At 40.8% G+C, this 288358-nt stretch overlaps 5 protein-coding genes and 2 long non-coding RNA genes across 12 annotated transcripts; 3 read left to right on the top strand and 4 right to left on the bottom strand.

Moving 5' to 3' along the window:
• Window positions 1-62679: 62679 nt before the first annotated feature.
• LOC308391890 lies at window positions 62680-123473 on the bottom strand. Its single transcript, XR_013970718.1, has 3 exons — window positions 122847-123473; window positions 63340-63386; window positions 62680-62767 (listed from the first exon to the last, which is right to left on the bottom strand). It is a non-coding gene; the product is annotated as an uncharacterized lncRNA (long non-coding RNA).
• A 1177-nt stretch (window positions 123474-124650) lies between these two features.
• Window positions 124651-200334, top strand: ntng2b (netrin g2b). Of its 2 annotated transcripts, XM_080875477.1 has the most exons (21): window positions 124651-124955; window positions 126849-126911; window positions 128192-128950; window positions 142090-142733; window positions 167527-167705; window positions 168772-168801; window positions 169716-169904; window positions 178984-179079; window positions 179252-179365; window positions 179500-179604; window positions 179792-179896; window positions 180026-180121; window positions 180211-180312; window positions 181246-181326; window positions 181431-183203; window positions 184383-184463; window positions 184648-184743; window positions 184904-184981; window positions 193810-193977; window positions 197716-197850; window positions 198953-200334. In XM_080875477.1, the coding sequence occupies exons 3-21, from the start codon at window positions 128732-128734 to the stop codon at window positions 199174-199176; spliced, it is 4515 nt and encodes a 1504-aa protein (XP_080731603.1). In that variant the 5' UTR covers window positions 124651-124955; window positions 126849-126911; window positions 128192-128731; the 3' UTR covers window positions 199177-200334. The 2 variants fall into 2 exon arrangements, with proteins under 2 accessions (XP_080731603.1, XP_080731604.1); XM_080875478.1 differs by lacking the exons at window positions 169716-169904; window positions 178984-179079; window positions 179252-179365; ... (7 more) ...; window positions 184648-184743; window positions 184904-184981 and having other exon boundaries at window positions 124673-126911.
• Window positions 200335-201380: 1046 nt separating this feature from the next.
• Window positions 201381-220807, bottom strand: LOC308391888. Of its 2 annotated transcripts, XR_013970716.1 has the most exons (4): window positions 220181-220807; window positions 219954-220103; window positions 209835-209965; window positions 201381-201810 (listed from the first exon to the last, which is right to left on the bottom strand). It is a non-coding gene; the product is annotated as an uncharacterized lncRNA (long non-coding RNA). The 2 variants fall into 2 exon arrangements; XR_013970715.1 differs by having other exon boundaries at window positions 219954-220807.
• A 16805-nt stretch (window positions 220808-237612) lies between these two features.
• Window positions 237613-243293, bottom strand: dolpp1 (dolichyldiphosphatase 1). The gene is made up of 8 exons (XM_080876706.1): window positions 243179-243293; window positions 242405-242505; window positions 242146-242230; window positions 240969-241068; window positions 240572-240670; window positions 239502-239630; window positions 239275-239364; window positions 237613-238861 (listed from the first exon to the last, which is right to left on the bottom strand). The coding sequence occupies exons 1-8, from the start codon at window positions 243252-243254 to the stop codon at window positions 238825-238827; spliced, it is 717 nt and encodes a 238-aa protein (XP_080732832.1). The 5' UTR covers window positions 243255-243293; the 3' UTR covers window positions 237613-238824.
• A 3449-nt stretch (window positions 243294-246742) lies between these two features.
• On the bottom strand, window positions 246743-256136 carry miga2 (mitoguardin 2). 2 transcript variants are annotated; one of them, XM_080874744.1, is made up of 16 exons: window positions 256000-256136; window positions 254988-255159; window positions 254699-254909; window positions 254469-254584; window positions 254234-254354; window positions 253611-253738; window positions 252746-252863; window positions 252481-252587; window positions 252228-252331; window positions 251751-251823; window positions 251572-251658; window positions 251363-251461; window positions 250595-250729; window positions 250442-250495; window positions 250224-250340; window positions 246743-249654 (listed from the first exon to the last, which is right to left on the bottom strand). In XM_080874744.1, exons 2-16 carry the CDS (start codon window positions 255081-255083, stop codon window positions 249454-249456), a joined length of 1767 nt encoding a protein of 588 aa, XP_080730870.1. In that variant the 5' UTR covers window positions 255084-255159; window positions 256000-256136; the 3' UTR covers window positions 246743-249453. The 2 variants fall into 2 exon arrangements, with proteins under 2 accessions (XP_080730870.1, XP_080730869.1); XM_080874743.1 differs by having other exon boundaries at window positions 254988-255223; window positions 256000-256130.
• Window positions 256137-256857: 721 nt separating this feature from the next.
• Window positions 256858-261463, top strand: st6galnac4 (ST6 (alpha-N-acetyl-neuraminyl-2,3-beta-galactosyl-1,3)-N-acetylgalactosaminide alpha-2,6-sialyltransferase 4). Of its 2 annotated transcripts, none has more exons than XM_080874746.1 (5): window positions 256858-257180; window positions 257277-257423; window positions 257992-258083; window positions 259334-259441; window positions 259560-261463. In XM_080874746.1, exons 1-5 carry the CDS (start codon window positions 257004-257006, stop codon window positions 259744-259746), a joined length of 711 nt encoding a protein of 236 aa, XP_080730872.1. In that variant the 5' UTR covers window positions 256858-257003; the 3' UTR covers window positions 259747-261463. The 2 variants fall into 2 exon arrangements, with proteins under 2 accessions (XP_080730872.1, XP_080730871.1); XM_080874745.1 differs by having other exon boundaries at window positions 257992-258401.
• A 1523-nt stretch (window positions 261464-262986) lies between these two features.
• st6galnac6 (ST6 (alpha-N-acetyl-neuraminyl-2,3-beta-galactosyl-1,3)-N-acetylgalactosaminide alpha-2,6-sialyltransferase 6) lies at window positions 262987-267420 on the top strand (the record flags this gene model as incomplete). Of its 2 annotated transcripts, XM_080874518.1 has the most annotated exons (6): window positions 262987-263185; window positions 263574-263646; window positions 265213-265413; window positions 266330-266742; window positions 266825-266932; window positions 267013-267420. In XM_080874518.1, 5 exons carry the CDS (start codon window positions 263623-263625, stop codon window positions 267197-267199), a joined length of 933 nt encoding a protein of 310 aa, XP_080730644.1. In that variant the 3' UTR covers window positions 267200-267420. The 2 variants fall into 2 exon arrangements, with proteins under 2 accessions (XP_080730644.1, XP_080730643.1); XM_080874517.1 differs by lacking the exons at window positions 262987-263185; window positions 263574-263646 and having other exon boundaries at window positions 265162-265413.
• Window positions 267421-288358: the final 20938 nt, after the last annotated feature.

Here is a 288358-nt window from a genome sequence, read left to right as displayed (position 1 = left end):
ACATGGTGAAGAGAGGGGGTCATCAGCAGTTGTCATGGTAAAACAAACAGTGCTGCATTAAATCTGTGCACTAAAACTGCATATTCAGACTAAAAATTGAGATTTGCTTCCCACACTATATAACGCACACATATACAGTAACTGTTGCAAACATTCGTGGATGCAGCCACGCTATAAACACAGAGAAATTATTTATGTGCTGAGGCAGGCATTGTCGAGCTGCTCTTTAGAGCTCCACGGGACAGCGGGCCTGGCTCTTAGAAAGCCCAGCTGCTCGCCTTTCAAGATCACTCGGTCCTGTCACTATGGCAGAGAAGGTCTTACAGTCTAAACTCACCCCCTCCTCTCCATATTTTCTGTGGCACTTTTAAATAGAGGGGTCGACCTATCTTCGAGGTGGGACCCTCCCTCGCCCTCTGTACCAGGCCTTCCAGTGCTCCTGATTGACATTTAAGTCCGACGGTAGGGTAAAGAGGGCCAAAGAGCATGAAATGAGAACGGCCGCGGGGCTGCACACCGAGACTTGACCACTCCCTTTCTCACACACCCCCGTCGCCCACCTCCATTAGTCGCTGAAGTCCCCTGGGGGAACTGCAGGCGACTCTCAGCCTGAGAGGTGAGCTCACAGTTCCTTAGTGTGAAAGCACAAAGAGGTCGGGATGAGATGTAACGATGCAGAGAACAATTACGGTTCTTCAGATGATCATCTTTGCAGTGAGGCTTGGCCTTCTTTACTTCTTATGCTTTCTCCTTTAGAAGGCTAAATGTCAGCGTTTATCCTTCCCTTTATTTTGCTCAGCAGGTCAGAGGCATTTCAGGGATCTTTGAGGATATCGCAAGCATTTATTTTTTACTTTCCCCCCCCTGCAAATCTTATCTATTAAGATCTATCATACTTGTGTGTACCCTGTAAATGTACTGTGTGGTTTTGTAACATTCCAGTTTCACCACGCACCCATTTCTGTGCGTTTTAAGTTGAAAATCTGCCATTTGAGCGGCCGCCTCTTCACACAAGCCATCGCTCCATTTTCATGCATAATACTGGTCAACCTTACACTGGCAAGTGTTATCAGTGGATATTAGCAGTTGAGCGGGATGCGTCAATGTCTACTCCTGCTGGTTTGGCCTAGTTTTCACAGTAGCAGTTATTATAAGCTAGGCACAGAGTAAGACAGTCTGGTCTGTGGGTATCACACTGCGTGAGGGGGTTACTGTTAAAAGCCTGAAGAGTTTGCAACATGGCTGAGCTGCATCGCTATCCAACTTTACAATCCACACAAGGGCCATTTAACAGGATCAGTGGTTAAAACTCATTAATCGAATTAGGTGTTTGCCGCCTGAAGTTAAAGCTGCTACACTGAGACTTGGATACAGTGAGCTGTGTAAGTTTGTGTTTAAGCAGGCAGGCAGTGGGGACACCCGACTTTGTGAACATAACTGAAGAATGTAAGATATTCAAGCTGATACCATAGATGTTTTTACTAAAGATCTCAGATGAGTTCTAATCTGACCTCAAGGTCAAGGTCAGAGGTCAAGTTTATTGAAAACCTTGTGAGCACATGTTGCTGTATTTAAATACACCTTTGAAAAATAAGAAGTATAATCACTGATGGGTCATGCATAACTATGACAATGCAGTAAGACAACAGCACTCGGAAACTGCACCTACACTACACTAAAACTTTATGATATTTTTATTACAGCATACAGAGGTCCGTCTGTTATGGCGTCAATTTGACGTCATAGGGTGTTGTATTTAAAAACTAAAAGGTGTGTTGTACAGCTCTCTTCATGTCCTTTCATATGATATATAACTTGATATGGCTTCTTGATTTTTTTTCCCAATTGTCAACTTTGACCTTGGGTGCTATTAATGAAGGTCAAGGTTAAATGCTTAACCAGCCTAGGTACTCATGTCCCCCAAGACCTAGTATGTTGTTGTGAAGTTTGAAGATGAGCCATAAAAAATTGCGGGTAATAAAAAACTTTTGCTGATTTTCACATTTTACTGTGACCTTGAATCACTTTTCACCGAAATGAAACAAGCTCAAACTGTTTTTTGTATCTATCATCATTCAAACTTTAAAAATCTTGAAAAATGTATATAACGACATTAGATTTCAATAAAATTTTTGATTTTATAGACGGGAAAATGATCAACTATTTGGATATCTGTGACAGTTAAGAGTATGTGAACCTCACGCTAACAAGAAGATGAAATTTGGTCACGTGTTTCCGATGAGTGGGTTCACAAACAGGTGTGAATAGGCGACCCATTTTTGTTTCAAGAGCAGCGATCTGTCAGCGTCTTATCTTCTTCACTGTCCTTGTTTGTGGAAGTGTCTTACGGCAAAAACAAAGCAGATATCTGAGGACTTGAGAAAGAATTCTCTAGAAAAACACCCCCGTTTGAAAGGATTGATTTATTACAGCAGCACACTCCAAGCTCATCACTCCCCGTGAACATGACACATATGACCCCGGAGTCTACAGGTGGACTCTCGGGTAGTGGAGGTGTTGAAACGACAGGCAGCGATGACAGGCAGCAGAGGTACTGACATGTCAGAGCTGCGATGTGTTTGGTATATATGAGGGGTGTGAGACATATAGCTGCAGTGCAGCTCAGCCTGAACTACCTCACAGGCTTCGCTCCATTTGTTACAGGATTTTGTTTTCTGTTGAACATTTTGTACTCTAATAATCCACAGACAGACATACTTATGTACAAATTAAGGAAATTTAAGGGCACTGCTACCCTCAAGTGGTTGCACATTGGTGCCTATATACAATTTGCTAAAGAACACGTGGACAAGTCAGAAGGCTGCTTGAGTGATATACCAATAGAACATTTTAGTTAAACTAAATGTAACTAAGTGTTTTCTTTGACTTCCATTTCTCCAGTCCGTTCTCGGAGTGACGTGCCGTTCAGTTTCCTTCCCATCTCTATCCCTTGTTCTGCCTCCCTGCATATGGTAGTTTGCGTGGTGTGGGTCCTGGGCCCTTCCTGTGAGCCCGGTGCCTCTGGGGTGGGGCACCTTTTGCTCTGTCTTGGGATGGAGGGATGGCTGGGTCGTCCTGTGTTGTTGTGGGTGAGCCCCGGTGCCCTGGTTGTCGTGGCTGGTGTCCTTCCTGAGCTTTGGGTCTGTTTGCTGTCCCTTGGCTTGTGTAGTGGGCTCCTCTTTCTGGGTGGGACCAGGATGTGCTGTCAGGCCTCTGTTGGGTCTCAGTGGGGGCCCCAGGCACCAGTGGAGACCTTCCTGAATGTTTGTGGCTTGGCACACTGATGTCCACTGCAGCTTGCTCTTTGCTGTTGGTTTCTGGGGTCATGTGAGTTTTATTCACTGCTCTATGCTCTGCTGTTTGGGCTCTGGTGAACTTGATGGGAGAAGGGAGGGGGTCCTCGCAGCATAAATTCCCACATTGCCTGTAGTTTCAGTTCATATCTCTGTCCTTGTTTAAGTGTTTTGTTTCACAGTGGGGCTTTTTGCTCTCTTTGAAGGGAAATGGATATTAGGGATAGGATACTGGGTAAGATCACATGCAAATGTTCACAATTTAAAAACAACAACAACAACAACAACAACACCTAAGCTTTTCTACAAAAGAATGCTAAAAGAAGAATAAAAATAGAATAAAATGAGCAGTTATCATGTCAGACTTCAGGCTGTTCTGTACAAATGGGCCACAAATTCCCCCAAGCTGATGTGCGGGGCTGATTAACGGTGATGAAAAACATTTATATTGGAGATATTTCTACAAGGGATCATACCAGATACTCAAAACAAGAGTTGATATACGTTTAACATTTTCTTCAATAAATAAATGACCATTGGCATCAATTTGTCACACTATTCGGTTCTCCTTATCTACATTTAGGACTCTTAGCATGCATATTTATGCACAATGTAGATAATTTGATAGAGTTCGCCATCCAATGAAGTTAAAACCACATTTACCTTTGATGGAAAGCACAGGAGAGCAGTTTAAGTTGGTTGTTTGTATGCAAAGTACGCGATCAAAAGGCTGTGTTGTGATTGTCCGGCCTGAAATGCACTGACAATAAAGCTCCCAGTTCCACACGGTAACTAGCAATGTTTACACCAAAAAACTGTGATACTCAGAAATATCAGTTCATACACGCTTGATGATTATGAGTTGCACAGTACTGGAGGTCACAGATGGCAAAGCCTAAATCCTGGATGATGGTAACAGCTTCGTGAGTATTAAATTAGAATTAAAGGTTTGGGGAAGTATGCCGCGTTCTGCTTGTTATGATTACAAATTTGAAATTGGAAGCGGCACACCGACATCAATGACCGACAGAGTTGAATTATTATCTGTACAAAGCTTCGACGCTAGCTGTAAAAACAACGTCGGTCAGGCCTAATTGCTGCCTCCGCGTCAGCAATACACTATAACAAGCCATTATTAAAGTAGACCAGCCCTGTTTCTAAACACATGCGAATGCACACATCCCACATACACCCCGTTAACATCTAACTCACTTACTTAAGACCCAAATGTTGCCTCTCATGGGTAGACTCACTATTTCCTTACATATTTTCTTCCGGGCTAATAATGGAGCAGGCTTATATCGTATACCAGCACATACTACAGAAGGCAGGGAAAGCCCTCGACATGTTGCCAGTCTATCACAGAGCTAACACAGATTGACAGATAAACACACACACTCCCATTCTTTCCTGTGGGAAATTTAGACTCCCTAATCCACCTGATTCTGAGTCTGTGGGCTGTGGGAGGAAGCCAGGATATCTCGAAGAAACTCGCATGAACAGAGAGAGAGCAAACACAGAATGCACTACTCGCTCAAGATCAACCCTAGGACCTCGAGTAGTGAGGTCGCCTACCAAGTGCCACCCTCTGCCATGATTCCTACAGGTTCAATCCCATTTTGAGCTTTGTCAATGTTGGTTTTAACATAAAGTTAATTGCCTGCATCGATCCTCATACCACCCATTACTAACCTGTTGACATAGATATATATATTTTTTTTTACTAGACATTGAAATATGACCAGAATCCTACTTCAGACAGAACATGTGAAAAAGTATTTTCACTCTGTATATGTGCTTTCATTTTTTTGTATTGTTTTACTTCCACTGGATAACATCATATTATGTTAGTCTGCCCTGCACTCAGTCGGGTGAAAAGCACTCAAAATGTTTAATACATTAGGGGTCCAGACCTGATATGCTGTGGGAGAAAAAAACACTCAAATGTTATTGAGCTTTTCACAGTCTTTCAACTCTGTTTAACTGTTTAGGTTTTATGACCCAGCTTTATTGTTTTGGTGCACCCTCGCTACATTTATCACACTTTTATCATTCCAGCTGAAACAGGCAGCTGTTTTCAGAGAAAAGTCTCAGATAAACCTATTGTGTACTACCTGCCCAGCAAATGGCAGAAAGATACATCCAATGACAGGCTAATAATGAACATGGTGGAGGACTGGCAACTAAACAACAGGATAGTTCAAACAAGTCTTGATGGAGGCAAGCAAAGGCCTAAATTTGGAGTGAATACTGGAGCTACATATGTTGGGTGGACAAAAACGTGATTGTAAATGAATGCAAATGCTGCCCCGTGATGACTTATATATATATATATATATATATGCTGACCTCATTAACTGAATCTTTGGCCATGTTTAATAAGCATCCACCACTGATGCAGTATACATACAATTCTGTGCAAAAGTCTTCTATCCCTCCATCCCTCATTTTTTACCCCTATTTTCTTTCCAAGGAGCTAGACGTATTAATTCAATAACACATAATTGTTATTGGCTACTTTCTCTCACTCACTTTCAGTCCCGTCTTTGTACCTGATTATTTTCAGAGGAATGATCGTTGTTTTTTTAAGCCACATAACACTGGCCCATGAATAATATGAAGAAAAAAACATCACCTAAGCAGAGAAGCTGACAACTCAGCATAGAAACCATTTGAAATTGTATTGTATTAGGCACTTTGTTACTAGCAGCGCGTGGCAAAAACACACATTTCTTTCAATTCCTTACAATGTGAAATTTTTGGTTTTATCACTGTCATAGAGAGAAGATAAAGAGAGAGGAACAATAATTTGAGTGTGAGTTTTGCAGTCATCTCTCAAACACGGTGGAGGCTCTGTCATGGTTCGGAGCAGCATTTCGGTCAGAGGTGTTGGAGATTTAGTTAAGACCGATATAATCATGAACACACAAAAGCACTGTAAGATTTTGATCCACCGCACAGTTCCAAGGTGTGTTACACATTCCTCGCCCAGCTTCGTTCCTCTGCATTACTGCACATAGACACTTAGACTAGTCAAACATAATACAATAATCCTGTGAAGTGTGTTTTCTTGTGTTGCCGTGAAAAAGGAGGACATGGACACGGGGACAAAAAGAAAGAATACCCTCCTCATTATTTCTCCTACAGTCAGTCAGCAAACACTAAACACCGAGTAAAGAGAAAAAAGGCAACTATAACAGACAGGAAGAAGAGAGGCAGCAGTTCTGGCAGAGCTGTGTTGACAACTTTCCAAGAGCTGATTTAGTGAAGGAAGCTACATCTGTTGAGCTCCAACGACAGCCATTGGGTTGTTCAGGCTCCTTTTGCTCTGATGTGCTGCAGTCAACTTTTTTTTTTATGTACACAGTAACCTAGTTTGCTCTGCATGCTGCAAAGACAGCGACCTGAAACCCCGGAGCCCCTCAGCTCCTCAGCTCAGGCATTGTGATGGATATGAGTGTGTGTTTAATTGGCAAAAACAAATTTTGCAAATGCAGACACAAACACACACTGAATCTGATAGACACATAGTCAGTGCCTTTTTGTCTCCATTCTTTCACACGCTCTGTCTCAGTCTCTCGGAGGTATGTAGCAAATGAACAGCTTCTTTAAAAGAAGAAAAGGATAAACACAAACTGTACCGTAAAAGGCAGAAAAACTGAGACAGACCTTCAGTGACAGAAATACCTGGACAGCTTTTGAGAGCAACAACACTTGCTCCTGCACTGTATCGTTGTGGCATTAAGGAGAGAACACAAATACATATCAGTGCTGTGCAATACTGCAAATGTTGGTATCTGTCCGATACCATGTAAATACAGGACAACTATTGCTGGTACCAATACTGGTATTTTTAATCTGTAAAGGCAGGAAAAGTGTGACATGACATCTGAGATTATTCGTCATTAATCTGCAAATTCTGAAGACATTTAATGACCACAAAATCACAGTAATTAAAACAAAATAACACACCAAAATGTAGCTGCCTCCAAAGTGCTTTGGGCCAACTTCTGTTGTGGTATATGCTATAAATAAAACAGACATGAGGGTCAAAACAAAAAAAATGTTCAGACATTTTCAGAGTTTTTCATAAAAATGAATAAAAAATCTTAGAGGACAGAAACAAAGTATTTATCCTATCATGCTAGTATCAATCCAATACCAATACCTGCTTTGGTATTGATACTATTGCTATTACACACTCTCCCTTATGGCTTGTCCATCTCTCCATATAATCCATCCTCTTCCACTTATCCTTGTCAGGACCCGATCCCAGCTGTCTTAGGACAAAGGGCAGGGTACACCCTGGACAGGTGGCCAGTCTAGAACATAGAGACAGACAACCATTAGCACTCACATTTACACCTATGGGCAATTCAGAGTTACCAATTAACCTATCCCCACTAACTGCATGTCTTTGCACTGTGAGAGGAAGCCAGCGTACCCGGAGAGAACCCATGAGCCACACAGAATAGTGGAATTGAACTCAGGGCCTTCTTGCAACAGTACTAACCACTGTGCCACCCTCTATATAACCCTGATTTATTTATTTTTCCCCTTCTGTGTTTGTTCGGTTGTGAAACTATAAACCCAACGTATGGAAACAGTTTAAGATTACAAATCTTACAACTTCCTGTATTCACAATAATTTCAGCACTCAGAGACAGGACGGGCTCAGTAAACGAATAATACCAGTCGCTTTTCGTCACTGTGCTTTTCCACTCTGTGGTGGTGCAGCGTCACAGTTAAACAACTGTAAAAGGAGACAGATGGTCCGCTTGTCCTGTTCATCACCTGCTCTGGGCTGTCTGAGGTCATTTATTGAACAAATGTGTGCTTAAGCTCATGTACGTTTGTCGGCGTGATGGCTTGCCGTTGACAAAGCAGGAAACAGGTTGGGACAGGAAGCGCGTTGTTTGTCCTTGCCCTCGTCATCCTCAGCTGATCAAATTACCCACTTGGAATCCAGTCCGAGGCGGAGGTAAATAACGCTCCACAAAGCGGAAACCGGTGAAAAGCAAGCAGAAAGGCCAACATCACTGTCTAAACTAAATGGAAAAGTCAAAGGACAGATGACACATTGTAATGAGATCAGTTTGTGGAAATAGCTCTATGACGACTTAATTCATTATTGTCTATAGAAGGATTGTGTAATTTCATTATGAAATGTATGGAAAGTTATGGTCATAGAGACGCCATTATTATTTCTCCATAAATGTCAATTACATAATTAATGCTTACTTGAGTAAATCTGGTCACTGAGTGCATGTTTTGTCTTTTCCTTTTAGCTTGAGATGATAAGAGACCCCATCTCCACGATGCCTGTGACACGACTAACCCTGTGTTACTAATGACTGAACAGACATTGCTTAATCGTTTCATCAGAAGCTTTGTAGCCCTGGATTCAAAAGACTTTAATTCACAATAATGTGTTGTCTGAGCACAACAAACAAATATGACACTTTGTTGTAGTTTTTAGCTATTTAAACACCATTAATGTTTCAACACCAATTAAAGCGTGATAAATATATAACACATCTTCTTTTTTTTTTAAATGTCTACATATTTTGACAGTTTGTTTTTTTTTGTTTTTCCACCTCTAAAAAAAATCTTCAGGGAGTTTTCCTCAACAAGCTAAACACAGTCATTAGTCATTTATGGGTTTAGCGGCTCTGTAGGAGCTTTGTCAGGTTTGAGAAAATAACCCCGTCAATGTCATCATGTTTATATCATCAGGGAGCGCGTTAGAGAGAGGTTTAATGCAAACTGAGGATGTTGAGCCTGTGGTTGGCAGGGAGGGCCTAATGAAAGGAGCACTGCATTATTGTAAGTCTCTCAAGTTTATGGTGGTCCAATACTTTTGAAGCATGAAATACATTGTACTGTCTTTTAGTGGATATACAAGACATGAAGTATTGAGGGAGTTAGAGGAGAATGATGAGTTAAATGTTAGCAATCTGTATCAAACCCAGTACACCTCTGTTCCAGTAAATGAGATCGCCTTGACAAGATCATACAATTTTAATGTCACTAATGTTGCAGAATGCGGTTTAACAATCTAATGGCTCAGCATTAATGCAATTAACTTTAAAAACCACAGCCTGCAGAGAAATTCAATTACAAAGACAAAGAAGAAAATAAATAAGACACAATCCTTGGTCACAATGACTTTGATAAAATGTAGGAAGTGAAGTTATACATCTACAGTATGGATTTAGGCAAGCATCGTGTCTACAAATCTTACATTAGTCATTTTTGATGTTAAATGTCATGCAAAAAAGCAACAAAAAATTCATATGTTATTTCACTATACAAGTATTTGGACTGGATTGAGGCACAGTTACAGTTTCAATACCCTTAGCTTTTTAAGGACATCCTCACTTTTCTCCCAAATCTTGATCTTTCCCTAAATCTTGTCAAATAGAGGTAAAATGTGTATACGGTTGTTTGCAGTTGGTAATATCCAAAAAGTATAAGGCTGGATGGTAATTTAGGTGCAAGGCCATTTTTGCACTTGCCTTGTGTGGATCTGCGCTATTATTCTGTGCATTCTTCTAGGTTTTCTTCTAATATGGAAATGGTTAAAGCTATTTTGTCACTTGAAGTTGTGAATAAGCATTTCATATGCAGGGCAGCATTTGTTGGGGGCAGGCATTCGGTTCGGAGAACTCTGCATAGCTGCGGCTGGATGTCACCAAAATGGCACGCTTACTGAGGAAAGTTGTGGTGCGATCTGGATTCAGATCGCCTCCAGTGAGGGCCAAAATAGCCGTATGAGTGATAAATAGATGGAAATAGCCCACAGTGCCCAGTTCACAGGCCGGCTGCCCTACTCTTTGATCTCTGGTCCTAATGAGTTTTCAGAACAGAGCCAGAGATGAGAAGATAGGCTCTTTTTTTTTTTTTTTTTTTCAAAAAGGGCCGCGGATGCTGGGGGGAAACCGAAACCTGGGGTGTGAACAACTATAAGCAGGCCTAAGATGTTACTTCAGCTAACATTAGTATTCCCCTAAGTATTCCCCGCTACGTTAGTAAAACCTGCCCACCCGACTCTCCAGAGCAAGGTCACTTTCATCATTATGAGCTAAGTTATATAGCCCACAAAGGGCTTACAGGGATTGATATTATACATTTGTTTATAATGCAAAATATTTTTTCTAGTGTAAACAGATAGCTTAATAATGTCAATAATTCCCTTTGTAGAGATGGCAGCTCCCCGCCCACCCCTGGGTAGAGCTAGTAGTTGGATTTGTTGGGAAGGATTAAGTACTAAACCACCGGTGGGCTGAGACATTGCCAGGGGAAAAATATTTGTTAAACTGCAAAGTGCTTGTGTACAGCACATTCAGTTAAAAGCAAAATCCCTCTGTGAGAATATGCAACTGGATATGCAATCAAAAAGAATATTTAATGTCTTTCCCCCTCGTTCAGATTCAGCATGCGGTGCACTCTGGAGCGCTCGTGCTCGTTCTTTACTGGTGACAGGCATATATTAACTCTCCACATATTAGCCTCATAACACTTCAGCACGGTGGACCTGCACGTCATTAGAAAGCACATACCCGACCTTGCTGTGAAGAAACAGCCCTGGAAAAAAGAAAGGGAGGGCAGTGGCAGTGTTTTCTACTAACGCTTAAAAAATATCATTTGACTAATCACAGGCAGGTTATTTATGGACAAATAAATGAATTAAAGTTGATTGAAGTTCCCAGTTAGAGGAGAGGCAGGCTTTTTATTTTTACTGATGATGAAAAACTTTACGCATCCAGTCATCTCTCTACGTGGGACTCATTGGAAGTGCTTAATGATACCCGAGCCCTCTCAAAGGCGGCAGGACATCAAAGAGTGGTTGACAGACAGACAGACAGATTCTGAGTTGCATGTTAAAAGCCCATTCCCCTTTAAAAAGAAAATAACACTGAAACACAGGCGCACGCGCAGATCCACACACACGCGCATCCCCACCCAACGAAAAGATCCCACCACCCCACCACCCCATCTCTCTATGGTGAAATACTGTCTCCACCTGAAGACATATACGTTGCTACATCCATCTTTCTTCAAATCTTCTTTATTTCATTTTTTTTTTCATACTCTTCAAACGGCTCGTGCTCAAGCATAACCAGGCATGTTTTTGCATCATTAGAGCTAGTGGGTGTATTTGGAGACAGACTAATGACAGCTCGGCTTTCCGGCTCAAACGAGAGCCATTGCTCATTTACGCGAACAGATACATAGATAGATAGGGGGGTTTGTAATGATGTAGCCTTATCAAATATTCCCTAGCATAAGCTGAATGACACCCCATCAGGCCTGAGCCGTTTAAATTACAGTCATAGATTTAGCATGTGACAACTGTTAGCTATGTTAATGCGCATTTTTCAGAACAGTAAATCAAATGGACATCACACCCCACACACCGTCTCACAGGATGAATGGTTTGAATGATCAAGAGGAGCAATGGAATAAAATGAGGAGTGTTGCAATGCTGTGATGTGATAAATTTACTGGCATCCGTGATTCACAATGGATGGCCTCAGAGAGACGTTCCCCTTCCAAAGCCTTGAGATTCTGGCATGGTCCTTTGCGATCTATCTTCTTCTCCATTTATCCCCCTCGAAATCTGCCTCCCTGTTTGCCTCTGTTATCCATCCAAAAAACTCGGATACAGTTTGCACACCAGTGCAAACACACTCCATGTGGGCATCGACATTAACCACTGCTGGGAAAGAGCACTTCTCTGCTTACTTGCTTCTAAGTGCATCTTCACCCTGTGCACAACTGTTCACATCCTCGTGGCAACCGAATAATGTGTCCTATGGTTAATCTGGCCCGGTCTGCTTTATAATATTAACAACCAATGCAGTGGCCCTGTTTTCCTGGGCTAGCTCCAATTGGAATGACATCATGTTGACAAGACTTCATAAAGTCCCCGAAAACTCTACGTCTGCAACAGCCCAGGGCGATACAGATTAGACCTAAATATGGATTGATCCCTGCTCCCTCTCCCTCCCTCCACCAGCCTCTACTCGTTCACACACACCCTCCATTTGTGTGCGTATGTGTGTGTGCGTTTGTGCACACCTACACCGTGTGCTCCAGAATTTGTGTACAATTTTTTGAGCACTCTCACATTCACCAATTGCGTGACTTGTCACCCCCCCCCCCCAACCTTTTTTAGCCCCCTCCACTTTCCCCTCCTTATTTTTTATTCCGGGTCTTTCTGTGAGATTAATTCCTCTCTTCCCATCTTTGGGCTGTCAACTCAGGGTATAGAGTCATTTTTTAAAGGCTGCTGTTCCACAGGACGGGAGACTGATTGAGTTGTGGCCTTTTTCTGAGTGGGTAAAGAACAGGATTAATGCAGAACTCTCGAAAACAGCACGTTGGAAAAAAAAAGACAAAATAAAAGCTGCGAAAATGTCCTGTGGGAGAGGGTTAAATAATGAAGGTGTATAAACAAAAGAACTATATTATTAATTCTTTATGATGGGCACCTATTCAAGGGAATGCAAGCGCATGAAAAAACCTGTGCAACCTTTTAAAAATGAATAAATGATCATTGGAATGATGTGATTGCATGAACAAGTACTGAAACCAGGACTAAGCTTTTGTTCTACGGGATTTTTCAAATTCAGCAATCCTCAACGTCTGCCAGCAGTTCATTCTGAGCAGTCACTGAAAAAAAAAAGATTCTGGTGTTTGTACAAAGCCCTGGCTCAGACTGATCCACACATCAATATTCCACTCGGTGAGCAACAGGGGGCGTTTGTGCTCATGCATAGGACAGGTGGATGGGGGATAGAGAAAATGGAGCTTTGGGAATAAGAGGGACAGTGAATCTGGCACTGATGTGCAAAACTCCACAACTTAAGTGCGTTGGCAAGAAGAAAAGATGACTGAGGAGAAAAAAGCCAAAGAGTAGAAGGTCTTCCATCCTTCCCTTTTCTTTCGCTTATCCAGTTCAGGGGGTCACACTGGGTTGGAGTCCAACTTGTTGACTATTTATTGCAAGGCTAACACAGAGAAACAGTCAACAATTCATGCTTACATTCATGCATAAACTCAATTTATAATTACAAATTAACCCCATGCATGACTTTAGACTGTGGGAGGAAGCCAGAGTACCTAAGCACAAACAGGGAAAACATGCACACAGAAAAGACCTAGACTGAATTCTAAGCCACGACCTGCTTCCTGTGAAGCAACAATGCTCTGCAGCCTCATGCCACCCAAAGAAGAAAGAAACTAAAAGAATCTAAGAATTTAAAACTGTGTGAATAAGAGAAGGCAAAGCTTTCCTGCAGTGGTGAGTGGTGATACCCCAAGACAGATGCAGAAGTTTCTACTTGATCGGCTGGAAGTTAACATTACGTTTAACCGTGTTTTATAGAACTCAGGTATGATGTCCTTCTGATGAGCTGCGAGTATCACTGTCTTCATCTGATGCATTGGCTTTGGAAAACTTTGCAGTCTGCTCTACATGTTGGCTTTGCAGTACCAATTGTAGCAACTGTTTGCTAACTAGGGAACTAGGTATTAAACTGGTATTGATCCAGGCAGAAAGTTTAAAAGTGAAAGCTCACTTTGGCACATTTAATGATCAAGTCTGAACTGGGTAATCAGTTCAGCAAACGGATGGATGGTTGGATGGGCAGTTTGCATATTTTCATCAGAGTAAGCAAGACAAGCAGTGCTTGTCCAGTGAAATCTAAAAATTGCCATCAATTAAAATTCATTCCTCTCTCACCTTGTATTATATCATGAAGCTTCTTACCTTTTGACACTCATCTTTTAAATTACTGCCATCTTGTGGTTGCAGTTATCTCTGGAAGCAGGCTTAACTCTTCTTGACTCCAGTTTCATTGGAATCTACTGTGTTGTTTTGATGTCTGTGTCCATTAATAATGGTTGTAGCTTAGCAAGCTGTGAAGCCAGCAGCATTTTTTTTCTGCATGTGCATGGTGGATAAACCTGTGATCTTTGACAGAAAACTGATGAAAGGCCATCATGCTAGATAAGCTACTGCTGCCATGTTGTGTGGAAATGAAGCTAGCATTAGCAAGTTAATGAGCACTCTTAACAGCTAAGTTTTCTCTTACTAACCACCTTGGCCAGCACGTGCGATGTAGAGAAGTTAGACTGTAGTGTAAATACATTTTTAATAAGTCATTTATTTAGCCATTTATTTATTAAGAAAAGCCATGACGGGGGAAGGTGTTGACTCCTGTCTTTGTTGGTTATTAAACGGTCAAGCTGAAAAGGTTCAGGTTCCACCATCACTTTCAGATTAGCATCCACGAGAGATAATTTGATTGACCATATCTCCTAAATCTGTCATGAAGTTTCATCAGATGATTTGTCAACAACACACCACGTCAATTTTTGACTGGTATTTTGTTAATAATGCAGCTGCTTACAGATTATGTTGCATAATGCTCAAGCCTTTTATTTTAGCTGGGATTTTTAGGGGCCCGAGTCTGTTTTTTTCTGAGCTCATTAAAAGCTGTTGTTCAGAGATGGTGGTCCATATAGTACACGCAGGGCAAACATGTGATTTACAGAATATGATGCTTTACTCAACCGGCAGGATATAAATTATTTAAAATGAGCTCAACCTTAAACATATGCAACAGTATTGATCTGTACAACACTGACGGGAAACTTCTTTCTTCAGAACAAATACTTTCACTTTTACAACTATATGGACAATTTGCCAACCTAACACTTTATGTGTAGTGATGTCTTTCGATAGTATGGTATTTCTACTTTTATGGTTGAATAATATACAAAAAAAAATTCCTTGTAATTATCATTGTCAGTTAATGTTACATATTTTGATAATAACTATAGAAATAATTGTGTTTTTAATCAGCCAGAAAAGTGAGCAGGATGCAGAAGGTTGTGAGCATACATAAAAGAATAAAAGTTCGTAGTGAAATTGTATTTTTAGGGGTGGGGAGAAGAAGCTGGTTAAAATTGTCTTCCATCAATACCAGGAAAGAAAAATAAATATGTCATTCTTATTTTGTGTAGAGTTATTCAAAAGAAAAAAAAATGTTTTGCAAGTTTTGATTATTTGATTATGATTATGGATGATATGTGTGTCCATGCTTGACATATGTGCAATTATGTTTTACAGTACAAAGTTTACTTTACTTGATCTATGAGAAAAAGACAACAACTTCATCTTTTGGTCAGCTGGTTGCCTTACTCGTTCAATAATAGCACAAAAACAATGCCTGGCTACTTACTTGGCAATTTACTTTACTTTTAATTTGCTAAGAGTGATGCTCTGCATGTTAAAAGTTTATAGGGTGGTGTATTTTCATAGCCTTTCCAAAACCAAATAAAGAGCAAAGTGCCACGTGGGAGCAATAAATTACTACCTAGCACTTCGTTAATGAACCTGTGTTTGGCAAACATGTTGGTTATTCTTCATCCTAAAAGCCTATATTGTTAAAATTGAAAAATGTTGAAATGTGAAGCATTTTCAGCCAATTAACGGGGCTAACATTACCTTTAATAGTAAGCACTTTACAGCTAACACAGTTACAGTTATAGCTAAACCACATTGACAAGCAACAGGTTAACACATTTCTTGCACTGTTCTCTGAGGCAGTTCAAGGCCAGAGACAAAATGCAATAAATGCATAATTACATCAAGTTCCGAGACAAGGCATGTGGTGAGGTATCATTTTTAAGGAAATATATTCCTTCTAACCTGTAGATGGTTAAGAGGATTGCTGCTGTCTTGCAATAAATCACATTGTTGGTTATTACTCCAACCTTTGCTGATCATCTGAATTACGCGTGATGGACTTGTTCTATCTTATAGGCAGATAGAGTCATTCCCTCTGACAGTGAGGACAGTACACATGTTGAGAGTGACAGTGAGGAAGAGAGAACCCCAGAATGAAGTTTGACAAAGAGTTGGGAGGTCAGATGTCAGTTAATGGTCAGTCATACAGGCCTGTGAAAAACAATGCACACCCCATAATTCGCCTCACATTTTACTCTAGAATACTTTGGTATGACTGCTTGTTTTTCAGCCACAGCCCGAATAATTACCCCTCCACCACCGTGCTTAACATGAAATTGATGTCGTTTCTTTGATTTTCATCAAATGTCCCAAACATTTCCACTTTGGTGTCCAAAGGATATTATTCTGGATGTCTTGTGGTTTGCTCAGATACATCTTTGCAAACCTAAGCCTTGCTGCCATATTCTTTTCAGAGAGAATAGGCCCTCTGCTGGTAAGACTTACAAACAGGCCAGACTTGTTCAGTGTTTTTCTCTGGTTTGACTAAGGTTTAAATTTTCAGTGACAGCCACTTCTGGAAAGATTGTTTGAATGTTTTCTACTTGTAAGTACTCTTTTTTTCTTGCCTGTCCTGTTTGGCTCTTTTGCCATCAGAATTATTGTCTAAAGGTGAAGAAAGATGCCCAACGGATTTACTTTACCAAATTGACCAACCCAGCCTTGCTGTATTGGTCTATTTGATTTGCCTTTTATTGTTTTATTTTATTTTCACTTGCTAAATATGGGACAGATTTGACTGGGGAAAAGAAAGGGGAGAAAGAAAGAGGGAAAGAAGCAAGTATGGAGGAGATCAAAACTCCAGACATCCAGAGGCCCTCAGAGCACAAGAGACCAAGGAAGACCAACAGAGGGGAAGCCGCGCCACTATCCCCGACAAGCAGCCACCAGGAGTGAGCCGGTGGGTACCTGGACGCCCACCCCCGGACACAAAGAACCACCAACGCACTGATGTCTGAGGGCGTCTGCCACTGGCAGGGGAAGTGGCGGGGGGAGATAGGCCTTCATACCTTGGAGGACCTGGGATGTTCCTAGAGAGGTGGTGTCTGATACCCAACCTGACATATAGACACAGACAAACAGGCACACACAGATACAAACATCCATTCCCACCCTCATGCTCTCATATGCAATTACTCAACATTCACCCAACGTGGAGACAGACATAAAGAGACACTGTAAATACTCTTTATGACTCTAAGCTGATTTCCATTTTTTTAATGGTCTTTTCCAGGCAACACCAAGTACTTCTCTAATTGTTATTGCCCAACAACAACAATGCTGATCCTCCTTTGCATTGTGTTAACAAACATTTGAACGCTCCAGTCCAGCAAATTGCTAAAACCCCGGCTTTCATAGAGGTGCTCACACATGCTGATGGCCAATTAATCAAGTGCACTTGATTGTCTGGTACTTGGGGTTCAGTATCTTGCTCCAGGAGATTGAAGCAGCCAGGCATTGAACCACCACCCTTCTGATTAGTAGACAATCTCCTCTACCTCCTTAGACGCAACCACATCCTGATAATAATAATAATAATAATAATAATAATAATAATAATAATAATGAAATAAGTATATAAATGAACAAAATTCACACCATGAAAAGCTACATATTAGATAATATTTTATTTTAATGTCCTCGGTTGATATAAATCACAACGTCATCATCTTTTACACTGCGTATTATTAAATTAGGAGCGTGAATCAGGAGCTCTGCTGATTCATAAACCTAACAACACACTGGCTGCTCTGCTGTCTGAAGGAAAGTAAATGTGCATTCATCAAGGAGTTGGTGAGAACCAGTGTTCTCAACAAAGGGAGTGAATCAGAGGTTGGGCCTGCACTTTCTCATGAACTCCTCCCAACACTCACTCTCCGCTCCCTCGGCTCCTCTAGTCTTCCCGTGGCCACTCACAGCTGAATAGCTGATTAAGCACACATTGATTAGCGCAGGCTCATTAGCATCCTGTTTGCGTTGACCCCCTCCCCCCACTCACACCACCATTTCCTACCAGCACAGACACACACACACACGCACACGCTCAGCCTCTTTTACCAAGGCCCCTTGCTACTCTGACTCAAATGGATTAACAAGCACAATATTTCTGCCAGGGACAGGAAATCACTGAACACTTGTCATGAAGCCTGTGATCGATGGAATTCACATCAGTGACCCCGCCCCTTCCCTCACCGCAAGTGCCCCCTTTTTCCCGACCCCACCACCCGTGTCCCTGACCTTTCCACACTGTGCGCAGTACCTTCTTCCGAGGTGCAAGCTTGTGCCAGCATCATAGCCCGGATTTTATATTTGCATTTCTTTACATATCCAATTAGGCAGATGTTGAGCTCCATCATAACCTCAGGTGCAAATACACACACGCAGACACGTGCGCATAGTTCTGCAAATACATATACACTCCAAACTGATCTCACTGTTTCTAGGAGGCTAAACTACACTTGTTAATGTACCTTCATCCATTTCATCTCCTCACATCCTGCTGAGTTTAATGTATCATTGCTACTCCAAAGTTAACTCTGTGAGTTTGTTGACTGTGAGTAATATTCACTATTCATATTTGGATGTTTAGATTTCAAAAAAGACCAAATGTTCCAAAACAATTGTTATTAAAAAGTGACTTACTCCCAAAGCCTCGCCTAGTCCTCTGAATGATGTCAGATTTAAATATCTCAGCTGGAACAGAACCAATATATACTAAAATATGTGCGTTTGGGTAGCCATCCAATTATGACACATTTTTGTTAAAATAAAGGACACAGAAAATAAATGTGTTGCTGATTTCTCCATTGGCCATCTGTTGCTGGAAGATTCACACAGGGAGAGAAAGAAGAGGGGAGGGCTCCTTTGACTATTGAGCGTAATGCAGTTTGTACCTGTTTTTGAGTTATAAAATCTCCGTTTGATTCAGTCTGAAGCCAAACATTGCATTCGTTTGTGTTGGTTGAGTTTATTGCTTTAAAAGAAAGAGAACTGTAGAAGATCGATAAATGTGGTATTAGTCCAGGAGCAAAGGGGAAGGGAAAAGGATGACAACTTTAAAGCTTTTTCTTGGGATATGCAAACAATCAGGAAATTTAAAAGGTACAAAAGGCAGTGTAAGCTCATGTCCTATCATGGAGGTTTCTCTTCTGGCTGCTGTGAGTTTTCTGGAGTGTGACAAATAACCCAGCAGGCCTGGAACCCACAGCTCAGTAAGCATTCCAACAATGCCATATTACAGCATTAATATTTAAAGTCTAATGTTTCCCTAACTGGCATTCAGACAGCTGGCTAAGAGGCTCTTTCTAAAAGCATGTCAGGCTCAGTACTCAGTGGAATGTCATACATGTTGGTATATGCAATTTATCTAATTGGCTCATGTGTATGAGACTATTTAAAGATTACTTGAAGACATAAAAGGTAACTGCCACCGTATATTTATGATGAACAAATAAGTGTAATTAATGCCTTTTCTCTTTTGCCTTCATGATTTTTAGCTCACCCAGCCAAAGGAAAGATGAGCTTATGCGATAATGAAGCGTCACTTCATTCAGTTCATAAGAATCACTACTTCTCCTAAAGTATTGGTTAGAGTTGCACACAATGATCACCTAATGGGTCTTCACTCAAACTATACGTATGGTTGAGATCAAATCTATAGTTTAATAGATGTGTTTCCTTTTTCACATTGAATACTTCACATATCTGAGCATTAGAAAAAACAAATGCAATTTAGACAGCACAGCTTTTTTTTTTTAATTTCCCAAATTATAAGAAATAAATGGGCAAAATTATTATTATTATTATTATTTTTTATTTCATTCAGTGATTGATTGAATGAAACAAACAATGGACCCACCATAAATAATAGAAATGTCTATTGCAGATGATGAAAACGTATGAAAATACAGTTAAACTTCCAAAACATATGCCTTCCTCCACAGCGCCATCGATGGGCGGGTTGAAGGCTGGTCCCCCAGCCATAAGTTTGACACCCCGGTCATAGAACATTGGGGAGATCTGAATGAAATGAGATTCATTTGTTGTCGAAAGTCTGTCGTCATTAGTTTTTGCAGTGCAGCCATCCAATGACAATAAAGCTTATAACTGTCTTGCTGTACTTCACACGCTATCATAACCTGTGGATTTGTAATGGATTATGTTATGAATGAGCCACTATGTCACTGACTTTCCAGGTTGGCCAAGAAGGTAGCTGTCATTTAGCTAGCTTGGTTAACAATGCATCTACAGTTCCCTGGGGTGCATTAACTTGGATGCTAATTTTGTGGCTAAACAAACTGCAACCATGAGAGAAACAGCCAGTCCTTAAGTGAGTCTCTTAATAAAACTAAATGATAAAACAGCATCCATCTGTCACTCAAAGTGACCATGCACCTAGTGAAGCATAACGCCAAACTAGTTGTTATTTAACATAGGAGTCTATGGGTAGTGACTTGCTTTTGGAACCACCCACTACTGGCCTTTGACTTAGGATTTTTAGAACTTCGACAGCTTTTTTCAGTCCCACCCAAGTTGTCGTCTGGGTATGACCAATAGCACATGGGAGCTATCGTTAGCCAAGCTTTAAGAAAATACTCAGTTCCAAGACTTTATGACTGTTTTCCCTCTTGCTTTAATGTCAAACTATGTTTGCACATGTAAAAGAACACTTTTCCCATCCTTCTCTCTGTTCTGTGCAATTTCAGTGCGAATAAAACCCACAACATCAACAACCAAAATACAGCTTTAATGGATAAATCATTGTGTACACTTTGAAGGTAACTTAAATACAGAAAGGCGCACTTTAACACGTGAGGCATGATCTCCATCATGTATTCTATATCTGGATATATAATCACTTATGTGGATATGCAGGTCTGAGCTTTCTTTTGAAACATGAGACGACAGGGAAAACCTGGTTGAGTATAGGGGCAGTCACATTAGCAGCGCAAAATAGCCTGGTAGTTACAGCAGTATCGACTCACAGGAAATGTACAGTTGAATTATGTGGCCTTTCTTTTTTGGAATTTGTGATTTCTCTTTGAGAATTTCCACCAGCTGCTCTGTTTTCTTCCAATAAAGCACATACAGGCCACATGGACTCCAAATTGCTCTGCACTGTATGTATAAACAGGATCATAAGTGACTGTGTGCCTTTGTTGAACCGATAATAGTGGCAACCTGTTCAAGGGTGTTTCCCAGCTGTCTAAACAGCACAATCTGGTAAAAGGAAGAACCGGAGGAAGACAATTAACAAATGACTCACCATTTACAATATCACTGCTCATTCATCCTGGAGCGCCGATTAAAAAAACAAAAAAAGAAGCAAAAAAACCAAGTGCAACGCCTGATAATCACAGGCCCTCCAGCTTGCAGAAACACAGAAACATCTTGAACGTCGCCTCCATCTGACCTTGACTAACCAACAGCCTTTTGACCATGACTCTGATGTCAAACTTCCCATTCAAGTCATTATCTGCTGCACATGTGTTGGCATGTTTATTATCCCGGCTGATTATGAAAACATTTATGATTTGTGAAAAATTCTCTGAGGACATGTATCAGTCACAGCAACACATCATGGCACTGCCTGCGCTGCAGACCTTATGGCAACATTTCTGTCTTTTAAAACCACGCCAGCTTTTTCTTTTTTTCCTTTTTCCTCGTCTGGCTTCTGTCTCCCAGTCTTAGTTGCTCCCTCCTGCCATTAAACACCGCCCGCCCCCACTTACAGGTGATAGAGAAGCAATTAATTCCCTGATGCCAGGATTACTTTACAGCAAAGGTTGTGGGCAACAGCAAGCACGTGTGGGACTAGTCTAATATTAAGTGGTAGCACACATGCACGCTCAAGCAGGAGACCTTGAAGTTTCAGCAGCAGATACACTCACTGCGTGACATGGAAATGGGAGCGGAAGCTGGTGGGATCTGGTCAAACGTAGAGGCTAATTTTATAAGATGGGGAAGAGGGATGTTGGGGGAAGAGCTGATGATGCACTGTAACTGAACCCAAAGCTGCTGATTAGCAGGGGGGCAGTTTCTGACGTATGCGTGTGAACGCAAGGGTGTGTGCATGCTCGCCTGTGTATATTTTCGTGTGCCTGCATGTGTGCACAGGAACGTCTGCCATAGCTGCGATGGAAGGAACAGATGGGCGGGGGAAGTGGACTCCTGTGCCTGAGGAATACTGTGGCGCTGAGGATCAGAGTGCCGCCTACGTTCCACCCTGGGCCCCAGTTACCCACTACAGCACATGGAGCCTGTCCAGCACCAGCCCATCATGGACCAGCCCCCCGCGCCATCTGTCTCCTAGGACAGACAACCCCCTCTCCTTCCTTCTTCTTAGCGCTGTGTCCTCGCCAGCCCCGCTCTTCTGCCACGCCACCCCCATCCTGAAACCAAAAAAATAAAAAAAATAAAAAAATAAAGAAATAACAGGCCAAACACGGCCGTTACGTGTTGCATTTTGAAGCTCCGGGAAGACAGAAGGAATTTGGAGAGATGACTCAAGGAGGAGACGAGGAGCCAAGTGCTTTTACTGCCATACATCAAGAGGATGGAGCAAAGATTTATTTATGATTCCACAGTTTTCTTTAGATAATCTGGACCTATAGCATCTTTGGAAAGGGTTTGCAGGTGACACGGAGGAGGGGGAGGACAGAATTTAAACAAATTACCGCAGTTTGTTACAAAACCCAGTTGCATAATATAAATGATTTCATCTCAGATATTTTGTCCAGTACACCTCACTGTTGCACTGCATCGCTCTGAACCTTAGCACCATCTGTTCATATGAAACGAAACTGATGAATGTATTCAGTGTCATACATGTCAGTTCATGATAAATCTGCTCCTTACATCAGTCTGCTTGAAGCAAAGTCGAGCTCGCCTTACTGCTTGTAAACTGTGAACTTTTCAGGTTGGTGGTTGCCATGCAGAAATATTACATTTGTTTTGAATAGCTAAAGCTAAATGTAGACGTTGGAGCTGTGAAAAAAACACAAGCAAACAAAACAGGCAGAGAATATTAAAACCACCTGTCTAATATTGTGTATGCTTCCCTCACGCTTCCAAAAACAGGCTGTGGATTCTTAGGGTACTGTGGGTCACAGAGTGGGGCACATGTAGGTCAGACTCGTTGAAGCGCGTTCTATCTATATTCAATTGCACATTGATATCGGTGTGTTTGGAGGCCACTTCTTGCCTCAGGCTCTTTGAGCGACTCCCAACCAGTTTTACTGTCTGATGGGATACATTAGAGCTGCCATTGAGAAGCAAAATCTATCTATCTGTCCGTCCGTCCGTATTTAAAGCCTTTCTTTTAAAAAAACATTTTGGTTTCAGAAGTCCAGTATTGCAAATTATTAATGCTTCCTGAGTTCAATCAAATCTATACATTTATCATTTGGTTGGTCCTCCTTTACCATGACTTACTGTGTCAGTGTAGCATGGCATTGAGGTGTTCAGTGACATTCAGTGACACGAGGCGTTATTGAAGCTCAGCCTTTAGCTCATCTAAGCTAGCTCTAGCTATTTTTGGGTTGGGTATCTATCATCTTCCTCATCATGGTCAAGTCAAGTGAGTTAGCTGGCCAACCGAGAGCAGTAATACCATGGCCTGTAAACCATTTGGTAGCAGTTTTAACACTGTGGGCAGGTGCTAAGTCCTATGAGGAAAAAGAAGTCAGCATCTCCATAAGGCCAGTCAGCAGATGGAAGGATGAAGTGCTGTAAAATCTCCTGGTAGCAGGCTTTGTTGACTTTGGACTTGATAAAACGTGGTGCACCAATCACGAGCAACACCAGAAGATAACATGACACCCCAAATCATCAGAGACTGCAGAAACGTCACACTGGACTTAAAACAGCTTGAATTTGGTGTCTCTCCACTCTTCATCCAGACTCTAGGAAGTTGATTTCCAAATGAAATGCAAAAATATTTAGACTTTGGACCACTGTGCAATAGCCCAGCTCTTTTTTCCCCTTGGCCTAGGTAATATGCTTCTAACATTGTCTCTGGTTCAGGACTGGGCTGATATTAGTTTTAGCTCCTTTCCTGAAGACATCTGTGGCTTTTGATCCACCAAAATCAGCCTCAGTCCACTCATCGGGAAGCCCTCCCAAGGTTTTGAATTGACTTTGCTATAGAATCCTCTGAATTCAAGACACTTCATCTCTGATTTTCATGAGCTTATAAGCCATAATCGACACAATTAGAACAAAAACAACAAAAATGGATTTGAAATATTTTACTTGATATGCAATGAATATACACTGCTCAAAAAAAATAAAGGGAGCACATAAATAAGACTTCCCAGATCTCAATGAATGAAACATTCTTATTAAATACTTTGTTCTTTAAATAGCTGAATGTGCTGACAACAAAAATCACACAAAAATTATCAATGGAAATCAAATGTAGCAACCCATCGAGGTCTGGATTTGGAGTCACACTCAAAATTAAAGTGGAAAAACATACTACAGGCTGATCCAACTTTGATGTAATGTTCTTAAAACACGTCAAAATGAGGCTCAGTAATGTGTGTGGCCTCCACGTGACTGTATGACCTCCCTACAACGCCTGGGCATGCTCCTGATGAGGTGGTGGATGGTCTCCTGAGAGATCTCCTCCCAGACCTGGCCTAAAGCATTCGACAGCTCCTGGACAGTCTTTGGTGGAACGTAGCGTTTGTGGATGGAGTGAAACATAATATCCCAGATGTGCTCAATTGGATTCAAGTGACTCAAGTGTAGCATCAATGCATTCGTCTTGCAGCAACTGCTGACACACTCCAGCCACATGAGGTCTAGCATTGTCTTGCATCAGGAGGAACCCAGGGCCAACTACACCAGCATATAGTCTCAAAAGGGGTCTGAGGATCTCATCTCGGTACCTAATGGCAATCAGGCTGCCTCTGGTGAGGTACGGTCCCCCAAAGAAATGCCACCCCACTGACCCAATGCCAAACCGGTCATGCTGGAGGATGTTGCAGGCAGCAGAATGTTCAAACAACGCCAAACATCCTGCACAGTATTGGGCTGTAAGCACAACCCCTACCTGTGGGTGTGGGGTCTGTGGAGTCTGTTTCTGACTGTTTGAGCAGACACATGCACATTTGTAGCCTGCAGGAGGTCATTTCTCCTGGCGCCTCCATGCTCTCGACACTACGCGGACAGACACAGCAAACCTTTTTGCCACATCTCGCATTGATGTGCCATCCTGGATAAGCTGCACTACCTGAGCCACTTGTGTGGGTTGTAGACTCCGTTTCATGCTACCACTAGAGTGAACTAGAGTGAACTAGAGTGAATGCCAGCATTCAAAAGTGACCAAAACATCAGCCAGAAAGCATAGATACTGAGAAGTGGTCTGTGGTCACCACCTGCAGAAACATTCCTTTATTGAGGATGTCTTGCTAATTGCCTATAACCTCCACCTGCTGTCTATTCCATTTACACAACAGCATGTGAAATTGATTGTCAATCAGTGTTGCTTCCTAAGTGAACAGTTTGATTGAGTGTGATTGACTTGGAGTTTCATTGTATTGTTTAGGTGTGTACAATTGATCAAATTTTACTTTAAAAAAATCAAAGCAGAAAAAAATACTTTTTCGCAATATTCAAATTTTTGGACATGCGCTAGTAAATCAGTTTTTCTCTTTTAATCATTTTGTACCCGTTTATTTTGATTGCAGACTTATTTTGAAGTAATAACCAGTTGCAGATGAGCCAGTCAGCTGCAAAGTGCTTGTTCAGCTTCCACTTTAGCTGTATTGATAAGGGCAGATAAGACTTTTGGCCCATCTTAATCACCTGCCGGCGCTGTCAGTGGTCCTTGGGCCTCTAACCGAGGGGGAGTGTCTTAATGTCCCATATTGGTCTGCTTCTCTGGTGTCTAGGAAGATAATGAGACAATACTGTACTGAAGCTATGACACCATGCTGGGTGGTTAGGCTGGTTGGGGTGCGGTAACGACCGATGATGAGAGACAAACTCTTGCAGGCATAGGGGTAGTGGCAGTGGGTGGATGGCATTTGGAGGCAACCGCAGCAGGAGGTTCAACATGAACCGTGAGGAAGGTGGAGGAAATAAAGACCAAGAGAAAGGAAAGGATGGAACAAAGAGCAGAAGCAAAATGTGGCGGGCAATTCTCAGAAAAAAAAGAAAAGAAACAACTCGCAACAGATTAATGAAGACAGAGAACAGCTGGACATCTGGTACATTGTGTACATTCGTGCGTGTGTGTGTGTGTTTGTTTTAACCGTGTATGTCAGACTTACTCTTAGACCAAAGGAATGAAAGAGCGCACACACACAAAACCCCCTCAAACTCTATACCTCACTAACAACTCTAAAGTCTCATCAACTAATTTATTTGCAGGGGGGAAACCCAGCTCATTAAGCGCGAGAAAAAACATTGACATAAACACTCATCAGGCTCTTCACCCTCCTTCTATAATGACATGACTGTTATGATGGTAAGGGCGTGTTAATTTCGCCCTACACAAACAAAGCTTCTCTGACTACCCCCTCTGTGTTGTACTGATATAGCCGTATATACTCACCCTCAGGAGCCACTGACTGAGCTCTGTGTTTCCCCTCCGCCTGTGCCGAATCTCCCACACACTGCTTTCCTTTGAGTCTCTTTCACTCATTTCTTAAGCTTTCATCCTTATTTTCTTGTTCATTGTTTGCTATGTCTACTTGTATCGTTCTGATATGTCTTAATGTTTCTTTTTACTGATAAATCTCATAATCTTTATATATATTTTGGTGCAGTGAACATACACATGCAGTGAACACACGCGTTCCTGTGTGTGCACACCCTCACACACAGGAACGCGGGGCAGCCGAGTTACATTAATTCCTTGACTGCCCTCAGCCCCCCGGGAGAGTAATGTATTGATTGGGTCTTGGTGTGGTTTGTCACAGGTGATCACCGTGATTGGGACACAGCTCAAGCGTGTTATCCAGCTTAGCACTGGAGGACAGCACCATGAGGACTTAAACAGCACAAACTGACTGGCACTAATGGAGAGTACCGCTCTTATTATATGAGTCACTTGTCTGCACTGTCAAGCGGAGCGAGAAATGACTGACACGCTGAGAGGCCGCATATCAAATGAGTGCATTTAGGCTAGTGGACGGTAAGTAGTTGTGTCAGTTTAGAGGCATTGCACATGAAACCTGACCTTGGCCCAGAGTCAAAGTGAAAGACTGCACTCAAAAGTCTTTCATTTGCGCAACTGTGACATGCTGCTTTCCCCTCCGTGCTCACCTGTATTCTTGCCCTGAAGTCCCCAAACCTATACGACTGGAGTGGATCCTGCTAGACTAACACCCATGGCAGTCCTTGTTTCACTACCTCGCTTTTCTCTCAAGCACACTAGTTTTGTTGACTAAAAAGCAGTAGGTAAATGTCTGCAGATTTCAGGGGCACAGACATGGACATTACTTTTATTTTTACTGCACAAAAGGACAAGAGCATGTTGGTAAAAAGGGAACTGCATCTAGGACAGAAAGACTGCATTATACTGCAACATCTGCACAGACAGTATGCTAACACAAAGCTAGCCAAGGGCCCAGAGTTATGTTAAGGCTAAGTGTATGCTGACCCCAGCCCAGCAGCCAGAGCCTGAACCTTAACAGGTCACAAAGGCAGTGATGAGCAGTCAGGCTGCAGCCTCCATTTCTACTTGTTCATGTTTCTACAGTAGAATCACCGTGGCGATCGCACTGAAGCGTCTTTAAGCTGGTTTTCAACTTTACTTTGTGTTGTCGGCTTTGTGTTCATAGGTAAATACTAAAACAACGATTCTATGCTCGTCGTCATCAGTATAGAGTTTTATGTTGGTGCGTGGAACAGTAGCCTCAGGTTTATATTGTTAACTGGTAATTTTGTGACAATGCAATTCAAGTCACATTGCATTGTAACAATAAAGTACCAGCGGTGTAACAAACTACTTTGTCCTGCATTTTTTAAAGTAATGACCACAAAACTGGCTGCATGTTAGTCAACCCCTAAAATATATCCATCTTTATTGTGTATTTTACATAAATGGAACCTTGACTCACAAAATAAACACCATGCTGTATTCAGTTTGAGACCGTAAACTCAACATTTCTACAAATATTTACAGATAATGTGAGCAGGGTTGTTTTGTTATAGTCTTCTATATAGTCAGATTTTTAAGAAATGTATTTAATTTTTTGTCACCACACCACTCTTCAACCGTGAGGTTACAGTGTGCCCATCTTTTATATACATTCTATTGTTCTCCCATTTAAAATAATTAAGATTGCGCTCACTCAAAAGTGAGTGAAAGCTTCGGGTAAACAGACAGAAAAAGTAAAAGAAAAAATAAATTCAGCTGTTAAAAACAGATAAGTGTTTTGGCACATTAACCTGTCAAATTTGAAGTAGATTAAAACTGGTGAAAAACCGATGTTAAGTAACATCCAGTTGGCAGTCTGTTAAAAATCAGCATAATTGGAACATGACGGGTGGCAATGACACAGTGATGGATTCATGTACAATGGCAGATATTGTTAAGCATTTTGAATACATGCAATTCTTCGTGACACCTTAAATAACTCATAAGATGCTTATCAGTTGCTAGAATAGGATGAAACTGCAGATTCTTTTGCCTGGTGGTCACAATTAACACTAAACCCTCAATACTGCTAGGCAAGATCAGCCCCCTCAAGAGATCTATTAGAATTACCATAAACAAATTGGTCAGCAAGAGGACATATCCCACGTGTGAGTAGCAGAATATGTCCCAACCCAGTCTCTGTGCTGACTGACACTGCTCCCCTCGACCTTTGGCGCAGTCAGCTGATCGAACACACTGCTTCCGTGCCGGAGCATGCATTGTGTGGGAGTGCTGGGGAAAAAAAACCTACTGTCGTCTGCATTACATCAAACATTCATAACCTGGTATTGCATAAGAGCAGAAACTTGAAAAAAAACAAACCCTCACTGGCAACTGTAGTACAGGGTACACAATGTAAGAAGGGTGGAAAGGTGTAACAGCTTTAAAATTTTAAGCTCTTTATAAGAGTTTGATGGCTTAATCGCCAATCAATAGCATTGTGCAGCGGGAGTGGCTGGGTGGGAACAGGACGGTCGTGATGAAAAATGCATGAGGCGGGGGGCCAGAAAATTAAACCCTGCCCGGCACATTTGCTGAGTTGCAGCTGTGGAGCTGGGATAAGTTCGAGTCGAGAGAATTGTGTGTGTAGGGGTGTGTGTGTGTGTAGGGGTGCACTTTCCTTGTGGTGTGTTTTGCACCTGAATGAAACAAATAAAAACACTCTGGCAACAGAGAAATGTGACACACACACACACACACACACACACACACACACACACACACACACACACACACACACACACACACACACACACACACACACCAGCGTACTGCAAAACACTATTGTTTCAAGCCCTGCAAACTTCAAGAGGAAGCCATTTCCAATGGAACTCCTGGATTTTTTCACTTCAGATCCATCCGACCAAAAACAAACAAACAAATAAATAAATAAAATACTGAACATAAAAATAATCTGCTATCACTGGGGAAAAGATGTTTGACATGAAACTAGCACTTCTGCTCTGTCCATGAAATGAAGTGTGGTCACTGTGCTGTGACGCCCCTGCTGGCGAACAAATAGCTATGACCCTAAAATCCAGCCTATCTTTAGTGTACCCTTAATTCCTATCTCATTCGGACCAGAAGGCTTTAGCTTCCCCTGGGTCATGAAAGATTAAAGACCCCTTCAGACAAAATCATATTTACACTAAAAAAACAGCTTGTTCCTCATGCGTGATGCCTTGTTGTTAATTAAGAGCGCACAGAGGGACATCATTTAAAACAGGCAGGCTAATTTTATAATTCTAGCGCCCGTCATATTCTGCGTGACATATTATCCCATGTAACCAGGATGGGTCAAACTCATTAAGTTCCTCCCTTCTACTTTTACAGTGTGCTTCATGCTTGTGTTGAGCGAGCTACCTTTAATGAAACTCATAATCTTTTATTGATGCAGTGCGATTCCCTTTTCAAAAGTAACTCCGTGGACAATCTGGCCAATAACCTACCTCGCTGATAGCAGGGGTGAGGAGTTATTATTTTCATTCTGCAGAGAGAGAGAGCTTCGTAATCCATGACATGTTTCTCTCTATTAACTATCTTGCTCCTTCGAGCGGTAGCGCAAAGGCAGGGTCTTGTAAGGCAGAGCTCCCACACCCACATGTTTCTCGCCTCCCTGTTGGGGCCTGGTGCCCCGCCACGAGGCTGTGATCTCACCCGTCAGAGTGAATTTAGCAGCAGGTGAGCTTAGCCGGTGGCTACCTGCAGACTGCAGCCTTGTTTTACGCTCCAGTTAGCTGTCTCCTGCTGAACATTGTGCCGGGGAAAAACGGACAATGACCCCACCGCCACCCCCTAGACCCACAGATCCAAGCAAATGCGGCAGAAAAACCTCTGCTTGAGAAGTGGTAGGGAGGGAGGTTGGTAGGGGGTGGAGGTGGAAGTGGAGGTGAAGGTGGGGGTGGAGGGTAGTACATGTGACATTCCAGCCTGGGGCTCCAAGAAGTGTTTTCTTTTTCTTTCTTTTTTATGAACTGGTAGAACAGTGGGTGGCAAGTTGTAATCTGACAGTGATGTAATTGTCCCTGCTGGTAATGCGGGCGACACAGAGCATGTGAAATCTCTCAAAATGAATTCACTATCAACACTTTCAGAAAAGGATGCTATTCAGGGGGAGAGGAGGAGGAGGAGAAGGAGGAGGAGGGACCTTTCTGTCTATGAACGGTCCATCAGTCAAGCCTTTCTCTCTCATCCTGCCTGAAGTAAACTGGGCTCTGTCCTTGACACAAAAAATAGCTTTGCCATTGATCAGAATGCATCCTGGCAAACAGGCATAGCTAAAATAGTGCTGCAATTGATCTTGAACGGAAGACTAATCAATCTTTATTAGTTCTGAGCAAAGGGCTTAAAAACAAACAAACAAACCAAACAAAAAAAAAAATCAACAGAAAAACAGCAGCAACACCAGCCCAGCACCGATGAGGCTGTATCAGTGCTTAAACACCGCCACCGCATTCATACTGTGCACACTCGCTCATAGCTGACACGGAGGGCCTGACTAACCTCTTCACATGCACACTGAACCTGTGAGAGAATAGTCAGACGAGCAGACGGAAGCGTGCGGGGAAGGTTTTCAGTCAGCAGGAACTAGCTGTGTTGAACAGCAGCACCTGGCTTAAAGGATAACACTTTCCCTGATCCCTGTATCTACAATGCTGGAGCAGCTGAATACACCATCTTATAACCACGGAGGGGTTACCTACAGCAAAAGCAGCCAGTGTTGCTTTTCTGAAAGTGAAAAAACAAAAACAAAACAACCATCAATACCAAGGAAAGAAGTTTAACTAGGCATTTAATCCCTGAGATATTTCAGTACAAGTAAAAAGAATGGCGATTTGAGCAGGAAGTCTTGGGTTTTAAATATGATAAAGAAATGCTGCTGGATAAATGAAAGAAGTTTGTCAGCATGACTCTTTGGTTTAAAAATTGTGAGACTTAAATGTGTAAAATAAGGAAACGTTTCTGGACACTTGGGGGAGGGGAGGGGGGAGGGTTCTTAAAGCTGTAAAACTTTTCCTACTGATAAAAAACAGTTAAAAAATTACTAATTTACACCCTACTTCACATTTTCATACAGTGGGCCGGATTGTAATATTTACCAGGCCAATTCTGGCCCCTGGGCCTTATGTTTGAAACCCGTGATCAATACTTTCCATGATATAAAGTGCAGTCACAGAAGGACTAGGGACCCATCTGCATCTGATTACAAGCTGTAAATCTTTTTTTTTTTTTTTTACCATCAGCACGCATAGCTCAGCATGTTTATCGATCTTGGTGGACATTGTGATACTTTGCACAAAGGGCCATAAAAATGGCAGCTCTACTTTTAGCTGCTAATGTGAGAAGTTTCTGTGAGAGCTGAGAAGTACTTGTTTCTCCTTCTGAATGTTTGCACCTGAAGCCCAAGGCTACCGGGAGTCGACAATTAAAGGGGAAAAAACATTTAAAAAAGCTTGATATATTTGTAAAGTGACTGCTGAGATGCAAAGCGCAGAGAATTTTCAAAAATTATGTCTCCCACAGCATATACACAGGAAAACAATTACCTAAAAAAAGCTGAAAACACAAAACAAAGCAGTCTGGGAGATTGCATGACACCCTGAGGGCGAAAAAGAGGAGCTGCGAAGTGACAAAGAGGCGGAGAGAGACATTAAGGGGGAGGAGGGTGCCGCATTTAGTCTACTTCCTTTCTAATGTATGTGAACTTTTTGCGGAAATTAGAAAATGAGAGGTAGAGAAGGGAAGGAGAGGCAGAGAGAGAAACACAAGAGGGGGAGTTTAGGGGGTAAACAGAAATGTCTTTGATCTTGGCAGACAGATGTTGAAGAGAAGCTGTCTTGTATGTGTAAAGGCCCACCTGAGCTGGCAGGTAGCCATGCCCAGATGGCTCTTTGTTCCAAACCCAGCACTAATGAGAAGATAGAGAGATGGAAAAGGAGAGGAGGGACTCTGGCAGGGGCAACAAGGAGGGGCGAGGATTTCTTTTTGGGCTGGGGGGGTTCAGCTGGCACAGATTCAGGATTGTTAGTACTGATTACATCTCATTTACAATTCTCCGGCATCCTATCTGGGCAGCACGAATCAAAGACGTGCGACTTGAAGATGATGTCACTGACAGCCAATCGCTCAGATGTACAGCAGTACAGTGCAGTTTTGCATATTCATTACACAATGCCGTGCATCAATAGATCAATGGTGATGCGTGCTTTCTTATGAATACAAACCACAGTGGTGTGCGACACATCAATCACCCTGCAGAATAATCAAACAGCATGGCTCTCCCCTGGGTCAGTGAATACTGTGGATGTGGGGAAAGTGGATGACACCGCAGGTGTTTTCTGCTTACATCCACTTTGATGAGTTACTGTATGAGAGTGCGTGTAGGTGCTTTGGGTGGGGTGGATACGCAGCAAGTATATTTACTGTAGATATTTTTGCTAAAACTGACAAAAAAAATCCTTGCTTGAACTCAGATGTAAGACTTGAGAGTGACCTTGAGTGAACCTAATAAATAGTCAATGATGAATGATAACTGGAGTTAAAAACTAAGATGTGAGACACTTCTGTGGAAGAGAGAAAGAGTCGATGGTATGAAACACCCTTACTTACTTTCTTATATGGCTATCTTTTCTAATTTACAGAGATATGATATCCATATACAAAGTGAAAATACAGTCAATTTTATTGCTTAAATCTTATTTAAGTTTAAAAAAAAGTGTAACTAATAAACATATAATGGAACTCACTTTGAGGGTATAGTAGGAATGCCAAAATACCAAAAATACAGCAGTTAGATAACTGATAACAATAGAATTACGTGACTCTTGATACCAAATTTGATACCATAACAAAATGATAACAGTACTTAAACATAAAGTCTGTAGTTAGACTTCAGTCAGACCATTCATTTAAAACATTATACAGTGGAACCCCGACTTATGAAATTAATTCGTTCCCGAGGGTCTTTCGTAAGTCGAAGATTTTGAGCCTTTTGAGTGAACGATAGGCTATAAGCTAATTACTAACTGCAACAACAATACGACATTCAAGTGGAACAGCGAAGCGCAAGTAGGAAAGCCAAGGGGGTTGTCACATGATTCGGAAGGCATTGTGGGCATTGTAGGCATTCTGGGATCAGCCAGTCAGAGCCAGCGGATTTCGTTACTCGGGCATTTTGCTGTAACATGGGCAGAAATATTGCCGTTAAGTGCCTTCGTAACTTGAATTTTTCGTTAAATGTGGTATTTGTAAGTCGGGGTTCCACTGTATTTTGTTAATACGACACAGACTGAAATGTTAGGATGGTTGCCAGGTACTCTACTAACGTTACTACACTACATGAGCTTAAGTATTTATATAACCTTAACCATCTTAAAGGCTATTGAGGTTAGCAGTCACATGACCTCTAATCATATGACGTCAACTTGTCTGCCATTTTGGATGTGTGACATTGTAGGGTGAAGTGAATAAGGCCCCAGTCACACACTGGCCTAAAGGCTGGTCCATGTCCACCTGGCATCCATTAGTTGTGCGGGAAAATGTAACAACTTGTCTGCAAACACTTGTAAGCTCTCTGCGTAGTGAAACGGTAAAGAAAGTAAAACGCAAACTGGTACGTTCACCTTCAAAGCAAAGGTTTTGCCTTTCAAAGCATGTTAGCTACAGTCCTGATGCACAACTTTGACCTGTTTGCATCACAGTTTAAGAGTTTTATCACAACTTGGCTAGTAGTTAGCAGGACAGTGTCCTGCATGCAAACTATGGGCGACTATGGCAGCCTGCTAAGGACAAAAGTCATCACAAGAAAGTTTTTGGAGCTTCACTCTCTTTGTGAACACATCAGTGGCAGCTGGTAACCTCTAGTAACCATTTACCAACCAGTTTGGGGATAATCATTGCTTCCTCCCAACCAGTGACTGTATCACAACCAAAATGGCAGACAAGCCTCAAGCATGCACATGATGTTACGTAAGAAACTTAAGAAGGATAATACTTTTGATGAGTCAGTTATCACCTGATTCCTACTTCCTTTCTAATGGGCAAGACACTTTATATGACAATGGGACTTTACAATACATAAAAATAAAGTATGCAGAATCTGAATACATAGGAAATGTACAGCTTCAATAATACACTATAGAATAAAGTGTTTTGTGAAACCCCATATTTTTCTTTTAAATTCAACAACTGAGTTCACACTATTTAACTGTAGACAAAGGTACTGGGATGAAGCTCAAATCACATGCTGAAGCAAGACAAACTCATTCCTCTGTCAGACTTTAGTGTTTTACTGTGCGATGTGACTGTTTAGTTCACATGTGACGGCTGTTTCGTGTAACTGAATGTTTTCATGATGATCCAAAGGTCAACCCTTTAGGGTGTCTGTGTTTCACACTCCAAACATAAACTAATTTAAAGACATATCTGAAGAAATAAAGAAAGAGAAGAAAAATAACTTTTTTAAACTGCACGTGATAAATGAACCTTCACTGAGGCACTATGGCTCGTCTTTTTTAAAAGCGATTCTCTGTACAAAAATAATTAGGTTACAGAGACCAACACAAAAACCCAGAATTTACAGTTAGACAAACATTAAGGAAAGGAGGCCAAAAGGGCATTTAACACATCGGTTCTCAATGAAGAACCGAAAACTATAAATAAACACTTTCCCCATCTCACTCCTTGAAATATTTGTAACTTTGTGTCTAATAAATTAACAAATTTTTGTAGTTCAGTCCAAACAGATGGAGCTGCCCACATAAAAGCCCTTTCACTAAGCTCTGAATGGACCCTTGGTAAAGATAAGAGCAGAGAGCTTCGAGAGCACAGGCTGTAGCCTGACACTGGGGGTGGAAGTAAATATGAGGACAGATGTAATGGAAGCTGCTTAAAGATGGCCTTATAAGTGAGGGAGTGCCAGCAGATTTATCGTCACAAGCCAGAGATATAACAATATAGCAAAGATCAAACACCACAAATGTTTCAATGAAAGAAAACAACTTTCGAAACTGCCGGAGTCTTTTGCAAAAATTGGGATTTTTCTGCTAGATCACGCTGATTTCAGCTTCCCGGTTCATTCACTGTGTCTGTTATCTGTAGAACTGATGTAGATAACTGTACATGCAGTATGCAATGCGACTAGAACCAGTGAGCGCCAGTAAGTTAGAAATCACACAGAGGCCCCATGCAGTGAAAATATTATTCATAACCTCTTCTGGGAGTTGTCTGAACTTGGCGTGGTGACCAAGTTCACTGTGTCTCGCATGCCCCTCTCCATCTGTGTCTACAGTTCCAATGTCAAAGTGATAATGATGTGAGAAGTCTAATAAGGGTGACTTCGGGGCCTTTTATGAAAGAAAAAAAGAAAAACAGCCAACGTCTAGGAGAGAAATGTCTGAATGTCAGAATGGGTCAAGCCTAATGTTTATTAAAGTATGACTGCCGTATGGATTTTCTCACTTCCTGCAGGTGGGCTAGTATACCATCAGAACTGCTTGTTCAGTGACTTAAAAAAAACAAAAAACCTTTCTATTCCAGCTTATCCACATCTGACATTTGATGTTATTCTTCTAAAAAGAAGCAATCTGGTATTCAAATCTGACATCTTTTACGCTACGTGGCTCACCATGTGTGAGAACATCAGGCTCTCTTCCCTTCATAGCATTATTCTGAAAACCGATAAAAAATTATTATTGTAAACCTTTCAGTGTGATTTGGGACCTAGGGCAATAATAAGCAGGCTCGCTTTAGATGTCTTTCCACAAAATATTGAATAAAAACAGCTATTTTCCAGCACTCTATTTCTTCACCTGCCCATTCAAAAAAAAAAAACTTTAATGATGGACAGTTGGTTAACAGTGCACCAAATCTGCAGGCACGCTGTAAGATCACTTCAGAAAATGTCTTAAAGTTTGCAGATATGCAAAAAACTGCAGCTGTGAACTAACCCATTAGAAGTACTTTCCAGGCTACCCCTGGGAGGTTCCTCTTCCACTCTTCACCTGCAGTCAGTGGTGGGCATCAAAATATTCCACCCTGCTGCTCACTTACAGCTCTGCATGGTCAGAAAAATCTCTTGAGGGCTCTGAATATTTTATTTATTTTTCCTATTTTCAGTGGATTTTTCAAAGTATACCGTGAGTGCTTCAAAAAGGAGAGTGACCTGTGACCACCCCGCACTGTCCAACACACCGCTTTAGTATAAGTCAGACTAATCGGCTTCTTCTAATGTTTTTTTTTTTTTTTTTCCAGGCGCATCGAGTTGCTGTAGTGTATTAAGGTGTATACAGAATGAGTCCTGGCAGAGAGACAGACAAAAAGTCAGACAGAGAGACTCCTAATCAATAGCCCTTTAATGGTCATCTTTATAGCAGGACCATTGTCCTCGCAGCCTGGCCCTCACTGCTCTCCCCTTTCGCACTCGGGGTGCGGTGGTAGCCGTCCTGCCTCTCTGAAGGACATCCGAAGAGTTTCAAAGGCGATAACAAATCAAACTGTTCCCTGAATCTAATATCAAACAGGCCTGGTGTCAGCATTTATTAGAGAAATCAGATTCTCCCCCTCCTCCGTTCCCTCGTCTCCCCCCTTCACTCTCCCACTTGCAGTATTCCAACACACAGCGGCCCTTTGAAGTCGAAAGAATGCAGGATCGCAAATTACCCAGGAGACGTAGCTGATAGTCTTTGAAGCCCTCCTTTGATAGTGTTGTTTTCTGCTCTCCCCGAGCATCTCTCTCCCTCTATCTCTCACTTGCCTTTTCCTTCTTTCCACACACAGTGTAACTGACAAACAAATTTGGCCAATGGTGCGATTACACAAGTATACTATAATGCTTAATAATAAGCACGACCTTCTAGGAAGGGACAGAACCCTTTAATGTATCATTTGAAAGGAAACCTAATGAGGTTCACATGAAACCCAAAGCGTTATTATACATATTAACTCCACAAATTTGATGTTACAATAACATCTGTGCATTACACAATTTTTTAAAGGTTGCCGAAGCCTTTGTACCACATGCCAGCATGAGAATCTGAGCTCTGCTGTAACTAAAGCTCATGGCCTTTGGCACAGTAAGCTCTTTCTTTCCCGCAAAAAAGAAAAGATGCAAGTCCATGGGCATGATGTAATTTTCCCTTAGCCATAGTTTTTTCATAAGTTGCCTCAGAATTGTCTGCACAGATGTCGTTGTCACGGAGCACTTCTGTTTACTCTGGTCTCGACACAGTACATCTTTTAGGGGATCTAAAGACATCCAGACTTTTTATCTCCAAGTCAGACAGCCTGGCGTATAATGCATGGAAGCACCTGACAGGAAATTCCCACTTGTTAAACTACTGTTTGGGTGTAGAACTGACTAAACAACTTGCAGTACGTGTTAAAACTTCTTTCACATTTCAAAATGTATATTGGGAATTATGGTATTGTGAAATCCTGTTACTTAATATACATATTTGAAATAGCCGAGTGATTACTTTACTTACTTATTTTTGCATAAGTTTGCAAATGTGTACAAGTTTATCGAATCATATTAGTGCCGCTATTGATACCATATGGACATTTGAAAATGTTCTCACTCTCCCTTTGTGTTTAAAAAACAGGTAGAACCAACAAAATTGTTAAAAGCAAATAAATGCTAACATCCAAACCCAAAGCCCTATTAAACAATAGATCCAATGTTATTTAATGTCTATTTAATGCTATAAATTCATATATACAAGTTAAATATTTTGTTTAAAGGATTAGTTCTTAACTTGAAGTAAAGGTAACAGTTTTGCTACGCTATGCTAATGTTAGCTAGGTAAGTTAACCAGGTAACATGAACTGTGGCTCATTTATTGACAATGTTGCAGAAAATCTAAAACACAGCAATTATTCTTATACAACATTAAAAAATGTTTTTGCATAAAAAGCTACAGACAGACCATATCAGCAACAAATGAGGTAGCAGGTGCCAGGCTAGCAGCAAGCTGTGAAAAAAAATTAGTGCTGTCAGCGTTAATCTTGTTAAAATGACGTTAGTGCGGTTATCTCAGTTAGCGAGTTAGAGCGGATCGCCCTGTGTGTTGGGCTGCACTGCGCTAACGCGTTAATGAGCTAACCACGCTAACGTGTTGACGTATTGCAGCCCCACGCTAACTCGCTAACAGAGATTTGCAGTGTTAATGCGGTTATGGCGTTAACGTCATTTTAACAAGATTAACGCTTATAGCATTAAAACATTTTTAAAAAAAAAATCGTTTCCTGTCATCATCTCTTGATAAACGTTTCTGACATAGAAATATTATATAGATAAATATTATATAGGTAAAGTTGGCACATGATGATGGCAGATTTTAAAATAATCTACTATTTGATCATTAAGTTCACTGAAAAGTTTTTAGAATAAGTTGAATTTGTGACTCTTTTGCACATCTCCAGGATCTCCCCATGTCTTCAATATGAACATGCAAGCAAACAAAGTTTATGCTTCAACATTTTAGTTTTTGTTTATCGTTGCCATATGGGTTGTTAATTTGATCTAATTGTAAACATGTATAGCTTCTTTTGTTTAATTGCTACATTTAAGTTTGATTCGCACAAAGACGGGTTGACTCAAGGAGGCTACTGTTTGAATGTAGGCACAAACATGCTAAGACGATATTTTCTTCGTCCACATGATAATTGTTCTGTATTGTTCGTATTAGCATAAAGTATTTTCCTTATTTTAATTCTATAAATTCATAAATGCAGCAGAGACATGGAATTATAAGTTAAAAGTACATAACCATCACAAATAGCCCACTGCGGAGTAGTCACATCTTTAGATCTTAATGATTTACACCTACTGGGAATGTTAAGAGACTAATTTATATTTAATAGGACACAGCAACTTTATTATGAGGCCCAAATATGTTAAGCAGCTATTTACATTTTTTTAAAAATAACTGTTTGAACTTAGATAGTTTAGACAATTGACTGTGCCAGCTGATATTTTGTGTGGAGGAAAACAATGACTGATTTAGGATTATAGAAAGGTTTTGATGCTTCATGTTATCATCTGTGACTTTTTTTAAAATAAGTGTCCAGGATGTTGGAAATAAACTAAGGATAACACCGAGTCCCTTGAACAGGCTGTCACTTATGAACACTGAAGCAGTACTATTTGGCAGTTGTACTTTGAAGACTTGATCAATGACTTTTTGCCAAAGGAAGCCAAAAAGGAGGCTGATACTTTAAGGAGGACATTTTCTCTAGGGTTTTATTTAGATTAAATTGTGTGTTTGTCTGCTTAAGATGTAGCTTATAATATAGTGCTGTATGGATTCAACATATTAAAATAACACAAGTAAGCACAAATAAATGCTGTGTTGTTAGAATAGAATAGAATAGAATAGAATAGAATAGAACAGAATGGCTTTATTGTCACTATACAGTTGTACAATGAGATACTGCTGTGTGCTAATAAATGATCAAATAGATGTGACGCTTACTCTTTTGCATGGGTAGGAAGGAGGACCGGTTATGGCCAGAACCCTTAGTCAGTGGTTGGTTTTATTTATCTTATTTTTCCTATGGTGTATTTAGATTTAACTTTTTTTTATAATTATATAGTAAGAAGCTATTGAAAATAGAGTAGTAGTATTGGCAAAACAATAAAACATGTACAGTAATTGCCCACAGTGGTTTTTATTTTATTTTATTGGCAAACAATTAAAAAAAGATTGTAAGTAGTCTATCAGTGCTATGTTGCTAATGCAGTCAGTATTTCTGAGGTCATTTTGAGAACAATAGTCTCGTGCTTGGAGAGACTGAACTGTCATTGCTCACTAACACATAATATTGACTCATTATATAAATGATTTAATGGACTGAGGACACTTTTAAAGTTGGTGTGAGGAACTTTTTTTAGGTCAACTTAGTTATAAGTTTCCTTCCTTTTCATGTCACAAGATCTAAAAACGTAGTAATAGTTCTGAGCATGAATAAAACTGATATCACACCATTCCTGTTCTTTACTTTTAATCACCGGGGAATTCAGTGCATCAGCTTCATAATGCAAGTACAGATCACTTCCTAAGAGATGATGCAACTATTTTGAATTCAAGTGTAATGACAGTCCATTGTAGTTGGATTTTTAAAACTCTTTCATAAATCTTAAATGGCCCCTGGTTCATTAAAGACATGCTATTCAAGAGTTCCTTGGTGCGCTGTTGTGTTTGACAGGTTTGACAAACTCAGCTTTGCTTTTGAAGGACGATGAAGAACACGCTTGCCTTCATGCGACCATGACGTGCACTTGAAGGGCAACATGTCACATGGTATCGATGATGGTAAGGCACAGATGCACATGAATACACAAGTACACCCACACTGATCTGGAAGCAAATATGCAGAACCTCCCTGATGTAGAGTGCTATAGCTGCATCGCTCTGGTGGTTTGGGAGCTTCACGTCCACTTAGATAATTAACAGTGATCAAGGGTCGTCCTGCCTGTCATAGTTGCCTCATGTTACTGCCTGTTCAAAAGGACTCAAACTCTCTGGCCTGAGCTAAAAGGAAAGCTACACACAGGCTCATATTCACATCTAATAAGCCCAAGTGTAAATGTGAGTATAGGTTTTTGAGGTGGGGGCTGGAATCTGACTTATTTAATATGAACAAGGGAAGATCAAGCACTTTCCACCCACATCCAGGGAAGGCTTTGAAAGGGACCAAAAATATAAAACACACCCAAATGTGCCATTCAGCACTGCATTACTTAAAAATGTTCAATATTAGGACTTTAAGGGATTTGTACTTTTTTTCCCCCTCAGTCCATTTGTCCATTGGGTTATTTTTTTTAATTTAGTAAACTGTGCAAAATTACAATACTGTATTAAATAAATGTCTGCCTGCACAGTGCTGTTCCTGTATGAATTGCACACCCCCACACATATACGTATATAAATAGATCAATGTATTCAAATACACATACACACAATCCTACCCACATCTAAAAAATCTGCATACCAAGATCCTCAGCAGTGGTGATTATGAAGGGTAACTCTCTACCAAAGAGGAAGTGCATCACATCAGCACCACAGTGGCTTTTAAAATCTTCAAAGAAAATAAAATTAATCTAAGAAAGATCTTCAGGAAGGAAAACTATACAGAAATCATGTCCCTTCTGTCATTTTGGCCAGGTCATTGTGGACAGGTAAAAATTCATAAACCTCTGAATAAATGCTGGTCAGGGACACAAACCAAAATTTTAGATTTCTCAATATAATACAGTGCAACACTTCCAAATTGGATCAAGAATTCAAACATGAATTGTCACATGTTGGCCCGTTCCAAGAACCTCCTGCTTTCCAGTGTAACAATTTAATTTTTGTTATACGATTTAACTGATCTAAGCCATGAAACTGCTCCTGCAGTGTTGTATTGCCTATAAACAGCATGATGTTTACTTGTACAGTCACAATGATTTATTGGTGGGGCCAATATTACAACCTGGTCTCACAGGCAGTTTGTGATATAATCACAACCTTTAATTTATTGATTCATGTTGCTGGAGTGGATATGCTGGATAACCTGGGTTTCACAACCTTATTTTATGCCCCTGAACGCAGCTCTACATCAGAATTTCATGACCCATATTTGAGTCATACATATAATTTGTGTGGCTGTTAAGCACGTTGTTAATTATTATTATCAGGTTTAGAAAAAAATAGTGGTTTGACTTTAAACACCATGATTTCTACTCTTTAAAAAAAAAAACTCGGTTGCCACGGTGACATCTCCTATTCTGTACAACAAAAGCTGTGTCCAAATTCAGAGGCTGCATCCTCCTGAGGCCGCATTTGTAGGCTGATTACTTAACAGCGACGCGACGGCTGTCCAAATTCGAAGACTCCTCTATATGCGGCTAACAAATGCGTCCTCCTTTTCCCCAGATTTTAAGGATGGGTCAGGTGTATCCTTCATGGCCTAACTTATCCCCAGAATTCATAGCGCGGCCCAGCCAATTCGTTTCTAACAATGGCGGCAACTACTTAGTTTTAATATTACTCTTTCTGGGTCACAAAATAAATTTTTAAGATATTTTCGGGAGTGAATGTGGCTGTGTAAACTTCAAATAGCTGCTCGTTTTATCAAGACATCTGTCATGGTCCGGAGTCTGTGACTCCGTGTTTATGTTTAGTCTATTAGTATTCTGTGGTTTTGGTTACCTTGGGTGTTTGTATTCTTCTGTTCATGTTCCTATGTTCTGTGTCCCCCAGTCTGTGTTAAGTTGGTGTGTTATGTCATTGCGTGTATGTGTTTCCTGTTTTATTGTGAAGGTCTGCGTCTTATGTGAGTGTTTTCAGTTTGCCTCCCTAGTCTCGTCACGATAATCACTCCCAGCTGTGTTCCCCACCTGCGTGTAATCTCCCTGTGTTCTCTGGGTGTATTTAAGTTGTGTCTTCTGTCATGGTAGTTGCTGGTTCGTCTGCGTTATTTTCCTCGCCGCCATTCTGTGTTATTTTCCTCGCCGCCATTCTGTGTTTATTCCTCCAGCTTCCTGGTCATTCTCCCTGCAAGGTACCCTCGTTAGTGTTCTGGTTTCGTGTTTAGTTTAGTTTTCCCAGTTTAGAGTTATTACCGTTCTGTTTCTCGCCACCCCTTTTGTTGTTCTTATCCGGTTGTAAATAAAGCTCATCCTCCACTTAAGCAGTCTGCATTTTGGGTCCTATTTCATATTCCACACGGCTTGCCCCGGCAAACCGTGACAACATCACATATTTGCAAAAGTGCTATGAAGTTTTTGGAGACGTCTGTTACCCACAATCTCGAAGCTAACAGGAGGTCGAGGCCCACTACAGCTGGTGGGAACACCGCACTCCCGGCACATCGTGCCTCGTTGGCTTCAAGCTGGTGGCCTCCGAAGGATGCGTCCGAAACATCTGCGAGATTTCGCAAAGATTCATCTTAATTTTTTGTTTCTCCCATGTCCCTTGCAGGGCTTCATAATAAACAGCAAAGTCAGTATTTAGTTTTTTTTCAGAGTTGTGATTTTTTTCTGTCACTTTTGGAAGATCTTCTTGTTTGCTGAGATGTGAGTAGTTTCTTTGTTATTCAGCTTAAATTTGTTTACTTAGAATTAGTTATTCAGCGCCATTTTATTGCTGTTTAATTTGCTTGTTTGCACTAGAAAAAGAGAAATGATCATCATTAGTGTGCCACACACTAATGATGATCATTTCTTTTTGCAGCTTTTAAAAATTGAAGTAAGAATATCCAGCCTTATTCTTTTTATTCATTGTTGTGTTTACCACAAATCTTATGAGATAGGGAGTCTTAAACTAATAACACGGTTTGTGTAAACAGTGGAATGCCTGGTCCATTTGAAAGATGTCCATATATTTTGTGTTGATGTGCGTGTGATGGGATATTCAACACTGTCAGCTGACTCTCTGCCTCTCTAGAGGCTTCATTGAAGTCACACATGTGACTTGAAGTCTTTAGAGTGCTACTTGCCCTTTACACAGCAGAAGAAGAGTCACTGAGACTGATTTTTATTTTTTTTTAAGTAAAAGAACATCCATGTTTTGTAGTATTTTATTGTATAGTATGAGAACAAAAACAAATGCAGGTTTTTTTTAGGAGTTTTCTGGCATTGTCTAGACAAAACATCAAAATATTCAGAAAATTGTTGCCATAGAAAATAGTTGGTCACAACTTCATGTTCTAGGGCAATAATAACAATACTACTACTACTAATACTACTAATAATAAATTAGACCATAGGAAAATACATAATTTGATAATAATTATATATTGGTTGGTGCAGTAGTGTGATAATTCAAATACACTAACGAGACAAAGGCAAGGCTGTTTGTTCCAGTCATACACTGTCCTAAAGGAAACCAAAGTGTTCTCTCCCGGATGGACTGCAGTTTAAAACAATTGCATAATCACTGATGTGTGTCTCTCAAAGCTTCAGTGATACACATTCTCAGCCAGTACAAAACATAACAGGACACACAAGGGTGCAGGATCTTTTCATCTCCACATTATCAGTGAGATTACTAATGAGAGCAGTTGTATGTGCTTATAACACCATCAGTTTCAGCCTATTGAGCCTTGTGAGCACACAGGCAGTTCTCTGCAACTGTGGGAGTTATCAAAGCGCGCGCGTGTGTGTGTGTGTGTGTGTATAATTAGTGTTGAGGAAGAGGGATAGTGGGGTTAAACTAAACACTATGGAGAACCATGAGATCTGGGAGAAAGGATGAGGGAAGGCTTTTCTCTCTGCACAGTCATGAACAGAAACAGAGACTTGGCTCTTATTCTTTGCCCCTTTCTTTCCCATTTCATCATCTTTTTAGAGCTATAGTGCACAGAGGGAGGAGAGGACCCCTCTGCTGGGACAAAAGCATCTCATCTTAAGGATGAGTGGGTGGAATTAATATGCATTGGAAATGGGGGGAATAGAAATTGAAATAAAAGGAAGTTAATTGTCCCATGACCTTGTTTGTCTTTACTTCACTTGTACAGATAAAGTGCTTAAAGACGAACTCTACTTTGAAACCTCAGTCCCGCCTCCTGTGTTACTGAGACTGTAAATGTCTGACACAGCCCTCACAATACATTGATAAGGCTATTGTACAGTTTCACAGTGTAAGCAACACCTCTTCGTCCCAAGGTGTCAAACTGCTGTTCTGTCAGGAGCTGACTGTGTGCGATACACACAAGCTGTCCTTTGTTGGCTCTGCCTTGACGCACTGGCCGTACAGGACCTCCTTTGAAGACTCCAGATTAGGAGAGTAAAGGGACTGGCATGGTTGTACACTGTTCCTACAAACTAGCTATTTACTGTCACCAGGAGGCACTATCAAAACTATGTGGAAAAACAGGTAAAGGATATCAAACACTTTGCAATGCAAGAAAAAATGACAGCAAATAGAAAAGTATTGCAAAGCACACAAAACACAATGAAAAATGACTAAAACACTATGGAAGTAGAAAAAAAAAAACTCAAAAAACACACCGGAAGTGTTTTTTGGGGACACATTAGCTGAAACGAACAGCTGAAACCAAAATGTGAGCACTGAGACACGCTTAAAAGAAGTGGAGGATACTTTGGTTTTGTGAGAGAGGAAAAAATGTAAGGTAATGTGTGTTCTAATTGCATGATTTAAAACTGTTTTTAGTTTTTTATGGTTGCTAATAGCCGTTTATTGTTAGCTTGTCACTTCCGCAACTGAACGTCTCCAAAAACACTTCAGTTGTGTTTTGTTTTAGCTTTTTCAGTGTCTTTTCTACTTCTGTTGCGTTTTATTCAACTTTTGTTGTGTTTTGTGTTCTTTTACAGCATTGTTCTATTTGCTGGAGTTTTCTTACGTTGCAATGTGTTTGATCTTTCAGGGCCACCGTATATTTGGGTTAGCACTCCCTTAGCTAGCCCCTGCTGTGAAGGACAGTAGCTAACTAGCAAGTTCTGGAATGACTTCTTTATAGTAAAGTGAAACCTTACATTAAAAGCAACTGTCCAGTAAAGCAGAATTCTTCGTAAGCTAGCAGTCTAACACTGTTTGGTTTGCATTTTGCACCAACTGATTCAAAGAGATACTTTCACACAAAAATTTAAGCTAAACAACTGGGTTTAAAAGCAATGCAACATTTTTTTATTTTTTTTTTTACAAGCATCCAAAAATTATGAATTGTGTTCCATGAACTCAGTGCACCACCATACAGACACCAGCGACTTATTTATTATAAAAAGGCAGTGTTTGAAGTCCAAAGAATGAGAATAAGTGGTTTCACATGTTTAGAGAAAGCTTCTCAGCTCTAAACCTTTGTCCAGTCTTTTGTGCTGACACAGCATGTGTCACAGCAGATTCATCAGGCTTCAAGAAGCAGATATGTTTTATCAGCTCACCAGCTAAACAATATCATAATAATAATTTTGGTGCTGGTCTCAGTACGATCATTGTTGATCTGATGTGTTCCTTCTCACTGAATATGATTCAGAAAGTTGGATCATGCTTCGGTTCCTGAAATGTATTCTGAAGGAAGGTTTTACCTTTGTAGTTTGCACTCTTAGCGTAATCTGCAGAACACCCTGAAAGTATTTTCAACAAATGTTTCCTTGTATTAAAATTTCCCTGCTCTTTGTAGTCTCCCAGCGCCACCAAAAAGAGAAGCTTCCTTTGGTGTATTTCTGTGCTTTTGAATAAATATCTAGTCAGTGTGAGCTTACTGAACAGAACCGAGCTGTTAGCAGGACAGCCAGAATTTATGCAGGCTTGTTTATGCGTACTCCATAAGCTTATTTTCTAAAGATATTATAACAAACCGAACTCTCGCAGAAAGAGCCGGGGTGCAGTTAAAGGCAAGAAAACAAAAAAAAAAAAAGCAGGGATACCATTAGGTTATTACATTTAGGTGTAGAAAAGTAGGTGTAATCTTGCAGTTTTGCAATCTAAAACTTTATCCATATTAGATAAGGCTCCACTTAGAAAAACATTCGGGGGAAAAAAACCAAGTCATTAAAGTTTCTTTTTATGCTACAAACTTGATTATCATGTGATACAAAAGTCAGCAGACTATATTAATGTATTCTGTATCTAAAGGTACTTTTTAAAGGCCGATCTTATACATACTATAGCTTTTCTTGTGTTTTTAATTTTATTTTGCACTCTACATGAGTAACACTTGAATCAGCACATCCATTTGTCATTAATTATGGCTGTTTTCTAAATTACTGTCATTTTATTAGTAATATAGAGGAATACTTAGCCTGTACAAACATTTGTATAAAGATTTATTTTATGCTGCAGGTGTCAAGTCTTAGAAAATAAAGGAATTAAGGGGCATTTCAGACCACCCACTACTACTACTATTACTATTGTTATTAATTAATGAATTAATTAATAGATGTAATTAAATTATGTTGTTATGATGTTGTCAAGTTTGGAAGACATTCATATACTAGGCAGTGAATCCCTAAAAATAGAAGCCGCAGTGACTGGCATTATGGGAAATGTAGGATTTAGTACTGTTGGACCTTAAAGCCACTAAGATTGTATCTGGAAATACTATACACTTGGAATATGAGCTAAATTTACCCACCTGCAGTTTTTGTTTTTATCAAAGCTACTCTCATACGCACATTGCATTCACATTTACGCTTCATGGGGGAAAATATCAAAATAATCTTTAAATCTTTTTGAAAAAGAAAGATGAAAAAACAACAAACACACATGAAAGAAAGCAAACACTAACACTAAAAAAATACAAGACATATCTGCTAGGCGTCACTTTCACTGACTGATACATTTACCCATGCATATTTGTTCAAATATGAACTCATGTATGTGTAGGTCTAATTACATTAATATTCCATAAGAAGACATATAAGATGAGCAACGATATACTCTGTTAACTCCAACTGTTGGAAAATAATGTAACTACAATTTCCTATCTTTCAGTAGTATACCTTTACATATACAGTTTCCATTTTCCTCGTTTGTGGTCACAGATGGGCAGTAACGCGTTACTGTAATCCGATTACTTTTTTCAAGTAACGAGTAAAATAAGGGATTACTATTGCAAAAACGGTAATTAGATGCACCGGATGATACCTGGACCAGGGTAAACCTTCGCCTACCCTACTCCTGCTTTACAGGTGAAAATAAAGCAAAAGGACCGCTAGTCTTTGACTTTATTTATTTTCTGCTGTGTTTTACTTGCATCTATTTGAAAGACTGAGTGTAAACACACACAAAAAAAATATTTTATGTGCTGGAATGTGCAGAAAATAGGTTTAAATATTAAACTAATTTCTTCCAGTCAGAGAATGTTGCATATAATTAAATTAAACCTAACTTATAAAATCACCTGCATTAAATGCATTAAACAGCATGCATGTGTTAACTACATTTATTTATAGTTGGAGAGAGTTTCACTATATATTTAAGTCACAGTGGAACAAAACCCATCTGTATTAATGCAATATCCATTATTCTTGTCAGCTGAATTCGAACTGCAAACATTTACTCAATGATTTTACACCCCGCTGCTTATTCTGATATCATTTGTACTTCCTGACCTTGCTCTCTGTCATTTGTAGAAAAATGAATGCCAGCGTGTTGGTGATGACTATGTGACGATTTGTTTTTTGGCGTCTTACACAGTAGAGAGAGACAGAGAGAGAATCTGCGATAGTGTGTTTGCTCAGGTGTGACGTGACGATCACAGAGTTGTTACGCTGGTAACGATTCACAAGTGTCCAAAACCTGTAGCCAACAACAGAAGAAAATGGATAATATCAATATCAAAATCATTACCAGGAACTGTCAAACAAATTGTATCCATCCTTTTATGATTCCTAACTTTCCAGAAATGGATTGCTACAATGGTGAAAAATAGCCCTCCGTACTAAATGATTACAAATTTCAACCATGCTGCACCCTCTGTTATTCTCTTTTCCATAAAAAGTCATAAAAGTGATGCAGCTGACACCATCACAATCCCTGGATGCTAGACACCATCTGTTCAGACAGTTTTCAAAAGATTTTTGTAAAACTTTTTTTCTCTTTTCTACAAATCTTATACTTAATCCCACCACAATGCCACAGTGTAACACGCGATCTCTAAGGTATTCACTGAAGAATTTTGAATCTTCTGCTTCCTCTAATAGGAAACAATTTCAACACTTTCCTGTTGTAATAGTTGTCGCGCAGGACAAAGCTCGTCCTCGTCGTCTCGCTTTTAGCTGACTTCTCATCTTAATGCAGACTTTCATGATGGGACAAAGTGTGTGGCATCGATTTGAGGAGCCAAGCAACTTAGTATTGGTGACCTACTCAACCACACCGGGGCACACATGCTAAAAGGTAAATGTCCTCCACCAAAGAGAAATACCGCTTCAGCTTAACACATGACACAGCCTATTAAAACTGCGCAGCTCATTATGTCAGGCTGAGGGACGATGTCTATATAGAATTCAGCATCTTCTCTCAGAACTGTGCATTTCTGTTCTGAGTGGAGCGCGGGGAAATGCAAACCGAGCTATGAAGCCTGCTGAAGAAGATGCAGAAACAGTCATTCATATTTTATAAGCAAAGCCCCATCTATACCCCCCCACACCCCTCACCTCCTACCTTTAACATTTGCTTATTAAATCTGCAGCTGTCAAAGCGTACCTCAAAGCCTTCGTGAGCACACACACACACACACACACACACACACACACACACACACACACACACACACACACACACACACACACACACACACACACACACACTTTCTATTGCCTTCCTGACACAGGCACTCTGACTTTAAACTCATTACTTTGGACAAGGCTTTTAATGGAGGCAAGAGCCAGACACACTAAGGTACAGAAATGAACGAGATGGGGAACAAAGGCAGAGGCAAGAGAGAGGTGTAAACTTTTATTCTTCATTCACACAGTGCCCTCGCTTGAATTGACCACAGCCCTGATTTGTATGAGGGAGTTTAGAAACAACTTGTTTAACTGGGATGAGCCAGAGGTGAGCGCCTGGAGGCCGCGGGGCGAACACGTCACCTGTAGCTCAGATACATTATCTTCAAGTTTGTCACTTTTCCATGCCACATCCGCGTAAATCAAAGTTTGGCTGACCGGCCGGTCTCTTCTGTAACTCAGCAGACATTTGCCACCAGGGAGTCATTGAGCAGCACCGACGCCTGGGGTGTCATAATGACAATATTGCACCGGCAAAGCGCTAAATGACAGTGAGCTCACAGACAGAGTGGGGAAAGCGGCAGAAATGCACTGATCAATGAGCAATCGATACGACCCTGCCAGGTAATCACAAAACCACGGTGATTAACGGCGAGCAATCAATTGCCATTAACCCCTGCGTGTACCAGTTAAGCATCAGCGACAGTTTGTGTGATGAATGCTTGAAATTACTGGAGGCTTTTTAACTACCTTCTGTCTCTGAAATGTCACCAAGCTTAAATCTGTGATTCAGCGTGTTTAACCTGACTCCCATGTCTGGCCTGACTAATAGCACATTATGACATTTAAAATAAGCAAAAAGCAAAACTTGATTGCATAGAGCAAAACATTCTCGAAACAGGAGGCAAACATAAAGGAAAGGAGTGGAAGTCAAATTAGATATGAAGCTGGAGCGTTCCAGCATTCACACCCTTGCATTGCCCATACAGACAGGCGAGCACACACCCACGCACGGCCACACACACCCACACACACAGTTGCTGGATCATTCTCACATTGGCGGGTGTGACACTGATACGTGCAACAAGTGATGTTTTAGGATGTAATCCAACAGAATCGTGGCGTTAAAAAGGTGGGAAAAAAACCCAGAAAAAAATCTGATCTTTGTCACGAATGAGAGCATCTCTCAACCATTTCCTGCAATCAGAGTCATCAGCAGCTTCCGTGGGCTTCAGTCTGAAAAGTTAAATTCAGCCTGACAGCTGCTGTTAACGGGCAAAGTGATGGATGAGTGTGTTCAGAAGCAAGCAATTTGTAAAAAAAAAAACTGACTTTCATTGCAGCTAATGAGGAATGAAAACACTTAATAGAGCTAGTTTCTGGTGGTGTTTCCGGTTTTGGACCAGAAGAGGGAGCTGCTAGTGGGGAAAGCTGGGGCCAAGCAGCATCCAAACTCTGTAAAATAGGTCAGTGAAATTTTTCTCCCTCACACACCTGGCTTGCTTTCTCTTGTCCTGTAAATCCAGTAAAACAGTAACACTGTTTGCTTTCTCTTCTCCCTCTTCGCCATTTTTTGCTCAGCCAACTTCACATTGCCGTTTTTTTGTACAGGCCACGTCCTGCTCCCCCACCCACCACCCCCTTCGTACCCCTTCTTCCTCTCCTCTTCACACTCTGTTTTGCCCCCTTCTTCCACGTTCTTCTCCTCTCTCATCTCTTTAGAAGGCCCCTCCACGCCTTTATTGCACGCCTCAGCACAACTCCCAAACTTCAGCCGTTCACCAAACTCTGACAAATAATCCACACAACGAAGCACTCTCGCTTGCTGCTTACTTTTCGCTGCCGCGCTAACCTTGAGCTTGCAAAGGATGCACGACGTGCGATGGATGCGCGTGCACCACGTGTGAGTGACTGTGTGGGGTTTCGTCGAATGCAGATCAATATCATGGCAAGGTTACTTTAAAATTCAATTAATAACAAAGCGAACATCCCATGAGCTGTCACCACCCGTGGACGGCTGGTGGGGGTGTGCTGGACTAAAGTCAACGTGGTCCGATCCCAGGGGATGGGAATGAAAAGAAACGGATAAATTCATATCTGTATTATTAACCACATTTGTTTGGAGATGGGTTTGGCTGGGATGAATTTCTTACCAACTCCATGTTTTATTAACTGTCTCGGAGCGAGCCAGCAAAAGCATATTGTGTCTTGCGCCACCATCTGTGTGCATCTTTTATTTGCATGTGTTTGTGTGTGTGTGTGTGTGTACGTGCGCTCATTGAGGTCAGGTAAGTGGCTGCTTCGGATCAATCACAAAGTTGGAGCGCAAAGTTTTGTGCTGCCGAAAAACTGGTCATGTGCCACTTCGTGCTTCCACACAAGGGCCCCGTATTAAAATATGCATGTTGAGCCACCACTCGGTCTTAATATTTAAACCAGCCTGGAGGTGAGGCCCGCTTTAACGCAGCCTGACAGACCGTGTGTACAAAACACTGGCTGCCTCCCATACAAACTCGCCTAGCGCGCACGCACGCGCACACGCCAGCAGCAGCAGTGCTGAGACAGACAAACACGTACAATCAAGAATAAACACAAGCTGGTTTAGACAGAGGAAGCCATAGATTTACCCATAAAGTGCGCGTCCCATATGGAAAGAGTGCTTTTATTGGCTCCGTCTGAGCTGCTGGGGAGGGTTACTGCTGGGAGGTCTCGGGGGTTTGGACCTCAGGGAGTGCGGCTGGTGAGAGTTTGTAAGTGAGGAGTGGAGCGTGGAGTGGCGGAGAGGGAGAAAGTGACCCACGGAGACCCAGGTGATCCGAGCGTTAATTACCGTCTGCTAATTACGAGAGAGACGCATCATTAAGCAGAGTGGGCCACCGGAGGGCTTGAGGACTCCCCGTCTCTCCTCTGCTCCTCTTCCCTTCTCCTCCTCTTTTCTTCCTGACCCCGATCTTCTGTCCCAATTAGCACTGTCCTGCTCTCCTCCCCGTCAGGGCCCCTCCCTCCCTTGTGTGTTTCCATCAACACTGCTGCAGCCGCTGTCTAAACACACGCAGCATTGGCGGGACGTGCCATGTAGACTGTGGGCACTGCACCTCCTCACACGGCGCACACACACACAGCCATTAGAGGAGACAGTGCTAAAGAGGCCGTGTAGACACCTCTGTCTTCTTGCACAGTGACTAATGCGGCGTCACAAGCTGTCATCCATGCCTCGCTGAGTCTTCCTTTCCATTCTCCCTCCCTCATTGTCTTGAATTCTTCCTCACATTTCTATCTGTAATATGATCTGTCTGTTATTTTTCCTCCCCGTCTCCCTCCCTCAACTATTCAAGTCAGTTTTTTTTTCGTTGCGCAGCACTTGAGTGATAGCAAAGTGTGTATGCCTGTGCTTCAAACAACTCCAAAGTGCAGGCACTTTCAAAGAAACAGCCTTGCACTGTTTGAGGAGGAGTTGCAGTAAATGACAGGTTCGGCTGTTATGTAATGCCCCTCCCCTCACCCCCCCAGTCCCTCTCCTGTCCTTTCCCCTCTCATGTTTCTTGATACACATGTTCCCTCCAAGACCCCCCGGGGTTTACAGGTAGGATGGGATCAGCTGCTGAGGTGTCAGTTCTGAACCTTCTGCCAGTCGGACCATCTGGAACCCCGTGACTGCTTGGTCTGGGCCGTACCTCCAACCACCAGGAAGACAGCGAGGAAAGGCAGGTGGAGAGCTAAAGATATAGATGAGAGAGAGAGAATCTGCAAAGGAGGGAGGGGCTAATGAAGACAAGGCAGGGAGAAAAGCAAGAGAGAAAGATGGTAAAGATGAGAGATGATGGAGATGAAGGGGAATAAGCCAGGAATTACTTTCTGTAACAAGGCTGAGAGCAGACTTTGTTGTGACACCGAGGAGATGGTCTCAGACTAAGCGCCGATGAAAGGCTTCACTGCAAATTATGTAGTGTGAATGTGAGTGTAATTCTATTTAACATACCATTTAGGTCTCCACAATGTAGTGGTAAACTTCATGTGTACAGCACAGAAATATTTAAAAGACAGGTCACACATAGCATGTAACATAGGTCAACAGAATTATATGCTTGCTGTCTCGTTTATTTTATTGGTCACTAGGACTGGTGAATGATATGTCTTTTAAAGCTGGTAACCCGAATATTACACAGATTCACTGCATACTTTATTAGCTAAAACTTCCCAATACAGGGTTCAACCACTTTTTGACTTCAGTACTGCCTTAGTTATTCATTGCACAGATTCAACAAAGTGCTAAAAACATTCCTCAGAGAGTTTTGGTCCAAATTGGTTTCATTGCTCTGATGGATTTATCCCACCTAAGACGTCATCCACTGGTTTGTAAAATCAAATTTTAAGGCCTTAACTTTAAATGAAGATCCAAATGAAGTTAAATACTGGACTGAAACTTACAGGTGGCTGAAATCAAAGAATATGTGAATCTGCTGGAGATGTAATAACCTTAGTGAATGATGTCCTGTTTAGTTACAAGCTAAAGTTACAAGCTAAACACACATTTACTAAAAACAGAAGCCTGAATATGTTTGTGCAAGTGTAAAAGAAACGGGCATGTGAATGTATCAGTGGCACCTGTGTACCTCCAGTTTGGTACAATGAGCCTGATTGTTTCTCTGTTTTGGCCGCACTATGCTAGCATTTCTCAAACATATCCAGATAAAAATGTGTGTGGTCGGATTTTTGGCTGTGGCGAATGGAGCTCTTGGAAAACAATGACTCACTTGCTTCTTGTTCAGTGAGCACTAATTTACTGATTTGTTTTGTTTTGTTGTCAAAAGAGGAGAAACTCAAGAAACTGAGAAGTTTTTTAACATGACCTGAAACTTAATCTGACCATCATTTCACACTCCACCAGTCTTGTAAATCTTGATCATATTAGGTTGCATGTTTAAATTTATGTTACACAAGCCACTAAGAGAAATCTATCGATATCTATCCATCCTTCCATCAATTTTCTGCCGCTTATCTAACTGAGGGCTGTGAGGGTTCAGAGGTAGTGTACACAAGAAGTGGTGTACACCTCACTTCTCTAGACAGGTTGACAGTCTATCGCAGGTCTAAAATATACATAGAACTGTCAAAAGCATTCACTTATCTCCAGTGTTGGGTAAGTTACTTTAAATTAGTAACTTAGTTACATTACTAGTTACTTCTATCAAAAGTAACTCAGTTACTTCAAGTTACTCGTTACTTTCAGAGTAACTAGTTACTAGGGAAAGTAACTTTGGTTTTACTCAGAATTCTCTTGTTAATGTGTTGCTTCTGTAACCCAGCAAGATTGCCAGTCTTCTAGCTTGCTTACTTGCCACAAGTGCACTGTGCCACCTACCAATAGAAAGGAAAAAATAATGTGCACATTTCCACGAGAGAAATCCCACACCTGATTCTATCCTAGCCTGCTTTTTACATCCAACACAAAAACTGCAGTCGTGGTGCTTTCGATTGTACTCAGAACTCGGAAATTCTGCCTTCTGAATAGGAAGATGTAGGTAACACCAGACTGCAGATGAGCTGCATACAGGGCTGGACTGGGACAAAAAAATCGTCCCGGGCATTTTGACTAGAGACCAGCCCACCATTATAGGAAAAATCATAAAGCCTTTGAATGAAAATAAACACTGTTGTGACAGTGATGTACACTGTTCTGATGGTATATATGCATCAATCTATCAATCGTTTGTTGCAAGACTCAGATAATAATTTTTTTTAAAAGTGAGACATTTTAAATGAGAATAAGAAAGTATTTCTTTGTGCCCCCCCTTTCCCTTTTAATGCCCTACATGGACCCCTGGCAACACTTTGCTAGACCCGCTCCTGCACAGTTACCAGCTGTCAGCTACTTAGAAAAGGATCCTGGGGTTATTTGTCTCTCAGAAACAGTTCATAACTTCCCTTCAACTCATTCATGTCACCTAAAAGGTAAACCTGTTTCTCCATCACCTGTTCAGCTCTGATGATTCAGTAAGGACAGCTCCTGGTTTCATCTTCATGTTTCCCTCTCATCACATAACCAAACCGACATCATGACCAGCAGCTTAACAGCTGTGGCTCCAGCAAACATCAGCTGATACTAGAAATTAATATTAAATAAATTCTAACAACAGCTGACCAAGCTTAAATGTGCTGCTGTTGTTTACTGCGACATCCGCTGGTTTCCTCTTTCTGGCGCAAAGTGGGCGATAAACAAACAAGAGAGAAAAGCCGATCAGCTGATCATTGATCAGTTTCATGATTGAAGTAGAAACAGGAGAGGGAGGGGCAGAGAATGAGAGAAGAAGAGGCAGCTGTGCAGCGTAAACACAGAATAACTCCAGCTTTGTGTCTTTTTCATTGTAGTTGAAACACAAACTGTGTTCCTTTTCACCTCAATACGAAACGCATGATATTTTCTCTGAATACGAGACGATTCCGTTTTTTACGGGAGGGTTGGCAGCTCTAATTAACCTTATGAACAAAATAAAGTTCAACATCATTAACTTCATAGCTCCCACCCAGCTGTATAGAAACTCCGTCATGCTAGCTAGCACGCAGTACGAAAAAGTCAGCATAACGAAAATAAACTCCACCTTAACTTGGTTCATATCTGACCCAGATGGACTGCAGGTTATAACTTCTTACCTGAAGTTCAGTTCAGCTGACACTCTCGGACCAGCGGCCGCCTCAGGTCTCTCCCCTTGCCTTCCTTTTCCTTCATCCACCTGCTGGCCTCCACCACTTGCTAATGTTATTGAATCTGTGGAAGCTCGCGATAGCCACCACACGAAGTAACGAATAACGAGCCCATCTAAATCTCAGTAACGACTAACGCGTTCCTGATTTTGGCATAATAACTAGTTACCGTGCTCGTTACCACAATAATAACGTTCTGTCAGCGGTGTGTGTGGAGGCGTGGAAGAGATGACCCAAACGCTGGACTCACGGTGCAGAAATGAAGAGGATTTATTGGAGGGTGAATGAATAAAGCAGGAACGATGGAGTGGCTGGCTGACTGACTGATTAACTGAACATACTGGCGGAGAGACACATTACCATCAGACGTACATCAACATCAATGACACGACCGAGAACTGGTGAAACCGAGGAACTTAAATACACAGGTTGAATGATGACAATGATTGGAAACAGGTGAGAACGGGGCTGAACATAATCTGACTAATGACACGGGAGACAAGCTGACACGGGGAAAAAAAAAAAAAACAGGAAGTGAGAACATTAATGTGGCGAACTAAACTGAACATGAACAAACTGAAATCACTGGGTCAACGACCCAGGAACCCTGACAGTACCCCCCCCCCTTCAAAGGCCAGCACCCGACGGCCAAAAGAAAAAAAAAAAACCAGAACAGGGCGGGCGGAGGGGGCCCAGGACGGAGGGACGGAGTCCACACAGAGACAGTTCAGGTGGGCGGCCACGTGGCCCGAGGCCGAGACGAGACAGTTCAGGTGGGCGGCCACGTGGAAGGCAGCAGCGACCACTGAGCCGGTCCGGTGGACGGCTGCGGTGGTTGAGATGAGACTGTTCCGGTGGGCGGCCGCGTGGTCCGCGGCTGAGACAAGACAGTTCAGGGGGCCGACCGTGCGGATGGCAACGGCGGCGACGTGGACATAGTTCGGGGGGCCGACCGTGCGGAAGGCAACAGCGACGTGGACACAGTTCGGGAGGCCGACCGTGCGGAAGGCAACGGCGGCCACTCAGGCGAAGGCGGTCCGGGGGCCGGCCGTGCGGAAGGCAACGGCGGCCACTCAGGCGAAGGCGGTCCGGGGGCCGGCCGTGCGGAAGGCAACGGCGGCCATTGAGCCGGTCCGGTGGTCGACCACGCCGGCGACGAGGAGAAGGTGGCCGAGGAGCAGCTGCAGGAGGCGGCACGGGAGCCGGCGGAGACTGAGGAGCAGCTGTAGGACCAGGCGAAGCAGAAGCAGAGGCCAGACCAGGCGAGGATGAAGCCGAAGCAGACGCCGGACCAGGCGAGGCAGTGGCTGAATCTGATGCAGGGCCAGTAGGCGCGGAAGCCTCTGGCTGGAGACAGGCAGGGCCAGTAGGCGCGGAAGCCTCTGGCTAGAGACAGGCAGGGCCAGTAGGCGCGGAAGCCTCTGGCTGGAGACAGGCAGGGCCAGTAGGCGCGGAAGCCCCTGGCTGAGGAGCAGGAGAGCTCACAGCTGGCTCTGGGTGCTGTGGCTGCAGGTCCGGGAACTGAACAGGATGGTAGACCGGCGACTGGGAGACAGGAGGCGACTGGACTACAGACTGGACTGACTGGAGTGGAAGCTGAACAGCAGGTGAGGGAACTGGCTGGAGTGGAAGCTGAACAGCAGGTGAGGGAACTGGCTGGAGTGGAAGCTGAACAGCAGGTGAGGGAACTGGCTGGAGTGGAAGCTGAACAGCAGGTGAGGGAACTGGCTGGAGTGGAAGCTGAACAGCAGGTGAGGCTGACGACGGAGCTGAGGTTGGTGTGGCCGATGGCTGAGCTAAAGACTGAGCTAGACAGGGAGATAGAGCTACAGCCTGGGCTAGTAAAGCTGGTGCCTGAGCAGGGGACACTTCAGCTAGCCTAACCAGGGATAGTGCGAGGGCGTGAAAAGCTGGATCAGGAGGTGGATGAAAAGGTGAAGTAGCAGGTGGACCGGTTAGCTCTTCCAAGCCTCCAGGGAGGTCAAGCTGGGTTCTGGTTGCCCTCAGCCTGGGTGCTGGGACAGGCCGGAAGGTGGCTGGACACCAGTCACCCCCACCCGTGAAACAGGAGCGGGTGTGGAGGTGGACTGGGTCGCAGCTGCCCTCCTCCTGGGAGCTGGCACTGGTGTGGGCTGGGCCCTAGTCCTCTGAGGAGGTGAAACGGCTGAAGAGGAAGGCCGAATCTGGGCCGCTGCGCTGGTAGGAAAAGGCTGAATGATGGGTGTGGAAACGGTGACTGGGTGTGTGGTACTGGAAGGTTTCTCTGGGACTATTCTGGTCCTCCTGCCACCACTATTTACAGTCTTTAATTGAACGGTCGTCGAGGGTGTTGAAGTGCGGATATTGTCCTTAATAAATCCCAGCTCAGAGGGAGCAGAGCTGAAAAATTCTTCCCAGTCTACATCCTCCTCCAGGAGGGAAACACCCCACGGATCAGGGATAAGTTTGCTATTTGTTTTAAGTGAAGAGTCGAATGTGGAGGGTGGAAGACAGTCGCTGGAACTCACCATCTGAAAACAGTCCATGTTATGGCGGAGTGTGCGCCGCCTTCTCCGGGAAGAGGCAGCGGGCGGGGTACACAGCCGAGCCTCTGGCACAGGAGCCTCCATTGAGCCGAGGTGCGAGGCGGAGCCGCCGTGCCATGGCGAGGTTGAAGGTCCGGTGAGTAAAACGGCTGGCGGGCGAGCGAGGAGCGGAGCAGCGGGAGAGCGAGCGGCCGAAGCTTAGCCTGTGACGCCCACTCTCTGCGGCGAATGCTCCGATGCAGCAGGTGGAGGACCGCGGCGTCTCCGAGGCCCGCCCAGAGCCAGACGAGTCCCCTCAAAAATGTGCTCCCTCTCTGAGAAGAACCGCTGTTTCCACCTGAGCTTCTCCGCCCAAATGGAGAGCGCTGCGTCCTGCCGCTCGAAAAGGTCCGAGTCCGCTGGGTCAAAAGCATGTCTTCTTGGCACGGGTCGTGTCATTCTGTCAGCGGTGTGTGTGGAGGCGTGGAAGAGATGACCCAAACGCTGGACTCACGGTGCAGAAATGAAGAGGATTTATTGGAGGGTGAATGAATAAAGCAGGAACGATGGAGTAGCTGACTGACTGACTGACTGATTAACTGAACATACTGGCGGAGAGACACATTACCATCAGACGTACATCAACATCAATGACACGGCCGAGAACTGGTGAAACCGAGGAACTTAAATACACAGGTTGAATGATGACAATGATTGGAAACAGGTGAGAACGGGGCTGAACATAATCTGACTAATGACACGGGAGACAAGCTGACAGGGGGGAAAAAACAGGAAGTGAGAACATTAATGTGGCGAACTAAACTGAACATGAACAAACTGAAATCACTGGGTCAACGACCCAGGAACCCTGACACGTAGTTACTGTAACGTGTTACTTAATAACGTGTTAGTCCCAATACTGCTTATCTCACATGCATATGAACTTGAGTTCATATGCTTGTGAGATATGACATGCAGACACGCAGGTCCTGTTCTAAATCCATAGGGTTTAATATTATATCGGCCCACTTATTGGAGCTATAAAAACTTCAAGTCCTCTGGGAAGACTTTCCACAAGGTTTAGGAGTGTGTTAGTGAAATCTTTGACTATTCTTCCAGAACTGTATTTGTGATGTTAGACAACAACGTCTGGCTTGTAGTCTCCGCTCTAATTTATCCCAAAGGTGTTCGCATTTGAGGTCAAGACTCTGTGCAGGCTAGTCAAGTTCTTCTACACCAAACTCGCTCATCCATGTCTTTATAGACCTTGAGTTGTGCACTGGTGCGCAGTCATGCTGGGACAGGAAGGTGCCATCCTCAAACCGTTCCCTCAAAGTTGTGAGCATTAAATCATCTAAAATATCTTGGTATGCTAAATCATTAAGTGTTCCTTTAACTGGAACTAAGAACTGAGTCCAACTTCTGAAGAACAACCATATCATAATCCCACCTCCACCAAACTTTACACTTGGCATATTGAAATCAGACAAGTATTGTTCTCCTGAAAACTGCGAGTGGTGGCGTGCTTTAAACCATTGCATCTAAAGCTTTGCAAAGTGTTTGGCTTGGATACAGCTGCTGAGCCATGAAAACCCATCTCATGAAACTCTCTATGCACTCTTGAGATGATTGGAAGTTTGGAGGTCTGCAGATATTGACTGGCCTACCGCTTCACAATGTCTACTTTGTTATAATACCACTAACAGCTGACTGCGGAATATTTAGTAGTGAGGAAATGTCACGACTGGACTGCACAGCTGATCATGGCACCACGATGGAATTCACTGAGCTCCTGAGAGTGAGCCATTTTTTGAAAAATGTTTGTTGAATCAGTCATGCCGCATGCCTAGGTGCTTCATTTTGCACACATGTGGCAATCCAGTATCACATTAAAAAAAAAGGACTGATGAGCTACAATACATGCTTTTATTAAAAATTTAGTTTCCTGCTGCTTTAAAAGTCTTCGCTGGTCAAAAGCAGTAGAAATCCTAAAAAAGTGTGACCTTGAGTTACTTCACTCTTAGAACAAATTACAACAATTCAATCAAAATTATTTGTTTTGATCACAAATACAAGTCACTTCAGCTAGCAGCGGCTGGACTGCCAAGGACTCTACCACCAACCACTACCCAATCCACATTATACAATATTTGAGGCATGTCCAAGTGGGAGGAGGCCCCAGGGTAGACCCAGCACACATTCGAGAGATTATGTGCCTGAATGTCGTCCTCAAAGGGTGGCTGAGAACAGGGGAAGGTCTGGGCGTCTCCACTTAGACTGCTGTTCTCACAACCTGGACCTGATAAATGGCATATCACTAATGGATGAATGGATGAGTCACTTTAAACTGAATCATTAAACAGTCACCATTTGTTTCAGCCAAAGTTGATGCAACTAGACTGAATGAAAAGAAAATGAACTCTTCTTTATATGCTGATAACGCAGTTTGTATATGCTGCAGCCTATTGACTAAATTATAATAGTAAAATATTGATTTGTTTAAAGCATGCCTGAGTCAGACTGACTATTCTCTTTTAGGAGATAACAAACAACAAAGACATGTGCCTATCAAAGACTGCGCAAGGGAGAGTGAAGATGGTTCGGGGGCGAAAGAGCTAACCTGTTTGTCTTTTGCTGCATTTTTGAATTGGAGACCACAAGTTATATTTAAGAGGAAACAGACTTATACTTAAAGGACAAACATTTTACCCATGATGTACAGTACTGTGTTGACAGATGCTATGCTAATGGTTGTTGTGTAAGACGCATGCTGGTGCATAAATTAGACTACAGCAGAAGTTGATCAGACAGAATCTGGGCTACTCACAGGAGCGAGGCAAAGAGATGGTGTGCTCATACTGCAGACGCTCCCACCAGTACGGGTCAGTCAAGGATGGCTCGATAGCAGGCTTAATATTGCAACAGAGAACATGAATAAAACAAATCTGATAAAGACAGCACCACTCTCTCCATCCATTACTTACAGCAGTAAGACATTAGAGTAATCTTCAGGCCTGGGCAACCAGAAACCCTCACGAGTTGAGGCACTCGTTAGTCCCTCAAAGTTAGCATGCATGTCATGTAAACACAATGACTGAACGTATTACATCTTACTCAAACTGACCTGTCAATCAGTGGCGGTCCTTGACCCTAGTTGGTTGACGAGGTTTCTCCAGAGGCCAGGCTGCGGTGGCCGTCCTGGGCTAGTTGGACAGTTGGCTGTCAGAACTGTGCTCATCAACCGTGGGGCAGCATTACAAACAAAGAACAGCTGGAACATCAGGAGAATGACACTGACAGATTAATGCACCCGTACTTACATTATAAGTAGCCACAATTACATCCAGACAGAGAGTCGAAATAGTCAGAGAGCCAGTAAGGACACGGATGCTTAAGTTTTTTCAGAGCTTGATCAGAGATTTTTTTTTCCCCTTTGCATTTATCATACTCTGTGTGTCGTGTGTGTGTGGGTGGATGTGGGAGTGAACGCACAGACCTGATGATATTTAAATGTTGACAGCATGCCTAGTGCTCGTGTCCTCCGTCACTCTGTCTTCATTTCAGCTCACTCCTCCAAACACACTGCATGAAATCAGTGCGCATAAGGCCTACTCGTGCCTAATGACAAACCAGCAGCACAATTTGTCTGATTCTTGGAAAACGCTCTCATTTGTGTAATTACAGCATTCATCAGCAGCCTTTAATCATATTTTATTGAGATGCAAAGAAGTGGCTAAATAACTGATACTGTAGCTCATGCTGTAATGACTGAATCTGGAGCCCCTTTTATAAAATGGGCACTCTGAGAGTTTTAGCTTGATGATGGTTAAAAAGCACTCGGCGGGAATTTTTTACCATTAAACCATTATGTCACAGTCTATCCCCTTACTTGTCCTCTCACCTGACTCATTTCCTTTCAATATGCGACTCCCCTTGTCACCGATGTCCTTGTTGGTGTGTGCATGTGTGCACGAGTGAGGTGTCAGCATTTTATCAGTAATCGTTCAGCGAGTGGCTTGTCACCCCCCCCACCTTAAGGACGTGGCGAGGAGAGGCAAGGCTCACCTTTGCCATCACTGACATTTTAATTTGTCACTGCTAGCCATCCTGTTTCTATCAATAGCACATCAATGCCTCAGAACAAATGCCATGGGACAGAGATTTCTGGGTTCAATAGTATTGATACTCACCGCTGATTAGGGCTTCTGTATTGCAGCTACCGAGCAGCCGTCCCTGGCTGTGGGTGTGTCAGGTGAGGACAAGGAAAAGAGAGGAGAGTGGGAAAGAGGGAGATGACAACGCATGGCAGGTTAAATCTTCAAACGGACGAGCACGGGCATGTTTTGTGAAGTTATTAAGATGCCACTGAGAGATTTACAAAAGTTTTCCAAGGCAATTCTTCTTTTCAGTGGATTTTTTTTTATATTTTAGTAACCTCTGCTCATACGAATTCATGGACAGTTAACCAAAATCACTGCTGCATATCCTCACTGCAGTGACTCACTAAACATGCACTCGCAAAAACAGGAGCAAGCTTCGATCATAGAGCACCTACTTTGAAAGCTAATGGTCAAAAATTCAATTTCAGCCGTATATATTAGATAATCTGAGTGTTTTTCATCGCACTGAGTGGATAAAGTCATGCTGCACTACAGGGCTCCACATTAACTTTTTAAAACACGGGTTATTTGGACAAATATCTCTCCTTTTACTTGCATAGGCACAAGTCTTTTGTCCAGGTGACGGGACAATGGTTTACTTCATTTGACTTTGGTTGGGAATGCAAACTTCTGATGAACAAATAATGGAAAACATCATTTAACCTTTTATCCAATAAGGTCACGATGGGTATAGATACCCCAAATGACCCTCGATTAGATATAGTACCAGAAGATGGATGGATATAGATATAGACAGGCCACCAGTCGATCTGAGAGCTAACAAAGAGAGAAATGTTGTAGGTTAATTTAACCTACAACATACATGTCAGTGGACTGTGGGAGGTTACTCAGATACACGCGGAGTATGCTGTCAGCAAATTTAATTTAATTTATTTTAATATTAATATTGATGCCAACAGGCAGTGCAGAGTGATACAGCTGAATGTTAAAGGTAAGCCTACACATACAGTAGCAGAAATAATTATTTGGTTCCCTGCTGAGTTTGTTTCCTCATTTACAAAGAAATGAACTGTCTCTCATTTTTATGGTGGTTTATCAAATATCAAATATATCAAATAAACATCCAGAAAAAACACGTTACATGAATATCATAAATTCATTTACATGTCACTGAGTAAAATAAGTATTTGATCCTGAAAATATGACTTAGTACTTGGTGGAGAAACCCTTGTTGGTAAGCACAGCGGTAACACATTTCTTGCAGTTGGTCACCAGGTTTCTCACATCTCAAGAAGGATTTTGGCCCACTACTCTTTACAGAAACTCTTTAAATCCTTTAGGTTTCTTGGCTGCTGCTTTGCAACTTAAAGGTTTGGCTCCCACCACATATTTTCTATCAGACTGAGGTCTGGAGACTGGCTAGGCTACTCCCTGACCTCAATGCGCTTGTTCTTTAACCACGCTTTTTTGCCTTGGCGGTTTGTTTTTGGTCACTGGCAAGCCGGAAGACCTATTAATGACCTATCTTCAGTGTTCTGACCGAGGGAAGGAGGTTATCATCCAAGATTTTATGGCCCCATCCTCTGGCTACTCAGTACACTGAAGTCATTCTGTATCCTCAGCAGAAAAAGAGCCCCACAGCATAATGTTTCCACTTCCATGCTTGACTGTGGGGATGGTGTTCTTTTGGGCCACATTTACCATTTTTCTTCCTTTAATAATAATGGATTGCATTTATACAGCGCTTTTCGGGACTCCTCAAAGCGCTTTACAATACCACTATTCAGTCACTCTCACATTCACACACTTGTGAAGGCAAACTACAGTTGTAGCCACAGCTGCCCTGGGGCAGACTGACAGAAGCGAGGCTGCCATATTGTGCCATCGGCCCCTCTGGCCACCACCAGTAGGCAGTAGGTGAAGTGTCTTGCCCAAGGACACAACGATCGAGACTGTCCGAGCCGGGGCTCGAACCGGCAACCTTCCGATTACAAGACAAACACCCAACTCTTGAGCCACGATCGCAGCACTTTCTTTCAACCCTTCAAAAGAAGTTCATTGGCCATCTTAAGACGAGCCTTCTCTTACTACGGTGACCTTGCGGGCACAGCAACATATCAATCCATTACGGTGTAGAGTGTTACCAATGGTGTTCTTGGTGATTGTGGTCCCAGCTGCCTTCAGATCAATAACAAGCTCTTCCTGTGTAGTTTTGGGCATATCCACCACCGTTCCCATGAGCCTCCTCACCCTATGTGGCAAAATCTTGCATAGAGCTCCAGTTCAAGGGCAACTGATTGTCATTTTATCCTTCTTTCATTTCTAAATAACCACACCAACAGTTGTCACCTTCTCACCAAGCCTCTTGGCGATGGTCTTGTAGCCCATTCCAGCTTTGTGCATGTCTACAATCTTATCCCTGACATCGTTTGAGAGATCTTTGGTCTTGCACATGGAGAGGTTGGAATGGAAGAAATTGTTTCTGTGGACAGGTGTGTTTTATATACATATCAAGTTGAAATCAGGAGGACCTCTAATTGATTGAGTGATTGTAACCTGTGTGCCACATGGGCATACAGCTAATCAGTGGCACCCGGTCAATTTTATGTAATGCATTTTTCCCCCTAGATTTTTTTGTTGATATTTTTCTCAACAGAGTAATTAAAGACTGTTCATTTTTTGGAAGTTGACAAACTTCCAAATCCAGCAAAGGATCTAATGATCATTCCCCACTCTGTATGCCCTCTAGACTAAACAGAGTAGCCATCAATAATGTGCAAATATAAGGTGAGCGATATAACTGTCCAGTTATCCCTTGTTTGTGTTTGCTAACATTTTTAACTATTTACCCTTTTATTGTTGTCAAAGTTTGGCATAATCTATAAATTTTTAACTGCTATTGAATTATTTTTCATTTTTCTGTATTATATTCTGTCTGTGAAGCATTTGGGACTGCATGCATACAGGAAAGTTGCCACATAAATAAAGTTGAGTTGAGTTGGAGTTGTTTTCCAGTTTTCCAGATTGTGTCATTAATTTGCAGTCTACACGATTCTGTAAAATGTAACTTGCATTCATAAGCTGCATTTTAAATTATTTATAAGCAATACAGCTTATTCCTTTAATTTACATTCAAGCCATAACTTCTCTGTTAATGAACTTTTCCTTTAATGCAGAATTGCTGTAAAGTACACTTCAGTAAGAGCTCTGCAGATTAATCACTGGCTATCTTTTTGCCATTTAACAATTATGACAGATATTAGAAATTAGAGCGATGGTGTTCTACTGGTACAGGTGGTTAATTAATGGCATATTTCCAGCCGATTTTTTCTTTTGTGAAAGCGGAAATAAAGAGATTTGTAAAACCTCTGTGGGTGAGAGAATCCAAACACAGGATTGTAACAAATCCGGTTTGTTACTTTTAAATGTGCTGATTGGGACACAACAACAAGACTGGGGCAAAAAATGTCACCTAACACTAATGTTCCCTGTAATTTTTCATGTGTCTGAGAAAACACACAAACTCCCTGAGCGATCTCGTGGACCACTGTGAGCAACAGCAGACGTGTGCACTGTGGTCACGGCAGCATCGTATCCATCCAAGTTACATGGTTTATAAAATAATCAAATTACAGCATTTGCATTTATGTTAGACTACTTTTAATTAACTGCTTTAGCCCACTTACAATGAAAATTAAAAAAAAATCTTGTTCATGACCTTGTGTAGTATGTTAACACTATTGGAAGTAAAAATAACTCCAATTTTGAAAACAACTTTCTGACTTGTATTATGAGTCTGAGTCTGTGGTCTGGGAGAGAGTCCTGTCTGCAAAATACAGTATATAATGACCAGTGTTGGGCAATTAATTATATAGTTACTTCTTCAAAAAAAGTTACTGAGTTTTGCAAACAATAAAGTTCAGACCTATGTGACTGGGGCCTGCAGACAGCTTCCAATCTCAGTTTGGGAAGACGCTAACAAGCTAAGCTCTGAGCTAAGCCTCAAACAAAAAGAGTTTCGACTGACATGAATTACTTTTATTTCTATGTCATTTCTATTTACTTTATTTTTCTATTTACTATTTCTATTTACTTTAAATAATCCAAGGAACAGAACAAAGAAAACATTTGATGTATTTTTACTTGAGAGATTTAACCATCAGCAAGACTATTGACTTGACGTCTGTGTGTCAGTGTGATGTACCAACTGATAGGCATTCCTAAATCGCATTTACCTTTAGATCCAAATAACAGTTTCCAAAAATGATGCGGGATTTCTCCTTTTCCTCTCTCTAAGAGTCACACAGCAGAGTGCTAAAGGCACACATACATTTATACATCCTTGGGTGGGACAGTCATTAAGCCCTCATAGTCGCGTCTGTCAGCGAGGCCGAGACAACTCTCCCAAACGTCAATACAGGTTTGACACACCTTGGCCCGCGGTGCCCTCTGAGACCCCACGACTGTCCTGTGTGTGTCAGCAGAAACAGAAGTCACTGTGTCAGGCTGCTCTTGCCTCTGTCCCTCCCTTCCTCGAAAGACCTCCATCTATCCCTCGCCACGTCCAGTCCCAGGGGCAGCAGGTCAGTCCTAATTGTATGCTAATCAGGGCACTGCGCCGCCTTTCCAACTGCTGACAATCGATGGGTGACATCAAGGTATTGTAGCCAATTCGAAAGAGAGCCTTCAGAGTAAACAAGTAGGAAAGGATGTGCCTGTCACTCCTGCCCATATGGATTTCTGTATTCTTTATTCACATTTTCATAACTGCGACATATTTCACATGACAGATGATTGTAAAAGAAATGTTTTATTTTCTGCATGAAAGACTAAACTTTAACATGAAGTGTTATCCATCTACCACCTACGAGAGAAACAATAGATAGTTTAAGTGCCACTTTTATGAATATGCTCTTACTCATCGTCAATGACTGTTGATGTGAGTGAATGATGGTGATGGCTCAAGGTCTCCATCCACTACCACTGTAGTGTCTACCCATTTGCTTCCGTTCTCTCACTTTCTCCCTCTGTACTCACACACATTATAATGACACGCTGTTAAATCTGTTCTGACTTCCAGTTAAACCAAAACTGGCAGCTCTAAATGAATGAAACATGGATAAGCGGAGATGACACAGACTCTGATGAATAAATCCCTCAATATGGGATATTTGTAATGAACCACTCTGTATGGGCATATGTGTTCGTGTGTGCATGTGCAAGTGCCTGTGCATGTGAGAAGCGGAAAGTGTTAGCATGCAAAAGTTCGCCGACTGTAGTGTAACTTTTAATGTGAAATGTGATGATTTAAAGTATTTTGCTAATTCTAATGTGTGTTTTGGTGTGATGTAATTATGACTGGGAAAATGTGATGGAAGAAATAAAGATATGAGAAGCACTAGCAAAGAAAGAATATTCAGTGTAGTAGTCTAAGTACAGTTAGGCGAATATGAAAGATCATCACAGGACTTGAAGTACACCTTATGGTTCAGTAGCTTGTAGAACCCCTTTAGCAGCAATAACTTGAAGTAATTGTGTTCTGTGTGACTTTATCAGTCTCACAGCTTTCTGGAGGAATTGCGCTCGCTCTTCTTTGTAATATTGCTTCAGTTCATTGAGGTTCGTTTTATGCACCGCTCTCTTGAGGTCCTACCACAACATTTCAGGCAGGTTGAGGTCTGGACTTTGACTGGACCATTGCAACACCTTGATTCTTTTCTTTTTCAGCCATCCAGTTGTAGATTTGCTGCGATGCTTGGGATTATTGTCCTATTCATGCCTCAGGCTGAGCCAAGCTTTAGCTGTCAGACAGATGGCCTCACACTTGACTCTAGAATACTCTTGTATATAGATGACCTCATGGTCAGCTCACTGACTGCAAGATGCCAGGGTCCTGTGGTTGCAAAACCAGCCTAAATCATCACCCCTCCATCCCTGGGGAGACAGTTGGTATGAGGTGTTTGTGCTGATCTGTTATGTTTTGATTTTCAAGCATGACGCTGTGCATTATGACCAAACATCTCCGCTTTAGTCTGTCCAATGGAGATTGTTCCAGAAGTCTTGTGGCTTGTTCTGATACAACTTTGCATAACTAAACCACGCTGCCATGTTCTTTTTTACAAAGAAGAGGCTTTCTCCTGGCAACCCTTCCAAACATCCACACTTCTCTGTCTTTTTCTAACTGTTCTGTCATGAACTTTAAAGTTTAACATGCTAACTGAGGCGAGCAGAGTCAGAATCTGGGTTTTTTGTTGTTGCTCCAAGCATTGTGCGGTCACACCTTGGGGTGAATTTGTTGGGACGTCCACTCTGAGCAATGTTGTGACATTGTATTAACACACTTGAATGCTCCAGACTAGCAAACTCCCTTTATAGGAGTGCTCACACTTGCTGATGAGCAGTTAATCAAGGACATTTGATTAGCAACACCTGGCTGTGACATAAATAAGGATGTACTAAATTTTTCAAAGGACTGCATAGTGTCCTCTGAAAAACTGTATCTCTAAGCCTGTATGAGTGGAGTCATCCAGTCTGACTACATAATAATGTGCACTGAACATTCATTCTTTAATTTATTATTGATACCTTTTTGCATGTTTTATCCACTTTAAAGTTGACTGTGTTATGTTATGTTTTGTGTTTAGTGGGACAGTTTCCAATTTTGTTGTACTATTCTATAAGTATGAATGTGCAATGACAATAAAGACTTATCTTATCATATCTTACAGAGACTGCATCACTATAGACTTGATGATTCTAAAATATAAAGTAAATCTACTACAGAAGTTCAACTCGGGATTGCTGTGAGGGATTGGAGCCTATCCCAGCTGCCATAGGGTGAGAGGTGGGGTACACTCTGGACAGGTCTGTCGCAAGGTGACTGTTTTCTCAAATGCCAAATATTATAAAATAGAACAAGAACATCAGGCATTGAACAACAGCAGTTCAGTATTGGCAGAACTGCAACATTTTTCAGCACCTTCCACCACTGTCACACATCGCTGTTTTGAAAATATAATTTAGTTCTCTTAAAGTAATATGGTTATCATTTAATTAGGTTTGGACAAAAAACAAGCAAACAAAACTTAAAAACAAACAAACAACATTGTCATGTTTCACAAAAAAGATCTACTAATGACAGTTGGGGGCTAACGATTAAAAGAACATTGACTTATAAAAAAACTGAATCCATCCATCAAACCATAAGCAGGTTTCCATCTATGACTTATGTAAAGGGCTAATTAAAAGAAAAAGACAATCCACGTTTTCCATTTGACTCTTATGAACAAATTACTGAAGGTAAAGGAGCTCTAATTTCCATTTTCTATTAACTAATGATCATATTAAGAAAAAATTATATTCAGGGATCTCTCTCTACTGCTGGGGTTTTATCTTTGAACATGCGCTGCAGAGATACTGCTTATACTTTACAGAGTTCTGGTCATTAATACAGACAGTATTAATGACCAGAACTCCAAATATAAAAGTAAAAGCATAATCCAAAATTATCCTTTAGCCATCTCCATGTGTCACCCCTCCAAAAAACAGTATCATCTTCCTCCTTTTCCTTTCACATGAACCCAAGTCTTACAAGTCTTTCCCTCCGTCAATCCACCATCTTTTCCATTCCTCGCACATCTCTCAGTCATTATGTTCCAAATCTCAACCTCTCGTTTTTTCCCCTCCCATCTCTCTCTCTTGTTCTTATCTTTCATCCAACCCAACAGGTCCCATGGCTGCTCTGATTCCCTTTCTGCACTCCTTCCCCCTCATCCCGTCCCAGAGGCCACACGATATCGGGGTCAGTGTAATCCCGCCATACGTAATCTCCTGCTTAATCCTTTCAATCTCCCACGATTAAACACAAAAAGATGTCCAAACACGAGCTGGAAAAAAAAAATTACGGTCCATTGCGCAACAAGCTTTGCTCCGGGAGGAGAGCAGAGGGTGAGAATGAGAGGAAAAGATGAGTGAAACAGGGTTATAGCAGTAAATTAGAGGGGGTGTCCTGTGAAGAAGGTTCAACATCAACTTTCATTGTTAAGCCAGGATTTCTAAATCTCACAAAAGGGTGTGTTTGAGAAAGAACGCTGGCAGACATTATTCATCTAGTTTACGTGTACTGCTTCATTTTATAGCACTGCTAATGTGGACTTCAACACTTCTTACTGCAGCTAAGAATCTGTATCACTCAAACACAATATCATCAAGGAGGACTTAACGCTGGTGCTGTATATCGTTCACTGTAATCCAAAGATCTGATCATAACCTTCTCTGGAGCAGGTTAAATATGCAGCATAAGCCAGGTTTAAACAGAGCCATATCGGTGACATTGAAAACTTAAAGCTAAACAGACTCCACACTACACCCGTGCACATAACTTTGCAAACCTGTGCCTAAATACATTAGAGAAATGTATGAGCTTGAGCATTCTTGGGGCACCAGTGGGTCTGGTAAGATTTTGGGAATCAATGTAAGGCAGCACGTCTACGATGCTGTGTGGTTAACAATGCAGAAATCCTAACAGTCTCTAACTTGTCTTTCATCTCTTTGTCCTTTTAACCCCCTCCCCGCTTAAGAAAGCTGCACAAAAATCAGATCATCACGACGCTCTCTGTTCAACATCGTTGTCATTCTGCGTACAAAAGACCTCCGCGTTGTAAAAACAACAACGCGAGCGACACAGGCAGAATGTCAATCTTAGCTAAACTCAAATATTGCCCTTGAAGAACGAAAGGGGTAAACTTATTCGCTGCAAGCGGTGATGAAAAAGCTCCCCAGTGCACGAGCCTTCTGTCATCCCAGAGGAACAAACGAGGTCATAAACCCTGGCTGCGTGAATCCCCACACTGTCACCCAATGGGACTTTGCTGCTGCCGTCGTGTGTGCTGCTGTTGCTGAAGATGTGGCAGTTGGGCCAGATCACATGCGTCCTGGAACGGGACCCTAAACAGAAGTTGGGGAAATGTTCTGCTGTTAGGAACGTCTGGATTCCCGGCTGACAGTGGCACAGCGAACAATGCCACTCTGGATCGATCCCGCAAGGACAAAGCAGATGCTTTAAGAGAGAGATGAAAATGGCCTTGGTTACTGGCCTGCAGGTGACTTCCCAGCACACTACAGGAGAGGGAGGTGACCTTGTTTGTCTCTGGATTCTAGCAGCTTCTGAGATTTCTAACTCGTTACAGTCAAGTTAAGGGGCATTGTTTTGTACTGCTTACAGCAATTAAGGGATAATTAATTTCCACTACTCACAGATGTTACCTCCATAGTCACCCAGCGTGGTCTAAAAAGTAGTGATATAAATATCGCCTTATAGGTATGGTTAGCTGTTCAAAAAATGAGGACCCTAATGCAGGCAAAACACACTTAATAGGATTGCAGGATTAGCCTGGAAATGTAAAGAGTCCCAAAAACAATGAGGAGCACTGGGAAAACTAGGAATAACAGGAGCAGGGGAAATAGAGGCTGTTAAACAGATTATCTGACAGAGACAAAAAGAAAGACTAAATACACACAGAGGACTGATTAGGGAATGAGACACAGGTAGGCTGGAAGTGCAACACGGAACAAAAGCCAGCAAAGATAACAAGGACTACCACAGTGTTCCTCTGGTGACATGGTTCCTTATATGGCGAGAAGTGTTTCCCCCCCTCCTAGATCAACTATGAGTGGTATTAATGCAAAGTGGAAGCATTTAGGAACCACAGCAACTCAGCAGCAAAGCGAATTACAGAGCGTGGTCATCGAGGGCGGAGGCACATAATGCATATAAGTCGCCAGCACTCTGCTGACTCAGTGACAGCAGAACTCCAAACCTCTTCTGAGATTAACATCAGTGCAAAAGCTGTGCGCCAAGTGCGTCGTGGCATGGGTTTCCATGGACACACAGGTTTATGTAAGCCTTATATCACCAAGTGCATTGGACAGAGTAGTTTACACAATGCCGCTCTGGAGCAGTGGCAATGGCTGTCACCTATAGGGAATGGGGCACATCGGTGCAGGTGGGATAACATTTTTCTGGGCTTTGTCCTGGGCACCATAGTTCCTCCCACTTTGGACAGCTCTAACTTTGTGGGAACAGTTTGGCACTTTTCTATCCCAGCGCACAATGCAAGGTCCATAAAGCCAGAGTTAGCCGAGCTGGAACAGAAGAACTTGAATGGCCAACACAGAGCCCTGACCCTCAAACCCCATCCAAAACCTTTGGGATGAACTAGAAAGGTGACTGCGAGTCAGGCACCTCCCATCCAACATCAGTGTCTGACCTCACAAGTGTTCTTCTGCATGAATGGGCAAAAAAATCCCACAGACACACTTTAAAATCTTGTAGAAAGCCTTCCGAGAAGAGTGGAAACTGTCATAGCTGCAAAGAGGGGACCAACTCCATACTCATCTAAAGAGGATGTCATAAAAACATCTGTATGCATAGTGCAGAAGACCCAATACTTTTGTCCTTTTAGTGTGTGATACATAAGGGCACTGTGGATTGTGTTGACCCAATGTATTTTAACGCAATAGAGCACCACGTTGTTAATAATTTACAGATGAAAATATAACAAATTGACTTATTACATGTGAGTTATCTTCAGTCACAGGTTTGGAAGAGAGAAAACACTTTCCTTTCCTTTCCTTTCCTGTCTGTCTCATGTTCCTCATCCCTACCTTTCCAGGACTTGTTTGATTGAACACTTCCTTATAAAGTTTGCCCTCTCTTTATCATTCTGTAGGTTTAATAAACTTCCTGTTAAATCCCTTTTGGTCCATAATTCTGCATTTGAATTCCTATTTTGGTAAACCATAACAGCAAGTGGGAAAATTTAACAAGATAATCAATGATTAATTTGTCAGTGTGAAAAACGACAGCTCCCACGTCACCATAACCACTACCCCCCCCCCGATCCATCACATTCATCAACAGTCTCCCTAAATGCCAGCTTTTCAAGCCTGCAGAATACTTAACTAGAGTCGACTTGGAAACTATCTTCACTAAAGGCTGCAAAAGCATAAGTAAAGCATAAAAATTATTGGATTTTTTTTTAAAGTCACTCATTATTTTTGGTTATGTCCATTATTGTGATTGCAGATGATGTTTTCTTATGCCTTAAACACAAAGTGGGAGAAAAAAGTATTGCCGCTAGTCTAAAAATCCCAACAAATGTCGTGAAAAATCGTGAAAAGTTTCTTCACACAAAGTAGTTTTAATGACAGTGAATTTTATATGTATTTTTCAATGTTCCAAGAGGCTTAACAAACACACACAAAATCTATCACATCCTACCATCTCTCTCGCAAATCACAGTTTTATTGTTACGGCTTATTCTGGACATTTGTCATAGGCTTCTTTAATGGGGGAAACTTGAGTAGCGGGGGCAGATGACAAACAGCAATACTTCCGCATCTCTTATTTCACACACTTATGTGAATCCAATACCACTGGAGCAGCACCGGCCCCCTTTTTTTTCTCCCCCATTCCTCTGCTCAGCACTCCATCCACTGGAAAAAGTGAGCACAAACACAGAGAAAGAGTGAGAGAAGTGTGTGTCTGTGTGCGTGTGTGTAACATCAAGACAAAGATAAAGAGATGGAAAAAGGGTTAGTGGGTGCAGCAGAGAGCAGAACAGGAGAAGCGTGGGGAGCCCGAGGAGGGAGGGAGGGGGCTGGGGTGATGTTAGCGGTGGTGGGGCAGCACGCAGGAGAAGAGAGGGGGAGACTTACAGTTTTCTTCAGGAGACATGATATAAAGTGGTGGAAAAAGAAGATAGAAGCGTTTCAGATGAGAAGACGAGTTGAAAAGAGCGAAAGAGAGAGTGGAGGAGAAACGGAAAACAGCTGGCTTAGAGGAATGCGGCGGAGAAGGAGAAAAAACCCCTCGTGTGAAGGCGAACCTGCATAATTCATGTTCTGCTCCTTTTAGAAACAGCAGCTTCATCAGGACAGGGCTGCTTCACTGTAGCAATGCAGTGTGTGTGCGCATGTGTGTGTGTGTGTGTGTGAGAGAGAGAGAGAGAAACAGAGTATGTGATGCGCCGAATTCTGCTTGTAGTGGCATGTTTGTTAGTTGTGCGCTTTCTCTCATCGCTGTACTTTTTCCACCGCGCTTGTGTGCAGTGCATCTAAGCACACAGATGTTCACGTGCATGTGTGTGTGTTAATCTGGAAGTGGATGTGTGTGTCTTCACCTTGCTCTGCTCTTCACCCTCACTCTCCCTGACTGCACTCTACAAGGCCATTAGAGCTCTCTGAGGCCCACGGACGCTGCTCGTCTCTGTGTCTGCTTTCATGTCAGTGAGTGGGCCCTAATGTGTGTGTGTGTGCACATGTGTGTGTATGTGTTCACAGCTGTGTGTCAACCCTACAAAGAAAGCATGGTAAAGCTAAACCGCGGTATGTTTAGCACGTGCCGGGCATATTTTATAATCAGAATATGGAAGTTTTCCTTTTTGTGTGCGTGAGAAATATCAATACACAGGTGTGCGAGTGTGTGAGAAGCACACAGTGAGAAACCTTGTGTGCGAGCATCTACTGATGCAGCGGCCTGTGCACACACTGCGTGCAGCTGCAAACCAGTCTCGGTAGGGTTGCGAAAGGGGGGCTCAGCAGGCAGCGCTGGTCTGATCAAAAGATCCCCGGGTCTGTGGAATACACGGCTCCAGCTTTACCACTGTTGACTGCTAGATTAGCACGCTGAGAAGAAACATCACCGTACAAATAGATGGATAAAAAAAAAAAAGTTCTTAAGAAGAATCAGCGCTCCCACCCACTCTTCTCACAACCAATATGTTAAAATGTGACAATGTTGTTACAGCTCTGCAACAAGGAAACAAAAGGGAGAGCAGAGGGTGAGCAAGAGAGACATCTTTTGGTTTGAGAAGAGTCACAGCAGTTAACTCGGATATATTACAGATGTCATCACAGCGGATCATGGGTACATGTTAGGAGTTTTCTCATCTGTATGTGATACACAGGTACTGAAATGGGCTATAAATTAACCATCTATACAGGGATGTCAAACATAAAGCTGGGGGCCAGAACTGGCCCTGCAAAGACTCAAATCTGGCCCAGTGTACTGCTTTAGAAAACATGAAGGAATGTATAGATTTTGAGGTTTCATAGTTTTTCCTACTGAGAAAGACCTCCACCCAATCACCATCACACTACATCAGAGTTATCAACTAACACATAAACAGGTAAAACCCCTTTAAAGCCTGAACCATGAAAAAATTGCCAGAAATTTAGAATTTTTTAAAAATAGAATCTTTATTGAACATCAAAGACTCGATAACACACTTCCCAAATGTGATACGTTAGGCTTTACTAATGATTAAATGTTTAAATGAATAAAATGAAAAAAACTAAAACAAAAAAACTTTATATACTTTATATGTACAGGACAGTCTGGGCATTGAACTACCAGAACTTTTTCTGTAATTTTTCATATTTATGCCTTTATTAAATACTTTCATTTCCACTGTTTATGTCCCATTATTTAAAAATGAGTTTGACACCCCTGCACGGTAGTGTGAATTTTCTTTTTCTTTCAAAAAAAACCCCCACCCTACTTTTTGAGAGCTTGGGGGTGTCCCTGTTGATATATCAGTCCCCACCTTCCCCCTTAACCAGAAATTAGTTTGCTGCCTCAGGCACAACAATGTGCCATAAGGGTACCAAAATGTCACAGTTTCCTGTCTGTACTCATGTAGTAGATCCATGAGAAAACTAAAAAATGTATTCCAATGATAAATAACAACCAATAAGAGTGTGTGTGCGTGTGTGTGTGTGTGTGTGTGTGTGTGTGTGATGTTTTAGCCTGTATGTCATCAAGTTACTGTTAGGGGGAGTGACCCTAACTGACCAATCACATTCTTTCCTCCGATAAAAACAATGATTTTGCCCATTTCCTGTAATTTGGTACAACTTCATGTCAGTTGTTGGTTTGCATAAAGAGGTTCTCCTCGTGATCCTGGTCCTTGCTCCAACAAATCAAATGACTTACTCAGCATCAAATGTTGATTCTGCCTGATGTCACGGTCCATTTGAATCAAGTGTTTTGAACCAGGTAAGCACCCAAAAACCTAAAGCAAGCAGCCCAAGGACCAAGCATGGCTTTACCATTATTGCCCAAGGAAAAGTGTAATAAAAGCATAAAGTTGGCCCGAGGCAGCAAACCAAAAAAATTAATATTTTAGTAAATGAATTAAGTCAAATTCTGTCTTTAAACAACTAAATATACTTCTTCACATATTCATGACATGTATATATGTATTTTTCATAGTTATTTTAATTAAAAATGCAGAAAAACAATATTAGTCTCAGCAGTAGCCCCATCACCACACCAAAGGTCAAACCCTCATCAGTAAAACTCCTCATTTTACTGATCAGTGCTGAGCCCTGTGTCTTTACATAAACTAAATAACTCAGTGTAATAACCAAAGATATGCCAAACAGGATTCATTATAGTTACAGAATAGCACAAAAAAGCCTTGTTTTCAATGCTTATACGAAGCAAATGATAAAAACTATGACCTGTTAACATTAACTTAGCCACATTCTGATAAAGCATTTTACCTTCAGCTGTGAAAACCTATTGACAGGAGGATTTTGGGCCATGATTTCCTGCAGCTCTACCCAGGTTGTCCATGAGTGATATTAGAGATGGTCTTCAGCTTTGTGCAGCTTTGACCAAAGTTTGCTTTCACTTTTGTAGTCAGTGTAATATGAGAAAGCTTTCTGTTTTTTTTTAAAGCGACCTAAACTATGACAAACTTTGAAGAGGATGCTAAAAACACTTAATGATCGGCAAACATTTGATGTACAATTTGCACAATCCATCTATCAAGTTTTTTTTAACCAGTGGGTCATAGGATAAAAGGCGGAGTACCCTTTGGACAGGAAGCCAGCCTGTCCATTTATGTCAACTTAAATTATCTCCCTTTCTCTATTTACTATTACCAAGCACAGGAACCTTGTGTATGATAAACTCCTTGGAAAGACAGAACAGGTTGACATTTTTTTCCCATCAATCGTACTGTAACAGTATTCACTATTGGTGTGATAAAGGGTTAAGGTGTGATTTTGGCAGGTGGGGAAAAAAATAATTAGAAAAAGTCCCACTGAAATTTCTGTTGTGAGCTGCAGTTTTGTTTTTAATTATTAAATGCAAAGTGATGTGTAAACACACAGAGCTTGAAAAGAGGTGAGTGAAGAAGAAACACGATGGGATGATGGGAAGCCCCCAGCATCAGCAGCAGGTTAGTTTTCACAGAACATGGGTTGTGTCGATTTTGTTATACATTTTTTACACTAGAATTGCATCAGAAAGAAACTTTTTCAGAGCCACACTGAGAAAACAAATAACTTAAGCCAACGATGTATCAGACATATATTAATATACTGCAGATGCGGGGAGGGGGCACTGTACGGGAAGAAGCTGAAAAGATATAAACCTGTCCTTTAGTGGTGTTTACGCAGTCATACCAAGTGCCTGTAAATATCCCACTGCCCAGCAAGAAACTCCAATCAAATATTAGTGTGATTAAATTTTCTTTTTAAAATGCTGCCTGTCGGCATAGCCACGTGCTAAAGCTTACTCCGGGGTTTTAAATATGTATTTTGAAGGTTGTTTGGGTTTTAATGTTATTCAACAGGGTGACTTGATTAGAGGAGTGTTTGTTGGATCCCTTCCTATTACTCTGGATTATGGCTCGGCCAAATACTTTCATTAGCGTGGACCTTTTGAGTTTTGATCTGAACACGGATTATAGGATATTTGCCACTTTTGCCCTCTTGACCCAGGTCACATCCCCCACCTGCTTTCATGCTGGAGTGAGTGCAATGGGGGTCATGGAGGAACACAGGAAGGCCCTACTCTGAGAGAGTACGCAACGCCCATAAAAATGGACTCAGATCGGCCACTAAACAAGCAGCTTTTTTGATTCTCACTAATTGTGAAATGGTTAAACATTCTATGCGTGTTTCTCTGCTGCGCTTAAGTTAAGCCTCCGTACAACCGCAGTCTTCCTCCAGCCCTCAGATGAGCTTCGTCAATTAGAGCACAGGCCAAAGCGCGGCATGTTAATTCACAGTAAAATATTCCTCCTCCGGCGCTAATTAGGTGCTAGCTGTGGTCGAGAAGCGCCGTACACTGAGCAGGAGCAGCCTGTGCTGCATAGCAGTCCCCCAGTATCGTTTGGCTGACCAAAGCAGCCGCGATAACAGGGAATTATTTTAATTAACTGGTGCCGCCTTCTGCAGCTAATGAGCCTAGTTAAAACGAATCCGACATCTTGCTGCAGCATGCGCACGTTCCTCGAATCTAGAACCAGGACCATGTACTCAAAAAGAAAAATGTGTGGATACATAAATTACAAGGTGAATACTTAAGAAACAGTACTTGCCTAGATAAGCAAGTACTTTGAGTACCGTGAGCAAAAACTGGCTCACCGGGAGACGATACAGTAAGCATCAGAGAGAGTCAAAGTTCTCATGTGCACCTGAACGCTACATGTGTGGCCTACCGTGACCGTGATATGCAGGTAGGTACAGCGTACTGAAGACGAGACAATGGCCTCTTGTTCATAGTCTACACTCAGACACCAGAATGATAAATTTCTAGCATGAATGTAGGAGAAGGACACTTTTTTCTTCCGACTGAGTCAGAGTGAGAAAAGAGTAGGCTTTGAAACTGTGCCCAGTCTCCTGTACAGCGCAGCAGAGGAGGGAGAAAAGAAAAAAAAAAACAAGCTGGCCCTCAACGTGGTTATTACTCTTCAGTTGTGTAACAGCGACATTTGCCCCCAGTCTGGAGCACATTCATCTCTACCTCCTAACCACCTGCATTTTAGAACTGCTGGCTATCACATCTTAACCCAAACCACTAAAAGAAAAGAAAAAAAATTTGCTTACATATTGTTTAACCTCCATCTGCTACACATGAATGGAGTGACGAGAGTAGCACAGTAGGCTCGGACACAGATGTTAACTGACCTACTGAGTTGCTGAGAGCAGGAGCCTGCAGCATCGCACTGTGACAATGTGTTATGTGTGTGTGTCTAGTGAGGAGAAAGCACGTTTGCATTGGGGAGGCCGCTGAATTCTAGTAGCTGACGCGGGAGATTAGGGCGACATCACCCTAATGAGGTAATCGTCATCAGGGCTGTAGCTAACTAGCTCCGAGGCAACCCGCACCACCCTCGTGTCCACTCGAGCACACTGCAGATGTCCGACCTCAAATCAGCAACCCTGGCCTCTTAGCGAGATGCTGTTGTTAGTACAGAGGCTCTCATTACCTTTACTTAGGAGCTGAACTTTAAATTAGTCAGCGTGGCATATTCATTAGCTTGCCCGAATTTAGCTCCTCTAACCCACTAAAGTGCAACAGCACACTTCATCTCCACATCACACATCTTGTCGTCATACTTAGCCTCTCATCTAAAACCAAGCGGCGGCAGCAGTCAAGGTCATTTGATGAGAGCGAGAGGTGTATGTGATGTGAATTCACTTGCCGGATTGATTCCTCCCGTACGTCCTAATGATCAAACCCTGGTGGATTTAGAGGATAGTCAGGCCCCTTAATGAGAGTGCGGAGGATACCGGTGTACAGGGAAATGAGATACTGTAAGGTACACGGTGTTACAGTAGGGAGTGCCAAATAAGAGGCTCTTTCATGGCGTGAACTGCTGATCGTGTTAGGAGTGAGAGAGGAAAAGCCCACCTTGTCTTGTTAAAAATCAAACTGACGAGCTTGAAGTTGAATTTCAAGAGCATCTTACAGCTTTCTGTTTTTAAGACACTGTATGTGATGCGTAAGCATTTCCAGTGGTAAGTAGTAGTCTTTCAAAATGACTACTGAATGCTGCTACTGTAGTTCAGTAAGCACATCAGGTTCACAATTTTAGAAAATTATTTTTCCCAGATTTTGAGATCACTGTCTTTAGTACCTTCTTCTGCACAGGCAGTAAAACTGGAGGTTAATGTAATTTTATTTGTAGCACTCAAAGTATTAGAGATAAACTGCCTTTCTAATCAGTTTGGATCAGAAAAACGTGGTAATTTGTTATTACATTTACATTTAAAAAAGTTCTTCTTTGTAAGAGGACTGATCTCACAAGCCATCACGTGGTTCAGCCTTCCATCTTGGGAACCACTGATATCGATTAGCAGCATCGGCTGCTTTTTTTTGGGATGTTTTTGAAAATCAGACAGTTTGTTCTTGTGATTAAAAATGGTCTTTCAACTGACCAGAAATTCAAGGAAATTTTTCTTATTCCGTAACGTTTACATAAGGTGTTTTAACTCTTTGGGTTCAGGCGATAAAAGGTACTTGTGTGGGGTGGGATTATAATCTGCCCCTTCACCACAGCAACGAAAACAAGCTGAGAGTGACCCAGTCTCTCTGAAGCCGTAACAGGCGCTGAAGGACACCTTGCGTGTTACCGAGACGCGCCAGCAGCTTTGAAATTGCGACAATAATTGACAAGACTGAATCAGAATGAGCTACTTGAACCATACATCCCATAATTACATGCTTTATATTCACCTCAAATGGAGTACATTTTGCTGATGTAGGCCATGCCTTTTTCACTTGTATTTTATTTTTTTTTGCAAACGATGTCTAGTCAAACTACCTGCAACCTCCCTATCATACCCTGGGGTACTTGTCTTGGGTCTAAATTGCGTGGGGCTGCTTGGACCCTATTATAATTGCTTGCAATTCTATTTTTTTCTGCTTTTACTCACTCATTTGCTGCAAGATAGTAACTTGCCAGGCAGGGAAGGGGGGCAATTAAGATCAACCCTAAAATGAGCAGAGGGAGAAGAAGCAGCACAGAGACAGAGAAAGGCAATGAAGTCCAGAATAATGGAATAACAACAAACCAGAAAAGAAACAAGCATAACAAATGTTGGCTCTGAGATGGAGGTCTGTGGTATTTCCTAGTTGGGTCCTCCATAAATCAGACTCCTCTGGATATGTGGACATGAGGGTTTTGTAGCCCGGAACTCATTTTGGATTTAAACACGTCTTTGCTTGCTATGATTGAGCAAGTGGAGGTGTATGTGTGACAGTACAACACGGCACTAATGAGATCCCAAACCAGCACCAAGCAATGCTGGAATTAGTGCCTTTCACACCTCCTCCTCCTCCTCTTCCCCCTCTACCCAACAGCCCCTTAATTCTCCCAACCCTTCGACTGGCTTTATTAAAACCTGGACATGAGGCAGAGTTGAAAAATGAGCTGAACTCAATCACGGCTTTAGACGGACGCAGTCGGGGTTGTGTGCTCTGAGGGGGGGGAGCGGAGGGAAATGACCTATGAAATACAGCCTCGTCTCAGCCCTCGCTACACACATGTAGAGTTAGAGTGTGGGCTGCGCACACACACACACACACTCACACATGCTTGTGCAATCCTACGCGTATACATGCGCATGCCAAGCATCGGAGCAATTATGTGATCTGTGTTTCGTGTAAGAGATGGAAGCGGGCAGGGTGCCGTTTCATAACGAAGTCTTTGCTCAAGACAAAGCCCGAGCGGCGACGAGCGCTCTGATTTAACAGATTACAACTGAGTAAACAGCCGCACGCGAAGAAAAAAAATATAATGAAGCAGTTATGAAAATGATACATTTTAAATAAGATATATCAACACAATCTCCTGGTGTCGGCAGCCAACTCACACAGTGGGCCTTACCAGATGACAGCGCTTAGAGAAGTAAAGCAAACACTGTGCTGCTTCTTATCAAAGAGCTCCTGCTGTCTCTGACTGGTTTTAATGAGAGATTAGCAGTAAAAGATAAATAAACAAATTCTGATTTTACTATTCACTCGCGTCTTACAGTGTTCCATCGTTCTCTCGCCCATCAAAGACCTAAGCAGATCTGAGTGATGGAAGATTTTTTGTTTGTTTGTTTTGGGGGTTTTTTGTGTGTTTTTTGGTCAATGCCAAAGCTGTAAAATCTTACTGGCTCATTGGAGCTCATGCTTTGCTGTTTTCTCATTGATTTTTTTTTTTTTTTTTTTTGTGTGTGTGTGTGTGTGTGTGTGTGTGTGTGTGTGTGTGTGTGTGTGTGTGTGTGTGTGTGTGTGTGTGTGTTAGGGGTTACACTACTTTCAGTGTTTGACTGACCAACTTATTAGCTGTGGCTCACAGAACAGCAGGGAGTATGTGTTCCTTGTCATTAAGGTGCTTTGCTGGGTCATTAGCAGTTGAGCAGGACTGCAGCACAAGGAGGAAAGCAACATGTACACACCCACAAAAATGCACAAATACACACACACGCACACACAGGATGAGCGTGGGTGGGTCACCACTGACTTCAGCCCGTGGCCTCGCTCCACAGATGATTAAAGCCAGTGGTGACACAGAGAAACAAGCGTGCGTGCGCAGGCAAATGCGTAAAACAAACATACAAGTGAGCGTGCTCACATGCAGACATGAAGAGGAAATCTGCACAGCAGTGATGCTGCCATATACAAAGGCAAATAAACAACTTTTGATCAGCTTTCAGGGAGAAAAAAAAAGCTGATCCAGAAACAAAAGATCCTCAAAAAGCGACAAACAGTGACAGTGGCGCAGCACGTTCAGGGGAAGACTATGGGTGGACTGCCCATAAACTGTAAAAAAAAACAAAAAACAGAGTTCAACTTTAGACAACAGATTAACATATTAAGTCAAAACCTGAAGCTAATCTGCAGGCTGCGTCCCCCTACTTGCTCTCTTCCCCCCTCTCTGCCTCGCCCTCATTAGTCGGGTACATTAGCTTTGCTGCTACCCTTCGAGCCAAAGAAAGAAAATAGAGCCTGCGGCAAAGTGACCTTCTGGGGATGGAGGGAGGCCAGGGGAATTTTCTGACACCACTGATCTCCAGCAAGCTCAGCCTCGCCTCAGACAAAACTCTGATCTGATGCAGCCACCGGTGATTGACGGGGGAGATGGAGTGAATTTTAAGTGTAGTTCCTATGCGAGAGGAGATCATTTGACTACTGACTGACAAGCCTGCTGATGGCTGCTAGCAAATTAACTCCTTGAAGAAATGTCACGAAGGAAGATCTGAGGTGGAGAAATGTCTTGCGTTTGATTAAAGAAGAGGGGGATACACAAAGGATAGGGTTGATCAAAAAAATGGGCTGCTAGTTCCTCGTAGAATTAACCTGATAAACATACTCTTGAAGGTCTTGAAAGCTCTCCAAAGAAATGTTACCCAGAGACACGATCCTTTGAGAAGTACCCAGGGAAGCATAATTGAAAGTTTGCCTTTGTCTTTTTCTTCATAATCACCACTGCAGCTATATCAAATTTTGTGGCCATAGCTTTGGGCGACACTTGAGAGACCTCCAGTGCCCCGGCATTACCGCCCGACCCTGTCACAGTCAGCGCTTCTGCATAGAGCACTGCTCAGCATGTCACATAACCTGCAGTTCACCGTGTATTTGTTTTTTTGCATGCTCATGTAGATAGATAAGAATATATCGCCAAAAGTATTCACTCATCTGCCTTCACACGAATATGAACTACAGTGACATTCTTAATCCATACAGTTTAATATAATGTCAGCCCACCCTTTGTAGCTGTAACTGCTTCAGCTTTTCCGGGAAAATCACGTTTGTGAGGTCGGACACTGATGTTGAATGAGAAACCCTAGCTTGCATTCTCTGCTCTAATTTATCCTAGAGATGTTGTGTCGGGTTGAGGTCAGGACCAGTCAGGTTCTTCCACCCCAAATTCGCTCATCCGTGTCTTTATGGACCTTCTTTCGTGCACTAGTGTGGAGTCATATTGCAAGAGGAAAGGGCCATCTTCAAGGTGCTTCCACAACGCTGGGAGCGTGAAATTTTCCAAAATATCTTGGTATACTGAAGCATTAAGATTTCCTTTCACTGGAACCAAGGGGCCGAGTCCAACTCCTGAAAAACAACCCCACACAATAATCCCAGCACCACCAAACTCTACACTTGGCACAGTACAGTCAGACAAGTACCATTTTCTTGGCAAGTGCCAAACCCGGACTCATCCATCAGATTACCAGATGGAGAACTGTGATTTGTCACTCCAGAGAACACGTCTCTACTGCTCCAGAGTCCAGCGGTAGTATGCTTTAAACCAATACATCCAATACTTTGCATTGTACTTGGTAATGCAAGGCTTGGATGTGACTGCTTTGCCATGGAAACACACCCCATGAAGCTCTCTATGCACTGTTTTTGTGCTAATCTGAAGACCACATGAAGTTTGGTGGTCTCTGCAGAAAGTTGGCGGGCATTGCTCAATATGCCCCTCTGACCCCACTGTGATTTTACGTGGCTTACTACTTTGTTACTGAGTTGCTGCTGTTCCCAATTTTTACCACTTTGTTATAATACCACTAACAGCTGACAGTGGAATATTTGGTAGTGGGAAAATCTTCCGATTGGTTTAGCTGGACAGCTGGCATCCTATCACACAAATGTTTGTAGAAGCAGTCTGCATGCCTAGGTGCTTCATTTTGCGCACCTGTGGCAATCCAGTCTCACATTAAAAAAAAGAACTGATGATGATGGTGCTTGATGTGATCGATAGAAAGACAAGCAGATAGATTGATAGATTTAATAATATGTCGTCGATACTACTGTTTGTACCACCACCTTAAAAAACCTTGAATGTCGGGCACCAGATGCTGCCACAGATTCACTGGCCTTGCAAGATAATAAGGCCCAAACTCAAGCTGACTGAATCGGGGGAATGGCATTTATAAATTACTATAAGACCTGAATTTCAAAATGAATCCTGAAAGTATTCGATTTAAGATCAAAAACATCAGCATGGATACAAAAAAAGGTAAAACTGTAGCCTTTTAAAATGTTTATATTGCATAACCAGTGAGATGATCAATTTAAAGTCAAACGACATTACTAATCTACAGTGCAATAAGCGTCAAGGCACCTGCCAGAAAGTGTAGCTGGTAACCAGTGAGCACTGTGTCCCACATTATGCTTTGTATCATTATTGAAACAGCATCAGGGGCGGTGGGTGATAGGTGGAAGCTGTGCTCATGTAGTCCTCACCATCCTTTGTGTGGCTCTGTGAAACTCTACGCCAGTTTAAACTGTTCACAGTCTGACCGAGCCAAAAGTGAAAAAAAAGAAAAAGAAAAGAAAAACGAAAGAAACAGTTGCTACAGCACCACATTGGCTTTGAAACACACCCCTGTCATCAGCCATTACGAGGAAATGCACCAGCAAAGGAAGCATCAGACTTCAAACAGAGGAACTGTGATCAATACACAACAGCGTGACAAAGATATTTTTCTTTCCCAGAGAGAGCTGATAAAAAAGACACACAGATATGATTCAATCTCCTCAGCACATTTTGCAAGTCCAATGAATTATACAAACCAAAAATAATTTGTTTCTCCATGAAAGTCCTAGAACGACACACATGAGAGTTTTGTTTTTGTTTAGTTTTTAATTTGGTGACACTATCTGCAGAATTTACTTTCCAAAACAGCTACAATCCTTATTGCAATTTTTTAAAGCTTTGGCTAAGATTTGGTCTAGTATAGTAAAAGACCACTGAGTTGCCTTTTGGGATCGGCTGGGACAGACAGTGAATTTGAGGAGCGGTTAAGAAAATGATGACTTTAGTTAGATTTAGGTCAGAAAACATTGTGACTTTTGTGTTAACAACAACTGTGAATCAGTATCAAAATCATGTCTGTTTTGCTGATAGTATGTAGCAGCATGTGGTTAAACTTATCTCACACTATATTTTGGGGATGGGGAGGGGCTAACAACTTGAGACTTTACATAGAGCAGGGCGATATGACCAAAAATATTTATCATGATATACATTTGAAAATTTGCGATAACGATATAACTGACGATATAATTGACACCAGACAAAATACTTTACAACTCCTCAACTTTATTAGTGCAAAAAAAAACCCATCAATGTATTTTCACTTAAACAAGCAGCTGTTTTTATATGTGCATTAAAGTTATATAAAAATGTAACATGTATGTATTTATAAATGTATTTATATTTAAAAGTGTAATACTGTAATTTTCTGCTGCTCATTCCTGTGCAATATCCCATCTGCCCTCCCGTCATATTTCTTGTCAAGATTTTCTTATTTAATCACTAATGTACATATATTTATATTTATAGATACATATATATTTAGTCATCTTTTCTCTTTTACCACGTCTCTCTAATTTTTGCTCCTTACTATTTTTCTATTTTTTTATTATATTTTCTTCTACTGTATCATGCTGCTGCGTGAACTGCTGCTCGTCAAACACATTTCATTGCAATGTTGACCCTGTGCTAACTTGCATATGACAAATAAACTGAAAACTAAAAACTAAACTAACAGTGCAAATGCAAATTCCTCGCTGACAGTTTAACCAAAAAGCATTTCCAGTGTTAATTGGCCAAAATATCCTCAGCACAACCATGTATAATAGCCACAAAACTTAAAAAGAGGTTATACACACACAATACGGTAACATTATGTTGAAGCACAGTACGTATCACTCCGCGAGGCTCCGCCTACGATAGCCGTAATGCTCCGACAATCCATCAAGCGGTGCGGCTTCGTAGCTTAGCTAGAGCTGGGCGATATGAGATTTTTTCATATCACGATATGTTTTTTCATTTCAGGCGATAACGATATCTATCACGATATAAGCCAAATAACTATATTTGTAAGATTTAAATGTGCCGTTGCTCACAAGTAAAATGTGAAATAATCAGCAGCTTGTTTTTATTTAAATATTTATTTCCCATAATAAGTTCAACAGGGTAGATGTACTTAAGGAACATGAGACTTTTTCAGATAGATAAAGGCAAATATTGCAAACTACACAAAAGGCAGCCGCTAAAGCGTTTAAGTTTCAAAATAGAACAAACGAAACAGACTAAATTGTCAATTCCACTTAGAAACAAAATATTAATTCTAAAAATAAATCTTAGTTTGTTTTACAGAAGAACAGACAAAACTGACTAACTTTTGTCAATATCAAATAAACTGAGAACTAAAAGGAAATTCTCAATCTCTCCTTGTTGTATAGCTGAGCTTTTCAAACAGTTTTAACAATTACTTTAGTCTGACAAAAGCCGAATGACGAATTAGCGCTTCCAGTCAGAGACTGAGGCTACGTCCACACGTACACGGGTATTTTTGAAAACGGAGATTTTCCGTTTTCGTTTTAAAAATAATCCCGTCCACACATAAAGGCAGAAATGAAGGAAAACGCTGCTATGAACATGCCAAAGCAGCAGGTGGCGCTAGATTCCTAACCGTGCAGAAATGTTGGCCAATCAGAAGTCTAGAAGCCTCGGTGGGAAAAAGTAAACAAAGCTGGGGCACAGAAGCAGAAACGGGTCGTATGTGTGGACGGACAGTAACTGTGTGTATATGTAAGCATTTAAACACTGCAGAGAGTAGAATTAACAGTATTGTAGAAATTCATTTCACCGAAACAATAACGTGGCGCACAGTGTGACGCATGCACCAGTTTATTGTATTTCCAGACTTGCTTTCGGCACAATTTACAGTGCACGCTACTCTGTTTTTTGTCAGACTTGAAATAGCCGAAATACCTTCACACTACGGAACTTCTATGGCTCTTCCGTTCGACAATCTCTCCGGCATTGGAACCATCATCTGTTTTCTCTTCGGTCACGCTCGGTTGATTTTTCTAGTCGGCACACTCATTTCCTCCATTACCCGCTGGCTGCTTCCCAAACAAACACACGTGTGGCTTGGCACTTGTGCTGTACGTAACAAGTCACGCGACGTGACGCTGCGGCTGTGATTGGTTCGGCTCTGCGCTACTTAATTTGGATTGGCTGACCTTTTTTTTTTTTTTTTTTTTTTTAAGAGGACAAGAGCGGCGAGGTCTATCGCGATAGCTTAATTTCTCTATCGAGTAAAAGTTATATCGCGATACATATCGTTATCGTTCTATCGCCCAGCTCTAACTTTACAGATACCTTCCTAGGCAAAGTATGGGTATGCTACACAGATCTCTGGTTCAGAGCCCCTCTTTGCTTTGGTTTTTGCTCATATTTTCTCCAGACAGAACGGCCTCCTGCCCAGCTGAAGGGAAACTACATAAAAAGCCAATTATCCAAGAGAGTCAAATTCCCATAGTCTCCTTTTTTGATACCCTGAAGTAAGCCCCACCTGTGGAAGCCCCCACACTCCTCTCTGTCCCAGCTACAAGAAAGAGACAAAGGGCCCTTTAGCTAAGATGGCAATATGTATAATGGGAATAAACAAACATGACAGGAAATGATCTGAGAGTATAATTATTACCATGTTGTACATTCTGCAAAAATAAAGACAAGCTGCTGGTTAGGACCAACACTGGCACTGAATCCGCTGCAGCTGCACCCCCTGCTCTCCTCTCCCCTAGCTCTCCCTTCTTCTTCCTCCACCTCTTTCTTTATACTTGGTATGAGGCATCCCTACAGGATTTCTGTGCTTTCCTCTCAGCCTGTTTTGTTTGTTTGCTCTTATTTCTTAAAACACACTGCCAGACTCTACAAGACAAGCCAAAGACTCGGACACTGTGATCTGAAGTCTGGTGGCTGAGTCCAAGGACCAGTGGAAGACTGAGCCGGAACAAAGCTGACCACAGATCTGAGTAATGGAGCATTTAAAGGTGGTACAACAGTTTCGTTCCAGGATTAACTGGCCAACTTGTGGAGGTCACGCTTGGAAAGATGGTGGAGACATGAGTTTAGTGTGGTTTTCTATGTTAAAAGCGATTAGGCCAAAATACACAGCAGCCATACAAATATCTACGCATAGATATGTGGGACTAAATTTGCCTGCGTATATTTTTTTATATGTAGTATGGGACTGTGTGAGTGAGACAAGGGGGAGGGGCGGATGTGTAGGGGAGTGCAATGGTGCACTTGATGTCTTTATTATGTGACGTGGGGGGGGATAAAGCAGGTGCTTACACGGCTCAGCACTTCCCCACAACCGTGCCAGCACCGGGAGCAACCACACATCCAGTCCAGTGTTAATCACCATGTTCCCTGCCATTTCACTTGCAAGCATGCCTGCTCTCACACACGCACACACAGGCACACACAATGAAAAATACAGACACACTTGGGGCGCCCCAGTAGCCTGCAGGGAAATCGGGGGCTAATCCGACAGTGATCTAGTGACTCTGGAGAGAAACCTCTTGCACACAGGAAAGTTGCTGGCTTAGGGCTGAGGAGTGTGTATGTGTGTTTCTGTTTTAGACGGCAACTGGGGACAAGACGTGGACTTGGAACCTTTGACTGGGGATAGCTTTATATTTGCACTGCTGTTGGGATTGTTGTATGGACGGTAATTAACTATGAACTGGGTTCAAATGATTTAAAAAGAGGATAAAATATGTTAACTAACAAAAGTTTACAGTATAGCAATGCTAGTTTTTTCCCGGTGGTCACACCTGGCAATACAACAAGTTTTATCATTTCAAGCTTGAAAGTCAGCCTCAGCCTGAACTCTTTTAGGCAAGTTTTCTTGTAGTTTCTTGAAGTAGTCTTCGGGAGCAGTTCTCCGGGCTTCATGAAGAACATTCAAAGCTCTTCTTTGGATTTTTGTTGCCTTTTGTTTCAATCTCTGTTAAGACAATCTCACACTCCTATAATGTTGAGGTTTGGGCTCTGGGGAGGCCAATCAATGACTGATAGAGTTTCATTCTGTGTTTTTCTGCCAAACAAATCCTTTCAAGACGTTGTTGCATTTAGGGATTATTCATAAATCCACCAATTATGACAAGATTCTCAACACCTCTGGCTGAAATGCAGCCCCAAACCATGACAGAGCCTCGGTCGTGTTTTACAAATGGCTGTAGACCCTCGCTATTGTACCTGCCTTCTGAACTCTCCGCATACAAACTGATGATGATTTCAACCCAGTTTCAAATTTGGAATCATCACTTCACAAGAGCCACTGATTTTCAGGCCAGTTGTTGTAATTTGGGATACTTCAGCCTTCCTGAACAGACACCGTTTCCACTGAGATGTCTTATAAAGCTTGTCCACCACTTTTTCAGGTTTCACGATGTTTTTAAGGATGCACTGCACACCATGTTGAGAATTGCCAAGTTTTCATCTAATAGTTCTCTAAATCGTTGATGTAAAAATGCTTATTTTTTCTGTCAAACTGCGTTATCTTTGGATTTTTACGGGAATCAACTAAAGAAATTTTGGGTTTTGCGACAAGTAACAAAGTGCTTATAGATAAAATGTAAGATAAGAAAAGATAACCTTTATTAGTCCCACATGTGGGAAATTTGTTTGCTGTTTGCTATCTTTAGAGAAAACAGTAACTGATCTTTTACTGATCTTTTTAGGTTTTCATACTTTAATGATTCATACTGTAGGGCAGTGTTAAGTGGATTAACAAACAAACTAAAAAATGCTGTGGAAATGTTTTTGTTTGTTTGTTTGTTTGTTTTTTAAAACAAGGACCAATACAAAGACTGGATTGAAAATAAATGAAAAAGCAGCTAATGTCTAAAGAAGAGCATTGAAAGACCTTCAGAAAGCCTGCAGAACTTGACAGCAAAATATAAATTATTGATGGGTGACTCAAGACTTTTGCATCATACTCTAAGCAAAATGACTGAATGTTTAATTCATGGAGGGAGACATTCTGTAAATCCCAAGAAACAGCAGGATCGGTGGGTGAAACAGGAAACGAGTGCACAACTGTCTATAACTGAAGTTCCTTTAATGGTCACTTGAAGCTTGCTCCAAAAGCACGTCAGTCTCTGTAAAGTCATATGAAAATTCTCATTTTTATAGAAGAAGTAAACTTCCAAAATCTCAAACTTGAGGATTTAAACCTGTAGTAAACAATCCCAAAGATGAGGTCAAAGTACGTATCACTTAGGGACTTAGGAAGATGTATTCTTCCTAACTTCTTATCAGTGTAACATATGATCTGGGGGAAATAGTAATATTTGAAATGTGATCACCCCGTTTGTGAAAGTAAACCCTCAAGAATGATTTTATTGGCACATTTATCATATAAGCACATCATTCAAATCAACTAGTTTTGTAGTTAAGCAGTCAGTTCATCTTATACATAAACCCATGGGTAGCTCATCAGGACTACTGATAAATTAAAGCTGCTGGATAATGCCAATAGTTTTATGCTATTATTACTAAAATCTTAACTCTAAACTGATGATGGGGATAAATTAAGTTAGTGAATCATGAAAGTAATTTCGATATACCATCTGGGAACCATGAATATTTGCACAAAAAGCTGGGTGGATCCAGAAGATATCAAGGTATTTCACCTTATCAAGTGGCAACTGATCTGTCAGTGGTAGTTTATATTCTAGGGACCTTCAATGAATGTTGTCACAGTGATGACATAAATGACCCCAATGAACAGGAACAGCCAGGGGACCATCACAATCAGGGATTCATCTATCTGAGACCACGAATGTGTGTATAAAATTGAATGGAGATTCAGTCAACAGTTTAATATTTCAGTCTGGATCAAAAAGGAAGATTTCAACAGATTTCAACACTCCTTCATAAAAGCAGCGACTTCTGCGTATGTCTATGTTGTGCGTGCGTGTGTTTCTGTACATAGACGGCTCGCATTACTGGCAAACATTACTGTAATCACAGGAAGTGAAAAGAGAGTCGGGTAACAGGGGGGAAAAGCAAACTCAAACAAAATAGAAATAGACAAAAGATTATAGAGATCAACCAGATATAAAACAATAAGAATGCTGGCAAAAAAGAGAAAAGGATGGCAATAAGAATGAAGCAGATATGTGGAGAGAGCTGAAGCAAGCAAACAGTTTGGACTCTCCTGGGAAGGATCTGTTCATCCCACACATATCGAGGGATGAAAGAGAACAAATGTTCTGGGGCCCACATGTCACATAACAAAGATCGGACCGTGCCACTGCTCCATCGGATCCCTCTGAGCTTCTATTGTTAGAGCACAATTCCCACGGGATCCCGAGGAGAACGATCACGAATAAGCCACTCAACATTTAGAAGGTACAGCGTGAGAGACTCCAGAAATCTACTGGCAGAATATATTTTCACCTGGCTCAGAAGGAGAAGAACAGGTGGAAGTTATTAGAATTACTGGAGATGTTCCAGTGAGCCATAACATTAATTGTATCTTCATCTGTTTTCAGACACATTTTGAGTTTTCACATAAAAACAAAGCTTTAAACATGGTACATTTGAGGAAAATGGGCTTATGGTTAGATTAAAAAGTTATGGGTACCCAAGAAGAGGACCTGCAGCTCAAGAACTTAACTGGGTAAGTTGAGCCATCTGAAAAAAAAAGGTTAAGAATTTGAATGAACTAGATCTGATAGTATTAAAATAGTCTGTGGATTTTACAACTTGTGTAACGTGAATAAATATGAGAATGTTGTGACAAGCCAGACATGGAAACCTTAAACTAAAACAATATTCTACACTTTTTGATGACCACGAACTTAGATTGTTTTTTAGCCAACAAATATTACATTGAATACTGAACACTTTGTAGAAAATGGCTATTTAAATTAGCAAAACATGAGTGATGTTTCAAGGAGGCAAACAAAAACTAGAGCTATAAGCATGTCTCTGTCCAAAACTGGAGCAACAGTGGAGCCGTTCTCCATTTTTCTTGTATAATCATGTGGATTAATAGCTCTTAACTTCATATCTATGAAATATTATGTCTATGATTCATGGATAAGTGTGTTCACATGCAGTGGCACACTCTACTGCTTTGCTAGCGGTTCTGAACAAACTTAAGGCATAGTTGTTCATGCATCCCTTTAAGCAATCAGAATGTCAGAGAAGTAATGGTAGCTCATTGGCTTGTGATTTGTCACAATTCATAGGTAAGTGCCTGTAAAATAACAGATATAACCTTAACCTTGACATAAAAATGGATGATGACCATATCAGTGTCAAAGTTTGACTAAATTCTGATTGATGCTACAGGAGGAGTAGCAATTCTTGTAAATTCTGAGACGTTGTTGGATGGATGGATGCCTCGTCATGGCATGTGCTCACTGGTTCTACACTTAAATGAGGAAACTATAGAAAAGATAAGCCTCTTAAAGTCACTGTGAAAACTTATCAAAGATCAGTACAACACGTTAAGTCCTTCAGTATGTGTCAGTTGCATTATTTCCACTTGGTAATGCCCTATGATGTCATAGTGCATGATTTTTTTATAGGTCGGCAACTCAAGTTGCGCAAGCAATCATGCAGAGTAAGACACAGAACAGTACTGTTCTCTGCAAAAGAACATATTGCATAAACTTCAACAAGCTATTCATAGTTTTCAGTCTAAGACTGACACAGGGATCAGAAGGGAAAGGCGCTGTTGCATCAGGGCTAACACCAAATGCACCAAAGAAAGGCAGCACAGGCCTGTGACGTCTATTTGATCATCTTTGTCTTCTTCCTGTGGCTGTTCCTTTCTCTTAGGGTTCGCCACAGAAGAGGATGCTATGCCTAGGATCTGATTCTGTGATGGAAACTCTCTGCATGCCCTCCTCCACTACATCCATGAATCTTCTCTATGGTGTTCCCCTTTTTTCCTTCTTTCGAAATCTTTTGTCCAATATATCCACTATGTCTCATCTGCACTTCTCAGCCTTGCTCTAATGTTGTCTTCAAAACAATCAGCCTGAGCTGTACCTCTGATGTACTCATTTGTAATCTTTTGTGAGTTGTCTGTTGACCCCAGGTATTTAAACTCATCTACCATCACCTTGTAGACAACCTGTCTCACATGTATTCAGTCTTGCTTCTCATGACTTTTATTCCTCTTCTCTCCAGAGCATACCTCAGTCTCTCCAGGCTCTCATATACCTGCTCCCTATTCTCACTACAGATCACAGAGTCATCTGCAAACAACGTAGTCCACAGAGACTCCTGCCTGACCTCGTCTGTCAGCCTGTCTATCACCACCGCAAACAAGAAGGGACTCAGAGCCAATCCCTGATGTAATTCCATCTGGTAATATCTTAAAAGAAAAACACCAAAGGCAGCTGAACTTGTAAAATGAAAACAGCAAAGTCCCTGCCAGAAATCCCTTTGCATTCCAAATATCTCGTGGAGAATTCTTCCTTGTACCAATACTTGAATAAAAGCAAAACTAAATAAATAAATAAAGATACATTTTAATGTATTCCTGACTTGGCTGGGTCACTAATGCTGCTGTTTAGAAGGCTTAGTATTGCCAAAGTGTACTAATTAGTTCATATAAGCTAGATACCTAATGTTGAGCCACTGGGCATAACTTTTAGAGTAACTGTAACTGCAGTTGTGATAAGGTGGTAAGAATTTAGTTAGAACCATAGAAGATAGATGCTAAAAAAATATCTTGTAACACACCAAATTAAAATTACAAATAATTTCCAGTGTCAGTTCAAATTCCCCAAACATGCCAATAAACCGAAGTGGACAACGAAGCATTGGTACCATTTCCAGGCAGGTCAGGAAAATGTTGTTAATATGCAATGCCACTAACTTTACACTTTGCTGGAAGGGTAAAAGCTGTAAGTTAATGTATCCACATACTGGGTAGTGTGGTGACTGTCATGAACTTGATGATTTTAAACAGAACATGATGAACAAAAACTGAATATTGTCAAGTAACCAAGGGCCACTTCAAACACGCGTCTTAGCAACACGATAGTCAAAAGGTGGCCGATCATAAAAGCATTATCATTGATCATCCTTTGAAATGTGAGAATTATTTTCACTTAGAGTGACTGAATAGAGTCCTGCTCATTGATACCCAGGATTATACGAGATCACTAAAGAACATTAATTTAGGCTGGTAAAGAGAGTTAAGAGTTACAAAAGAATTTGGCAAATTAGTTACAGAGACGTCAATAAAGCACAATCTACAAAGAACTGTGTGGATGTGAACAATTTACACACCCACACAGCCCTTTAAAAATTCTCCCTGTAGGTGCATTAAAACATTCTCCTGAGATTTAAGTGTTAGCTAAAGTTAACTTTCATGTTTGCCTATCGTTTGTCTCCCACACGTTTTCTGACTACAAAGTTAATCAACAAGGTGTTTTCACCACGGAGATTCTGACAAAGCAGAGAGACCACAAGCCAATCTTATATTAACGATAGCTGCAATCCATTTAAGAGTTCAGTTTCAGCACTCTGCTATTATTCACAAATAATTACTATACTGACTTATTTTAAATTAAATCATGTAAAGCTTTTAATAATGCTTACTGACCCTTTGTCTGAGGTCTGTATAAATAATGTCGCTATTGAGTATCCATTCTTTTATATCAGTGGATAGATGAAGCCACCAAGTCCAGTATCATCTGATAATAATAGATAATAAGTAATATTAAGTTGGACTGTGGTTGTGGTGACTCAGTTTCATAGTCAGCAAACCAGGATCAGGATACCTGAACTATACCTGAACAGCTACATGCATTATTTACTAATGAGTGATAGCTTGAAATGTCTGGAAAAGGTCTGCCATTTTCTTCTTTACTACTCTTTAAAAAAGCAATAATAATAGGACTAATGATAAAACTAACAATATGTTGATAATTTTATTTTAAACCCAGATGTACAAACCCAAAATGAAGATCTGATGGGTCTAAGATGCTGAAAAGTAGGACATTTTCTATTAAACACAAAAAAACATGAATGCATGCATGCATATAGACTTCCTGTTTAAAAGGAGTTTTTCCTTTCCACTCTCGCCAAATGCTTGCTCATAGACAGTTAAAATTGATCTGAAAATGTCTTTATTCTATCATAGTGTGTCTTCAGTTTAGGTTCAAGAGGTGGACCCTACAACAGAGCAATGTTTATCTATATTTTCTATATCTTTAGTACAACAGCCTGCGAGCTGCAGTATTCATCCATAGTTTATGGTTCTATACTTCACTGAGTGTGTAGTGTTTTTTTCTAGTGACAGCAGATGAGACAACACATCATTCAAAAAGGAGCTGAGGAGGATTTTAGATGTGCAAACACAAAGTCTTTCCAGGTATGATTAAAGATAAACATTGAAAAAAAAAGATTAATGTTTGGGGGGGAAAATGCAGATGAACTGATTATGGATGTGAATGACAAGTGGTGGACAGGTGAGGAACAGCAGAGACAGAAAAAAAACAACCAGTAAAGCCGGAATCATGATAACTAAATGATTTCACTTTGGTACAGATCAGTGAGAAAGTTTCTATTTTTAAAAGCAAATTGCTTCAACCTACCAGTGTGCTATTCAGAAAACAATGACTAGGCTCAAAAGCTGTCAAAAGTCAACAAAACCAGAATAGATTTATCAGAAAATCCTTTTGCCTTTTTTGACACTGAAAGGAGAGAGAATATTAAGATTCATACAGAAACTTCCTGAATAATACCAAATCTAACATTGCAGAGGCTCCTAACCTTCAAAAACCTTCTTAAAAAAAAAAGAAGAACAAACAAACTGTGAACTTGAACACAGAGCACAGAGTGACACAAAATTTAAATGCTTATGAAATATCAACCGCAGTCTCCGTTGATGACCAAACTCAACGGTGGAAGGTTAAATACCTAACCTGTAATAAATAATAGCACATAATTAATACAAAAAAATATTTTTTTTGTGTGTGTGTGTGTGTGTGTGTGTGTGTGTGTGTGTGTGTGTGTGTGTGTGTGTGTGTGTGTGTGTGTATTCTCAGACTTCTGACAGGTTTACTCCATGGTAGAGTCTTGTCCTGAGCTTTGCACACACACAAAAAAGTCAATATACTTTGAAGTGACTACAAACGTTGCAATTGGCTGTACGCTTCAGAATGGTGTGATGTGGCTGTGAAACAGCCAGCCTGCTGCTACCTACAGATCTTGGCTCGATCACAGACTTCACACTAATAACATAACTGAGCGAGATAAAATGACCCAACCAGTTAAATCTCATGTTATGTATAAGTCTCTAGACCGATGTGAAATTGGACAAAATTAACAGTTTTTTTTTTTTTTTTTTTTTGCTTGTTCGTTTGTTTTCCCAGAAGTCCTAAAATATCACATTAAATGTTAATGGGAGACAGAAGGATGAAGAACATCATAAATATGACATCAAAACTGGTACGGACCACACCGTGACTGCACAAAACATCGGCACATCTGTAACACTAGTATTCCACAGGTTTGGTATTGAATGTACGTTTAAATTTTTCAGCTCTTGGAGTTACGGATTACATGGAGTCAGTGTGGAGACTAAACACTAACAAAGCTGAATAATGAAGAAGGAGAGCAACATATTCCTGTTCTCAGTAGTGTTGCCAGGACGGTTGGAATATGAAACCACTTGCAGCCAGTACAAAATGTGGTAGAGTATACAATGCTTTGCTACAACATTTGGATTGAGAACCTTTATACTTGCAAAAACTCCATCGTGTCTGTTGTTGTTTCTGAGGATAAAACACAAAGGAAGTTGAGCCAATAACATGACCGAGAGCGCTGTAGAAGAGACAGCAGAGGAGTCATTGGTGTTGTAAGAGGGAAAAAGATACAAGGTAATGTGTGTTTTAGGTGCATAATTCATACAATACCTTAGATACATGTTTGCTCTTTCTGAAGTTGCAGTTCATTCAAGTATATAGCTGCCACCAAACAGTTGGCATCATCATTCTGTTGATTCACTGACATTTTAGAGGAAAAACGATAATGGTGTGTTTTTTCTACCACACAAAGCAGCACAAGTGATGTTTAAGTGTACAACTTTATTTTTTAACTTTTTGAAAACCTTTTGCATGAACTATTCCATACATCACTGTAACTCTAGGGTAAATGTGAAGACTGAACTTCTGTTACTGACTTATTAGTTTCCAAAAGAATTTCTCTTTGCTACTTAAAAGTTAAAACCAGAGCCTTTGATTGGAAGAGTCACATCATTGCCATTCACTCTACAGCAATGGAGCCTCACAAACATTCAGAAAGTTAGCAATATAGCTGTGCCATAGAGATTTAGCAATACAGAAGTTTGAAATGCATTTTTAAAAGGTAAGATGTTAAAAAAGAGGGCTGTCTGTTATCAGCACACAATCCAACTGCCCGCTGGCAGGTTCTAGCAAAGTCCAAACCCTGACAGGACTCTGACTCACTTGAGGTAGCTGGCTAAAAGTAGTTTTAGCCAGAGCCCTCGAGTAAGTCAGAGACACAAAGTACATTCAAGTGCAGTCAAGAGAACAAGGACATTTAAATATGATGGCTTACAGAAAGATGGTGAGAATGAGGGAAGACTCCGACCTCATGGTTCTGTGGTTTCACTCTCTCCTTTTAGCTGTGCAGGTCTCACAACAAACATATTGATCGTGTTTACATTAATGGCTACGTGGGGAGCAGCAGAGGAGAGGCCGGCCCTGCCTTTGCTGCAGTCGAGGAGGGCTAATCTTACGGCCAGACCTCCACCCACTGTCTGCTTTATTCCCATACTAAGTGGACAGGAAAGGTACACCAACAAACACCATCGCCTCGCATCTGCATGCTGTGGGAAAACGATAAATCCATGCATGCAGTACTGTACACATGCTACACGTACACAGAGACAGAACAGAAAGATGAATGAAAAAAAGACGAGCCCATACTCATGAGAAGAACAGCAGGAGAAGTGCTGCACACATGCTCATTCAAGCACAGGTAAATTACAGCACATAGTCTGGTAAACTGTGACCCAAGCAGACAGGCTTAAAAGCATGAAGGAAATCATCCAGTTGTGGTGGAGCGGAAAAAATAATTGCACGAGAATCAATGTTCTTTGTCTCGGTCTAATAAGGGAAACATCAGGGAGTGAGGGAAGAAATGCTTTAAAATCCTGAAAACTTTAGGTTGCAGCGAAGGCATACACTGAACCCCCGCAGCGTGCAGCTACTGTAGGGCGTTGGATCTGACGGTAATTAACAGAGTTTCCATCCGATGGCACTGGGTCCTGATGAGCTGTAGCTCACATAAAGGGCTTTTGATGCAGAAAAAAAAAGGCAACAAGTTCCCCACCCAATAAAATAGTCAGAGGTTTGATGCATGGTTACCAGTTAGTGAAAACACAGCTTCCAACTAAATGATCTGATCAGTCAGATGTTTCATATGTCCAAAAATCACCAAAAAGAGCTTTACTGGTTTTAATGGGCTTAAAAGGAATTCTGGTAGACTTAATGGATGTTCAGCTGTGATATATATTTTAAAGCCTATTAGGCTAACATGCAAGCTAATGATCATATGCTTAGCCATGCAGCAGGCATGGAGGAGCAATAATTTGTGTGTGAAATATCTGACTCTTTAATAATGACTAAACACTTTTCCTGTGTTAAAGCACACCAAGTCAGTAAAATCACAGGCTCCACACACTGAGCTGAAAGACTTGTCAATGCTCTTTAAAGGCGAGAGGAGCTCCGGAGTTTGGGTGGTAAGTTTCACTGCATTTCTCCCTGCGAGTGATACATTTCACATTACACACTAATTTAATCCACTGATAATTAGCTGGTCTTCCAACCCAGAACCCAAACAGCACTGGGAGACCCTGAGTGATATACAGAGGAAAAAAATATATTGTGCAGTGCAGTAATTATATGGAGCGATTGATATATTGTATATGATACCTTTTGGGCTGGTGTTTGCAATATGCTAAGAAGGTCCAATAAGCGAGCAGCAAAATAAGCCACATTAAAATTCACTGAAACTGAAACCAAAGCCATCAAAGTTGGAAAATTCAGCAAAGTTTTTCATGAAAGTTTCTGCTGAAATGAGAATGTTAGATGAGCTGCTTGGAGAGTAAAACTGCAGTAAGATGAAGAGTTGTTTACATCCTGTTTTGACTGAGGGATTGATTATGCTTGCTTTTCCTCTAATTTCCTCTAACGTTTTTCTTCTTAATCGAATTCTTCTCGTCTTAGGCAACAACAACTTCGAGAAATTGTTTGGGGATGAATCTGTTACCAAAATATCTTAAATATATACATTTATTATTATTGTTTACTCAGATAGGTATATAGATATATACTTCTAAATAATCCTTACATTTAGGAAATATCGAGCAAAAACGTTACCTTTGCTTTACTTTTTTAATGTATTTAAATTTTTTACATGATCGGTTTTGCTGTTTTTTTGTCTTGTTGTGTCTTAACTCTTTTGAGCCTCTTGATTTGTAATGTTTTGTGTTTTCGATGCATTGATTAATATGACAACGGTTGTGGGTAGCAGTGCAGGACATAGTGGGAAAGCGCATAAATACACATAGAAATATAGCATAAATAGTTTCCTCCAGCCTCATATCCATTTCCCTTGGATCGCCACTGCTGACCTCATGACCTGTTAGATGTAGAGCTTCCAAAGACGCAAGCCTCATTACCCAGACTCCTCTCTGGCGGAGCGGGGTCTTATTTACCCCCGAGGAAGGACAGAAATAAACAAAGACCACCACTGATTGAGTGATGGAAACAAAACACCACTGCAGTAAAAGGTTACGATGCCCGACATCCTGTTCAGTGCCCACTGGCTTTCAATCATAAAAAAAGAAACACAATGTCGCTGACACTGTCTCAATTCTGACAAAAATGTCAGCCATAAACAACATTTACACATGTTAATTATCACAACAGCCATGTTAGAGTGTAAGTTATGGGTTACTGACTGGTTATAGACAAGCCGTCATTAGCAGTGAAAATGCACAATGTTCCAGCTATCAGTGTGCCATGTGCTACATCGGCAAATCAGTAGAACATTGGTAATAATTAAGACAAGTACTTTAAAAAGGCATACAGGCTCATGATATGGTGAATGCTTTTCCATTAGAAGACAAAGAGAAAGTTTGTGATGTTGCTCTTAGAGTCCACAGAGGGAGGAGGTCAGGGTGGTTGATGGGTCAACGAAGCGATCACCTTTAATGCAGGAATGCACTTAATAGTTTCCTGTTTCTGTCACTTTTGCTTTCTTTTGACAATTACCAAAGAACCAAAAACCCAAACGGCTCAAGCCTTTCCCCAACTTTGTCTGAAGCAGTGGTGGAAAACTAAAATTTTGAAACTCAGGAAATATTATACAGCTGCTCAAAAGGTTAGCAGTCACTTTGACATGTCCTTGTACTTTTTGTGAAATTGAACAGAAATATTATAAATGATGGTTAATGATTAACTGGATCACTCATCATCAATCATTTATACAGGCACACAAAAGCCAACAACCACCGATCCTAAGTTCAACAATGTGTTTCCTCTGATAGTTTAGCATGTTTAAAAGTCCCTCAAAAAGAATTCCAGTTTAGTTGGAAGATGTAAATATGGTTCTTCCAATTAAAGAAGTCCCAAATAAATTTCACACCTGACCTGTTTAAAATGATTTCTGTTTCATTTTCCCACTGATTTCTTGCTCATTTAGAGCTCCCTTAGAGTTTTCTTTGTTTAAAAACAAATAAAACCACCAGACAAAGTTAAAAGTTGACAAACTCATCATCTAATTCAGACCATGGTAAACAAACTAGGTGTGAAAATGCTATAAGAAATTAGGCCTGTTACACGCGGCAAAGTGGAAAAAAGGATCTCACTGAACGGTGTATGTAAATCCCATCACAGAACATCAAAAACTGACTTTAACCAGAAAAGAAGAAAGACGTGTGAGATTCCAGAGAACAAACAAATAAAAGGAAAAGCACATCAGAGCCTCAAAGGTCCTCCGGTGGCAGCCTCGTTGATAATACCTTTGTGGGTCATCGTGGGACAAAAGCTGATGCTACAGGCATTCAGCTGGTCACATTTATAGTTTTTTATGTCTGTTTGAGGTCTACGTCCTGATCTGTGATCAGCCCGACCCTAAACTAGCCCTGATGCTATTGAAATACATGCTTTATTTTCATACTTACATTTCACCCTCCCCCAAAAAAGTCCTTTTTGTCTAGGCCTTTAGTAATCATCAGTGAGGTCTTAGATCTCACACGGTTAATTGGTGTAATTGTACATCGGAAAGACCTTCAACGTAATAGACTTGTGTAGGGTAATACCAAAACACAGGCATTGTTGTTGCTGAGAGCTGGCCTTTGTGCAATAAAAATCCTCATTGAATAATGATGTTTATGTTGATGTGTCCATAAATCAGAAATGATCATGTACAATATTTTGGATCAATTAGCATAAATAGTCCACAAGTGTGAGTCTAAGTTTTCTTTGGATTTCTTTGTTTGTGGCTTTGTTGAGAATCTGTTCATACTCAGAGATTTGCCAGCAGACAGAAATTAAATCTCACCAATCACTGTTAGGGATAGTTTCTTTCCTGTTTTAAAAGATGATATTGTGAGATCTCTAAGAGCTGCTGTCACTAAACAAAGGCACCATCTCCTGCTGGTGAAATTGATAGGCACTATTTGTAGCTATATGAATGAAGAAGAGCATCCACAGGTGACATCAGGGGTCAGCGTGGCAGGAAAAACCTCCGGGTGTGACGAGGGCGAGGTTGGGTGAGCAAATCAATGAGACGAGAAGCTGGTATTGATCCTGCTTGGATTTATCCCCCACGCCCCTCCAATGTCAACATGGAGCGTCAGTATGAAGAGGAGACTGCACCCTGTTTGCCCTGAGAGCACCGGGATAAATCTCGGTCTTTCTTCTGCAGCTCATTTAGTGAAGGATATAATGGTGTGAGTAGGCTGAGAGACTGTTAGCAAACCATTCTGTTGAACAGACTGTAAATCTTTTGTCCTGCTCTAGATCCGGCATCTATTTGCTGAAAATAAAAATCTGAGTTATGAATTTGAAGTGGGCACACGAGCGGCTGTAGCGCATGCCAAATAATTTGTTCGCCGTTGGTTACATGAAATTTGCACATTCATTACCTCCAGCGCCACGTAGAAACCACTGTTAGTGCGAAACCACTTCATAAAACGCTGATGTAACAACCATTAGGATCAATCAATAACCATCACCATTAAAAGGAACAACTCAATAAGGAATCGCAGTGTTAAATGAGGAGTGCTCAATCTTGTCTGATATAAATAGAAAATATAAACATAAATAAATCAGTTGGTAGTAATTCCCATGACATCAAGAGAGTAGAATCGCAACCTGTAAGATGAGAAGCCCCTCTTTAAAGGGGCACTACGCTGTTTTTTTACATATCAAAGTCCTCAAAAATATTCTGAATATGAGGAGAACTCACTGAAGCAGGCCACGAAGGAGCTCTGAAAGGACAAATTTAACCAGATGAAAGCGTCAAGGTTATGTCAACTTTCAATGCTTCAAGAATGAAAGCCTGCATTATAAAATGGTATGTGGATTTACAAAGAAGATAATGTTTTGTGGGTGGACAGGCTTTTTTTTTTTTTTCAATGTACAAATTTGACAGATGCGAATCTGGAGAATGAATCATACTGAGGATTAAAGGTCCAGATGTCAAAGCGTCTGCACATGCTACTACCTCTCACAAGCCTTTCCAGACTTGAATTGCAATATTAAACTTGTTAAAGCAGGAGTGTCAATCATATCTGGCCCACTGAACGGCTTTGGACAATGTGAAGGAGGACTTTTAACTGTAGACTTTTAACTGTATTTTAAGTTTTACAGCTTTTTGTATTGATCAAGATCTCACCGATGGCAGTAAATAAAGAGTTTCCATTTTATAATTATAGGGCAAACAAATGGCTAACAGAATCTTTTCTGGAATTTTACACATTTATTTCTTACCGTTTAAGATGTAGTGTTGAAATCGCACTTCTTTTTGTTATTTTTAAACATTGCAGTGATTAAATCTGTCGTTAAACTTCTTTACACAGACAGAAAGGACAGCTTTGCTGGTCCGTTTATCATACAGAAAACACTGTATCGCTTCATCAGCTTCAGTGCAGTTGTCATGTCTTTAACCAGTCCTTTTGATTTATTTATTTATTTTAATCACTATGCCTTTGATTCTTACATCTTCTTTATCAGTATTTGAAGGTTGCTGCTGTAAGCTACCACCCCCAGTTTTTAATTTAATTTTCCTGACATGTTTTGCTACACCTTATCAGTAGGGGGTGCCGCAGCACCCTCTGCACCCCACTTCCTGTAGCCATGCATGACTGTGCAAAAGACTGACGAACTTTGATTTTTGTGTCTTTTGTGATGCGCTCAACTCAAAGTGAATTACTTTTTAAAGCACCCTGAAAACACTTGTGTTACATACAATACATGGTGTTGTGTATCAGTAGATCCCTTGCAGCAGATCAATATACAACAAGAACATTAATGACATAGTAGCTCATTTGCCACACAGTCCATAAATGTTACCCTGACCTTGACCTTGTGTACAATTTGGGTGGAGCTAAGATAGGTCCCAGTGCTCCCATGACCCGGAAATAAATAGACGGGAAAAAAATGGCTGGTTGGCTGGTTGGATGGAACTATTGGATGGATGGACTCATTAGATGATCATTGCATGTAAGTTTTATAATTTTCATACTGTAATAGCAGTCCTTTGGTCAGATGAGCTTATGTCATTTTCAGATCCAAAGTGTTTTAATCAGGTGGCGTGGTGGTACAGTGCTTAGTTCTTGCCTCACACCAATGAGGTCCTGGGTTTGAATCCAGTCTGTGTGGAGTTTGCACTCTCTCCCTGTGTCTCCATGCATTCACTCCAGGTACTGTTGCTTCCTCCCACAGTTAAAGGACAGACATGGCCCTTGAAATCTTCAGAAAGAAAGTGTCCTTTTCCACTCATATATGTGAAACCCAAATCCATTGGGGAGTGTCATGAGAATGACAGCAACAAGGCAGGCTCAGCAGTGTGTGACTGAGTCAGTAAACAATGAGATCAGCCTAAAGTGTGAGAGAGTACGTGAGCACTGCTCGAGTGTCTGCTTTGGTCATGTCAGTGAGATTTACCAGCAGGGCAAAATCCTGGCAAGAGCCAGTACACCTCTACATTTGTTGAGGTCGCCTTGTTGACAGATAGGCGAGCAAACAAGTGAGTAAGGAGGAATGAGGACGCGAATGACTAATCGAATAATCCAGTGAGTAAAAAAGGTGACAGAGAGGTCGTCTTTGTAACTGTAACCTTGAGTGGCGACAGACACTTGCGGTGTTGAAGAGTGGAGTGAGGAGTGTGTGAAAGGCACCTCCAGAAGTTCTCATCGATCACTGGATCATATGGGAGCTCTGAGGAGGTTCAGTCGAGCTGCAGCTGACGAGCAGAAAAGAGGCCACTCACTGTAAAGCACCTGCACAAATGCACAAATGCAGTGCGTCTCACAGATGGATACAGCTTTAACACCCCTGTACTGCTGCATACACACAAAAAACAGAAAAATAGACAGTGACCAGGTCCTTCCACACACAAATCCAAACACACACTCACTACAGCAGAATGTGTCTGCTGTCGGCCCAGTGTGGGACAGGACACCAACCGGGCCCTCCACAAATGCTGTTAATCTCAGACACAGCACCTTGTCATTGCGTGTTGCAAAGAGAGGATGTGTGATGTAGAAAGACGAGCGCCTGTGTGTGTCACAGCGCTTCATTTGCATCTTTAAGCGCTACCTCTCATCAGACTTCCTAGGACTAAATTACACAGAGGTCTACATCTACAACTGTTTATGTTAGGAGTAAAAGAAATAAAAATAAAGCTATAGTACAAAGAGGTAGATGTAGTGCTGATACCTCTTTAATAGTACCTCGGTATATGGTGGTTTCTGGGAATGATGTGAAATACATTTCAGGGTCACTCCAAGGTTATATCTGGTTTCCCTGGTGGGCAAACACCAGATGTAAGTGAAAAGAGCATCTTTCCCCAAGGTAGGATGACTAACTAGGAGTTGCTAGGAGACCATGATTGGTGTGTGTGCGTGTGTATGTGTGTGTCTGTGTGTGAGCGACACAAGTGTGCATGCTTGTGTGTGTATGTCTTCATTCATTGTCTGGAAGGCCCATCTGTTTTTTTTGTTTTTTGTTTTTTTTTTCCTTGAAGAAGGAAATGTGTTCATAGTGACAGGTGTTTTGTAGTCGGACAGAACATATGGGGCTCACTGGTGAAAATGCCACGAAGTACATTCATCTAAACTTTTAAACAACACATGAAAGAAGAGCAAAACAATCAACAGTATTTATAAAAATGTCAAAAAACACAGTTAGTTAAACATTTGGCTGTGTAGAGTGGCAGATTATATCCAGGAGAAGGCAAATAGTCAATGTGTTAGATCCAAACTCAAACCAGATCAAGACACAGCGGACTGACTGTACAAACAATACAGGTGGGCTCAGGGCACAGGTAGGAAAGGCAAATCAGCAAATCAGAGGACATCCAAAGACAGGAAACACATAAGGAAAAGCAATTATCAACTTAAAACAGGAAGTTGAAACAAGGAAGACAGGAGGTACTAACAAAACAGAGGCAGAAAAAAGCTCGGAAACACTGGGAATACTAGGAAAAATAATAACATTACAAACACAAGAAAGAACATCATCAAAATCAAAGCAGTGACAAAAACTCAGTAATCAATAACAAAAAAACCCAAAATATATGGATGTGATTGGTGAACTGTCTCTTTAAGGGAAAAACCTCCATCTATATTCTTATCACTGTTTGTCCCTGTGTGCTAGTGATTTTAAATATCTTCTTATAAGTTATGTAGTTATATATCTTATAAGATATTAGCCAGCTGAAGAAACCTAATGCACAAGCAGCAAAAGAAGATGAACATGAGCACTGGGCTACCTTCACCAACAGGAGTTGCTTGGCTATGGAGACCCATGGTATGAAGCTCGCGGCTCACACCGTTTGTACTGATGTTAATGTCAGAGGAGGTTTGGCCGGTTAGGCGACAACACTCTGTAACTTATCGAGGTCTGAGTTGCTATGGTTCCTAAATGCTCCTGCTTTGCAATAATACCACTTAGAGCTGATCATGGAACATCTAGGTGTAAAGAGACAAGCTGTCTGATTGTTAGCTTTCTATCACAGCACCACACTTGAAATCAGTGAGCACTCTCGAACGACCCATTCTTTCATGAATGGATGTAAAAGCAGACTGCATAGTTAGGTGCTTGAGTTTATGCACCTGTAGCAAAGGGACCGAAAACTGATTATGGGCTTTGCTAAAGTTTGCCAAGGATGCATAAATGTGAGTCTTGCACAAGCAGGTTTTTACAGAGAGAGAGAGCGACAGAGCGAGAGATGAGGCCTTTCCTGAACCTTTTCCAAACTCCACAGGCTGCCACGATCAAGGGTGTATATTTTATCAAGGTCTGCCAGCTAGGCTACTCTCACAGCCCTATCCTCTGCCAAAACACAAATATGGAGGGAGTGAGAGTGAAAGACTGGGAGAGTGTAGAGAAAGTTGGGGAGACACAAAATAGAAACAGAGGATGGAGGAGAGTATGATTTGACACCGTTCATTTGTGCGGTTCACACAGCAGATTTCAATCCAAACCGATTGCAGATTAAGTGCTTTTTTTTTTTTTAAAGGATGGCATGTCATGTCAGCAGCACCCCTTTGAACACTGCGTGGTCATGGACTAACATTGTTGCAGGAAATGAATACGGCAGCGTCGCTTGCTGTGCTACATGCTGTTATGTGCGCGAGTCTATTAGCCAGGACAGCCTGTGCTATTGTTATTGATGCTCCTATTTAGGTAGACATAATTGAATTCCAAAATACAATATCAGTCATTCATCACATTGAGGGTTGACATTTCGATCAGATTATTGATGCCCATTCAAGTGAATTAAGAAAAGTGGGGGGAAAAAATCAAACGTACATATCGAAAATGGCTAAAAACACGATTAGGATTTCTGTTAGAAGCGATAAGCGGTAAATGACGTCAGTTGCCTGACCGGCTTCACTGCCTACACCCGTAATCTGCATCCGTTTGTGAAATAAATGTTTGGAGCTTATTCACACTAAGTCACATTTCAAGCACGGCTGACGCGTTCTGGCCATTGCTGAATCAGTGATGAACTCTGGCTTCAAATCAGTCACACCAGGAAAACAGAGGAGCGGAAGAAAAAGTAGGAGGGTCAGTTGCTCAAAGTTTCAAATTCAAACTAGTAAAAATCTGATGACCTTTGGAAGTCTAATACTGAAAGTGAAATATAGGCTGCTACATAGTTTTTTCGCAGCCTCTGACAAATGCTACACTGTTCGTCTTTCATCTTTGACTCCGAGGCGGTTTGATAAATTGAGTGGGGCCTTTTTTCTTCTCTTATAGTGCAGTGTCGATTAAAGGTCTATGTTTTTTCTATATCGATAGCCTCTTATAACGGTGAATGCCATATTTGAGATGCCCTATTGATTGCAGAAGGAGGGATTTGTCTTTCAGCTTGGCCCTGCTTAAACTAGTTAGAAAAATGGTCTTTGCCTCTAAAATGCTCTGGGAGTTTAAAAAAAAAAAGGGTTAAAACTCATCTCAAAGACACGAAAAGAGAGGGAAGGCCTGGCAAGGACAAAGTATTGATCCTCTCCTGGGTTTACTGCCGGCGTTTCATACAGAGGTTCATAATTTCCTTTCAATTGTACATCTCTTTCTCTGTCCCACCCCCTGCGTCTTCTGGCCTCTTTCTACTTCTGTTTGTCCTAAAATGTGACCGGAGGTGTGAATTATGTAATCCCAAATGCTTGTTGTTCACCTCTTAAGTGTGAATTAGTGTTCTGGCCCAGTATGAACTGATTACACATCTGTTCTTGTGTTTTGGCACCACGACAGCGTTACTTATGCAGCTTGGTGTCATGAACTGGCACACGAATGACACACCAAGTCATTTTGTGTGTTACAGCTTAGTCACACTAGTGTAAAAATAGTAACCTCCTTGCAACTAGGAAACGATGGTTGTCTGGCAAATGCCTTTAATTTTTCTTTTTGCATTCAGCAACCAATTGCAACACGATGATTGCGCAGGTCAGCGGGAGGGAACAACCAGTCTCTAACCAGCGCAAATAATCGGAGTCAGTCTGAGCTGATGAGCACAACCTGTTGGTTTCTTTGCAATTGAGGACTTGACTCAACTAGTTTCCAGCTGGTTATATTCTATTTATATTACTACAGGGAGTGCAGAATTATTAGGCAAATGAGTATTTTGTCCACATCATCCTCTTCATGCATGTTGTCTTACTCCAAGCTGTATAGGCTCGAAAGCCTACTACCAATTAAGCATATTAGGTGATGTGCATCGCTGTAATGAGAAGGGGTGTGGTCTAATGACATCAACACCCTATATCAGGTGTGCATAATTATTAGGCAACGTCCTTTCCTTTGGCAAAATGGGTCAAAAGAAGGACTTGACAGGCTCAGAAAAGTCAAAAATAGTGAGATATCTTGCAGAGGGATGCAGCAGTGTCAAAATTGCAAAGCTTCTGAAGCGTGATCGTCGAACAATCAAGCGTTTCATTCAAAATAGTCAACAGGGTCGCAAGAAGCATGTGGAAAAACCAAGGCGCAAAATAACTGCCCATGAACTGAGAAAAGTCAAGCGTGCAGCTGCCAAGATGCCACTTGCCACCAGTTTGGCCATATTTCAGAGCTGCAACATCACTGGAGTGCCCAAAAGCACAAGGTGTGCAATACTCAGAGACATGGCCAAGGTAAGAAAGGCTGAAAGACGACCACCACTGAACAAGACACACAAGCTGAAACGTCAAGACTGGGCCAAGAAATATCTCAAGACTGGTTTTTCTAAGGTTTTATGGACTGATGAAATGAGAGTGAGTCTTGATGGGCCAGATGGATGGGCCCGTGGCTGGATTGGTAAAGGGCATAGAGCTCCAGTCCGACTCAGACGCCAGCAAGGTGGAGGTGGAGTACTGGTTTGGGCTGGTATCATCAAAGATGAGCTTGTGGGGCCTTTTCGGGTTGAGGATGGAGTCAAGCTCAACTCCCAGTCCTACTGCCAGTTTCTGGAAGACACCTTCTTCAAGCAGTGGTACAGGAAGAAGTCTGCATCCTTCAAGAAAAACATGATTTTCATGCAGGACAATGCTCCATCACACGCGTCCAAGTACTCCACAGCGTGGCTGGCAAGAAAGGGTATAAAAGAAGAAAAACTAATGACATGGCCTCCTTGTTCACCTGATCTGAACCCCATTGAGAACCTGTGGTCCATCATCAAATGTGAGATTTACAAGGAGGGAAAACAGTACACCTCTCTGAACAGTGTCTGGGAGGCTGTGGTTGCTGCTGCATGCAATGTTGATGGTGAACAGATCAAAACACTGACAGAATCCATGGATGGCAGGCTTTTGAGTGTCCTTGCAAAGAAAGGTGGCTATATTGGTCGCTGATTTGTTTTTGTTTTGTTTTTGAATGTCAGAAATGTATATTTGTGAATGTGGAGATGTTATATTGGTTTCACTGGTAAAAATAAATAATTGAAATGGGTATATATTTGTTTTTTGTTAAGTTGCCTAATAATTATGCACAGTAATAGTCACCTGCACACACAGATATCCCCCTAAAATAGCTAAAACTAAAAACAAACTAAAAACTACTTCCAAAAACATTCAGCTTTGATATTAATGAGTTTTTTTGGGTTCATTGAGAACATGGTTGTTGTTCAATAATAAAATTATTCCTCAAAAATACAACTTGCCTAATAATTCTGCACTCCCTGTATATAGAGTGCCGAATTTCTTTGTTGGACCTATGACGGTCCAGCTGAACTCTGAATGTAAGTACTAAATATAAATTTCTGTCTAAATGCCAACAGATTCACAACAAGTAGCAACAGATTTTGCAATTTTTGCTGATTTTTCACAGTTCATTGCCAAACTACTGCAAACAGAATTCATGCAATTGCCAACTTGACCTCATTCAATCTCAAATCAAACAATCTCACACTTATGAAAGACTGATTCCTTTTTGTATTGCTATTTTATGTCCATTTTGTTGCAGTCTCTTTAGAGACAGTAGCTGACTGTGAGTGATCGCAGACCTGCTCCCATCTGTTGTGTTCCATAATGTTTATATCATATTGCACCACTAGAGGGTGGTGTCGCAAAATAAGAGGTAAAGCGGAGCCGGAAAAGGTTTAGAGAATAGAAAGAGATAGAATACAGTTAGGTGGCTAGCTGATAGCCGATGTGTGTCACTGCTATCCCTTGGATGTTAGTCTGTGCTGAATTCATTAAAGAGCACTGTTCTTCATGAGGACTGGTTATTACCGCCCACCATTACATTTTGGCGATGAGTAACCCTGCGTGTTTTTTTTTCTCTGCTTTGAGTTTTTTTGCCGAGTCATCATGACTGCAAACGTCCATCCGCCACCGATGTTTTTGCCTTGCCCTGGAGACCCTCCTTTGCCATTCAACATGTGGATGCGTATGTTCAACAATTATTTGCTTGTGATCAATGCAACAGGGAATGCTTGGCCTGAAGCACGAAGAAGAGCTACTTTACTTCACTGCTTAGGAACTGAGGGACAAAGGATTTTCTACTCACTGCCAAATACAGGTGACACTTTCGCCTCTGCTGTTACTGCCCTAGAGCAATACTTTTCACCCAAGGTAAATGTTGTTGTGGAAAGACATGCTTTCAGACAGCGAACACAAGCTTCACATGAGACTGTTATCCAGTATGTGGCCAGCTTGCGTGACCTTGCTTCTAAATGTGAGTTTGATGACAGGACAGAAGAAATGATCCGTGATCAGCTAGTTGAACATGTGTCTAGCCCCAGCATAAGAGAAAGACTCTTGCTGGAACCTGATTTGACACTAGATAAAGCTGTTACACTGGCAACACAAATGGAATCTGCAGTTCAACAAGCTAAATCCATAGCTGCAGACAGTAGTACCCCAGTCCAAGCTGTGCAGTCTCACTCGCACTCCATGCAGAGGAAACATAAGTACAATGCTCACCCTGCAAAGCCATCTCATGCAACAAAAACATCTAAGAACTGTTTTAGATGTGGTTCAAACAGTCATTTAGCCAACTTTCGTCAGTGTCCTGCTGCTAAAGCTACTTGTAAACTGTGTCATAAAATTGGACATTTTGCTCGTGTCTGCTGCTCATCCAAGACAAGAGATGTACGGGAAGTCCATTTACCAAAACTCACAGTCCTTTACTTAACAGATCCTTCTCATGCATCAAAAGGATTGCAATGCAGCATAAATGTGAGCACACCTACGTCATCAGCTAAGGATATTGAACTGATTGTGGACACAGGTTCTGCAGTTTCTATCCTGCCTAACTACATCTACGAAGAGCACTTCAGTGGTACGCCACTAAAACCACCTGACCTTCAACTAGTTACATACACAAAGAAAACAATCCCTGTGTTAGGCTGCCTGCAAGTCACAGTGAGCAGAGGAAATGCATCTGCCTCAGCTGTGTTCTTTGTTGTAAGGAAAGGAACTCCTCTTCTTGGAAGAGATCTGATGGAAGCGCTGAATGTCAGCATTGCAGGCAATACTATTCTACCTCCATGTACTGATCCTACTGCTTCTGTGATGTCTACAAATCCATCACCTGCTTCTTGCATCCCTGCTGCCCCAGATATTGGCTGTGTGCGTGCCTTTGTGCATAAAGTGAAAGTTGACCCAACAGTCAAACCTGTGCGTCAGAAGCTGCGACGTCTCCCGTTTGCTGTGAGGGCTTCAGTTTCAGCAGAACTGGATCGTTTACTCAAAGCTGGTGTCATTGAACGGATTGATGCATCACCATGGGTATCCCCAATTGTTGTGACAGGATGGAAAACTGGTGGAATAAGGCTGTGTGCAGACCTCCGTGAACCAAACAAAGCTGTGATCACTGATTGCTACCCCTTACCACATGTGGATGAATTGTTTGCCAGCTTACAGGGTGCAAAAGTGTTTTCTACAATTGATCTTGCAAATGCATACTACCAGCTGCCCCTGCATGAAGATAGCAGAGATTTGAGAGCATTCATTACACATGATGGACTCTTCAGATTCTGTAGAGTACCTTATGGACTGGCCTCTGCCCCCTCAGCTTTTCAGAAAATGATGGCTGAAATTCTTAAAGACCTCCCAGGTGTCCAAAACTACCTGGATGACCTTATTGTCTACAGTAAAAGTGCAGCTGAGCATGACCAAAACCTTAGCACTGTCCTGCAGAAGCTCAAAGATGCTGGACTTGTGCTTAACGAAAACAAATGCCATTTTAGGAAGACATCGCTACGCTTCCTAGGTCATGTTGTCACTGCTGATGGCATTCTTCCTGATGAGGAGCATATGGATGCTGTTTTGAGAGCCCCTCCCCCATCTGATGCTGTTGCTCTGAGATCCTTCCTGGGCTTGGTGTCATGGTACTCCAAGTTCTTGCCAAACTTTGCAACTGTTGTAGCCCCTATGCGTGCCTGTGCTAACGACAAGAACACCTTCACATGGACTTTAGATGCACAAGCGAGCTTTGAAGAAGTAAAAAAACTCCTGGTGAATAGTTCTGCACTGGCACTGTTTGACCCTGCCTTGCGTGTCGTGATCTCTACTGATGCAAGTGACTATGGGCTTGGTGCTGTATTTGCTCAAGTGCAACCTGATGGCACAGAAAAACCTGTGGCGTTTGCTTCCCGCACACTGTCTGCAACAGAACAAAAGTACTCAACTGTTGAAAAAGAAGCTTATGCTTGTGTGTGGGCTGCAGAGAAATGGAGAACGTATTTGTGGGGCCGACGTTTTACTCTGCGGACAGACCACCAAGCTCTGACAACACTGCTGAGCACCAAAGGGATTAATAGGGCTGGAATGCGCAACGCCCGCTGGTCTGCCCGCCTCCTGTGTTTTGACTATGATGTTATTTACCACCCAGGTTCTCAGAACTATACAGCTGACTGCCTCTCTCGCCTGCCCCTGCCTGTTTCTTCCCATCCTACATCGGATGCAGATCATGAAATGGTAGCCCAAGTTTCCGCTGCCATGTCCTCTCTTCCTGTTGCGGACTTTGACTCTGCCTGTTCAACTTGCCCTGAACTGGTTGCTTTGCGTTCACAAATACAAAGCGGCTGGCCTGCCTCAATCAAAGCACTTGATGTCACGCTTGCACCTTACTACAAAATCCGTAATGAACTTTCAACCCCAAGTGATTATGTTCTCAGAGGCTCAAGGCTCATTGCACCACTTTCAGTGAGACTTAAACTGATTGCACTGGCACATGAAAGTCATCAAGGGATTGTGCGCACAAAACAAAGACTACGAGACCTCTACTGGTGGCCAAAAATGGACTCACAAGTTCAGTCTGCCATAACCTCATGCCTCCTCTGTCAGTCCAATGACAAAACTGCACATACTAACTAGAGATGGACCGATCCGATATTACGTATCGGTATCGGTCCGATACTGACCTAAATTACTGGATCGGATATCGGAGAAAAATAAAAAATGTAATCCGATCCATTAAATATCACGAAAGCACCTCACAAAACTTGCAACAAGCTGTAACTCACCTCAGAACGTTAGCACGTCGGAGCAGTATGCATCACGTGATAGAGCAGCTGTGGCATGGGGACCTGTCGGTGGTCTGGATAGCATTTGGAGCTTCGCTAGCAACCCGGCATTTCATCTCCGACAAAGTTATCCCCGAGAGAAGTAAAGCAAGTGTGTAAGTCCATCTCTGAATGTTTGTAAAGCATTCCTGCGTTAAGCTTAACGAGCGACTGCCTCTCGCTCTCCGGCTGCTACTTCAATCATGAAACTGCTTAATGATCAGCTGATCGGCTTTTCTGTCGCGAGTCCGTGTCTCTTGTTTGCTTTTGGCCCACTTTGCACCAGAAAGAGGAAACCAGCGGCTGAACAACAGCAGCACGTTTAAGCTTGATCAGCTGTTGTTAGAATTTATTTAATATTACTTTCTACACCAGGATCCTTTTCTACGCAGCTGACGGCTGTAACTGTGCAGGGGCGGATCTAGCAAAGTTTAGCCAGGGGGGCCGATAGGGCATTAACAGGGAAAAGGGGGCACAAAGACATACTTTTCTTTCTTATTCTCATTTAAAATGTCGAGCTTTTAATTATTTAATATTTATCTGAATCTTACACCCAAAGTTTTAATCTGATGTAAAATGTATAGAAGTCCATTATTGTATATAGTAACTGTTAAGTCTAATATACCCTAGTAAGCTATAGTACTTTTTCCTTTGGGAAGGTACCATCTGTGCAGTCTGCAATTTTGTTGAAGAAAGATGTTGAATCTATTTAATATTTCTTGAAAAAGAATTGATTTCTGTGTATTTTTTTTTTCACACTGCATCAAATTAAGGTTGATTACGTCGATTAAGCATCATGAGGTGGAGTGTGAGGGGTGGTTCCCTATTTTTTATTTATTTATTTTTGTTGTTGCTGGGAGTTGGAACCCTATTAGTTAGGTTGCTTAATATTTATGCTAAGTACTCTTTAAAATACCAGAATAGGGAGGATGGTGTAGGTTTAAGTTTATTAGATTGATCAGTATTGCTGAACTATGAAATTTTTTTTTGCATACAGGTATAACAGAATAGCTTTAGAGTAGTTGTTGTTTTAAACTTGAGTATGAACTTATACAAAATGCAGCAAGATATTTAAAAAACAGTTTTGTTGATTAAAAAACACTATATCGGATTCATATCGGTATCGGCAGATATCCAAATTTATGATATCGGTATCGGACATAAAAAAGTGGTATCGTGCCATCTCTAATACTAACCCTGCTCCTCTCCAACCCGTCCCACTGCCTGATGGACCGTGGAAAAAACTTGGTCTTGACATTGTTGGGCCTTTTGATACTGCTATACCTGCTTGTAGATATGTCATAACATTGACTGACTACTACTCCAAATGGCCTGAGCTTGCCTTTTCACCTTCTGCTACTCCTGATGATGTCATTCAGTTTCTCTCATCTGTCTTTAGTCGTCATGGCAACCCAGAGAACATCGTGACTGACAATGGTACACAGTTCACCTCTGTAATGTTCACCTCATTCCTCCAGAATAGAGGCATCTCCCACAGCAGAACATCTGTCTACTACCCAGCTTCAAACGGAGCAATCGAACGGTTTCATCGTGCCCTCCGCACCTGTATCCAGACAGCAATCCAGCAGTCAAAACCATGGAAGGCGACTGTGCTGGATTGGCTTCAAGTTTATCGTGCAACACAGCATGCAACTACTTCCCTCTCTCCCTATGAACTCCTGTATGGCAGGAAGATGCGTACTAAACTGGATGTCCTCCCTTTGCCTCCTGCTGTGTCTCCACTGGATGACGTTGCACATCACTCAGTTCAGAAATATCAGTTGAAAATGCAACGTTACACTGATGGTAGGCGTCACGCACGGAAACCTTCTTTTCTACCAGGAGAGAGTGTGAGGATAAGGAAACCCCACCATGTTCCCAAAGGACATCCCAGATTTACCCCTCCTGTAACAGTAACAAAAGCCAAAGGCTCGAATGCCTTCTTGCTGAGTGATGGGAAGATTTGGAATGCCACTCATCTAGCACGCTGTCGCCCAGTGACTGAAAAGAACGCTGACACTGCTAGGTTGCGCCACACCCAGACTGGCTCACCTACTGCCAGAAGACTGCCACGCGTCAAGTACAAGCCTCGTTGGCACAAAGACTATATTGTACCATAATAGGTTGCTTGAAAAGGACATTAGAGAAATGTCATTACTTGTTCTATTTTGGGTTTAAGAACTGATTTCCTGTCACCAATGCACTAGAGAAAAATATTGTAATGGAAAAACTGGAATAATTTCTTTTCATTTTACAATGTCAGGCTTATTTAGCTTTTCTAGCTGTAGTATTCTGATGTTATAACTATTGCGACATTTAAGTTCACCAGTGTATGTTTGGTTTGCTAAACAGTGAATTACTTTATTTCTGTACTATGCTATTTGGTGAACTCGTTTTATAAAGAGAGAGGAGATGTTGTGTTCCGTAATGTTTATATCATATTGCACCACTAGAGGGTGGTGTCGCAAAATAAGAGGTAAAGCGGAGCCGGAAAAGGTTTAGAGAATAGAAAGAGATAGAATACAGTTAGGTGGCTAGCTGATAGTGATGGGATTTCCGGCTCTTTTTAGAGATCCGGCTCTTTCGGTTCGGCTCACTAAAAAGAGCCGGCTCTTTCGGCTCCGAACCGGCTCTTCAAGTTGTTTTGTTGCTTTAATTAATTTATTATTAACAATAATATAAAATTATGCACAAAAGGAATTACTAACGTAAAAACAAGTGGTTTTATTTATATATGTTTATATATAAATATATGCGGTGGCCCCTAGAGACAAAACACGTACAAACTCCAAAACACATTTCTAGCATGAACTGAACTTCCAAAGCAGAGCTACTAGATCACTTAAATTACACAATTGAAAGCATGTGTGTATTGTTTGTGTATTTATACACAGGCACTCATATATATATATTCAAATAATTTAAAAAAAAGTTCATTTACCTGTTATTACCACACACCAAATCCGGTCGTTGGTACTTGCTGGCTTGTGTAGCCACAAGATAACAAAGGCTCAACACTGCGCCCAGCATCCTGGAGCACTTCTGTTGTCTTTTGTACGTGTTTTGAGTTTTTATGTGCTTCTGAGTTTTTACGTGCTTCGGAGTTTGTACGTGTTTTTACGTGTTTTGGAGTTTTTACGTGTTTTGGAGTTTGTACGTGTTTTTACGTGTTTTGGAGTTTGTACATGCGTCAGAGTTCGTACGTGATTTGAAGTTTGTATGTGCTTTGTCTCTAGGGGCCACCGTAAATATACTTTTATTTATTCACTCCACATAAAATGTAATAAATAAATCATATAATACAAAAATCAACTATTCACATTTCAAGTTTTAACTATTTAAATTTTCAGCTTTTTCCTTTCACAAATTTAAAGTGAAAAGAACACCTGCAAACTACAACACAATTAAATATAAATTATAATATGAAAACTAAAAGAACATGCATATTCTCTGTCATATGGACCTGCATGAATAAACTTTCTCAATCCTTTATCATCTGCAACCGAAAATAGTTGTGGATGATTACTATACCTTTCTAATGTTGTTGTCCCTGCCTCTCTTTCTCTCTCTCTGGCTCTGTTCCTGTGCTACTGAGTGTAACTACCGCCCCTCCCCCCTCTGCCCAGCGTAAAGCACAAGGCTCGCGTGCAGAGTGAAGCGGAAAAAAAGTGCGAGAGAGAGGCTGAGAGAAAGAAAAAAAAAAAAAAAAAAAAAAAACACGTGACGGCTCGCGATAAGGAGCCGGCTCGCGTCGTTCACGTCAAAGAACCGGCTCCAAGAGCCATTTCGTTCGCGAACGACCCATCACTACTAGTTGATAGCCGATGTGTGTCACTGCTATCCCTTGGATGTTAGTCTGTGCTGAATTCATTAAAGAGCACTGTTCTTCATGAGGACTGGTTATTACCGCCCACCATTACACCATCTTATAAGCTACCATTAAAAGAGAACAAGATTGCAGGTTTGTAGCATGCAACAGCAGTAATTGCGGCCATGTCTTGGTTAACAACCACTGCTTTCCCTAGTAAGCAATATTGAGGGTCATTTTTCTGCTTTTGGAGTCATTTTTTTTTTATCTGCATGAATGGCACATTAAAGTGCATTCAGGTGACTATTGTTGTGATTTGGTGCTATGCATATTGAATTGAATTGAATTGAAGCAAACCCTAACTTTAACCACAAGCCATTTAATTTGTTAAAATGATAAAAGAACAAGGACAGACAACTTAGGTTAATCACAGTTACCTTTTTGCATAACAACTGCGGGGGAAAGTCAAAAAAGGACACTTTAAAAAAAAAATCTTTTTGCTCATCAGTTAAAATGATTATTTTGCACGGAATGGACCACCAGTAGTTGGCACCAGTTACATTTCACTGTTATTGTCGTTGTTCTTTACATCCACAAAATCAAACTGATGCTAATTCTGCCGTCTCCCCAAACTGAGCTACATAAGTGCACTGACATAAAAGAAGGCAGATGTTTAGCCACCGTGACATAGCCCGTTGACTTAGGTACCTGCATTTTCAAGGTTCAATGTAGTGTTTAGTTTAGTGTTTTGGCTGTCACAGTGTTGCCTTTTTTCAGTTAGACATTATTGTTTTTTGGAGGTTAGCAAGCTCTGTTAGCAAGCTGCATCCGCACAAGTAAACAGACTAATAAAATCACTAGAATTTCATCCACCAAAACTAAATGCACAAACTTTTGTGTAAAGCAAGCCATAATATTTGCCAGAAACGCCCATTAAAATGCTTGGAAAGACACCAAAAATAAATATACTGGTTGCTCCAATAAGCGGATTTCATCTGCTATTCCCAAAATCCAGCATTCAGGTGAAAGAATACTGGAGCATGACAACTTCTCACCCGCTGAGGAGTTGTCATGAAGGTTGGGGACTTACCCATTAAGGCCAAGAACATTTTAGTATCTAGTAAACAAGCGTTTAATGCTATAAAGTTGGGCATCTTATCATGGAGCTAGCCCCAAGTGTCCACTAGAGGAACTAAAGTTTTTGGCACTTCTGGGTTGGCTCTCATTTTGCAGCCCTGGAGGTTGCTGCTTGCCTGACAGTTGTATTTGCTTCAGAAGCATGACAGTAAGATTTTTAAGTATAGTTTTTAAGTATAGTTTCTAAACAATGGTAATGTTAATCATAACAAAGTGCACAATTAACAAAAAACAAAGAAGTAACCTGAGTACTATAACAAGTGATTATTGTATGGCTCCAAAAGTTGATTCTGTTCATCTTGATGTAGCGTTTTGTGGGAGAAACGTTTCGTCACTCATCCAAGTGACTTCTTCAGTCTCAGCTGACTGCAGGTTTCCCCCAACCTTATAAAGAGTACATTTGCATAACTGGGTGTCATCAGGACGCTACAACACAGAGCGAACACCATCCCCACTGACACAGCGGCCAGGGAGGCAGAAGAACAGCACATCAAGAAGGCCCAGAGTAAATGTGGTGACCAAAAGAAAGCTCCAGCCGATCCAGGAGAGAAGGACAACCGCTGCCTAAGCGAAAACCTGTAGTGATCCCGTACGTGTCAGGAGTATCGGAGCATTTGAGATGCATTTTTTCTAAACACCGGGTCTCTGTGGCTTCAAAACAGGCTGCGCCAAAAACTGGTCCACCCCAAGGATCGGGTCCCCCGACACAAACAGAGTAACATAGTGTACGCTGTTAAGTGCCAGGAGGATTGCCAGGATTTATACATCGAGGAAACCAAACAACCTCTGGCTAAATGGATGGCACAACACAGAAGAGCCACCTCATCAGACCAGGACTCTGCAGTCTGTTTACACCTACAGGCCAGTGGACACTCTTTCAAGGATGAGGATGAACACATCCTGGACAGGGAGGAACGCTGGTTTGAGCGCTGAGTCAAGGAGGCCATTTACGTGAAAAGGGAAAGACCATCTCTGGATCGAGGAGGGGGCCTAAGGGTACATCTGTCACCATCTTACAATGCTGTGATAGCTGCCATTCCCCAGCTCTCTGTGAATGGTACTCATGGCCAGTGATCAGTGGGCTTTGATCAATGGTCATGAGAATTTGCATAATTAAGATTAAGGATCTGACCTCCCAGCCCATTGTTCCTTCAGTGGGCTGGTTTCACTCATTATGCAAATGTACTGTTTATAAGATTGGGGAAACCTGCAGTCATGATTGAGCATGCATCAAGACATTACCTCCAATGCATCACACAAGAAGTTTAAATGTGTGGATCTAAAACATTATATCATGATATCACGTTGATGTTTGTGGTTTCCAGATGCACGGACCTTTAGGCTTATGCCAAATAAACCGTTTGCATATGTTAGAATGAATTATGAGGTACATCCCGATCTATCAAACAACACTCTGAGTGGAATAAGACCAAAGAAAAGTCACTAAATCACCTTAGTGGAGGGTTCTGTTTTGCTACATTTGGCACTGCTGTGCTGTGTAAAATATGGAGAAATGCTACGTGAGCTAAAAATGGCACCACAGCAAACCTGTCCCAACAGCAGTGTCTCTGTTTGAGATTTGAATATGTCACATCACAGTATTTGCCTCTGTTACACACCAGCTCCCCAAGTTTCACTGCTCTTGACATTTTTTGGCCTAATCTCCCAGTCCAGTTTCAACTTTCTTAAAGTCAGAGGCTTTTGGTTGCACTTCTGCTATCCACGGTCAGAGTGTTTCTGACCTGTAAACCCACTTGAATAAAAAATAAATAAACTACTGATGCTGGGTGTGACCACTCTTGAACTTTCACATCTTGCCAAGATATAAACATTCTGAGCTTGGCAATCAGCGCTAGCAGGAGAAGCTGATAATCGCTTTCACTGATAAGCAAGTTGTTTATGTCTAACCCTGAAGATGACAGATTTTGTAACCTAGGAACAGAGATGGGCAGTAACGCGTTACTTGTAACGCGTTACTGTAATCTGATTACTTTTTTCAAGTAACGAGTAAAGTAAGGGATTACTATTGCAAAATCGGTAATTAGATTACCGTTACTTTCCCGTAGGAACGCTGCGTTACTGCGTTACTAAAACCGTGATTTTTTTTGCGAGAATGTCTCATGACAGTGACGTAAGCAAGTGCGACGTTGGTGACAGCAGCTGTGTGCAGATCAACAATGGATCATATATCGAGTGCGGGAGAGAGTATGAGCGTGCAGCGTTTAAAGTGTGGAAGTACTGACCTTACTTTGAGTTTGATTCCATAAAAAGTGACAAAAACATTAGCGTCCATCGTGCGTGGGAAGAAAACTTCTTTTTACAGCGAAAAAAACCCCTAAACTTCCGAGCAAGCACCGAGTAGCTACGACGTGATGGGAAACTCACAGAGACACTCGCGCGGATTCTTCAACTGACCGCAGCACACCTGCACCAGGGTAACCCTCCGCCTACCCTGCTCCTGCTTTACAGGTGAAAATAGAGCAAAAGGACCGCTGAGTCTTTGACTTTATTTATTTTCTGCTGTGTTTTACTTGCATCTGTTTGAAAGAGTGAGTGAAAACACAAAAAATATTTTATTTTATGTGCTGGAATGTGTAGAAAATAGGTTTAAATGTTAAACTAATTTATTCAAGTCAGAAAATGTTGCATATAATTAAATGTTTTGCTTGATGCATAAAGTTAAAAGATTAAAACTGATAAAACAAGTTAAAAAAAGAGACTTTTCCATTTGATTACATTTTGTATGATGGATTATGTAGAAAAAGTAGAATTGGGCTGAAAGATCTATCACTTTATCACCTCTTCAGGTTGTAAATCGTGTTTTTAAAAAGTAACTAAGTAACTAAGTAACTAAGTAATTAATTACTTTTGAAAATAAGTAATCAGTAAAGTAACGGGATTATTTTTTGGGGGGAGTAATCAGTAATTAGTTACTGATTACTTTTTTCAAGTAACTTGACCGACACTGCCTAGGAATAACACGTTTTTAATAAGAGAAGCACGCTCAAAATTAGGTCAACAACAAAAAAAAGTCCTGACCACAACCCGATAAAACGCCTTTGTAATGATGTCTTGATGCATTCTCAATCATCCAGGAAAGTAAATCTCCAGAAAGTTGATTCTGTTCATCTTGACGTAGCGTTTTGTGGGAGAAACGTTTCGTCACTCATCCAAGTGACTTCTTCAGTCTCAGCTGACTGCAGGTTTCCCCAATCTTATAAACAGTACATTTGCATAATGACTGATCAAAGCCCCTCCTCGATTCAGAGATGGTCTTTCCCTTTTCACATAAATGACTTCCTTGACTCCGCGCTCAAACCAGCGTTCCTCCCTGTCCAGGATGTGTTCATCCTCATCCTTGAAAGAGTGTCCACTGGCCTGTAGGTGTAAATAGACTGCAGTCCTGGCCTGATGAGGTGGCTCTTCTGTGTTGTGCCGTCCGTTTCGCCAGAGGTTGTTTGGTTTCCCCGATGTATAAATCCTGGCAATCCTCCTGGCACTTAACAGCGTACACTATGTTACTCTGTTTGTGTCGGAGGACCCGATCCTTGGGGTGGACCGATTTTTGGCGCAGCGTGTTTTGGGGTTTAAAAGCCACAGAGACTTGGTGTTTAGAAAAAACAAGGAAATACTTTTGATAATTAGTGTAGCACCATAGTTGTTCTTCACATTCTGATGATATTTTTTTTAGTCAACTTTCAAATGTTTTAAACTGCTTTGAAGAAAAAAAAAAACACATTGCTCCTTTAATGGATGCCATGCTGTGTAAGTGGGTGCACAGTTATGATTATGAGAACTGGATTCGTTTTGTTTCTGTACTGATGTGGTTTTTTTTTCTATACTGTTGATTGACTCAAGTCTAACAGCATACATCAGGTGAAAGTCACACAACCTTGAGTCAAAAAAACACATTCACTGCTTGAAAAGTTAAAGAGTCTGTTTCACAGTAGGACCATGGACAGGACAAAAGCACTACACATCACTGCGCGGGCGCGCACACACGCGCAGCAGTGTAAGGAAACTAACTACATGTACACTGTAAACCCCAACAGTCTACCTGACTTATAAAGTTTGTGGATATAACAATTAAAATTCCTCACAAAGTTGAAACAACTTAAAACTTTTCTGTTCGGTTAACGATTCAAACAGTTATAATTGTACATGGCTTAGAAGTTAAGAGTAAATACTGCTTTCTTAATTATGATTTTTGAGTAAATGTTTTTTTCCGAGCTCCGCATGTGGACGTCATGACGTCATGACGTCTTCTCTCTAACCTGAACGACGTTGACAGAAAATTCTGTTCAATATGGCTGCCCTTCTCGAGCGACTGGAGAACACATTTGGAGAAACTTGTAAGTAAAACTGAACCTTCGTTATGTTCTTCATGGGGCTTGATGACGGCAAACCCCTGAAACCCCTGCCTACATGCTCTTAAGGAATATAAGGCAATGTTTGTTAGGACACGCACTCTGTTACTGAGCACTTTGTTTGAAGCACTTTAAGCACTTTAAGTTTACTACAGGCTTTGGGTGGATTTAACTCCGTCAGTTTACCTAATTTTCCTATACTTGACTGCCTTATCTGGTTATTTGGAAGCTGATCATCTTTGTACCCATTTTAAAAAATTGTTTTTCATTTCTATTTAAAAAAAGTGATTAGTATTTGACTTTTTGTTTTGCATTTTTGTGTATTTTGAGAAAGATGCAATTAGGACTGATGTCGTCCTTTGTGAGTTTATAAAAAGATAAATGTTCTACACAGAATTTATAATGCTCACTTTATGGTGCCGATGTCCATGTTAGTTGTTTTATAAAAACATTTGTGATGTTTTTAAATTTTCATGAAAAAATGTTAAATAAACAAAATGTAAAGTAACTGAATTTCCGTACTTTTTTTTTTTTTTTAGTAGTCTACACTCACAACATATCTTTTAATTAATAATCAGATAATTTGAGTTTAGGTTGTAATATAATTGCATTGTGTTGCATCAAAATAATAAACTACAAGAAACACAAAAATATTGAAATTAAAGTATACAGTCTTTGAGTAAAGCTCAATTAATAAAATATAAAATATAATTTAAAATTTTTAGGTTAACAATAAATACAAATTTTGAGTACCCCATACTTAGAAGATATGAGTTTTTGTACTTAAATCTTTTGAGGTAATCAGTTTCCACAAAAGTTTTAAGTTCAGTCAACTTGTTCGGGTTTACAGTGTACCTCACGTTTATCAAAGTACTTCGATGCAGTGCACACAGGCACCACATGCTGCAGTTACTGCAGACACATGCAAAAGTCATCCTAATATCTTTGCAAAACATTAAAATTAAAATTGCTGTTACTGAACCTCACCAGTAAATTTAAGGCGATTTTGCGGTTCAGGAATAATGATAAATAATTCAACAAAGTGGGATAGGGTCACAACGTTCTCCGGCACTACAAGTCCCGTCAGGAGTACTGCGGGAATACCTATTTTTGAAGGGAAGGGGGAGATTATTTTGAATAAACTGATAAACAGCGCGGGCAGAAGAATAGATGACGTTATCTTCACAAATCTGGACGGATAAGGTCGGAGGTAAAGGCTACGGTACCACCGGGACCCCCACCTCTCTCTCCGGCTGCTCCTTTAAAGCCGAGCGGAGTGCTGATCAGAGCTGACGGGGAACAGTTTGGAGCTGGAGCGGATAGGAGAAGTTGCACCGCCCCGGTTCAGGCAGCAGGGCTGGAGCAGATAAAAGCTCAGATAGTGATTGAAAGTGATGGTAAAAGGATTTAGCCCAGGCATTAACCGAGGGAGAGAGAGGGAGAGAGAGAGAGAGGAGGGAGGGAGATATTTTCCATAAAGCCTTTTTTTTCCTCCTCTCTTTCTTTCTGCCCTTGAGCATAAACCCGAGCTTTGTAAAAGTGGGAAAAGGAAGTGGAGAGGAGGGGAAGAAGGGCGGGCACAAGCCTTTTTTTCACAAACTCAATATTTTATACTTTTGATACTCCTTGACGCTGGATTTCAGTCCTGTTTTCGCAGCCGTTTCCAGATCTAGGACACCGATCTACCGTGCGCAGCCATCTACGCTGTGATCAAAAAGTATCCGTCGGACGGCAAAAAAAGAAATAAAACAGAAAAAGAAACCAAACAAACAGCGAGCCGGCTGATAACGGGAGTACAGTGAGGACCGCGGCGGGGGACGAGTACACTGGATGGTAAAGGGGATTTTTTTTTTTTTTTTTTTTTTTTTGGCCAAACAGGGGGGGTGGACGTGCACGCACTCCGAGCAAAGTGATGACCTGCCCGACAGATGCATGTCAGAAGTAAGTGTTTTATCTGATTAAAGCATTTCACAGCGGGATGCGTTTGTTGCGAAAGCTCTGCGAAGTCAGACAAGCACCGGAGAGCTGCTGATGAGTTGTAGCCTCCACAATATCCGGAGCACTTCAGGATGTTCGGGGGGACTGGCAGCATAATTCATTCTGCTTTAGACAAACGCGCTGATGCATTCATTCTTGAGCGTGCATTATAGCCCGCACACATACATATATATGTAAAATTGGAGTGATGCTCCACGGAAGGATGCACTACTGTAGAAACTGACACACCCCTGCGAGACTGCCAGTGCCGGGCCGGGAAACAGCTTTGGCGACTTCACTTGACAAGTGAAGTAAGTCACCGGGTGTGCATGGGATAGGCTGTTTAAGCACCAGACTTCCTTTGGTGTGGGATGACGGGCGGATTATAAGCAGTGAGTCCACGCTGCAAAAAGGGGGGGAAATCATCATGAGTAGCTATTCATTTACTCGGCCTAAAATGGAAACATAGTTAATACAAATAATATTAGTTTATTTATTTATATTAGCGAATAACTCAATTAGCAGTTTGTTTCTCCGGAACTTTATTATCACACCAGTTACTGATGTGCTGAAGCAAAGCTGAATTTTGGATAGGCCCGAGGTTGATGAAGTATAAATGAAATGACACTACGCTGAAGAACGTTCTTGAACTAGACTGTGGATGAGTCACTCTTTATTTTTTGCACCATTTGCCGGGTCATAAAGTAAACAGATTATATTGGGCTATTAAATACCTCTTGCCGACGGATATTTCTTGCAGTGCAGTTATTACCATCTGTATAGTCCACTCTCTGTCGCCGGTATTGGAGCAAAAAAAACACACACGCACAGGCGGCACCCGGCAGCAGCACGTGTTTTTACGCATAAGGTTATCCACGCGGTGTGGCGTTTTTTTTCTGTTCTTTCTTTTATTTTAACACTCAGATATTCGGGCTGTATGTAAAACAAACTCCTTGTAACTAACTGTTCGTGGCATATATTCACTTTAAATGTTTTCATAGTTTGGGGGCAGTTGTGATGTTTTCCAGAGTAAATCAGTGGGATTTGTTGCATTTTTAATCTGACACCGCGAATTAAAAGCTCAACGTTACTATAAAAATGACATTTCGAAGACGGGCACTTAAGTTTTATCGAGCATAGTCCTGTCAAATGCCACGTGTATTTATTTGCAGTGAAATTAAGAATGCGAAAAATTGCGGACACAGGTATTAACCTATTATTTATGCCCCCCATTTCACCTCCAGGACAATCGGAAGAGCTCAACAAATCTGAAATGTCCAATGGATACATCTGGAGACGCATCAACTTCTCCTCCATCCTCTCCAACTAGCTCCGCCGTTTCCCTGAAGGACACCGCTCTGTGAGACATGGATCCGCGCAAACATCTCCCACCCAACTCCCTGCAACACTATGGTTAGAGTGCATGCCGAGACTCCTCTCCGTAACATTATCCACCCCCACGCCCACTGCCCATCTTCCTCAGGAAATCAGCCATCAAAACAGTGAAGTGTCCTGCTTTCCTTTCCTCTTTGGGGCTGCCAATAACTGACGAGAAACGCTGAGAGAAAGCTGCCGATTCAGTGTTTCGTTTTGGGGAATTAATAAACCTGGAGGCAGGTGATGTCAATTTACCCTGACCTCTCCATTCCAAACACAGCAGTATGGTGGTAGGGATGTGCACTCGTTCCCTATGATTATCGCTCCATGCTCGTAACCTGTCCTCTGAGCTCCGTGGCCCCCTCACCCTGTGCCGGACCCCTCTCCAAATACCCCCCCAGCCTGCCATGCTCCTTCAGGCTGTGTTGCTGCTGCTGCTGCGCTGCTTGGCCTCCACTCTGGGCCAGTACGAACTGTGCAAATCCCTGGTGAGCACGGACGAGGGCTCGGTGTGGGAGCATTACGCCTGCCAGCCAAAACCTAGGTCCATGAAAGACTTTATGCGGATCAAGGTGGATCCGCCTGGGATCACATGTGGAAGGCCACCGGAGAGGTTCTGCACTCTGGTGAGTCCATGTCAGGGCTTGTATCATATATGTTTCACTTTTATTAGTGACTTTAAAATGTAGGATATCGTAATAATAATGTTTCAAAGTGGTAAAAAAATAGTGACCAGGAACACATGGGCCACATGCACAGTAGCCTTGGTCTTGAATGAAATGCACCTAAAAGTGTTGAAATAAAAGTTGAAACTATTAGTTTGGAAATCACCAGCTCACAGGGCTGAAGCGTAAAAGAGTAATGACAGGCATTTCTAACTAAGGTCAGAGCAGGATTCACACTGTAAAAGCCCCAGGGACCCGAAAGGAACGACACAAGTGCAATGACTGGGGACTGACCTAAAGGTGTTGTTTACATTACTATGGACTTGCCAGCCCGGTGTCCGGTTTAATTTAGGGCTTCTAGAGGGGCTCGCATTTCCTGTGGTAAAATGCATACACTGGGACCTTAGTTCCAAGGACACTAAAGGGTGAGCTGCAGGAAAACTTGTTAAAATGTCTGCTACAGCAGTATTTAACACACTTTAGCCTGGAGGCTACTCCCAACTAATGTAGGTGTAATAATTAGAAATAAGGGTTATAAAATCGTACGAATGAAATTAAGCTTCCTCCCGCCTCTTCCGTGGAAAGTTTTATATCTGAGGTTTGACTCATGATTTGACTCACAGCACGTGTGTGTGTGTGTGTGTGTGTGTGTGTGTGTGTGTGTGTGTGTGTGTGTGTGTGTGTGTGTGTGTTGAGTGCGTGTGTGAGACAAGTTCACCCTCTTGATGATCAGCCCTGCTGTCGCTGAGTGTCCACTCACTGGCAGGGCCAGTACCGGGGGTGCCAGACCCATCTCAACAGCCCTGAGTCAATCTCACAACAAGTGTCTCCGCAGAGTGTTGGTCGGCCGACAACACATTATAAAATCATGTCATGCTGTTAATTAGGTGTTTATATTCTGAGTGACTGGAGACTTGTTAGTTGTTAAAACGATTTTGCAAACAGCCCTCCACTCTTGTCTGCCTCCCTTCCTCCCACATAGGCTGGCATTTGGGGGGTGGAGGGGTCATTTGACAGGAGCAGCAGAGGATACTGTGGTTTTCGGATACCTAATGGTTAATGATTTGTTTAACAGCGGAAACCACTGTTGTCTTGAGAGAAGCCGCTCATGTGACTTATCCTGAGAGGGGAGATGGACATAGCTAGTGGAAAGAGTGTGGCGGGGGGGGGGAAAGAGAGAAGTCAGGAGAACTGCTCGCTGCCATAACGTATTGACGTCTGCCCCCTAATGGCCTCAGCCTGGAAACTTCTATAACTATGTTTCTGAGTGAGCAATGATGAAATATTGATGGACGCCTTAATGGGCTTCCTTACAAGGACTGGCCAGCGTCTCTCGTTCTCGGGGATCCAGAGTGGTGTTGCTTGGTAGATGAGACAGAAAGAGAAAGAGGAATGGAGGGCGGGACAGGAAGGAGTCTGGCCTTAGTCAGCAGTTTCACATCGGATTGGGTCTTTAGAGCAGAAAGTTCTTGTTCTTCTCAGGTCGTCGGTGGTTGTGGGGGGATTTAGAAGCAGCGCTCCCCTCTAAGTGCATTAGATGGGGAAGCTGTCAGATAAAAGTTTACTTAAGAAGCAAGGGATGTCAGAACAGCGGGTTTAATTCTGTACCGTGACTATATTCTTGTCATCACTTTAAGTCCTCATTCTGATTTGTAATGACCCATGAAATCTGTTCATTTTCGCTACAGAATCACTGAGCACTGAGGTCAGGATGCGATCGTGGTTAGGGTTAGGCTTACAGGGCTTTAGTTAAGGGGTTAGGGTCTGGCGTGATGGTGTTTCCACATCACAAAACAATGACATCACAACAATGTGATTGGTCGCTTGCAATGCTGAACCTTAATTTTAATAATCCAGGAACAGCACCAACACGGGGATATCATATTGTGCTTCTTTCTGCTGCACATGCCAAACAGGTATTGGTTGAGTGATATTAGGATACAGATCATTTATTTTCAAGCAAGTGCTATATTTTTCTTCCCCCTCTTCCTCTTCCTCTTCCTCTTTCTCCCCTCCCACCCTTACAGATTTGGCAGCTTTACAGAAAAGCCAGTTTCTTATCTAATTGGTGTACATTTACATTCACTCATTCAGCAGTCCCACAAGTCAAGAGAAAGTCAGGGCACTCTGGAAAAAAAAAGAAAAAGCATCACCCAAAGCGCAGAGCTGCTCACTCTTAATAAGACTACAGACATACTGCGGAAGATGTAAAATAATTTTTCCCCCCTCCACTTCTCTCACTCTACGACTGCTATGTAGCAGTCGTAGTAAAAGAACAAAAGCTGGGGGAGAATTTACTTTTGGGGTTTTGATGTGGAGGCATGCTGTAGCTCCGTCCACCCCCTCCCGCTCACATTGGTTTACAGTAGTTTTTTTTTGCTCCCTCCATCTCCACAGGGATGCATTTTTTCTACTCTATTTATCTCTCTTGTTCCTTGGGAATGCAGCATCCTTTCTCCTTTGCCAAACAGGCCAGCATGTTGGCTTCTTTCAACATGACGGGCTTCCAAGCACTTTGACAAAGATGCTACTGTCACTAGTGCTGTGTTAGGAGCTTCAGTAGTCTCTTTGTAGCTTCTCTGTACGGCAGCTGCTATGGAGTTGTAGCTTGCAGTCGAGGGGCGATGGTCTAAGGAGATTTGAGGCAGCACGGTGTACTGGTGGATAGGTAATAATGAAGAAGAAGTAATAATGATCCAAGCTTAGCTAAGCAGATAGATGAAATCAACACTAAATGCACACGGTGTTGATATATATTAAAAAACAATGTAGCATTCAAAGAGGTCTCACCGTACTGTTGTTTGTTATTTTGTCTCTCGGTTTTGAACCAAAACCTTCAATCAACGCTCTCCCTCGGGGCGGAGAACATAGAGCAGCTGAATGCAAATGGGTAGCGTGCATGTGTACTGGAATGTACAGTGAACCAGCAGGGCTGCATGAAACGTGCACGAGTTGGCCAACAGTGCACACTAGTATGTCTAAGAAAGACACACACAAAAAACATGCGCGCACAGACGCACACACACCTTCCTGTTTCAAAACACATTTGCCCATTTTAGAAGGTAGAAATCTGCCAGCTCTAAAAATAGACATGATAAGAGAGAGAAGCCGCGCAGCAGCGGAAAGGGAGCATGCAGGAAGGGGAGGAAGATGGCAGCTGGTAGCGTGGATCAGTGCATCCCAGACTGGGCCTATGGCCATACTTCATACTCCCTGCCCAGTGTAGCCATGCCAGGCCCGGCTGGCTTGCCCTGCCCAGCAGCGGGACTTCAAGGCTGCGCAAAAGGGCCACCCACATCCAGCAGTGGGCCATCGTCAGTCAGCCTCCCTGGGGGTGAAAGATAGCTCAGGTGGCCACTGTCCTAATAATACACCCATGGAGGTGAATTTGGGCACAGCATGAGCAGCTTTGACAGCGCAGGGGCATAATTATCGAAGGGAAAAGAGAGAGAGAAGGGAGCGGACAGCTAAAGAGAATGACAGAGTGTGACTATACAAACAAGGCAGGAGGGGGAGGGTGCGGTGATGTAATGGCATGGCTTGCTTCCCCCATTAGGACACAGTTGAAAGTGATCAGAGAGTGTTTAGATGTGTTGGCAGAACGGGAGGATAGTTATAAGTGAGATTTATCCCTGACTGAGGTGAAACTAAGAGGGATTGGCTGCAGGGCTTAGACAGTCTGAGGTGAACTTAGCAAAACACCTTGTTTAACCTATCAGGATGTGTGGAGAGGAGTAATGCTTAGTACTGAGGGATGTGTTGAGTGGGGATACTACTACGAATGCAAGAAGCTTTCATGTATCCGTCCAGTGTACAAGAGATTGAGTGGCAACAGTGTAAGGAGGATCCTTTAAAAGTCTGGGTTAGAAAATTCAAACAAGGGCAAGGATGCAGCATCCTGCAGCTGTCCAAACGCTTCAGTGTATCAGAATCTATCAGAACAGACAGAGAAAATACAGATATCCCCTGGAACAGCCTATTGACAAGTACTTGGTATGATTTCCTTTGATTTGAAGAGTTTTTGGCCCCCCGGCTCTCACTACAATCCACATGTTCTTACACTAAGGCAAAGCACCCCCCCCCCCCCCCCCCAAAAAAAAAAAAACAAATAGTTTGATGTCAACTTTCTAAAAGCCTTTAAAATCAAAAGCAACCCTCCACTCTCCTGCATCGCTTTCCCGCACTTGCACACGAGCATACTTCCTGTGCTAACTTTCAGGATGATTTGAGGTGCATATAAGAAGTTTTCAGATTAAGGTTTTCAGTGAAGCTGTGAACACGGATCATCTTGGTTTACCAAAAAATCTATAAGGGAGAAGTAGTGACTAAAGTGTTTTCAAAAGCAAAGATTGAAAGTATGAGGACGCCCAGGCTTACAAATACCAGAGTTTGACATTTATTTCTCTTAGCGCAGCTCCTCAGTTCAAAAAGTGTGCAGAAGAAAAAGATGCACAGTTCTGCTCAAAAAGATTAAAAAAAAAAACAGACATTTTTTAAATCTGGCTGATGTCCCCTTCAAGGCAGTCTTCTTGGGTAGCAGTTCACTGTTTTCTATTTTTAGATCACTCCAGTGTGTCAAAAAGGTTGTCTTTAAAGTCACAGGACATAGGACTGGTGGTGAGCAAACTTTATGTTACTGCTGCCTAAAAGATTTGATGGAAGGATGGCACATGCAGTTCAGGTCGCTTCTGCCTAATGTTCTCTGTCAGATGCCTACATTAGTCTTGACAGTCTGACTCTCGGGGTTGACTTCACAAAGAACGACCCATGAATTTTTAAAAAAACATAACATCAACAACAGCAACGAGTTCCAGGAAGTGATTTAAATATAGCAACAAGGAAGCAGTGCAGATGTGCACAAGAAGAAGGAGGGATAAGCCAACTTTAAATTAGGTGTAAAAGTCAGTTTAAAGGACTTAAAGGTACAGTTTGTAAAATTCGACCACCAGTTGTCAGTAGATTTCAATTCAAGTGTATCATTCTAGCTACAGTGGCTGCTGTAGGACAAACATGTTTTAGGCAAGCAAGCGAGATAAGAAACATTTAATTTTGATTCCATCCCATAACAGATAGATTCACTATATTACTGTTTGTGTAAAAAAACAATTTTTCTAAACATTATATTTTAAAAATGGATATGTGTCAATTAAATACTTTGCTATATTTTCAGTTTTTACCCTCAAGTCTTCTCGAAAACTCTGGCTGCTTTTCATCTGTAGAACCGAGATAGCAAAGTAAGTTCAGACTTGATCTGAGTTTTTTGCATTCTGGCTATGCTGTCAGGCTGTTTACCTCACAAAGTTTACTTGTCAATATCGTGGGTGAAAACATCCATGTCTATTTACCCTGGAAGAGAAGAAGAAACTTTGTGAAAGCAGTCCAATACTCTCCAATGACATTGATATTGAGGTGAGGGGTGAGGATGTCTTGAATTTTATGCTGGTAAGCGGTGCTGTTTTTGCTGCGCTAATGAAACTTTGTTGGACTCAGACACTTAGAGAACGAATTCTCATAAAAGATGAGAAATTATTCAAACTGTGCATTGGAGTGAGAGTGTGATTCTTAGGACACTCAAGCCTAACGTTAGCTGGCGTAATGTTAGCTTATAACCAGCTGTTGTTGTTTAGTTGGCGCGTTGTCATCTGTCCAGAAATAGCAGGGTTGCATGTCCAATTTTAATGTGTAATTAAAATTTTCCTCCACTTTTTGGCATACTACAAATGTGGCCGATCTCTAGCCACAGACATAAAACACAATCAGACAGAATTGCATTTTCTATATCAGCCTCTGTAGTTTGTTGCCCCATCATCTACAATACAATGTATTTTTAATGGATTCATTCTCAGTTCCTAACAAAGCATACAAGTGCAAGTACAATATTATCTTTGTCTTTTAAACAAAATCTACAAACAACTGTCTGCATCTTTAAAATAAAACTTCATGCAGCTTAAGAGGGATCCGAGAAAGAAGCGGGGACCTACCTCAAGTGATCCGTCAGTGTCAGTTGCAGTGGGCCAAAGATTGTAAAGCTGTCATGACAAAATACTTGGAGGTGTGACATAAAAGCTTGCCACACTTCTATATCCCACCCCTCATCCCCACTTGAGGTTAGCCACCATTAGCATAACCGGTGCGCCAACTCTCAACTCATAGCTGTCAGTGTAGGCAAGTTAGACATGATCAGAGATGGGCAGTAACGCGTTACAAGTAACTTTTTTTTACAGCGAAAAAACCCCCCTAAACTTCCAAGCAAGCACCGAGTGCGCAACGACATAATGGGAAATTCACAGAGAAACTCGCGGATTCTTCAACTGACCACGGCACACCTGCACCAGGGTAAACCTCCGCCTACCGCAGTCCTGCTTTACAGGTGAAAATAGAGCAATAGGACCGCTAGTCTTTGACTTTATTTATTTTCTGCTGTGTTTTACTTCCATCTATTTGAAAGAGTGAGTGTAAACACAAAAAAATTTTTATTTTATGTGCTGGAATGTGTAGAAAATAGGTTTAAATGTTAAACTAATTTATTCAAGTCAGACAATGTTGCATATAATTAAATTTTTGCTTGATGCATAAAGTTAAAAGATTAAAACTGATAAAACAAGTTAAAAAAAAGAGACTTTTCCATTTGATTACATTTTGTATGATGGATTATGTAGAAAAAGTAGAATTGGGCTGAAAGATCTATCGCTTTATCACCTCTTCAGGTTGTAAATCGTGTTTTTAAAAAGTAACTAAGTAACTAAGTAATTAATTACTTTTGAAAATAAGTAATCAGTAAAGTAACGGGATTACTTTTTTGGGGAAGTAATCAGTAATTAGTTACTGATTACTTTTTTCAAGTAACTTCACCAACACTGGACATGATATATCTGATTCTGTTATATGAGTTTTAATGCTTTTCTTAAATTGTCAACTGTGAATTCAGCTGTGTTTGCAGACTGCATTTGAGATAAACTGCTAGTGCAATATTTAAAAAATACAAAAAGGTAAAGAAAATGATATAAAGATCTCTGTTGCACAGTTCACATCTCATCTCTTCTGCCTTACCTTACCTACATCTCAACTACCATTGGTTTAGATTTTACAACGGACCCTGAATCCATCTAATCGCTACACTTGGAGACAACAGTAACTCTGCCAGATATTTTGGATCTGCTATAAGCACTGCCTGAATTCTAAGATAAGTTGCTAATAAAACTCGTGCTGGTTCAACTGCGGTAATTTGAACAGGAAAAGCTCTGCTGCTGCTTCAGATCAGCGTGGTGTCGCCGCTTGGTCCTTCTTATTCTCTCCTCCTCCTCATGCACAATCACACATGCCTACAGTAAACATTTACTTTTTCCTGCCTGCGCACACACATGCACACGAATACATGCACACAGACATAAACAACACCCGCCCACACAAACACACACCTAAGACACTTTTACACTTGCCAACTGCTGTTTTGCACCCAGCAAGACATTTTCCAGCAAGCGGATAATCACTTTTTCAGGTAAAGTAAAAGGTTTGTAATCCTTTACATGTACAAATACACAGTTACGTACGCTCGCTGGCAACACACACACACACATACTGATGTACTGTCTCCATCCAGGGTAACAAGAACTTGCAGCATGATGGAAAAGCTTCCAACAAAATAAAAGATTACGTTATAAGTGAAAAAGCAATATCTCTTTCTCTTCCCCTCTGTGCCCTTTTTAATGGGGAGGGCCATTTCATTTGATGTTTCTCCAAAATAAAATAAATTGCGTTCTCTGAGTGAGGGTCGGTACCTCTATTCCCCTCGCTAGCAATGTATTGTGGAAACCTCTATAAGTGGAGGTAGAAATAAAGCAGACAGCGTGATAGAGAAAGGTGGCAACAGAAAATATTTCTTGGGAACACAACTAGTCATAAGAGCAAAGGAAGGGACAGAAATGTAAAGGAAAATTTTTTGCATACTTCTTTGTGAATGGATGGTGGACTTTTTCTTTTTCTTTACAGAACAAGAGTTGTTTCGTCGCTCCTGATGTGTTCAAAAACAAGGCACACAGCCGTAGCATGAGCCACATTTTTAGCACTTGAGGTATTTCTAATGATCATTTAGGATCTCACTGTATTCCTGTGAGTGAAAACAAGAAAGCCACTGACGGCAGGGGCATCATGGCGGCTGTTGTCGTGGAGACGGGATCCCGGTGAGGATAATTGCTGGAGGGGCTTAGCAGTGCGGGCCACCTGCCGCAGCATTTGGCTGGGATCTGTGTGTCTGTGTGCTTCTGTGAGGGAAAAGATTGTGTTTGCTGGTGTGTGTGTGCGTATCCTGGAATATAGTGATATATATATATATATGTTGAGCCTGGCTGGGGAATAAGGAGGTGGAATAAGGAGGACACGGGCAGACAAAGGGCTTAAACATAACCTCATGTAAGTCTCTCACGGGGGATAAAATCTTCCAGCTTATTACAGTACATATCACCTCCAGACTAGTTAATCCTAAAGGGCCGGCTGAGGTCGGAGGAGGTTGGCGAACGCTTTCGACCTGATGCTGTAAAATACTGTAATGACTCCCTCATGTTGTCTGGTACTCACATGCTTTCTGTGTCAGACAAAACAGGAAATGCTATCACCGGTACACTTCAGGAGCTAACCTATATGTGCTCTATCTGGGACTGTGTGACAGTGCGATCATTTTCAATCGGATTTGTAGGTCAAGGGTCATCCTCAGAACAACAGGCGTACTAATCTTACTTTGAGTGTGTGTAAACACGTGTGTGGACGGGTCTGGATTGAAGGGCACAGAAGCAGCTGATCCACCACGGAGCTGCTACTCTCACTCCGAGGCTCGCTATAACCCTCTTCATCTGATCCTAATTACTTTTTCTGGTTGCAGTTGTTTATGAGCATTGTAGATGATCATCTTAAGTGTGTTTGCGCTGACAGCGATCTCGATGTGAGTCAGTGCAAAGAGAGATAATTGGGTTATCAGATGGGGAACAATGCTGCTATGTTGCTCCAGTGAGCAGAGAGATAGATTATCTGCAGTTTCTGGTATAAAGATACCACTGCTGTGTCTTCACATGCATTATGATCCCGCACAGTGTCTTTTGTGCCATACAGCTTCTCTCAGCACCAGCTCAGCGTTTGCTTATGTTTGGAGTTTTCCCCACTCTGCACTGTCACCATAAATCAGATGATTTATAATCTCAGCCTCGCAGGATTGTAACTTTTGCTTTTGTTATCAGGCCACTAGAGTGAGCTTGAGTGACTGCTCACTTTTCTGTAGCGCAGTCCAATGACTTTATTCAAGAGGGCTTGGCAATAGATGCAAAGAAGCAGCGACACGTGATACGCACTTGCAAGGTTCATCAATATTGTGCAGTACTGCTTTCACAGAAAGAAGAAACTGCTGTTTCATGTGATACTCCACCCAAAATCTTTATGGAACTGAAAGGTGGCTGTAGAAAGCTTGATTTCTTTTTAGTAGGGGGGGGGGGGGAACCAAAGGAGCTTCTCTGACCGCTTCTCCTACTCTCCATCTGTATTCTCAATATATTACAAATACTCAGATATCCATGAAACGTTTGCACCTCAGACCCAACTCTGTCAAGCTTGTTAGCAGCTGTGTCATCTTGATGTTCAAGCGCCCCTTCAAATTCTATACAACCAACTTTTAAACCCTGCAGGGTCAGTGTTTGATCGTCGAAACACAAATTTGTGGTGAAATCATCAGGCGACCAAATTTAGCCTTGTTAAAATTTAAGCAGCAGCACCATTACATTACTCTACATTAAGGCTTCTATCCATGGTGTAATACACTTTTTCAGTTCAACATGTAGCCATGACTACAATTTGATAAATGGCTACACCAAAAGTAATTAGATCTCAATTGATCGAATGACTACTATATTTGCATAAATAAATTCATTACATTTTGACAATATTTTAACAACACACATTATATGTGCATTGAATTTTAGCCAGGACCAAGAAATTGGTATTATCAAGAGAAAAATGTTTTTTTTCTTTCTTTCTTTTGGTCTAATTAATACAAGAATAAACAATATGGCAGATCCTTGTGATAAATTGTTAAAACATCTCATTGGTTGTTAAGGCTCATGATATGTGATGTTACAGGTCCAAGTAGGAAACTGTTCTTCTTCCCCACCTTCCACTAAACGCAACAACCCCCAGGGACCCATATCAGGTCCTCTTCTCTTCTCAGTATACATGCTCTAGCTTTCAGAAACACAATATTCCCTTATACCTGGATGATACTGAACTTTATCTACTTGCCACACTTGAAAATATCTTCTCAGTGAAAAAAGTCTTTGTCTCAAATTGTGGACCCTCCTTCAACTAAATGATACCAAAACCAAAACTATTGAGTTTGGTCCATCAAACTCCACAAATATCTTAACAAACACACCTGGTGCTCCTGGTTGAAAATCTTGGTGTTTCTATGGAAAGTTCCTTTATTAATCAAATCAGCAAACTCAGCTTTCACTAATTGAGAAGCATCACTTAATTAGAGCTGGTTTAGGCTCTAAAGGATATGGAAACATAAATCCACAGCTTTATCACCTCACAGCTGGACTCTAACTGGTACAAATAAAAGATAACATGTCACTTCTGTTTTGGCTTGGCTGTCCTGGCTAAATACAAAATTAATTTTAAAAAGGTTATAGGTTGTCTTTCAAGCCTCCCTGTGGATCAACTCTATTAATTTCAATCCATATTTTGCCTCTGGGTCCCTGAGGTCATTTTGTCAACAACTTCTCTCATTGGCCCCATTTTCACCTAAAAACGACTAAAGGTCAAACACTACAATTAGAAACAGCACAAACGCTAAAAGTAAAAATAATATGGGAGGATGAAAAAAGAGAAGAAGAAAGGGGAGGAAGCAGCGGAGAAGCAGGGACGGTAGAGGTGGAAGAAAAAGAGGGATATTTATACTCTCTAGTCCATCAAGAGCTTGTTAAGCACGCAGCGGTAAAACACAGAACGACAGCCAGATTTCGAATAAATAAAAGAATAAGGATGACATCAGCTGTAGAACTGCAATCAGTTACTACGAGTGGAGAAAACCAGAGAGGAGGATGAAAACACAGCTGAAGATTCATTATTGTAATTATGCAAACATAACGCTGTTATGGGAATCCTTTTTCACAAGGTACATAAAAACTTAAATAACAAATAAATATACTGACATAAATTTAAACACACATTCAATATATAAATACAATATACTGACATGTATTGTTTGTGACATGTTGAATTTTAAATGTGAAGTGATGTGTAATGAAAGAAGACAGTATATGAGGGCAATAGAGTGAATGCTTGGTCAAATAATACAAAGATATTTGTATTTGATGCAATTAGTGACTTCAGCTAAATATTGTAGAAAATCATAACTCTAACAGTCTAATTAGTGCATCTTGGGGGCATGGTTAGCCTTCTGAATGTAAAACAATCCAAACAGCACGAGAGCTGAGCTTTGCAAATTAAGCACCAAGAGAGATGGCTGCGGATCTGTGGGATTTCCTTATGTAAATATTTTTACTTGGGTGGTGATGGGGATGTCAGACAACTGGCTTAAAACAGTCAGCTGCATCAGTTTCACTGAAACCTCTGCAGTGGTTTTAATATGACGAGCCAGCATCTGTGGAATTAAAGATGTATAAAACTTATTTGAAAAGTTGGTGGAGTTGCGACAACTCTTAATGTTAGTTGATGCTAACTTAGGCTCCTAGAAATTACATTTATCACACCATGTTTTTTGTTAATTAACATATTTGGCAAGTTACTAAAATGATTAAAGCCAAGCTATTTTATTTGCTTTTCGCTGGAATATCAGATCATGCAGAACATTGGTGTAATGACTATAGCACTGATATATTTTATAGTTATGTGTAGACAGTCAGAAATTGGGCTAGGAAAGGACTGTGGTCTGGTTTAATATATAAAATGTCTTGATACAAAATGAACTGAAGGCACAGCCTTGTCGCCTAAATCTACATAGAGATGGGAATCACTTGTCAGGAGCTGCAGCCCACCCTTTACCCTCCTCTCTGTGACTGTGCTGCAGTACATACACTAAATATAGCACTTCATTCACTCAACCCTGATCCCAAACATAATCCAGCCAAAGATTACATTTGTCAATGCTGAGAAAGCCGTGCTGTATCACGTATATAAAGTAGTAATGGACCTGATGTTTTTTGTTGGAGTTTTTTTCATTATGTTTTGTTTTTTGGGGGGTTGTTTCAGAATTTGCAAGCCTAAACAAGTGGAAGATGAATTTGTCTTACTGGTATCAAGGGAAGATGAGATGCATGAGATATTCTTACAGAAGCATTTCTCGTTGCAGGTGTAAAGAGGCTTGTAGCTCTCTGTGAGCAGCGTGACTAATCCTGTTGACTTTTAGTTGTGTAGAGGGGCAGCAACTTGAAAGTCTTGGCATCACTAGAAGAGGAGGATCAATTCTCTGGAGTTAAAAGTGCAGCAGCACTCTGCTGTCTATGCAAAGACAGTGATGATGCACGATCCTCTTGACCTTCACACTTCCTGTTGTGTTGTTTGGCAAGTTTACTTTTAAGCTCTCTGTCCCTTGGTGCATTGGAAAGGCCCTCCATACACGTCTCTTTTTGTCTTTTTTGGGAGGATAATATGGAAGATTTTGGTGTTGAGCTGTGGATATTGTGGGAATAAATAAATATCTTTTGAATCAGCATTTGTACTGGGAACAAAGGAACATCCTGATGATTGTGAATAGAATTTGTAAATCCGTAGCTTAACATAATTTTCCGTTGCAGTAATGATGGCTGCAGCTACTGCAGGGACCACAAATCCATTTTTAAAGCAAAGACATTTTGTTGTCTTGTCAATTGAGAATTTGCTGAGCCTATTTAGGGCTGGATGACCAGAAGAGAAAAGCAGACAACTGCCCAAGGGACTCAAAGGGCCCCAGTGTCAATGTGAATTTGCAGTAATCTAATAAAAATGCAATTTTCGGGAATATGCACTGTATTATCAAGTATTCATTACTGTTCCTCTTGTTAGAGTCATTCCCGAACCCCGAATGAAATCCTTTCTGTCTGTCTTTATCTCTCTTTTAGGAGAACCCATACCTATGTAGTGACGAGTGCGATGCCTTAAATCCAGACCTTGCCCACCCTCCTCAGCTGATGCAGGACAATGAGCGCAACGGCCTACTTACCTACTGGCAGACAGTAACATGGCGAAACCACCCACTGCCCCTGCTGGCCAACGTCACCATGTCCTGGAACAAGAGTCTGGAGCTCACAGACGATATCCAGATCTCCTTTGAATATGGCCGCCCTACGATCATGGCTCTGGATAAGTCCATGGACCACGGACGCTCCTGGCAGCCCTACCAGTTCTATGCCGACGACTGTCTGGATGCATTCAACATGCCACCCAAACAAGTGCGCGATCTCTCACCTGCTAACATCACACGGGTCATCTGCACTGAGCAGTACTCGCGCTGGGTTGGCTCCAAGGCTGAAAAGAATGTGAAGTTTGAGGTGCGGGCACGATTTGCTGTGTTTGCTGGACCTCGGCTACAGAACATGGACAACCTGTACGCCCGAATGGAAAGTATGAAGGGACTGAAGGACTTCTTCACCTTCACCAACCTTAGGTTGAGGCTGCTCAGGCCTGCCCTCGGAGGTACCTATGTCCAGAGAGACAACCTACTCAAGTACTTCTACGCCATCTCCAACATCGAGGTACCTGCCAGGTGAGAGCCACTTTTGACTACATCTTGATACAAATTCACACCTTTGAATGTAAATCTGATTATGAACATAAGAAATTCTTTGGTGAGAAGAATACAAAACATGAAACTATTAAGAACTCCGTACAGGACAAAAAAAATAAATAAATAAATAAATAAAACTATTAAAAACATATGTGTTAAACTGAAGTTCACTAAGAGGAACATTTGCAAAGTATTAAAACTCAGACAGATTTATATATTTATAAAATGGGAGCCATTTTATTCGGTTTATCCAGTTATAATATCTTGATAAAATACCAGCATCCTTTTTAAAATCAAACATTACTCTTAATAAGAATAGCTTAACAAGGGTTAAAGGGTTTTGTCAAGGGCACAAATAAATGTTTGAGGATAGGAGCAGAAATCTCAAAGATGCTCAGCTGCTAAATTTCTGTAAAACACATTAAAGGCCTAGACCAGTCAGCAAACACCTGACAACCTCCAGCTGCTAATGAGAAATGTGTTCAAAATCCTGTGTTCAACAGCCAGCAACAAACAAACCCATCAGGGAAGACATGTTTTATGTATGCTAGCTACTTCTAGCTACTTCCTAGAAGTAGCTAGAAGTAGCTAGCAATGACTAAAGGTAAGCTGCAAAATATTGATATCATAATTTAAATAATATTAAACTTTGTTTTAATTGAAAACCATTTTAACAATGACTTACATAGTCTCCAATCGAAATATTAAATACCAAAGCAAAACCACAACAGTTCAATTACATCAGTAACAGTTTTCCATTTCATATAACTTGGTAAGGGTCCAAATGCCACTGAATCTTTTATCAATTCTTGAATGTAGCTTTGTATTTTTTAAGTAACTAAAACTAGAAATATAAACTTATTCAATGAAGTTGAATGATGTTACATAATTTTATTTTGGTACAAGAAGCTAGAAATGATTCTTGCTGGGAATGTTATTGTATTTGCTTGATTTTTTTAGTAATTAATTGTTGCTTTATAAGCTGTATGTTGTCTGTAAACTTTGGATGTTTTCAGTCCAGTTGCTATAGGTGTACGAAATGAAGCACTTAGCCATGCATTTTGTCTTTACAAGCATTTGTGAAAGAATGAGTTGTTCTAAAGAGCGCCGTGAATTCAAGCGCCATAGTGTAATAGGAACTCACCATTGCTGCAAATAAGTTTGTGAAATTTCTTTCTAGGTGTTCAACAATCAAGAGTGGGTGGTATTATTGCAAAGTTAACATGTTTAGGAACCCCAGCAATTCAGCCACAAAGTATGAAAGTTAAAGGTTCGTCGGTTTAGTTTTAGTTTTTTAGCTTTGAGAATGATTTCCGTGTTTGAGTTTCGTTGTTAGTGAAAATGTTTTGTTTTTATTAATTTCAGTGGAAATTTGAAATTTTTTAAGTGAGAGGCGTATTTTTTGACATTGATTGTTCGGACACATTGACATTACATTCACACAACTCGACCAAAATAATGAAGGTCTTGATTCAGAGCGGCGAGGTTAATTAGTTCAAAATATTGATCTTATGTATGAAAATTTTAACTGGAGCCTTCTGTATGCATCACAGTAACGATCAACTAGACCATTTCTCTGCAGAACAGTCAGCACTCTGTTTAACTTAAAAAAAAAAACACTGTACGCTTGCAGTCGTTGACGATATAGTGGGATGTTTCTCTGTACTCACACTATTTGGCAGAGTACAGTCAACGGCTTGGAGAGAAGCCGCTTGGACCGATAGACCAGTTTTTCAGGGTAGCTGATACAGAATTAACTGGCACTGCAGCCACAGAATGCAACATCCAGCACCAGCTATAAAAGTGAAAGTGTTAATTTTACATGCGTACACTGTTTAATATGAGATTAGTGAATCTTCGCAGACCAGATCCAATATGGAACTGATCATATTTATGCTTGTAGTTCAGTATTACTTTTCCTGCACTCAGACATGACAGATAAGGTATGTTCACCTGCCAGTGAATGTACCCTCTGTTCTGACATTCAGCCACACACTTTCACACACAGCTACTGTGATCTGAGGGCATTTCAAATGACACCCCCCCACCAACCCCCACACCTCCACACATACTCTCTCTCAGCCTGAGTCCTGGTCTGGCTGTCACTGGCCTGTGAAGACAATGATTAATGACAGAAACACGTGGCCTCGGTGGTCGAACGTAAACCGCCATCCACATTCTGCCAGAGGAGCCGGGAACCCTTACATGGCAACTTTGTGACAGTGAATGATGCCCGGGCCGTCATGCTGCTGCTTAGCATCAACAAGCCATCTTTCCTGCCTTTCAGAATTCTTCCAGAATTATTATTCCAATCAATACAGCAGGCTGACATTTGAATGGTATTTAACATCCTTGTTGGGATGGCATGGACTCAGAAGAAGAAGGCATAATTTGTGCGTGTGTGTGTGTGTGTGTGTGTGTGTGTGTGTGTGTGTGTGTGTGTGTGTGTGTGTGTGTGTGTGTGTGAGAGAGAGAGAGAGAGAGAGAGAGAAGCAGACAGGGGTTGAGAGTGAGATGGGGAAAGTGAAAATGAGCTACTGTTTGAGTGAGGCGTTGACCGATGGGGCCTTTGTGTGTGCGTGTTTGTGTGTTTGTGCGTGTGTGTGTTGAGTCAAGGTATGGGGGTGGGGGGTGGGATGTCTGATAAAGTCCTGAGTGGATGCTGACACAGCACACGCACACAAACACAAACAGCCCTCTGGCAGTGGTGAAAGGGCCTGCAGGTATTGATCACAGCCACTTTTCAGGCTCAGCATAGCATCAGAGAGAGCAAGGGATCGACCCCTGGCTGCAACAGTCCCTCGCCAAACCAGAGCCGCAACCAAACTCCGAAAATGTAACAATCAACCATTTCTGGCTTTGATATATTCGAGCAAACGCTTTATTTAGTGGCCTACAAGCGCGCAGCATCTAAGAATTCATCATCACACATGAAATCCCCGCTGTGCCACTCTGCTTGAAATAGCTACACTTACACTGTTAGCTCGGGGGAAATTTCTCTTTGTGTACGTCTCTTAACTTCTCTCCTCATCCTCAGAGCCTGGCCAGTGGCAGCTGGTGATAGTGTCAGCGTGTGTTGGATCTGGTGACAGAGGAGCCAAATTTAGCTCTGTGGAGATGACTGAGGCCAGTCCGTCTTCCGCCCTGGCCACCCACACCTCCCGTAACATAATCAGTAATCAATAAGTTATTCTGGGCAGCCAGGAGGAGTATTAGGTGATAGTGGTGGGGGGTCCTCAACAGTACAGTACAATCAGGAGTGTCTGATGCTTACGGCTGGGAAATTGATTTTAGGGGAGCGAGACGATTAGTCAATGTTCCCTGGACAAAAGGCTAAGCCATTCCATCTCATCTCATCTGGCCTTAGTAACATATTAGGATTTCCAATGCTTAAAATTTGAATAATGAATATTCCACTCTGCTGGAGCTCCGCCAGGGACAGCGCGCTGAAATGGGTTTTATATGATCAAGCCCGAGTGGCAGTGTACCACAGGTCGCAGCAGTAATGAGATATGCTGGTGTTATCGATGGAGAGAGGCTTGTAGTCACTTCCTGACCGTATTGTATGTCCCCGGGCCTCTAGCTGTGGCTCTCTGACTGAACCCAGTTAAAAGTAATTATTATTGGTTAACTCTTTTTAAAAACCCAAACTGACCGCGGACAGAGACAGCAGAGCAAGCTGTTTTCCCATCAAACGGTGTAAGATGTTACCTCTGTGGAAAGCGTTTCACTTTTATCTGACGCTGCATTGTCAGAGTGACTGGTCAGGCTCTAAAAAGCTGGCACAGGTATGCGGGAAGTCAGGTACTTGGGGGAGGATGGGGGCAAATGTTGCTGCTTTATCAATAAATAGGTAACCTGATAGGCCATTAAGTGCAAACGCAGGCAAGTTGGATTTGATGAGAGTGAGGTTGTAAATTTAGATTTGTGGACGCGATGAAAACACTCAGCAAACTGGATCTCAGGCGAGCGGCGAGAGGGCGTCTGGGGTAGAGGACAGCCAGAGGTGGGGCGGGGGGTTTTGAAGTGGGCAGAGTGGAGAGAAGGTCAAACAGAGGCAGCGTGGGGAAAGTTAAATTGGATCGGGTTGATAGAATATTATCATAGGATTCAGCGTCACTCACTTTGTGTTGCAAAGTTCTCCCAAGGTTAACTGTAATGAGCAAAAGTACTGACTACAATTGAAACTCTAAGCCAAGGTGTTTGGGGTTTTAAAAGCCCTGGGCTGTATGTTCATTTTGCAGGCTATATTCAAACCCCAGATCTGGCCATTTCCATATCATTGATGGGCCATGTGAAAGCCATCTCCAACCATCAAAGGCAGAGTAGCACAGCCTCAGCTCTATCATCATTTACATCATTGAAATCACATTCACCGGGAAGCTTCACTCATAAGCGGAGCTCTCAAATTCTCCCTCATTCATTGGGCCTCCTTCTCTCCATCCCTGTTCCTGGTGTTCCATCTGTCAGCTGGAACGTGGCGTGGACTATAGCAGGCCGTGCCTGGCCCGTAGTCTACATTATGGATTAGACATAGGGTCATGGATAGGGCCTTTTTAATGAAATAAGCAGCAGGTCGTACAGTGGGTCTTTATAATGGAATAAGGGAAAGGCTCTAAGCTCAGGAAAGAGGCAACTAAGTGGATTAGGGGCCAAGACAGAGAGGAGGAGATGGAGCAGGATGAGGAGTCTGCAGCGTTTCTCTCCCCTCGCTCATAATCGCTGCAGCGTCGAGTTCGCTTCTGCCTAACTTCTCAATTTGATTTGATTGGCTTATGGAAGAAGATGACATTTAAGAGAAGCCAAGTAGTCTGAGTGTCTCTTACTTCTCATTGTCAGTGAGCTGAGTAATGGGTGCGATTTGCGCAGGTACATTACAGCACTGATTATGTTTCTAGAAAACATTAATGATCCTGGTATGCAGCTGGGGATATAAATTCAGATTTTAAATATTTGTGTGCACATAATTTGTATCAATGTTTGTAAAATAAACCCATCACTGACACCTCTATCATTTTTATTCAATCGGTATTTTTTTAAAATCTATAGGCTTCTGCAAACTACAGAACAAATGGTGAGGGGAGACGTGTCACAGTCATAGACTGTATCCAAAAGATGACCTTAGCCACCATGACATCACCTAGTCAGATAGTGGGTCTCAGTGAGAGGTAAATCCACCTGGGAAACAAAGGGAAGCTCCACACTTATACAGTTTAGTGAGTCCACAGCCACAAGGCAGCTATGTGTTCATGCTTACCCTGTGTTACTGGTCATTATTTACAAATAAACATCATATTATTAAAAAAAAAAAAAAAGAATTGCAATAAACTTGCAGTTGGGACCAAAAAGTAATCTGGGAAATGTTTATTGAACTAATAAATCAAGGGAGTAGAGGTGTAATTTCTTCATAGACAAACTTGTTTCTGCAACCAGAGAAGTTGCCCCCTGGTGGCGATTGCAGAGACTGCGTGTTCATTATTATTTATTATATTCATTTTAACACAAAAGAGTAATCAACTAGACAAAGGCCAAACAAAGTTTGAAACATCATTTTGTCAAATACTGTCAACTACTAATTGTTTAATAATTAGCAATATGTTAACAGCCTTTTATCTCAAATAAGGAGGCCCTTGGGCAGCTAAAATATGTAAAGAGTATTAATATCAATACCACTGAAAATACATCTGCAGGCAGAGGAACACAAAGAACGTTCTCTGGGCTTTAAACACTAATTACAGCTGGTAGGCCCAGTCTTGTCTGAAAGGCCCATCTTTTACCAACAACTAATTATTCTCCAATAGTGAAAATGAGTTAAGAGCTGACCAGGCAGGAAACAAGGCACATGAATGCTAATGATATTCAGAGTGTTTTTACACGGTCATGCCGTTTCATGTCTGCTCGACTCATTTATCCGTCGTGTGTTTGTGTTTGTCTCAGTGCCGGCCCCATGCTGACAGCTAATGTGCTGAGAGGTTTAAGCTCTCCATCTCCTCACAGACTGGAACAAGCTGGCACAGAAAACTTTCCTGGTGTTTGTTAACATGTTGCAGAGGGAAAGAGCAGTAAAAGGAGTTTTGTGTGAATTCTTTCATGTACTCGTACATCTTCTTCTTTTGTGGTTTTATCAAAACAGCCGTTGCAGCAGAAGTCCTTTGTAATTCTCCAACAAATGGCTTTACTTCTGTTAAGTAAAATGCTGTAGTCGTGAATATTATCTATAATGAGATGTGTTTCAACTTTGAGAAAAAAAATAGAGGAAATTTAAAGACTTTTTTTTAGGAACGTTAGTTTTTTAATGTAAATTATTTTATTGCACCTCGTTAGGTACGCTATTCATCACCTACGAGGAAACGTGCTGATTCTACCAGAGTCCAACATTCAAAATCAGTGTGTGTGTGTTTACACTTTGCACTGACAGATTTCCATTGTACTGATGGGATATCCACAGGCAGCTAGTGTGTTAATGCCATCAGTCAGTGACGTGAAGGGGGGACATTTCTGGTGCCAAATCTTTAGATTCTTTATGAAGACGTTTTAATCGAATCTAATTAAATAACACCGCAAAACCCAAAACGAAACACGACATGGGCAACACACATTGTGAACGAGTCCGCGCTGTCTGGAGCAGAGGCTCCTATCTGGGCTCCCTTTCCTCGGAGGATTGTATAATATCTGAGGGGTTGCAGAATGAACAAAAAAATTAATTAACAATAAAGAGCACTTCTCCATCCATTAAACCTTAAAATCAGTTAATCTGTCACTTTAATGCCCCACTTTAATTTCTCTTTGGTACCTTTGAATACAACAGACTGCAGCTCCTTTTATTGATCTAAAGTTTAAATGTTGTTTTTATGTTGTTGTTTTTTTAAATAAAATTGCATTTTATGGAGGACTGCTTCAAAGAAAAGTTGTTTTAATTTAATCCTTTATTGTTGCTTTTTTTAGCAGCTCTGACAGTGACGTGAATTACAATGCTAAGAAGTTGTAACTCATTAAAACCTGGAAGTCACGATCCTTAAGTAACCCTGATTAAGTAACCCTGCAGTTGCACTCCATCCTACAGGAAGGACTAATTAGACCCCGAAAGGCTCTCAGTGCTTAATCCAATTGTTACAAAGCTCTATCGTTGTAGTAGAAACATGAATGAGGATGACGGGGCAGGTAGCGGGAGATCTCGGAGGCCTCGGCGTGTGTCCGTTTCCCTCACCGGAGAGCAGATGCCTCTGCTCTGCTCTCTCTTTTTTGGAGCCTCCGGTCTTTTTCATGTCTTGATTATCTTCCAAGGGTGACTTTGACTTTGGAGACTGTCACGCTATTTTTGAATCACACCAAAGTTTCCTTTCGTGTCCTTTGCAAGAGTGAAGGTGAGAGGATGGGAGGTATAAGCCTGGATCAGGTGGGGGAGAGGGGAGAGGGAGAAAAGAGGGAGGCAGATGATGGATTAACTCCTAGTTTCATGGGACTAGCTGGGGTGTGTGATTCTGTGATGAATGATGCGAGGTGCGATGCTCTGTAAATATTATTCTCCAGTTCACACACAGCCACCGCCGCGGTGCACATCATAGTCTCGCATAGTGTCACAGTCTCGCCACATACTCGCCGCATTTCCCAACTACAGTTGAAAACTTCCGCATTTATTCTGTTTGATGAGGAAAACTGCTTTGTGCTTGAATACTGCCACCTTTCACCACCCTTCATGAATGAAATACACAGTCTGTGCTTGATGTGCGATGAGGAGAACATAAAGGTGGTGGCTCGTATGTTCGGGGAACCTTCATGCGTGGCCCACCCTTCCTTCGCCCAGACTCCTCCCCTCCGAGTTATCTCCCTCCGAGGCAGCCGAGGCTCCGAAACGGATCACTTTTTAAATCATTCATGAGCACTCCCCCAGAAAAGAAAGGCATGCAGAAAGCTGAGGGACCGGAATGAGGAATGTGTCATTGCTCCCCTCATATGCGATGATTTATGACACAATGGTTGTAACTGATTTGATAATCACAGTTTATTTCCCCTCCAAAGGGAAGAAAGTTATAGTCAGCGATTTTGCCTGTTTTCCCTTTATTCCACGTCTTTTTTTGTTTTGTTTCACAGATTAATTTTTTTTCTTTAATCCCCGCCCTCTTCGATTGATTTCTCTTTTCTTCTTAAACGCCCTCGCCCGCGCTCGCCAACTCATCCCATAACCATCCTTTTAAATTCACAAATACAATAAAGAATACTCCCCACCATGCGCCAGCATCACACCCTACCCAGCATCTGGTGAGGGGGGAATCTCTTGATACCGCAAGCGTGCTTTAAAGCTGAAAAGCATGCTGGGAATTGTAAGTGGGAGAACATGAGGTAGAGGGAGGGTGTCCTTGGAAAGATGGCTTGTTCTCAGTCGGCCACATTAATTAGCATCGCATTATTACAGGCGTGCTCAAAAGCACACAGCATCTTCGCTCCTGGAAGGCGTCTGTCATTACTAACATGTAGACAGGTAAACAACTCGTCAACTGGCGCCTCAACGTGAGAGACAATGTGTGTTTGTCTGCGAGGAACACAACGGCTCACACTGTGATCAGCCGCCGTTTGATGTCGGAGACTTTCGCTCTTACAGCCGCATCGTCCCATCATGTGCCGTGGAGTCTCAAAGTTTTCAAACCAGCAAAACAAGGCAGCAGAAAAAAAGAGACTAGAGAATAAGAAAAATATTGAGTTGTTACAGCTATTAATGATAATTAACACCTTCCACAACCGTCAGGCCAATACTGTTGATCACATTAAGTGATTAAGTGAGAACATCCATTCATTTTCTTAATTGCTTATTCAGTTCAGGGCTCCAGGGGAGGATGGAGCCGGTCTCAGTTGTTACAGGCTGAAAGGAGGGGACACACATGCTGGACAGGTTGTCTAGTGCAGGGTTTGGGGAAATCCATTGTATAGAAATAGACCTGAAATGGCTCTAAACCGCTACCTCCGGACCTTTCAGCTGTACTGCAGTCTGCAAGTTTTCGCCTTCTCAATAATTCTCAGCACTTTTCTGACTTTTTTGTCATCTGCTGAAGACTCATCTTTATCTGCTGATGTAGCCCAGCCAAAAACTCTATAACAAGATATTGTTCTGTCAACTGTGCTTTTCAAGGTCAAGAACTTGCTGCAACTTCCTGCTATGGTAGTGAAGGAGTACAGTTTAGTAAATAGCTCAGTTTACTGACCAGTTTCTCCTATATTCCTTGTAAGTTTTAATTAGCTGCTAAATACACGAAGAATAAAGAATTAACACCTTTTTTTCATTTATCACATTATGAAAAAGCTAAATTATTAATCATAACGTCAGTTTAGTTGGCTGTGTACTTTTGTGTTTCTCAGCTAACCAGCAATCTGATATTAAGTCTCCAAAAATAAATGAGAGAATATTAACAAAGTTATATATGCTGCATAGTGTATTAGGGTTAATTAATGCAATTTGTACTAAAAGTAACAAATAAACACAAGCTTCTTTCAGCTACTCTCTCGATTTGGCCAAGAGTTTTACACCAAATTCTCTTCCTGACGCAACAGTACCAAGGAGTCTTCCCATACTCAGTTAAGGAATCTTTCACGTGCTCGGCAAATGGGCTAACCTGTACTCTACGTACCCACGGATAAATAAGTAAATAATAGGGGTGCAACGATACTCGTATCTATATTGAACCGTTTGATACAGTGCTTTCGGTTCGGTACGCATATGTATCGAACAATACAAAATTTTTAATTTATTTGATCAACTTTCCTTCTGACAATGCTGTCTGTGTTGAGCGCTCTGTAGATCTGAGCTCGACAGTGCAGCCTAGGCGGAGTAGTCGAACGCAGATTCACTGAGTGCAGGGCAAGCTAGCGAGACAGAAGTTAAGCTCTCCTTGCAACATGGCAAATTGAACCTCCCCCACCCTCATTCAGATGTGTGTTAGGAACTATTTTGGTTTTCATGTGACGCATGACCCTGAAGGTAAGCGCGTCACGGACTAAAGTAAAACAGCATGTTGGATGTGCCATGCAATGCTCAATTACATTGGTGGGAACTAGTGTGTTAGCGAAGTTAGCTCGTTAACATGTTGGCTGTCCAGCCCCACGCACGGGGTGATCCGCGGTAGCTCGTTAACAGAGATTTGCCGTGTTGTGGCGTTAACGTCATTTCAGATTAACGCTGACAGCACTAGTGGGAACACAACGAATATGACTGCACATTTACGCCGACATCACCCTAGTGCAAAGACAAGTGGAAGCAGACAAAAACAACAAGCATGCTACAAACTTTACCCGAGTCATTTAGACAGCCGTTAGCACATGATTCTCCTTATGGGGACCTGATATGTTTAATATGCTGCTGAGAATATAGCCCAGAAGAAGCGTAAAGTATAGCTTTTATTTTGGAAAGAGCCATTTCTCTGTAATAAACTCTCTTTTCCAAAGACGAGTGATTTCTCGATCAGATAGATTAATTTTTTTATTACTTTGTTATTTCAGCAACATTAAATTTAAAAACTGTACTTTTGAGTTAAAATATATTTTTATAATTTTAATAAATGACAAATTAAAAAGGCATGAACAATTTTTTTGTATTGAAAAAATATCGAACCGTGACACCAAAGTATCGAACCGAACCGAACCGAACCGTGAATTTTGTGTATCGTTGCACCCCTAGTAAATAACAGCTTAAGTTTAAAAGCAACATTTAACAGATTAAATTTTAAAAGATTAAAGTAATAGATTAGACAATTGTTGTAATTGACAGCCATGCTTATTTTTCAAGCATTAAAAAAAATCATGCCACTTTTTTGCGTGGCTAGAAAAATGTACAGCATTCATAAAGCACTTGATATGGTTTATTTCTAATCATTATCTCTATTAATAAGAATCTTATTATAATGATTGTAGGAAGTGTATGCATTCATTTCTGGCTCTCTTCCACAGAGTCTTATAATCCGTCCCCCTCCACTCACATCCAACCGGTCGTGGCAGATGACTGCCCTCCCTAAGCCTGGTTTTGCTAGAAGTTATTTCCTGTTAAAAGAGAGTTTTTCCTCCCCACTGTTGCCAAATTCTTCCTGACAGGGAATTGTCTGGTTGTTGGGGTTTTCTCTGCATTATTGTAGCATCTTTACAATATAAACACCTTTAGAGACTACTATTTGGATTTGGGCCTGTATATATCAAATTGAATTGAAAGTTTTCTGGTGATTATCGCCACCCATATATATCATTCTGTTATGTTATGTGTTCATAAACAACCCAGTTTCTGTCATTTGGCTACATACAGTGGGCTAGCAAAACCTTAACTTCGCCAGTAGGGTTTAGGGTGGGGTTTCTTTTCTTTTTTTTTTTTTGCATTAATAATAGGAACAAGTCACCTGTGCATCTTTCAGCGCTACAAACTCACGGAGAGTTGCAAGGTCGGTCAATGTTAAACCTCCTTAAAGCAGAGTTCATTCCATTTATTGCAAAATTATGCTGAGAATTTGCCTCAAAAGAGCATCATTATGTATATAGTTTAAATATGACTGTAATTTCATTCAATTCATTTTTTTCCTCCAGTAATTCATTTATAGAGAGATTATTAAGCAGAATATAACAATTACTGAATAAGCGACACAGTTTCAGCCACTGCTTAGAGTGCTATTAAACACTGTCCTTTCTTCTTCTTTTTTTAACAAGGACCCCCAAGTTTTACTCTTTGTGCTAATTGTCTTGCTAACTGCACTGGTGGGGTTTTGAAGCTCTGCTTTCCTATTTCCCCTTTCTCCTCCTCTGTTCCTCTCTCCTCATCTCCTCTGGCCTGCGGCTTGGGTAGCTCTCCTCTTGCTATGACTAATGAAGTTCTTTCAGTCTCAAGGTTTTAGCAGGATAATTATATTAACCCTTGTCCTCTGGATGATCCCAGCTCAGCTCCTCTTCCCCAGGCATTCTCCCCTCTACGGTCTCTCCGGAATTAGACTTTAACACATACGCACACACACACGCACGCACAGAAACACAAATTGCGCTGTAATACAAAAACTGTTTGCATTCGCGCGTGTATGTTTGCGTCTGGTGTGAATGCACATGTTCAAGTTTTAGTGACTTTTGGGAGACTTTTTACAAACTAGTTTTTTTTTCTGCTTAAATGAAAGGACATGCACCTAACAAAAAGAAAGCATGTATAGTAAAGTAATTAGATGAGTGGCTAAACACGGGTAAAAGCCTGCGGGTGTAGGTTTGCAAATGTGTTTGCACAATGCTAATTTCTGAAAACAGATTTGTAAGTGCATTCATGGTTCAAATTTCAAGTTCATACAGCGGGTATATGCCATCAGAGAGAAGAGATCCACATATGAGTTTTGTGATATACGCAACAGCTTAAAAAGCCTAAAAAACAACTTAAAGATCCTGCAAAGATCTATATCGCCCTTGGGGGTTTCAGGACTCTGCGGGGGACCACACAACAGGAAGAACCTTGCATATTGTCCCGGAGTTTCTATTTCTTCATCACTTTTTCACCCCCCTGCCTCCCCACGAACGTACACACACCCAGCTGCCTCCCTTCATCTATTAGGCCATCTTCCTTGTTTATATCTTAAATAAAGGAGGATGTATAACGACTCCCTCCCTCCAACTCACACCCAATTTCCTCTCTCCCCAGGTGTTAGTCTTTGCTGTAGTGTTCATTAAAACACATTCAGCAGCAGTAAGGACTCTGCAGGGAGGCTGCACTCTAATATCCAGCACAGTCACACGGTGAGCTCAAGACAACCGGGGGCCGGCTGGAGCAAAAGGCTGGACTCTCTCTTTAGTGAAAGAGGGCTTAAGATGCAGTGACATGTCTGCCTCAGTACGACAGTGTCAGCCAGCCTGCATCATTCATGCTGCATCATGCATCATGAATATTACAATGCTGGCATGCAGGCTCTTAAATTACCACCTGCCAAGTGCCAAATGCCAGTAAAATATGTCTTGTGTGTACGAATTAATAAGGGTCACCCATCACAGTGGTCACTGACTTTTGAGGGTGCATCTATTCATGGGTGATAACATTCAGCATATGTTATTTATAGTGCAATAACTTTTCATCAGAATCATGTAGAGACGACCAAACAAAGAAAACAAAACAAAAAAGAAAGTAAATGGCCTGTATTTGTATAGCGCTTTACTAGTCCCTAAGGACCCCAAAGCTCTTTACACAACCAGTCACCCACCCATTCACACACACTGGTGATGGCAAGCTACATTGTAGCCACAGCCACCCTGGGGTGCACTGACAGAGGCGAGGCTGCCGAACACTGGCGCCACCGGGCCCTCTGACCACCACCAGTAGGCAACGGGTGAAGTGTCTTGCCCAAGGACACAACGACCGAGACTGTTCAAGCCGGGGCTCGAACTGGCAAGCTTCCGATTACAAGGCGAACTCCCAACTCTTGAGCCACGATCGCCCAAGCAAAAACGTCGATGTGGGGCTTTCTCATTTCTGTCTCTATACTGAACACAGAGATTAGTTTAACTGTAACTAAAGCGCATAAAGAATGAATGACAGTTTCTGGCTGCATGAGAGGTTTTCTAATTGTTTTTGATGCAGAATCAAAAAATCTAAGATTCTACTCAGCAGCTTCAAATACAAATGCTATTAATGACTTTTAATGATGTCACATATTTTAAGCTTTTTTTAATGTTATCATTTTGATTCATTGTCTAAAGGGGTTGATCAGTCAGCACGGTTGGTTGATGGTTCTCATCTCAGTGTGTCTGGCTTTACTGTTCGGTCACACGTCCCATGGCGCTGCACTAAAAAACACAAGGTTTTCCTTTTCATCAGTGCCGTCACCCACTGGCCCAACTGGTCACGGCAGGTGTCTGCCTCTCTATGAGTCTGGAGGTTTCTTTCTGTTAAAAGGGAGTTTTTCCTTTCCGCCGTCAGCAAGTCCTTGGTTGATTGTTGAGGTTTCCTCTCTATTATTATATAAAAGGCCTTAAGGCAACTCCTCTTGTGATTTGGTGTTGTAGAAATTGAACTGAACTGAATTCAATTAAGCAGTGTAAGGGGTGGCAGTGGAGTGACAACTTCATCAGCCATGACACTGCAGTTCCTGTTGGGAGCTTTGCATTTTAAAACTTTGGTTCACTTCTGATTCTGCTTTTGTTTTCTCTTGTTCGGGTGCTTTGTGAGGTTTAGGAAAAGACTGTTGCTTGAGTTAAGACATTTCTGTCCACAACATTAACCCTACATGACTGAAAGGAAGCTCACGTATACCAGTGCATTTAAATCTGATGTCAGATGTGTTAGGAGATAGATTTATCTCGGTGTTGCCATTATAAGGTTTCAAGGTGTGTCATGATACCAGTGCCTATGAAAACATCTGCAAGACGCTGGCAGATTTGACAAAGTGGCAGTATTTGATGCCTGGTGAATGACTGATGTATTTAGGGCAGAGGCAGGCAAAACATGAAGGTGTCAAAAATGCCAGAAATGATCATGAATATAGCAAGAAAAACCAAAACCAATTATTATTTTATCTTCTTTTCCCTTCACCACACAATTTTCTTCATTTGTTAATAAAAAAAGGGCCAAAGTTTAATTTAAATGAAATTTTGAAAAGACGAAGAAGAAGAAGAAAAACCAGCACACCAGCATCAGCAAATTTAATTTGTTTCCTCACTTGCTCTTTACTCCATATCCTTCCCCTGGATATCTACATCCCACTTGTAGAGGCTCCATGGGGACCCTGCTCCTGTTTTGGAGCTATGGATGTAGTCTAGGGTCTGCTATATTCATGGCTTTACTAACACTTTTTTTTTTCTAATACGCAAAATCAAAAACCCGAAACGATTACAGGGGGTTGCCAGGGTAACAACTAAGAGCCTGTACAGTTTATAGATGTACAGTATAATGAGTATTGCTTACATGCCCATTAAAGCAAACTGCATGTTAAAGAGGGGAACTGAACATTGGCAGCGTAAATGATTTTCTTACAGACCACAAATTTTAAGAAACCAGACAATCTCCTCCTGGAACCAACTCTTAAAGCAAGTTATATATTCAGTGTTTAACTGAGTAAGAAAGTCATTTACAAATTGTGACCACATAAAGTATCACAGGAAACAGCAAAGGAAATAAAAAGCAGCATATTAATTACCTCTGCGGAGTGAAAGGCCAGCTAAAATGGTAAACATTGGAACCTGAATTGTTCCAATGTATATCTCTGTCACTCCTGGCAGGTCCCGACTGGAGAACAGGATGTGCTAAGGCTCCCTTATTTAGATGTTTGATGCTGTGCATATAGTACATACTTCAGAGAGCAGGTACCTCAAAGTGGAGCTGGAGTTAGACTGCTGTACTTTACATGGCCAAACCTGACCAACTGCAGGGCTGCTCTCAGGTCCGAGCACCAGCTAGGGATGCATGCAATAGCTATTTACTGTATGCTGTGTTAATAATTTACATGCAGGCCTATTCCCAAGCAATCTCTCCCTGTCTAACTATCCCACTGTCTAGTGCATAATCACTTGTTTTTTGTTTTTTTAAAATTTAGAGCAAACTGTGCTAAAATAATGAATCACCCCACAAACGCACCAAGGAGGTCACACGTCCCAAAACACTCCACTGCAGAAACACACACAAACACACAGTGTACAAATTCACACAGGGTGTGGATTGCAAAGACAACCAAGGTCATTCCTTTGAATTTGAATTTTTGCCGGACTGTTCACTTCAGTTTTTTCCCAGTGCCGAAAACATGCAGTGACCCCTCAACAGTGAACATATTTAGAAAGTGGTGTGTGTGTGTGTGTTACAACGAATGGTAGCCCATAAACACATAGTTCCCGAGGCCTTCCCCTTGTTCGAGTAGATGTTCTTTTTAAAAACCTTTCTACAAAAAAACCCCAAGAACAAAGCAAAAAGTTCAAACCAAAAAAAATCGAAGGCAGGGAAGGAAGGATTGATTCCGAAAATATATCTAAAGCATCTGTGTTTTTTCTGCTGTCAACAGTTTACATTAGATAATGACCGATAAAGTGCTTGGGAGGAATGATTTGTTTAAAAAGATATCATCAGCTCTGCTATTAATGTGAAAGAGTGGGAGGGACTGAGAGAAAACATGTGAAAGAACTGCTGTGGTTGTGAAAAGAGGCAAACTGTAATTCCTGCTCACCATCCAATAGCAGGGGTGGTCAGTTATAGATTACCTGTTTAGTCTGGAGCGAAAGTGGGAGTACACGTGAGTGGATGGATGGATAGCTGAGCGGGAGGGAAAAAAAAGATAAGGTGTGGTAGAGAGGAGAGGGAACGTTTGAAGAAGCTCGTGCTGCTACGGAAGGTTGCACTCGAGGAAAATCGATCCTCTCCCTTCAGAGAAAGAAATTTATGAAGCTGGAACATAAACGGAGTCATGTCCAATTAGCTGCTCTGAATTTACAAGCCGAGGCAGGGGAGGAAGTGGGAGGGGACGTGGTGATAAAGACTTCAGCAGAAGCCAATAAGGCGTGCTGTTGATCAATGATCTACGCTTCATGGAACTCCCACTTCATACTCGGTTGCTTTCTCGTATGCTTGGGATGCACTGTGCCGTAGGACTTTCCTGCAGCTGTCATCGTCTAGCCAGGGGAAGGATGTATACGACGTGTATGCAAATACGGTTTTCCACAAAGTCATTGGTATTTAGAGATAAACACAGCTGAGTACAATCAAGAAAACAACCAACAGGAAGTAACACTGGAGACAAGATACAAGGGACAGAAGGCTTGAAAATGTAACAGGAAATGAATACCTGAACCACTGAATAACTTAAAGGAAACAAACTGTAACACAGAAAAAAAGTGAAAATACTGCCCTTATCTGCCCGTGTGAATGCAAACAGTTTAGAAAAAGCACACTTTTATGCATGTGATCATGATAAGAACTGTTTAGAGAACTAAAAAATGTGTGATGTGCTACGAATTTACATTTGATAAGGTTCTTGCATAGAAAGTTGAATTAGCCAGTTAAAATTTGAAGGTACATCTATTACCTCTGCCTATAAATTAACATTTCAATGATTTCATTGTTTTTCTTTAATTTCTAAGTTAGACTGAAGATGCCCTTCACTCTTCCGTTTTTATACTCAATCCAATCGGTCTTCCAAACTATTTGTGATCTAACAAAAAAAAATATATTCAGAACATGTTTTGAATTCTGATTCAAGGGGCACAGAAAAAACAATTTGTAGACTCAAACCCATCAAATATGCATCATTCTGCACAGAGAAGGTCAAATATTTAGACACAATTGACAAAATATAAATTACAAAAAGTTTCTGGACCAAACTACGAGCTCAAAACCACAGAAACTAAATCGAATCTGTACAAAATCTGGCATTGTAGACAAACTGCTGGACTATTGCATTCGTTATGATTATAGTGCACTTCTCTGCCTCTTTTATCAGCCCTGTCACAGAAATTGTGTTTATGTAATATCAGGATTACACTTTTTAATCAACATAATGAGGAAATCTGGCGAGCTGCAAACTATCAGTTCACTGAAAATGTGTTTCATTTGTTGGATGCCAAAATATCCAACACTGCAATACAAACACAGTTTGAACAGTAGCATAAGTGTACCACGTAGTATAATTACACTGTTTTATGGGCACAGCACATAAAACACTTGCTTGAGGTTACTGAAATGTGCTTTTCTTTCTACAATTTAGCTAAAACCACAATCATAATACAAATGTAATTTATTATAATACTTAATACAGCCACACATTATGTATATCCATCTACCTCATTCCTGTGTGGTATAGAAATAAACAGATTCATAAAGCAGTCATGTTAAGGCTTTCTGTCTCTGGCAAACAGGCCCTGACACACAATGCCTATTAGCCTCTCTCTCTACTATTACTACAGCAGGTTGTTTAGCCAGTTGTGAGTTTTCCGGTTTCCAGAGAGGGAATAGTTGCAAGTGTCGAGTGGGCCTTCTCAGTGACGGTTGATCGAACAGAGAGTGGAGAAGGAGGGAGTCCTCCTGCTGGGTCAGAGCCGCATCAATGCGGTCTGTCATCACAGGTTAGAGCACGTCAATGCAGACCCTCCCTCTACTCCTCCTCCAACTCTCACCGCTGTAGTCGGAGAGGCAGGCAGACTGTCAGGGCTTTGACACAACTGCCCTACTCCCTGCTGTACTGACTGCTCAGCCCCCCACATGGTCTAAATCCCCTCTATTTTCTCCTCAACCCACTCCTCTCAAACACATGTCCGCAACCCAATTTAGTCAATGCACTCTTCGGTGAACACTGATGCGACTGGCTAAAAGGGGAACATACGTAAACTGACAGAAGGGGGAAAGAGATGGAGGATAAAATGAGAAAACAGAGATCAAGAGCCAAAGGAAAGGGTGGAGGGTAGCAACAGATACAGTGGGAGAAGAGTGCAAAACGGAAAATAGGAGAGAGGGCGTGATAGCAGTGTCCCTAGAGAGGAATAGAGGAATATGCTTCAACTACAGTAAAGAGACAGATAAAGCCCCACTAACTGCTGCTTCCAGCTGCTTTCTCAGGCTCTGCCACCACATGACTCCCCCTTGATGTTTGTTTATCTTTCGTCTTATTTATTCCCCTAATTGCTGCGTCTCTGCTGTCTAAAACAGGCAGTCTTCATATCATTAAATACACATGGCCGACATGACTTCAGACAGACACGCTGCGGGGAGAATGGACAAAGACAAAGGCAGACAGGGCTGGACACAGATGCACATAGAGAGATATAATAATTATATGCCCTATAATAACCACCAATCTGCAATATGTCTGAAAATTGTTTCAGGGTAACCTGAAAATACCCTGCTCAAAAAAATTAAAGGCACATCAGATCTCAATGGGAAAAGAAACATGTTGGATATCGACACTGATATGGACTGGGTAATGTGTTAGGAACCAAAGGATGCCACGTCGTTTGATGGAAATGAAAATTAGCAACCCACTGATGCGGCAGGTTAGTCCATTTTACGAAATGTTATAGTTTTTACAGCCCCCACGTGCTCGTATGCATGTCTGACAACGTCAGGACATGGTCCTAATGAGAAGACTGTTGGTCTTCTCCAGACCCTGCCAATACTCGTATTCCACCAGCTCCACGGTGCTGAGGACAACATCATGAAGTCTGCCTTTGATTGTTTGGTCAGAGACATTCCCTGCTGGTCACTTTGTAGCTCTGGCAGTGCTCATCCTGTTTATCCTTACACAAAAGCGCAGACAGTGGTCTTGCTGATGGGTTAATGACCTTCTACGGTCCTGTCCAGCTCTCCAGAATCTCCTCCATTCTCTGTGCTGGGAGACACAGCTGGCAATGGCACACATGCCATCCCGGAGGTGTTGGACAACATGTGCAACCTCTGTAGGGTCCAGGTATCGCCTCATGGTAGTGTAGGTTAATGGAGTGTATGTAGATCGCTCCCATGATATGACATTAGCTGATATTTAATAACCGCAATTCTACAAAATACGTTTAAATCCAACTAAATAGATTTTCATTTCCTGTTTTCATGGCCAGGATGTAGTTAGGTTGTGTTATTTGGAACTTTGGAGATATATTTATAAAAGGGAAAGTCTGGACAAATAAGTGGACACATATGAATCAAAAGCTTAAACTCTGCTGTAATTATTTTATACTGCAGAGCTTAATGTATATAAATTGGATGAGTTTGTCACTAACAATTCAAACTGTAAAGCACCAATTTGCAGGAATTTGGAAAGTTAGTACATCGTGCACTTCAGGTGGTGCAGAAGAAGTCACAGCTAGTTCATCAAGCATTTTCTTAACTAAAAACAGTGTCACACAGCCCATGGTTTGTTGGGCAATACATTTTCTGCTCACGGTGTGTTAACATCCTGCAGCAGTCAGTGAACTTCACTTAACATAACACCAATTTTGTTTATATCCTGTATTCGCACCAAACACAAGAGAAGTCTAAAAAAAAGTGTGTTTGTTCATGTTCATTAGTAGGCAGTCGTCTACTTTCTGCTTTAGCTGGCACACTGCTGCCTAACTGGTGCATTATGGCCTCATGTAGGTCAGCAGAGTTGTGTAAAATTATTGGCAGAAATATGCATTATGTCACTCGTGTCGATGCATGTGTGAGAGAGAAGAACAAACATGCAAGGGATCACATAAGCATCAAAGAAACCAAGACTACCTTTAAGGCAAAATATCCTTAGATATCAAAGCAGCTAATTAAATGTATGGTTTCTTGTATAGACCGGAATTCATTTGCATTCTTTATTTTTCCCCTGTTCCTAGACACTCTTATTACCCTGCTTTCTCTTGCCCTTCCCACTCTCCTCCTCCGCTCACCTTCTCTAATTTCGTCTCCCCTGTCTCTCCCACTCCAAGCAAATAGACTGTTGTGATGGATCCAGCTGTCCCATCTTAACTTCCTTCAGCTCAGAGCTGATTCTCCCACTTTGATGACTTTGCAGCGAAGGCAGACATCTTGCACATTAACATATGATTGTGCCCATGTATTATTTGTGTGCGGGGGGACTGGAGACAGGGATCGGGAAAAATCCCAGTGCAAGCTGTCATCCGAAAGAGAGACAGAGAGAGCTACAGGAACACTGCACTTGAAAAGTCAAGAGTGTCAACATCATTCATGCGGAAAGAGTGCAAGGCTAGATGTACTCCGAGTCTTCCTGGGTTGTCCTGTGTGGAAGGAGTCAGAAAAGGAGGTCAAGGAGATGAAGCGTCCGAGAAAAAGTTTCAGCCTGTGAGACTCTGAGGCTTCCTGAACGCGAGTTAATTAACAGAGAATTTTGTTAAGATGAGAAAGCAAGTGATATTTCACAACTCGAAACACAGACCCACACAAACACACACGCAGGTTTTTGTGCTCTCCAGCTAAGTGACAGAAAGAAGGCCATTTCTGATGGCATGAAGCCCGTGAGCCTGAAAATGCACAGCAGCATACCTAGAAACCGCTCGCTCTTCCTCAGCATTGTGTTTAATCTCCAGCTTCTAGGTTTTGGACTCAGCCCGCTTACATTTTCAAGATGAGACAGATGAGATTTATCACTGAAGATACAGGAGATGAGAAGTAGTGATATGTTCGGCGCTGTCAGTCACTCAGTGCCGGCATTAGTCACCGCGCCTCAGCTTCTCTGATCTGTTGTCTGTCATCGACGCTCGCAGGCAAATGCATCACACGAAGCAGAAACACACACACAAACGCGCACGCACACACTCGTCTCATTTGAAACACGTTCGCTCTCGCGCACGCACCGTTCTCTCCATGAAAAAGAGATGTTCAATTTCAGTCTTTGCTAAGTGGACAGCTCGTGTCCTTCAGGAAGCAGGCAGTAAACAAGGCCTTGTTGGTGGATGGATTCTCTGTGGCACATCCTGTCAACTCCTCCAGTGATCGGAGAGAAACTGAGGTAATCTGCACGACTCTGTGTAAGACTCATGGTGCAGATCAACTGTCTCGATTTCTTTCCGTTTTAAGTTTTAGTCATCATAATTCATATTTTTGAAAGTCCCCCCCACCCCAAAAAAAAAAAAAAAAGGATGCAAAAGGAAGATTGAAGTAGTCATCTCGTCAGAATACAGAGGCCATTCTTTGAATATTTGATGCAGACGGATAGGTGTTCACTCCAGTGGAACAAACTAGATTGGAGTCCAGTCGCTCATCTGGAAAAGGCTGTAATTTAAAGTCGTAGCTGCCGAGTGTCCTTAAGATCCTCATTTCCTTTTTTTGGCAGAACTTCAGCCTCTGGATCAGCCCACCTGGGCCCTGTCCTCTGCTGAGGTCAATTGCCCAAAGGTGCGCACACACACACACACACAACCACAGAAGCACCTACGCTCAGATGCTTGAATTTCACCGGCACTAATTGCAAACAATAATTTGCTCAGAAATGACGGTGTCAGAAAGCAAGTGGATAAATAGATTATCAACAGTTGTGGCACCTTCAGTGTACTCTGATTTGTTTTCTCTTTAAAGTCCAGACTTAGTTGGGGGGGGGGGGGGGGGGGGTTGAGAAGGGAAGAACAACATTAACATATACTTTGACTCACAAATAAATAAGCTGATAAAATTACACTATGCAGATCTCATAGTACCATATCACTCAAATAGAGTACGCCACTCTCGGACTGCAGGCTTGCTTGTGGTTCTTTAGCTGTGTTTTATGGAACCAGCTCCCAGTTTGACTTCGGCTGTGGCAGATGGCTGCTCTTCCCTGAGTCTGACGTTTCTTCCTGTTAAAGGGAGTTTTTCCTTCCCACTGTCACAAAGTGCTTGCTCATAGGGAGTTGTCTTGTCGTTGGGTTTTCCTTTCTAGTATTGTAAACAAATGTTGTTGCAAATAACATTGAATTAAACTGAATTCAGTCATTGTTTTTGATTTTAATTAATTTATGATTAAACTAATCAGCTGATTCCACTGTTACTATAGTTACATATTAATATTGGCAATAATAATTTGTGTAATGATCGCAGCGTAGTAATATCTTTACAATATGTTTTGAAAGATATTAAAAATATGGTAACATACTTTTGATTAAATAATTTAATGAGTGCATTATTTAAATTAAAAGGGGGTACTGTATGTTCATTTTACAAACGTCATGGGCTACTAGCAGTCTAATATAGAGGGCCATTACTAACACGAATGATGTCATGAAGTGAAGATCCACACACTCCAAATAACTTCTAAATAACATTAAAATTGTAAATTATGTTCAAATTCCCAATGAAAATATTAGTAACAATAAAATAAATCGACATAGATGCCATACTAACATTCACCTAGGTCTCACCAGTAGTTTGATATGCACCAGTGATCCATGTCAGACTACTGGCTACAGACTACTGCTGCATATCAGATTACTATCAGTGATGCATCACTCTGTACTGGAATTCATTTAAATAGCAGTACAGTCCCACTGCTTTTTTCTTTGTTTGTTCATTTTTTTAAATTGCCTGGCAGCGGTTTTGTGCAGATATCAGGTGTGGTGTACGGGGGTCCTTAATAGACCAAACTGAGGTGATCTGTATTTTATCTAGGTGTGCTCTAACACTATATCACCGGTAATTAATACTGAAATACCTTCAGGCATTATGTTCCATACAGGGCTCCCTTGTTTCAAGACAATACAGTAAAAAATGTTATGTTTGTTGTTGTGATTTGTGTGTTTGCTACCTGAAGACCCTTGTAAAGTTCAGTAAAAGTTCTGATGACTGCGGGCTGCTAAACGCTACCAGTTTCTATTTCATTTCATGTTATTATTATGGTAAAGGACCTTTACCCTGTTCCAACATACACAGTTATACTGAGAGTAATCACAAAATTTTTAAAAAGGGATTAGTTAGTTAGTCCAGCTATTACACTGATGTGCTGGCAGATTATCCCATTGTTACCAACATATTAAAAATACTACTACGATCACTGTTCATTGATATGTTTAAATGTGGAAAAAAAATCATGAGTCAAATAAATAAAATGTAAAAAAAAAATCATATGAGTATTTATTACTCATATCTCATGTGTTCTACTGTCAGTTACTTCTCTATTTCATATACTATTATACTACTGGCTATTATAATCATATTAATGCTCAGATGTCCTATAAAGTGGTAGTACTAAATATTGTACAATGTGTGACAAAGGGCTAATAAAATTTCCAGGAGTACAGATCGACCTTTTTAAGTTGCCCCACAAGCCAAATATATTTAGTTTAATATTATATGTGATTAAAAGAAAAACCTCACCTATGACTTCTTGCACCCAAAAAATTTGAAATAATGTTCTGAGAAGATTATCAAAATAGCTGCTGATTTATTTTCTATCACCTGACAAACTGATGAATTAAGTGTTTTTGACTCAGTTGGGACTTTTGTTACCCGGCAAGGTTTTTTTTAAGCAGTTTAATTCATTGCTGTCACTTTAGACTGTCAGTGTGAGTACAGCTGCCAGTAAAATACAAAAAAACAGAATCAGATGGACTGGCAACTGTACAAACTTTACCAGCAAACATCAAAATAGAAATGGGCGCTGAAGTTCTGCCAGTACTTTCTGAGAAAGCACTGAATACATTTGAGAGCAAAAACAGAGTTAAGTAATAAACCTATCACAGTGACAAGTCTCAAGGGCATCGCGATTTTTTAACTATGATTCTGCTCGTCTCGTTTGCTTGGTACAAGTGCGCCGGCGAGGCCACACTTAGTTGACTCTTTGTGACGTGCTGTAATTTAGAGCAGCGGTCTCCAACCTTTTTTGCGCCACGGACCGGTTTATGCCCGGCAATATTTTCCCGGACCGGCCTTTAAGGTGTCGCGGATAAATACTACAAAATAAAACCAGTACCGGTACCGAAAAACAGAAGATTTATTCATAACACACGTGAAAAGACCCAGGAAAACCGAGTTAAAAACGATAACAAAATAACGCTGAAAAACGATAAAAACCCTGAAAACTATACATTTCACACCTGAGCCTCATCTCTCGCGGCCCGGTACCAAACGACTCACGGACCGGTACCAGTCCGAGGCCCGGGGGTTGGGGACCGCTGATTTAGAGTATTCGCTAAAGAATTAAACACAAGAACAAGAAGTGTGCGGCATGTCTGTGCACAGGGAACTCAGCAGTCCACAGCTGCACTTTGGTGAACATGGAAAATACAGAGTATGATTAACACTGTAACTGTAACCTGGGTGTGATTACAGCTTATTCCCGCAGCTTTATACACAGTCAGCTCTCACACATCGCATGAACATTTTGTCTTACGGGCGTCCGTTCTATTTCTGTTTAAGGTGTAAGTGTAACCTCCACGCCTCCCAGTGCCTGCCAGATGAGGATGGCGGGAACCTCCAGTGCCAGTGTGAACACAACACCACAGGCCAGGACTGCCAGCGCTGCAAGAAGGGCTTCAAAGCCAAGTCCTGGAAAGCAGGTTCCTACCTGCCGGCACCCAACGGAACCCCCAACACGTGTAAGTTAGAAATAACATCACTGACTCTTTTTAATAACACCTATCAGCCTTCTTTATTATAATAGAGCTGCACAACTGTAAGACTACTTTTTGCGGAAGCAATCTGAACCGTGGCTTCCATCGTTGCCGACTTATGAAAGAGGTTTTCTATCACTCTGACGTCCTGCATAAAAGCAGGCTGGAAAAGAAAGAAAAGGGTGAAGAGGCTGAGTTGTTGTCACCTCTGTGCAGAGAGCACATCAGAGCCGTGTCATGACGTGGGAGTGTGTGGGGAGGAAATCCTCTCAGTAGCCAGCTACAGTAGCTAGATATGATAAAATAATAATCTAGGCCAGCCCCTCCCTAGCCTTTCTCCTTCCAAACAGACACTGAGACACTTAGGAGCACAAGAGATGCACACAGAAACCCGCAACTGCACACCTGTACTTGTGCACTCACACACACACACAAACACACTGCAGAGAATGGCTCTATTGTTAGCCTTTTGTTTTAAATCTGCCTGACATTTCCGACCCAGTTCTAATGGTACCGACGCAACTCCCGAGCCCACCGCCCATTTTTTCTTTTTTTTTTAAACTGAATCCCATTAGTGGAATTTTAAAAATTCAAATGTTTGCAGCTCGCTCCGTCGAAATGCTACACAAAACGGCCACGGCTCACGAAAGAGCCTCTACAGATTGCATTATGCATGCTCGGGCTAGGCTAACTGTTAGTACAATCTCGGGGAAAAAAAAATATGCAAGAGAGGCGAAAGTTTTGATGCGAGTGTAGCAAAGTGGTAGTGCTCTCTTAAAACATCCATATGTGATGAGCGCCCGTGAATATGGGGATTAGAGAGAGAGCAGCAAGATAAAATTAGGAAGAATGGAGGAGGCGGGTTCAGTAATTACTTCAGGACTTTGAGAGGTAGTCCAAAACAAGCCTTTATTTTTGCAGAGCAGCTCTTTAGCTCTCTCTGCCACCTGAGTCTGATGAATGAGGCAGAGTCAAGTCTTTAGGCAAACTGAATGCATAAATAAACAAGCTCTCATCTCATATCCTCTTCCCTTTTCTTATTCTCTTTCAGGTACAATTGCTGGTTCCCCCTCTGGTTCTAGTAAGTAATAATGCAAAGCGAAGCAGAAGAAGTGCTATTCTACTCTGCTTCTCTCCCTGTCTCGTCTCGGTCCCCTTTTTGTTGCATTGTTTTAACCCCACACCTCGCCATCTGGATCTCCTAAACCCCACCCTGCTCTCTCTCTTTGTGATGTTCAGCTGGCTCTCGACTCAGTCATTCCTCTTCCCCCCCTCTGCATCTCCTCTCCTCACTTGCTCCAGCTCAAGCCCCGCGTGCTTCATTATTAATAGGCCTCTCTGTCGCCCATGTCCTTTCATCCCAACACATCACACTAACCTGCACAGGAGGATTTCTTCCACAGTTCTGCTGTTTTTTTTATTTAGACTAAAGACAGTTCTGTTGATGGATTGAAGAAAAGGGGCGATGAGAGAGGGCTGAGTGAGAGAACGGCGGGTGGATGGAGCAGAAAAGGGAGCTGAGCGAGGGAGAGAGAGAACGAAAAGGGAGAGAAGGATGTGGGCATATGTTAGTGTGATTCCGGGTGAGGAGCGTGGGGAGGCAGGAATAAAAGGGAATTTGATTAGGGATTCTCTCTGTGGAGAGACTCGCAGCCTCCGAGCTGTTAGACAGAAACGATCGGCAAAGTGGCAACATCAACCCTGACAGCACTGGGCTTTTCTCCACATGGCCCAACAGTAAAGGCTGATGCATGGATAGACTGAGCAATTGGACTGCACTGCAGAAGCCTTCTTTTTTAAATGGTCTCCTCTGACAGTTAGACACAACTGTCTGGTTAGTTAGAGAATGAAAAGAAAAAAATTGGTGTTATTTATCAAAGAAAATAATGATTCTAGCTAATGGGATGATTACGGGTTCGGTTTTCCAGTTTCAGCCTACCCACACATTTAGCTTCTGTTTATTAATGGAGATCTGTACTTGTTGTTGCCAAATAGCCACAACAGGAACTTCATCTAGGACGTTTACCGCTCCCAAAGCTGATGACGGGACAGAGGTGAAAGCTGGAGTTGAAACTAAGGGTGAAACTGAAGGTGAGGGCGGGCCCGAGGGCGACGTGGAAACAACCACAACCATCTCTGAAGCTGAACGGTCTCCCGCTGTTACCCACAAACCACTTCAGGAAGGTGCGACAAAGTAGATTAGGAATAGGTAGATTGAAAGTTGATGCTTTATACTTTTTCAGTATGTCCTCAATATGATGCAAAAGCAGTTCTGATGAGCAACGTGCCTCTGTGGTGTTAATGCTCGGCCTGTCTCTAATGGTAATGTTAAAAGCTGGTTGTCTTATCTTGAGAGCAAGGTCATCAAGGTCATTCAGAGTTTATTCATTCAGATTGAATGATTTTTGAGCAGTCCGGGATAGATGTGAACATTTCGGTCAGCCGCCTCGATATACTGTACGGTAAAGTGGCCTGTAAAGCGCGGCTTGCTTTCATACTAAATTAAATCCTGCTATTTTGGTAAGCAGCAGACCTCTCATGTTGTACCAGGAAAGCACTTAGAAAGTGGGAGGAGCTGTGATAGTTTTTTTTGGTCTTAAGGAAATCCATTAAGAGCATGTTTTGAACAGCGCAGCAGTTTTGTTGTTTGGCTGACGACAGGAACTCAAAGAACCCACTCATTTGCTTTGATTTAGGTGAGCCTGACAGGAGCTTTAACATTACATAAACAGGACTACAACCCTCAGAGAGCCTTTTAAAGTCCTGTTTGAAGGACACAAACTTTACAGAATATCTCACGTAGACTTTTAAATTTAGTCATAATGCTACAATAAAGCAATACAATGCATTCCCAATGGGGCCTCAACCTACAGCTTCTTTTATTATCATTTACTTCATTCTTTTTCTTTCATTAATCAAACAAAACGCAAAATACTGAATTAACAATTGGAGAAATGTTTTGCAAAAAAAAACACGGAACTGAGGGATTGAACCAGTGTTATCAGTGTGTTGTTTTACGGACTTTGTTTGTAGCAGCCTGTTGCAAGAACATAAAATGTGATGTAATACACGGTGGAGGCTGTGTCATGGTTTGGGGCTGCGGTGAAATCAGAGGTGTTGAAGATCTTGTCAATAATGATGGAATTATGAATGCAAAAAAATACTTTCAGCTTGTGATTCACCATGTAAAACAATCCTGAAAAAGTTCCGAATATCAAGAACTGAGGAGTGGCTCAAGTTTTAATACATAAAAGTTGTTTCTGCTTGACTTCTATCTGTACATACCAGATATAAATGTACAATATGCAGCAATATTAAAAAATATACAACACTGCTCTGTTACACTTCTGGTAGACCAACGTGAAAGATCATCCTATTGTAGAATTGTATTCTTGCCTATTTTTAATCTCAGCTTTAGAGAAATGTATTTGGCTTGAATCTGACCCCGATGTGAGCAAACCTCTGTTATCTGTGTGTGTGTGCGTGTGTGTAAGTGCATGTGAATGTGTGTTTGTGAGCAGGTGTGTTTAGATTTATGGCGAGCATATGGTGCAGTTCAGTAAAACCCATAAATCATCTTCATCCCCTCCTTCACCTCCCAGGGATCTCAGGTCTTAGGTTCCATTCTCACAGAGTGTTCGCCACTACTGTTTGTACATGCACACACTGATGCACACGCACACACACACACGCACACACACACACACACACACACACACACACACACACACACACACACACACACACACACACACACACAGGTTTTATCATATCATGTAACTGAAGGTCCTGACTTTAATATCTAGATCAAATAACACCATTAGTCTTGAATAATACAGCATAAACTGTTATTTCATTTATCTTATTTAAGTGTATCTTAAGAACCTTTTTAAAACCTCCAGGTTAGAAGTAACAATACATACTTTAACTTTTTCCCACTTATAATGCTTGATTTTTTTTATATCCACATAAAAAGCCGGTTATATAAGCAATATTTTCAATACTATTACCGTTTCCAGGAATATAAAAATGAAAATCCAGGCTTAGTTATTCATTGATTTTGATGTAAAATCAAACAATGATAAGTTGTATTTTTAATATGTTCTGTGCTTCCCGAGCAGATGTACCTTTTAAAAAACATTACAGCAGCTTATGCTTGGACAGGATGTTATAGTAGTCGCAGCCTTTGTCGTGCCTCTGCCCCAGTTAAGTCAGTGAGCATGCTCAGATAAGGATTAGCGATGCATTGGCAAGAGGCTCTGATCCAATGAGCCCGTTGCCTATTGGTCAGCTGGACAGATGGGTGTTTGGTGAGTGGGGAGGGCTGGTGGGAGAAACCAAAATCCCCAAACCCTGTCGTACATCTACCTATCCAGACGCATGACCCCTCGTGACCCATGACTTCATCGTTTATCCAAAACCAGATCCTCTGGGCTGAAAAAGAGCCATACAAGCATAACCTGTCACATGCTGAACCGCACATGCAGATGACCATGTGTGCACACACACACTGATGATGCATTACTCTACTGAATTACTTGCATTTTTTGAAAAGATTGAACTTGGCCTTGGTCTTGGAGAGATTGGATCATGTCTGGAAAATCATGTGACATATTAATAACATCCATGCGCTCTGCCACCGTCAGGTGTTCGGGCAAAATGTTAACCGCCTATGAATCCCAATGTATTCATTAGTGTGACTCTAAATCAATGTTTAACACTCCGGTAATAAATGATGAGAATGCTAAGACTGACAGGTGGCATTAAAAATTATTGTTATACTTTTTTCCCGGGCTACATTAATTGAAGTGACAAATGATCTCATTACATGCAAATGCATAAAAATGCCAGTGCGCGCCAGCAGACACTACATGCTCGCTTCAGCACGCGCGCTGAGGCGAGGTGTGTGCATGGAAGAGTGTGTCATGGGACAGTTAGTGAGTCCATTTGCGCAGACAGACAGGCACATATTAAGGGATTTAAAAATGAATCAGCTTAGACTGCCAATGCATTATGTGTGAGAGTGGTGGCACTGTTGCATGGCTGGAAATGATACAAAGACTTATTTTTTTATTTTTTAACCCTTTTTCTGTATATACAGAGTCTATTACATTCCACAGCTCTGTTTCTGGGGTCGGAAAATCACATTTCAGCTCTCTAAACCCCCCATTATTTCAATACAAGTGAAGGTAGGCGCCGTGTGAGACTCACTTAATGTAGTTTAGTTTCGATTGCAGTAGAGTGATATTAGGATTGATAGCTATGAGTGCGATGGTTAAAATGCCTTCCTTTACATCTGATTCAGAGTTTTCAAAACCCTCATACTCAAAATCCACTGCTAGCCCGAGTTTAAAACCTACCAGATTCCTCTTCTCCATTCCTTTCCCGGTTCTGCTTTCAAACCTCTCTGTGGAACTGGACAGCCTACTGTCCTTCCAGAAATAGATTTGTTACATTGTTGTAGAATGTAGAATGAGTTTTATGATGTACTTTTCACCAAACATCTTACAAAGAAGCTTTGATCTTGTTCTCATCATACAGGAAGTTTAAAGTATCTGACTGTTCTGGATCTGTAAGGGGAATAATCCTGTATTTACATGTATTACATTCTACAAACACACAATAAGCCCAGAGACAGACTGGTGACCTGTCCAGGGGTGTATCCGCCTCTTGCCCCGTGGTAGCTGGGATAGGCTCCAATCCCCACCCACCCCCCACATGACCCTTAACTGGATAAGCGGAGAAAATGAATGGATGGATGGATGGCTCAATGGAAACATACACAATATATGTCTTAATTAAATTATTATAAATAAACCAACTGCAAAATAAATATATTAACGATGCAATAAAGTGAAGTGTAGAGGAACCGCGCAGCTAGTATTACCACTCAGTTATTCTCTCTCATTAACTGCTTACTGATGATTCACTTAAGTGGAAAATAGCATGACGATCAACCCGGACATTTCCGCGGTTTCAATGCAGTTTCGTATAATTAGATTATGTGGCAATCTGGTGCACCTCTGTGCAGCTGTGTTACATTTATAGTGATCCAGCAACTGATTTGTAGCTGTTTTGAAGGTGAGAGATAAGCGTTGCCATTATTTGTCATTGTTTTTGTCTGACGACAAAGCTGAGTGTGTGCAAACACATACGGACACATCCATGTAAGTGCAAAGAAAACGGCGTAATACACTTTGACAAACACTGTGTGATTTCATTTTACAACCGCATTAACAATAGTCACACCTTTTAGCAGTCACAGCGTTTTCCAGAAAGGACACAATTTTCAGCACAGAAAGGGTTTGTGGAACAGCTTTTTGAGTTTAGCCTGTCTCAGCAGTGTGAAATCGCACTTTCATTGCGGGTTCTCACTTCCGTTCGTGTGTGAACGTGCGCATACTTGTGTGTGAGTGTGTGTGCGCGTATATGTGCTCATTTGAAGGGAAAAAAGGGGGGGGAGCGCTAGGCTTTCTTTGGATAAACAATCTGAGGCAGCATCTCTTATGCTAATGCCATAGCCTGCACATTCCTCATTGCATTTACATTCTCCGTCCTCATGCAACTGATGCAACAGACAGCAGAGCTCCACCAGCAGAAACCCGAGTTACAGAGAGCTCAGCCCCGCTAACACACAATGTGTTACCCACCAGCGCTGCGCCTAAGCCTCTACTGATACCCACGGGAGAATCTGACACACTTCATATTACAACAAAGGTTCACCCTCCATCACCATCCTCTCTGCCAGAGCAGCGCAGAGTTCCCCTGACACCAGAGGAGTTTACGCCTTCAGAAACAATCCCCGAACACTTGCATCTGTCGCATCTAGTCCTGAAGAACTCTGCACATGGCTCAGCGGTCGATCAACATCATCGCCACCACCGACAAAAGATCACAGAGGAGCCCGATGTCCATCTGCTGACACACCATCACACGAGCTGTGTTAAAACTGGGGATAAATGCTCAGAGCTAAGGCACAGTAAGACATAGATAGCAGTAGATACAGAGTAGAATGGAAGCCCACAGAAATGAGAGTAATCTAATTTAGAATGAGATCGTTTTACAGCCAGCGTGATGGGGTTTACAGGGTGTCAAAGTCTTTTAAAATGGGCAATTTTCAGGCCTAACATGCTTTTATACACAAGCTACCATCACTTTTACGCTCACCATTATATCATATGTCTGAAGCCTTGCTCAGTTTAGGTGCTGACAGTGAAATCCACTTAATGTGTGTGAATGAGCGTGTGAGAAGCTACAGAAAGAAACAGAAAGTTGGATTAGTTCGGCCGACATCGTCTTTGCATCATTTAAAGTCACAGAGAGAACTGCAGAGCATCAGAGGATCGGAGACTGAGCCCAAATTTATGTGAACTCACTGCAGCACATGCCCTTCTTTCAGTCAGCGCGGAGCAAAGGGGGAACACCGAAGGCTCCGGCTGCCAGCGTCTCCTGTCAGATGGTTCGAACTGAGCTGATTGAGATTAATGCCAAGAATGGTTCGGATCACTCCTACCCCCCCAAGGCAGCGCGGGTTACTGAGATTAAATGCGTTTATGCTCACCGCTGTGCTACATCAGCCAGTTGAAACAACTGTGATTCAGAATCCTGCTTTCCCACAAGAGAGTTCATCAGCCGGTGTGTGCGCTCTCTCTCACTCACTCACACAGCTGTGACAGATGTGGGGCCAGAGTAGGACATGAGTAGAGGTAGGCAGGGGTTACTATGATGAGATGTAATGATGGCGCAGTGCCAGTTGTGTGAAACGATCCCGGGTGCTCTGAGAACAGCTGCTGGCGTCCCGTCTCCCTGGAGGCCCTTGGGAGAGGGAGGGATGAAGAGGAGGAGCGATGTGGGCGGGAGATTGCCTGAAGGGGGATGCTCCGCAGGGGAGCGGGGGACGCTTGCAGGATGCCCCTCTCTCTGGGCAAGAACAACTGGAGACGTACATTGCTTGCATGAAAAACACCTCAAGGGGGGGAACACAGATGGAGGCATGCAGGAGAAATGTATTCTCTAGCGGTCTAGTGATCATTAGTCCCTCGATGACGTGCACGGTGTGGTCACATTATGGGATTGGCTATCTGTATTTTTAACCATCTCTGTGGTGGATTTATTTATTTTTTTTAAATTTATTGAACTGTGCTGCTCTGTGGTGCAGTTAACGGAAAAGGTGTAAGCTGGAGGTGGTTTGATCCACAAACTGAACTAGTTTTACATCTCTCTTCTCTAGCCCTAAGAACTTGAAGCAAAGGATTCTGGGTATGGCATAAACCCCTCTGGGAAAGTGGAATATACAAAGGAAAATGCTCGAAAAAGGAAAAGCAGGAGCGAGTGACAATTATAAATGCAGCAAAAGTGGAATGTGTCTCTGGTATTGATTTGAGATGTTTTGTGTGACTGTGGCAACAGAGAGCACGTTAGATCTAAAAACCAAGGAAATCCACCCATAAGAAGAATTTGCTCCGATATCCATAGCGTCTCATGAATATTCATAGTTCTAGTTTAATATGATAAAAAGACAACAAGAGCAGAGGTGGATCATCCTCCTCCATTATGCGAGGGAACAAAGTGAACGAGTGCAAAAGCAGTCAGAACATTTCATGACATTCAGATAAAAGGAAGTGCATGTCATTTCTTTCACACCCAGAGTGAAAAGCTTTTTCCCAAGCCCAGGGCTGAGGCCCCTGATGGGCCAATCCGCTATCTGACAGAGAGAAAGGCAGAGAAGAGGAAAACAAGGTCTCGGAGGAAGAGGGGAAAGCAGGCAGACGATATCAGAAATCTTTACCCACTGCAGTATCAGCCTAATTATAAAGCTCTTATTATTCAGGTTGTCGAGGATAGGTGCCTGTAAAATAGCTTAACAAGAATGGGCATCCTGTGAGGTAACTGTGTTTGCGGCGTGCCAGTCTCCCACAAGTCTTTCCATGAGACACAAAGCAACAACGTCCTCTGAGCATGGGCAGAAAAGGGAGGAAGAGGAGGAGGAAACAGAGAGAATATTTGAAAAGACGGGTATTTCTTTAACTAAGTGGAGTAAATTACTCGATTTCTTTGAGTGTTCGGTTTTGTGATAGAAATGTGACAGCTCATGATTCTTAACTGAAGCAGAAATATATCTAAATGTCGCTTCTCGCTGACAGGCTGTCATTAAGCTTATCCAAAATGTTGGCTCCAGTACATTTATTTGGTTTTAGGCTTAAAAAGAAACACAATTTAAACCCAAATGCATTATGCAATTAAACAGATTAACTAGCGCTAGCTTAAATTTGCTCAAAGAATTCAAATACTGTAATGTACTTTCGAGTTATATAAATAAAACTGAATTTAATTGAACATGTTTGTTACATTATGTTTAGATTTAGGTTGCATTTGATTTAATATAGAAGGCTGATTCAATAAAAAGTGTTGTAGGTAGGTTTCTGACGATTCAATCAGCTAAAAAATACCTGCGCACCAGCATAGACGGCAGGTGCATTGGCGGAAAACTTCTGCAACATGTTAATTAAAACTCGGTAGGAAGTCACTTTATGAACAAGTTGGTAATTATTTGTACTACTTGATATTTGTATTTCGTCTTCATCGGTTTATATATTTGAATATGTGGGAAAAAACTGTGTAAATTTGTGAAAGATCTTTGCCATGGTGTTGTTGCTAATGAGTATAGGCTATTTTGGTGATGTTTTCTGTGCAGGTAAGAAAAGGGTTGGATAGATGTTATTTATGGTTAGCTTCAGTCTAATGCTTTGGGTTTTTTTTAAATAATATTCTGATTAATGGCACATACATGTGAAATGTGCTAATCACACTTTAAGTTCTGACTGGATGATTGAAACATTTCAGGAGGATGTTTGTGTGTGTGTGTGTGGTGTTAGTGAAAGTATGGACATTAACTATATACCTGATAAAGGTCAACCAGCCAAAAACCTTGTGTATGGTAGTTATATTTAAATTATAAAAGAAAGTCGTTAAAATGAACATTTAGGTAGCTTTGTTGGATTTCTCAAAAGTGAAATATAGATTAGGTTTCACAGATTGATAAGATAAGACTGTGTTTTTATTAGGTCCTGTGGACTTAATCCCATTGGAAAAGTAAATGAAAACTAACTCAGGCTGATTTTACACTGGGACAGTACAAAAGATGGACATAGTTAGGAAGACGTCACTCTATTTATTTGTGTCCCGTTTTGAAGATTTTTCTTGTAGTCGATAACTTGATGTTTTGACGTTTGTTGGCTTCACTTTCCAGACTAGAAAGCTATATTTCCTTTTACATAATCTGTAACCCAACCGGTAATCCAACCAACCAAATCCAGAAGATTACTTTTAAGTTCATCAGGTGGAATTAAACGAGGGCAATCAGATGCCTTCATTTCTTCTTTTAGTTCTTTCATCTTTTAAGAGGCAACAGAGAAACAGGCTGAATCAAGATGTGACTCTTTATGTATGTTAATTTGATAATTTGGAATAGATCAAATTAATAACTACATCTTGCATTGTTGCTTTTTCTGCAAATGAATATTTTGGATTATGTCAGAAACCCACAAGTCAGAGGAACAGCTGCATGAGACTCATGGCCACAAAGCTACATCTTTGTTTGAGCATGGGGAGAAAACGGAGGAGCATTCAGGAGGAGAAACGGAAAGAAAAGGTATCCCTTGTGTATGAAGTGTAGCGACTGTAGTTAGTAGCTCAGTGTAGTTAGTGGTGTGCATGGTAAGTAGATTGCACTTTGTAACTTAAAGCAAAAAACAAAAACTGTAAACAGTAGAACTGTATTTAAATTTTTGTTTCTTATGTTAATCGTGGTTGTGATGTGTTAAGTCTCCCATGAGTCTGAAAAACATTCACATGAGATTCGTGGCCACAAAACTACTTCCTTGTCTGAACACGGAGCAGGAAGGGAGGAGGAAGATGAGGAAGAAGAAAGAAAATCCAAAGAGACAGGTATCTAGTGGTGGAAAGTACGAAAATCTACAGCATATGTAGATTTATGTACCTTACTTTACTTGTTGTGCAGATGTGCTGTAGACTTAAATGAAACTTGGCAATCCCTAGGTCCCCTAATACATTGGAAATGACAGAGTATTTATCATAAATTCTCCTCATTATTTCAATCACAGCTGTGGCGTTTCAGACCACCACCAGTCTTAGGGACACATACATGACAACCAGAGCTGTAGTTAAAGTGTATAATAGTAGTAGTGTTCGCCATGTGTTACACATCTTCCCGTTAAGTTGATAAAAATATGTGGTGTTTCAGTCTCTCACAAGTCTGAGGAGCTCGTACAGGAAACTCACGGACACGCATCCACAACCCAATCTCAGCACGGGGAAGAGAAGCATGCAGAAAGCAAAGGTACTGCGTTTTGTGCACAGTGGTCCAAATGATGTCATAGTGTTCACAATTCGATTTGGAGATCATAAACAGAAGACTTTTAGCTTCTTTTAAGCAACTTTTACAGTTAAATACTAACATGTTATAGAGGCTTTTGAGGGACGTTTTGTGAATAAAAGCTGTGGTATAACAGTTTCCCACGCATTTGAGGAACACGACGCTCACGGCCACAAAACAACAGCCTCATCTGAGCACGGTGAAAATTCACATGAGGTGGTGCATCGAGAACGAGGAGAAGAACGGAAAGGTGACAGTTCTATATGCACTGTAGTGGCAACTCTGTAGCTAACTGTAGTAAACTTGTAGTGTCCTGACGCAAAACCGCAGAGATGCATTTTTATTTTTATATTTAAACACACATTCATGCCTGTCTTGTGACAGTTTCCCACATGTTTGACGGGCACACACGTGAGACTCACGGCCACAAAACAACAACCTCACCTGAGCATGGCGACGGGCATGAAGAAAGAAAAGCTGAAGGGAAAGGTATACAAATGCACTCTTCCTGCTCATGCTAAACAAATGCACTGTAGAATTATATAGCAGTGGGCATAGGCGAGTAAGGAAATATGCAGGTGATAAATGAAAACATGATTTATTTACTACAGAAGCCAGACATGGAAATGTGTCTCAGTTTTGGCTTGTTATGTCAGTGACAATTGTGGTGTTTCAGCTCCCCACAATTTTGTGGAACACGTACACGAGATTCACAGCCGCAAACCAACAACCTCATCTGAGCATGGGGTGGAAAGAAAGGAGGAGGAGAGTGAAAGTAAAGGTATTTTTAGAGCATAGTGGAGACAAAGTCTTTATAGATTTAACATGGGCTTTATTAATAAATAAAGCAGAAGAAATTAATGTTTGCCCAGTGAGATTTTTTTCTGGTTCTGACTGAAAATTGTGTCAGGAGAACACACACACGAGACTCATGGCCACAGAACAACCTCGCATGTGCATGGATGGAGACACGAGGAGAATAATGAAATACATCCTGAAACAACAGGTACTTTATCTTTTATGTTGTAGTGTCACGCGAAACACAGCACACAGAAGAAATACAACTTGTTAACAATAATGACTGTGTTGTGTCAGACCCCCACACATTGGAGGGGCATGTACATGGGGCCCACGGTCACACAACAACAACCTCACCTGAGCACAGACAGCAGGAGCATATGGAAAGAAAACCTGAAGGTAAAGGTATTGTTGAAATCTAGTAGTAGCAGGGGTTTTTTTTTAGATTTAATATAGCATTTTAGCTTAATTTTAGTACTAGTAGCAGTATTTGTATTTATTTATTATAGTTTTTATTATTCTGAAATCAAACCCAATAGCCCGATCATGAATCGAAGCTGTTCTGAAGGTGACTTTTAACCACAAGTTAAAAGTCTCCTTCAGAATAAATATGGCAACTTGCTTTTTTCTTCTGTTCAAGGCAATTGTGGGTTGCCAGTTCCCGTTAGTATGTTGAGCTCCAATGTGGGACTCATGGTCATAAAACATCACATGGACATGGGGAGGAGGAGCATGTGGGAAGCAAAGCTGAAAGTCTCTCAGTTTAATACACAGTAGTAACAAGTTTCTTTTTAAAACTCAAAAACCTCCTAAAAATTGGGGCCTGGAAGGACTGTATTAAGAAAAATAATTTGAATTTAATGTCTCAGCAGTTAGATTGTGTATTGGTTCATTTAAGATATAGTGCTAAATTTTAAATATAACAGCATAAAAAAAATACAAAACAAACTAAATTGGCATTTCAGTTTCCCACCATAATGAGGAACACTTGCATGGGACTCGTGGCCACCAAACCGTATTTGAGCACAGGCATCAGGACAGGAGGTGTATCCACTTTACAGTATATTTAGTGGGAACATGCAGGAAGCAAAGCTGAAAGGACTGGCATTTGGAACTGGGAGGATCATATTCAGAACAATAATTTCAATTTGATGTTTCAGCAGCTGGATTCACAGCAATTAGGTTAAGATAGCTATTCTCCTGAATTTAATATGAATTTATTATACATATTATATACATTATACCAACGTATATTCAGATATAATACATTATCTGAATATTAGAAAAAAAACAACAGAAATGTTTCCTGATTATATAAATGTGTTTTGTCAGGCCAACACAAGTCTGAGGAACACATACATGAGGCCCAGAGCCACAATATACCACCTGAGCACAGAACAGCTGAAATTACAGGTACCATATGAATAATCTTCTGCATTATATTTTTGCTAAACAATGGCTAGACTGTTCCCCCGACTTGAAATTCCCAGCTACTATTAATTGTTGTGGTGTTTAAGCCTCCCACAACCCTGATGGATATGTGCATGGTGGACATGCAGAAGAAGCTCATGGCCATAGAGCATCTGAACATGGCCATCACAAGCCTGAGGGACATGTGCATGGTGGACATGCAGAAGAAGCACATGGCCAAAGATCTGCATCTGAACATGGACATCACAAGCCTGAGGGACATGTGCATGGTGGACATGTAGAAGAAGCTCATGGCCATAGAGCATCTGAACATGGACATCACAAGCCTGAGGGACATGTGCATGGAGGACATGTAGAAGAAGCTCATGGCCATAGAGCATCTGAACATGGAGACCACAAGCCTGAGGGACATGTGCATGGTGGACATGTAGAAGAAGCTCATGGCCATAGAGCATCTGAACATGGAGACCACAAGCCTGAGGGACATGTGCATGGGGGACATGTAGAAGAAGCTCACAGCCATAGAGCATCTGAAAATGGAGACCACAAGCCTGAGGGACATGTGCATGGTGGACATGCAGAAGAAGCACATGGACAAAGATCTGCATCTGAACATGGACATCACAAGCCTGAGGGACATGTGCATGGGGGACATGTAGAAGAAGCTCATGGCCATAGAGCATCTGAACATGGACATCACAAGCCTGAGGGACATGTGCATGGGGGACATGTAGAAGAAGCTCATGGCCATAGTGCATCTGAACATGGACATCACAAGCCTGAGGGACATGTGCATGGTGGACATGTAGAAGAAGCTCATGGCCATAGAGCATCTGAACATGGGCATCACAAGCCTGAGGGACATGTGCATGGGGGACATGTAGAAGAAGCTCATGGCCATAGAGCATCTGAAAATGGACATCACAAGCCTGAGGGACATGTGCATGGGGGACATGTAGAAGAAGCTCATGGCCATAGTGCATCTGAACATGGACATCACAAGCCTGAGGGACATGTGCATGGGGGACATGTAGAAGAAGCTCATGGCCATAGTGCATCTGAACATGGACATCACAAGCCTGAGGGGCATGTGCATGGAGGACATGTAGAAGAAGCTCATGGCCATAGTGCATCTGAACATGGACAACACAAGCCTGAGGGGCATGTGCATGGAGGACATGTAGAAGAAGCTCATGGCCATAGTGCATCTGAACATGGACATCACAAGCCTGAGGGGCATGTGCATGGAGGACATGTAGAAAAAGCTCATGGCCATAGTGCATCTGAACATGGAGACCACAAGCCTGAGAGACATGTGCATGTTGGACATGTAGAAGAAGCTCATGACCACAAACCTACAACTGAACATGGACATCACAAGCCTGAGGGGCATGTGCATGGAGGACATGTAGAAGAAGCTCATGGCCATAGTGCATCTGAACATGGACATCACAAGCCTGAGGGGCATGTGCATGGTGGACAGGTAGAAAAAGCTCATGGCCATAGTGCATCTGAACATGGAGACCACAAGCCTGAGAGACATGTGCATGTTGGACATGTAGAAGAAGCTCATGACCACAAACCTACAACTGAACATGGACATCACAAGCCTGAGGGCCATGTGCGTGGGGGACATTTAGTAGAAGCTATTGGCCACAAACCAACAACTGAACATGGACATCATAACCATGATGGACATGAGCATGGGGGACATGTAGAAGAAGCTCATGGCCATAGAGCATCTGAACATGGACACAACAAGCCTGAGGGACATGTGCATGAAACTCATGGCCACAGAATAACAACCTCATCTGAACATAGACATGGAAGGGAGGAAAGGGGACATACAGAAAGAAAAGGTATCTGATATATTAGGTATGATTAGCAGTGTATTTAATAGTTTAATGTACACTCATTGGACACTTTGTTAGGTATACATTGCAAGTATTGGATTGAACTCCATTTTGCTGTCAGAACTGTATTAATTTTTCCAAGTGCTAAGAGATGTTAGTTCTTATTGACGTGATAGCTTGGAAGCCATTTCAGTGCAGTGTTGTCACAACCAAAAATATCTATCTATCAAACCAGAAAGAGATAATTTGAGCTTCTTGACACTGTTTTCCTTCTGGAGGCAGCCATCAGAAGATAGGTACACTATAGTCAAGTCCATGGATGGTACTCATTTGGAACTGCTGGAACCCTAGGTGTGCCAAGAAAATATCCACTATACCATTAGGTTGAACAGCCTGAACCATTGGTTAAGAAGGATGGATGCATGGTTTCATGTTTCTGTCATGTGAACATTGCAGCAGAAATCAAGACTCATCAGACCAGGCAACATTTTTCCAAACTTCTGTTGGCTAGTTTTGGTGGGCCCTTGTAAAATCAAGCCTCAGTTTCTTGTTTTCAGCTTGCAACGGTTGATTGCTGTGTGGTCTTCTACTGTTGAAGCCAACCAGTTTCAAGCTTTCAAAGTTTTTCTGCTTTCCTTGGTTTTAACAAGTGGTTATTTGAGTTAATGCTGTTCCTATTAGCCCAGGGCAGTCTGGCCATTCTCCTCTGATCTCACCAACAATGTATTTTAGCCCAGAGAACTGTTGCTCTCTGGATAGTTTGGCTTTCTTTGGAACCATTCTCCTGGATTCTCTCCATAAAATCCAGAGATGATTGTCTGACAAAATCCCAGCCGTTTCTGAAATACTCAGGCATCAACAAACATAACTGTCACTTAAATTGCCTTTCTTTCACATTCTGACGCTTGGTTTGAATTTCAGCAGGTCATTTCGATCATGTCTATGTGTTTAAATACATAGAGTTGCTACCATGTGATTGGCTGATCAGATATTTCCATTATTAACAAACAACTCAATGGGTGTAACTAATGAAGTGGCTGGTGAGTGTATATTATTGTACACCTGTACTGTCAGATGATCTTTCTCCATAAATAAAGCATAGCAACCCTTAGAAGAAAATTCCACCTGAATACTGAAAACAGCAGAAATGTTTTTGTCTAATACCAATGGCAATTATTTTGTCAGACTCACACAACTCTGGGGGACACATGTATGGCCACAAAGCTTCATCTGAGCATGGAGAGGTGGAACATACAGACAGACAAGGTATATCTTTTTTAGATATAGGGGTAGTGGTAGTGATCACCCATGTGATGGAAATACGCAGTAGATATACTTTAATTACATTTTTTTTTATGTCAAAAGAGAGAAATGGGGTCTCAGATGTGAGACGAATGTTCCCAAGCTTTAGTTGTTAAACTGTTTGCGTTAATAACAACTGCTGTTTCAGACCACCACGAGTCTCATGGACATGTGCATGAGGCCCATGGCCACATAACAACACATGGACATGGAAGGGAGGAAGAGAGGCATACAGAAAGAAGAGGTATCTGTGACTGGGATTGTTTTACTGCAGTTATAGTTCCTTCTGTAGTACACCTGTACTAACAGTCTTTCTCTATAAAGAAACCTTAGCTAATCTGCTACTGCATATTGGAAATTGTAGAAATGTTTGCATCTAATGTTGATAACAATTATTTTGCCAGTCTCGCACAGCTCTGAGGGACACACACATGGCCACAGAACCTCATCTGAGCATGGCGAGGAGCATACACCCAGGCAAGGTATATAATTTAGATATAGTGGTAGATGTGTTTGGGTAGCTAGTGAGTGAAATATGCAATGGATAAACTTTAATGTTTCCAAGTTTTAGTTATTAAAAGTGACAACGGCTGTTTCAGACCACCACAAGTCTGCCGGACATGTTCATGAGAGTCATGGGCACATGACATTAACAACCTCGGGCATGGGGGAAGAAAGTCATAGAGAAGGAAAAGGTATTTGATGGTGGTCAGTTTGTTAGTTATATAATAAAACATACAGCAGAAAACTTTTCTTACAAGTTAACAATATCACTTGACAAGTATTAAAAATTGGGCAACTTTAAACAGAAGAAATGTATCAAAATTCAAACTAATGGCAGCATCATATTAACTGAGATGACAGAAACTGCAGTAGGACCAAGTAAAGGAACAGAGATCGACATTGTTCAATTAGTATTTTTGTTAGTTGAGGAAAGAGCTATTTTCTTATCCCTTTTTTGGTTTTGATATGACTGTCAACCACATGTGTGACGTGCACTGCACAAAAAGTTAAGGGAACACTGAAAACATGTGAGACGTCAATGGGAAAAAAATCATTCTGGATATCTATACTGATATGGACTGGACTGGGCTGAATTCAAAGACACCCTGACGGCAGATGCATAACATAATGTCCCAGAGATGTTCTATTGGATTTAGATCAGGTGAACGTGGGAGTCAGTCAGTGGTATCAATTCCTTCCTCCTCTAGGAACTGTCTGCATTCTATGTCGGGCATTGTTGTGCACCAGGAGGAATCCAGGACCCACTGCGATAGTGTAGGCTCTGAGTGCCATTGCCCGTCCTGTATAGGTCTGTGCTGTATAGGTCTGTGCGTCACTCCATGGATATCCCTCCCCAAATCGCTCATGCTGAACAATGTTACAGAGTATAACGTTCTCCACAGCTTCTCCAGACCATTTCATGTTTTTCCACATGTGCTCAGGGTGAACCTACTCTTATCCGTAAAAGGGACGGGGCGCTAGCGGTGGAATTGCCAAATCTGCAATTCTGTGGCAAATCCCTGTCAGACTCCACTGTGCCCGTGAGAACAGGGTCCACTAGATGATGTCGGACACCCATGACGTCTGTTTCTGACATCTTCACCAAGGCCTGCTGGGGGTCATATTGTAGGGCACCGGCAATGCTCATCCTGGTAGTCATTGCATAAAGGTTTAAGGGCCTTATAGCTAGGCCCTTATCTGCTAGAGTCATGCCCCCCCCTTCAAGGAATCTCCTGAATGCTCCTCAGACTGTGCTGGGAGACAGCAAACAGCTACCTGTGCAACTTCTGTAGGGTCCAGTTATCGCCTCATGCTACCAGTAGTGACACTGACCTAGTCAAATGCAAAACTAATGAGAAAACAGACAGAAAAGATAAGGAGGGAAAATATGTCAATATCTCCACCTGTAAACCATTTCTGTGTTGCTGGGTTGTCTCTGGGTTTCCCCTCTAGTGAACTTGTTGTTAATTTTATTATAACCAAAACAGCTGAAGCTGATTAACAACCCCCTCTGCTACTTAACTCACCAGATCAATATCCCAGAAGTTTACTTAGCTGAGTCTACACTCTGGTTAAAAAGTGTTCCTTTACATTTTGTGAACAGTAAACATGTACATGAGACTTGTGACCACAAAGCCTCCAGCCTCACATGAACAACAGCCGAAAGGAAAGCTATCTATGCTATATGTTGTGCTAGGAATTTCATCATGAAATGTAGCTCATTTTTTCTTGATGTGTCATTCACTCTCCCATAAATTTGAGGGACATGTATGCGAGACTCATGGTCAAAAACAAAAATTTAATTTTACCACGGTCAAGAGAATGAGCATAGCGAAATAAAATTTGAAAAGACATTTTGTTAATATGTAGCCCTTTTGACGTTCACTTGAGTTACACAAGCTAGAAAGAGTATATTACTTGTGATGCAGGCAGTAGAAGAAACTTTCACCATCACTTAACCTTGGCAGCCTAAGGTGAAAAATGAAAACTGGAAAAAATAACTAAATATATGTCTTCAGCTACATGATGGCCTGTCTGTCAACATGAACCATAAGGCTAAATTTAAGTCTGTTAGCAAAAGCAGAGCCATTTTTTAATCATTTTTTTTATCTAAGACAATGAATGATGCAGAAGGGCTGGACAGAAAAAGCAAATAGCATAAAGGATGGCACAGAAATAAATGGGCAGAGTAGAAAAGGAAGATGAATTTCACACTGAAGATGCTCCTGAAAAAAAGAAAGTGCTGTTTCTGTGTTTTTCCCACATTTTAAACACCGTCGTGTTCTGTCTGATCAACACATTATAATGCAGAAAGAACACATATCGTATTACATTAGAATGCATGAATGGAATCTGCATTAGCAAAGGCTTTTTCCACAAATCTTTTTTTGATTTTTGTAGTCTCTCTGTTTCTTTACAAAAACCTGAGATAATCTGTGCAGCATCAATATAGATTGATTTCTGAGTTGTTGCTCATTTGTAGCACACCATGGCATTGAAAAAGCAGAATGGGAAGTAGTCGGTCGTGAGGAGGATGAAGACAGAGAAGAGGAGAAGCAAAAAGGGAAAAGGCGAGGTGGGATTTTAAATGTGAAATAATCACTCAGTGATTCATCTCTGGTCAGACAAATTTATCGTGATGAGATTAACAGGGGACAATGTCCTGAATTTATAAAAACGTTATAAAAAGCCAGCATGGAAGATACCCCGTGAAATGTAATGACTTTATTCATTTGAGCTCCCTAACAGATTTCATTATCTACATATGAAAATAAAATTATGTGCAATGTTTCATTCGGTCCCTGTCTGGACACAAGATTTGCTAAATATGTCGCAATGTTGTGGATTTTATTCTCTGCCTCTAGTAACTGAAACAGGGTTGTCACCAATTTTCTGCATAGCTTTAAATTTGTTAATACAATATTTACCATAAGTTTACCCAGTTATCTGTTAAAATTTCTATATTAATGTGTATGAAATCGCCCTTGTCCTTTCTTTACTTTGGACCACCAAAGTCTCACCACAGTCTCACTGCAGCACTGTGGTGGGATTAGTGGCTTGTCTTTAGCCTCTGGTATAATGCGAATTTGAATATGATCATTTATTGTGTAACTTTTGTGCACATTTGTTTATAATTAATTGGCAGTGTTTCAGGACCAGATATTAATCTTAAAAGCTAAAAATATGCTTTTAAAAAAAGAACTAAAAGATGATTACCTAAAATGAAAGTTTTTTTTAATTTCAAGTTATTAAACAATAAGGAAATATGCTTGATATATACTGAATATATCCAGTCAGTGTATCCAGTCAATTGCATTTATGTTGGACCAATTCCACAAGATTTTACATTTTGCATTCTACTTATGCAACAAAATTACATGTAAAAGTCAGCTATACCAAGCTGAAGCCAAGTGTGGCATACCTGTACTTTCTTTACTGCATATAAATGCTTGTAAAATCTGCGGTCTGACCAGTGAAGAAACACTGCACTAGTTAAAGATTTTGTCAGCTTTATAGAACAAAGCAATCCCCTTTTTTAAGGTAGGATCTAGTGGGAATCCCTGCCACCTCCTCCAATAAGCACCTCTATAGTACTGACACTGACCTTTAGGGTATACTAGCTCCTGCTGTGTGAAGCTATGGTGCTGTAGATGGCTATAGCACAGTGAATGATCTGGAGCTGACTTTTGAAGAGAGATTGCTTCATCCCTCAAGGGCTGCTGAAACTTTTGATCTCAGGAGAGCCCCAGGCCAAACAGTTGTTTGGGATCATATACGATGATTTCAAAGGTAAGAGACCAACACAAACACAAGGTCTGAAGAACAAGACAGAAAATCTGAGCTTAATTAAATCCTGTGGATTTTGGGTCAGTGAATTGTAAAGTGTTTCTTTGTCATTTCACTAAACTGTTGATGATGCTTTTCAAGTAGAAAACCTGTGGAAGAATTCCCTCCTTTGTATTTTGTCTGGGTTTTTTTTTTTTTCATTTCACTCATTCTTTCTCTATGCATCTCCTTCGTGGTTGTGTTTATGTGCATGATCAAGGTAAGAATTTGGATTTAAATGTACCATTATTCCACCAATCTTGAAGCTTCTCTGATGCAGGTTGTTTCCTCTCAGTCTTGCAATATAACTGTCGTTTAATGTTAACGGTTCACAATTGATAAATACCTATAAAGCAGCATCTTGACTCATAACGTTCATTTGTGGAACAATGTCCCATTGCCTCTCTAGTCTGTGGAGTAATTGGCCATTTATATTTAATTAGGCAGTTCTTCCTCCCACTGCTAGCATGGTTCCCTCAGTGCTGGGAGAGGCACTTTACTGTGCTCCTCTCGCTGGCTTCCTTTAAACCAGCTCATTAATATTTCAGCTGGCATCATCAACCAAACAATAATAAAATAATAATGTGACGGCTGATTAAACAGCTAAACTCCGACTTTTTAATGTGCATTTAAATGTGTATTTGCATAAACATGCCTGGTAAACGCCTCTTTAGAGGACAGTGATGCCTTGCAGCACACCACTGCAGCCAACTTCTAAAGCTTAATAAAACCTTAATTAGGTACGAGTCTCAGCCAAGATAATCGTAAAGAGACTGTCGAGCAACCTCTCCTCTCTTACACCCTTCTGCACAACACAGATCCTACACTAGGTTATAACCGGCTTTTTTTTTTTTCTCTCTCTGTGGAAAAATTATCCAGAGATCTTAAACCATTCTCCACATTATCACTTTTTTTCTTCGCTTTGGTTTTAGGGTGCAAAACTTGTAACAAGTCTTAACTTATCAAGTGTACAAGCAAAGGGAGTAAAAACCTGAAATCAAATCCGCTCGAATAATTCATGAATTACAAAGAGAAATTTTAATTAAGATCTCTGATTACGCAGCACTTTATAAAAGGGAATTTAAAACAGTGTGAATGGAAAAACCAACAGTGAAAAGAGGAGGAAGCTGGGCTGCAGTGTAGGACCAAAAATACTCACAACATTTTTTGTTATATTGATTTATATTTACAATATAGAATAATGAAGGAGGAAACGCCATCTGCACATTTATGCACAGCTTGTCCTGGTGTCCACATTGATATAAACATATGATTTTTTTAAGAAGAACAATTAGAAAAATTACACAAATTCAAAACAAAAAAACTTAACTCGAAGTTTAATTAAGAGATCTGAAATCTGTAGACAGCACCTTTCTGCTGGTAGTGCAGGTAGGTAACTTGCACACCTGTGAGGACACAGTTATTGCTGAACAACATAAAAGCTTTGTTGCCAGCCAGACATTTTGCAAGGTCCTGATTATTTAAATAAAGAAAGAAGTTGTCAACTACCTGATTACTACAGTGTTGGGTAATGCAGTAATGTAACAAGTTACTGTACATAATTCAGTGATTGTTGTACATTATGTTGTTACTCAGGTTGTAAAGGTTCTTAAGTTATCTGCACGCCGGGAACATGGAAAGACAAAAAAAAAAGCACAAACAAACTTGTGTTTTGTTCCCAATTTTTGTTCACATGCAGGAAATTTGGCATTGAGGTGTGCAACTTTTGAGCATTGGAGAGATCAGCATTACTTTTATAATTACTGCTGAAGTGCAAACTGCATGCAGGATAGAAACAGATGGAATATGCTGAGAAGTATCAGACAGGGTCCTAATGCAAAGCTGGCAAAAAACTCAGATTGATGTTAAAGTTGAGTGCATTTTGACCCGAGCCCAGCAGCCAGACCCTGAACTTTAACAAGCAACAAAGACAGTGATGAGCAGTCAGGCTTTTAGCGTTATTGCCTCCATTTCTACAGTAGAATCACCATGGCAATCATTTTAAGGTCTCTTTGTGCCAGTTTTCATCTTTGCTTTGTCTTTTTGTCTTGTGCTCGTACATAAACACTAAAAGAAAGGTCTTATATGTGTCCTCAGTAGTTACCTGGTAATTACAGTGACAGTATGTTTCAAGTCCTTTACTGGGTAACAGCGAAAGTACTGTAACGAGTAGTTCCCCACAACCACTTGCTAACGAGTAGTTAGCAAGTGGTTGTGGGACTGTTGTTGCAAAGTAAAACTGGTTGCAAAGAGCTACATGGTGCTGCACTGAAAACCTTGCAACTCCTCTGTAAACACTCAACAATTACTCACTTGCACATTATTAAGTTTTGCTCCTGCCCGAGTGTGCTTGGGACCAGCCTGTTTGGCGCCCCGGGCTAACACTCCCTCTGCCCCCCCCTCACACACACACACACACACACACACATAAAGCATATTAAGGATTGTACATTAACATAAGACTGTTGTCGAAATTCACCAGAGAAACACAAACACACACACATATGAAGAGAGAGAGAATATGCATAGTATGCAAACAGCCATAATTCGTCATACAATGAGAACAGGACAAATCAACAATTGACACTGACAAATTAATATTAAAATCTGTAACATAATATATTGTTTGGAGTTTAGTCTGTTACTGTTACTATTTTTACCATTTCTTTTTGGAGCAACTGTAACCCACGTTATTTCCTTAGGGATTAATAAAGTATTCTGATTCTGATTGTTTCAGGATGACCTGCCATTATCCAGTGACACATCTGCTTACCTGTATCTTTTGCTCATTTCTCCTCCTCTTCTTTTCTATTTTTTCTAAACCGAGGACCTGATGGCTTTGAACTTTTCTTGTCCATCTTCCATTGGTTTTCATTTTGCATTCCAGTATGAACACCCATCCCCCAACCCGAGGTCACCACAACATAACCTAACACACCTACACCTTAGTTCACAGATTCGCTTTGTCAAGGGTTTATTTCTGGGATTTCACACAACCCAGGATTCAAATCATGAATACATAATGGGCTTGGATTTACAGCATTATGAATGAAATGTGCTCTATTTGGAAGCAGCTGCCCTCCTCCCCTTTCGACGGCTTGTGTGTGAGACTTTAAATCATCAAACTGTAAATTATAAATTTTAAATTGTTATTGATCCCTTTACCTCCTAAAGTGTATATTTATTTTCTTACTGTTCTTATATTTATTGTTTGTTCACTTGCACTGCTGTAACTGCAGCCTCGTCGTCTCGTCTCTCTATATCCAATCCAATCCAATTTTATCTATAAAGCACCTTAAAATACCCAGCACAGGAACAAAGTGCTGTACAGAAAATAAGTTAAAACAATAGAAAAACAGAAAACACCAAAAATAAATAAATAAAACACATAAAACATAAAATAAAAACAGCCCAATATTAAAACAACAACAAGATAAAACAATATATACTGGACTGTATGTAGCGGAGATGACAATCAAGTTTACTTTGACTTCAGCAGCAAGCAGGTGCACCGATGGCTCTCGCGCTCACTTTTTGCGTATAGAATTTTGAAAAAACATCGGTGCAAATTATGAGTCTGTATCATAATATTGTTGGTTATTAGATGCTGCTCCAGCTAGCCAGAGAATCCTCTCCTGCCTGCGCCGCAAGCAGCAGGCGCACCTCGCAAACAAGGGCACCCTTACTCCCAGCAAATGGGCGATAGAAAACCGATCGGTGCTTATGCCATTCCCAATATGCGCTGGTTGATGTCGGGGCAGCATGAGTACGAGCAATTTTTTATTTTTATTTTTTTTGCCGATGCCCGTGATGCCGCCCCGGGCAACCGCCCGTGTCGCCCATATCAAAAACCGCTACTGCTTGGGACCAGTCGGCATCTTACATTCAAACAGTGGGTGACTGTAGCAAGATGCTAGCAACCAAAGTAATCAAAATGAGGTTGAACTTGTCCAGAAAGAAAGTGTGTGACTGAGGCACAAGACAGCGGCAAACTAAAGCTTTTATATACTCCAACAATATGGCTTTGAAAAGTTCAGGTGCTAAACTGGCCTGTCTTCAGTCCAAACCCTTCACTCATTAAAACAAAAAATAATAATAATAATATGCATGTTATAAAGGAAGCCCTGAACTGCTGAGCAGCTGAATTCGGTATCAATTTGCATCGTCAACATTTTGATCCACCGAGTTCCTAAACTGAGTTTTGTTGATAGAAGACCTGATGCAACATGGGGCAAACCTGACCTTGGTGGGAATTTACACATCGCTGCGTTAAAATTAAAAAAAAATCATCACATTTTAAAAATAAAGAAACAAAGTTTACTGTTCCTATAACGACTTTTTGGTATTTTACACATGCTCCAATAGTTATTCAGATTGACTCGTTGCCGAGGCGTGAACAAAGGCCAGTTTTCCATCAGCCTAACCAGGGTCAGACCATTTTCATATTGTCAAGCGCAGTCTCCAAACACTCACTGTACCACTCACCTCAAACTAATTCCCTTAGTTACTATTCTACAGCTTATAATCTGCTCATTCTGTAACACAATTAAATTCCCAGAGACAATTACCATGCTTGTATTCACACAGCTGCACACATAGCCACAAACACGTGCACACTCACACACACACCCATAGCCAGGATAGTGCAATTCCCATCAGTAATCAGTGCAGCGCAGTGAAGCAGACTCAGCAAACCTGTGAGTGTAGTAATGGAGAGGGAGTGGTCTGTCTTTATTGAACTAATATAGAGTGAGAAAGGAAAGCCATAAAACACACACGGCATCATTTGTTTCTCCACTGACATCTAAAAGTAAAACTTTCAGACATTTTATATAAGCTCAGCTCATTTATCATTTCCTTGTGTCACCCAAAAACACCTCCAAGACTGCAACACCCCCCACCCTCTATCCCATTTCATTCATGAATCTTTTTTTTTCCTACACCTGAGAAGAAATTTGAAATCCACCACTTTTTCTTTCAGACTGCGAGTGCTACGGCCACTCCAATCGCTGCAGCTACATCGACTACCTGAACATCGTCACATGCGTCAGCTGCAAGCACAACACCAGGGGCCAGAACTGCCAACACTGCAGACTGGGATTCTACCGCAACGCCTCTGCCGAACTGGATGATGAGAGCGTCTGCATCGGTGAGTCTGCTGGGAAACGGGGAGAATATGTGGAGGGGGGGGCGCATCGGTACGACAGCAGTGTGTGTGTGTGTGTGTGTGTGTGTGTGTGTGTGTGTGTGTGTGTGACTGACAGTGAAACAGGTAAGAAGATCCATTAGGCGCGTTTAAATTTTCAAACAACAAGATGATGCATCTTAAGTTAAAAACAAAGTTACCAACACTTGGTGGTGTAGCAGTGAAATTTTAATGCGTAGTGTTTAATGCAAATGTTTTTTCAGCGGCACTTTTATAAAACATATTTGCCTATGTTTGCTTTGAATTTAGATAGGACACGATAATTACGGGATTATAGTGCTGTCAGATTCAAGCCGTGTGCGTTTACATCCATATCAGAGAAAAAGTGAAGAAATAGCCTTGTTTTAGACACTTATTCTCAAACTGCAGGGAACATACAGTTCTAACAAAATCTTAAAGCCACTCTAATTGATAGGAACAAACAAAGCAAAGGATGATACGACTACTTGTGATGAAATCTCTGCTTGTTTCAGGGCTTTCTTGCCTTTCAGCGCGGTCTTAAGTAAGTGGAACAGTATACACAGGTGACTGATGTGGCCACTCAAGAAGTTTTTATTGCTTGGAAATCAAAGCTTTGTGAGTTTCTAAGGGCTTTTTCGCTACTATCTTAAAGCTTGGCGGACTACAGTTTGAATAAAAGAAGTCAGACACTGTTCAGCCAGTACTAATGCGAACACCCTCAGGCATCCTTTGAGCTAGAAGCCAACTCTTTAAACTCATATCATGTCTTCTGTTCTACCATGCAAAGCCAAAACAATGAAGAACAGAAACTGTGGGATTATTTTATAACTGTACTGTAAAAAAAGAATAGTTTTGTATTGTTATTTGCAGTGATATGCAGGATAATGTGTGTTTGTTTTAAAGTCAGTCACATTAAGGGCACGTCCTGATAAGAGGTCACTCTGTTTGCATAGCTGTGGAGCGGAAAATCTGGTGTTGATTTGGATCCATCTCTAGGTGAACTGCAGGGGGTTGGAGGGTAAACTCACTGCGGTCAGGGCACACACAGGGCCAGGCCTTGGAGTCAGCACAAATAAGGTCCCATTAGCTTATCTGCCAGCACACTGGCACACCAAGTGTGGCAACAGAAATCAGTTCAAACTAGCATCTCTAGAGCAAGAAGCCAAACACTGTAAAATACAAATGTGTTTGCACTCAGTCTCCCCACACACATTCACAGATAAAAGCTCCCATACGTCAACCAATACTGATGCACATGACCCACAAACACAGGAATGCCAACCACAGCGCTGTGGTTGTCTTAATCTCAGACTTTTTCCCACTTCTATTAATTTTTAATGCTAAATTTTATAATAAATTACTAAAGGCGATCTCGGGTTTTCTCAAAAGACAAGCTATTGACTTACATCAAATTATGATAGAATCATCAGTTCATCATCAACTCACTGACAAATGTATCCTAAATACGCAGCTCTGCAGTTTGTGAGCCTGTTATCTGCTGCCAGCTGTCACTGATCTCAATATTATTCAAGGATATATGGATTTGGAATCCTAATGACTAGTGGAAATAAAGCAATTTATTAAGAAAAAATAGTATTATGTTTAGTCTATACATATTAATATAGGGCGCCTGTGCACTGACTGACAGCTCTCACATCAGCTCAAGTGAAATGCACTAAATAGACAAATGAACTGAGAGTGTTTTAACCAAACTACAGCAGGCAGGGGAGACTTCACAGCACACTGTGTATATGGAGTATTTTTGTGACTTTGCAGCTGTTTCTCCAGCACAGGCAGTTTGTAACCCAATTTAAAAACTACCTGATAATGGCATTGGGATACATCCATCTTCTTCGGTTCATCTAATTCAGGGTCATAACTGGACTGGAGCCCAGCTGTCATAGGGCAAGAGGTGGGCTATACCCTGGACAGATTGCCAGTCTATCCCACAGAGGGAGAGACACAACAGCTATAGCCAATTTACAATTACCAGTTAACTTAATGTGCATGTCTTTGAACTATGGGAGGAAGCTGGATCACAGCCTGTAGATTTGAACCCAGGACCTTTTAGCTATGAGGCAGTGGTGCTAACCACCACACTACCATGCTCCCCGCGTTAAAAACTCACACTTTAAGAAGGCTTCTAAAGTTGTTGAAAAATGCTTACCTGCAAGGGTCTTGTGCCATCCTTCAGTTCTTGATATTTTGCTTTCAAGGAGCCAGACATTCTTGTATTTCTTAAAGGTGTCTTCAGCACTAGTTCTCCAGGTTTTCTCACCCATTCGAGCATTTAAAAAGTTACCTAATTCAAGGGAAGAACCAGTGTAGTGTCTACACACAAAAGTTAGCAAAGAACCAAAAGAAACCATTTTAAATTGTATGTTTAGGCACTTTGTTACTAGCAGCCTGTCACAAAACCCCATCATTTGCTCCCATTACTTTAGTTAAATCTACAAATAATGCCAAAAATAATTTTTTTAAAAATATGCAAATAGATGAACACTTGGCATTTTTCAGCATGGTATGCAGTGTGTCTTTAAAAAGAATTGAGGAAACTGGACAAGTGGAGGCTAGAAGTAGAAGTGCCAGGCCTAAAAAAACGATCTATAACAGATGAACAATATCTGAAAATCTTGTCTCTAACAAGTGGGGGGGTGGGGATCCAGTAAAGACCTGACGCAGGACCTGAGAGCTACATCTGGCCCCTCAGTTCATCCATCTACTGTTCAATGAAGCCTCATCAGAAATGGTCTCAGTGGAAGCTGTTAAGAAGCCATTCTTAAGGAAGAGAAACAGGGAGAAAAAGCTGAGGCATGTGTAATTACACAAGAACCATTGAGAGGAGAGAAGAGAGGTGTAACAGTGAGTGTCTACAGCAACCTGCGAAACACAGTGGACGACCTGTCCTGGTTTCAGGCTGCTTTTCAGCCAGTGATGTTGAGGGTCTTGTCAAAATTGCTGGAATTATGAACACAAAAAAAGTACAGCGAACATCCAAAGGAGAGCTTTGAACGTCCTTCAAGAAGCCTGGAGAACTATTCCTGAAGACTACTACTAAGAAAGTACAGGAAAGCTGTCTGAGAGAGCTCAGGCTATTTAGAGAGTAAAGGCGGCTGTACCAAATGTTGACATTTAGTCTCATTAGAATCGTACAAACTCTGTTTTTTCCTTCTATACTCATAATTATATACTGTGCATGTTAGCATATGCATTGAATTTGGAGACAAATCAGAAAATTTGTCTCCAAATTCAATTTGTGCTCTGCTGTTTTAGAATAAATGTTACCTGTGAGATGCCTTTGAAATCATAACAGTTTGGTAGCCCAGACAGGACTACATTGATCACATAATCATGGAGTTTTGCATGAAAAAAGAAAGTAAAGAAAAAACTACACTGAATGTTCAACAAGGTGATACACTGCAGGCTAAACACTAATATATTTCTGGCTGAAAAATTGCCTCAAATTCAGCCCTGAATGTCTTCAACGCTTGGACGCCTTTAGAGAAACTTCACCTCACATGCACAGAACCAGAGCTCTGAAGATGTTGAACATCAAACACAACTCAGTGGTCTGAATACAAATGTGTAGATTTTGAGCCAAACTCATTTCAAGTCTAGATTAACCCCGCCCCCACTCAAAAAGCAGAAAAAAAATGAAATGAGACAAGCATTTATAACTGACTCGTTCTGTTCTTCTTCTCCACCCTTCTCTTCTTCCAGAGTGTAACTGCAACCAGATGGGCTCTGTTCATGACCGGTGTAACGGCACAGGTTTCTGTCAGTGTAAAGACGGGGCCACGGGAGCCAAATGTGACGACTGTCTGCCAGGATACTACTGGAAGCAAGGCTGTTACCGTGAGTATGGGGATACTGACTTTTGGTGGTTTAAAAAAATTTCGAGTTGAGGAAACGTTGCAGTCTTTCCAGGGCCTTTGCAAGTGCACCATTTAGCTCGTGCAGCTCTGGATGTTGTCCGTTCTCACAGAGGAATAGATCACGTAGCTCATTAGTGACATCAGCCTCTTATTTAATTGATGACCCTGTCGCACCTTAACCCTATTATGGGGAAACGCCTTCCTTATGCCATCTACCATCGAGCCATTGGTCTCAGTCTCAAGTAGACCCAACTACCCACACACACACACACAAAAACAAATGCATCTGTCTGTGAGTTTTTTATTACAATATGGAACATGCTGCACTAAAAGGCCGTGCAGTTTGTTTTAGCCGTGACATCTTACTCCAGATACTCCCAGGCAACAGAACCAATTATCTTTGGTGTAGTAAAAAAATCTTAGCACATGTAATTACTTCTTGTCACGGAAGCTGGATCCCGTTTCCCCTCAGAACATTTTTAGGTCAAGTATGTTATGTGGTACAGTTACCCAAGTACCTATGGTTCCCGACGATGCTCATTCTTCCAAAAGACTCCTGAACAAATAAAACACATGTTGTGTATTTTCTGCTGGATTTGATACAGTGATTCTGACCTCACCCTGAAAAAGTGCATGCTCAAGAAAAACAGTCGAAGAAAAGGGCTGCAATAACGAAAGAAAAAAAAAGACAGGTGTTACCTGTTGTAGTCCCCGAGGCAAAGACTGGAGAATTTATCTCGGCTCTTTCCTTCCTGCTCTTTCTTTTCTACTTTGTTCTTTCTGCCCTGGATTCCTCTCCTCCTCCCCATTTCTGTTTCCTATCATGTTTTGTCTAACATTGCCCCTTCTATCATCCCCCACCTGTCTCCCTCTTTGCCATACATCTTTCCTTCGTCTTTGTGCTCTTTACTCCCCCACTATCCTTTTACCGCCTGTCATTCTGTCACTTCCCCGCATGCTCTTTATTCACAACTCGTCTCTCCCGTTCACCTTACCTCTGCAAATCCTTCACCCTCCATCCTCTACGCCACTTCCTCCCTATGCTGCACTTTCTATTCTCACCTTTCTTTTCTTTTCTGCAGCTAACGTTTGTGACGAGGAAATGCTCCTGTGCCAGAACGGAGGAACGTGCTACCAGAACCTGAAGTGCATCTGTCCTCCAGAGTTCAAGGGGGTACTGTGCCAACATTCGCGCTGTGAGGCGGGCAAGGACTGCAGCGGCGCTTCTTTGCCGCACCCTTCCACGGCCACCCTGCTGCTCGGCACTCTGCTAACCTACCTGCTGGCCACATTAACGCCCCATTGAGCCACGAAAATCCTCCTCACCCCCCAACTCCGCCCACCCCCCTGCCTCACACCTAAAACATGTGTATATGAGCGTATTTGTGAGGCGACGGGTGACCCAAAATGGGAAGGGGTCGTCCCTGTAATGGACCCAACACTGCAGCACTCTTAAAAGCGCACACGCTCACCGATCACTACTCGACTCCCGTTCCCGTTTCAAACACACATGCGCACTTCACAGGACTGTAATGGCACTGGGTGTACACTCAGGTGTGCGAAGGACAAACAGAGAATAAATATGAGCAACCTCACAGAAAAAAGATGCAGGGGGGGGAAGAAAAATCATACCAACCACTGTTCCCTTTATTCCTAAGCTGGAGCAATGTGCATCAAACCAAAAAGCATAGACAAAAACTTAATCACCACTGTTTCACATCAAAGGGAATGGCTGTTGTTATCACAAGACTTTTCTTTTCTTTTTTTAAATTTCTTCTCTTTCTCGGTTGACTTGCGGATCTCACTTGCAACTGACGTCGAGGGCGTGCGGTCGGGCTCAGAGTGAGGACAAGGCATGTTGACAAGGGTCGAGCGGAGAGGCGCTTGTTTGATCCTATTGCTGAGGCCTACGTAGTATATTAACCAGGTTTCATTTTTTTCTCTTAATCTGAGACTTGATTTTACATTTATTCTATTCCTGCTGCATTTTTTTTTCTAAAAAAAAAAAATATATATCTTCAGTCATTGTATCTAATGTGCCCACTAGCAGTTGCTGAGATTATACATATTATATAATATCCAGGGGGTTATGAATTATAATACATTAGTCACTATTATGGTTGTTATAGGAATGAGTGATTGTTGCCACACTTAGCGAGATTTAATCTTCACACAGTATTCAGGAAGAAGAATTTAACTAATCAGAAGTCTAAAAGAGAGAGAAAAGATATGAACCACGTATCGATATTATATGACATTATTTGAATATTTTTTGTAGAAATTATTTTTGTTTGGAGTTACAATAAATTATAAAAAAAAAAAAGAAATACATTTACATCTATTCCAAAAAGAGCATTTTATTACACTGAGTCTAAACCTTGCAGTAAATATGACTGTTAATTTGCCTTCTTGATTGTACTTTTTTTCATTCAGTCGGTGTCCACAGTTACTTGCTATTAATCATCTTCTTTTTCGGGGGGGGGGGGGGGGGTTAGCAGGCGGAGAGGGGGTGTTACCAAAAAAAAAAAAAAAAGAAAGAAAGAAAAAAGGCATCATTGCAAGTCATTCATTTTATCTATTTTATTCTCTTTGGACATAGTGTTGAATGCTTATTACTACGAACGGATTATTCCGATTTATCCACCGACAGTCTGTCTGACAATCACAAAGAACTGTTTCCTGTCAAGAGAATATAAATTATTTTATTCTGATAAAAGTTGCAAAAGAGTTTTTATATCTGGAAATGCCACTTGCAGATGCAGTGAAAATAAGGGGCTAATTAAAAATCTTTTCCACAGTATAAACACGGTGATTCACGTCAGCCCTGAGTGACCAAGGGACTGACCCTGACGCCAGATCTTCCACTCTTCTCTACTTTCAAGGCTACGAGACCTTCATGCGAAAATGTCTTTAAAGCTTCTATTTTATGCAAAACTACAGTTTAATTACACTTATCCCATTGCTGAGTCAGTCGAAGTACAAAGTGGATCAAGATACATGAATGCTGCATTACATTAGGATACAGTGTACATCAAAGATGAAAGCGGGACTAAGCCTGTGAGAAATGACAAGACGGGGATTCTGGTATTACTCCCCTCTGTCTGAGCTGCTGGTAGCTGTATTAGCTATTCTGTGTGTAGGGCTCATCCCCTCAGAGCCTGAACGGTGTCAAGAACTGAGACTTGGGAAGGAATAGTTTATGAATGTAGAACACTGAGAGATGATGTAAGCCCACGTTTCATTGTGGATCAAAGACCAGGTAATAGTCATGCTGAGAAAAAAATGCATTATTGACTGAGTGTACTAGACGCAGTACAAATATCCACCTTGTGAACAAGGAAAACGTGATTAAGTCTGGTTGATAATAAGGTCGGTGATTTGAAACGATAAAGAAGTGCATGACCTTACTAAGTTACTTCGTGAAGTTCAGGACTGTAAAGACAGCGCACGGTATTTTAAATTAAAGAAATACTTTTACATTTTGGAAATAAGCAGATTTGATTTATTAAGAATATATATATCAGCTTCATACTGAAAATACACAGAAAGGTTACAGAGAGAAGGTAGTTAGGTTGGCTTATTAGGCACGTTTGAAGCGCAAGGAAATAGCAAGCCATTGTAAAATAATACATAGGCCACGACATTGAATACTACTGATCATCTGGTTGCAACACAATGTTATGTTGGGACACACTGGCTTATGGCATTTCTGTTTCTGACCACCCACCAAAAGGTTGTTGCTGTGGGCTCCCACAGTAGAAGCACTCTCATCAACGCATTGCCAACTTCCCATTCCAATCAAGTATCCGTGGGATGTGCTGGTAAAAGATTAATCCATCGAGGCTTCACTTGTATCCCACAGGACCCGAAGGATCCACTGCCAATGTCCTGGTGCCAGACTTCCCCAGAGCTCCTGTACTCATATCCCACCCGGCCAGCGCTGTTATGGGTGAAAGGGAAATACACAGTTTTACCAGATGGTTTTAATGGTTTAATTGGTTTACAGGAATTTTTTTTAAAAAACACACATTTACTATATATATATAAGTTCCATGCAGTGACTTTTGTAGAGCGCTAATGAGAGAAGACATCCCCTGACTACACACATTTAACGCACTAATGATGAGACAAAACGTCCAGATTTATGATTATGTGATAAATGACTTCTAGTCTTTTATATGTCCTGACAGTTTTGAGTATTTTCTGCACTCCTTCCTGGCCTGGCTGAAAAAGGTTATTACCTCCATGCTTACCATCAAATATTTACCATTAGATGACAATGAGCAATGGTGGAGGACTTTTCAAGAACTGTTCCCTTAGTATTACTGTGTATTACTAGCAAACTTTAAATATCAAATGTAAAGGTTCTCATTCTCCAGAAAATGATTCCCCATCAGTGTTATTTGGGTTATTATTATGGCTATAGATGGTTACGTTTGAGCTAATTTTTAATACATTGCTTTGTGTACACTTTAATCTAAGGTAATAAATCGTAATCTAAAGCACTGTCATAAGTTAGTAGCAGGGGTGTTCTGTAAGCTCAGAAAAACAATCCTACACCTTAATTAAAATTAAAATGTATTCATATAATATAAAAAAAAAACATCACAGCTGAATTAGAAGTCTTGAGCAATGTGTAACAGACTTAACAGTCAGTATACTGTATACAGGGAAATAAAAATACTAGTTCAACTTGGTCCATCTGGTCCACCAAGCTGATTTCTGCACCTGTTAGAGTTGATAGGCTAGGTAATGATGTTACTTCTTTACAGTCTGAGTTTTGTTGCTATCATGTTTAAAAGTCTCTCTTTCTAATAATAGGTAATTATAGCAGAACATATCTTTAAAGATAAGAAATCACATTAGAGTAATTTGATTGTTCACTTGCTAACGTTTACTCTGCTTTCACACGTCAGGAATTACAGATCAGAACTAAAGCAGAGTCAGGAGTAGCAAGCAAGCTAGTCACCCTTCAGCCTCGAGCCAGACAGCTCAGGTTTATCCACAATGTGTATGTGCAAAGAGCTAAAAAAGCCTCTGTTAATGGGATATAAACATACCCATGAAAATGACAAAGTATGAAAACCAATAGCTCCGAGTCAACCGAGCTTCCACATACAACTGATAACTGCAGTCGCAAGATAGCTTTAATTTAGAAGATAGATGTAAAGAGGCAACATGAGATCATTTGTGGGACACAACACTGTCTGAGACGCAAGTCTGAAGGTTTGTTTCATTTTTTTACAAACTTGAAAAAGCAACAAGTTGTCATTTTACCTAAAGACTCACTCATGATTATAATAAGTGATCGACACATATACTGGATTAAACATAATAAGCAAGAAAATAAAAAACAAGCAACAAAAGACAAAAACTGAAATAACTAGTGTTTGAGTACAAAGATGAATGCTAAAACAAATGGCTGTAATCTGTGGGCCTTCACACACCTCTGAATTTAAAACCAGATAAGCTAGCTTACTGGTATTAGATCTCAAATTTTCTTATGTTTCAAAGAAAAATATGGTTCCTCACTTTTGCTGTGTTACCTTTACAGACAATTTTTACCATAACCCAACTTTTTTCTGGAAACAGGGCTGTAGTTCATCAAAACAAATAGTGCACTTCCCTTTTTTGTGATTAGAAACAGACAAATAAGTTTGGAACTGACAAAAGATGCCACTATTCAAGGCAAAACTGAGCACTTTTAACACCAGGGTTTATTATAGACATTAATGAATATTCAAATTAACCTACCCAATTAAATTAAAACAGAGCAACACTGTGTTTTGCTAGTCTGAGCTGAACCCAGAGATCTATAAAAAAATGAATGAGAGCAAACTCTTTGATCAGCAGACGGCTCATCTTTTCACTTCACCTCTTAATAGTTGAATATTTAGTGAAAACGAAACAAATCTTTTAATTTATGCTAATGCTTTATATGTTTTAATAGAGAATGGGTCTGTGTAAAATCAGATTTCATATTTTTAAGATCAGAGACAAAGAACGACAGCTGAAGTTTGTCTTTATCGCCTTGAATGTAACTCCTGAATCTGACTCAGTTTGCTGAAAACCGTCTCTATTTGCCCACGTCATCTCGACACTGTCGTCCCAGCTGTAACACTGACTCCTGTTTAAATTTTCAGCTTCTTAGATTTCCATTGGGTCCTTGAGGCTTCTACGTCTTTATTGCCCTAATATTTCCTTTTCTAAACGTCTTTTGTTTTGCGGATACAATTGTCGATTACCTTCCCCCTGGCTGGTGCCCAGGGATCTCTGCCAGTCATTCTTTACACAGCCTACCATCTCTTGTACATGACCTGATTTCTCTTCTAGGGCCAGTTGTTTCTCTGAAGTTTTACTCATGTTTCATCATCTTTTGCAAAAATGGTTAGCAAAGCATTGCTCGATACAATCCCCGTGGAAAAAGCCTGACAGAACACCTCATGTTTTGGGGGTTTTTGGAGTTTGTTTAACTTGCACAGACTTGACATGACTTGACAACTCTGTGTATTTCTGTTCATACTGTGATATCTGTTTACATCACTTGATAGGAAAAAAGGGATAGACCAGTAATAACATCCGTAACGTAAGTCCGTAGTATCTCAACTTAACGTAGGTAACATAAGTTGAGATACTAGCTACACAAAAACCCAATACCACAGAAGACGTATCACTACTGGCCACATCAATCCATGAAAATAATCCATTCAGTCAGGGTACATTAAGTGATTGATACAGTACATAAGGATTTATTAGCATGGCAATCATTTTGATAGTCCTGTTGTTAATTAAAGAGGCAACACTGTAAAAGAAAGTATATGGTGTCCATAGATGGTTTAGTAAACACTAGGAAGTGACTCGGATTATTAAACTTACTTCTTAAACTGTGAATTTAAGCAAAGTAGCTCATAAAATGGATTTGCTTATTATCTGTTTATTGTAAGCAATTAATGAGACTGACACTGTTTTCATGGATTAGCCTGTGATAAACTCAGAGGAGAGACTACCACAAACAACAGAGACAGCGTTAGAGTGGGCATCCTTCATTTGTTATCATGGTACTGCTTTTTTGGAATATTCTTTAAATACATGTCTTTTTGTGAGCTAAGCAACTCACAAAAATACACCACAGGCATGCACACTCAAATGTTTTTGTGTCTATGCTTTAATGTAACTGCGTGCATTCAATCCAATCCAATCCAACTTTATTTAGAGGGCACTTTAAAAACAACATCGTTGACCAAAGTGCTTTCCAGTAATAAAAAAAACAAACAGAGATGACAGTTAGAAACCATACATTAAGCAGACAAAGAAATATATATAAAAATAAGAATAAAATAAATACATACAATGAAAAAAGAAAAGATGAAAATAATGAATATATATTAAATATTAAAACATGAGTAAAATGTTTTAATATTTAAAAGAATAAACAATAAAATAAGCAATAAAATATACAATGAATAAAATTAACAAAATAAAAAGATTAAGACCAAAAACGGACTAAAACTGTTTACTGTTCAGACAAGTCTAGTAAGTCACATAAAAAGTCTGTGAGACCAGGTTCAATCTGGTATTTTGCTATTGCAATATTTGTGAAAACGTGTTCAAATCTTGCAGATGTTTTATTGAATTTCGTCCGATATGTACTAGAAGTTAGTAACCTCCATAAAATTGAAGGACTCCAATTCACTGATTGCAAGTACATGAAGAAAGGATAAAAACTGAAAGCACCAAGGCAAGAATACCGCAAAAGAGTTTTGTATTTTCTTTAGTCGTAAGAATTTTGCTTTAGAAATAGTCACTTAATAGCTAAACCGCTACAGCAACAGAAGTTCTTTTAACTGTTAAGCAACCTACAAAAGCAGATAGGGTTAGCAAGAAGTAACAATTCTTACGAATATATGTTCTAAATGTATGGAAGCCCGTTTCCGCCACTAAATAAAAACAAAAAAGCTAGTATCCTAACTCGAAATTTCGAGTTATTTTCTCAAAATTTTGAGTTAGCTCTGCCAATCAAAAATATATGTGAATGAGGTCGCTTTCTTGTTACCCGGAAGCATATGGCGCAGAGGAACGCGCACTCAAAAACGGATCCCAACAAATTGGCGCTTTCGCGAATATGTTTGCTGATAGTAACACCATGTGATTCAGCTAATAACACAGGGATTTCATCATTTGTGAAGCCAGGCTGAAAACACTCAGCAATCTGTGCATTCACGGCTGGATGTAATACCGGTAGCTTAGCTGTAGCATTTGTAGCTGACGGCTTCAGCTTCCAGGTAACGAGGAAATGACGTCATTCACGTAGATTACTGATTGGCAGCGCTAACTTGAAATTTCGAGTTACTTTTCTCAAAATTTTGAGTTAATAAATCGAAATTTCGAGTTAATATGTCGAAATTTCGAGAAAGTAACTCGAAATTTCGAGAAAGTAACTCGGAATTTTGAGAAAATAACTCGAAATTTTGAGTTATGGATCCTTTTTTTTTTAGTGGCGGAAACGGGCTTCCATATAAATGTATCGAACATATTTCATCGAGATACCTTAATTAACAAATGGCAAACAAACTAAACCACCTATGGTCATGTGGGTATACTATAAGTTCTACATTAACATTCAGAATTAGCATACTGGTACTCATTTTATTCAACATTATTTCTAATCCTTAGCAATTCTTACCAGAGATGATGAAGAGTGACCAACCGAAATAAATGCTGAAATAAACGTATCTTCAACACTCTGAAGTCCACATGTTGGATTGTAGTTAAGAAGAAACGAGTTGGATCAAGATGTACGGTGGAGGTGAGTGATGCTAATGACAGGTCAAAACTGAAACAGCCCATATACTGTTACACTACAGTTTTGAGGGCAAAATATTTATATATATATTTAAGAAGGTAAAAAATCTGTTGGGTACAAAATCCAACACAAATATTTAAAAATAAATGAAAAAAATTAACCGGTCAAATTAACAGGTTCACAGATGCATTACAGAGAAAGAGCATGCTAAAATTCTGCACATGAAATAGTTCAGTGAGGTGTCTAGGCACTACTCCTATGTAAGACTACAACACACCGGCTATGTGAGTTTGTGAGAGCGACTTATTTGCTGAGCAGAGCAAATTTACCGTAAAAAAAAGAAAAAAGACAAAAAGCGCTGAGAGGAGTGGTCGGTCCAAAAGAATCTACTAACAATGTACAACTTCATGAACACAGGAGCAGCCAGTTCATGTCAGCAATAATGAAATCTACCTAAAGAGGAAATCAAATTAGTGCTGGGTCACAAAGAAGCATCCCTAATGACAGCAGGGATAAAATACTAATAATGTTCTTATAACGGAGCTTATTACTTGTATATGGCATAAATGATACAGAATCAGTATTGATTTTAAGCATGCAAAGTTTATGCTGTATAGGGTTTCTGACTTTAGCAGGGCCCTTTTTCATACCTTAATACTTTTTGGGGATTTCACCACAGTATAGAGAATTTCTCTAGTAAATACTAGTTTATTGAAATAATTATTAGTGTCATAAATGTAGAACATCAGTTGGCTGCTGGGTTACACAGCCACTCGTCTCCACCTGGGGCTGCAGTCTCTGCTGCTGTGCACCCCCTGATGTCAAGCACTAATACCCATAATGGATATTTTAAAAGTGTAGGAGCAGGAAGGCTGACATGTCTCAGTGGTGTATTCTCATACAGAAAATGAATGACTGTATTTATGGATGTACAGATGAGGACATAATTATTAGTCCCCCTATATATATTTTTTAAGTACTAGGCCAGAGATTGTTCACAGAAAACAATAAAACTTGTCTGTTCACACGTCATCGTATCCTAACAACCTCACGGATCCCTGCACAGGTGTAACATCTGCAAAAGATGCAACATTACCATCTTTATTATCTCTATAAAGGTAAACGCCCAGTGATGCCCACTGAATGACACATTACAGTGTGTTAAATATGAAGCTACACACTCTAGTTGTCCTAGATCCTTAAGTGGCAATGCTTTTGCCACCTAAAATGAAATGTTTAACCTTGTTGTCACAACCTGCTGAAACATTCAAGGTGATGGTTTTATTGTCTGTTGACTGTTTAACGAATAAGCAAGTGGGAAGAGCTTACAATGGCCCTTAGACTGGCTGTCTTCCCTATTCTTATTTCTCACACTGTCCTTTAGTAGCACTCGCACTTCTGAAGTATCAGTGTCCCATATTTCAAATGTGTTGGCATATGTCTGAGAAATGGCTGCTGCTGTGCAGCATGTAACCCTCAAACTGTCGGTGCTTCAGGCCAGAAAATAAAATCTTTGTCAATTCACTGAGCTGTCAGGCTCAGGGTAGCAGTGGTTCTGACACCAACGCTCCAGAATACCAGTTGTAAAACTTAAGGGCTCAGATGTCTGGCCTTTATGCTGCTTCTGCAAATGTACATTAATGTGGAAATGTACAACTTGATGTCTGTGAACTTCATAAACTAACACTTTACATACTTGTTGTTAGTAACTACAGAAAAATTGAAAACAAATTTAGGGGAAAAAAACTTTCTAGTCTAATTTCTTTGCATTATAATCCCTACTACTGCTGGTCACAGTTTGGAGTGCCTTTTAAGGAACAGGGTTAATCTGTATATGCATCTTAAGTAAAATGCATATAAACAGCACATTTATACCGACACACAGATGGTACTTTGAAATATACTCAAAGAAAGTCAAAAACGAACTTGTGCTATATTAATGCAATAATAAAATAATATTAGTAGAGAGACTAAAATAAAGTTTGTATTCCTAATTTTTAATTCTAATTGTAATCAGCTTGAATCACTGAAGTAGAACACAAGCAAAGAAAAGACGGGAAAACATTATCTCTCTTTTCTGTTGCCGACATTGTAGGGAGTGACTTTACCTCTAAACAGCAAGATGAGTGGGAACGAGGTTAAAGTGGGATTCAGCATTTGGGGGAACCCTGAAATCGGTTGTAGTGACTCAACACGGGGAAACAACTCACAATAATTGCTATTAAGAGCTCCAGAGAGACTTTGTTGATATAAAGGCTATGATCAGCTGATGTGTGCTATATTAATCTCTGCTACACTTCATGTAACCTAACTCCAACCATAAGAACCACAGCCACTGTGCACCATGCATTGCATTTCATACAAGCTTTAAATAACACAGTTAGTGTACCTTAGTTTGTTTTGCAGCATGTTTCACAATATAAAAAACATAATGTCACATGTACAGACCCAATCTCTGATTTAAAAACATGAACATCTAACCTTTACATTTCCAGTTTATCAAATCCTACTGAGCCGTTCTTATCTTTAAATCTAACCTCTCTTCTTCCTCTCCTGCCCTGTCTTTCTTATCTTTCTCCATCTCTGAGTGAAGTTAGCTCTCGTTCTGTTCTCTCCCTGTGAAATACAGCTGCTGGACCTTTAGCCAGTAACAAGGCCCCTGACTATGGCATGAGGTTTCATCTGTTTTTAAGCTACATGCCCTGGCGATTAATACACAAACAGGACTGCCTTTCATGTGTCTCTGTTTAGACTTAAATTGGTTTGATATTTGAAGGCTTGCACTGACCAGAAATAATAACCAAAACCAAAAGTAACAAGCCTGAAGATGTAAGGAGTAGGAAGTACAGGTATTTGTGTGAAAAAGTAGAAAATGTGGGGAGTAAAAGTAAAAAGTTCAGCAGCAAAGTGTTGTACTTCATTACTTCCCACCTCCACTGACACAATTATATTGCTTGAAAAATTATATTCTGACATTTTAAGAATTTTACTAGAATATCTGCAACCTTCCCACATTAAAAAACAAACAAACAAAAAAGAGTCACATGAGAGGGAGAGAGAGATAAAGGGAAATGAAGGCACCAAAGTACACACAAGGCTTGAGGTGAAAAAGGAAGGGGGTTGTTTTCTGTTGCTGAAGCAGCATTTTAGTTTGTACTCACACTAGGCCACCTGTACGGTACCCAAGAGTGACTGATTGAGTGCGAAGTCCAGTTTGTTTGACTGGTTGACATGATTGCTGCATGTCATGCCCAGGCACAGATCCCCAATGCTTCCTCGGTGACAGCAGCGTCTGAAATAAAAATCAATCAAATCCACCAATCAAATTTTGCTAATACGTGAGAGGACAGTGTGTCACTGCAAATGCATAAAATCTTGAAATGTGAGCTCTGCTGGAGTGCATTTCAAAAGCCCTGCTGTGCATGAAAGACAGAGATAGCGAGGGTGAGAGAGGAGTTAAGATGCTGAGACAAACTGTACTCTGGCCTGGACAGTCAAGGGCACTGTGAGCGCAGGCTAGATAGATGAGTAAATCATCATGAATAAGACTGATTCTAATGCACCTCTGCTGGCAATCAGCTTTTTGGCGTATGCTGACTTCATCGCTTTCTCGAGCAACACACAATATAGAAAAATAGGAGACAATTAGGAAGGCAGAGGACGGATGAGAAAGCATGTCCTGCAGACAAGACGCTTTGTTTCATTGCAAAAGGAGCCTTTGTCACACCACAGCAGCAGAGGCCACGAGAGCAGGGTGGGTCACAGATTAAGTGAATCAAAGCACTCACAATATTAAGTCTAATATCTTGCAATACTACATTAACATCATCATCATCAGGTTTCTTATTTCTTCTCAGAATTTTCATTTGTGCTGCTGAAAATAAAAATGAGAGTGAGTTTGAACGAGAACTCAGACCGTACACTGATGAAGGTTCAGCTTTAAATACTAATATTTCCTGACTTCTTATATAAGCTCCTGACTCATACTGAAACACAACTTACAAAACATAAATGGATAAATTAGGACTTTTTTTTAAGCCTTTTTGCACATTTTATAAATCATCACAAAGACAACAGGTGACTGAATGAACATCACACTGGGAAAACTATGAATGCCTGATTTCCCAGGCCTGTGAAAAACCTCCGCAGGAACTTCACTGCAGGTAGTTAAATACTGTGCAAACAGCGATGGCACGACATTTAACCACGAATAATGAAAGCGTGAGAGAAACAGGAAAAACAAGGCAAACGAGGTGTGAATTGGACTCACTTTTTCGTGGAAGTCCACGCTTGTTTATTTCGTGGAGATAGTCCTTTAATCTAGTATGCCCTATTTGTTGCTGTCATCTCACAGCAGTGGCTTATTTCCTACACAAACACTGCAGCTAGCCAAAACGAGGAGGTCAGAAAAACAGCAGTAACAAGCTAACTCCATCGTGTTTTTCATTACTAAATGTGCTAACTACTTTTTTTCACGGATATGCAAATTTAACACTGTTTGCCTCTCAGTTTGTAATGAAAAAATGAGAAAAAGAAATTCTGCAAAACTTTGTAAAACTATCCAAATCAAAAATGTAAAAACAAAACAAAGACTTTTGTGTGACAAGGAAACCGATCGGGATGATGTAAAGTCACACAAAGTGACACAGCAATATATCTGATCTGAAAGTGGTTCCACACCAGTGTCAACATTATGGACGGGGCTCAGAGGTCCAGGTCCACCCAATAAAATCACCCTTCCCCCACAGCTGAATTCTGCTATTACACTTTGCTTAGGTTATAATAATGCATACCATTTGGTGATGTAAACTTAAACATCCGTATTACTGATGGTTCACTGTAGTTTGGTGCTTTTGCAGCAATCCTGTAGTGGTAACTAGCATGACTGAGGAGGACACTGTGCAGGTCAGACTTTGGGAAGTACCTCATGTCTCTTTGAAACTAAAAAGAGGACATTCATGAGCTAATACAGCTATTTTAAAGCATGACCCTACTTGAAAATTGCAAAACAAATGGAATAGAAATGTGCTGAGAATATTGCACGCTCGCAGTCTGTTGTAGCGTGTGGTGAGTTCATTGATCCAATTCTACACATGGAGAAAATGTCTCCACTGTTTGTCATCTGCATTGTCTCTGCAATGTAAGACAGAAGTTCTGCACTTGATAAAATGGTTCTAAGGAGAATGTTTGAAGCTCTACAGCGGGATTTCAACGTTTGCATGAAATGTTGAGCATGAATATTTTTGCATTTTTATCACTGATACATCTGGTATGCGTTTTGGCAATGATATGCCAAAATCACAGGTGCAGGGTGCCGCCATCTGCAGACTAGACACTTTTATTCATATGAGGGAACTTTAGCCATTAAGGGACACCAGGGACCTGACTGTCATTCCCCATCATCCACATTCAAGTTCCAGAGTCCATGTACTTTAATGTTTACAGCTAGACAGCGGCACAATTTTTTGTAATTATACCTTTGCAGATAGACGCAGAGCCTTTAAATCAGATGTACAAGATGTGACTGGTGACTTATCAAGAGTTTAGACGATAAGGGTCATAGATGGTAAGGCCTGTCCTTTTATTATACCATGACAAATTAAGCAGAAAGCGCTGTACAAGATACCAAAGGGAAAGTGTCGAACTGTTAACACAAGTGAATCAGCCCATTATTGGGCTTAAAAAGCCAAATAAACTTTAGACATGCTAGGTGTGGCCTAATCTACAATCTTTCACATCCTCAAAGCTAATTCACTGGCCAGCTCAGCAACATCAAAAGGTGGGGAAAACCACAGAAAACAGCTACAGTAGACGACTGCAAAATTGTTTCCTTGGTTAAGAAAAACAACATCACAACTCAAGGATACTGTTAAGTAGATAGATGTGCAATGCCAAAGTCCATAACCAAGAGATGTTTTAATTTCTATATTAAAGGTTTGCATCAAGGTGCACTCAACTGGTTACACTGAAGAAGAGGAAGGCGACATTTCTGAAAAAAATGCAATATTAACTTGCACTAGAGTGATGGGAAGATAAAAGTATTGCAAAAGCATACCTCATCGTCTGTTAAACATGGTGGCATGTATCACCGCCATTTCGCTGGTGTCTACTGATGATGTCACAGCTAATAGAAGTATCAGAAGGAATTGTGAAGTGTACACATCTGTAGTCTCTGCTCAAATTCAGTCAAATGCTGCAAACCCGATCAGACAGTTCTTCGTCTTTGACTGCAAAAGATCTTCGTTCGAGTATTAAAAGTAACCCTTATATTTAAAAGGATGTCAGTTTGTCGCCTTACTTTTGAAACTTTGAAAATGTGTGAGCTGTGTATAAAAATGGCTGTAATTCCTAAACAGTTAATGAGATAATTTTGCGATACCATTTTCAATTAAAGCTGAAAGTCTGCGTTTCACATTTATTCAGTGCAAGCACCGAGAGGGAATTCACAAACCAGCTTCTCTGATTTCAGCCTGTCCAACTGAGCCGATTAAAAATGAGATCCGAGAGGACTGCGCCACTCAGCAATATGGAGGTCAAAACAAAGCACAGCAAGAACTATACTGTAAAAGAAACAGACACAAGAGAGACAGCGTGGCAGCTAAATAAGCTTGGTACATGAGCAAAGTATCACCAGGATTTAAGAAAAGCATATCTGCAGAGTAAACATCATCGCTACCTGTCGTTTAGGTCACCTGAAGACTGAGAATTTTGCCTTAAATACAAAACAGCTCGGTCTCTTCTCAGTGAAACTGTCAGCATAAACTGGAGAAGGCATGCAAAAAGTCAGTAAAAGTGATGCTGTGAAAATATTTGACCAGGGTAACATATATGCTTCCACTGTTTTAATGCAGTATTTTTTTGTTTGCTTATTTCTTTATTTTTCTTTAACCTGTGGGTGTTAAATACTATATTAAATCTTGAGTGCACATTGCCCTCCTGTATCTCTTCAAGAAAAGACTCCTTTTTTCAATGTATTTGTTTTCTTTCCATTTTTAACAGTTTTTGAAAGGACGTCCCAAGTTGCCCTGCTTTTGTTGAACACTCTGTTAGGAAATATATTTCCATCCCTTTTGCGGTCTCTGCTCTTGCATGCCTCTCTCGAACGCTCCTCTCACAGTCATCCCATTCTTGGAGCTTCTTCATGGATGGCAGAGCACTGTGTCAGCTACTGTCACACGTCTAAATGATCAAATGAAAGCTTCAGATGTGCATTTACTGTACACTGATGGGGAAAAAAGAAATACGTTTCTAAAATAAGAAAACAATAGTTGCAGGTTTTCAAAGTCCACACTGCTGTGCAGGAATAAACATGTGACTTGGATTTGAATTTGGCATTGGCGAAGCTGCTGTTATTTGACTTTACAGGAGACTTATATGTAAATTTCATGGTAATCCGATACTTCTCAAGAGATTTCACTCTGAAGACACAAATCCTTCCAATAATATATGAGAGTTTTCAGTCCAAATCAAAGAGAGGAGGTGTGCTAATTGGGACCCATTATAATCCATAGAACAACCCCAAAAATGAGGAAACCAAGCAATCACAGTCATTTTCACTCTGCTAATGAGTTAACTTACAAGCCTTACTTTTATTTAGCCTTTCATCTGCATTTTTATTTTTGGCGTCTTAGAGCTCGCGTCACCACTGAACTCTCTAAATATCAAGACTGAAGAGGTTAGGAAAAGAAACGGAGGGACTTTAAAAATTCTAAGTAGTTCAACAACTTTTCAGTGTTGCTAAAGAGATGCAAAGCCTTGAGGAGATCTGCTATATACCTCTTTTAGATGTAAAGTCTAGCTTTAATGAGATCTGCCAAAAGCACTTTATCACAAGAAAGAGAGAGATGAAGTCAATAAGGTCAATTTAAAAAGAGCAAGAAAGGCAGCCTGTTCAGCGTCTCCCTGCAGACCTAGGAACCCGAACTCAGAACTAACACCAGGGAGTGCAATTATCTGTCGCGCGACCGGTTATCAACATCTTTGGATTTTACATAAAACTCTGCTTGTGTTTAAAATAGCTCTTCAGAAAAATCAACATAATTCAAAAATGTAAGATTTTCAATCTTGAGGATATGAGAAAATACTAATACACTCATCGGAGACTTCACTCAGGCAAGTCTGCTGGACCAGACGGAGTGAGTCCCCTTGTCCTCAAGACCTGTGCCCCCCAGCTGTGTGGAGTCTTTCATAAACTGTTTATGCTGAGTCTGAGTCTGCAGAGGGTCCCGGTGATGTGGAAGACATCATGCCTCGTCCCTGTACCAAAGACGCCTCGTCCCAGTGGCCCCCAGGATTACAGGCCCGTGGCACTGACCTCCCACATCATGAAGACCCTGGAAAGGCTCATCCTGGACCAGCTGCGACCCATAGTAAGACCACATCTGGATCCCCTTCAGTTCGCTTATCAGCCTCGTCTCGGAACAGAGGACGCCATCATCTACCTGCTCAATCGTGTCTACACCCATCTGGACCAGCCGGCGAGCACTGTGAGGGTCATGTTTTTTGACTTTTCCAGTGCTTTCAACACCATCAGGCCGACCCTCCTGGGTGATAAGTTAGCAGCGATGCAGGTGGATGCTTCTCTGGTGTCCTGGATTGTTGATTACCTGACAGGAAGACCACAATATGTACGTCTCCCACAGTGTGTGTCTGACAAGGTGATTAGCAACACAGGGGCACCACAGGGGACTGTCCTCTCCCCCTTCCTCTTCACCCTCTACACCACAGACTTCAGCCACTGCACAGAGACCTGCCATCTTCAGAAGTTTTCTGATGACTCTGCGGTGGTTGGATGCATCAGCAGGGATGATGAGACAGAGTACCGGGCTGTGGTCGACTCCTTTGTCACGTGGTGTGAGCAGAATCATCTGCAGCTCAACGTGGCAAAGACCAAGGAACTGATCGTGGACTTCAGGAAGACCAGGAAACACTTGACCCCTGTTTCAATCCAGGGGGTCAGTGTTGACATTGTGGAGGACTATAAATACCTTGGAGTACACATTGACAATAAACTGGACTGGGCTAAAAACACCACAGCACTTTACAGGAAGGGCCAGAGTCGTCTCTATTTTTTGAGGCGACTGAGGTCCTTCAACATCTGCCAGAAAATGCTGAGGATTTTCTATGAGTCTGTGGTGGCCAGTGCGATCCTCTATGCTGTTGCATGCTGGGGGAGCAGGCTGAGGGTCGCAGATGCCAACAGACTTAATAAACTGATCCGTAAGGCCAGCAATGTTGTGGGGATGGAGCTGGACTCCCTCAAGGTGGTGTCGGAGAGGCGGATGCTGTCCAAGATAAAGACAATGTTGGATAACACCTCCCACCCACTCCATGACATGTTGGTCAGTCACAGGAGCTCGTTCAGTGAGAGACTGAGATTACCGAAAAGCACCACTGAACGACACAGGAAATCATTCCTGCCTGTGGCCATCTCCCTGTACAACGCATCCACTTAACACACTGTTTGCTGCTACAACTACACATGTTTCTTTTCCAAATATTTATTTATAAGTGACTTATGTATGTATGTATGTATGTATGTATGTATGTATGTATATGTATATATTGTACTATTCTTAGTTAGCGTATTGTCTGTCTTGTCTTAATGTTGGTTTATAATGGAGCACTGTAACAAAAAATAATTTCCCCCAGGGATCAATAAAGTATTCTGATTCTGATTCTGATTCTGATCTGTGTGTCAAGCTTTTAAAATGTACTGCATACTGCTAGAATTTTGTTTTCTTTTTGCAGCATGCTGCAGCATATGTTTTGCAGATCTGATTTTAGCACGTTCAAAACAATTAGGGAAAGCAAGACTTCATTCACAACTGCTGTAAATCCACTGCATATCCACCGCTCTCAACACAAGAAAAAAAGAAAGAAAGAAAGACTGAGCTTTATGAAGAATCTGCCAGATACCCAAAGAGCATATCAGTGATATTTGTACAGGCGAGGACCTAACGAAGGTGTTTGGTCAGCGTGTCTGAAGCGGAAGCAGAACATAACAGTGTTTTCTTGTGTAATGTGTGTGTCCTGCCAGCAGGCAGCCTCTGGGGCGCCTAAGTGTACCATCTGTGACCAGGTCTGCCATGCCATCATATGCTGTACCACTGCCATTGACGATGGCGACGTACTGGAGCACATGACTTGTGCTTTCACAGCAGGAGAGCTGCAGATAAGAGCCAACAGGAAATAGCGTCATTTGTTTTTCTTTCTTTAAACACCCTGGTGGCCATGAGAAATGCTGTTTTCACACATATTGCTCTGCACACTTAAAATGTTTTTTGTTTTTGTTTTGTTTTTTTTACCAAAATTCAGTGGCCCAAATTTAGTAAAGTGACATTTATTTTAGGAGCATTCTAGTTTTAGACCAGTGCCTATTAAGTCATTTGTTTCCTTTTTCTTATTACCCAGCTCTGACAAAGGTAAGATAACAAATAAATAAATAAAGTCCTCTGTAAAACTGCAAGATATGCCGCAAAAACCCGATGTTGTACCTGCTGTTTAAAATGAACATTTACAACTGCTTGCACACCGTTATCAGATGGATTGAAGTGTTGCAAACTGGAAGCATTTCCTTAATGCATTTATAGAGCAGCAGTGCTCCATGCAGTTCTATACTGTTAAACCATTACTAATAGAAACTTTTTGACTTGTCAAAAAAGGAGTAACTAATCCTAGATAATGGCTCATTTAAAAATAATCATTATCATCACCATCCTCATTATTATCATATCTTTACTGTTGCTGCTTTGAATGTAAACACCTTAAAATGCTTAAAAATATGCCCATAAAAATATCAAAGTCTGTAAATATTACCATAAAAATTTCTAAAAAAAAATTATACATCATACTACACATACAAAAGTTCCTGCCAACACATGTAACAGTGTTATTGTTACGAGGTTAAATTTTGTAAACACAATAGCTTGAAAATGTTTTGATAAAACTTTGTAGGGGTGTAGAGTGTGCTCATGTTAACAGTCCGCAGCCAAGGTCAACGTAATCACTTATTGGTCAAAAATTGATAAAAAGCCTTACACCTTTGAAATTGTGGTGTAAGTACTGTATAAAGATTTAAAATATCATGTCATATTTGACATCAAGTTCAAGGTCAGGAGACTGAGATGTAGGTCAAAGCAGTAATAATAATATATAGATCTATATACACACACATTATATATATATATATTTACAAGAGTCAGACTGAAGCATAACAGAGCAACATTTATCTTACTAGCACTCTATTTCTGTTTTTTTAGGCTTTGCTGCGATTCTCCTTTAATCCCTCCTTCCAATAACTACCTTGTCTTGAGCCTTGCGCTTGACCTCAAACTAGGGAATCGATAAATGTGTTGATTCAAATGACGATTTGATGTACAAAGGCAAATCCTCGAGGATAAACTGCTGCTCTGATTTTCACGGTGGAAAATTATTAATTGCTGGCCTGCTGCTGTTAAAAATAAATAAACAAATAACTAGAGCTTGCCTAAAAGCTGCACACCCTGTGGTGTTTGAAAATTTAACGAGATTCAGGAAACATTCAGAAACGTTGCAGTGGTGAAGGGTGTCGATACGGGCAAATATTCATGATGCTGTCAGAAAGCTCAAGAAATCAGAAAAGCATGTGAACTAAGCTCCCCGCAGCTCTCAGATGGATCTCTGCTGTCCATCACTGCACACTTTGTGACACGTACCATCAGTTAAACACAAAGCATGACAAGGAGCTTCTCAGGAATAACTTACTGTTTAACTCAGTGCAGTATTCAGAAGTACTGCAGTGAAAAACAACAAAACCGAGCCACCAAATCACACGCGCAGAAAATTCATGTCACTGTTTTGGTAAATTCATACGCCAATGCATGAAAAATACTATGGATGATGAGAACGTAAGAAATATGGACGTCAATAGAGTTCAGCTTCTTTTCCACAACTGGATATCCGGACATGCAACGGCCAGCCCCAGTCGTGCAGGTGACAGGGATCCCAGGACCTGCCCAACCGGGCTACAGCACTGCTTGGCTGCAACGAGACATTTTTTTGGAGAGGCAACAGTCAGTGCTGCACTTCACAAATCTGGACTGTGTGGGAGAGTGGCCAGATGGCAGAAGACAGGAGTTTACAAAAAGGCACTGAAAGATTCTAAGTGCATGATGCAAAAGACTGTGGTCTGATAAAATGAGTGCCGGAGACTTGTAAACTGAGATTTTGGGGTATTTTTAGGGTATTGGCGGCATTGCCCTTAAAGTTGAGTAATCACACAGGCAGCATTCTGTTCAGGTTAACCTGCAAAGATCATGGCAAAAACCAAAAATGAGAACATTAGATTGCACAAAACTTTAACTTGAACCAAAGATTTGTCATATTTTAGATGTGAGACTGAAATCATCATAATAATTTTACATCTAGTAAAGTCCAGTGCTCACTATCTTGAAGCCTTCATCAGTTTGATTGGGCTGTTGAGTCGTTTAACATTACAAAGCCTATCTGAGTGATTCCTGTAAACAGTGGAAAACATAGGAGATGGATATAGGCAAAAAGTCTTGTTATATTTGAGTTATAAAGGACAAATCTGCCATGAGAGAGAAGAGAAAAACAAATCTGATGCATTCATTTATGGTTATTATATTACAATTTCCATTAATTTTTCTTTCTTGTGTATTACTGGATAGTGATTCACCTGCTGCTCCACATACACATTACACAAATATAGCAGTTCAAATTTTTCCTGAATTGGATTACGCCAATTCTTGTCTTTGATTGGTTTTCACTCAAACTCCCTCGAAGACAACTTTTGTATCAGAGTGCTGTAGCAGCCCATCTACGGTACAGGATGATAATAAGAAGCTATAATGGGAAGCGTCAACATCCCTGTTAAGACACAACAGAAGTATGAACAGGTGACAACACACATAACCACAAGAAGGCTCACAAGCTATTCTTTCAGACTGTGAGGATTATGAAGATGCGGGAGGAATGCAGACAGATCCTGGCTGTAATCCTGAGCCTGATGTCTGCCTGATAACCTAATAGGAAAGGTGCTTAGAGTTTAAGAATTCACAAGGAGTACACACATCCAATGAGCACAAAAAAAGCTTAGTTTTACTTTAAATATAAATGTATATATTTCAAAAGTCAACATAGGATTAGCGACATGTAAAGAAGAAGGAAAGGTGTTTGGTCCATATGCCATATTTGTCAAGAACCGAAGTTCAACACACAAGCTGGACCCAGGAGCAGAACACACACACAGGGGAGGGGAGGTAGTGTACGCATCTTACGATGATAGCGGGGCCAAGGGAACCGGAGGGAGGGGTGAGGGTCCGTGGGGAGAAGCTCCAGAAAGGGCGAGGCGGCTGGGGTTGATCGTGATCCAAATTCTGGACAGGCAGGTGGACAGGCTGGTGACTCAAAACACGCCGAGCAGTGATCTGGGTATACAAGGCAGAGTTAGTACTAGTTCACACGGATAGGATTGCCTAAGGACTTTCCCGTAGGTGTGCGTTACCGCTGAAGGACGATTACGGACTGGCGTGGAGCAGCAGGCTGGGCAGGATTAAATGGTCCACCTGGTGATCGCCTGGGATGGGATGCAGGTGTGGAGTCAGCGGCCACGCCCACGGGAGTGGGCATCCCATCAGCACCTCAGACGCCGGGCCGCGGACCATGACAATATTTGTGGAGGTATGGAGATGTCTGGGCGAGAGGGCACTGGACTTTTTATCCAGATTGTTTACCACAATTTTGGAGACTGAAAGGATGTCTGACAAAGAGAGAAGAAGTGTACTGGTACTGATTCTAAAGATCAAGGATAGCTTGATCTAGCTGTAGTAACTACAGATGTGATGTTTGCTATGAGAGTGTTGATGGAGAAGTACAGAAAGTCAGAAGGAGCTTCACCATGTTTTTGTCAGTTTAAAGAAAGTATATGATAGGGTGCCAAGAAAGGAACTGTGGTACTGCATAAGGAAATCAGGAGTGGGAGAGAAGTACAAGAGGGTCATGAAGGGCCTGTATGAGGACAGACAGGAGCGACAGATGGGTTCAAAGTAGGGGTGGGACTACATCAAGGATCAGCTCTGACAGAGGTCAGGCAGGTGTCTCCATCGATGAGATGTTCATAGATGACAGTGTGATCTGTAGTGAGCAGTGTTGGTCAAGTTACTTGAAAAAAGTAATCAGTAACTAATTACGATTACTTCCCCAAAAAAAGTAATCCTGTTACTTTACTGATTACTTATTTTCAAAAGTAATTAATTACTTAGTTACTAAGTTACTTACTTTTTAAAAACACGATTTACAACCTGAATAGGTGATAAAGTGATAGATCTTTCAGCCCAATTCAACTTTTTCTACATAATCCATCATACAAAATGTAATCAAATGGAAAAGTCTCTTTTTAAAACTTGTTTTATTAGTTTTAATCTTTTAACTTTATGCATCAAGCAAAAATTTAATTAAATGCAACATTCTCTGACTGGAAGAAATTTGTTTAACATTTAAACCTATTTTCTGCACATTCCAGCACATAAAATATTTTTTTTGTGTGTGTGTTTACACTCACTCTTTCCAATAGATGCAAGTAAAACACAGAAGAAAATAAATAACATCAAAGACTAGCGGTCCTGTTGCTCTATTTTCACCTGTAAAGCAGGAGTGTGGTAGGCGGAGGTTTACCCTGGTGCAGGTGTGCCGCAGCGGTCAGTGGAAGAATCCGCGAGTTTCTCTGTGAGTTTCCCATTACGTGGTAGTGCACTCGTTTTTTTCGCTGTGAAAAGATGTTTTCTTCCCACATACAACGGACACTAATGTTTTTGTCACTTTTTATGGAATCAAACTCAAAATGAGGTCAGTACTTCCACGCTTTAAACGCTGCACGCTCATACTCTCTCCCGCACTCGATATATTATCCATTGTTGATCTGCACACAGCTGTTGTCACGAAGGTCGCACTCGCTTACGTCACTGTCATGAGACATTCTCGCAAAAAAAATCACGGTTTTAGTAACGCAGCGTTCCTACGGGAAAGTAACGGTAATCTAATTACCGTTTTTGCAGTAGTAATCCCTTACTTTACTCGTTACCTGAAAAAAGTAATCAGATTACAGTAACGCGTTTCAAGTAACGCGTTACTGCCCATCTCTGGTAGTGAGCATAGGGAACAAGCAAGCCTGAAGAGGTGGAGGTATGCTCTAGAGAGAAGAGGACTGACCGGCTAAAATGTGTGGTTTGCTGAGCTGGAGGTGGCAGAGCTGACGATTTTAACATTTTTATTGGGATTAGAAAAGATTAGAAATGGGTACAGTTAGGGAAGCGAGGCTGATATGGTTTAATTTCAACAACAGCCTTATAATTGTAGAAAGATATGTCTGTCTGTCTCCTCCTTAACAGGTGAGCCGATCTTGGTGAAACTGTGAATTAAGATTGGCCATACACAGTAATTATTAACATTTATATGTTTGTTTGTTTTTTAAAAACAAACATTTATTATATATTTAATATTTTTTCCAAGGACAGTCTGTAGCCAACGAAGGACCACAAACCTACTTATTTGTGGGCAAACTGCTCTACCTCCTGAGCCAAGAATGGCTGTAACCTATTTATGTAGAGTAACCACGTCCTTGCTGTGTCTGTATGAGTTTCCTTGGGTAACTTCAGCTTCCTCCCAAAGTCCAAGCACATGCGTGTTTACTTAGCTTAGACCTTCCCAAGGTGTGGGGCCTGCCCCCTAGGGGAGGCGCAGAGCCATTGCAGGGGGGGCGCGGTATGAAAAGGGAAAAAAAAAAAAACAATGCTTGTACACTGCAACCACGGGGCGCCCACACAAACGCAAAGCAGGAGATGAAGCATTGCTGAACATGTTACCAAACCAACTTCATTCTAAGCCAAAGACTAGAAAATATGGTGAAGCATATCTTCCCTTTGGTTTCACCTGCACAAGTGCAAAGGTAGGTCTCCCCTGCAGAATTACAGGGAGTGCAGAATTATTAGGCAAATGAGATTTTGTCCACATCATTCTCTTCATGCATGCTGTCTTACTCCAAGCTGTATAGGCTCGAAAGCCTACTACCAATTAAGCATATTAGGTGATGTGCATCTCTGTAATGAGAAGGGGTGTGGTCTAATGACATCAACACCCTATATCAGGTGTGCATAATTATTAATGGGTCAAAAGAAGGACTTGACAGGCTCAGAAAAGTCAAAAACAGTGAGATATCTTGCAGAGGGATGCAGCAGTCTCAAAATTGCAAAGCTTCTGAAGCGTGATCATCGAACAATCAAGCGTTTCATTCAAAATAGTCAACAATAAATCACGGACAAACAGTATCCCACAGCTGTTTATGTTTTTAAACCCATTTTGCACAGAGAGGCTTTTTTTTTTTTGAAAAATGTATTGATAGCAATGTTGAATATTATTACACAGGAAAAATCCAACTACATGTAAAATAATTACACTGTGACGCCTCTGCCTTTCTAAGTAGTGGGACAGTAACTGCGTGTGTATATGTAAGCCTGTAAAACCTGAAGATAGAGACAAAATACTGTTAATCTGACTATCTGCCATTCTGCAATTCATCTCATGTAAACAATAACGTGGCGCACAGCGTGACGTGAAAAAAGGCACATACCTTTGACCTCTGTGTCCACAAGTAAACAAAAAAAAGGAGTTTTAAAAAAATCTCCGTTTTCAGTGATTCGAAACGCCGTTTACGTGTGGATGAAACAACTGCGTTTTCAAAAATACCTGTGTAGGTGCGGACGTAGCTTAAAAGAGTTAGTAGTCTATTTCCTTACTACCTGTAATTTATTGCAGATTACTTGTATTTGCTTAATTGTTTACTAAATGTTTGAGATGTGAAATAAACCGCAATGGAGCAACATATGGGTGTGTGTGGTTGGAGGATGTGTTTGTGCATGTGCGCGCATGCGTGCATGTGCGCGGAACCACTGACTTAGCTGGTGATTTGGCATTGGTTGTGAGCCAAATGTGGGATAGAAGTGTAAAGATTAAAAGCACTTTATGAATACATGCTTAAATGTCGCTTTCAGTCTAAAGCTTTCAGCGATCAGTAGGACTAGAAAAGTGCCATATAAATTCTGGTCTACAAAAACTGACCTTTAAAAAAGGGTGCAAAACAGTGTAGGGGAACCCATTTATTTATATTATATTTTTGTTATTATTCATAAAATCTAGAGGAGACAGTGAAAGTGTGTAGATTTTACTATTTGGGAACATATATGTGCCAGTTTTGGCGCTCTAAAAAGTACACACAGTTACCTTTATGTCATTTAATAGCCCCAGGGGATACATTCATCTTCCTGTAAGGACAGAAAGGAGCTTTTACTGTACCCTTATTTCTTATTTCTGAAAGTGTGTGAATATAATACAAAGAAGCAAAAGCTCAAGAAAAGCACAAACACAACGAGGTCAATACTGGCACAGTTTTACTCGCAGATTCAACTTAACTGAGTTCAGTCTCATGTATAAACCATTTAATAATGCACAGGTCATGGTCTTGCAATCTGTTATTTATCATGTTAGTTTACTTTAAAGCGATGTGAATTAGCAAAGACATTTTGTTGTTTGGTTCCTTTAACATCTTCTTTGTGCCCTGAAGTCAAAAGTAAGGGGAATTTTGAAAGAAATCGGCCTTCACCTGAATCAGTTCGTGGCTGCTGTGTTAACCGTACAAGCAACTGCAGCACAAGGAAGAAGGCAGTACAAAAAAAGGTCCGGCTGTGAAATGGAAAAGGTATCAATAGGAAGTGAAGACTGAAAAGACATAAAAGGCTAGGTAGTAAGGCAAAGTGATGATCTGGAGTCGTGAAGAGGTTAAGTGTTGCTGTAAAAGAAAACAGGTGAAAAGATGTAGAAAGGAAGATGGGAGGGGGGCACAGAGAGAAAGGACAAAGGAGGCGAAAGTGTGATGGCGAACGTAAGATGGAGAGGGGGTCAGGAATAAAGAGTGGGCAGACCAGTGAGCTAAATGACCAGGATCAAATTTCGTAGTGCAAAGCAAATTACGAGTCACAGTTATATTATGGCAAGTAAGCGATAAGCTGTTGTACTTCTCGCTGCGCTCTCTTTGTAAAGACCAACAGCATGTTTTTGGGGGTTTTTTGGAAGTCAAAGCCCAGTTTGCGCTTTAGTAAACACATTAGTAAATCTGGACCATAGTGTATATCACTGAGGTGCGGGCAGCTTTGATAAAGCAGCACTGTAAGGGCTTTACATAAACACCATATGCTATCAGCCTCTTGCAGATATCAGATGTTAGTTCTAACATGTGGTTTTGAAAACCAGTGTAAAAGGCTGTATATTAACCCAAACTACACTGTATTTGCTCATTTGTCTGTATAAGAACGTCAGTAACATCCAATTCCTAATCCACAGGGTTTAATCTAATGGCAGCTATAACACCTTCAACTCTTCTGGGAAGGCTTTCTACAAGGTTTAGGAGCGTTTATGGGAATTCTTGACCATTCTTCCAGAAGCATATTTGTAAAGTCAGTTTGGGGATGTCCTGGTATGCTGAAGTATTAAGAACTAAGGGGGCCCAGCTCCTGTAAAGCAACCCCACACCATAATCCCCCTACTCCAAACTTTACGCTTGGCACAATACAGACTACGTCCACACTAGCCCGGATAGATTTGAAAACGGCGTTTTCGTCTGAAAACGCTCCGCGTCCACACTAGCGTTTTCAGTCGTTTTTACAGAGTTGCACATCCACATTGAAACGGCCGAAAACACTCACGTTCCAGTACTGCAGTAAACGCAAGAAGATTCGACCTGCCTCATTTCTGTCTGCCGCTTATTCACTTTCTGGCTCTTTCTAAATGGACTAACAATGAGGTGGAGTTGTTGCTGCGAGTAACACAAAAGTACTAAGTTGCAAAAGCAATTGAGAATTTGAAGAAAAGCTATCTGGAGCATGTACAAACTGATATTAAGCTTCAATGGGGCTGTCAAAATTGAGAGCAAACAAAACAACTGCTGTATAATCCCCTCTGCTATCTTAGTTTAATTGTTCACATGACTGCATCATATGACTAACGTGCGTCATCGTTTTCAAAAGTCTGCATTTTCGCTGTGGACGGGAGGCCAAGACAGAGAGATCAGTGTGGACGTGGCCACAGTCACAACTGCCTCCCCATATTGCCAGACGGGGAGGCGTGATTCGTTACTGAAGAAAACACATTTCTAGTGCTCTAGAGCAGTGGTCCCCAACCCCTGGGCCGGTCCGTGAGTCGTTTTGGTACCGGGTTGAGGCTCGGTTGTGAAATTTATGGTTTTCAGGATTTTTATGAGTTTTGAGCGTTATTTCTTTTCCCTTGTGTTGTGAATAATTTTTTTTTGTACCGGTACTGGTTTTATTTTGTTGTATTTATCTACAACACCTTAAAGGCTGGTCCGTGAAATTATTGTCGGACATAAACCGACAATAAACCGGCGTAACAATGGTCCAGTAGCGATGTGCTTATACCACTGCATTCAACACTTTGCATTGAGTATGGCAAGTTAAGTCTTGGATGCAGCTGCTTGGCCATGGAAAACTGCTCCATGAAGCTCTACGCTGTGTTCTTGAGCTAATGTGAAGATGACATGAAGTTTGTAGGTCTGGAGAGATTGACTTGGCAGAAAGTTGGCAACCTCTGCTAACTATGAATCTCAGCTTCCACAGACCCCATTCTGTGATTTTACATGGTCTACCACTTTGTGCCCGAGTTGCTGTTGTTCCCAATCACTTCCACTTTGTTAAAATAGCACTAGCAGTTGACTATGGAATATTTAATAGCAAGTAATTCCCTGAGCTCTTGAGAACGACTCATTCTTAAACAAATGCTTGTAGAATAAGTCTGCATGCCTCTGTGTTTTTTTGTTTTGTTTACACCTGTGACCATGTAAGTGATTGAAACATATCAATTTCAATGATTTGGATGTTTGAGTGAATACTTGTGGCAATATAATGCATTTTTTTATCAGTAATCTAAACAAGCAGAATAGGTACTCAGAGCTAATTGATAAAAAAGCAAAACAGTCAAAAACAGCTGCTTACAATGCGACATAATGCTACCTTTATGCTACAGGGTTTCCCAGTGCTTTAAAATTTGACACCCAAGGTTTCCGAACAAGCATCACTATGTGATGCCTTGGGAATAAGAATGTGTTGGGGTTTCACAAAAGCAGCTGTAGGCTACATAAACAGATGTTTCACGCACACCAATATCTGGTATAAATAGTGCCAGACCACAGCTTGAGAACTGTACCACTGCTCTGTTTGTTCCATCCTCGAGAATATTAAAATTGCAACATGAGCTTGATATTGTGTAAAAATAGAAGTACACGTTTAGAAACTGGCCCAGGAGCGGGACCTGTCGGAGACTCTTGTCTCTTTCCCTCAGTGTTCTCTCTCTGTGTCTAAATAAAGAATAAAACTGCTGGAGGTGAGAGGACAGGTCTAAAAAAGAAATCTCAGCAATCAAAGCTTTTACAAAGTCTTTCACTTCTTAAGTCTACCAGCCATTTGTTAGATGTGTAGTGAAACTAATAGTAGACTTCAGTAACATTTAATGACGATATCAATTACCTTAGTTTTTTGTCCTTTAAATAGCGGTTTTGTCCTTGAACCAACCAACCCGTGCAGGTGAGTGTTTGTTGCCCCCAAGTGGAAAGCCTATGTAAAGACAGGGAGAGAGGTCTGGCCATTAAAAGTATTTACACGAAAATTATGTTTACTTACATAAATGATATTTACTGAAGCGCATCAGACTTTTTAATATTTGTACTTCCATTTTATGGTAATTCATCCTATTACTACACTACATTTAAGATGGGAATGTATTTTTATTCCAGTTACTCTTCTTCCATTTACCACGAAAGCTTCCATCAGTTACTTCAGTTTCTATTCAAACAAAACAAAATGAGATGCATTTAATTACTTTATCAATTCATTTATATCTTGATTTAAATCCCTATTGTATTGCATGTAAAAAAAATGCATTAGAGCTGTAAAACATTCTCTCCGGTATTTAATTGCAAATCAGTTATCATAATTTTAGTGCAGCAACATGCCATAGTCTATCTTCTTAGAAATAACTCCCCAGCCTGCTTAAATCACATTTAATTAAAGCAGGCTGAATAGCCAGCGATGCATATGACAGATGATTTTGACTGCACGAAATGAAGTTTTTACAGCTCTATTTAACAGGTAGAGCTAACAGCTAGAGAAATTTCTTTAATAAATACACTCGTGTGAAAATGAAATTTCTCCCTGGACTCTGTGTGGTCCTGTGGAAAAAACAGAGTACATCCTTACTGCCTCCATAGGAATTAAGTATTTACATTTTGTATGTAATTTTAAGATTCTCTTAGATTAAGGTCCCCCATTCACCACACAGGGACCTCTGCCCACTTAAATGGGGAACAAATGAATATATGAATAAAGTCATTCATGTGATATTTTCTGAATGTATTTTTTACAAATAAATAAATAAGCCAAGTTCATTTACATCAGATTGAGTTGAGCTCAATTACTTTGTTACACTTTTGAGATGATGTGACTTACAGCAATCTGATACCAGTGTTATCCTTGATATAAAACTAATTATATCCCGACTGCTTCCATACAAAATAAGAAGGTTAGTAGCAGCCAGGTACTGCTAATCTAATTATTTGATTAATTCATCATCAATAAGTACGAGCAGCTCTGTAAAAGCAAAGGTTTTTGCAGTTTGCTGGCTTGATGCATTCAGATGTGTGTTAACCCAAATACCACAATCTTCCCAGGAGTGGACATTCCCAGAAACTCATTCCAAGATCAGACTGTCTGCAACAGAATTGCTGAAAAAGACAAGAATCAAGATCTTACAATCCCCCAGACTCCAATCTGATTGAAATGCTGTGGTGGAACCTTAGGACGGCTGTATTTAAATGAATGCCTTCACCTCCGTGAACTGAAATTTCTACACAATAATGAAAAATACTCATAAAGTCATACAGAAAACAAATACTGCATGCTATTGCTGCTAAAGATGGTTCAAGATGCTGTTGAATCTTCATTTTTCGCTTTCTTTTTACCAACTAACTTTTTTAACACTAACTTTCTTTTTCATTCAGCTATAGAAGAATTTGCACCACTAGACACTAAAATGCCCAGTAAGTCAAAATTAGCTCCAGTTTGATCAGTTAGACTGGTCAAATAGTTCTCCAACAACATTAAAGCTGCTGAAAGTGGAAAGAATAACATTGTTTATCTGCTCATATCCTACCTATCAAGGACTTGGACCAAACAGGCAGGAAGTGAACAGTTCAATGTGCCGGAAGCAGAAAAATAGGCAAAATGTGAAAATCATATTGTGAGGGCTGGACACCAGGATGCTCAAAACAGCAGGTTGTTGGGAGTTTCCTGTATCCAGTGATGCACAGTGGTTTTGGTTGTATTATGTGTTCCAGTGCTCCACAAGTGTTGTGTCTGCCCATAGCTTCTCGGTGTGCAGTACAGCAAGAATTTATACACCTGCAAGATCTTCTGTTTGAAAAATAAAACAGAGAGTTGTGTTGTTGTCATCCACAAACTGGAAACAAAATCAGGATAATCAAATCAAACCAACGTGAGGGTGAACTTTCGCCATATTTTCTCATACTGTATTTCTCATGCACTGGCTGTATATCAACTGACTTATGACTTAATCAATGAACCCAGTGAGCTAGGATTAAGACAGTCGCTCCCAACATATTAAACACTATTGAACAAGAAAAGAAGAAAAAGAAATCCGTGTGAGGAAACGAGCAAGTATACTGCCAAAGTATTTTGTGAAACACTTAGATTTTTTAAGGTGATATCAGTCTTGTTGTGGTATCTGGACTATATATCAAAGATGGACAGAGCCATCACCCAGTGATTTTGGAATTCCCTTTTTCTTTAGCATTTTGGAGGATGCTGTGTTAGTATTTGGGAGCTACAAGTTACCATATTTAGATGAGAGGCTGGAGTTCTTATCAGCTATTGTTAGCAAATATAGTTTACAAGCAAATTTCAGAACTGTGCAAGTGCAATGCACAGAGACAGAGTATTAAATGGGATTTCACTCAACAAATCTGAAGCATAAAATACAGTGGCCCTGAAAGGTCATATCCACTGCATTTTTTTTTTTCAAAAAAACATCAGCAAATGAAAAATGCGTCAAAAGCACACAAAAAACAACAACTTGGAAAACACAGTGGGAGTGGTTTTTGGAAGACAATAACGTGACAAGCTAATAGTAAATGGCTAATGTCAAACGTACATACAGTATTATATGAATCACATGATTAAAACACACATTAACTTGCAGCTTTTTCTCTGTCACAACACCAATGAATCCTTTGCTTCTTTTAAGTGTGTAAGTGCAATTCTTCACAGCTGTTCTGTCACATCAACCTCTCCCAAAAACACTTCCACTGTCCTTTTTGTTGTATTTTGTTTTGGGGGTTTTCTTTTTCCATTGTGTTTTATTTAATTTAACTGTGCCACACAGCAGGTGCAAATTGGTGCAGTGTTTGTGTTTTGATTGGTGGTGAGTTCCAATAAACCTTTACTATCTTTGTGTGTGTGACGGCAACCTGCTCACTGCCAATGTGCGCTGGGTGCCATCTAGTGGTACTCATTCAACAGTAAAGTCAAATATAAAGCATACAGAATACATAGGTTTGTTCCATCATAGCATGTAGACTGAATTATAGTTGTAGTTAGAGCATATGTTATCTAAATGCTGAAAATTACCTTCATTAGGTATGCAAATAGAGGAAAACATACAAAATATACTAAAAATCATTATTTCCATTTTTCCTAGAGACTGAATCCTGTTTTTAATATCCTTAAACCCGAGCTCCTGTTTGCAATCCATTTTTAATTTCTCCTAGCCATTTGTGATTTGCTGAACCTAATAAGTATATATACTAAGCTTCTTCTATGAGCAGGAAGTTATTACTTTGTTCCATAGCAGTCACACATCTCTAAGTAATGGGGGTCCACATATGCAGTCATCGGGTTCTTTCACAGCATAACACAATAAAGTCAACATTTCCCAATATGAGGATACAAAGTTTCAATACAATGAGACACACTAACTTCAATAACTGAATTTAATTTATTTGGCAATCAGACATCTAAGCAAATGATTTTACTTTTTTTAAAGGAAGATACCACACTGTTCTAAACCAAAAATATCCAGCAACAAGATGTATTTGGGATTGATGTTCAAGATGAAGATAAAGTATTTGGCTTCAATAAATATTGCAGTTTGAGTGTCTAATAATTATAATATATATATATATATATATATATATATATATATATATATATATATATAAAATTTTGCTGCTAATTCATTCTTCCTATAACTATAATATGAATATAATATAATATGAATATAGGGTTAAAGTGTTGCTATGATTCTTTGCATGAACATCATTATTTATTCCTTGTTGATCATAAAACTGTGAGTACATTAGGTTTTAGTAGGACATTTTGTTCATCTCCAAAGCGGTCTTTCATGCTTCACTCAGATTGTGCTCCAATCTGCTGTTGGTATTTCTGGGTATGCCTGTTTTCAGTCCTTGACAATATTCCCATCTGTGGAGGATAGAAAAAGTTTTTTCTTTTTGTTTTTTTGCTGACAAAGAGAGTAGCCTTCTCTGTGTTTGACCTTTTCTCTGAGCATACTTCACTTGTCTTTGCCATTTTTTGCAGTTTCATTCTACTATCCAGTTCCAAGATCGTCCAATTCTCAGTAGATATGTTCTTCTAAATTTATGCTGTTGCCTTTCAGAAAGTTGTCTTTCTGTGACAAATTCACTTACCTTTATTTATTATTTAAAAATGTAAACTCACTGCATGCCTCGAGAGAGAGAAAATAACATTAACTTAAACATAATATCTACATTTTGTATATAATGTAAAGATTTTCTTGTATTTGGGTGCCCCACACCACACAGGGACAGGAACACTGATTTAACTACCATTTAATAAACTCATTTTGACGTTCATTTAACTTGTAATTAAGTAGAGCTTCTTTGCCTCGTTACACTCTTGGGTTCATACCAGTGATACCAGTGCTACAGCTGATACAAAACTAATTACATCCTGATTGCTTTCATCAGAACTAAGAGGGTAAGTAGCAACTAGGCGCTGCTAATCAAATGCACCTGATCAGGAAGTGTAAGCTCTGCTATAAAAGCAGAATCCAGGTCTGGAGCATTCAAGTGTGTGTTCACACAATGCCATAATCTTACCAGGAGTGGATGTCCCAGCAAATTCACCCCATGTTCAGACTGTGCAATGTCGAGAAGCTGGCAAAAAGCCTAAAAGCTTACATCTCAGGCTCTATAATGCTGAGTCGGCATGTTAAAGTTCACTGACAGTGCAGCATACAAATGAGACCAAAGTGAAGATGTTTGGGGATGATGCTCAGCACTACATTTGGAGACAACCGAACATCTCAACTTAGCACCAGCACTTCAAACCAACTATCGAGCACAGTGGTACAAAGCAAATCTACAACAGAACTGCTGAAAAAGAAAAGAATCGAGGTGCTGCAATGGCAGAGTCAAAGTCCAGACATAGACCTGACTGAAATGCCGTAGAAGGACCCTAAGAGAGCTGTGCATCAACAAGCCAACGCAATATTTTAAGGAAGAGTGGTCCAAAATCCCTTCATAACAATGTAAGTGACTGATAAATTCATACAGAAAACAAACACTGCACGTTTATTGCTGTTTATGGTGATTTTACAAGCTTTTTTAAGCCCTGTGAAAACTTTTTTTCAAATGACTGCATCAACCTTAAGTAATTCTTACTAAAAACAAATAAGTTAATCTAACTTGCCTCACTTTCTGGGGCAGCTGTGGCTCAGTAGGTACAGCAGGTCTTCTACTAATTGGAAAGCTGACTGCTCCAACCAAAGTATCCTTGGGAAGGATACTAAACCCTGAGTTGCTCTCAGTGTGTTCATTGCAGTGTGAATGTTAGATAGAAAGCACTTAGTTTAGGGTATTGACATCACCCCACCAGATGGGCGGCGTTGGACATACTTTTTTTTTTTAAAGTGTTACGTGCTTAAATTGACAGAAGAAAGTCAGAAATCTACTCTGTCATGAACAAAATTGTGTATTTTTCACCAAAAATGTAAACCTCATTTTGATTTATTGGGTTAATAACACTTATCCTTGTGCCATTTTGAAGTTTCGAGTAAACCATTTTTCAAAGAAGGGGAGTTACAATATGTATATATTCAGTTTTAGAAATCATATTCAGTGTTAATTGTAGCGTTAAGTGTTAACGCTAGCTTATATTCATAAACAACACTGCCATATGCAAAATTAGGGTGGCACTAGGGGTGGCCACCTCATGCCACCACAGTAAATCCGCCCTGATGGGATCTACAGTGACCTTGACCTCAAGTTCAAGGTCGGAGGTCAAGAGGATTTTGAAATTGATTCCATAGGCACGTCTACGAGGAGGCTGAGGGGTAGCACTGGTGGTCGCCGGTATTTTAAAGGGGCGATTTATTTCAGTAGGACATCACTTATGTAGACTGGTTGTAAATGCTTGTTTTACACAGTTTATGTAGCAAATTAAGGATAATAATAAGCCTTGTGGACTTCACTGAAATTTGCTGATAATTTAACTGTCTGAAGACTCTTTGGAATCACTGTGTCAAATCATGGTACGACTCTTACCATGTAAATACTGCAGAAAGGGAAAGGAGCCTTTATAAGCTTCTTGATTTCTTTAAATCTGAACAGAGATGTTGAACAGCTTCCATTGCCAAGACAGAACACACTCAAAGTTGCTGCCAACCTCCAGTGAGATTACACACTGTAATTCTTGCCAGTGTCTGCTGGCACAAATGTAACTTGTCTGAAAGTAAAAATCTTACAGAAATGTCAACTTAGAAAGATAGCCATTGTGTTTGTTGTAATAAATGTTGAGGCAGCCCTTTATTCACAGAAGCCTGGTTAGCTTTTAAAGGAGAAAGAAACCAAATCAGGGGACAAATACAAATAAGCTTGTAAAATACAACCAGTAAACTTGATTTATTCTCTGTCCCCTCTTTTTTTTTTTTTATCATGTTCAGATTGTGCATACAAATAATATTTATGCTTCCGAGCACGCCACCATGTGATTACGTCATTTGTACAGGAATGAGGAGCTTGACATTTTGTTTGTCTCGGTTTCGCACAGCCACAGGTTGGCACAACTCACATGTGTCATTAGCTGCCATTACAAAAGCAAAATGCCAGGCTAACACGACACAATACAAAGCCTCGCTGAAATCGGTACGTACCATTTATACATATCAGCCAGCCGTTAAGCGATTAACATGGCACACAAGATCCCAACAAATCATTCCACTGTGGAGGAGCTGAATTACACAGCTGCTTACTAATCTAACTGGGGCTGCTGTTTGATTAGCAATTTAATTTGTTCTCCGGGGAACTAATTAAAGCGCACATCAGTAGGTGCGCAGAATCCACCCCCCGCACCCCCAAAAAACAAACAAACAAAAAGGCTGGAAATGCATTAGTCTGAAGCCATTTGTTCTCCATGAATATGCTGGGCATTGTAGTTTTTAGCAGGACTAAATAATGCATTTGTTTGGGACTATTTTCATCTGTGGACTGATACATTTTTGGCGATGCAAGTATTCACAGCGGCAGGATGCTGTATGTAGGATTTACAACAATGTTCATGTTTAGGCTGATGAACACGTCAACCGATGTGACAGTGGTGCATAATGGTTTTGCAACGTCAGAGGGAACAACAGAGGATATTTACAGAGTGGTCTATAGAAGAAATTTCATGTTGATTATTGTCTGCACAAAGAGCAGAAGCCTTCTTAAGAGCTCTTAAAACATGTTTTAATATAAAAACAAATGTCAAATTTAAGAAGTATCAAAACAAGCTGTCGCAAATGGTTGATACACGGAGTATCCTATTACTTCGGGGTCAACTTTAAGATTCTGGTTTTGACTTTTAGAGCTCTGGATGGACAAGCACTGACATACATCAGTGAACTTTTTCATCAATGCATCCCCAACAGGTCCCTGAGGTGATGTAATCAGGGCCTGCTGGCTGTACGTCATACAAGGATGAGAACGAAAGCCTTTGCATCAGTAACCCCCCAAACTCTGGAACTCCCTCCCACTGAGTTTGAGATCCGTGGACTTGGAAACATCTCATCTCTTTTAGCTTTTTTTGTTTTTTGGCAAGGTTGTTTTGTGGGGAAATCCCAGCAGATCAGCACTTTCTGAAAAACTCACACCAGCTGGTCGGGTTTGAACAACCACTTAAATCACCTTTCTTGTCCATTTTGATGTTCTGTTTGAACTTCAGCAGGTTGGCTGGACAAATATGAACTCAATAGAAGGGTTTAGTAGGATGAAAAAAGTTTAAAACTCAATCATTACTTTCAATGTGGTTTAATAAACAGTTTGATGATCCTGTCAGTACAAAGGCAGGGCATCTGACAAGAAGTAGTTGTGGTAAAAAAGTGAACATGTAGACTAAATACGCAAAGGTGGGAGTGCTGGAAAAGTACACAAGGGCAGGAATTGGAGATGGTGAGTTTTTAAAAGCAAAACAGGAAACAAACTTAAACTTAAGATGAATAATTATTTTGCATCATCTCATTTCCCCTTTAATAAATAGGCCCAACCAGCTTTTTCTTCCTAAAAGAAACTATTTTATCTTTCTCCTGTTTGAGATAGCTGGTCACACGTTTAACATTATTAACCGCTTAAAAAACAGAAGTCTGGCTGAGTTGATAACAATAGTGCCGAGAGGTTTCTGTTTTGATTTACATTTCTTTAAGTTCAAGATACCTCTGTGACTCTTAATTCAAGAGTTTGATGCCTTCATTTTTTGATGAACTATGAAGAACCAGAATTAAACATCTGACATATTTGGAGTGGAGACTGACCAAACAGCTCTGAGCCATTCCTCTGAATCACATCCAAAGAGTTTTTCTTCAGGAGTGCTTGCTGCTTAACTGAACAGTGCAACACAGAAGTAATAGCTTGAAGGAACAGAAATAGACTGCAGTCTTCATAATTTAGGCTATTCTTGTTCCCGATGGGTGTTTGGGGATAGTCTGAGGTAGGACCTGAAAAGTGAATCAAAAATGGAATGGGTCGTTTAAATAGGGCAGACGTTTCTTTTGAGCCGTGCAAGTCGTGAGGATATGCCTGAAGTATTTTCTCAGCAGTGTTCAGCAGTCACTTTGGGGAATAGAGGAAGAGAAGTGCATGAAGTTCCCTTAACAAGACAGAGAGCTTGTTCGTTGTTTCAACTAAACAGACGGATGCATGGATTTGTCACCAACACTGGGTCATATCGTGTTAACATACGGTGCATGTTTAAATTCCCCAGTCTCTGGCAAATGAAGCAAAAAACTGAATTTTAACATATTTTCCACAACAACGTTTCACTGTCATTTTACAGCAGAGTAAGGGGGACTGGGGAAACAAGTGATTCGTTTGAACATGTTAGAGTGATGACACTGATGATAGTGTCAAGGATGCTTTCAAAACTGATCGACTCATAAATAAATATATCAGTACTGTCAGATTTTAATCTATCCAGCAATAAAATCTGAGAAGCATGTCATCAGGACTGGCTTCATTTTACAGCATGACAATGATCCCAAGCACACTGCTAAAACAGTAACAGAATAGCTGGATAGAAGCGACACAATGGACCACCACTGGTCACAGATTGGCCTCCCCAGAGCATGGACCCCAACATTATTAAAGCAATGCAGGACCATCTTAACAGAGAAAAGAACAAAAGGTAGACAAAATCAAAAGAAAAGCTTTGAATGTCCAACAAGAAACCTGGAAAACTATTCCTTAAGACGAAACAAAGCTGAAAAAAAGTTGCCCAAGAGAGCTCAGGCTATGTTGGAGAATAAAGACGGTCGTACCAAATATTGACTTTCAGACTTGCTGGAAATGTGCAAACTGTTTTTGCCTTGTTTGCTGCATTTCCATGTATGTTTGCAAATTTCAATAAATCACTGCACATTTAACATTTTCCTAGCAAAATTTGCAATGACACGTACTGTGTGTGTCATTGCTTGTAATAGCTTCAGCCAAGGTTATGCCTTTGGCATCATTTGCATGTGTGTCATTATGTCTGCAAACACAGCTTGAAAAGTTTTGAGTAAATTCTGGTAAAACTTTGTAGGCTACAGAAGAGGTTCAGGGCCACTGGAAAAAGTGAGGATGTTTTTTTTTTTTTTTTTTTTTTCTGAGAATGCTGGAAAAGATGTAGCAGTCCAAATTGTAAATTATAACCAAGCTGAACTTTTTTTTTTTTTAATGCATTTTTTTTTCTTTTAAACAGAGTAGTGTTTGTCTTATTGTTTAAGTGCCGTATTGGCTCAATAAATATGCTACAAAGTAAAATTTTATATGTAAGCAATGAAACCATTTTCCACTGATCCATGGTCACAGTGGGGTCACTACAGCAGGTAGCTGTTCATGTTTGATTTGGCAACTTCACACTGGCCTTGCCCTTCCTAACTCAACACCAAAGGGCTGGAATCAAACCAGCAACCTTTTGCTAGTCAAGTGAATGTGTTAGCCATTACAAGGTGTCACTATATTTCAAAGTAAGACATTTGACCATCACTTGTACATAAACACATTTTTATTCAGCCTGATATAGGTTACACATGGAAAAAAAAAACCAAGATACGAGAAAAAAAAAAAAAAAAAAAAAAAAAAAAAACCCAAAACAAACTATAGATCTACTTCCCTTTGTGGAGCTAATGGTGACACTTAAAAATCAGCTTCGGCGCTCACTTGACAGCTTCCAACATCAGCTGCCGCAGGCTTTGAGGAATAAGCATAATCACATGCTGCTACTGACCTGAGGATTTTTTCCTGTCTTGAAAGAAAAAAAAAAAAAAAAAAAAAAAAAGTCCACCCTCAGCACTCATTTTCTCACTATCTGATATGGAATGTTGTGTTGGGAAAAGTGGGGAGAAGGAAAATTTTAAAAAGGGTCTCCGCAACTGCAGAAAAGACCTGAAACTTGCTGAAAAAAAAAAAAAAGAAAAACAAAATTACAAATCCCAGAATTCTGTTCCCAGGCTGCTACTATGCAAGAGGCATTAACAAAACACCTCGGTCCAAAGTGTGTTCAACAACAAAAGAATAACTCAAACCCACTGCTGTGCCACTTAAAGGTTGATATGAACAGAAACCATAACTTATAGCTTGTTAGTTCAGAAGGTTCATTAAATTTACACTGCTTACAGATCAGCTTTGGAGTCTAATATCATTATTATGAGGACTGGCAGAGACACAAAGCAAAACCCAATGAGGGAAAAAGACAGGGAAGGTCATTCATGATACTTAACTAGTGTTAGTCCTATTTTAACTTGTAAATTTAACAAAGTGCAATTTCATATTTATACTACATCATAACCAATTTTAGAAACTGTTCATTCTCTAGTCTATAACAATGAAAAATGGTCGACTCCACATCACCCCTAACAAAGCCATAATCAACCCACCCACCCCACCAGCTATAGTATCCATCAGAATATTTCTTTTAAAGGGAAGAAAAAAAAAAAAAAAAAAAAAAAAGGAATCACTAAGTACATGCTGCAATGACGCCCATCAATCTGTTTGAAACTTGAGCAAAGGCTCCTGTAATTGGCCCCTTGAAGCTCTTGCAACACACCGTTACTGTCAGCGCGAGTTTATAGTTAAAATATATATATTAATCTATCATTAAATAGTATGCCTCTTACACAGTCTTGCATGCACTGAAGAGCATTTTTAGGCAAGCTGTACAAGGAGGAGAGGCGTGGGGACGGACTTGCTCAGGCTGTAGGCTCCGGGCCAGGTCCAGGCACTCCTGCCACCTGTAAATATTTTTTTTGTGTTTGTTTGTTTTTTTGCCCTTTACTCCTTTGCAACCACGTCAGTCCAGATGATGGTTCTCCAGTGTCGTTTTTGTGTTTACTTTTTATGCCATTTTTTGGTTGGGGGGGGGGGGGGGGGAGGGGTTGAGTGAACATTTGTTTGCGTCTGTAAATGGGAATGTATCTGTGTGCACGTGTGGTCCTAAACTCAGTTTCACAAATGAACTTTGTAGATCACTGAACTTTTGTTCCAAGCTTTCGTTGTCTGTTCCTGGAAGGAAAAAAGAAAAAAAAAAAAGAAAAAAAAAAAAGAAAATTAGCAAACTCAAAATATTAGGAGACCCAGTCATATTTAAAGCACCAAACATTTCAATGGATCAACGGTCTTGCTAAGCAGGGAGCTACGTGACATGAATATTTTTGTCTCAAGCTCTCAGCGCTACTGAAGCTGAACTTAGCTTTGAAAGTGCTGAACAACACTCCTGTCAAATTTTCATTCAGTTAACGGCACAGTAGAAAGAAAACAGGAAGACCTCTAAATGTGTCACGTCTAATTAGCAACGAATTATTCCTGGCTTGCCAACATGTTAGCTGCTACCATCACCAAGTGTTTTAGTCAGGCCTCGATAATCACAGATGTAGAAAAGCGAGTGAAATGCCATTACCACCACCACAGTATCTTACCGTGCCTCTGATCTGGTCACTGTGTACTCAAACCACAAGATGTTTGGGATCAGGCTTGTGTCTCGTACCAGGAAGTACTCTGATATTGGCCTGTGAATTGTTTAAAAGAAAGAAAAATATGAACATTAGACAATAGATACTAGACCATTTTCATGCAACTCAGGCAGAGGATGAGTTGCCCTCCCCTGTGACACATGAAGGAAGCAGAAAATGAGAGAACTACTTACCATGCAGCTATTTTGGGGAATATTGGTGTCAGCACCTCTTGTGTAATAAAGAACCAGATTATGCCAATCGTACTACCGGCCACTCCACCGTAGAAAACCTGGCTCCAGGTGTGATACAACAAATAGACTCTGAAGAATGAGTAAGTAAGTAAGAGAAAAGAAGAAGAAAAAAAAAATCAAAATGCATTTTAAACCATTTCAAAGTGTTATCGGCTCAGCAAAAGTGATGCTGTTACAAAGGAAATCAAGTTCTTTGCAAAGTGTGAGCAGCCTGGTCAAATGTCATCTCTGAGTTTTACACCCACTACTGACATTCATGCTTCACAAGTTGAGACAGTTAACTTAAGTCCTTCATTTCATCAAATAATTGCCACCATCTAATTTAAAAAAATAAATAAATAAATAAAAAAAAAAGGTCAATATCTCAATTATTTATAGAAAAGAGAACATAAAAAGCCCTATAAGAATATACAAGTATATCGAGTGTTGCTTATGCAATTTCTGGCAGAAATGCCAATACAGAACCACTGAGCTCTGCGTCCCCATCACATCAGTAATGGTTGCCAATTCAGGTCAAAACTTCCTTGACTTTAAATCGACTTCTGTTGAAATAACGCGTTTCTCCCTCCCCCCCAAAGATCACCTGCGAGGGAAGCAGCTTCACTCTGTAACTCTACTGAACAGTCATGAATGGACTAAAGTCCTAAACATACTCAACAAATAAAGATGGCTCATGAAAGTGCAGACTTGAATGGGCATCTGTAAACAGAGTACAGGCATGTAGTCTAGTGTCACAAATGATCACATAACATGCTGGGAACCTCCTGAACCAGCAAAAATAAATAAATAAATAAAACAACCTTCCTGTTTATCATAACAAGGGCCAAGAAAACAGTTAATAAGAAAAAGGGCAAGGATGTGGTGTACAGTGCATGCATAAGACCTATATAATGAGGGTCAACTTTAGTAAAACAAGTACTAATATTACTGTTTGTTAGAGTACTCTTCTATGAACTTCAGATTTTAGCAATGATCTGGGATATGTGCAGAGGATAGGGATTGGATTTTACCTGCTGTATGACACTGATAAGGCTATGCCCAAGAGGATAATGGACAGTATGTGTCTCCACAGAAGGTCCACACATCGAGCATTGTTCGTTTGATGCATTCTGACGGGGAAAAAGAATAAATAATAATATACAGCAGTTTGGCACATTTTAAAGTTAAGGTGGAATAATTACTGATAGCCCAAACCATTCTTGTAATGACCTCAAATAACCAAACTGAGCACCAGATGAAAACTAGAAATGAAATGCTTGTTTGAGATGCACACAATACACATTGCATGTTTGCATTAGTCCTACTGCTAGACTAAATTCACTTTGTCAACTAGCTGCTGCAATTTGAATTATTTCACAACTATGTTTCTATCATTAAACTTCCCCACACAACAACAAAATAACTCACCTTAAATACAGGAAAAGAAAGAAGTAAACAACAAAGAACCAGATAAGCTGGGAATGACTGGAGGGCATCCCATACTCTGTGTGCACGGTTGTGTGAGCCCCTGCAGAGAGACAACAGAATCTTATAAACATTAATTTACAATATTGGTTTTATTTACAACAGTTCGGCTATGACAAACAAAACCCAAAAATTATTCAGTTTTTTTTTAATCATGCATAAAGAAAACAATTAAATGCTCTTGTCCAAAAACCTGGAAGAAGAGGGAAAAAAAACAAAAGAAAACAAAGCCATTATTATCAGCCAATAAAACGTTTCTCCCCTTCAATGAAGTATTCATCAACCAAAAGTATAATACCATGTGTCTAACAATGTGTACGTCCCACTCTTAAACAGATGGAGCATTGGCACAGGATTTCTGGGTCAATGGCAGATGATCCCCTGGGTGCTGTGGGGTGGGGTCTTTTAGTGAGCTTTTTCCAGTTATTCCAGCAAATGATGATGATAGAATCCTGGGACATTTGGAGGCTGGATATGGCCTATTATTATGTTCCTGAGGAGTTTTTGTCAAGTAGTGAGGTTAGGACAAAATAAAAGATGGGTGTAGCCACTGGGCCACATCTATTATGTAGCCTCAAACTGAGTACTTTCACCAAGAGGATAAGGCAGGAGTGGCATGTTAGGTGGACTGCAACTACAAACTAAAGAGAAACGCCATCAGCCCAATATTCTCCATTTAATGAGGTGACCAGTGGTTTTTGTGTTGTGGCTGATCAGCGTATCCAGTGCAGGCATTGTTTTGGGTTTAGTAAAAGAATAAAACTACTCATAAAGCTGAAGTGGATATCGGCATTTTCTACAGGTACTTCTATTTAGCTCTAATTCAATATTTGACAAAACAAAAAAAATTTGGACGAAAAAAAAAATAGATGCTATAAGCCAATTTTTATATTAAATTGGGGCTCTCGAATCATCTTGATGCCATCATCACACAGTTCGGAGATAAAGAGATAATAGCAAGATAAATTTGTAGTCTCAGGTTTCAGTGCTGTGCGCCTGAATAGATATTGTGGTTGATAGCAGAAGATGAACTCTAGCTACCGTTACATTTTTGTAATGCTTGCCCAACCCAACCTGCTATACATAAAAAAGAAAAGAAAAAACTTGTTCCTTCACCCACCTGCGCATGGGCGCGGCTCTCTGAGAATGTGCTTCAGCAGCCAGTTCACTCCTTCATTCAGGAGAAGCCCTCCAAAGAAGGAAATCTAGTTTTATGAGAGAAAAAAAAAAAGGCAATGCATGAGTGTTTGCATACTTCTGCCCTGTCTGACAATGCTGATCAAGTTCCTGTGAGACAATTGACAGTTTCACAGGCGGACTTTTAAATATTGTGCCCTTTCTAAAACCACAACTTTGTCAAGTACATGTGCAGGACTCACCGTGTGCAGTTCCCGTTTAAACACTATGAGTGTAACAAAGCCCACAAGAATTGCTATAGGGATGAGGCTGATGTAGGCCAGCAAGTGTCCCGTCAGATCATCTAAAACACATTAACAGATTACAGATATTAAATGGCACATAAACAGTAGAAGTCACTGGTGGGAGTGACAAGTTGTGTCTCTCAGTGAACCCGGATGACCAAGACACTGTGGCTACAAGAAGGAAGCTGGTGTGGTTAAGTAGCTAAGCCATATTTAAACTAACAGAGCACATTATTGGGTGCAACTCAAACATATACGTGCAATGAGATTCAGTCACACTGATCAGTATCAGGCCATGGGACTAGCTAGTATGTTAGCTACAATGCTGGCTACAATGCTTTCCGAGGAGTACCAATTTATTTCTACTGTAGTCATACCTTTTTTTTCCTATTTTTTAAATACTTGAGTTTGGCCAAATAACCGTTACAGTACACGGCGTATTAGCAGAGAGCGGAAAGAAAATACCGAAGACGATATAAAGACAGCTAGCAGGCTAACTAGCCTTCATTGTGGACATTGTGACAAACTGCGCATGCGACGCTGTCTCACAATTTTGCAGTCCGGGTTACATTTCCCGCTGTGTTGCTGGTTCTACAGCAGCTCACAATTTGGCAGCAACACCGACGGCCGTGTTCATTCAGCAGCAACAAAACACGCACTGCCCGAAAAATTACACAACAGCCAGTGTCGACAGAGCTTCAGCAGACACATAAAGACGCTAAGTGTACGTACCCTCGGGGAACTCTACGTGTGTCAAAGATATGGACCGCCATCGAGGTGGTGCCGAGCACTGCTCTTCCAACGCCATCTTACCCGGACACAACCGGGCAGTCCCACAGTGAAACGCCCAGACACGTGTCCAGCCAATGGAGAGCGGAGCTCAGCACTTAAACGTCCCCTGACAGTGGAAGCGACGACCAATCCCAGCTGCAATCTGCAGACGAGCTATTTTGTCCATAGAGAAGAATTATTGAATGAACAAAAAAAAACAAAAAAAAAAAAAACGGGCCGCCTACATTAAAATACCAAAAATGCACTCATTCAAAAACATGTATGATCTACAATTGTCTTAATTAATTTAAGGCATGAAATTAATAATAATAATTAATTTAAGGCATGAACCCAGACTATTGCTTACCCCTTGAATAACTGACCTAATTTGCATCTGAGATTTCTTTGTGTGTTAAAATATGAATTAATTTGAGCCAAATTGTCAAATGTCAAAACATAATTTAGTACTCTTAAGCTAACCTTTACAAAGGCTATGGTATAAATTATCCTTACAGGAGACTTGATAAACTGTGACTAATACTGTATAGATCCATTATAAGCCACTTAAAAAGTGGAACTGTCATTCAAAACTAATTATAGGGATACACTGACTTTAAGATTTTAAGGTAAACACAAATGCAAGTGGTCTGTGGATTTGTTTGTTTTTTAATATTTACTTGTGTTATTTTACTTGTTTTATTTGGAATAGATGCCTACTCCACCTTGTGTCCAAGAAGCAGATTATTTAATTTTTTTTTAAAAAACTGAAGTGTTTTGAAATATTTGTACATTTAGCCTTCACACAACACATAAATGTCATCTTAATTGCTAATAGGTGAATGGCAGGGCCAATATGGGGGTATCAGTGCATTTTGAATTAATTTCATTACTGATTAAGATTAATTTGAGCCTTTTCACTATCCTACACTTTACTGGCCCGCCATCATTCCTGAACAATGTTCAAAGCCAGAAGGGTTTATTTGAGAATATTAAACAACTAAACATGGGCGTAGCTTTCTATTTCTTGACCACAAGGGGCAAATCGCTGTGGTTGCAAAAAGACTTTAGTCCTACAGAAGTCTGTGGGAAAACTGCCTTCAGCTCTAACCCCTGTAAACACTTTCCTGATGATTTTATGGGCTCAGTCATTCCTTTTGTGTCATATTTGTGTCCATTTTGCAAATTTTTATCATTCTAAATGTCAGGAAGCCAGAAGCTCAGTGACTTATGCCTTGGAATTAACCAGCTGTTAGCCAATGAAGAGTGCAGCGGTCTTTACAAACCAGTCAGTGGTGCCAAGGTGCTGGGTAATGCTACTCCAGCACATAGGTTCCCACATTAACTATAGATGACCAGTCTCTTTCAGGTTATAGGTGTGCAATATACAATAATGCCACACTTGCAGGGGATGTGCTCATGCCAAGGTTATTATAGTTAAATAAAGCTGAACTGAAAATGAAAACTAGATGTGAAAAATATTTTCCTTAACTAAAATAAAAACTAGATTTTCAAGAAAAGCTAAAAGTCACTGAAACAATTTTGCAAACAAACTAAAATAAAAATACTAATACAGAGGGAAAATTTGTTATCATAATTGAGCTGATGAGGCTTTAATAGACATGTTTATTGAAATTTTGGATGTCTAAAAGACTGAGAGTCAACTGCTTTCAAAAAAGTTCAGTTTTTTATTGCAATGATACTTCTACTGAGAATTCTAAATCTTGCATCTGGCATATGCACTCTATACAAAAGGGACTAAACCTAACACTGACACTAATAAAAACAAAAGTAAAACTAAACATTGTCAAGCAATGAAAAGTAAAAACTAAACTAAACTGAATTAAAAACCAAAATACAAAACAAAATATAAACTAATTAGTAAATCCAAAACTATAAAACTCTGGCACAACCTGCTTTGTGTTTATTCTTTATAATATCTATGGTTAAATACTATAACTTGGAGCTATACAGTTTGGGGTTTTTTTGTTTGTTTTTTTAGGTATTTTGTACACCTTATTTATATCAAAGACATTATATAAAATAATCAGAACACCTGTATATTATACCACAATTTGCCAGTCAGTTTAACATAATTTAAATAAACTAAATTGCTTATAAAGTTCACACACAAACATCAATACTTCTCTAAAAGAGCTTTAACAATTAGTGATCATATAACCTTTGTCTGGCTGTTGTATTAGCCAAATGTATTTACAAACTCCGCTTGGTGTACCTCACCCATCCACAGGCGTAACTCTCATTTTATACAGGGGAGGGAAACAAATATTGCACAGAGGTTAATATCAAGATCATGGCTTATCTCTTAAAATTAGATGATTCAAATATTATAATTTTATTTTAAATTGGTTGCATGAGTTCATATTGGAAACAGCCTTAACTTTGAATACAAACTTTCAGGCTGTAAGACAAACCTGATCATAAATGCAGTGTAAGGAATTTTTGATTCCCATTTATGTCCTTTTTTTCAAAAATTAAAATGTCTTTCTTTTGGGATAAAAAGTAACAAGTTATCCAGACTTGTTATACAAAGTTATTGTAAGATTTGTGGCTTACTATTGAATCACTACAGAGCTTTTACCTCTTGTGTGCCGCCATCTCTTTCTTATTACTTTAAATAGTTTAAAAGGAGCAGCAAATGATGAAACAAAAACATTTTTGACTTTAAACTATGCCTGTATCCACCCGAGCAGTGCTATAATCGAGCTAAATGTTAGTAGATTTGTAATTTTGTGGTAGGTGCTAGTGTGTTAGCATGCTAGCTAATAATCGCTTGCACGTGAGGCCGATAAAAAAAAAAATAACATCAGTCTTGAAGGTTTTTAAAGGGTGGTAGCACCACGGACGCATATATCATCTTTTGACAAAATAAAGATAAAGTATGTAAGAACTGTACTTTTTAAATTCAGGACTTTTATAGGGGACAGTTACATGATGACAATAATCACCTGAACAATTGGGAATACTGATGATATTTGCCCTCTTTTGATGCTACTACTACTACTACTAATAATAATAATAATAATGATTTAAAATTCCTGACCAATATTTTAGTCACATTAGATTTTTTTCCTCTTATTATCTACTATGATCATGTACTTCCTTAAAAACCATCCATCCATCCATTCGCTGCCGCTTATCCTTTTCAGGGTCGCGGGGGGCACTGGAGCCTATCCCAGCTGTCATAGGGCGAGAGGCAGGGTACACCCTGGACAGGTCGCCAGTCTGTCGCAGGGCCAACACAAAGGGACAGACAACCATTCACACTCACATTCACTCGCACATTCACACCTAGTGACAATTTGGATTTTCCAATTAACCTATCCCCACAAGCTGCATGTCTTTGGACGGTGGGAGGAAGCCGGAGTACCCGGAGGGAACCCACGCAAAATTAAGCCAGTGTTTTTTGATATACCTATTCTAACAATATTCTTTTAAAACTCTCAATTAGAATGTTTGACTTTTGTGAAGTAAAATAAATAACTCAATATCATTTAACAAAAAAATAACATTTAATATGGAAAATTAAAATCAGATTAGTTTCTGCTGTTGATTAACAATAGAAAAGACAAAAGGCATGAGTAGGACACTTGAAACATAGCAGTGACTTTCAAAACAAAACCAATCTTTCTCTATAGTTTGGCCACCTGAAATTCTTGCATCAAATATATGTTAAGAAGACTCCATGCATAATTTTTTTTAAAATTAGAAATTCCTAAATATTGGTAATCTGGGATCTTTAAAACTTACAGCTAAAGGCTAAGCCTGGGTCTACAAGTAGCATTATACACTGATGTATTTCTGAGAAAAAGCAGACCAATCTATGGACACAAGACTAAACAGAAGCATTTTTCCATAACAGCATTTACCTGCATGACAAATAATGGTATAAAAATTACTAGAACAGTTAAAAGGGGAGAATTTGAACAAGATGGACACATAAACAAAACCTAGATAGCAGATTAACAATAATCATATGTATAGTGATCTGGGAAAGATAATTTCTCTACTGTACAACATTTATGTTCTTTATTATCAATAATATGTCAGTTTTTTGATGCAACAAATAAATCAACAGCTATTAAAAAAGGGTTATTGGACATTCTTGGATTTTTCTGCTAAAGTGCAAAATGCTCATCTGTCACAATGAGGAACCAAATGATTTTCTGTAAAAGCTCAATTTACAGTTTTGGTTCATGTTAGACAGAAACACCAAATAACCCTGCAAATACTGAATCAAAATAAAAGAAAATAAAAGCTCTTAATTTAAGAGACTTTGATTTGGATTATCACTGCCACAAGAAATACACTTGTATGGACTCATAAGATAAACTACTGACACTAAAACGGCCCAAAGTATTCAGAGAAATTTTTTTTTCCTCCCCTCAGACAACTGTGCTTCTCTGTAAATAAATAATCTTTAAATTCAATTTCATGAAGACGATTTACTTTGTATATATCTGCGTATCAGAAATGCGCCTGTGCAGTAGTGGTGTAATCGATGCGATAATTGCGGAATAAATGCCATTCAATAACAAGTTCACAGTACTTTGGATAGCAAAGCAGACTCAGACGTTATCATCAGTGCACTTATGTGGATGACAGTCCAGCTGTACAATGCCCTGTTCTTCATTACAGATCTTTATAACATCAGAAATATCCTTCCTAAGAATACTAAATGGCAATGTTTCATTTAGAGGTTGTGTCACTGTTTACATATATTTTTTCTAAGCAAGATCTCCACAGGTGTCCACCTTCTTACACAAAAAAACCCCCAAAACAACCCCACAGCGAGCTTTTATCACTGAAAGTATAGATGTAAACAAAAACATAAATGATTCAGTAGGTGTGCTGTTAAGGTGTGATAGTGAGTGAGTGAGCAAACATGCACAGTGCTCGGGCCCCAACACTGGCTCACCTACTTTAAAGCCATTTTTAATGTTAACCAGTGAAACTGCCACGGAAAGACTCTACTGTTCATGTCGTGTGAACAACACAGCGCTACTGGTACCATTAGTAACACGTACTTTCCCTGCTAGGACAAGTGAGTAGTATCCACTTTGTTAAAGGCTTATTTGGTACAACTTGCGACTGGACACTTTTAGACCCAAATGTTTTTAAGCAATTAAACTGGGAGAATGTCTCAGATTCAGACTTTAGAATTAGCAAATACAAATCAAGAGAACTCAAGTCTTACATTGTTTATTGTCTTTAGCGTCTTCTAAACTGTTGTGTTTTATGTAATAGTTTTCAGACAGGTATTTCACATCTCACACTCTTTTGTGTTTGGAGTGTTGTTTTGTTTTGTTTTTTGTTGCCATTTAAATCTGAATATTTGCGTTGTAATTTATAGAAAGTAAACCTTCATAATCCCTTAGCACATGCTTCTTCAAACACTCATGTTTACTGCAACTGTGAACACTGGTGTCAAACATGAGTAACATGCCAGAACCCTACACTATTTCAAGTCTTTTTGCATTCAACAGACTTTCTTGGTTTCACCACATTTTAAGCTCGATTGACCAAAAGTGGAGAAAATAAATAAAGACATTAAAGAGGATTTAAGGACAAGTGTGGAGACAAACCCACCCCATTTTGCATTAACCAGCAGCACTAATAATCAGTTGGCCAAAGTGCTCAAGAACTCTCAGGAAATCTCATCATTTTAAACATTTAAGCTTACTTAATTTAAAATAAAACACAAAATGCTGTTTCCCACACCATGATTCCCCTTAATTCCAGAGGTGATGAAGAGTTCTCTGAAAGCCCTCAATCCATGTGGAGTAAAAGTGTAGCGGGCACAGTTACAGTTTTCATGGGTTGGTAATGCTTCCCGTCAGGCCTGTTTTCAAGAACTCACCCAACAAGGCAAAGACAAGTCCTTGCACGTCTGTCATTACATGACTGCAGTCTGTATTCTCGATGACTACACAGCAGCAACATAAAAGAAGTGGGATCGTTACACTCACTCCTTAGTACAAGGACCAATGACTTTGTAGAACTAGTGAAAGTATGTCCTACTTAAGCCGTCATGTTTAATGAAACACGGATGAATAAATGAATAATGCTGGTTCTCAGTGTATCACAGGAGGATGATTCTTTCCAGTCTTAATATCGACACACTGTTCAGCTGTGACTTCTTGCTGTTCCCAACTCGTCAGCCTCTTTGCTGTTGGCTGGTACAAGGCCCAGTGAAGCTCTTTGTTACCCTACTCCTCCTAGTTGGTCCCTGAAGAGCCCTCTTGGTCACTGGGCAGGGCACCGTTGATCTCAAGAAGGCTATCGATTCCCAGATACCCAAGTAAAATATCACTTCGGCGGTGAGAAAGGTTCAGGATGTCCTCGGCCAAACACTGTGGAGAGGTGAAGCGGACCTTGTCGTGGTCAAACATATCCTTAAGGTACTGCACGATTTGTTGCTGCAGGTGAAAGGAGAGAAAACAAAATGAAAAGATGGTATGATAATGTGTGTGTTGTTAAGCCACGTGAAGACAACTTCATGTGGCTTAGTTAGCTCTGAGCCACATGAATGCAAGTTCCCCCATCATTGTTACTGCAGCTACTACTACTTTGACTGTAAAGGCTCTTGCATGTAATGATGTCTGTGGCTCAGGAGCTGCTACTTAAATCTAAAAAATATTGAAATTAGGTTTGGCACAAACTGTATATAAATGTGCTCTAACAAAGCAGCAGGCAAAGAACCTTTAGAGTTGCATTAAAGGAAATGTAGGTTTAAGAGTTTCACTCTGACTCTTTTCTTCCAACACTGCACTTCTATAAAGTTTTATAACCCGATTAAAGAAAGTATCTCGCAGCATCTTGCATCCTCTGCTGTACATCTCACTATACAATTGTATAAATTATACATTTAGTGTCATGTGCTGTAAGAATTGTAGAGTTGTACATTATGCTAGTGGTTTTCCTGCACAGAGGATAGTGTCTGCTTGCACTGAAATATTTTTAAACCATATACTCTGTATGGCCTCACCTTAAAAATTGTGCACACTTCACTCAGGTGCTGCCGGGGTCCTAAAAAGCCAAAAGCTAAAACTGGGCTTACATGCTCAGATATGGCATAGAAGTGGGAGATAAATCCATCAGGAACCTGGAGAGAGCAGAAGAACAAGCTATCAGAATAAACAAATTTTTTTAGGTTTAAATAAAGCTGTTAAAAAGTATTAATTTCTAAAACTAGTATAAACTCACCATAAGAAGACGCCTTTTGGCTTTTAGGACAGACCAGCAAGCAGTCGCCAAAGCCTGCCAGAAAATTAAAAACTATTATTAGAGAAACCGTTATAAGCATGTTGGTGGAATATGGAGTAAGTGTCTGTGCTGATGCATGTGCATCATATTAACCGTTTCTTTAAAGCTGTCAGAGAGCCAGCGATTCCTCAGCACAGCCACCACAGAGGCAGGAGGACTCTCCAGGTCTTCGAATGCATCCATCAGGATGAAGTCCAACACTATGTCGAAAAAGTTCATACAAACCACCTGCAATGTTCAGGAAATGTGGACCATGAGGAATGGTGAAGGCATTATTTATTTATTTTTAGCAGCAGTAATGTTTTGAACTGCTGTGGCATCAGGCATACCTGACTTGGAACACATAAAGGACTAGATAGTGTTGTGCAACTGTTGTACAAGAAAAAAAACTTCTGTATTTTTTTCTTATCTACTGTGGTGACATGGAGGTTTGTAAGAGTGGGCTCCTGGTCGGTCTGTTTCAGATATACACACACCCAAGCATGTGTGAACATGTCCTATGGATAGTTTGAAGCTATACTACTGATGAACAGCTGGTGGCAGCAATGTGCAACATATTAAAATTATGTACATCTGACTCAAAGAGCTCAAAGAGCTGAGCACACTGTCATGTGTGTTGGTCATGAGTGGGTTATATCTGTCACAGAGAAACTAAAAAAATTAAGCAATCGGTCCCTTTAAATATTTTCACTAAAAAACCAAAAAGCAACAAACAAACAAAAAAAAATAAAATACAAATGTTAACTGATGTTTGCAATTAATAGCTACTGATTGTATTCACTTGTCACATTCATGCTTACCGTAAACACACATACACTATCACATTGATGTGATGACTTGAATAACAGCATGATTACTCACTCCTCGACCCTCCAGCTCCATCTTAGTGATGGGCCACGTTTCCTCTCTCTGAGTGTACAGCAGCATGTCTTCATAGCTTTCTAGAAAAGCTTTGGGGCTCTGAGATGAAGCAAAAGATCAAATGAGATCAATTAAAATAAATAATTACAGTTCTTTAAAATTGTCCAAAAGGACATTCATAACTGAGGATCCAGTGAGGAGTATTTTACCTTGTTCGCCTTTATCATTAAACCAACAATCATTTGCTTTCCGGTCTCCATGAAAAACGTACGATGGGTTTCATCTAACAATAGGATCTGGAAAAGAAAAGCATCACTGGTTTAATTTCTGTAGTAATTTGGTTTTAAACATGTATATACGTATGAAGTGTGGGTTTGCTGAAACCAACCTGGAATGCTTGCCTCACACAGTGAAGCTTGGCAAGGAACTCTTGGTCACTATAACATTCAAGTAGTTCAGTCCTGGTAAACACAGAAAGATTTATTTAAGTCAACAAAGGCTCATGCTTCTCTTGGCTGCTGTGTATTGGAGTATAAGATGTTTTGTTTTTTAGCACCACTATTACCTTTTGTTAAAATGTGCATTTTCACATCCAAAAAGTAACACCAGCATTAATTTGGAGTCTAAAAAAAATTCACTTTTTGCTCAGTTTTGGTCTCCACCAGTTTAACTGCTAAAGGCTTTTTGATGTTTGACAATTAAACTGCGTTTCTCAGTAGTTTTAGTTGAAAGTCTATGAGGGACCACAGATACAACAGACAGTGACTCATATGGCATTATCTACAGTAATATATACTATTTTTATAAAAGTATTTGTCAGTGCATCTTTAAGTATACAAATAAAAATGCCTCACATAACAGTTACCTCAGGGTCCTATAGGCCACTTTGTCTTCATGGACCAGAGACAGGGCTTCTTCATAAAGGGCTGCTGGCTGATAGACCTCCCCTAGAGACATGGGATCTAACAGCTGCACATAAACACAAATACCTCAGTGCACAGCCTGTATGTGTGTGTACACAGATGAATACACAAGTGAGGGGGAGGTTTTTTGAAGGGTCTGGAGTGTACTGTGTTTTCTGACGGTCGGTCTTTAGAGGGCAGGGGAAAGAAGCTCACCTCCGCAGCCGAAAAGAAGGAGTCATCAGAAGTGACAGTAGTAGCATCGTCCTCTTGCAGTCTATGGAAACTTTCCACTTGAGGCAAGATTAGCGTTCCTTCACTTTCTGCCAAACGAACAACACAAGCTAACTGCCAGAGCCAGACCGGAAGCACACATATATAGCTCTAAGCAGTGACAGAGGCCAAGAGCCAACAGTCGAAATGTATGATCTTTGATTAATAATATTTATATTGTCTGATAGGGTCACACAGAAATTCTTACCAAAGTCTGCCAGCACATTGTCTGCTGGGATACTGCTCCCAAAATCCTCCTGTAGGTGATACGCTCTGTGCAGTAGTGTCTCTAACTTCTCAGCAAACACTTTATTTTGGGCTTCACCCTGTAAAATAAAAATAATAAAGATACCACTTTAATATTATATAATAAATAACCCAAGAATTAGTTTATTTAGTTAAATTAAACTGGCACTGGGCTCTAATCCAGGAGGCAGACTAAGCGAAATTGATCAGCTTTTCTGGAACCGCATCACATTTTATAGTTAAATTTAATCATTTTATTTTATTTTTAATAAATAAAAGTCTTGCAACAGTTTATGACCAGTTCTTTTTTTCTATAATTATTAGGCAGTTGTTTAATGCACTGATGTGTTGCAACAACATCACGTAAAGTATTTGATTATTTCTGCCTTTTGAGGGATAAAAATGCTTTATAAGATTAACAGGAAATCTCAGCTTTAATGTTCCCCAGTGTAACCATTTATATTCTGACCTCAGCCTTCACTGAAAGATGACAGCTCTCCGGCAGCTATAGCAGAGATGATTTACTGAGTTACTTTTCATAGTGAGAGTTCAGTCACAGTCCCACTGTGCAAGTGGACTCCAATGCATATCTGGTTTGGGAAACGACAAAGCTTATGATAGTTGATAAACTGAAGCCAACGATAGCTTCAGGTGGTTTGGAGTCACTCCCATCTTAGACCCACAGAGTGATTTGAGTGATCTTCAGTGGAAAATATGTTGAGGTTCAGACTTTGAATTTCAGACATTGTATCTTTCAAAATGTTGCTTGACATCATTTAATGACTAGCAATCCCACCACACACTGGTAATAACAGTTTAATAGTTACCGTGGTAACGTCTCCACATGTTGCTCCCTGCAGAGCCAGGCTGTTGTTGCTGGATGTTGAGTGGGGTTGATGGCGAATATTCAGTGCCTGTTCCCACTTTCGCAGAGCCTCATCAAACAGCTCCATGCCTAACAGGAAGCGAAAAATTAGATTCAAATCCCAACGTTGTCTGCAGTTTTGCCCCGTCTTAAATGTAGCACACAACAGTTCAATTCACACATGGGCTCAATCAGATTTTACATAGACTAAAACCAGTTGTATGTCGGTCCAATTCATTGAAAGATTTTATTACTCACATAAAGTTCCCCAGTTAATTAAAAGAGAAATTAAAGGCTGCAGTGCATGTGCAAAAACAGTTTTAAGCACATTACTCTTGAGTTGAAAAATAATGGTACTGCACTACAAGTACCAGTGGCACAGAGCTACAGGAACTGGCATTTTTGCATTAAATTGATACGGATTAATATTGGTTGCAATGTAATTATAGATAGCTTGTGCTCTAATGTCAGCATGAAATAGTAAAAAGACCCAAAAAAAGTGGCTTTACGCTGTTTTTATATTAAACAATAAAAACAACAACAACAAACAAAAAAAACAAAACATGAGTTTTAGTGAATACTTACCCATTAAATAGAGATTCTCTGCATTAGCGTCCTCTACCGCCCCTGACTCTTCCACCACAGGCTCTGCCTCCCAAGGTGTGGATGGATTGGCAGACTGATTTGGAGAGCTTGGGACTCGCATCTAAGCCAGAAATGAGCATCCAGACACATATACACCCAAAGATGGTGAAAAAAATAAATAAATAAATAAGTCAAAGATAAAGCAAACATGACAAAAAAAAAGTATGAAACTTACAGATGCCAGGCTGTGTGATGAACTTGAGTGTTTACTGGGAGCCAGGGAGGAAATTCCACTCATCGTATCATTGCTTCGAGTGCTGGGACTCATCATCTGTCGACCAGTAAATGGGGCTGTCCCAAAGGAAAAACATTTCCTCACTGAATGTTTCACAGCAACCACTGCTGAAAGACACTAAACAGCGTCCCCCTCCCCTAAAAAAGAAACATAATATTCTGTCTTCACACCTCTCTTTAATGATGAGGGCCGTCCTGTCTTCATGAGCGACTCTGGTATTCCCACTGTCTTCTGGCCATCCTTTTCTTGTGTTCCCTGCTTCCTCTTTCTTCCTCGCCTTTTTAAATGATGAGCAGTGAGAGCTAGAGCCACACTGCCCAGTGCTGTGGCAAACAGCACCTTCTTCAGGCTAGGTGTAAGCCTCAGCTGGGAAAATATGGACTGACAGCAGAAGAAGCAGTGAGGATACGACCAAACATAGTGTACACTCTGTGTGTGCATTTGTATAAAGGTGTTTACCTGCCCAAATGTGGAATAGAGAAAGACGGGTATCTCTGCTACAGTCATGGCCAAAGCCTGAGCGATGGACATCCCTTCTCCTCGTCTCATTGACATCTCAGGAATTATAATGCCTTCAGGCCACAGCAAAAATTAAGTTTCCCCTCTGGTCTGAGATCAGCCAGCTCAGGACCTGCTGATGAACCATCCGTAATCAACCACTCTCTCATCCAGTGGCTAACTGCAGTCTTGTTGTTCTACAACAGATAGAAGCACCTACACTTAGGTACAAACCTTGTGCCCTAACTGCACAGCCATTATAATACCAGCTATTAGTAGAAACTATTTTCACTGTACCACTCTCCAGACAAAAACTTAACTTGTACAGGTTTATGGTTTGACCTGGAAGGAGAGCAGACTGACACTCTGCCAGCTACTACTTAACCAGTCTGGAGTGTCTGGTATGCAAATAGGCAACAAGCACGCCATTCAACATACTGTACGAGACAAAGCCTAACAAAAGATAGTAGTTGTGGCTTCAACATGAGAAACTGGTTGACTTTCTACGTCTCTGAAGCAAACTAGTGTACATAAAGCACAACTATGTTCCATGCAGACTTAAGTTATTGAAAACAAGGCTGCTAGTTGAAAGAACTTTGACAATATGTTAAAGCGAAAGCTAGCTGTTAGCCAGTCCAGGAAGCAGAAGACAGTAATTTCAACTGACACAAATTATTTTAGAGCTTTCCCCATAAATTCAGCAGCAGGGTTTATGTCTTTCTTTAAAGCTCAAGTCAAGGACAGCTAAATATTAGCACTAGCAAAGATGAAACTATCTTTTTAGATGAGCATATGCTAACGTCAGCTAGCTTATTCGGCTAGCCTTATCTGTCAGTCTGCATCATAGCATCACCAGGTCAAGCTGGCTTCAGAGCAAAGTCTGTGAGCTGACAGCTCACACACTTCAAGGCGGCTTTGTGTGCAGCTTCCCCAGAGGCACAACTAATAACATAATCCCTGCGTAGGTACATACCGTGATCATCCGAGGCTTCAAGGAAGGACATCCCCGTGTCACAGTCAGTGAAAGTCGCACGGTGGATTCTTTTTTTTCCCAAGGCCCTACGTAGTTAACGCAAGAATACCGACGCGGACACGGGCCAGTCGGGTGAGGTGTGAAGACAGTTACCTATTTCTTGACGAATCAGATAAAAGAGTAGGCGGGGCAAAGACTTTTCTAATCCAATCAGATATTAGTTCTTGAAATATCGTCACTCTATCCTGATCAAACAGAGGGGAAATACTGCTAGAAAGTTCAAGGCGGTGTATATACTTTATAATTAAAAACAATGCTAAAGGGACATAAATGGGTTACGTTTATTGAATAATTATATTCTTAATTATATGCTAAAGGCCATAACATTGGAGTCAGGCTACCAGAATAGTATAACGAGAAAAAGTATTGAGACGGCGTAGTTTAACCATCTGAAATAATGTTTATAAATTACTTTCCTTCTATTGTGGGAAAGAAAATTTACGAGGGGTACTGGAACGTCGCATGGACGGCTACTTTAAAGTAACCAAAAGTATTGAGAAGACTGCTTCCGGTTTTGGCATGTTTCTTTCAGAATAAAGGCGTGACTGCCCTCCGCATGTCTAATGTCATTATATGAATTTAAATACTAACAATAAAAACGTATACCATCATTGTTTATATAGTTAAATTCATAGTTATTATAGTTATTGTTATTAAAGTTACAGTTATTTCTGGTAAGTAATGTTTTTTAATCAAGTTTGTTCCGGTGATAGTTTGTTGCGAAATAGTGGCCCCGGAAGCCGTATTCTGTAAAGACGGGCTACGTTATAATTTACAAGGCGGGTCCTAGGAATTGTTTGTAGGGTACTGTGTCAACAAAGCTGGGCTAGAAACGGGCAGCTTGCAGATTTCGGATGGTAGTTGATGTAAACATGGTGCAAATAAGACTAGAATAATGTGGTCGGCTACGTGATGAAAATGAAAGTAACCGCACAAAGAAACGGATGCTGGAATTTGACAGAGCTGGAAAGGCAATTAAAAATCTTTTGATATGGAACCTTTGTGATCATGAATCGACGGTGGCTGACTGGGCATGTCTCTCTCGAGTCGGCGTGAAAAATGAGTGTCGTCCGGGCCATTGGAAGCAGGGGTTTGCCGAAGGCCTTGATATGAACGTTCTGGTAAGAGTCACTTGCTTATTTAACCCATCCGATCGCTAATAATGTGTGCGGAGCTGCACTACCCTAACATTTCCTACATCTTATCCGCCTGTGCAGATGCTTCGCTGGCTTTGCCTGCTCACCCTGAGCCTCCCTCTGTTGTTTTGGGTTGGACATGTGATGATACGGGACGGCCCATCACCTGCTGCGGCCAGGAAGGGACTCGAGGGCTACAAGAGGATCAAGCCCGACAGAATGGACCAGGTGAGACACAAGGAGGGTAGGATTACACAAAAAAAAGCTTACAGAGGTCTGGTTCCCTTAGTTCATGGTGACCGTGAAAACTGATAGCCACTCATATTAATTATACAGTGCATTTCTTAACCTAAATAACAAAGGCATGCAACTGTCAGTCTGTCAGTCTCTGTTGATTGTATTTGTGTGTGTTAGGGTGAAAACCATTACTACAGATCTGTAGTATTTCTGTCAGACTGTGAATACATTTGCATCTCAACAAGACAAAAAGCTAGAGCGTACCACAAAAGAACACAGGAGTGGCTTTGGAAAAAGTCTGTGAAAGTCCTGAGTTGCACATCCAGAGTCTACAGCTGAACCCAGTAAATAATATAATCAATTCCGATTGTTCCCAGCAAGACATACTTGACCTAAAATTCTGATTTCGTCTATTTTAATTAGCCCAACACAAAACATTATGAAAGCACATTCTGTAATTACAATGGAATAACAGCTGAGCTATAACCATCCAATTACTGATTTATGTGCACAAACCACAGCCTAAAAAATTCTCATCTTTCCCCTTTTCTCTCCACAGATACTGGACATCAACTGTAGTCAGTGTGCCTTGGTCTCCAGCTCAGGTCAGATGCTCGGAGTTGGCGCCGGAGAGGAGATAGACAAAATCGGGTGTGTGATCCGGATGAATAACGCGCCCACTAAGGGGTTTGAGAAAGACGTTGGGAGGCGCACCACCGTTCGTGTTGTGTCTCACACCAGCGTTCCCCTGCTGGTAAAAAATGAGCAGTATTATTTCCAGCAGTCAGCAGAGACCACATATGTGTTTTGGGGTCCTGAAAGGAACATGAGGCAAGATGGCAAAGGACACATCTTCAATGCCCTCCTGAAAATGGCAAAAAAATATCCAAATGTCCGAATGTATGCTGTGACGAAAGACAAGATTGAGTACTGTGACGGGGTGTTTCAGAACGAAACGGGAAAAAACAGGTACGGTAGGAGTTTAACTCGTAAGTTGTACAAATAGAAAGTGTAGCCATTTACACACTGTATAACTTTGTTCTCTAATTCAAAATATTAAAGGTGAAAATATAATTTACCCATTTCAGCCTTAAATCAACTCAGTTAAATCTTGATACCTTACTTTAAAGGAAGTTATTGTGAATTCTTGTGTTCAAAGTTTAAGTTTTTCTTAAATGAATTACAGTTAGAATGTGAGGAAATAACTGCTATAACCTGAAATCCAAAAATGTGAGCGTCAAAGAGATATCAATTGAAGCTGCGCTTGGGCTGGGCTCTATGTAATACCATGTTTTTACCAGAAGGGGGTGAAGCTACTCAGTGTTCCCATTGTTTAATCAGGTCAGTCATTTACTGAGGACGTTCTTTACACAATGACAGCCTGGCTAATGGCAAAACCTCTTGAGGAAATGAGGGTCTCTAAAAAGAAATACAGTGGAGGAAATAAAAATAAGTAATCCAGTCTGGGATTTGTGTAAACATGGTGACCAACTACACAAAACATCTTACCGCTGTGTTTGCCAACAAGGGTTTCTCCACCAAGTACTAATTCATGTTTTGCTTAGTGATCAAATACAGTTCACTCCATAACATGCAAATCAATTTCTAACTTTAATGTTATGTGTTTTTCTTTCTGGATTTGTGGTTGATATTCTGTCTCTCTCCATCAAAATGAAACTACCATAAAAATAGAGGCTGTTCTCTTTCATTTGGAAAATGAGCAAACCTACAAATTCTACAGGAAATTAAATAATTACATACCCTCTTCTGTACAGTGTATGATACAGTTATGATCTAATGTGTAGATTATGACTGGTGGCAGTTGTAGGATTTATTTTTGAATTTGTAAGAATTTGCAAAACTTTTTTTGGAAGAACAAATATTCTGTGTTTCTCACTCAGAATGAAAACTGGGGCGTTTCTCAGCACTGGATTCTTCACAATGATTCTGGCCATAGAAATGTGCGACAGCATCCATGTTTATGGAATGATTGATGACGGCTACTGCAGGTGAGATTATGATCCATAATCAAGCTCCATCTTTTTTTTCTATGTGTGTATATATTCTATGTACATACAGTGGCTTATTACTATCTTTAGTGACCTACTGTTTCCCTCCTGTCAACAGCCGAGCCAATCACAGTGTTGTTCCCTACCATTATTATGAACAAAACAGAATCAATGAGTGCAAGATGTACAAGGTCCATGAGCACACCCAACGTGGAGGCCATCGCTTCATCACTGAGAAAGCCATCTATGCCAAATGGGCAGCACGCCACAGGATAGAGTTTAAACACCCCTCCTGGAGCCTCTGAAGAATGAGATTAAGCTTTACTGGTAACAAATGATAATGGCCCCTCGGTATTGCAGAGATCAGTAGGACTACAAGAAAAAAACATATTAAAACACAACACCATAAATTAAAACCTGTCAATACCAAAGCTGCTTTTAGATTCTTTATAACTGTGCCTTGACTTTTGCTCTTTTCTGCACAGTTTTTTTTACTTCATGCTTCAATCTGGCCTGTGTAATATAAAGCTGCAATTATATACATTTCATTTGAGACAGAAAGTGCATTATAATTATATACACAGACTGTATATAAAAGATATACCTAGCTAAAAAAAAAGCTAATGTTCTTTAAAGGTGCTTCATTTCAAATGGCCAGCAGGGGGCGACCCATCTGGTTTCATCTGGTTTAATAGAAGTCTACACGAAAACAGCCCTTCAACCCTTGTTATGAGTTTGTGGTCTCAGTTTCAGGTTTTACTGAATATAACATGTTGATTTTATAAATTATATTCCTCAGAGTCAAAACAGACAGTAATTAGATTAAGCTTTACTTTGTGGTGGACGCTGTCCCTCAATTTCTCATTAAGAACCTCACTAACCAATGGGTGTCATGATGACTATGCCATCATGGCCATCTTTTATATACAGCCTATAGTTATGTAGGGTCACAATTAGGTTAATGCTGCTTTTGAATCGATAACAAATTGTCAGAAAATAACTGGCACTTACTTTACCATCACAGAAATCTAAACACACATAAGATAGTGGCATTTTAGCATTTTTGTATGAAAGATAACTTATTATAAGAAAGTCAACCACCAGAAAATCCAGCTGATTAGAACAAATAATGACTAATCCCTTCAGCACTTCTATTATTGTTTTACACGCTCTTGGTCCATGATCGTGATCAAAAGATGACAATGCCGATTCAGCATTAAAGCACAGTTGAGGTAATAGTGTATTTATGGCCCCGGGACATTTTAAAAGGAAAGCTGTTTTCAGACAAGCCTTTGTGTTGCATTTCATTTGAACTTTTTCAACAAATAAGCATATTTGAGCAACTTGAAGTTGGTGTTTATTTCTGTAAAAACCTCTTGCTGTTATGCTGTAAGCTCTCTACTGAAAGCTTTATGCTTGCATTTGTTGCTAACACAGTAACTGTAACAATATGGGCGAGTTACAGTGTTAAAATGCTCGAAGTGGCAACATTTCATTGAATGTGCATTAACGTGTTCAGGTCTTTCTGTGGTGCCGTTGAACTCGTGATTCTGCAGTTTGCTGTTTTCACATCTGCTTTGGTGGCCACATACTCGCTCACACTCACGGAAACTGAAAAAACCCTTTAGGGTGTGTGACAAAATGTTACATTTGAATGAACAATTGTGAGCAAAGGAAGACTCATTGTCTTGTTTTAATACTAAATTTCATCTTTAAAGTTTTTTACCATTTATATTTTGCTGCCTGTTACTATTAAAAACATAGCACCGCCTTTTCAGTTGCATAATGCTTATTTGGTGGCTTATTACAGAGACTGCATCAGTATTTGCACTAGTGAGGAAGCGTTTTACTATGATGTGTACTTCAGACATGAAGTGTTTAAATTTACTTGTGTTTTAGCAGCCAAAGTCCATGTATATGGTAAAAGGAAGAAAAAAAAACAACCTTTGAAGGCACAAACTTGAATGTAAACACTCATCACTGTGAGATAAGTGTTATCATGAATAAACCTGCTAAAGAACACTTTCTGTTTGTATGTGCGAGTTTGGATTTCAGAGTCTTGTTTACTTGAATATGTGCATCTGAATTCAGTTCAGTGCTTTGGACATTCTTTGTCTACCCTCGGTGCTTTCACCAATATCCGATTAGTCAGTGTGCGGATGTGAAAGATGATTGGCTCACTTCTGTTAGCTTTTGTTATTTTAAAATTGTATAAAATACCTCCATTTTGTTAATACAGGATTAAATAAAACATTACTTTTAAAGGGAGGATAAAGTGCATAAATCCAAATGTGTTACTCATAGACTGCATGTCCTAAGTATATACTGTTGTTGTTTAAGTTTCCAGTATAACATAGCATAGGGATTGTGGGGAACAGAAAATGTTTCAAAGAGGAGCCTTCTGTGTTAAACTGAAACTAAACTAAAGAAATGAAAAGTGAGGAAAGTGAGACTCTTCACTTGTGCCGAACTTTGTCACAGATTCAAAATTAGCTTAATAATCAGCACAAGACTAGTTAGCAGAAGGCAAAGGCCATTTAGTATTTCTCTCAGAGGGCAGTTGTGTCTGGCTGGAAATCAACTAATTTCGTGTCTAAATTTGTGTCACTTCATGCCATTATGCTCCCCCCAGAATTGAAAAAGTTATGAAGATTCATATAAAAAAAATTAAAAAAAAACCCCAAAAAGAAACGCTAAACAAATTTGACACTCCACATAGATCACTTACCCATGAATCTCAATTTATAGTTTATTTTATGTTATTGTTATTTTGTCTTGGATTTGTGTTTTCAATTCATTTTACTTCATTAGTTCCCAGAGTAGAAGTAGTTATTTCAGTTCAGTTTTTATTTATAAAGAATTTACTTTTAGTTTGGCTTTCATTAGTTTAATTTGTTAATTATTATTATTATAAGGCCTTTTGTTAGAAGTAAGATTTGGAAAATTTGGGACAGATATTACAATACATCTCATTACACTGCAAAGGCAGATGACTCACAATTATGCAGACATCCCAGGTCTGAATAAACACATGCAGCAAAGCTTCAGGTAGGTTTCAGTGACAAATCTGATCTGAATCAGTGTTGTAGTGGGTGGACTCAGATTGTCTGTTTCAGAGGTGGGATTCCTCCTGTGTCTAGGTGGCCTCACTCACCTAGAGGCTGTCAGCAGTTACTCATCTCTGTACTATTGTCTGTTTTTTAAGGCTGAAGAACTCCCTCAGTTGATGTGAGATTGTTGTTTGCCTTTATTTAAAGCTCTGTGCTGTTGTGCCTCAGTTTAGATGCTTCCTTACCTGATTTCAGTTTCAAAATGTTTAACACATTAGTTTTAGATAATACTGGCAACCTGGGTTGTGTTCTCTACTTTCCTGTTAATCAACTGTCTTCACAAAGCTTTATGTAGACTTTGTGCAATGCATATTATCTGTTACTTAATTTATGGAATATGGAGCAGCATTTAAAAGACTAAAACTTGGTGAAACTAAAATGAACTGAAAACAATAACAGAAACAGACATAAAATAAAACCTGATTACAAAGGACATATCTGTGACGATGTCAGGCTACATCCTGGAAACTACCGTAGCAACGTTTGTTTATGAGCTCCGGAGTCCGCAGCTGTGCTCACTGCTCTGCAGGCACACAGAGAGGACGGGGGCAATGACGTCAGAAAGTGGTGCAGGAAGATAGGCACGAGAGAAACGAGGGAGAGCGTTAACGGAGGCTAAACAGACCATGAAAAGGTAAAAAACCCGGACCATTACGGGCCCCCGTTAACCCATTATCACCCGTCAACTTCATTGATATGCTAGCACCGTTAGCCGGACGCTGCTCTTAAGAATAACCAGTAAAGAAAAGCGTAACCCCGCGGAAAGCGGCCGGTTGCGCATTTAAGATGGTGTTTTTGTATCAAAATGTGTAATATTTGGCTTTAACATTTGTCAGGTGTACCTAGCAGCTGTATGACGGCTGCTAGGTACACCAGCACATAGCCTGTAAATACTTACGTGTCTAAACATGCTATTAGACTAATTACAGCTAACTAGATAATATCACTACGAGTGGCGCCATTTAAATGAAGTGGGATGAATTTGTGTGCATGTCTGTTTTAGTCTACCTTTTCCTGTTTAGGTATGATGACAGACAATTACAGTCCGTGTGCTGGAACTGATCAGGAAGCATGGGGCTCAGGCTGGGTGGCAAGGTAAGACCTTTAGAGGGTGTGGTGGCACCATACCTCTTGCCCTTAGTATCTTTGTTAGTACTGTTAAAAAGTGCAGGCACTTGTTGTGACTTTCGACTGATGGCTAGAAGGTTGCTGGTCATCAAGAGCATTTCTGTCCCTGGCACTTTTTGGCACAAAGACCTGAGAGATGCATATGGAGCTTCAGTTGACGGGAAACCATGAGCGGCGGCAGCAGGGGTGGGAAACTTCCAGGCCTCAAGGGCCAGTGTCCTGCAGGTTTTAGATGTGTCCAACACAGCTGATTTAAATGGCTAAATTACCTCCTCAACATGTCTTGAGGTTGTCCAGAGGCCTGGTAATGATCTAATCATTTGATTCAGGTGTGTTGACACAGGGTGGTATCTAAAACCTGCAGGGCCCTTGAGGCCTGGAGTTGCCCACCCCTTTTCTACAGCCATCTGTGTAACACAGTGGTGGTTCTGTCATGGTTTGGGGCTGTTTTTCAGCCAGTGGAGTTTGGGATTTTAACAAAATTGATAAAAACTGATTAGTAATACAGAAAACTACGATCAGAGTGTGTTCGACGAAGCAGTACTATTTGGAAAGCATTTGATTGACTGTGGCTTCATTTTTATTAACATGACAATGATCCCAATCACATTGACAGTGTAGTAAAAGCATACCTGGATAGAAAGAGAAAAAAAACCTCATAAGTGGTCAGTGGTATGTCACTCTGGGAGATGTGACATATGATAATGCTGCAATGATCAGCCGGTCGATCAGCCTGTGAGCCAGCAGCTTTATGATGATGATGCTGCAGCAGCTGGTGCTAAAAAGCAGGCACTTGTGGCTGTATGTGTTTTTCTTATCTAATATCTTTGTTTATATTAGTAAAAAGGATGTAGTCAACAGGATTTACGAAAGGGTTATACATGAAGCAAAGAGATGACCTGCTTTGGTAGTGCCTAAAGAGTTGAGAGGCATGCCTCAAGATGTTTGACATATTATAGTTCAGCAAGTGATTTCCGCCAGTTTTAATATTGGCGGCCATTTTTTGGGAAACAACCACTTTCTTGGCATGTCACAGGCTGCTATTTTCATGCTGTCAGTCAGCTGCATCATGCAGACACTCAGTGGTCAGCCGGTGGTGAGTGGCTCAGACAGTGAGCATGTGCGTTTTGAGGGTTAGCCTCATTAGCTGCTGCCTCTCCATTAACAGTTTGTTTGTACACAGGAAACAACTTTATGTCAGCTTTTGTCTCACTCTGCATGTATGCAAGTATGCCAGATGGGGCCACTAAAACATCTTTTTGTTACACTGTGTATGATTTAGGCCTACACTAAGTCACTCATAGCAAGAATCAGGGCCAGTTAGAGCTTGCCTTTTTGTGTATTAAAATCTAAAATAACGTGGTTGTGTGCAGTTTCACTTTTTTTTAAAACATTTAATTTTGCTGCTGCATTCTCACACACTGTGGTTTTCATGGTCCTTTCTTAATCCAATAAAAAGTAAAAGTATTGCCTCTAGTTTCCATGTTAGTAAATGTTTTTCTGTATATTGCACCATTGTGTTTTACTCTGCAGGGACAACAGAGCCACAAGATGGTGATCTTTGCTGCCATCCTCATCCTGATGACGCTCTTCATCCTGTACAGCTCCAACAATAACAGCAGCATCGATGCTGTCTACGCTTCTTTCCATGTGGCTACCAACCATGCCACCAAGACCACAGACCTGAGGAAATGGACAGGAAAAGACGGCTATGTGCCAGTTTATGGGAACAAAGTAGGTTGTGCACAAACACTCAAAGTTAAAGCTGGAACTATAAGTGAACTTTGAACCAGAAATCAATATAGAGTCAGTTTCCCGATTGGTAATGCGAGTGAAATTAATTTAGTTTTAGAGACTGACTGCGACACTCATTTGGATATATAATCTTGTGTTTTATTCTAAATACCTGTGAAGGTATGGAGACAAAATGGAGTGCATCAAATGCTGCTGAAGTAATTTACTAATATGTATTTTGGAAGAAGCTGTAACAGGATGTCATTAAACTGGGCCCAGCTCAGGCTGTCCTGTGAACGCTATATCCAAGTTGAGTTTTATCTGTGCATAGGGGTGGCTTCCTGAACCAGCCAATAGTAAAGAAAAAATGTTGCTTTTTTCCTCTTCAGGAAAAAACTGCATTGACTGGGATGTCAACCCAATCTGAAGTTAGAGACTTGGGATAAGGTGCACTGCCTCCAAATTGTCCCACTGCCAACCGTTATAATGTGATCAGAGCTAAAAACACCCGGAAACTCCCTGAAAGAAACTCTTATTGTTTTTTTCTTATACTGCATGTCAATAAAGTTTATTATTTTAATCAGGTAGCGAGAATCTGATATAGTGATAACCCTGCCTAACACACTGGGCTGTAGTTGTTAAGACTGGGCAGATACATGGACGTTATCATAGACTATGTGTGGCTAAACCCACACACATTTGCATGACCCGTGTTGCTGAAAACGTCTATATTAACTTATTATCATTGTTATGAGCATTGTCAGCTGGATTTAGCATTTTAGTTTTAGTGTTTTTAGGTTTTTTAAAAATTAAATCAGCACTTAAACTGGTAAAATATAGACACCACACCACTGTTGCGGACAGCTATTGTTTTAATATGTTATCTTAAAAAGCTCCATCTTGTGCTTCTTTTCAGAGTATGACCATGCACTGTCATGAGTGTGCACTGGTGACGAGCTCCAGCCACGTCTTGGGTAGTCGAGCGGGAGACGAGATTGACCGCACCGAGTGTGTGATCCGCATGAACGACGCCCCTACGACGGGGTATGAATCTGACGTCGGGAATCGGACCACTCTGAGGGTCGTAGCCCACTCCAGTGTTTTCAGGGTGGTCCGGAGACCTAATGAATTCCTACGACATACAGACAGCCACCCAGTGATCATTTTCTGGGGACCCCCAAACAAGATTGGGAAAGATGCCAAAGGAACCCTGTACAGATTGATCCAGAGAGTCAGCATGACCTACAGAGACTTCTCTTGTTTCACTGTCACACCGAGCAAAATGCGCAGATTTGACAGCCTGTTCCAAAGAGAGACAGGACGTGACCGGTGAGTGTTAAGGGTGGTTATAAAATGTTTTGATAAATGTAACCAAATGCTGTTTTCCTATATGTTTATTTTTTCTTCTCAGACAAAAATCTCACTCGTGGTTGAGCACAGGTTGGTTCACAATGGTCATAGCCATTGAAATATGTGATAATATCAAAGTATATGGGATGGTTCCACCCAATCACTGTGGGTAAGTATAACATTTGACTTCAACCCATTACAGGGAATTTAAACCAGTTAACCAATAAAGAAATCAATTTGTTTTTCCAGAAGAAAATCTGGATCCAAGAAGATGCCATACCACTACTACAAGCCCAGGGGCGGTGATGAATGTGTAACATACATCCAGCACGAGAGCAGCCGAAGAGGAAACCACCATCGCTTTATTACAGAGAAACAGGTGTTTGCACGCTGGGGAAAGCAGTACAACATCAGCTTCACTCATCCCAAATGGTAAAAAGCACTTTTCTGAAGACTTTTCTCTGGAGTTAACAGGTGCACAAATGAGCTTTATCGGTTTGATTTCATTGGAACTTCCCCCCGGATGAGACCTCTTTAAAAAAACAAAAAAAAACCAGACTAAGTATGAATGATGGATATTTTCAGAAACCGATGAAAAGCCTAATATTGGACCACATCTCGGAATAGAGGCATGGGATTTTTTTATTTTTTTTTATTATTATTGTTTTGTTTTTTACAAAAGCTCAGTTTCAAGCCTTTTTCCCGAAACCTGGTGTATATTCCACACTGACTTGTGTCTTTTGTAAATAGAAAATGAATTTACAAAGATTTTTTACATGTTTTTTTGTTAAATATTGAAAAATGCAGTTTCTCATGTTGAAAGGGGATCAGCAATCATGTCTAATCAACTATAACTAAGTGGCCTATAAAGTACTCTTTATAGCTATAGTTTTCTGTTTCATACACAGGAATCGTATTCTGCCATCACTGCAGCCATAGCCAGTATATCCCTAATCCAGTGTACAAATAATCTATATTATAATCTATATTGGGGCCTTATGATACAGTGTAAGAGCACAAGTTCAAGAAACCATTGACAATACATTGTCAGTATCTTAGCTGGATGAATCCAATTTGTCTACATACAGTACACTTTTCAGCTCTTGACACAAAGCATCCTAACAGTAGCTTAGTAAGTCTGAATTCGGCACTTTGTATGTAAATAATAAGACAATCTGACCTAAGATTTAGTGTCAATTAAAATAACTATAATATAGTGTTTATGCTCCTTAGAAATAAGAGTACCACCAAATATTAATTTAACAATATTTCACTGCTCTTGAGTCAACTCTGACAGAAAAAGAAATGCTACTTTTGTGGACATAATCAGACCTCTTAAATCACATGGGAACCCAATTTATTATGGGAAGACCTTTTTAGTTATAGGTACTAACTGTGCGCTGACTTTCAAACAAAGATGCAGAAGGTTAATTTCCAAAAATGACCAATATTCTGAGACCAGGGCATATTAGAGGGTCAAAAATAAGGGAGCTACTTATGTACAGTGTAAAATTCACACGTTTCCTCTCTGAAAGGAGCAATATGTTTTCTACAGTATAGTGCCAGTTGAAGATTACTAGTGAACTGTCTGCCTGAATCTGACCTTAAACAGTTTCACCTCAGTGGTGTCGTGGTGCATGTGGCTGTAATTCAGATCGTGCTCTTGCTGTGAAATCTCAGTTTGAAGCAGAGAAGCTTCCTAAATGGTGACAAGAATTTTGCAATTATCTTTAAGAATTTGAACTGTCATCACTGTGCATGAAATGCGATTTTAAGGTCCAGAAGCCTGAGCCTTTTTTCTTTTAAAATTAGTAAAAAATAAATAAATAAATTTTTATAGACTATGAAGATACACAAATTGTACTGACTGCTGACAACTAGGTTGCCTGCTATATATACACTGAGATAACAGCCTGAAGTAGATTTATACAACCCAGATTTTCAGGCGTTCAATAACCACAGTTTTAGGCATATCAGAATGTGTATATAACAGAATGCAGTACAACAATGTCAAGTGTTGCTTCAACAGCTATAACCAACATGACTGAATTAATGCAGGATTACGATAAATGCGAAGATGTACCAAAAAACTTTAGTCAGTTTAAGTTTGGAACCTGAGACAGTGACATTCAAAACACATACAAAAAGTTTGAGAGCTGAAAGGTCTTGTAATCTTACAAGAAAAGCTTCCAGCTTGAAGAAAGGCAGCAACATGTTTTGGGTTTTTTGTAAATGCAAATGTATGTTTAACTGACTGGTTTAGAAACTCAGACTCAGAGGGACATTCATTTGTCCATTCTGCTCTCCACGTGTGTTTTCTTTTGTTTGTTTGTTTCTTTAATGAAAAAACAAACGTTTAAGTGCCAGTTCAAGCATGTGAATTGTTTTTGTGTTTTAATAAACATTTGTTGCCATTTAGAAATGAATGGAGACTAGGTTACATCATTAACAGATACGTTATTGACTTCCTGCAGGAGATAATGCAAAAAATCCCAGTTATGGATAATAAACAACATGTGTTAAATGCCATTTGTATGATTTGTCTGCTAATATTTGACTGACTATTTAATGAACCACTGGTGTTGTGCTGGTTAAATATCCACTGTTAGCTTACCACAGTTAGCTCCTTCATATTGTTAATTTGTTAAAATTAAGTTGCAACTTTAAAGTTACAGTGTGTTAAATCTCATCACTGGATGTCAGTAGATTGCAGTCAGGGGAGTACAAACACTTGAACTAGGTTAAGTTCAAGTGCATAAACCTAGCTAAGAGTACCAGCAAATCTGTGGCCAAAGACAAAGAACAAGCACCTCTGGCCATCGTTCATCTTTTGTGACTGTAAGCTGTCAGTCTGATGTCTACCTCGGGTGTAAATGGTAAATGGCCTGCATTTGTATAGCGCTTTTCTAGTCCTTAAGGACCCCAAAGCGCTTTACACTACATTCAGTCATTCACACATTCACACACTGGTGATGGCAAGCTACATTGTAGCCACAGCTGCCCTGGGGCGCACTGACAGAGGCGAGGCTGCCGGACACTGGCGCCACCGGGCCCTCTGACCACCAGTGTCAATATCTATTTACTCCAGAGGAAGCTATAAAACTTTGTGAAAGGACTCCATGAGCCGTGAAGCTGACTTCTGTCCAATGACAGTGATAATGAGGTGAGTTGTTGGGGATATCCTGAAATTTTCTGTGCATTATTTTTTTGTCATTGTTAGCTGCTGTTAGCCATATTTTCTTTGAAATGGCTCTAACATTTTTGTTGGAAACTTGGGATACTTGGAGGAGAATGTAATCAAACTGTTTGTCAGAGGGAAAGTGTGATTTTTCTGTCTTTTAGACACTCAAGCCTGACATCAGCAGGCATAATCTTAGCTCCTGACCAGCTGTTGTTTAGCTGGCTTGTCAGCTGTCTGGAGATGGGACGGTTGCATGTCTAGTCTGCTGGCAATAAGTAACTGAAAATACTGAAAACGATTAAGTAGGTTTTTCCTGCGCTAGAGCGCTGACTGCAGTTCAGGAAATGAGGCTTGAGGTGAGGAAAAAGAGAATGAGGTAGAAATGGGGGGGGGGGGGGAGAAGAAGGAGATGAGAAAGATTAAGAAAATACACATACAAATGCTAAAGGGTCAAATATAATTTGAAAACCTATTTGTGGTCTCTAAATTAAAAATAACTTCTAAGACATATGTTTGTGGCCAGTCTCTAGCCACATACACATCTGACACACTGACATCTCAAATAACTGCGACAGGTTTCGTTTTTTACTTGGTACCATTACCACTGTTATCAGTCACTAACCTACCACTTCTCTTCCAGAGACTCCAGCTATATGTGAAAATTTTATCGGTAATGACTCCAGCTGCCTATGATCCCTCGGTTCCCCCAAAATCCTTGGTTGTTTGGTTTTGTTTTTTTTATCACTTTGAGCCTGTTTCTCTGTCTAAATTGGCTGAAATGATTACCCATCTTAAGCTCTCTGTGTGTCTCCCTAGACATTATTCCCACTCATTTATTCAAGAAGACACAGTCAGGCCTAGGGTGCTATCCATTATTGATGTCTGTCTTCTAAAAGGGACATGTCTTTCTCCCTGCCATCTTCAAACATGTGGTAGTGCAGCCAGCTCTCTCTCACAAAAAAACAAAAACAGAAAAACTGAATGAGTTCTAAATTTCCTTTCCTGTCCAAGGTGCTGGAAAAAGATGTCAAATGGTTTCAATGGTGAGAAGTCTGGTTTCAAAGCACACAATAGCACAGAATAAGCACTTTTAGATGTTTTTTATTCATCTTCTATTAATCTCAGACTCGAATGATTATGCTATTTGGCACAGTGGATCATAGTATCCTAGTCTCTGGACTGAGAATTGTGTGGGCATTAAAGGAACCTTTTCTCTTAAATGGTTTAGATCAGTGATTCCCAGAGTGTGGCCCTGGGCCCCCTGGTGGGCTTTGAAAGTACTGCAGGGGAGCCACAGTAAGAGGAGAAATTCAAAGTATGTACAGTTGCATATTTATATGCATTTATTTATTTATTTTAATAAAAGGTGAAGCAAAACTGTTAATACAGATTTGAGTCCCAGGGGCAGGTGGGTCACACATTTGACTCAAGCGTTTCTACTAGAGATGGCACAATACCACTTTTTTATGTCTGATACCAATATTATAAATTTGGATATCTGCCGATACCGATATGAATCCGATATAGTGTTTTTTAATCAATAAAACGTTTTTTAATATCTTGCTGCATTTTGTATAAGTTTATACTCAAGTTTAAATAAATAACAACACTAACGCTATTCTGTTATACCTGTATGTAAAAAAATACACTGCGCCCAAAATATTCATAGTTCAGCAACACTGATCAATCTAATAAACGTAAACCTACTCCATCCTCTCTATTCTGGTATTTAAAGAGTACCTAGAAGAAATATTAAGCAACCTAACTAATAGGGTTGCAAACTCCCAGCAAAATAAAATAGGGAACCACCCCCCACCCTCCACCTCATGATGCTTAATCGATGTAATCAAATTTAATTTGATGCAGGGGGGGAAAATGCACAGAAATAAATTATTTTTCAAGAATAATTAAATAGATTCAACATCTTTCTTCAACAGAATTGCAGAATTCACAGATGGTACTTTCACAAAGGAAAAAGTACTATAGCTTACTAGGGTATATTAGACTTAACAGTTACTATATACAGTAATGGACTTCTATACATCAGATTAAAACTTTGGGTGTAAGATTCGGATGATCATTCATTGAAAGCTGGACATTTTAAATGAGAATAAGAAAGAAAAGTATGTCTTTGTGCCCCCTTTTCCCTGTTCATGCCCTATCGCCCCCCTGGCTAAACTTTGCTAGATCCGCCCCTGCACAGTTACCAGCTACATAGAAAAGGATCCTGGTCTAGAAAGTAATGTTAAATAAATTCTAACAACAGCTTATCAAGGTTAAACGTGCTGCTGTTGTTCAGCCGCTGGTTTCCTCTTTCTGGTGCAAAGTGGGCCAAAAACAAAGAAGAGAGACGGACTCCGACAGAAAAGCCGATCAGCTGATCATTAAGCAGTTTCAGGATTGAAGTAGCAGCAGGAGAGAGAGAGAGAGAGAGAAGAGGCAGTCGCACCATATATCGGTTGTTAAGCTTAACGTGGGAATGCTTTACAAACATTCAGAGATGAACTTACACACTTGCTTTACTTCTCTCTGGGAAAACTTCCTCGGAGATGAAATGCTGGTTTGGTAGCTACCCTACAAATACACACAGCCGTGATGCATACTGCTCCAACGTGCTACGGTTATGAGCAGAGTTACACCGTGTAGCAAGTTTTGTGAGGTGCTTTTTTGATATTTAATGGATCGATTACATTTTTTATTTCTCGCCGATAGCCGATCCAGTACCGATATGTAATATTGGATCGGTCCATGTCTAGTTTATACAAGGTGAGTGGGTGAGTTGCATTGAATACTGTCGTACTGTAGAATTGTCCTGTAGAATTGTCTGCTGAAATTTTGTCCTCATACATAAGAGAAATATAACTGTGTTTTTTGTCTATGCATTTCTTTATTGGGTGAGTCAAACCAGCAGATCACGACAGATACTGCTAAAATATAAAACATAAATATGCCGCCCCACCAACATACACAGCTATTACCTGTTTGCTGCTTTTATTCATAAGATGAACTATTCTTGAATGAAGAGACATTGATTTGACACGAGTAAAAATATGGTTGATTGTGTTTATTGTTAGTTAAGAATAAGTTGGGGGGGGGGGGGGGGGAGAAAAGAAAGGATGAAGATTGGAGGGGAGAAAGAAAAATGGAGAGTGGTGGAGAGAGGTGGTACGAGAGAAAGGGAGAAGAGGGGAGGTGAAAAGAAAGGGATAGAAAGGAGAGAAAACCCCAACAATCCCCTCTGAGCAAGCATTCGGTGATGGTGGATAGGAAAAACTCCCTTTAAAGGAAGAAACCTATTGCAGAACCAGGCTCAGAGAGGGTCGTCTGCCTTGACTAGTTGGGGGGGTGAGGGGGAAAAAAGAAAAGAAAAAGGATGAAGAAGGGAGGGGAGAAAGAAAAAATGGAGAATGGTGGAGAGGTGGAAGGAGAGAAAGGGCAAGAGGGGGAGGTATAGGGGTGAGGAGATGAGAAAAGCGGTGGAGGAAGACCAGGCTATGCTGCCTTATGATCCAGTGAGGAAGCAGGAGGGTCCCTCCTCCTGAAAAACCAGAAGTGTTTCTTCTTCTTTTTCAGGCACTGTTCCTGGAGCTCTTTTTTTTCTGTAGGATGAGGGTTTTCAGTTCTTCGGTTGTTACTGTAATTTCCTCCTCAAGTTTCTTGCATTTTTTTCTCCAGTTCTTCTAATTGTGCTTGTTTTTCTTCTCCTGTATTTTTTCCAGTTGCTCTTTTTCCTGAAGAAGCTCTTGGTTTTTCTCCAGGGCTTCATCAAGCTGTACTTGCAGCTGCTGTTTCAAGTTGACAGCGTCTTGGAGTTTCCCATAGATCTCCAGACTAACAGCTTGTGCTTGTTGAAGCTGGTAGCTGTTCTGCTTCTTTTCTGTAATCAGTCTTACAATGCGCTGCTGAGCTTGATTAAACATTATTCCCCAGCCCTCATTTATGATGTCCACGTTGGGCTGCTTCTGTTGGTTCACCAGCATTTCCTTGTGCCTTTCTTCCAAGTCTTTATTTCGGCCTTCCAGTTCTCTGTATTCAGTGTCCAGTTGTTTCTTCTCATGAAGCACTTGTGCATTTCTGTGCAGGGCTTCATCAATCTTTACTTGCAAGACATCATTTTGTTTCTTCATGTTGTGAAGTTTGCATTCCATATCTTTCTCCTTTATGTCCTGCTGTTTCTTCTCTTGAAGAAGCTCTTGGTTTTTCTCCAGGGCTTCATCAAGCTGTACTTGCATCTCCTGCTTCTTTTTCTCAGCATCTTGGAGATTCCCATGGAGCTCCTGATTAACAGCTTGTGCTTGTTGAAGCTGGCAGGACATTGTTCTTAACTTATGGCTGTTCTGCTTCTTTTCTGTCATCAGGCTTGCAATGCGCTGCTGAGCTTGATTAAACATTATTTCCCAGCCCTCATTTATGATGTCCACGTTGGGCTGCTTCTGTTGGTTCATGAGACTTTCCTTGTGCCTTTCTTCTAAGTCTTTATTTCGGCCTTCCAGTTCTCTGTATTTAGTGTCTAATTGTTTATTCTCATGAACCATTTCTGCATTTCTGTGCAGTGTTTCATTAAGCTTTACTTGCAAGACTTGTTGGTTCTTTTGCACATTTTCAGCTGCTGAAATGCGCTGGCCTGAAGTGATCGAGGCAATAACAAGGCAGCAAGGTGAACAAGTCAATTTTGAAGGACTCGACTGGTCAGCAAAGTGTGACATCCTGAGAAGCAATCCTGTCACAACAATGCGCATGTTTGACAAGAGAGTTGAAGCATTATTCAGAGATTTACTCTTATCTCCTGCAGAGCCACTTGGCAAAGTCATTGACTACTTTTACAGAGTTGAGTTTCAGCGCAGAGGAAGCCCACACATACACTGCCTCCTGTGGGTAGAAGGTGCTCCTGTGTTTGAGGAGGATGATGATCAAACTGTTGTGGATTTTATAAACAAATACATCACAGCTCAGCTGCCTGATCCACCTAAACAACCTGAACTGTACAAGAAAGTAACAGAAGTGCAAAAACACAGTAAGAACCACACAAAGACGTGCTTTAGGAGTATAAGCTCCAGGTGCCGTTTTGGTTTTCCCAAACCACCCTGCTATGAGACAATGATCACAAGACCCAGTGAGGATGATGAACTGGAGGTAGAAACGGCAAAGAACAAGCTCAGACCACTGAACCAGCTGCTGAATGAACCTGAAACTGCTTCCAAAAAAAGAGATCGGGCTATCTGAGTACCTGAAAACTGTCATTGAGAACTCCCATAAGGACAGTGTAAATGAGTGCGATGAAATGAGAGCCGTCATGCAGGCATACTCAAAGAAACGAGAGATCAGTGCACAGGAGTGTGTTGCTCGTGCATGTGGTCTTCACACGAAGCAATGTTCACGTGCTGTAATCTTCATACCAACTGATGATAATCCTGTGAAAATGAGTTGTCCCCTGTCAGTTCTGGACAACACAACACCTGAGTCTTCCAATGTTTGGATGACATCTTTGAATGACAAATACAAAGCCAGACCTGAAACACCAGAGTATGAGGAGATGTGCATGGCAGACTTTGCTGCTACTTGCAGGATTGTCTATGGCCAACAGAAAAAAGGTAAAGATGTTTTGCCCCTTCTCAATGAGATGGGATTTGTGCAAAGGCGCAAAAACGATAAGCCTGCTATCATCAGATTTCACCGCTGCTCACAAGAAAAACATCCAGAGCAATATTCCGGAAGACTGCTTAAACTGTACCTTCCTCATCGTTCAGACCACGAACTGAAAACGCCATCTTTGCCAACCTATCAGGCTTTCTATGGTGCTGGCTGTGTACAGCTGCCAGGTACTGACCGTCTTGAGTACGTGCAACACATTGTCAAAAGAAACAGAAAAATATGAGAAAAACAGTGAGGAGATCGAGAGCGCTGTTGAGTAATATGAGCAGAACAGAGGTGTGACTGACGAATGGTGTAATCTGGCACCTGAATCAGATCTCGTAAGTTTGCCACTTGTTGAACAAGAAAGAGAGCGAGACAATGAAAATGAACAGGAAGATGTGCCCGACTACAGTCGTCAGGCTGATGCTTCAACAGAAGTCAGAGCCATCAGGGAACCCCCTGCTATTGATCCCACATTGTTACGTCAGATGTTTCAGAATCTGAATAAGAAGCAAGCCTGCATATTTTATGCAGTTAGAGACTGGTGCACTAAAAGAGTCTGTGCTCTAAATCCAGAGCAGCTTTTCTTTTATATTAATGGTGGTGCTGGAACAGGAAAAACACATCTCATCAAATGCATCTACTCAGAAGCATCTAAGATACTGAGCAAAGTGCCCAGATATGCAGATGACGTTGACATATCAAAACCCACTGTCCTGTTAACTGCTTTCACTGGGACTGCAGCATTTAACATTTCTGGAACAACACTGCATTCTCTTCTCAAGCTCCCTAGAAGCTTAAAACCTCCCATTTGGGGACTTGGCAATCAGCTGGATGAAGTCAGATCAGAACTTTTGAATGCTGAAATAATCGTCATTGACGAAGTGTCTATGGTGTCAAGACATCTCTTTGCATATGTAGATGCAAGACTCAAACAGATCAAAGGGACTCTGAGACCCTTTGGAGGCATGTCAGTCATTGCTGTTGGAGACTTCTATCAGCTACCCCCAGTGCGACAGTCTAAACCTCTCTGTGTGCACGGCCCGTCCGAGATCGACCTGTGGCGGGAGCATTTTCAAATGATCACTCTGACTGAGATTATGCGTCAGAAAGATGATGTTGTCTTTGCTAAGATGCTGAACAGAATTCGTGTGAAAGGAAAGTTGGATGAGCTTTGCGAAGCGGATAGAAATTTGTTGTCATAGGCCATAATTGAACCAGCCCTTTGTCCGACTGATGCGTTGCACATCTTTGCAACTAATAAAGAAGTGGATGCACACAACTCTTCAAAACTGGCTCTGCTCCATACTCATGTCATTGACATCCATGCAGATGATTTTAGAAAGGATCCTAGAACTGGCAGAATGGCACTTCAAGACAGACCATTTAAAGGAGGTAAAAAAACGAGTTACCAGACACACTGAAAGTTGCAGAAGGAGCTCGTGTCATGCTCACCAGAAACATTGACATACAAAATGGTTTGGTTAATGGAGCTTTTGGAAAACTACTTAGAGTAGTTTACTCTGAAAACGACCAACACATCATCAAGCTTGGACTTAAAATGGATAATGAGACATCTGGAAAGAATAACCGCACACCAGCAGACGACATGGTGTACATTGAGAGAGCAGAGGAGAATCTGAAGCAGAAAGGAGTGGTACAAAGACAGTTCCCAGTGAAGCTGGCCTTTGCATGTACAATACATAAGGTACAGGGTATGACAACTACATCAGCTGTTGTCTCTCTTAAGAGCATTTTTGAGCCCGGCATGGCCTACGTAGCTGTCAGTAGAGTGACGTCTCTCAGTGGACTGTATCTTCTTGATATGGAGGAGAAAAAAATATTCACCAACCCAGAAATCACTGCAGCGCTTGAGAACATGAGACAAGCCAACCTTGATGACATGATGCCTCTTCTACACGTGAGACAAACACTCAGCAGGTCAGAAGTTTTCACCATTGTTGATCATAACACAGAGGGACTGCCAGCTCACGTTAATGACATCAAGAGTCACCATGAATTGTGTCTAGCAGATGTTTTGTGCCTAACAGAAACACACCTGCGGGGCTCTTTTGTCGCAGAGAGTCTCCACTTGGAAAATTACAATTTGTTCAAATGCAACAGACACCTGTCCTACACAAACTTTCCCCAGATGGCAAACAGAAGTGGTGGTGGAGTTGCTGTTTATGTGAAAAGTGACATTCAAGTGCATGAAAAACAGTACATCCATAATGTAACTGACCTTGAATTTCTGGCTTTAAAGGTTGAAGCACCATTCAGTGCTCTGATTGCAGTTGTGTACAGACCTCCAGACTACACTCTGAGGCCATTCCTGAAAAACCTGATAAGCCTATTAGACTCATTAGAGATTATGGACTGTCATCCCATCATAGTTTGTGGTGATTTTAATGAGAATGTTTTATCCAGCGCAAACAAACCAATCCTGGAGCTGTTTGAGTCTAGGGGATACGTACAGGTCATCACTGCCCCTACCACAGAGAAGAACACACTGCTTGACCTAATTTTCATTTCTCAGCCAGAGCGATGTCTCCATTCTGGAGTCATGAAGACCTACCATAGTTACCATGACCCTGTATACTGTGTTTTGTCCTGTGATGATTCTTGATCTAGATCTTTGAATACAGTAAGCAATTTCTATATTTTTGAATGACATAAGATAGTAGAGCGATATTTAAAAGTTGGCTTAAGAAAAAACACCCTGCATTGCAGGATAATGTTTGAATTCTTTACATAAAATACAATTAAATGAATTAAGTAATGATATCAGTAAAAGATGACAATTTTATTTATTACAGAAAATCTAAAAATCACCTACAGTAATCTATGAATGTCAGAAAAAATCAAATATAGCAGTTTAAAACGAACAGTGTAGGCATATCCTCTCTGCAGCCAGGCTTCAAAATCCTGCCAGGCTGCCCCAGTCTCACTGTGGCTGGGAGGGAGGGAGGGTGGACCAGAGGATTGCCCACACAACAAATAAATGTTCAACAGCTTCTTCGTTGTTTCTGGGAGAACAACACAGACTAAAGGTTTAAAATACCTAATTACAGCAATAATGACAGTTAAGCCGCTTTATGTGTGCCTTTATTTTAAAATACTATTTACAAAAATGTTATTGATTTTGGTTTGTTATAATCTTTAAACTTTATCAAAAGTATATGATTATATTTTTGGACAAATCTTACAATGAAACACACATTTTTATGAGCTTTTATCATGTTTCAGCCAGTGCATTTATCAGGGTGGGTCTGGGTTGATAACTGCACACTTCTGGCCAGAAGTGTTTCAGCAGTGTCACATATGTACTACATATGTGACAACTTGCTTTCGGTTACCAGCTGATACCCTACATTTGTATAGACATTGGATCTTGTGAGGCTGGGGAGTTGAGTGGAGTGGGTAGGTGGGAGTTGAGTGGGGGGGTGCGGTGGGAGGTTTTTAGGGGGGGGGGGGGGGGTTGTTTGTTTTTTTAAGAGAGACACAGTCCTCCTGTGTCTTCTTCAAGCTTAAAAGCGTAAAATCCAACAGTGTGAAGCACACAGCAGCCAGAAACTGTAATGCCACAGATCAGAGAGGCTTCATCATCACCATCTTCACCATACGATCAGAGCGTGAGACTTCACATCTGGAGCACAGGAGAGATTCTGTGATAAGTCTTCCTTCTAGCTTGTTCCACAAGCAGTCGGTGAAATAAAGGGTTAATGACATTATTTCCATGAAAACATGTATTCATTCTTGTGTTTAAATTGTGTTTTCACTTGACCTTAGGAGTGTTATTTTGAGTGTATTTTAATGTCTGTACTCAGGTGTTTCCCTCTGTGATCCATCCCCTTCAGAGCTGAGACACTCAGGACTGAACAGACTGCACAGTTTCTGTGACTGAGCCTTCTTTGAAACCACACGTGATAGAAGGGCTTTATATTTGCAGCAGCACTACTACAGGTATTCAGTTTATTACAGGGTGTGTTTGTTTCTTAGGACCAGCTCTAAGTGCACACTACCTAACATATACACCTTTCTGTTTATTACAAACCAACTACTCTGGATCATATGGCCAGTTGTCAGGAATGTTGCTGCAGGAAAACATCCCTGGAGATCACCATCATTGTCAGACTGACTGTGCCTCCTCTGTGCAGTGTCAAGATTCTCCCTAAATGATTCTGTAAGTTAACATTTTCATTATTGTATTCCCTTTGACAAGACAACTATCACTGATATTCACATTTACAACTACATATGTTCCTGTTTTCTGCTCTTCTTTTAAATGGACATAATGACTGCCTCACTCTGATCAACAGGCTAAAGGATTGTTTTCATTGTTAGAGCTCTGTACAATGTATGCTTATTTAATATTTCATCACAGAGCAAACCTTTATTTATTTAACATATTTTTATTTTGTTTTAATGTTGAATTAACTGTGGGGATTTTTTTAAGTGGACACTCGGGATGTCATATGACCAGAAATGTGATAACTGGAATTCAACAGTATGGGGAAAAAAAATCTGCTAAGAACAAAACACACACAAAACCCCCGAGTAGGGATGGGTATTGATAAGATTTTAACGATTCCGATTCCATTTTCGATTCTGTTTAACGATTCGATTCCTTATCGATTCTCTTATCGATTCTTTTTTTTAAAAAAGGAGAACACTAAAGTCGATTAGCTTAGAACTGTGTTTTATATAGAAATAGAAATTTAGGAGTAACATGGCCTTACAAACCCAACAGTGAGATCTTAAGAGATCCAGCCTACGGCTCTTCAATGGGGTGTCACAGGGTCCCCAGGAAAAAAATGTATATGTAAAATAATAAAATAAATATTCTCCTGTAGCAATAACAAAGTTTAACATAAATTATTCTGTAGCAATTACACAAGAATATCCAGTAATGTCCCTGCCTACAATTAAACACATTCACTTACCAAAGTGAAATCGGGGGCATCTGCTGTGGCAAATGGGTGCAAGCCTTTGACCACAAACTTAGACACTGCTGGGTGACATTCGTCTATCCTGGCCTGAAAGGAGACGCTACCGGTAGACTGCAGCGAGAACTGCCAGCATCTGAGCCAGCCAGACTCTGTCTCTCTCATCATGGTTATCTAAATGCAACGCACAGTAATAGCAGGTTTTGTAATAAGGTAAATCGCGCTAACATAATATGCAATGCTAATTGATTAGTTACCTGCAGTATTAACGGGAGAGGACGTGGAAACGCTACCGCTGCTGCTGGGTTGAGCTTCGCTAGTCCGGAGCGGATCAAAAACACGACATTCGTTGAAAGCAATCGCGTGTTTTTTGAGCAAATGCTTTTGCATATTCGTAGTGTTTCCTCCCTTTGATGAAATCTCTACTTTGCAAGTATTGCACGTTGCCCTGTTGTCATCCTTTCTCATAAAGTGTAACCAAACTTTTGAGCGTTTGTGCCGCTCAGGCGCCGTGTTTCCTACTGGGTAAAAGACGCTACTCAACGTGATGACGTCATTCGGGGCGACTGGAATCGATAAGGGAATCGTTTTTAAAAGTGGCAAACGATTCCAAGGAATTGAAACAGTGGGAACCGGTTCTCAACAAGAACCGGTTTTCGATACCCATCCCTACCCCCGAGAGAACTCAAATTCATTCCATGTAATCCAATCTAAAACATTTTAAACTGCTGAACAGCAACACAAACAGTGTTAAAAAACAGTGTAAACAGAATGATTATGATGAGTTTGTACCAAAGTTTCAGGTCACATGGCACACCTAGTGTTTAGTGTGGGGTATCAGCTGGTAAGTATAGGTTTTTTTCATATTTGTGTCCTTAGAGTTCAGATAGATAAAGCCTTGTGTATAATAATTAGTCATAAACACAACTCAAAGTCAGGGACTAACTAAATTTGGGACTTTGTGTCTGAGCCCAGGTTAAAACAATGTGTAAAAAAGCATTTAGTGGCATGGCTGAACAATGCTGTAAACTAATGATACTTATTTATCCATGTTCACAAAAAGGACTAATGTGTTTATTTGATTATTTGTATGTGTTAAACTGTGTCACCACCTTAGGCTTTCATTTGAATTTACTCAAAAATCTCTATACAGTTCTCTTTTACAACTGTGTGGACTCTGTTTACATTAAAACACAAAAAAGAATGAGTAATAAAAAGATGTGTAGACAGATCAGTAGACCAATAGAAACAGCTGTTCAGCCATGTTCTAAGAAACCAACACAATTTAAAGGTTCAGGATTGTGGTTTTAAAAGTTGAATTTTCATGTATTTCATATGTTGCTTAACATTTTTTATTTAGTTATTTAATTTAGTTATTTTTATTTATTCTACTAGTCCTTTTCAGAAAGAAGCTGTAAAATATGACTTAAGATTTTTATGTTATGACATACAAAACAAATTGATGTATATAATACTATTAAACATAATATACACAATATGTCTGAAAAACATTATGCTGTATATTAAAGTTTGTATTTTCTCCAGAATGTTTGTTCATCTTTTAAGTTCATTTCAACAAATTTGTTTTTACATTTATTTTTAATAAGTTATTATTTTATGAATTGGAGATTTATAATACATAATTCCACTCTTTAAGTGATTAGAAGAATATAAACTTTTAATATTAATTCAGAAGTTTTCTGACTCTAAATTTTCTTTTGTCAATACTCATCTTTTTCTAATTTACATTTTAAACATGTTCAGCTATTTTCCAAATTCTTCCTTTGTGTAAACGTCAGCTTTTAGCAGTTCAGCACTTTTGTTTTCAGGTTAAAAATTCAGTTGTTTTTTTTTCATTTTTAACTTAATTTCATCAATTAATTCATTTCAGCGCATACATTCAGATTTGAGCATTCACACTGCAGTTTCTTCAGAAAATGCACTTTCTAGTTATTATTATTATTATTATTATTATATATATATAAACTCTTATCTGTCCGTCTATCTCCTTCAACACCATTCAACTTAGAAAAACCATTCAGCTACCGTTAGATTCCTCTTCTTTTGGACATTACTGCTTCTATTTTTGTCATTTTTAACTTTTGTATTTTTTAAATTATTCAACTTTATTCAACAAAAATTTATAACGTATTTCAATGGGGAGACCCTTCAAAATCTCATTCAACTTACTCTTATTTCAACTACTTCCACATACGTTGACCTAGAGCCACCATTTAAACTTTAAAACGAAGCCAAGACATTCAACTTGTATTTATCTTTTCAATATCTATTATACTTTTTCTTCAGCCCCAGTTTAAGTTTCATGCTTTTTTTCACCCGTTTCAGAGTTTATAATGGGTGTGTATGGGACGGAATGTTGGAGGTTAGAGTGAGACAGCTCAACTGCTAGAGTGGGAGCAGGGGGGATTTTTATCTTGAAATCTTCTCTTTAAACTGCTGCTGTGTCCACATTGTTGGCTCTACAGGTATGATTTTGCCCTCAAAACGTAGCCACTGCTGTCCTCTTTCATCCAATGTTGTTATTATTGTAGTATATATTATGGTTCTTTCATAAATGTCACCAATGCACAGCCACCTCCCTCCAACTCTTCCATAGAGTCCAATGTTAAAATAGATCCCAAAATTTTTCTGAAAATCAGAAGTACAGGCTGTCTTTACACTGTCACCACATCCATATAATAAACTCCAAAGGCATGAAAATCTTAAAATCTTATGTTTCAACTGCTGCTGTGTGCACAGTGTTTGCTCTACAGCCACCATTTTACCCTCAAAACGTAGCCATCGTTGTTGTCTTTCCAACAGTGTGTATTTCAAAGCTCAGCGATGTAAACTTTTTGAACTGTGTGGATCCAAGTGGAGAGATAACCCTCTAACTGACCCATAGACATACATTGTATGTTCAGTCAGGAGTTTGTTTCAACAGCAGGAAAGACCCCACTTTTTTAATTGCTCCTGTAGCCAAATGTTTGACAGCAGGAACATGAAGAACACACTGTTGTATGGAACAAATCCTCAGGACACCATTTGAAAATGATTTTGATGGGAGTTAGGGTCTTGGATTTAGAAGCAGTTGTTCAACAGGTGCACCGAAGCAGATTTGACAGGGTTTTGCCACAGAGTAATAGTAAGTCAGTAGTTAGACCTGGACAACTGATTGGTGGATTTGTTTTCAGCAAACAGGTGGTTCAGATCTGGGCATTTGGAGTCAGTTGATGACTTTTAGAATCATCTTTTCTGACTAGATCATTAAAACCTACAGCTAGTGATGGCCAAATGAAGTTTTCTGAAGCACTGAAGCTTGTATTGAAAAACGGTTCATTACTCAACACAGTGCTCTCTGGTGGCATCTGGTGGCCAAAAATATGAAGAGCAGCTTGAATCCCCACCAAGAAATTTTGTTCCACTCTGCCATGGCCAAACCTGTTCCTTTTCGTGGAGATAATTTCTCCTGCCTTAAGGAAAATCCCTTCACATGGAACAGAAGAGCCTGGAGTGCATAAAAACTGGTAGTTATATAGTCTACCTGGGCCCCACAAACTATCAGCTAGAGAATAAATCAATTAAATTGCTGCACATTTTGCAAACTAACAGTTTAAGATTATTTAAAAAATAAAATATATCTTTTTATAACATTAAATGTAAAGAGTCATTTTAAGTTTTCCCCGTTTCCAGATAAAATAAACACTCACAAAACAAAGGCAAACAACAAGAACACAAAGCTGGAAAACCCACCTGATTGACCAAAATCAACTCAATATACTCCCACACGACAGAAACTCCTCTAGTCCTCGCTGGCTCCAAATCTCTCAGTAGAAATATCAGTGGTTTGCTATCTGCCACCATCAAAACACTCCACAAATCCCGCGAATGATTCACTTCCTTATAAACCGAAGCACTTGGGTTCTAAATGAAGCTTCGGACATCACTGATCTCGTGACTCTGGCCAAACGAATCAAGCTTCGACACAGTGCTTCTAGCAGTGTGTTGATTTTTTTGACACACGCACCGGAGCATCAGCTTCAAGAGGGCCATCACTACCTACAGCATTGATCTTTCTGTAGTGGATTCTCACACATTTCAGTGATTTGGTGATTAAAAGAATATGAACTTTTAATATTCATTCAGATGTTTTCTGACTCTAAATTTTCTTTTGCCATTTCTCAGGTTAAAAAAAGTTGAACTGAATCTGATGTCGGGAGCCACTCCAGTGTGTCCTGTGTGTTCTGAAACCCCAATGAGTTCCTACGGCGTACAGACAGCCGCTCTGTGATCATCTTCTGGGGACCTCCGTACACGATAAGAAAAGATCCCAAAGCAGCCTTTTATGGATCGAGAGTCAACATGACCTACAGAGACATCTCCTAATTTACTGTCACCCCGAGCAAGATGCTCACATTTGATGATCTTTTCCTAAGAGAGACAGGATGTGACCGGTGAGTATCAAGTGTGTTGACAAAATGTCTTTTCTTATTCTTCTTGTTGGCGACTTTCAAGCCTTTGAGTCGCCGAGCAGCTGAATAGGGGAATAATGTTGACGCGCCCGCTGTTTAAAACGTTAGTCAAAGTTCCAAGTTAAAACTCCTTTATTTGTTATCAAATCCTTAAAATCCGTAGAAAAACAGTGATCAAAAACATTCCAAGCTTGAGCGGTCAGCAAAAGTCGACTTCCCCCATCACCCACTCATTCACAAAATTTCCCTCGGGCCGTGAACAGGTGATATAGCAATCACTATTACAGACACCACGTGACCCAAAGCTACGCCTATCCATAACATTCCGGCCCCTAATTATTACATTTTTACAGTAATAATTACACATCCAACACCACAACTCACAACACACACTTCATCATATCACAGACACCCAGTGAGACAACATAACATACTCAAAAAGTCCACCAAAGTTATTTTCTCATGTCTTCTCTTCTGTCTGCACATGGTCAGTCAGTCATAGGCCAGAGGTTACCAGCACTTAGCCTAAATATAGTCAGTCTGTAATGTACATCTCATAACATTAAAGTCAATTCAAAGTTAGTTATGTCACACTGTGTCAAAATGTCATAATCATGGGTCAGAAGTCTCCTGAAGAAGGCATATCTTTGTGATGGGTCTGCACACATGGCTGGTTGGGGTCTTAATCCAGACCTGACGCACAAGCCCCTTTTCATCTGGTGCAGCTCCGGTGACTCTCCCAATGATCCAGGAACCACGAGGTGCAGAATCATCCACTATAAGGACCACATCTCCGGGAACGAAGTTGCGTTTAATCCTTCCCCATTTCTGGCGCTCTAATTCTGTGACTGGGACTCTCTTTGCATATCCTCTAGATATAAGATCTGTCATGAAGGCAGTGTAGTCTTTGTGAAAGTCTTTATCTCTGATGAACCTTTTCTTCAAACCTAAGGCTCGTTGCTCAATTGCACGGTTGTCAGGCATTCTTATGTCTCGGTCTTTTAGTGGCAGGGCAATGCTGTAGTGCCAATCCCCCAAAGTCACCGTCTTGCTGGCCAATTCCAGGAACTTCAAGTCTTCCTTTGACAGCCCCATCTGTTCATCATTGCTGCTCTCAGGAAAATCCATCTTGAACTGCTGTTTCCATAGCTTGTCCAGTATGACAGCAGAAACTCTGTTGGCGGTAACTGTTGCCAAACATCCTGGCCTTCCACAGCATTCTCGATTAAGTGGCCCATTCACAGTCCAGCCGAGCACAGTCCTAATGGCAAAGGGTCCATCACCTACACTCCGGATGACCTCCAAAGGTTCTAGAGCTCTGGGCATATTCATGCCAATCAAAAGCTCAACATTGGCCTTAATTTCTGGCAAATGAACGTGCTTCAAATGTGGCCAGTCATCCAGGTCCTGTTGATTTGGGATGTTACCAATATCTACAGGCATTTTATGCTGAGTGAAGAGGTTAGGCATATCACAGTACATGTCACTGTCCAATCCAGCAACTTCAAGTTCAGGTACAATGAAACTGTCCACCACTTTCTCCTGTCCCATGGTGCGCAGGAGAATCTTTGTCTTCCTCCCAGCAATATTCAGCTTGTCCATAAGACCCACTGTACAAAAGGATGCTGAACTCCCATGGTCCAGAAAGGCATACGTTTCCACTATTCTTTGACCTCTCTTTGATTTTACTTTAACTGGCACAATGGCAAGCTTACAGTCCTGTTCACCAGCCCCAGTAAGACCACTAGTCTGGATCGTAACAGGAATGTTATCTGCCTCATTATTAGGTTTGACTTCATTCTTCTCTTTGTGGTGGATATGGAGTATACTTGCATGTCGGAGGCCACAGATTTTACATGAAAGGCGTTTTCTGCATTCTTTGCTTATGTGCCCAGTACACAAACAGCCAAAACAAATGCGGTTCTTTTTAAGAAAAGAAATCTTCTCATCATGAGGTTTCTTATCAAGCAGAGCACATGACTCCAGTGTGTGTCCGCCTTTGCAGAAAAAACAAGCCTTCACAGTGCTGTGACGATCTTGAGCCTCTATCTGATTCTGTCTCTCGACGTCAGAGACTGTTGTGGCGAAGCTACTTCCTTTAGCTTTTAGATGTGGAGAACATTTCCCTCCATTGCTGCCCTTGCTGCTAGATGTGTTGCTGGAACGTCACATAGATTTCCAAAGATGGGATCTGTTACAATTTTAACTTGACGCTCAAGGAAGGAAACAATGTCAATGAATGCGGCTCTGCGATGTTGCCTCTCCTGAATGTCATATGCTACTGTTCGCCATTTGTCTTTTAACTTATATGGCAGTCTTCTAATCACAGCAAGCATATTGGCAGGTGTATTTAATTCAGAGAGATCATTAATCTCTTCCATTGCATTGCAGCATCCACGTAAGAACAAACAATATGCCTGAAGAGCTTTTCCATCTTCCGATCTAATCAGTGGCCATGAGTGAACTTTGTTCAAATAGGCAGATGCAATCACATGTCCATTCCCAAAGTGCTCATACAGCAGAGTCTTTGCCTTTACATATCCAGCACTTCCAGACATATGTTGGCAGCTTTTAACAAGTTCATTGGGCTGCCCCTTGGTGTACTGTGCAAGATAATGCAGGCAGTCACCAGCATCGCCAGTCTTTGCTTCTATGACCTGTTCAAACGAGCGCATAAAGGCCTGAAAATGTAAAGGGTCACCATCAAAGGTTTGAATCTCCCTTTTGGGCAGTGAAGAAAGACTTTGCTGATGGACCAACATACAAGTTAATTCATTTTGTTTTTCCATAATGGACAACAGATTTTCATTGGCTACTGGAAGAGCAGCTTGTAGCTTAGGCAAAGGTGGAATTGATCCAAAAGCATCAGAAGGCCCCATAAAAGCTGGTGCAGGCCTTTCCCTTTTGATATTCTGTTGCACTGTTTTTACTTGAAGCTCTGCATTCCCAGTGATTGCATTTCCTTTTGTAAGCGTCTGAGGAACAAAAGTCTCTGCATCCGCATTAAGAATTTCAAGGCTGTTTCCCTTTGTTTTAAAATATGATTCCATTCCATTAGATTTCCGTGAAGCGACGCTCCGCATAGCGGATCCAGTTCTCAGCACGTTCACCTTTGCAACAGTTGCAGCTATATCTGCTTCAAGCTGAAGTTGTTCTTTCTTTCTCCTCAATTGTTCCTCTTGTTCTTCAAGAGAGTGTTTTTCTTTCAGCATATGTTGACGTGCGAGCAAGGCGGCCATTTCAGCTTCTGCCCTGAGACGTGCAGATGAAGTAGATGATGCTCTTGAGCTTGACCTACTGCCTTGATTTGACACACTGTCGGATGGCAACACGTCATCATTAACATCATTCTGAGGATTAAG

Source organism: Rhamphochromis sp. 'chilingali' (genome assembly GCF_963969265.1).
Source record: "Rhamphochromis sp. 'chilingali' genome assembly, chromosome: 2".
Taxonomy (NCBI): Eukaryota; Metazoa; Chordata; class Actinopteri; order Cichliformes; family Cichlidae; genus Rhamphochromis; species Rhamphochromis sp. 'chilingali'.
The sequence above is the reverse complement of the archived record's forward strand: the minus strand, read 5'-3'. Positions and strand labels throughout refer to the sequence as shown.

Coding starts and splice junctions, on each gene's coding strand:
- ntng2b (XM_080875477.1), top strand. CDS start 128,732: ATGCTCCTTCAGGCTGTGTTGCTGCTGCTGCTGCGCTGCTTGGCCTCC. Junction 179,080..179,251: donor GAAGCATGCAGAAAGCAAAG/GTACTGCGTTTT, acceptor GTGGTATAACAG/TTTCCCACGCATTTGAGGAA. Junction 184,464..184,647: donor GGAACATACAGACAGACAAG/GTATATCTTTTT, acceptor CTGCTGTTTCAG/ACCACCACGAGTCTCATGGA.
- dolpp1 (XM_080876706.1), bottom strand. CDS start 243,254: ATGGCGTTGGAAGAGCAGTGCTCGGCACCACCTCGATGGCGGTCCATA. Junction 239,365..239,501: donor TTCCCCAAAATAGCTGCATG/GTAAGTAGTTCT, acceptor AACAATTCACAG/GCCAATATCAGAGTACTTCC. Junction 238,862..239,274: donor GTGACCAGATCAGAGGCACG/GTAAGATACTGT, acceptor TTTTCCTTCCAG/GAACAGACAACGAAAGCTTG.
- miga2 (XM_080874744.1), bottom strand. CDS start 255,083: ATGTCAATGAGACGAGGAGAAGGGATGTCCATCGCTCAGGCTTTGGCC. Junction 254,355..254,468: donor CATCACACAGCCTGGCATCT/GTAAGTTTCATA, acceptor TTTCTGGCTTAG/ATGCGAGTCCCAAGCTCTCC. Junction 252,864..253,610: donor CATGTGGAGACGTTACCACG/GTAACTATTAAA, acceptor TTTATTTTACAG/GGTGAAGCCCAAAATAAAGT.
- st6galnac4 (XM_080874745.1), top strand. CDS start 257,004: ATGCTGGAATTTGACAGAGCTGGAAAGGCAATTAAAAATCTTTTGATA. Junction 257,181..257,276: donor GCCTTGATATGAACGTTCTG/GTAAGAGTCACT, acceptor CCGCCTGTGCAG/ATGCTTCGCTGGCTTTGCCT. Junction 257,424..257,991: donor AGCCCGACAGAATGGACCAG/GTGAGACACAAG, acceptor TTCTCTCCACAG/ATACTGGACATCAACTGTAG.